Source organism: Rhinopithecus roxellana, chromosome 1, assembly GCF_007565055.1.
Source record: "Rhinopithecus roxellana isolate Shanxi Qingling chromosome 1, ASM756505v1, whole genome shotgun sequence".
Lineage (NCBI taxonomy): Eukaryota > Metazoa > Chordata > Mammalia > Primates > Cercopithecidae > Rhinopithecus > Rhinopithecus roxellana.
The window spans coordinates 29650093-29938450 of NC_044549.1; the positions used below are offsets into that span (position 1 = coordinate 29650093).

Here is a 288358-nt window from a genome sequence, read left to right on the forward strand (position 1 = left end):
CCTAAATGAATTGCCTTGACCAGAAGTGGTGGTGGTTATGGTGAATATGGTTAATTTTGTTTCAAACATATCAATGTAGACTCTCAATGGGACATTTTGATGTCATAATTAGAGTAAAATAATAGGGCTGGGCACAGTGGCTCATGCCTGTGATCTCAGCACTTTGAGAGGCCAAGGTGGGTGGATCCCTTGAGGTCAGCAGTTCAAGACCAGCTTGGGCAACCTGGTGAAATCCCATTTCTACTAAAAATACAAAAATTAGCCGGGCGTGGTGGCACATGCCTGTAATCGCAGCTACTCGGGAGACTGAGGCAAGAGAATCATTTGAACCCTGGAGGCGGAGGATGCAAGTGAGCTGAGATTGTGCCATTGCATTCCAGCCTGGGCGACAGTGAGACTCTGTCTTAAAAAAAAAAAAAAAAAAAGGTGAAAATAAGGTCATAGTATGTGAAACTTATCATATCAATTTGAAAGAATTACCTGAAACCATTAGAGTGAATGATATTCTTTTTTAGACAGCAAAAAGGACAAAGGGGAGACAGTGAGGACTCAGCCTCGAGATTATTCAGCTTGGAATGAGAGAAATATCCTGCTAGAATTTTCAAAAAGCATTCTTTGGGGAAGTCCCCTTTAAGATTCTTTCTAAAGGTCTGCCAGAGGATGCTCAGAGGCACTGACTTCTTATCATCATTAACATTTATTAATCACTAATTTTTAAATTAAAGAAAAAATGGATACAGATGATGGCAGAGGAAGGTAGTAAAAGTTTTCAAGGAGGCAAGAAAATCCTTTGAGGAAGGAAAACTTTGGATGGATCAAGAATATAAGGACCTGAGATCCAGAAACTGTTTCTTCATATAAATGTACTTTAAAGAAAATTGGCCAAGCACACTGGCTCACACCTGTAATCCCTGCACTTTGGGAGGCCAAGGTAGGCGGATCACCTGAGGTCGGGAGTTCGAGACCAGCCTGACCAACATGGCAAAACCCAGGCTCTACTAAAAATACACAATTAGTTGGGCATGGTGGTGTGGCACCTGTAATCCCAGCTACTCGGGAGGCTGAGGCAGGATAATCGCTTGAACCCGGGAGATGGAGGCTGCAGTGAGCGGAGATCTTGCCACTGTACTCCAATCTGGGCAACAGGAGTGAAACTCTGTCTCGAAAAAAAAAAAAGAAAGAAAAAAGAAACAAAAACAAAACCTGCATAATGATCATTTGCTGATGCAGAAAAAAACTTTAAGGTTATTTGTAAAATAAGAATTCTAACATTAAATACAGTATTGAAGTCCAAAAATCAGGAGTCTTGCTGTATAGAACATTAGCCAGTCATAAGATAATGGGAAAAAGCCTCCATTTATGATAGGCTAAAAAATAAATCTAACTGCAATAAATATAACTAGGAATGTGCAAGATGTATTTGACGAAAATTTTTAAATGGTAGTATAGTCTTCAATGAAGACTTGAGGATATGCAAAGGCATATCTTGGTCTTGGGTAGAAAAACTTAATATTAAAAAACATATCAGTTCTTTCTATATTAATCTGTGTTATCACCACAAACTCCCATCTAAAAAATATAAATAGAATTTGAGGGGTAGTGGTGGCTACAAAATGTAATTCTGAGAATCAAGCATAAAAAAATACACAAAAACTTTTGAAAAATAAAATTATTAAGTAGCCCTACCAAAAACAACATGAATCTGGCATGAGAAAAGATGAAGCACTCAATGAAAAATAAATAGATTCTTTTTTTAACTAGGTTCAATTACAAATAAGAATTTAATATGCAGTAAAGGTGGTATGGTAAGACAGTAGGAAATAACTGATTATCAATGAATAATTCTGGTACAAAGCTATGGCTATGTGGAGATGCGCGCACACACACATACACACACACACATACACACAAAGGATTTCTAACTTACTTCTCACTCCAAAATAAATTTTAGATGAATCATAGGTTTAACAATATAAATCACTATAAGAAAACAAAGCAAAATTGTTTTATAATTTTAGCATGGGAGAGTCCTCTCTAAATATGACCACAGAAACCATAAACAAAAGGAAATTCAATCATAATCTTTTAAAAAATCCCAGATGACTCAAAACACCATAAAAACAAAAACAAAAAGTTTGTTAGAAAATATCTGTAATAGGCCGGGCGCGGTGGCTCAAGCCTGTAATCCCAGCACTTTGGGAGGCCGAGACGGGCAGATCACGAGGTCAGGAGATCGAGACCATCCTGGCTAACACGGTGAAACCCTATCTCTACTAAAAAATACAAAAATCTAACCAGGCGAGGTGGCGGGCGCCTGTAGTGCCAGCTACTCAGGAGGCTGAGGCAGAAGAATGGTGTAAACCCGGGAGGCGGAGCTTGCAGTGAGCTGAGATCCGGCCATTGCACTCCAGCCCAGGCGACAGAGCAGAGCAAGACTCCGTCTCAAAAAAAAAAAAAAGAAAAAGAAAATATCTGTAATATATATCACATTAAAAAGATAATATCCCTAATGTGAGGACAGTTCTTACAAATCAATAAGAAAAATACCCACCACCAAGTAGAAAAATTGACAAAGTCCAAATTTAAAAATCTGAATGACTTTTAAACATATGAAAAGATGCTCAATCACACTCAAAGTATAAGAAATGTATGTTCAAACTACAAGGATATACCACTTTTCACCTGTTTGATCAGCAAGATAAGAAAGTCTGGTAATCCACCAGGTAGGTGAAGGTGTGAGGAAACAGGAACTCATACACTGCTGTAGGAGTGTAGACTAACACAATTTTTTCAAAGTGCTATCAGGCAATATCTATTCATAATAAAATGCATATACTCTTTGATCCAGCAATTCGTTTGCTGAGACATTTGACAGACATAATTGTACCTGTGTGAACAAATTTATAAGGATATTCACTGTTGTGCATATGTAAATCCAAACGAACAATAAAAACCTAAACATGCATTGATAAGGAAATGGTTAAACAGATTTAGTATTTCCATTGAATGAAATAATAAGGAGCAGTTGAAGATAATGAGAGGTTATCTCATTATCTCTCTACATATGTATTATTACATGTATTGGTCTCAATATGGAATGGTCTTGAAGGTATATTGAGTGGAAAAAGCAACAGCCCCATCTTTTGGATGCTATTACATCCGTATCTATAGCTATATCATGATATATATGGTTTTACAGATATTGATTGCGGATAGATTTACAAGTAACTGGTAAAAACATGCCTCTTGAGAAGAGTACTTAAGTGGCTAAAGGCAAAAATGAAATAGTTTACCATATTCCATTTCCATGTTCCAGGCTTTTGCTATGTTCGTATACATAAATTAAAATTATACAGTTTCACAAATGAATATTAAATGTTTTATTGTTTTTGTCTAAAGTTTCAGACATTTCTGAACAAAAAAAAACAACCACTTATCAAGAAAAGTGTAAAAACATGCTTCTTTATGTATATGTAAATGTAAAACAACAATTTTTACATATGTGTAATATGTATACATATTATGCTTAGGAGATTTATTATTTTACTATGACAAAATAATAAAATTATATAAGATCTCAGTTTTGAGAGGATTTGTATTTTCTGCTTTACTGAGTGTTGGCTATAGTGGAGAAAGGGCATAAAGTCTTTCTTTTTCAACATCTTCAAGAGGAAGTGAGTCTGTAGTCCTTTGCATATTGATTTTGAAAACATCTGCTTTTAAATTTTTTTAAGGAATAACAAAATTACAATAACAATATTTTAAGGAATAACAAAATTTAAGCTTGAGTGAAATTTTCATTTTTTTCACTAGCTCACAAGAAAATTAGAGAACTCTAAATATTATTAGTATTTCTGAAAGAAGAGGAAGATTTAGACAATAGGATTAGGGAATATATAAATTGTAAATTGGTCTCCATTTCTAGAGTGTACAATTTTCTTATTTGAAAAAAATTTCTAATTTCTTATTGTTAAACAGAATAGACTTTACAGTAACAACAAAAAAGAAAAAATTTTAAAAGAATCTTCCAATTTTCTTATCAGCATTTTTTAAAAGGGAATACCTTCTCTGACTTAATTTTCAGGAGTCTTTTCATTTTTTTTCTAAAGGGAGTCTATGTCTTGTATCTATAGTTACTTTATTTAAATTGTTCTGGAGGAGGGGATTATCTTCTTTAAGCAAAGCTTCTAAATGAGTGTCAATCTGCTCCAGGTCACCTTCTGGACCACCCTGGAAAAGAGAAGCAACAGTCACACCAGGGAACGAAGCTGTAGAGCTTATTCCTGTAATTTGGGCAGCTTCCTAACAGTCTTCCCTATGACTCATGCTGCAACAAAAGCCACCTTACATTTGAATCATGCTTTTAACCTTTCAAAATGTTTTCTCATTTAATGTCATTTTATGCTAACAAGTGGTTAGAAACTTGGTTCATTTTTTTATTCTTTAGTGGGAGTTAGTACAACTGTTTTTTCTCTTTTTAAAAAATTACTTGCTATATTCCTAAAGCCCCCTCAGTCTAATCTCATCCTTCTCTGTTACAGGCTGTCATCTCCTATTTTTAAAATTAATGAATCTTTAGCCTTATAGGCAAAAAATAGACAAGAAGCCAAATTTTGTCTTCTCTGTTTCTTCTATTTCCATTGCAGTGTCTTTTGCCTCAGCTCTTGGCTTACTACCCTGGTCTGTCTCCTTCTCTTTGTCCTCCCTTTCTCTCTTTTACTCAGCTCCCTGTTGAGGCGATTTCATGCTCTCCTTTCCTGGGCTTCTTGATCCAATGAACAGTTAGACGTGTGTGTGTGGGGGGGGTGTCTTCAAAAAGTTCATGGAAAATGCATATTATGAAAAAACTACGTAGGCACGGATTTCAAAATTTTTGAACAAAAATAAACTCACACTAAGTTGTTATGACATATTTGACCAGGATGTAGTTTGAGGCACTAAAAGGATAAGATAGCCAGTTTGAAAGAAGCCACTATCAGACCAACATGAATTCTGCTGCAATTGAAGCAAGAACAAAGATCAAATGTATGGTGAAGCTTGGGTGGAAGAATGGCAAAATTATTCACGCTTTATGAAAAGTTTATGGGGACAATATCCCCAACAGAGAGCCTATAACAGAAGGATGAGATTAGACTCAGGGAGCTATAGGACTATGGCAAGTAATTTTTAAAAACAGAGAAATCAGCAGTTTATAAATGGATAACTTGAGAACGGATGAGATGATGTTGAAGAGGAAGCTGGCAGTGTCAGACTGTCCACATCCCTTTGCAAGGAAAAAGTTAATCTTGTTCATGCTCTTACTGGAGAAGATGGATAATTAATAGCAGAAACAATCGCCAACACCACAGACATCTCAAGTAGTTCAGCTAACACAATTCTGACTGAAAAATTAAACGAGCAAACTTTCCACTCAGTGGGTGCCAAAACCATTGTGCCTAGATCAGCTGCAGACAAGAGCAAAGCTTTCAATGGAAATTTTAGATAAATGGGATCACGATCCTGAAGGATTTCTTCAAAAAACTGTAACAGGAGATGAAATGTGGCTTTGCAAGTATGATCCTGAAGACAAAGCAATGGCTACCTAGAGGTGGAAGAGGTCCAGTCAAAGCAACAGTGGTCGGTCAACAGCAAAGGTCATGACAACAGTTTTTTGGGATACTCAGGGCATTTTGCTTGTTGACTTTCTTGAGGGCCAAAGAACAATAACACCAGCTTATTATAATGGTGTTTTGAGCAAGTTAGCCAAAGCTTTCATAGAAAAACGCCTGGGAAAGATTCATCAGAGTCCTCTTCCACCATGACAATGTTCCTGCTTATTCCTCTCATCAAACAAGGGCAATTTTGTGAGAGTTTTGACGGGAAATCATTAGGCATACCTTATTGTCCTGATCTGACTCCTTCTGACTTCTTTTTAAAAAATCTTTTAAAAAAATCTGTAAAGGGCATCCATTTTTCTTTAATAATGTAAAAAAGACTGCATTGACATGGTTAAATTCCAAGAACTCTTAGATCTTTAGAGATGGACTAAAAGGCTGCTGCCATTGTTTACATAAGTGTCTTGACCTTGATGGAGATTATGTTGAAAAATAAAGTTTACATTTTTACTTTTAGCCCCATTTTTCCACAAACTGCTTGAGCTCCCCTTTAATGTTCCCTCTTGGCTTACTGATCTAAATCTCATTCCCTTGGGCCCAACTATGGGATCAACTAACTCTCCAACTGAGCGGATAGATAAGAGGATTTTTTAGGAAGGGCCTTTCAGAAGCAGTCCCAGCACTAAGTGTCTGGCACCATTAACCTCGCCTCCGCATCTCTTCTCTGGTTCCATAAAATGTGCTTCAGCTTTACTCCCTCTACCATAGATTTGCTCTAACAAGGCTGGATTGTACTGAGTTCCAGCTTTTGACTGGGATACTGTTCCTACAGATGGATTACAATGATGCTGATATTTACCTTGACTTCCAAATATTCGCTGACCCTGAAGAATGCCCTGTGACCCTGACACAAAGCACTTCTCGTCCTGTTAGATATAATCTGATCTTTTGGCTATTATCCTCTGCCTGGTGGACTAAACTTCTTCCAGGATGCTACATTATTTCCATGCTTGGCTTCTTCATGTGCCTGCCCCACCTCTATCTGCTCTGGGTCCCTCATCTTGATTCTCTGCTGTACTCTACTGCAGTGGCTCTGGCAATCAGAGACTGTGCAATAGAACTTTCATGTGGGGGGATGAGAGTAATACATTTGGGCAGGAGCCCTTTAAGTGCCTCTCCACTGAGACTAGGAAAAAGAGTTTCATACTCTGCTGGCTGAAGCCCTTCACCTGCCTACCAAACTTTGTGAATACAGTAAATTAAATTAGTATGGTTACTCTGGCTGCTGCTTAAGAACCTAGAGGTTTGGCAGAGTAGTAGTAAATGATTATTCTTTCAGTTTTTCTTAGCCAAATGTGGATTTGCTATTATGAAAGTCAATTATTTTATAAACTTGTTTAATAGTCAGGAAGTGGTATTCAATCTCTAAGATACAGAATTTCTTTGGTCTTTCTAGTTTACTTGTTAAGTGAAACAATAATCGTCACTGAAACACTACCATGTGCTAGGCTCCATACCAGACTTTTAACACATGAAAACATCTGGCATCCTTCACAGCCACAAGAACCAAAAGGAGCTCTACTGAAATCCCACTCTCATAGCAATACATAAACTAGACAAACTGGCTGAAGCAGTATGGTTGATAGAAGCACAAATACAATTACCTTTATATAAAAATTAGCATTAACATCCTTTTAAATTTTAATAACATAACATTTTAACTGTTGCCTAGACCATCAAAGGGGAGAGGGACTTTTCTTTTGGCAATATACTTAAGCAAAACACAACAAAAAAGCTTTTCTGCATTTTGTCTTGTACTTAATATAAATTTCAGATAAATTAAAAGATTCAGTTTTTTGAAGTGGGAAAGGACTCCCACTTTTAAATGTTTACAACCAGGACTGAGACCCAGGCAGTCTGGCTTCAAGGTCCATGTTCTTCACACGTTATACAGATGTATGTATGGTGAGTTTCCTTGTCTCTCCCCAGCCCTTTCAAGGGCAAGGCAATCCAATCCTCTAGCCAATCCTCCATAAGGGTCTCAGTTCCTGTCCCCTCACCTTCCGTGGCCCACGAAGGCTCTGTCTCCTGTTCCAGCACTCAGGGCCTATATTTGAGGACAAAATGCCACAGGCTCCCTAGGCTCACTGTTCTGGCTTGGATTTCTCAATTTATTTCTAGAATCCACAGGAAGACTTTCAATCTTGACTACATATATTTTCAGTTTTGTTGTATTGTATGCAGCATTTCCATGTGCTATAGAAGACGGGCTCTTCCTCATTAGTTCGACCTATCACATAACTCAATTCTTTATACATATAACATATATATATATAAAACATATATATATATAAACATATATATATAAAACATATATATATATAAAAACATATAAACAAAACTGACAGTAATCCATACTTACATGATGTTTCCTGACTTCTCTCAAACTGTCCTCTAAGATTAAGAGGGTTTATTTTTATTTATGCATTAAAATAAAAGTAAAGTAAAATATTTCACTGTCTGAAAAAACTGAAAAAATTACCTACTGGTCACATGTTATTAAGGGGACACCAAGGGTGATCATGCTATACCAACAGCACAAGCAAAGATTCTGAATTAAGATACAAAAGAACGTGCGCCTGTAGTTCCAGTTACTTGGAAGACTGAGGCAGAGGAATCACTTGAACCCAGGAGGCGGAGGGTGCAGTGAGATGAGATCACGCCACTGCACTCCAGCCTGGCAACAGAGCGAGACTCCGTCTCAAAAAAAAAAAAAAGATACGAAAGAACACAGAGTTTCTAAATGTTCTAATATATGCTTTCACAATTCATTTATTTAGGCTTTTGAAATCCTTATGTGGAGAGAAAAGGCTGACTTAAGTGACTTGTCCAGGTCAGTAAGTGAATGACAATGTTAAGAGAAGTTAGATGAGTTCTCGTTCCGTAGAGTCTACTCCTACTGTCAAATACAATTTTTTCACTCACCGCTTGAAGTTTCTGCAACAATAGTACCAGTTTTATACGAAGATTCTTCAGCTTATCCTCAGAGATTTTTCTTTTATTTTCACATTGCCCCAGAGAGATTTCATTATGTATGCCTCTTGTATTGGAATCATAGATAATGGACTGCAATTTCTTCTTTATTTTTTTTTCATATTGGACCATATAAGTATTCTGTATCTGGGAATGTTTTAAAAACAGTTTTAGCATGTTTTTAAAATATTACTTTCCCCCTAGTATCACTAGACAATTTCATATTCCAACTCTGCCTACATGTACCAAGTGTCGATTTTGTAGGTAAGTACTACAGGTGGTCTAAATTTAGGAAATGTTGATACCCTTAAGGAACTTACATACACTCTGATGGAAGACTTAGAAGAGAAAAATGTAAAATATTTCAGTAAATGTAATTATGAGGAGGAAAGAGACACATGACAGTGAGCTTGGAGACCTCTGCTCTGGAATGAAGAAGAAACCTCGTAAAGGTTGAATCTGTTCTCCCAACGGTGATCACCAGATTAATTAAGGCACAAAGTGAGCAGGTTCCTGTGACTCTCTCTCCGCAGCACCAGTAATTCACAGGCAATGACAGAATGGCCCACCACTTGGGGCTGTCTGGCAGATGATGTAGTGTTACTTGTAAGGCAAGGCTGTAGCATCCAGAAAGCACAGAAACTACATAAAGAGGAATTCCTGTTCTCACTCTCTTGGGGTTCCTTACCATGATACAAAAAGTACAGGCAGTTATGTATATGACCCTCATTAATTGAAGAATCTTGGTTGTTTTCCAAAATTTCATGCTGTGCCTGAGGCACTCATGAAGTAGAAAGAGGTAATGGAGAGGCCAAATGCTTCAGTTTCAGAATGACATTAATTGCTTGTATAAACATTTCTAGAAGGCCAAGTGATATTCTGAGAAAAGAGATACTGGGCAAATCCCACTTTGATAAGCATTTGGATGTTTATGTAATAAGGAGATTTCTGTGTTCTAATATTACTGGGTTGCCAAGAAAGTTGTAAGGTAGCCTCATTTGTCTTTTGGGCCTACCTTTCCCTCTTCAGACCCTCCACTACATTGACTATGTGTAGACCCTTCTCTGATGTCCACATCATCTCCTTTAGCATTCACTGACTTCATGAGTTTCCCCTTTTTCTACAAAATCCTTTACACAAGCAAGTGAAAATCCCTACATATAGGAAATTCTGTTTAATAAATATTCACTAACTAGTTCCTAACTTGAAAGCACTGCATTTGATTATAGATGATGTGGAGATATATAAGGTACAGTCTTTGCCCTCAAGAACTCTCTAGTCTACAGCATGAGATAATACAAGTGTGCAAATACATCTTATGGAAGATAAGGACCTTGTGCCCACAAGGAAGGCACTAAATAGCAGGGATTCAGGACAGCAGATAATGCAGCACTCACAGCAAGGGAATTTCAAACACATGGGTAAATCCTGCCTTGAAACCCAGGCTACATTTAAAGATCCTGGAAGAGAATCCACTTTTGAACATCTTTAATTCAACCTGTAAGTTGATGCCTTAAAACTAAGGCAACCACCACCTCCACCAGGAAGCTTCATAGATGCTTCCTATAGAGGCTGCAGGCAAACCCAGGGAGAGACATCTACTGCCTGAAGGTGGAGTAGGAGAATAATCCAACTCAGCTGGAATAAGGAGAACAGCGTTACATACAGTTCACATGTCACTAGCCACTTACAGTTTTCAGAACTCTAGAATGTTATAGCTTTTGCCATGCTGAATAATAGTCAGAAAACACTTTTTGCATAAAAATAAAAGCCACAGTAAAATAAACCAAAACAAATCAAAGATAAATATCAAAAATGGCAAACATTATGGAAATATTATTTGAAAAAACAACAGTATTGCTCAAATCAGCCATAAAAAGGAACCCGCTATTGACACACTTAAATGGACCTGAAGTGATGCTGAATAAATAAGGCAACTGTCAAATGACACATACATATGATTCCATTTCTACAGCATTCCTGAAAAGACAAAGCGATAGAGATGGAGAACAGATTAGTGGATGCCAGGAGTTAGAGTTGATTGTGGAAGGGCTGAGTGGATATGACCATAAAAAGGCAGCATAAGGGAGATACTTATGGTAATGAGAATTCTGCATCCTGATTTCGGTAATGATTATACAAACTTCCATGTATGATGAAATGACATAGAACTATACATACACATTTTACCAAATTCAATTTCCTCGTTTTGATATCGTACCATAATTATGCATAATTACGTACTGGAGGAAACCAGGCGATGAGTACACAGGACCTCTCTGTACTGTTTTTGCAACTTCCTATGAATCTATAATTATTTTGAAATTAAAAGATAAAAGCAAAAACAAAAAGCCTCGACACTATTAATATGAGATGAGATCAAGAATGTTTAATATAGTACACTACAAAGTCATTCAGTCTCTGAAAGTTTACCTTTTAGTAACCAGTAAACCATGTTTTTGTCAAATACTACAGGCCAGCTTTTTGGTTTACTCTCCTGCCTTTCTCTCCAGGAGGTTCTGCTAACCTCTCCAGGAAGTTTCTATGAAAGGTAACAATTTTGACAACTTTTCAAGCTCAGTGTAAAAGGACATCTAGTTGTATTAGCTTTTTTTTGTGTTAACATTTTAATTAAGGTGAGAAAATAATTGTAGCAAGATGAGAGGCTTAGTTCTGCTGGTTAAACCCACTCTTGTAGAGGTATCTGCAGATCACAAACCAAATTCTTTCCGAACTACGTTAATTCAGAATGGAATTAGGATTTGAAAGAAAGGATATTTAACTGAGATTTTAATTTTCTGCCTTGAATTCAAAGAGCAGGAGCTCTAGCAGTTTCGCAGCTCCAAACTCGTAATGAGTTTGTGCAAAGTAAGGAAGGCCTACAACATCTATAGATTTTGTAGCATACAAACAGGAATATTCATTTAAGTGTTTATGTTGGCAGGCACTAAAGCAGAAACAATCGACTGTGATTCAACATGTAACTATGAAGATCCAGATGCATTCAAAGGCACTGGTTGCATGCTGCTAGAATACAGAGTTTGATGACAGGATTATTAACTTCAAGGATTCTATCATCTAACTGAGGAGAAAATGAAATATAATAAACTATTACAAGGTAGAAATGTTAATTAATGCTAAACAAAGTTTTAACTTTCTCCCAGAACACAGAGAGGTCAAGATTAATCTCTCATGGAGAAACTGAGAGTCTTCACGTAAAAGATAATATTGACCAAGCTCAATGGGGAAGGATTTCAAGAGGCCGACTGTGTATTGGGAGAGTGGATAGGAGTATTTCGGGGAATATCACGAGGGGAAAGGCTCAGGGGTAGACCAGTGTAAGTAAGTTGGAACAACTCTGGGCCACTCATTTTAGCTGGAACAGATGGCTTCTGAGGAAAGAATAAAAGATGATGGTTTGAGTCAGGTGATGCAGGACCACCAATGCCATTACGAATCAGCTACTACTACAATAGTAGTTACGAAAACCACGGTTGTGACCAAGGAAGCCTGTGACTTATGTAAGTTTCTCCTATGCTGTGATGTGGCTCTGTTCATTAAATGTACACACCTTCAGTCAAGTTGTTCTGTGTTTCGCTTACAAGATCTCATTTCAACAGGAACTTCTGGTCTCCCGACTGTTTATCTTGCTTTGATTTTTTGAACCCGACTTGCCCTGCATGTTAAGGGGATACTGCTCATCATCTACACTAACACTGTTCACCCTGAATAAACACGTATCTTATTCACTCTGGCTCCATTACTAATGGTGTAGACGTTGGAAAAAATATTTAGAGGCAGGGGGGCGGAGCAAGATGGCCGAATAGGAACAACTCCAGTATCCAGCTCACAGCAGGAGCAACACAGAAGACAGGTGATTTCTGCATTTTCAACTGAGGTACTGGGTACATCTCACTAGGGAGTGCCAGACAATCGGTGCTGGTCAGTCGCTGCAGCCCGACCAGCGAGAGCTGAAGCAGGGCGAGGCATCGCCTCACCTGGGAAGCGCAAGGGGGAAGGGAATCCCTTTTCCTAGCCAGGGGAACTGAGACACACAACACCTGGAAAATCAGGTAACTCCCACCCCAATACTGCGCTTTACCAAGGGTCTTAGCAAACGGCACACCAGGAGATTTTATCCCACACCTGGCCGGGAGGGTCCCACGCCCACGGAGCCTCCCTCATTGCTAACACAGCAGTCTGCCATCTAACCCCAAGGCAGCAGCGAGGCTGGGGGAGGGGCGCCCGCCATTGCTGAGGCTTAAGTAGGTAAACAAAGCCACTGGGAAGCTCGAACTGGGTGGAGCTCACAGCAGCTCAAGGAAACCTGCCTGTCTCTGTTGACTCCACCTCTGGGAACAGGGCACAGTTAACAACAAAAAAAAGAGTGGAAGAATTGACAGCTAGACTAATTAATGCAGAGAAGGTCATAAACGAAAATGACAGAGATGAAAACCATGACACGAGAAATACGTGACAAATGCACAAGCTTCAGTAACCGACTCAATCAACTGGAAGAAAGAGTATCAGCGATTGAGGATCAAATGAATGAAATGAAGTGAGAAGAGAAACCAAAAGAAAAAAGAAGAAAAAGAAATGAACAAGGCCTGCAAGAAGTATGGGATTCTGTAAAAAGACCAAATCTACGTCTGATTGGGGTGCCTGAAAGTGAGGGGGGAAATGGAACCAAGTTGGAAAACACTCTTCAGGATATCATCCAGGAGAACTTCCCCAACCTAGTAGGGCAGGCCAACATTCAAATTCAGGAAATACAGAGAACGCCACAAAGATAATCCTCGAGAAGAGCAACTCCAAGACACATAATTGCCAGATTCACCAAAGTTGAAATGAAGGAAAAAATCTTAAGGGCAGCCAGAGAGAAAGATCGGGTTACCCACAAAGGGAAGCCCATCAGACTAACAGCAGATCTCTCGGCAGAAACTCTACAAGCCAGAAGAGAGTGTGGGCCAATATTCAACATTTTTAAAGAAAAGAATTTTAAACCCAGAATTTCATATCCAGCCAAACTAAGTTTCATAAGTGAAGGAGAAATAAAATCCTTTACAGATAAGCAAATGCTTAGAGATTTTGTCACCACCAGGCCTGCCTTACAAGAGACCCCGAAGGAAGCACTAAACATGGAAAGGAACAACCGGTACCAGACATTGCAAAAACATGCCAAAATGTAAAGACCATCAAGGCTAGGAAGAAACTACATCATCTAACAAGCAAAATAACCAGTTAATATCATAATGGCAGGATCAAGTTCACACATAACAATATTAACCTTAAATGTAAATGGACTAAATGCTCCAATTAAAAGACACAAACTGGCAAACTGGATAAAGAGTCAAGACCCATCAGTCTGCTGTATTCAGGAGACCCATCTCACATGCAGAGACATACATAGGCTCAAAATAAAGGGATGGAGGAAGATCTACCAAGCAAATGGAGAACAAAAAAAAGCAGGGGTTCCAATCCTAGTCTCTGATAAAACAGACTTTAAACCATCAAAGATCAAAAGAGACAAAGAAGGCCATTACATAATGGTAAAGGGATCAATTCAACAGGAAGAGCTAACTCTCCTAAATATATATGCACCCAATACAGGAGCACCCAGATTCATAAAGCAAGTCCTTAGAGACTTACAAAGAGACTTAGACTCCCATACAATAATAATGGGAGACTTCAACACCCCACTGTCAACATTAGACAGATCAACGAGACAGAAAGTTAACAAGGATATCCAGGAATTGAACTCATCTCTGCAGCAAGCAGACCTAATAGACATCTACAGTACTCGCCACCCCAAATCATCAGAATATACATTCTTCTCAGCACCACATCACACTTACTCCAAAATTGACCACATAGTTGGAAGTAAAGCACTCCTCAGCAAATGTACAAGAACAGAAATCATAACAAACTGTCTATCGGATCACAGTGCAATCAAACTAGAACTCAGGACTAAGAAACTCAATCAAAACCACTCGACTATATGGAAACTGAATAACCTGCTCCTGAATGACTACTGGGTACATAACGAAATGAAGGCAGAAATAAAGATGTTCTTTGAAACCAATGAGAACAAAGATACAACATACCAGAATCTCTGGGACACATTTAAAGCAATGTGTAGAGGGAAATTTATAGCACTAAATGCCCACAAGAGAAAGCTGGAAAGATCTAAAATTGACACTCTAACATCACAATTAAAAGAACTAGAGAAGCAAGAGCAAACACATTCAAAAGCTAGCAGAAGGCAAGAAATAACTAAGATCAGAGCAGAACTGAAGTAGATAGAGATACAAAAAACCCTCTAAAAAAATCAATGAATCCAGGAGTTGGTTTTTTGAAAAGATCAACAAAATTGATAGACTGCTAGCAAGACTAATAAAGAAGAAAAGAGAGAAGAATCAAATAGATGCAATAAAAAATGATAAAGGGGATATCACCACCGACTCCACAGAAATACAAACTACCATCAGAGAATACTATAAACACCTCTACGCAAATAAACTGGAAAATCTAGAAGAAATGGGTAATTTCCTGGACACTTACACTCTCCCAAGACTAAACCAGGAAGAAGCTGAATCCCTGAATAGACCAATAGCAGGCTCTGAAATTGAGGCAACAATTAATAGCCTACCCACCAAAAACAGTCCAGGACCAGATGGATTCACAGCTGAATTCTACCAGAGGTACAAGGAGGAGCTGGTACCATTTCTTCTGAAACTATTCCAATCAATAGAAAAAGAGGGAATCCTCCCTAACTCATTTTATGAGGCCAACATCATCCTGATACCAAAGCCTGGCAGAGACACAACAAAAAAAGAGAATTTTAGACCAATATCCCTGATGAACAGTGATGCAAAAATCCTCAGTAAAATACTGGCAAACTGGATCCAGCAGCATATCAAAAAGCTTATCCACCATGATCAAGTGGGCTTCATCCCTGGGATGCAAGGTTGGTTCAATATACGCAAATCAATAAATGTAATCCAGCATATAAACAGAACCAAAGACAAAAACCACATGATTATCTCAATAGATGCAGAAAAGGCGTTTGACAAAATTCAACAGCCCTTCATGCTAAAAAACGCTCAATAAACTCGGTATTGATGGAATGTATCTCAAAATAATAAGAGCTATTTATGACATACCCACAGCCAATATCATACTGAATAGGCAAAAACTGGAAAAATTCCCTTTGAAAACTGACACAAGACAAGGATGCCCTCTCTCACCACTCCTATTCAACATAGTGTTGGAAGTTCTGGCTAGGGCAATCAGGCAAGAGAAAGAAATAAAGGGTATTCAATTAGGAAAAGAAGAAGTCAAATTGTCGCTGTTTGCAGATGACATGATTGTATATTTAGAAAACCCCATTGTCTCAGCCCAAAATCTCCTTAAGCTGATAAGCAACTTCAGCAAAGTCTCAGGATACAAAATTAATGTGCAAAAATCACAAGCATTCCTATACACTAGTAACAGTCAAACAGACAGCCAAATCATGAATGAACTTCCATTCACAATTGCTTCAAAGAGAATAAAATACCTAGGAATCCAACTTACAAGGGATGTAAAGGACCTCTTCAAGGAGAACTACAAACCACTGCTCAGTGAAATAAAAGAGGACACAAACAAATGGAAGAACATACCATGCTCATGGATAGGAAGAATCAGTATCGTGAAAATGGCCATACTGCCCAAGGTCATTTATAGATTCAATGCCATCCCCATCAAGCTACCAATGACTTTCTTCACAGAATTGGAAAAAACTGCTTTAAAGTTCATATGGAACCAAAAAAGAGCCCGCATTGCCAAGACAATCCTAAGTCAAAAGGACAAAGCTGGAGGCGTCACGCTACCTGACTTCAAACTATACTACAAGGCTACAGTAACCAAAACAGCATGGTACTGGTACCAAAACAGAGATATAGACCAATGGAACAGAACAGAGTCCTCAGAAATAATACCACACACCTACAGCCATCTGATCTTTGACAAACCTGAGAGAAACAAGAAATGGGGAAAGGATTCCCTATTTAATAAATGGTGCTGGGAAAACTGGCTAGCCATAAGTAGAAAGCTGAAACTGGATCCTTTCCTTACTCCTTATATAAAAATTAATTCAAGATGGATTAGAGACTTAAATGTTAGACCTAATACCATAAAAACCCTAGAAGAAAACCTAGGTAATACCATTCAGGACATAGGCATGGGCAAGGACTTCATGTCTAAAACACCAAAAGCAACAGCAACAAAAGCCAAAATTGACAAATGGGATCTAATTAAACTAAAGAGCTTCTGCACAGCAAAAGAAACTACCATCAGAGTGAACAGGCAACCCACAGAGTGGGAGAAAATTTTTGCAATCTACTCATCTGACAAAGGGCTAATATCCAGAACCTACAAAGAACTAAAACAAATTTACAAGAAAAAAACAACCCCATCAAAAAGCAGACAAAGGATATGAACAGACATTTCTCAAAAGAAGACATTCATACAGCCAACAGACACATGAAAAAATGCTCATCATCACTGGCCATCAGAGAAATGCAAATCAAAACCACAATGAGATACCATCTCACACCACTTAGAATGGCAATCATTAAAAAGTCAGGAAACAACAGGTGCTGGAGAGGATGTGGAGAAATAGGAACACTTTGTTGGTGGGATTGTAAACTACTTCAACCATTATGGAAAACAGCATGGCGATTCCTCAAGGATCTAGAACTAGAAGTACCATATGACCCAGCCATCCCATTACTGGGTATATACCCAAAGGATTATAAATCATGCTGCTATAAAGACACATGTACACATATGTTTATTGCGGCACTATTCACAATAGCAAAGACTTGGAATCAACCCAAATGTCCATCAGTGACAGACTGGATTAAGAAAATGTGGCACATATACACCATGGAATACTATGCAGCCATAAAAAAGGATGAGTTTGTGTCCTTTGTAGGGACATGGATGCAGCTGGAAACTATCATTCTCAGCAAACTATCACAAGAACAGAAAACCAAACACCGCATGTTCTCACTCATAGGTGGGAACTGAACAATGAGATCACTTGGACTCGGGAAGGGGAACATCACACACCAGGGCCTATCATGGGGAGGGGGGAGGGGGGAGGGGTTGCATTGGGAGTTATACCTGATGTAAATGACGAGTTGATGGGTGCTGACGAGTTGATGGGTACAGCACACCAACATGGCACAAGTATACATATGTAACAAACCTGCATGTTATGCACATGTACCCTAGAACTTAAAGTATAATAATAATAAAATAAAATAAAATAAAAATATTTAGAGGCAGATATAAAAGGGCATATATAAGCTTGGATAAACAGCTATATGACAGCATAATTCTTAGCACATTTCTAAGTTTTACAGTGTATTCAAATCAGAGTCCCCTAGCCAGTAAATGGAGAGCTACAAGAAGATCCAGGAGCCTTACTGATAAGCTCCTCAAGCTGACTGCCACAGACTTTCAGTTGGGACAATGAATTCCTGGTGGCCCAACAAGCCAACCCGTCTACCACACACACCCCACATAAATATATCACTGTCAGCATCTCCTCCATATATGTCTCATGATGTAATGTCAGGTCTCCAGTCAGTTAAAAATAATTCTTCTACACCAACAGGCTGAGAAGTTGTAATATACTTACTGCAAGTAATACATGTGACCTCTATCACAAAGACGAAGTATTAAAGTCTGGATGAGAATAAGATGAAATAGCCAGGTGTTGTGGTACAAGCCTGTAATCCTAGCCACTCTGAGGCTAAGCCAGGAGGATTGCTTGAACCCATGAGTTCAAGACCAGCCTGGGCAATGTAGCAAGATCCTATTTCAAGACAAAAACAAGCAACACAAAAATAGAGGGGGTGGGCAAAAAAAGTTGAAAACAAAAGTAGAATGAAAAGAACTTTGGAGTGGGAAAATCAGGGTTCCAATTCTGAATCTGATCATGACACTGGAATATTATCTTTCTGAATCTCTATTTCCTCATTACTGAAAGAGATAGTGGTACCTACCTACCAAAGTTGTGAGGATAAATGAGTTAATGCAGAAAAGACCTAGTTCAGTGCCTGGCTCTAGTGGCTCTCAATCAATTAATCCCAGTTTTACATTATTGATGAAAATAATATTAGTGGTAGGACAGCATCAAAATATACTGAAAGTAAACTTTGTCTTTTATTCTTGTTAGGAAATGTTGACAAGTAACTCTTCAAACTGAAAATGTTCAGTTACTACTTTTTCAGCAAAATGTTACTCAGAAAATAAATTCACTTTTTAGTTGAACAGTAATGGGAGACCAATAACTACACCCCCCTTTCATTTCCAGTTGTTTATCACCATCCAGTTGATAGAAACATCAAAGGCAAACCTATCAACAAGGGTTGTTAAATTTAGGCCCAGTCTGAACTTTAAATACCATGTGATACAGTCTTTGTAAGAAAGAATATGGGGCCGGGCGCGGTGGCTCAAGCCTGTAATCCCAGCACTTTGGGAGGCTGAGATGGGCGGATCACGAGGTCAGGAGATCGAGACCATCCTGGCTAACACGGTGAAACCCTGTCTCTACAAAAAAAAAAAAACAAAAAAAAACAAAAAACTAGCCGGGCGAGGTGGCGGGCGCCTGTAGTCCCAGCTACTCCGGAGGCTGAGGCAGGAGAATGGCGTAAACCCGGGAGGCAGAGTTTGCAGTGAGCTGAGATCCGGCCACTGCACTCCAGCCCGGGCGACAGAGCAAGATTCCGTCTCAAAAAAAAAAAAAAAAAAAAAGAAAGAAAGAATATGGTTTAGGTTCTACTTGTCAAGTTTGCCTCGTCGTATGTCTTTGGGGAACTTACTTCACCATTCTTTTTCAATTATAAAACAAGAACATTCAGATGTCTTCCATTATAACTGCTTCTTGGACTTTTGGCTAAGATAAAATGCGAATGTACTCCATTACCTATAAAAACTATGAGGCAGTGTCTCTGCTTAGAGTCATTCTTTGCACAACTCCAAGAAGTGCCAGTCACCTCTTAATCTTTACAGATTTTCATGTTGTTTTTTTTTTTTTTTTTTGAGACGGAGTCTCGCTCTGTCGCCCAGGCTGGAGTGCAGTGGCCGGATCTCAGCTCACTGCAAGCTCCGCCTCCCAGGTTTATGCCATTCTCCTGCCTCAGCCTCCCGAGTAGCTGGGACTACAGGCGCCCGCCACCTCGCCCGGCTAGTTTTTTGTATTTTTTAGTAGAGACGGGGTTTCACCGGGTTAGCCAGGATGGTCTCGATCTCCTGACCTCGTGATCCGCCCGTCTCGGCCTCCCAAAGTGCTGGGATTACAGGCTTGAGCCACCGCGCCCGGCCCAGATTTTCATGTTATGAGAGCTTTCCAAAGATGGCTGTAAACATAAGCATACAGAAGAAGATGCTAATGTTTGCACTAATGATGGAGCTGGTGGCTAGGTGACAAAGCACAGGTAAAGTGTCAACAAAGACCCAACATTTCAGTCTTGGCTACTCTGGCCTGTGCGATGAATCTGGGAACCTTCATGGCCATCCTGGCTCTAACATTCATCCCCTATGTCAGCTTGGCCAAGTTCACAACTTGGAGTCCCAGGGTTTTTTTTTTTTAAGAGTAAAATAAGGGATTTGAGGGCGTATGATTTTTTGAGATATTTCTGTAGTAGAACTGAAGGCTACTCTGGACTCTTTCTCCCCCAGGAAATTCTTAAGGACTAGATACACAGCATTATTTGATAAATGTTAAAAAAAATCTACCCAGAGAAAGAGAAAGGTTGTAAGGAAATACACAAAAATATTAGTATCAGTGATCTTGGAATGGTTTGAGGCTATGGATGAATTTTTAAAAACTGTTTTTACTTCTTATATTAGCATTAATTACCTTTATGTCTACTTTTAGAATGGAAAAATCACTAACTTAAAAAACTATTGCTAAGGTACTTAAAAAACTCAGAGAGACATCAAATTGTTTGAAATAATTTAAAACTTTAATCTAAAATTTATGCTTCAGTCTAGCATTTTGAGGATTCAGTGAAAATATTTCTTAAAAGCTCACACTGTCCTGTTTCCTATTCAAGATACAGTCCTACTCCAAGTGTTTCATAGCTTCATGTTATAGAAATGTTAGTATTTTAAAATTCAAAAAGATGTTGCTTTATGACATCTGATATGCTATACATTAATCTAAGTCTTGATAAGTGAATGCAAATTTGATTTCCTTTCAAACCTAACATTTGGAAATGTACATTATTTATCCTTTGGAACACAGGATCATTTAGAATATAAATGGTGATACTGAAAGGACACTTACCTGGTTGAAACACATTTTCAGCTTTTTGTTTATATGCTCTGGGCACTGCTCCAGCTTTCATAAATGATAATAGAATAGGATATTAGCTTTTAGAGAATTTGCTGTCTACAGCAGAGTTATATCATGCAAGCATTCAGTATAAAAAGCATCAAAGTCTAGAACTGGCCAACATTGGTACCATGCGCCTTTTAAGTCTGAGTCTAATTAAATTAATTAACTAAATTATACTTTGCTTCCTTCCAAAAAAGAATTAAGTGAGCATACATAAATGAATACAGCACAGTTAAAAAAAACTGTGCAGATACAGAAATCAAGGTGAAGAAAAATGAAGCGATAAAATAATAAATATTCAAAGGGAGATGTCAAGAGGGCAGCTGGAGTCTGGGTTTCTTGGAAGGGAGTGCCAGAAAAACAGATGGGGAAGTCACTGGCATGTGGGGGGTAGTATTAATGTTTTAGTGTTAGAGATTAGATGAGCTCACCCACAAATAGCATTTAATAGAGAAAAGAAAGTGGCCCAGGAACAAGCCTTCAGACATGCCAACACTGAGAAACCACGTACAATAGGAGCTGCCGCAAAGAAGATGGGAGAGAGGAAAGCAAAAAAATGGGCAGTGTGCAGTCAAGGGAGCTATAAAAAGAAGGTGCTTCAAGGTGAAAGTGGTCACCCGGGTTGAAGGCCTCTGACAGGTCAGGTAAAAGTGACACTGCACTTATCAAGAGGTCACTGGTGGCCCTGACAAGAACAGTCATAGTTCAGCTGTGGAATCAGAAGCCCCATGGGAGAGGATGAGGTGAGAGTAGAGGGTAAAGAGGCAGAAACAATGATTACAGACTAGAAAATTAGGGAGGGTGCCCAGGATCAGACTCATATAGTCCCTCTTGCATTCATAATTTGTGCTGTTTTCAGTATATAAGTATATACCAAGTATATTCATCGTCTCCACAGGCAACAGTGAGCATGGAGATGGAGAAGAGACCTCCCACCCTCCCGCACTAGGCAGCTCTTCCCTCCACTTCTGCTGAGCAGCTTGCTTGTCAGGCACGCGCACCTCACTCAACTTCACCGCAGCCCTGCGGGAGCCCTTTGTAGACTACTGCTACTCAACCATAGCCAATAGATGTGAGGCTTACTCTTTGCACCCCAAGTAGCTGTTGGAAGTTTTTTTTCCAATCACGTTTGGTACTGTTTCTGAGAGGAGGTTTGGTCGACACAATTTTCTTCATCTATCTCAGTGATGTCTTGGTGATTTCAGTAAGATGAGTGCTTTGGATACCTAACGTGCCTGACCTACCCAATCCGCAGCTCAGCTCCTCATAATAAGCAGCTGATGAGGTGTATCTAAGGAACAGAAACTTTGTTTTTGGTGGGGGAGAGGGAACTCAGGGACCATGTCCTGTTTCTTTTCATCTCTGCAACTATCTGTCTGTAAGATCTTTTCCACCTTACATAACTCACAGTCACAATGATTTCAAATTTAGGTTTAATTACGAATCACCATTTTGTGTAAAGATGCTCATCTTCATTCACTTAAGCCATTCTAGGTCCTCTTATTGGAAACACTTTACATTTTTCTTCACTGAGGATTAAATTCAGGATATTCTATAATTCCCGCACAGTTCCAAAAAAAAAAAAAAACAATAAAAAACAACTCACCTCACAACTTAATGCAGGTTCTTCCAATTCTGATGGTAGCTGATACTCAGGAAAAAAATACAGAAGAATCTCCCTAGGAATACAAGCACAGCAGATATGGGAATATACAAGGGTAACAGAGGTAGCACTCACCTGTCAGAACTGGATTTGTCTCCTGGGTATCAAACATCCTGGCAAAGATGAATATTAGTTACCCCCAAACATTTTGTTTTTAGAATTGACATCAAAGTGTTTTTCAGAAAGCATAGACTAGGGAGAGGAAGGTGGGTGTGGCTATAAAAAGGCAATAGGAGGGACCCTTCTGGTGAAGGAACTGGTCTGTATCTTGACTGCATCAATGTGAATATCCTGATTGTGATACTGTTCTACAGTTTTGCAAGAAGCTAGGTGAAGGGCGCAGGGGGTCTCTCAGCATTATTTCTTACAACTTAACGTGAACATATATTTATCTCAAAATAAAAAGGTTACTGAAAGAGGGAAGGAAGGAAGGAGGGAGGGAGGGAGGGAGGGAGGGAGGGAGGGAGGAAGGAAGGAAGGAAGGGAGGGAGGAAGGAAGGAAGGAAGGGAGGAAGGAAGGAAGGAAGGGGAGAAAAAAGAAAAGAAATCAGCCAACCTCACAAGGCCTCGCAGTCCATAAACAACCAGTCCAGGAAAGGCCTGTACCTAGTTGAGTGTTCTCTTCTGCAGAGAACCCAACATTGCAAATTTCTTGGAAGAAACTAGGCTGACTCAGACTTACTGACATTTTTCCTGAGAAAACCAAAGAGTTTAAGCCTCCAGAGTAATTTTGTCATGAGGGACTCCAAGACTGCTCTTAGAAATCATATGTGGACCCTGCTCTTTCTAAATAGTGGTGGCCGTTGTTCTGACAGGTGCTTCATTTTGTCACAAGGCAGTAGCACCCATCCTTCTACTGTGACAGTTTTTCTAGGATTAATCACCTATATGACACATATTTCATTCCTGGGAGAATATGAGATCTGGAAATTTATAGCCACCACATCTTAAAACTGCATAGTATTCTAATGCTGACATGTTCCAAGAGCTTCATGTATATTATCTATGGGATTTACAACATGTTTCCAGTTGTAAAATAATATGGTATACCAAAAACAAAACAGCTCTTTCTTATACAATTTACATTCCTCATACTTTAAGTATATTATTTGTATTAATACACATTTATAATTTCAAGGGGATTAAAACCAAAAAGCTGAAAATTCTTGGCATTGCCCAAACATGAAATATGACATACAACACTCCTCAGAATTATTTGTCTGGCTAGCAAGAAGATGAATGAGGTAGGAATGGGATTTAAAAAAAAGTGGGGTCGGGGGTTTCCAGGTATATGAGATGAGAAGAAATCATATGGCATAGAAAGAAAAGTTGCAACAGGAGTTCCTGGGAAAGGCAACCTGGGTCAACATTATGGCTGTTTTGTTGGAGCAGGAGGGGTGAGAGAGCTTTTACACAAACTAACCTTGCTACTCCTCAAATCCAGGATCCCTTTCCCCACCACAGGCTTGAAACCTTTTCAGAGTATTAGTTCTTTCCATTGTGAGTATAAATTCTTTTGTCTTTAAATTTACAGCAAATCAGAAATCCCCTAAGAATATGCTCTTAGACAAATAAATATTAGATGGCAGCATTTACTAGCGAAGGGGAGAAACCAAAGGAGAAGGTTGGCGAGAGAAAAAAGTTCTGGATTAGTTCTCGATTACTTTCAATCTGGCATCTCTATTTCAAAATCTATAGCAAACATCATCTATCGTCTGAATACTGTCTTACGTATGTACTATTATTTCTAAAAACAGACACATAATAGACATCTTTAAACATGATTTCATGTTTACTGAAATCACAGTACCTTTTGCCATTTTGCATTTTCTCAACTCAATTCCACAGGCATTCTTTAAACCCCTACTAAAACAACACTTTTGACCTTCAGTGCCCCACAGAGCCTGGCATCATGCCCCCATGCTAGGAACCCAATACAATCTTACTGAGCTGATTTGGTCTAGCAGAGAAATAGAGACAAGCAAGCAAGCTATTCCAACACCATGTGATAAATGCTTGGAGGACAATGAGAAAGGTACATCATGGAGACCAGAAGAAGGGGCTCTAACTCATATTTCAGTAGCCATAAAGGAAGAGTGGGAGTTAGCCAAGTGTAGTGGATGGGGGCATGTGAAGGAACTATTCCAGGCCACCGGCACCATACACCAGGGAATTTTGTATTTTTCTTTGGTAATATCTGACCAAAAAGTTGGTCAGATTCAAGTATTTTTTCTTTGTGTTTGTTTGTTTGTTTGTTTTTGAGACTAAGTCTCACTCTGTTGCTGAGGCTGGAGTGCAGTGGTGCGCGATCTCAGCTCACTGCATCCTCCGCCTCCGGGGCTCAAGCAATCTTCCCAACTCAGCCACCTGAGTAGCTGGGATTACAGGCGTGCGCTGCCACGCCCAGCTCATTTTTGTATTTTTTTAGAGATGCGGTTTCGCCATGTTGCCCAGGCTGGTCTCAAACTCCTGAGCTTAAGTGATCCACCCACCTCGGCCTCCCAAAGTTCTGGGATTACAGTTGTAAGCCACCGCACCCAGTCAATCCAACTATTCTTTATAAAGTACTAGAATTGTGCCAAGCACTGCTATAATTTTCTACACATAATTTCATGCAATCTTTATGGAAACTCTGATTGAGGAATTATTCCTATTTTCTCTGATTTCCTGGCTATTAAAGACACCCCACCCCACCAGGCCCAAGTCAGTTCCCTGTACCCTCCTTCAATGTCTGTCTCCCTCCTGGACTCCCTGGTATTGAGCCTTTTACTCTCTTCTACATCAGATTGCTTCTAAATCGCTTCTCCCCTGGAGATTCTGGTCTGTAAGACTGACTAGAGAGGAAGACAAATTACCCAGCAACTTGCAGTCTCTAAACACAAACACACAGGCCTTTCTCTTTTCCTGCAAATTTAATTCAGGAAAACAATTAGATTCTGTAAAAACCTATAGGATACCAAAAATCATAGACTTAGGGTCTGATTGTAGATGCTTAAGAACTCTTTAAAAATTACTTCAGTTTTATTGTCTTGAGTCCCTTTCTTTAATGATATTCTTCAGCAAAACTTTCTTTGTTCTTGAGGATACATCTTATCTAACCTCTCTCTATCCTCAAACTTGAGATTTCCCCTAGAACAGACACAGTGAGCCATGAATCCATAAAGTACATTTCAACGTGGGCCAGGAGACACAAAGCACAAAATTATAGGAATAAACCAGCATTCATCCACTAGGAGCCACTGCGTCAAGTAGATGCAGCATCTGGGGCAACTCCTGAACCAAGTGCTGCCATTTCAATAGGACTTCTGTCCCACTTAGGAACAGGAACAGTCCTTCCCTTGAAGCATTTACTCAGAATTTTAACCCCAGAGTTGATAATAAAATCAGAAATTTATTTTTGTTTAACATTGTCTTTCTTCTCAAGAATTCAAGAAATAAATATCCTAAAGATCTCCAAAGTTGTTACTTTCATCCAGAATCTTGGCTATGATGCCCATCTCAGCTGAATTTCTGTGGAATCCACATTCATATCTGCAAGTTTGAATTTGAAGTTTTTATAGAGTTCAATTAAGTGAGCTGAACCACTAAATCAACACTATCTCTATAAATCATGGCCAAGCTTTGAAAGGTTCCAGTTAAGGGCCATTTCCATTTCACTCCATAGTCATATTCCTTTCTCAACAAAATAATTTTTACTAAGAAAAATCTTTGGCTCATGATGATACAACTCTACTCTTTCTAAAGGTGGTAGACATGGGCAGGAGTCCATAGAGTTACCTGGTCATCCAGCTTGTCTTTTTAAACAATAACCTAGTTAATTAGCTTAGTCCTGGCTAAGGAGAAGAGCAAGCTTCCTACTGGAGGTTGACCAAAACTTTCTTCCTCAACTCAGTAAAAGACTAGTATGAAATGGAAATGGCACAGTTCTAATAATGTTTTTTTGGCAGACCTCAACTGCTAGTGTATGTATTTTCATGGCCTTTTCCTTTAACAACTGGCAGAAATATTAAAAAGTGACTTTCTTTTTAAACTTATTTTTGGTATTTTAAAAATCTAAGGCAACAAAAAGCATGTTTATATTTTTATAGAAATGAAATAAACGGAGTCTGCCTTATCAAGTTTACATACACAACAATAAACCAAAACAAGGCATTACAGTTCAACAGTTAAGAGCAAGGACTGTGGGGTCAGATTGACAGGAAGTCAAACCTAAGCTCTATCCACTTAAGTGTTATATAATGCTAGGCAAATTACTTAACCTCTACATGTCTCAGTTTTCTCATCTGTAAAATGACGATAATAAAAGTGTCTATTTATAGGATTGTTGTAAGATGACTGAGCTGTCATATGCAAAGCCCTTAGGACTATGCCCAGCATATAGTAAGTGCATAACAAATATGTATTGTTACTAATATTATTGCTATTATTATTATTTTTTTTTTTTTTTGAGGCGGAGTCTCGCTCTGTCACCCAGGCTGGAGTGCAGTGGCCGGATCTCAGCTCACTACAAGTTCCGCCTCCCGGGTTTACGCCATTCTCCTGCCTCAGCCTCCGGAGTAGCTGGGACTACAGGCGCCCGCCACCTCGCCCGGCTAATTTTTTTGTATTTTTTTTAGTAGAGACAGGGTTTCACCGTGTTAGCCAGGATGGTCTCGATCTCCTAACCTCGTGATCCGCCCGTCTCGGCCTCCCAAAATGCTGGGATTACAGGCTTGAGCCACCGCGCCCGGCCGCTATTATTATTATTGAAAGAGACTTGAAATGTAATACTACTCCAACATTTAGGATCATCTGATAAAATTTAATAGTTACCACTAATTTAACTCAGTTGCACTCCAATATTTAAAAGTATTTTAACATCCAGTAATACTACTTACTACTTTTTACACGAATCCCTTTCAATTAAATTAAAAGTATTACTTAAATACATGCTGATATATGTTAGACATACTGGGGACAATTCAATCTGTTTTCAAAGATGTTACTTTATTTGGGAAGTCAACAAACGAATACACAAAAAGCAAGAAGTAATATAAGACAGGAAAATGCCTAACTGAGCAAAATTAGGTAATGAGTATGTACACTAAAAACTATACTTTTAATTAATTGTTAGCATTAATTACACAGAGATGGCCAGACACTACCTTGGCATTGTGAAAACGGATAAGGATGATGTCATGTCCAAAGTGACCCAAATGGAGGCAACACCCTTCACACTTAAAAGGTCTCTAACTACTACTCTTTTTATCATATGACAAGAAAGGTAAATATGGTAAACAATTCTGTGTATTTCTTTATACTTTATATCCTTTACATTGCACACAGCGAGCCACATTCTTCATGCCTTGAAAAACTTAAAGTCTAGTAAATTCAAGACATTACATGTGGACCAGATATAAAATAGCAAATACTACTACAAAAACAACAACAAGAAAAACAACAAAATACCCAACAAAGAAAACAAGAAATCTGTTTTCACTGGTGAAATTTGAGAAAATACACTACGTGTTGCTGAAGGCAAAAGAGAAAACTGGTATGACAAGGAGCTCATTTTGTTTTAGTTAAAGCTATGTTCTGTCCAAATTTTTTTCATCATTGAATATTTTTAATAAAATAATCACCACACAAAATTTAAGCTGACACAGAATGGAGCTGATATATTAACACATCCAGCTTTCAGAGTGCTCAGCTGATAACAGTATGATGATTCTAAGCAGTAAAGAGTCTGTCTGTTCATTAGAGAGATAGTTTCTCGAAAATTTTAATTTTCTAGTGATGCCTAATGATAGAAGTGGATGCAATTTAAAGTCTTAGTACACTCAATCAGATTATCCCCTTTTTGATCACATGTAACTCACTAAAATAATAGAAATGTCACACTTAGACAAATAACAAAAATTAGTCAAGAAAAAAATCAGGAAAATAATGAATTTGAAAAAGAAAGTTGATCTATCTGAAAAAGAAATTTAAGTAGCTATGCATCCAAACTCTGCTGCAACACACTCAGACAGGTACCTATAGGTCTCCTAGTGTGAAGAGAGGGTATGTACTACATATGATTAAGAGCATGGGATTCCAAATCAGAAAGCCTTACCTTAAACCCCAGCCCCATCCTTCATATTTATGTAATTGTCCATGAGACTTGTAATGTGTTAGTTCCTCTAAGCTTCAGTCTCCTCATCCATATACAATATTTAAAAATAACACCAATTTCATGAATTTGTGAGAATAGAAATTAACTTATAAAAAGTAAGTGGGTGGATGCCTGAAATATAAAGGTTCAAACCTGATAACTATTATTGTTTAGCTATTGTTATTATTATTTTTATGGAGACGGGGTCTTGCTATGTTTCCCAGGCTGGTTTCGAACTCCTTTTTTCAAGCAATCCTCCCACCTTGGCCTCCCAAAGTACTGGGATAACAGGCATGAGCCACGGTGCCTGGTGTGACAATTACTATTATTAAGAAGGCCTGGTTCACTTGTAGCAATGTCCAAATAATTGGATATGTAGTCATAGTCATACATTTTTAATGATATTCACATTTATTCAAATATATACAGGCACATGCATATATAACTTACTGTATACTACTATGCTTTAGTGACCAACCAATAGGCCTGAATTTTAGGACCAGTAACACATCAGGATTCAAATTTATAGCAACCCACTTTCAAAGCTGAGGATCTTAAATACTACTTCTAGAAAAATACAGGCAGAGGGTAGGAAACTAGTTAGAGAATCCCATTCTTTAGGGATTATACTGTAAGCTACAGCAGTATAATACTGACATCTATCTAGATCATTGGATAAGTGGCCCTTTTCAACCTTATAATGCCTGAACCATGCTGAGGGTCTGGCCTGCTTTGGTCCCATTTCCAGGCTAGTGGAAGATTGCCAACCAGACAGAATGGGATATTTGGAGGTCAGAACTTGGTGTTCTGGAATGTAGCAGTCTGTCTTCATTGCTCCATCAACAACTTGTCTCTGGATCCCTAGTGTCAGTAGTGAAAATAGGTCCCTCTACAAAGTCCAAGGTGGGTCCATCCACATGTAACCAAGAGTGCTTCCTTCCTCCTGGGGCAGGACTGTTGTTAGGCATGAGACAGCAGGTGGGGCCTTCATGCCCATGTCATAATCATAGCCCTGCAGCCCTGGATGCTGCTACAGAGACTTTCATCAAGCCCATGGCATCTGTAGAATTGGGTTCAAGTCTACTGGGGTTAGCAGTCTCCTCTCACAAACGGGACCACAGCCTGAGCCTTAGTAGAGGCTACAGTCCCTATGTAAGTGTTCTCCTCCATCTTTCTCTTTCTTCCTAACTGCTTCTACTGTTTGAGAACTCTCATCTTCAGGAAGATTATGTCAATCACTGATGAAAAAATCAAGCAGCTATCCTAAGGAAAAATACTATTCCAGGTAGGGCATGTGTTTGTTTTCCCTTGCCCAGAGCCTCTTACCCCACACAAGACCTTTAAAACCCAACAAAAGTCTGTGGATCCCGACAACACCAATGAGGTACACTAATTTAGTGGTGCTACTGGCCCCACCTCCCACCCTCCCACATGGCACCTATTTTAGAGCATGCTTTGGTATACAGACTTCTTTGACTTGATTTTAAGGCCCCCATCTATTATCAGTCTCTATTTGGAAAAACCCTGAATCATGAACTTTTCCCTCTCCTTGTCTCCATCCTTTGAGAAATGAGACCCAGACATTTAAATTCCTCAAATAACATGCCCACAAATGTTAACATTCTACACAGAACAAAACAAGCAAAACTCAATTTCCCTCAATAAGTTCAGTATCCAAAACTAAAACAAACAAAAAAACCCAGATTTTTTTAAAAGGCCATATAATGTCATAAGAGTCTTTGTTGGGGAAAAAAGAAAGAAAATTCAGTAAAAAGTATTTATTACATTTAAGAGAAGACTAATGTCCACCATACTGCCAAACTATGTAACAACAGGCAGTTACCAGTTCTATTATAAGAGACATTTAACCCATAGTATATCTAAATCAGCATAGTTAGGAGAAAAGTCATAATGTCACGCCATTGAATTTATTCAGTATCATTAAAACTCAATAGGGAAAACAACAGGAGTTGTCACTCCTTAGAAAGTGAAACAAAGCATGTGGAAATATGTGAGTAAACATCTTTACCTTAATTTAGACTTCAGTTTTCTCACTGTTTCCTCGACAGGTGTGCTTTGAGACGACGATGGCGAAGAAGCAACTTTATCACTGCCACTCACACAAACTCTGTCTTTGCGTCCAGAACTTAGATTCACATCTTCCATCGGCACATTAAGCAAGCTGAGGTTTATCATTTCAAAGTAGAAATCATGTTAGGTATTAACAATTTCAGAAACATTAATATACAAAAAGGAGTGAAATGTTCATATACAACAAATGAGAACAAGAACATACGTGTAATGCTAAAAACTGCTACCACTGTAGTTACATGAAACAAATTCTTAATTAGAAGAATTTATATTTATTCCAGTCACATATTTTTTCAAAGTTTTTAGGTAGTAAGAACTAAAAGGAATTGGTGATAATTTATTTTTAATAGTAGTCATATACCACTTGTCTTTCATTTGCTGAAAGAGACTTTTGAAACCTGTTAAACAACTACAGAATATTTTTTGTAAGCCTCATGGTAACCATACAGCAGAAATCTACAATGGATATACTTAAAAAGCAACAAATTAAAACATACTGTAACCAAGTAGCCCCATTTTTCTAAGAAAAAGAAAATGAGTTACTATTATTTTTTATTATTTCTTATTTTCTCTTTTCTCCATTTCCCCATTCCCCACTTCCTACATAGTCCTTTAGAAATGCAATTGAAACCTTTTACCTCCCCTTCACTAGAAACTCCCTAGAGGGCAAGTTCATCTAACTGTATGCTTAGAAACTCGAGTGGAACTTCCAGCCACCAGGAGACTGCCTCCAGAGGTAACAGTTGATTTACAATCTAAAGTCCCACTATGAAACTCTCTCCACCTAGAAAGTTTTCAGCCACCTTTAAAACCTACTTCTGCCCATGAAATGCTAACTCTACTGCCCAGTAGATAAGGTACCAAGCTAGCATGGGGACCCACCCACCTGCTCACCTCCTCCCCTGAGGTGCAATTCATGATAGGCCCCCTTTAAAAGTGTCCACTTTCTGCTCCAAAGATGAAGTGGTACCCTGAAGGCAGTAAGCCTGTACTTCTTCCCCTAAGCTAGCTTTGGAATAAAAAGTCACTTTCTTTACACCAGACCTAGCTTTTGTTAATTAGACTCTGCAAGCAGTGGGCAAGTGAACCTGTAATGTGGTTACAATACAGAAAAAAATCAACTTAACTACAAATGCAAGAGACTTTTAAACTAAAGTTTATTTTAGCCTGAGAGAAAAGCACAGAAATCAAACAAAAAAAAAGAACAAAGTCAGTTGAGAGAAATACTTAGTCACGACCTGGAAGAGGAAGAAGAATGTTCAGAGCTACTGGGGTGGAGTGAACAGGAAGCAAATGGAAAGAGATGAGATGAGAGAGGTCAGTGTTGGGATCACAGGGCATCGTGGGCATGGGGAGGGAACCAGAGTTTCTTTTAAGCAGAGTGGGCACTACCATTGGAAGTTTTCAGGCATGGGAACGAGGTGATCTGACGCAGGTTTTAAAAAGATACATGGCTGCAGCATGAAAAATAACTCACGGTAAGGATGTACAGTTTGTTGATGAGACTAAAGCTTTCAGTACCACAGGGAAACAAAAAGTACAAGAGTCTGGGGGCAGCACGCCATGGGAAATGAAGCTGGGGAGGGCGAGTAGGGGTCAGATCACGAAGGGTTTTGTTTGTCAAGTAATAAAAAGATTTTTATTTTTGGTAATCCTTTCATGCTGATGTCCATAAATTAAGATCACAGCTCCAGAGAGTTTTACATGTTTATAAGATGAGGATCTTTAAAACTGGTTAACAGTTTATATCAAACGGAATGTGCTTCTACTGTCAACAGCTCTTTGGCATTAATTATACTGTCTAACTTCAGCTGATTTTTTTGAGATTAAGAACATTATATAAACTAATGGTTAATTGCCTGTTAAAGAATACTTACACAACATCTGAATGCTCATTAGTTATAACCTCCTGTATGCTGACATTTTATTAAAGAAGTCTTTTTCTTTAACCATTTTAGGGATGTTAAAGATTCATTCATATTGGCGTTGAGGTTGAAGGGTAAAAAGTACTATACTAGAGCACAGGAGATTCCTCTCTAAACCTCTGTTTCTTGTTCTGTTGAATAATAATAGGGCCTACTTCATAGAGTTATATTGAGGATATACAAAGAATGTAGCTCAATGTTTAGTGTAAGTGCTCAGTAAATAATACCTATTATTGTTGTTATGATCATTTTTATCATCACCATCATTCATAATGCATTTGGTAAGTTTCTTCTATTAAGATTTGTTTTCCCTAGAATAAAACCTAGGCAATACCATTCAGGACATAGGCATAGGAAAGGACTTCATGACTAAAACACCAAAAGCAATGGCAACAAAAGCCAAAATAGACAAATGGGATCTAATTAAACTAAAGAGCTTCTGCACAGCAAAAGAAACTACCATCAGAATGAACAGGCAACCTATAGAATCGGAGAAAATTTTTGCAATCTATCCATCTGACAAAGGACTAATTCCAGAATCTACAAAGAACTTAAAACAAATGTACAAGAAAAAAACAACCCATCAAAAAGTGGGCAAAGGACATGAACAGACACTTCTCAAAAGAAGACATTCATGCAGCCAACAGACACGTGAAAAGATGCTCATCATCACGGGTCCTCAGAGAAATGCAAATCAAAACCACAATGAGATACCATCTCACACCAGTTAGAATGGCGACCATTAAAAAGTCAGGAAACAACAGGTGCTGGAGAGGATGTGGAGAAATAGGAACGCTTTTACACTGTTGGTGGGAGTGTAAACTAGTTCAACCATTGTGGAAGACAGTGTGGCAATACCTCAAGGATCTAGAACTAAAAATACCATTTGACCCAGCAATCCCATTATTGGGTACATACCCAAAGGATTATATATCATGCTACTATAAAGATACATGTACACATATGCTTATTGCGTCACTATTCACAATACCAGAAACTTGGAACCAACCCAAATGTCCATCAATGATAGACTGGATTAAGAAAATGTGGCACATATATACCATGGAATACTATGCAGCCATAAAAAAAGATGAGTTCATGTTCTTTGCAGGGACATGGATGAAGCTGGAAACCATCATTCTGAACAAACTGTCACAACGACAGAAAACCAAACACTACATGTTCTCACTCATAGGTGGGAAGTGAACAATGAGAACACAGGTACACAGGGTGGGGAACATCACACACCGGGGCCTGTAGTGGGATTGGGAGGCAGGGGAGGGACAGCATTAGGAGATATACCTAATGTAAATGACAAGTTAATGGGTGCAGCAAACCAACATGGCACATGTATACCTATGTAACAAACCTGCACGTTGTGCACATGTACCTTAGAAGTTAAAGTATGAAAAAAAAAAAACCATCACCCAGATCAAGTTATGGGACATTTCACCCAAGAAGTCGTTAAAGCCCCTTTCCAGTCAATCCTCACCCCATTCCCACTCTGGCAATCACCATTCTGATTTCTATCTCCATGGATTATTTTTGCTTCTTCTTGAAATTCACATAAAGGAATATACTGATTTTGATTTTTCTTTTATTGCAAAAAAAGATTTGTTTTTTGTGGATTGTTTCTAACATTCATATTGTGTTTACAAGTCAACAGTGATTACAAAAAAACCAACAATCTCATAAAGACCAAAAAGTATTACATGAAATAATATATACATGCATATACACACTCACATACACACAACTGTGTTTTAGTTTGTTTTTGGATGAATCTTAAATTGTAAAGCAAATTTTCATAAATAATTCTAAGTCAAAGTATCGGCCATGAGAAGGCCTGGCAACAGCACTGGGGGAAAAAATTACGTCACTTATTTAATCAACAAATATTATTGAGTGCCAAGTATGAGTCAGTGTCATTCTGGATATTAGAGACCCAGGGATAATAGCAAGACAGTCCCTACTCTCATGGAGTGCGTTGGCATCTAGTGAAAAATAGAGAAAATAAGCAAGCTACGATTAAAAAACGGTAAAAAGAAATAGGTGGTAAAGGAGATACTTTAAAATAGTAATATACTTTTTGAAAAAAATAAAACAGGATGATAAAAGTGTGACTTATCAGAAATGGGATGGGCTACTTTAGATGGAGTTGTCAGAGAAGATCTTTCAAAAGCTTAGAATTATGAAGAAGACAAGAAGGCCTATGTCCTTTAGGAGCCTGTATGCAATGGGAAGACAAAGATTCAAACAGATAACTTCATCTGACTGTGATCACTGCTCACCATTGCGTGTCAGAACACAGAATTTAACAAATAACTACTGAACGAATTACAATACAATCTCATCATTGCAACAGTGCCTCTGTGAATACCTGAGTTTGCTGAGGAGAGTCAAGAAGACCCTAAAGAAGGGAAAACTTGAACTAAGACTTAAATGAAAGGGTAACTGACACTGACATACAAGTTGCTGAGGCATTCAAGTAAAGGAAGTGGTACAGACAAAGGGATGAGATGTGATAAAACAGAACTACTAGTAATTTAGAACCTTTGGGAAGCAAAGTGGGGGCTAAAAGTAGAGGCAGTAGAGAAGAGGATTGGTGCCATGCTAAGGAGTTTGTAACTTACCTTAAAAGTAGTGGGGGCTGAAAAGGCTTTGGAGTAGAAGAGTAAGGTGATGAGGTCTGAGTGCTGGATTGACTCACTACCCTGTTAGCAAGTGCAGGGAAATAAAAGCCCCTCTCCGTTTTTTCTTGCTCTTAATTCAATGTGCTCCTATGCAAAGAGCACAGGATTTGGATTCAGAGAAACTGGGTCTGAATGCCTGGAAAGCAGCTTAGGTTTGGAACAGAGGATAAGGATTTGCTTCCTTGAAAATATTTTTTTAATTCTATTGGATATCTAAAACATTCAGCTGATTTCATTTTAAAAGTGATAAAATTCTTATGTCAAGAAAATTCTAGCATGCAATGATTATAATTACATGTATGTATGACAATAAGATAATGAACCACAGGGGAAAAAAATCAGTTAATGATTTCATAATCATACCTTATATATGTGTGACATTTTCAGTTCTTTGACTACATTAAAGTAATTTGAATTGTTTACTTGCTGTGGGTAGGAAGTTAAGCCAGCTCCATTTCATTATTTCCAATTCTTCACAAAAGAAATGAAAAGGTTTGGGGGAAAGGTGTATTGCTAATTCTTTCATGTCTCTGTTGTAAAATTTGGTTCCATTCTTGATTGCTTTTGTTGCTATTATTTTCTTTCTTCTTGTATTTAAACATTGATAATTACTTTTCAGCAGTATAACTGCACTCACTTGGAATTTGTATAATTGTAGTACACTCACCTTTTCCAGCTAGGTAATGAAGAGCTTCTTTTCATTGCTAGAACATCATTGCACAGCTCCTGTTTTTCTTCAAAAGAACATAGACAAACAATCGCATTTGGATGGTCACACAATAAACTGAACCAAAAGAAATGTTAGCGGTTCATTACCTACCTCTGTATAATATGGATTTGTATTCAAACATCCATTTATAAAACTGTATCAATTGTAAGGAGATTTATAATATGTTCTTAAAGTAGTTTATAGTGTTTCAAAATAAACTTTATGTAGTATAGACAGTTATCCAAGAGACTCTGTAACTCTTTTTTGGTAATTTTTAAATTGACATTTTTTACCAAAGCCTGGAGTACTGATCAGAACTTTTGATTCCCTGTTTTCGCCAGCCTCTACCAAGACAACCATCTTCCCCCTAGTATCCCACTCTCTCCTATTTGGGGTTCAGGTTCAAAGACATTCTGACAGATCCCAATACAAAATGTGTCTCCAGTAGGAAGGTGAACTTTAAAGCAGGAAGAGACCTAGAGTCATTTAGTTAGTCTCCTCATTCAGAGGACTTCAGAATTACAGGTTCACAGAGTTTGGTGATTTATTTCCAGTTCACAGCAAAGCAGAAATTCTATGATCCACTTGGATTGTTCTAAGAGTGTCTTGGGGACAGTATAAGCAATGAGTCAATGTGTCCTTCTTCCATGTAGAAGTCTTTATTATAACTGTCTAGATACCTTGTTACACTAAGTAAACCTTTACCAACAAGTTTAGGGTTATTGGAAGCTAAGTAGCAGAGGACATCAACAAGCAAAGTTCTAGATGGTGGGTGAATGGCTGAGGATCTGCCTGACCCTTTTAAGGAAAAAGGATGAATGGACAGATGTTTTCCAACCATGCTGTGCAGGCACCATTGGTTTTATTCACTGACTTGCAATGCAAAGTGAAAATTTTTAACCCAACAGCTAACTAATTCAAAATAATAGTCATTTGAAAACATTTCACAATTTGTTCCTGCCAAACCTAAGAAGAGTATTTAAATTTAAATATTAATTTTAGGATAAAATTACATTAGCAATTTTTCTAGTACAGTTTGGAAATCCAACAGAACCATACTTGAAGGCACAGTAGTAGTTTGAACTGTCTATAAAAGATTGGCTTTAAAATTAAGACACCCTTACAAAAGAAATCCTGATGGTGGAATTGCAAATTATTGTAATTAAGATGAAAAAGAAAAAGTGTGATTTCTTAGGGACCTCACTAATGGGCTCAAACATAAAGTTGTGAATGAATGTGATTACATTACCTAAGCAACAAAGTATGAAGGAAGAAAAAACATGCCACCAAAAGAGAACATAAAACCATGGCATGGATTGATAAAAAAAAGGATTGGGAATGATGAAACCAAATGAGCTGAGACTAAGATCTTTGAAAGTTATTTCAAAATAAGACAAAGACGATGAAAATAATGGATGTGCTTCTCGGGTCCAATGGTATAATATCAAAATAAAAAGATAATGGCGTAATAATATTAGAATGTATAACAAAAGAATTACAGTAATAACAATGAACACTAAGAAAATAAAACATTTTGAATCCAGTTTGTTTTCAGCTTCTCTATCCAGGAAATTATTACTGGATTGAATATTGTAAGACGGCAACTTCATGCCTTAAGTAAGTTCAAGTCTTTTACCTGAGACACATTACATCGCCTGGACATGAAGAAAACTATTTAATAAACGTGTTTGTTGAACTACTTTTAGGGACCTCAGAAGAATCATGAAAAGCAAAAAGTTACTAAAAGATGAAAACACAGGAACTGTCATCATCATAATTTTCAAAACAGATTTTGAAAAGTATTGACTTGATTTCCATCCTAATCAACATTAGAATGAGAATTCAAGACAGAGAGTGGCGTAAGTCTATGGAAATTTCAGGCAGTGTGGCAGTGCTGGGGACACTATCCTCGGTCAGAAAGTGTCTCTCTGCCCCACCAAAACACACAATGTTGGCAGCTCACCCTCTCTCTACTCCTGTCACTTCCAGAACAACAAACTTAATTTTTTAAAATCCAAGTTGCTGACAAACTTCTGATCTATATATTAGGCTGTCAAGCCATATTGAAAACGTCTCAAACATTATAATATATATATGAGCTGATTTTTTTTTACCTTGGTTTATAAGAGGAATTTCCTTTTTTTCTTGTTTCAGTGAAGCATCAGTGTTGCTTTTATCTGAAACCTGAAAAACAAGCTCTTTATTTAAAATGGTACAGAAACATAGGACATATTATAAAACTGATAAAAGACCTTGAAAAGCAGTGTCCCCAGCAGAAAAGAGATCAAAATGTTAGCAGCAGTAAAGCTATGCACTTGTTATAAAGGGAACAAGTGGTACATGTACAAAACAATAATGGTATAAATCTCAAGGATGATTGTATTATCATAGTCATATTTACTCATTTGATTTCTTTCAAGGGATTTTTGTATTTCTACTAATATTTGTGCAGGTATTTAAAAAATTGATATTACACATGGATTAACAATGTCTACAACAAATGGGTCAAGTCTTTGATTCACCAGAAACAACCATTGAGCCTCTATTGTTTTGAAGAAGCTTAGGGTACCTCTGGTTGCTGCAAAGCAGACAGAGTAGGAGTTCAGCATCTGTGCAATGAAAACTTTGGAGAGTTTGGGGCTGGGGCCTGTAGTTCCAAAGCATAATAGATAAGGAGATGGGGAAGGGGAGTTGACCTGGAATACTGGGGGATGGGATATCTCATCTTCTGATAGAATCCCAGGCAAGTTGCCTGAAAGGGGCTGCAGAGTCTTAGTGTGTTGATTGCTGGAGTCAGGAGGGTTACTGGCACCTGGAGAGAGAGGATGGGTATTTGTTCATGTGTGATTGGGAGGCTGAGAGGGTGGGAGTGGATAGGGGACATCTGAGGGATGGAGTGCACCATTCATAAGCCAGGTCTATGATCACTTTGGGAATTCTGTTAAGATTCATTTTACAAGGCTCACATAAAGCTGACTTACACTTTGGGAATATACCTTAGATGAGAGACAGAGAAAGAGAGAATGTGTCTGTTTATGCCTTCGGGAAAAGACAACCAGAATGCTCCCTCTATGTATTTTGTAAATATGTGAGAAGGTAGAGGAACAGGCAGTTATGAAAGAAAGAAAATGAAGAAAGCAAGCAGAAGGCAAAAGCTCCTGTCTGCTCCTTGTTCTGAAGACCCCCGAACACACACTGATACGCACACAACCATGTCCCCATCTGTTACCTCATGTAAGATAGGGAGCTGTCAGTTTTTTTCAAGTTTGTTCATTGTGGATATATCTTTCATCGTTCATGCCCCCTCCAACCTGCTAAACAAATGTGGTCTAGAGAGGATGTCAACTCGCTTTTTTTACCCCTCCCAGGAACCAAAGGAGTATTTTTACATAGCATTCTGGAAACTGTGCTCTCTCAGGAAGCAGGTTAAATGGGCACACACGTAGCCTAGCAACAAAATAACTGTGTAGCTATCTATCATTGCCATATCCCATTTCACCTAAATGAAGAGCAAGAAAAGCCTTATGGATAAGGGGAAAAGAAATAAGACTACTTATAAGCTACTTTTGTCTATTTCAAAAAAAATTTTGTACTTAAATTGTAAATAAGTGACTGCCCCAGGAAGTAATCAAAATGCATATTTTTTAAAGATTCATTTTGCAAAAAATCTTGAAAGTGACCTTAAAGTGTATGTTTTATTTACTTCTGATTAACATAAAATTTAAAGTTTTTTTCTGATGCACTGATATATAAGGAAAATCTACATGATATTAAGTGTCTCCAACTTTGGACTAAAGATTTTTTGGACCAGTTTATAAGCAGCATAGACTATTATCAGCAATAGCTAATAGGAACCACAAGATAGGCTTATGAGAGGAACTATTTAATGCCTTTCGTTATAAGCACTTTGTTATAATCCAAGATGATTATATCAAAACGTATTAATTGTCTTGGTAACTTTCTTTTATGATGAAATCAGACAAGATGAAAGTATCCAAGGTTAACAAAAATGACAGCACTCCCAGAAAAGAAATTTTGTTGTTGGTGTTATTAACAGAGCCTCATGAAATTAATTATTTTGTATTCTATTGTTTAGTTCTCTGCTTTGAGTTCTGAAGGGCTGTTTTTTCTAGGATCAGATATGCCCTCTTACCCCAAAAATGTTACTTGTACAAAGCTCTGCCACTTCTATAACATGAAAAATTTCTTTTCTTTTCCTTTGTTGTATTATCTTTATTCTAATGTTTAAAAGATTTTTGGATAAATGATTTAAAGCCTACAGTATTTTCTTTGAAATAACATTGTGTAAATCTGATTTTATAGGATGCTGCCTTCTACTACAATATAGTTGAGAGTCTGAATTTTTTCAAGATGAGACAAGAAAACACACAGCTGTTTTTTCAATTACATTACTTGTATATTTGATCTTACTTATAAAGGTCTTTCATCTACATTAATTGGTTTCCTTATAGAAATGTTCTTCAGTCACTTAGGCTTAACTGTGTCTCATATTCTGAAGCTGGAGGAAACCTTTTGCCTGAGATTTTTACCTATATCATGAAATAGACAACACCTCACACAAAGTAAGTGAGATTATAGTTAAGTCTTAACATAGAGTTTAAGACATCTTAATTAAAATTTATGTTAACAATGAGCAGGGTGGGATTTGTCAGTTCTCCAAGGGATGCAATGGATCAACATAATACCGCATGCTCAATTTTGTAATGTATCTACTTAAGAAGATAAATAAATCATAAATAAGTCAGAGGAAAAAAAGAACATACCACAGGCAGCTGTGCAACACCTATTTAATTTCATTGCTGTTAAGGAAACTTAAAAACTGGGTAATATCACTTTATCTGATTTCTTTTACTTCTACTCCTTTACCCCTCCATGCCTACTTCAAGCACTTATTACTATGAAGGAGCCATAAGGGCTATAAGACCAGTAAATACAGTAAATACCTTTCTGCCAACTTCAAAGACTCCTTCTGTTTGCACTAATCCACAGTTACCATTATGTTCCAGGCCCTCCCCTTCACTCAGTAATTTATTCACTAACATTGGGTTTCTAGTGTGGGCCAGAAAGTATTACAGTGAAAAGTCCAAAGTCCTGCTGATATGGTTTGGCTGTGTCCCCACCCAAATCTCATCTTGAATTGTAGCTCCCATAATCCCATAATCCCATAATCCAGTAATCCCGTAACAGGAGGGACCTAGTGGGAGGTAACTGAATCATGGGGGTGGCTTTTTCCTGTGCTGTTCTTGTGATAGTGAGTAACTCTCATGAGATCTGATGGTTTTAAAGGGTAGTTCCCCTACACACGCTCTCTTGCCTGCTGCCATGTAAGACATGCCTTTGCTCCTCTGCCTTCCACCATGATTATGAGGCCTCCCCAGCCATGTGGAACCTCTTTTTTTCTTTATAAATTATCCAGTCTCGGGTATTTCTTCATAGCAATATGAAAATGGACTAATATACCTGCCTTTATGGAACATGTTTTCTACATTCAGTAAACAAAAATATAAATATGTAACATACTGTCAGGTATTGGAAGTTCTGTGAAGAAAAATAACACAGGTAAGAGAGAGTAGTGTAAGTTGTTGCATAATCTGACCCCCTCACCTCTCTGCCATCATGTCACATCCTCCATTTGGCTCTCCAGCAGCTCTTTTACAAATATGACAGGCACACTCCTCTCACGTCTTTGGTTTGTTGTTTTATAGACTTGTTTGCTCCCCCAGCTTTTTCCTAGTCTTTCCTAAGCATCCCCTCAGTGGGGCCATCAGTGGTCACTCTACCTAAAATTCCAACTACTGTTCACCACATGCAACACAGATACTTCCTATTCCCTTCCCATGCTTTTTCTCCCTAATACTTGTCATTATCTACCATGCACCATATTTACTTATTCATCTTGTCTAATGAATGATCCCCCCACTAGAATGGAAGCTCCACAAAGGCAGGGAGGATTGTCTGTTTTTACCCCTGCTGGATCCCCATTGTTTAGGACAGCAACTGATGCTCAAGATATTCACAGAATAAAAGAAAGTAAAAAAAGAATCAAGTTATGAAAATACATGTGTGTTGCTGACAGTGGTGATGGGCATGGTGTGGGTAGTGGAGTTCAGCTATATGAACGACAAAGGAAAAGGCTTAGGTTTATGTTTCTCTCTTTCTCTCTCACTCTCTCTTAGCTGTATTATTATTTTTCTTCACAGAATTTATATGACATGATATTATATTACTTATTTACCCTTTTATTTATTTAATATTCCTTAGGTTACTGGAGGCCAACAATGGTCAGGGTGGCTACAGTGGACTAAGAGAAGTAATGAGCAGTGGGATCTGTAGCCTCAAAAGACATCAGGCCAGGACATCTAGGGCCTTGAGGGCCACAGCAAGGTCACTGAGTTTTGTTCTAAGTATGAGCATCAGCCATGGAAGTCTTCTGAGTAAGAGAATGACGTAATATGACATATTCTGGATGACATACTTCGATTTTTAGACTGTGGAGGCCAAGAGAAACAGTAAGATGATTTACAGGGGTACTGTTGTAGTCCAGGTAAGATATGTCAGTGTGTTGGCCAAGGTGGCAGCTATGGAGGTGGTAGAATACATTCTATGTTTAAAGGTTGATTCAGCAAGATTGGCTGATGGGTTGAGCACAGGATGAGAAAGAAAGAGAGAAATTCAGGATGATTCCCAGGTTTTGGCCAGAGTAGCAGTGAACGGTGGTATCATTTATTGAGTTAAGGAAGTATGAAGATGTCTCTTGGAATTCTTTCCTCTCTTGATTTTTATAGCCTTCTATGTCTCAACTCTCTCTGGGTAGTTTATCCTTTTTCTGTCTACTCTCAAATTCTCAAGGAACCTATTAAAATTTTTGGAGTTAAGCTGTCACACTTAATGCAAACAATGGCTTCATCGGCATCATCAAGCCTAACTTTTCACCTTTGCTCCAGTTATTTCCAACTGATCTCATGACACACATGAATGTCTTGCTGAAACTTCAAATCCTCAGTCCTATCTTTGACCACCTGGTCAAATTCCCCTGCCAATGCTCTTCATTTTATTCACAGCACCGTTTTTGTTCCAGATTGCCATCTCAGAACTGCTTTCATTATTTCCTTTTCCATACTTCTTACCAAGCTGTACTAACTTTCTTTTAAAATTTCTTAAGTTTTTCTTGTCTTTCTATACTACAATTTTCAGGCAGCATCATCCCACTTGTTTTTGTTGGTCTTTACTTTCTCCTTTTTACAGCCCAAGCCATTATCCCAATCTGATTAATTTTTTAAACAAAATATCCATGATTAGATGTTCCTTCTCAAAACCATCCCCATGTCCTGCATGCTTACTATCTCAAGCACAAACTCTTTGTCTTTCAAAGCTCTTTTCAATGTGATTCTAAGTTATCCAGACACAATTTTAGTATTTCTTAACAAATATTTCTTGTTATAATCAAAATGTTCTCTTCAGAGTTCCCTAAAATTACCATATACACTGTTGCTTCTACATCTCTGCCATGTAAATGTTCTACCTGGAATGGCTTCTCTCTTCTCTTCTTTCTTGAAAGTTTTATCCATAACTTTTAAAGACAAGTATACATCCTACTCTTTCCAAAACATCTTTTTTGTTATTACTCTAGCACATATTCTTCCTACCTCTGAATAACTATTAACAGTAAGTTGCATATAGTTTACTTTTACTACAGTTATCAACAGTCAAGGCCGGGCGCGGTGGCTCAAGCCTGTAATCCCAGCACTTTGGGAGGCCGAGACGGGCGGATCACGAGGTCAGGAGATCGAGACCATCCTGGCTAAGACGGTGAAACCCCGTCTCTACTAAAAACTACAAAAAACTAGCCAGGCGAGGTGGCGGCGCCTATAGTCCCAGCTACTCGGGAGGCTGAGGCAGGAGAATGGCATGAACCCGGGAGGCGGAGCTTGCAGTGAGCTGAGATCCGGCCACAGCACTCCAGCCTGGGTGACAGAGCGAGACTCCGTCTCAAAAAAAAAAAAAAAAAAAAAAAAAACAGTCAAGCATTTTACCTATGTGACCCAGATAAGACTGGGACCCCACAGCAGCCTTGGATTCTTACCTTGATCCTTCTAAGCAAAACTCAAAACGTGGCTCCATCTCCCAAAAACAAATCCAACTCTATACAGCTTTGATAAATTTACAGATTTTACTAAAGAGTATATTGGAAAATGGAGGAAATGATTACATGTAGCAAAAAATTGTATCAACTTAAAATTATAATTAAATATCTATTTTTTAACTTCTTCATCTGCTAACTGCCTTATCTCCCTCTGCACACCTGCAGCTTCTCCAGTTCTGCAGCTCCCGGTTTTTTCACTTTGGGCAGTGCCCCTCCTCCCTTCTATCATTCCACACAAGTTCACTCTTCAGCTTTCTCTTTTATTCCACCAAGAAATTTTGCTTTGTAAATTTTCATTCTCCTAGCTCACCCAATAAAGGCTGAATTTGTATTCTTTAGAATTACAGAAGGTGGCTTTAAAAAATACTTTTTATAATGCAAAGGATTATTTTCATTCTATCATGAATATAATTCTCATAACAACCTTGAGAATAGATGGCATTATTACTCTCATTTTACATACAAGAAAATAGAATATCAAAATTTGACACAACTGACAAACCTCATGGAGGTCTGAGTTTGAGCCTGGGTCAGCCTGTCAGAGTGTAGAGCCTGTATCCTTTCCATAACATACTACTACCTCATGGTATTGTAAAACTGTCTTCCATTTTTTTTGTTCCTTCAGCACAACAATCAGATACTTGACTTTTTTGGTGTTGACTTTTTTGGTGTCCCTCAAAAATCTCTAACACAAGTATTGTTCAATAAATTTGCAGTTAATTGGCTCGTGGTTGGTGGTAGTTCAGACTCCACCACTTGAATATTTCAATTCCTTATAAGTCATCCACAAGATTTTTCTTTAGGTCAGGGACTATAACACACATTGTTTTTGTGTCTCTCTGTACATTTGCTGGAGAACTGATGAAAAATCCTGTGGAAAATGAGTACAGATGATCTTTCCTTCAAAGCCCTTAGGGCAGCTCTGGTTTGCATCTTGTAAGAGGGCTTCCCGTGAAAGGTCCAGTATTATTAGCAATGATCACAGCATTATACAGATTATAAACAGGTAATGGTAGCATCATCAACCAGGAATGGTGGCATCATTAAAGCTGATGAGAAATCACCTGCTTTTGAAATTAAGGCAACTTCAGTAATCTGAAACTATGTTATTGTACTACCAGCACAGTTTTCTATTTTAAAAAGGCATTCTGTTTTGAGTCAGAAAAATGAGGTGTATCTAGGGTGAATGCAGTTGATTTAGGGACTAATTTTATAAGTTTTTTGTTTTTCTTTTTTATCTGCTTTTGAGTTACTTTGTCACCTTTTCAGTCTCATTGTTATGATTCACTATCATGTAGTACTGATGCCAAACACAGTACTTATAGTTGTTTTTCATTTGTTTTGGCCACCATAAAACATAAACCTAGACACGGTAGCAACTCATCGGTTCTAGATGTTCTTCAGTTTTTATAACATACCATGAAGGCTCTGTTAATGATCTTAGGGATTCAGAGTGCACTGATGCTTTTTCTAAGCTGGAATCTGCCTCTTTTGAAGCTTCCCCAAAGAGCTGACCAGGTACCACTAGTAAATGACTTAGCTCAGTTCTGAGACAGGAAGATGGTTCTATCCACTCATTGCTATATATCTTTCTTGAGCCTCAGAAAGTTCTAGGCTCCAGAGGATACTGTTTCATAATAAATACGAGGTTTCATTGCCAAACTCTTGAAATACTTTTGTCAGTGGTGTTCTGACCATCAAGTGTTTAAAAATGTCTATAGATTGGGAAAATGAAACAGATCCCTCTGTGAGTCTGCTCTTGAGGCCAACTGCAAGCCAAAAGAAGACCTAAATGACCACAGAGACAAAAGGGTCAGTCAGTCCAATAAAAAAAATTGTATGGTTCCTGGTTATTAAATAGAGGGTCTATTCTAACCTTACTATAACCACACCATACATTTTCATGTCTTAGCAAATCTGGGTTTGCCTCTGACATTCAGAATAGTAACTGAAAGATTATGATTATAAAATATGAACAATAAACACCAATATTTATGAGAAAGGTATATATGTTGCTTCATGTTAGAATTAGAAAATTTCTACAATGTTGGTTTGGAGTGTGTGTTCCTCCAAGATGAAAAAAAGCATGTACATGTGTTTTTTTTAATAAAGTCAGTACTTTTATCGCTCTGTCTTGAGCCTCAGCACATTATTGCTATTCAACTTCTCTAACTGCTGGCATCGGTAATTTTATTCCCCCAGTGTTCCTCAGTTTTGCAGCAGGCTTCAAATTGACCACTTGCTTTCCTGACCATCTGCTGTGGTCTGGCAACCGATTCTTCCCAGTCATCTTTCAGAATAGATCCCCTAGGATGTTCAGTCTGTGTGGTTACCTCTTACCTCTCACCTGGTGATGTAATTTGGATGAGCTGTTTACTTCTTTGATAGGATGTAAGATAATCTAATTCTATCGTTTCATTTGTATTTTTATAGTTTTTATGAAGCATTGTGTAGTAATAGCTGATAAGATTGCATCACTTTTGAGGGGCATGCAAAATACCAGATCCATTCCCAGATCCAGAGTGGTATGGAGTTTGCCTGGAGTAAAGTTGAACTGCCAGTTTATCACATAGCAGTGCACAGGAGTTTGTAACTATATCTAAACAAACCCTTAATCACAGCAGTACCACAGGACACTGTTCTTCTATTAACAGCAGAACTATAGCAATACCTACTCAGACACTGATTCTCCTGACAAAGGCTAGCATACCTATAAAAGGTGTGATAAAAAAAATTTCCACTTCCTTCCCATCTGGGATTAACTGGGACAAATTTGAACTTTACAAATGGGTTTGGAAATGCCTGAGACAGAACACAGTTCAGAATACTCACTATTCATCAAAAAATAGGGCAGGACATGTGTTTTGAGCATGGTAGAGAGAAAATAATAAGATTTTCTGGAGGCCAAAGGTAAAGCAACAACAGCTCATGGAAGGGGTTGGTGGTAAAGTTATGACCACAACCATATTGCTAGAGTATAATCTTGGACAAGAAAAATACTTTCTTTTTTTAGAAGCTAGGAACTAGTGGAGACCCCAAGAAGATGGGCCTCATGACTACGATTGGACTCTAGCTTGACTAGAAGGACAAAAGCTGGGTCTCAGAAGAAAAGAACTATTAACACATTGTTTAGGTCAGATTTAGGGTGAATATGGAGAGAAATGGGCTTAAGAGAGGTTAACCTGGGCAAGGCATGGATGATGGATTGGTCTTTTAAAACTGATTCAAGATACTTGGCTGGAGAGTCCCATCTAAAAAACTTTGGAAACACAAGCCAAAATGCTGAATGTTAGCCAGTGCAATATACAGGTGGACCTTGAAACTCTCATGCCTGAGTAAAGTGTATTTAGGTACTTCAACTGACCCAAGTGGAATGGGCTGATTGAATGGATGTAGGGGACAGTTACGAAGGTGGGAGGTAAAGGGAGATGTCACATGAAGAGTGATTACACAAGGAGGAGCAAAGTCTAACAGCTGGGGATCAAGGTGCCCACCTCCTGGCAGTGTAACCTTTAGCGAGTTTAATTTTCCCCATCTGTAAAATAGGGGTGAAAAGAATACTTGCCTCTCAGGTTATGAAGAGGTGACATGAGATGATGGAAGAACAGTACCTGAATTTCATCATGGCCACACAGAAAGAGAAAAGACTGACACTACTAGAATACACATGCCTGTGCACATGTGCTCGCGTGCGCACACACACACGCATTTCTGGACAATTCAGCTTTACAGGGTCAGAGATAACAAATATGGACCACCCTAGCTACCCTAAAATGGTGGAGAGGGCTGTAGCTGTCCTAACAAGATTACGAAAAATAAGAAGTTTGCTGAAACACAGAGTCCCATACCAAATATCTCCGAAGGAACAACTGAGAGGCTATCTAGAGCATTTGGAAGAGGATTAAGATTTTTTAAAGAAAAACTCCTCATTATTTTCCTGGCAGTTTTTTTTAATCTCCAGAAAATGCCCAGAGCTTTAACCAAATCCCAGTTGGAAACTTCTACAGCTCCAAATGATGTGCAAGGTCTTGCCAAGAACACGCTCATTGCATGGACTTTGAAAATGAATGGCCCACACTGGCTAAACGGCCAAGCATAAATATCAAAAAGAAAAAATGCGGCCGGGCGTGGTGGCTGGCACCTGTAATCCCAGCACTCTGGGAGGCCGAGGCAGACGGATCATGATGTCAGGAGATCGAGACCATTCTGAAGGGGCTAACACAGTGAAACCCCGCCTCGACTAAAAATACAGAAATTAGCTGGGCGTGGTTGTGGGTGCCTGTAGTCCCAGTTACTTGGAAGGCTAAGGCAGGAGAATGGCATGAACCTGGGAGGCGGAGCTTGCAGTGAGCTGAGATTGCGCCACTGCACTCCAGCCTGGGTGACAGGGCGAGACTCTGTCTCAAAAAAAAAAAAAAAGAAAAGAAAAGAAAAAGAAAAAATGTTGTCGAAGCAATACCAACAAAGAATATGAGCAGAAGTAACTAGAGATGTGACAAATGAAGCTCCATACCACATGAATGCTTTGAAGCATGTTAAATGGGAGACATGGTGCAGAACAAAGTGCCAGACATTAGAAATGATCAGAAAATAAGGATTGTCCCCACTGGGAAAAGAGGAAACAAGAAAAACGTGGTTTTTAAAAATTGCTTCAATAAGGCTGGGCAGGGGGCTCATGCCTGTAATCCCACCACTTTGGGAGGCCAAGGTAGGTGGATTACTTGAGGCCAGGAGTTCGGGCCAGCCTGGCCAAGATGGCAAAACCCCGTCTCTTTTAAAAATACAAACACTAGGGGCGGAGCAAGATGGCCGAATAGGAAGAGCTCCAGTCTCCAACTCTCAGCGCGAGCAACACAGAAGACCGATGATTTCTGCATTTTCAACTGAGGTACTGGGGTCATCTCACTAGGGAGTGCTGGACAATCGGTGCTGGTCAGTTGCTGCAGCCCGACCAGCGAGAGCTGAAGCAGGGTGAGGCATCGCCTCACCTGGGAAGCGCAAGGGGGAAGGGAATCCCTTTTCCTAGCCAGGGGAACTGAGACACACAACACCTGGAAAATCAGGTAACTCCCACCCCAATACTGCGCTTTACCAAGGGTCTTAGCAAACAGGCACACCAGGAGATTTTATCCCACACCTGGCCGGGAGGGTCCCACGCCCACGGAGCCTCCCTCATTGCTAACACAGCAGTCTGCCATCTAACCGCAAGGCAGCAGCGAGGCTGGGGGAGGGGCACCCGCCATTGCTGAGGCTTAAGTAGGTAAACAAAGCCACTGGGAAGCTCGAACTGGGTGGAGCTCACAGCAGCTCAAGGAAACCTGCCTGTCTCTGTAGACTCCACCTCTGGGGACAGGGCACAGTTAACAACAACAACAACAAAAGCAGCTGAAACCTCTACAGATGCAAATGACTCTGTCTGACAGCTTCGAAGAGAGCAGTGGATCTCCCAACACGGAGGTTGAGATCTGAGAAGGGACAGACTGCCTGCTCAAGTGGGTCCCCGACCCCTGAGTAGCCTAACTGGGAGACATCCCCCACTAGGGGCAGTCGGACACCCCACACCTCACAGGGTGGAGTACACCCCTGAGAGGAAGCTTCCAAAGGAAGAATCAGACAGGTACACTCGCTGTTCAGCAATATTCTATCTTCTGCAACCTCTGCTGCTGATACCCAGGCAAACAGGGTCTGGAGTGGACCTCAAGCAATCTCCAACAGACCTACAGCTGAGGGTCCTGACTGTTAGAAGGAAAACTATCAAACAGGAAGGACACCTATACCAAAACCCCATCAGTACGTCACCATCAAAGACCAGAGGCAGATAAAACCACAAAGATGGGGAAAAAGCAGGGCAGAAAAGCTGGAAATTCAAAAAATAAGAGCACATCTCCCCCTGCAAAGGAGCGCAGCCCATCACCAGCAACGGATCAAAGCTGGTCAGAGAATGACTTTGACGAAATGAGAAAAGAAGGCTTCAGTCCATCAAACTTCTCAGAGCTAAAGGAGGAATTACGTACCCAGCGCAAAGAAACTAAAAATCTTGAAAAAAGAGTGGAAGAATTGACAGCTAGACTAATTAATGCAGAGAAGGTCATAAATGAAATGACAGAGATGAAAACCATGACACGAGAAATACGTGACAAATGCACACGCTTCAGTAACCGACTCGATCAACTGGAAGAAAGAGTATCAGCGATTGAGGATCAAATGAATGAAATGAAGTGAGAAGAGAAACCAAAAGAAAAAAGAAGAAAAAGAAATGAACAAAGCCTGCAAGAAGTATGGGATTATGTAAAAAGACCAAATCTACGTCTGATTGGGGTGCCTGAAAGTGAGGGGGAAAATGGAACCAAGTTGGAAAACACTCTTCAGGATATCATCCAGGAGAACTTCCCCAACCTAGTAGGGCAGGCCAACATTCAAATTCAGGAAATACAGAGAACGCCACAAAGATAATCCTCGAGAAGAGCAACTCCAAGACACATAATTGCCAGATTCACCAAAGTTGAAATGAAGGAAAAAATCTTAAGGGCAGCCAGAGAGAAAGGTCGGGTTACCCACAAAGGGAAGCCCATCAGACTAACAGCAGATCTCTCTACAAGCCAGAAGAGAGTGGGGGCCAATATTCAACATTCTTAAAGAAAAGAATTTTAAACCCAGAATTTCATATCCAGCCAAACTAAGTTTCATAAGTGAAGGAGAAATAAAATCCTTTACAGATAAGCAAATGCTTAGAGATTTTGTCACCACCAGGCCTGCCTTACAAGAGACCCTGAAGGAAGAAGCCCTAAACATGCCATTGCAAAAACATGCCAAAATGTAAAGACCATCGAGGCAAGGAAGAAACTGCATCAACTAACGAGCAAAATAACCAGTTAATATCATAATGGCAGGATCAAGTTCACATATAACAATATTAACCTTAAATATAAATGGACTAAATGCTCCAATTAAAAGACACAGACTGGCAAACTGGATAAAGAGTTAAGACCTATCAGTCTGCTGTATTCAGGAGACCCATCTCACATGCAGAGACATACATAGGCTCAAAATAAAGGGATGGAGGAAGATCTACCAAGCAAATGGAGAACAAAAAAAAGCAGGGGTTGCAATCCTAGTCTCTGATAAAACAGACTTTAAACCATCAAAGATCAAAAGAGACAAAGAAGGCTATTACATAATGGTAAAGGGATCAATTCAACAGGAAGAGCTAACTCTCCTAAATATATATGCACCCAATACAGGAGCACCCAGATTCATAAAGCAAGTCCTTAGAGACTTACAAAGAGACTTAGACTCCCATACAATAATAATGGGAGACTTCAATACTCCACTGTCAACATTAGACAGATCGAGACAGAAAGTTAACAAGGATATCCAGGAATTGAACTCATCTCTGCACCAAGCAGACCTAATAGACATCTATAGAACTCTCCATCCCAAATCAACAGAATATACATTCGTCTCAGCACCACATCGCACTTATTCCAAAATTGACCACATAATTGGAAGTAAAGCACTCCTCAGCAAATGTAAAAGAACAGAAATTATAACAAACTATCTCTCAGACCACAGTGCAATCAAACTAGAACTCAGGACGAAGAAACTCAATCAAAACCGCTCAACTACATGGAAACCGAACAACCTGCTCCTGAATGACTACTGGGTACATAACGAAATGAAGGCAGAAATAAAGATGTTCTTTGAAACCAATGAGAACAAAGATACAACATACCAGAATCTCTGGGACACATTTAAAGCAGTGTGTAGAGGGAAATTTATAGCACTAAATGCCCACAAGAGAAAGCAGGAAAGATCTAAAATTGATACTCTAACATCACAATTAAAAGAACTAGAGAGGCAAGAGCAAACACATTCAAAAGCTAGCAGAAGGCAAGAAATAACTAAGATCAGAGCAGAACTGAAGGAGATAGAGACACAAAAAACCCTCCAAAAAAATCAATGAATCCAGGAGTTGGTTTTTTGAAGAGATCAACAAAATTGACAGACCGCTAGCAAGACTAATAGAGAAGAAAAGAGAGAGGAATCAAATAGACGCAATAAAAAATGATAAAGGGGATATCACCACCGACCCCACAGAAATACAAACTACCATCAGAGAATACTATAAACACCTCTATGCAAATCAACTAGAAAATCTAGAAGAAATGGATAATTTCCTGGACACTTACACTCTCCAAGACTAAACCAGGAAGAAGTTGAATCCCTGAATAGACCAATAGCAGGCTCTGAAATTGAGGCAATAATTAATAGCCTACCAACCAAAAAAAGTCCAGGACCAGATGGATTCACCGCTGAATTCTACCAGAGGTACAAGGAGGAGCTGGTACCATTCCTTCTGAAACTATTCCAATCAATAGAAAAAGAGGGAATCCTCCCTAACTCATTTTATGAGGCCAACATCATCCTGATACCAAAGTCTGGCAGAGACACCACAAAAAAAGAAAACTTTAGACCAATATCCCTGCCCTGATGAACATCGATGCAAAAATCCTCAATAAAATACTGGCAAACCGGATTCAGCAGCACATCAAAAAGCTTATCCACCATGATCAAGTGGGCTTCATCCCTGGGATGCAAGGCTGGTTCAACATTCGCAAATCGATAAATGTAATCCAGCATATAAACAGAACCAAAGACAAGAACCACATGATTATCTCAACAGATGCAGAAAAGGCTTTTGACAAAATTCAACAGCCCTTCATGCTAAAAACGCTCAATAAATTCGGTATTGATGGAACGTACCTCAAAATAATAAGAGCTATTTATGACAAACCCACAGCTAATATCATACTGAATGGGCAAAAACTGGAAAAATTCCCTTTGAAAACTGGCACAAGACAGGGATGCCCTCTTTCAACACTCCTATTCAACATAGTGTTGGAAGTTCTGGCTAGGGCAATCAGGCAAGAGAAAGAAAAAAAGGGTATTCAGTTAGGAAAAGAAGAAGTCAAATTGTCCCTGTTTGCAGATGACATGATTGTATATTTAGAAAACCCCATTGTCTCAGCCCAAAATCTCCTTAAGCTGATAAGCAACTTCAGCAAAGTCTCAGGATACAAAATTAATGTGCAAAAATCACAAGCATTCTTATACACCAGTAACAGACAAACAGAGAGCCAAATCATGAATGAACTTCCATTCACAATTGCTTCAAAGAGAATAAAATACCTAGGAATCCAGCTTACAAGGGATGTAAAGGACCTCTTCAAGGAGAACTACAAACCACTGCTCAGTGAAATAAAAGAGGACACTAACAAATGGAAGAACATACCATGCTCATGGATAGGAAGAATCAGTATCGTGAAAATGGCCACACTGCCCAAGATTATTTATAGATTCAATGCCATCCCCATCAAGCTACCAATGACTTTCTTCACAGAATTGGAAAAAACTGCTTTAAATTTCATATGGAACCAAAAAAGAGCCTGCATTGCCAAGACAATCCTAAGTCAAAAGGACAAAGCTGGAGGCGTCACGCGACCTGACTTCAAACTATACTACAAGGCTACAGTAACCAAAACAGCATGGTACTGGTACCAAAACAGAGATATAGACCAATGGAACAGAACAGAGTCCTCAGAAATAATACCACACATCTACAGCCATCTGATCTTTGACAAACCTGAGAGAAACAAGAAATGGGGAAAGGATTCCCTATTTAATAAATGGTGCTGGGAAAATTGGCTAGCCGTAAGTAGAAAGTTGAAACTGGATCCTTTCGTTACTCCTTATACGAAGATTAATTCAAGATGGATTAGAGACTTAAATGTTAGACCTAATACCATAAAAACCCTAGAAGAAAACCTAGGTAGTACCATTCAGGACATAGGCATGGGCAAGGACTTCATGTCTAAAACACCAAAAGCAATGGCAGCAAAAACCAAAATTGACAAATGGGATCTAATTAAACTAAAGAGCTTCTGCACAGCAAAAGAAACTACCATCAGAGTGAACAGGCAACCTACAGAATGGGAGAAAATTTTTGCAATCTACTCATCTGACAAAGGGCTAATATCCAGAATCTACAAAGAACTCAAACAAATATACAGGAAAAAAACAAACAACCCCATCAAAAAGTGGGCAAAGGATATGAACAGACATTTCTCAAAAGAAGACATTCATACAGCCAACAGACACATGAAAAAATGCTCATCATCACTGGCCATCAGAGAAATGCAAATCAAAACCACAATGAGATACCATCTCACACCACTTAGAATGGCAATCATTAAAAAGTCAGGAAACAACAGGTGCTGGAGAGGATGTGGAGAAATAGGAACATTTTTACACTGTTGGTGGGATTGTAAACTAGTTCAACCATTATGGAAAACAGTATGGCAATTCCTCAAGGATCTAGAACTAGATGTATCATATGACCCAGCCATCCCACTACTGGGTATATACCCAAAGAATTATAAATCATGCTGCTATAAAGACACATGCACACGTATGTTTATTGCGGCACTATTCACAATAGCAAAGACTTGGAATCAACCCAAATGTCCATCAGTGACAGACTGGATTAAGAAAAGAAAATGTGGCACATATACACCATGGAATACTATGCAGCCATAAAAAAGGATGAGTTTGTGTCCTTTGTAGGGACATGGATGCAGGTGGAAACCATCATTCTTAGCAAACTATCACAAGAACAGAAAACCAAACACCGCATGTTCTCACTCATAGGTGGGAACTGAACAATGAGATCACTTGGACTCGGGAAGGGGAACATCACACATCGGGGCCTATCATGGGGAGGGGGGAGGGGGGAGGGGGGAGGGATTGCATTGGGAGTTATACCTGATATAAATGATGAATTGATGGGTGCTGACGAGTTGATGGGTACAGCACACCAACATGGCACAAGTCTACATATGTAACAAACCTGCACGTTATGCACATGTACCCTAGAACTTAAATAAAAAAAAAAAATACAAACACTAGCTGGATGTGGTGGCGCACGTAATTCCAGCTACTCGGGAGGATGAGGTAACAGAATCACTTGCAATGAGTGGAGATTGTGCCACTGCACTCCAGCCTGGGTGACACAGGGAGTCTCTGTCTCAAAAAAATTTTAAAGGTAAAATAAAAAAATAAAAAATTGCTTCAATAGACCACAGGCCTTAGAATAAAAGTAATAAGAAGAGCATTCAATCAAGAATTGAGGGGCTCAGTGGTGGTAGGGAGAGAAGTTAGGAAAACAAATAAAACTTAACAGTAAGCCACAGCAGTGAGGTAATTTTGGAAAATGAACGATCAGATGGCTGAAATAATCAGCAACGGTAGGGTTAAATATGAATCTGGAAAGTAACAAATACTTCTGTCATTTCACTTGAAATTGCATAACTATAAGTACAAGAACCAGAGTGAGATGTTGCCTGAAACATGGAACATAGAAAAATAAAGTGCCGGCCAGGCGCGGTGGCTCAAGCCTGTAATCCCAGCACTTTGGGAGGCCGAGGCGGGCAGATCACAAGGTCAGGAGATCGAGACCATCCTGGCTAACACGGTGAAACCCCGTCTCTACTAAAAAATACAAAAAACTAGCCGGGCGAGGTGGCGGGCGCCTGTAGTCCCAGCTACTCGGGAGGCTGAGGCAGGAGAATGGCGTGAACCCAGGAGGCGGAGCTTGCAGTGAGCTGAGATCTGGCCAGTGCACTCCAGCTTGGGTGACAGAGCAAGACTCCGTGTCAAAAAAAAAAAAAAAAAAAAAAAAAAAAGAAAACTAAAGTGCCTTAATATGAAAAAAAAAAAATTTCAAAAGGCAGACTGATAGACATTTATTAATTTTATTAACATAGCAAAAACAAATCTGCCAGTCAGAATGGAATTATTCTCCTGAAAGCATGAAAAAGACACAGTTATAGGAGCACAGGCTGGGATAAGGCAAAGGTTCCCAGAGTCAGCGCTCTTTTAGTATTATAGTTGCATTGGTAACATCATCTCCGTCATGTCTCTTGGGGAGGTGGACACAGCAGGCTGTCTTAGCTGGACGCCTTTTAAATATTCAGGCACCCAGCTCACCAGCAACTGTCAGATTATAATTGGCCAGCCCATGCAGATGGGCATAATGGGACAGAATGCATAGCTTAAGTCAATATGTGCCTTCCAATTGAACTGAGGCTGTATTTATCTTTTAAATAACTAAACTGATATTATGCTATAATACAACAGTTTCATGAATTTGGACAACGTGAAGTCATCCCTGTGAGATGAAGTTTCTTTGGTGTGCTGAATATATCATATTTCTTAGTTTTCTTAGTTTCTTATACCTAAAATAAGACCCTGGGTCCCACATCCAGTAAATTTGCCAAAATAATAAATGCCACATTTGGGGGTCAGGGGAGGGAGTCTTTTGTGGTAGCTATTTATTCTTTCTTAAGTGACAACCTCCTGCAGCACCACTGTTAGCACTGAGTGCCTTCCTTCTTGAAATTTAATGGACACAGGGGCACACACACACTCACACATGCACACAGATACATGCTATAATTAGAAGATAACTAGGAAGGAGCACGGGGGATGGGACGATCTTTTTTTAATTTCTAGGTTTAAGAAAGTACAGACAGACAACATTGAGGAACAATTATTTCCTACTTGAATTATTGTGACTCCAGCCAAACAGAAATTAATGTGCATCTCTGGATAATACATGTTTATCCAAGTTAATTAGACACCATGAGTATGAAAACAGACATCCTGCTAGGATCACAGAGACACAAATCATACCACATAGCTACACACAGTAATATAAGAACTTGAGAACTATTACCTAAAAAGACAATATTTTAAATATAAACGCCATCTCTAATTCATGAAAAGGCACTTGCCAAAAGCTCTGTGCAAAGCTGAGAGAGGTGACAAAGTAAAGGCTACATGAAAACTCACACAGACTTTGAAGCTTCTGAAAAGCAAGTGTTGAATAGTAATATTCACAGGTACAACTATATTACATTTTGCTTTGAAGAGGTCAAGAGAGGTGGCATTATTTATAACACCAGTTGCAGTTTTGTCTTTCTTTCTAGCCTCTGATTAAATTTTGACCCTTTTCCTTTTGAAAATACTTTGGTGTTTACTTTTTTCATTTAGTTGTTCTTTATTGTTAATAGTGAGGCTATTTCTGTTCCCATTCACAAATCATGTCTATACCTTTTTAACATCCCTTCAAATGGCTTCTTCAAATGATTACAATTTATGGATGAAATGATATGATGTCTGGGAGTAATGGGGGCAGGGAGGGGATATGGATGAAACAGCAATGGCCATGAGTTGATAACCACTGGAGCCGGGAAATGGGCACATTTCCTATGGTTGCACTATGTTTAAAATTTTCCAAAATGAAACAACTTTTAAATAAAACCTTTGTTATAGTTATGTCATGTACCTTGTGACAATAATTTTCTGGTGAAGGACATTATCATAAATTAAGCTAAAGTCAGAAGAAATGATATGTCTCTCATTGGCACAAGTGCAATTTAAACCTAATCCACAATTCTATATAGCATTTTGAGGGACCTTACCCTAAAGCCATGTCCAAAGAGGCCATGTCCTTTTCTAAATACTCTCACTTATCATGTCAAAAACAGAACCATCTAGGCTACTGTAGTTGCTCTTATGCAGGTTCAAGTTTAGCTACAAGCTTCTTGGCAATCAAGGTAAAAAGGAAACTATAGTGAGTAATAAAATTTATATTCAGATAAAAGAAAATATCAAACAGATTTTTTCCCTGACATTAAATTCTCATGTGTCAATTACTTTTAGTGAGTTTTTTAACAGAAAGGACACTATATAACATAATGAACACCATGCCTTCACAGATGAAACATTTCTCATATAGTAAGTCATTGAATCATTTCTTCCTGAACACCAAGGGCTTTTTACGTTTGGTTTAGTGAAGGCAAAGCAACTCGATTCTACAGGAGCCCAGACATGTACTCCTTGATACCAACTATCAAGTTAGAAATAGGAACACATTATTTAAAGGAGAAAATGGAGAGCATGCCCATAATCCTTGAATAGACTTTTCTCTGCCTAATTTAAGTCAACTCAGAATTAAACCTTCTGGTGAGAGTCCAAATTATAAATTATAGAAAGGATCATATTCTTCAGATTTGGGAATGAGTTTTCACAATGATCTTCAAGTTATACATATAACTTTTGTAAATTTTTGTATATTTACATATATATTAAGGCTTTCTTAGCCTGATAACTAAAACAGAAAGGGGCCGTGGATTGGGGGTGGAGATGCGTAAGTTCCAAATGTATCTCTACTAGTTTTATGTAGCCTTGAGCAAGTAACTTAAACTTTTCTGAGTCTTATTTCTTCATCGAAAAACTAGGTTATCCAACTAAATGTTTCCATTACTTTGAGGCACTAACAGATCCCTCTAATCTTTGTGAATATGAAAATCTCAAGGTGTCATTTAGTGTGTAGTTTATCTCACCAGGATAATATCTGAATCACTCTTGCTGTTGTCATCTTCAATCAATACCTTACATTCCTCTACAAAGTTCAGACTCTGCTTCTTTTTCATTTCCCAAAAAGCAGCCTATAACAAGGAATTAACAAAAAAAAATACAAGGATTAGTTGCAATCAATGGTACCATTAAGCTATCTTCACTCTTCATTCTGCCTCTACATACTGTAGACTTTTGTAGGATATATAGCGAAAATTCAATTTCTGATCTTTGCATATGATAAGCACGTGGTAAGATTTACTCAGAGCATATCTGCCTTCCTAATTCCATGCTGCTTAGGTTAATATTAAAATTAATTATATTTTCTGAACCTTCTCTGTTAGTGGTAATGCCTAGTGTGTTTATTGAACAGGATGTTAGAAATTTACTACAAATAATCCTTGAGTAATCAAATGTTGTTTCAATTACAGTTTAAAACCTGATTAAATTAATTTTTCAAGTGCTTATAAAGAATTTCACAATCTCCTGATTTATCCAGGAGAAAATGGGGTTTTCTAGATTTTCTTAAATATATAATGTCTTCTGGAATGAAATTAGCTTATCTTTCTATTTGTTTGTTTGTTTGTTTGTTTGTTTGAGACAGAGTCTCGCTCTGTCACCCAGGCTGGAGTGCAGTAGTGCGATCTTGGCTCACAGCAACCTCTGCCTTCCAGTTTCAAGCGATTATCCTACCTCAGTCTCCTGAGCAGATGAGATTACAGGTGCCCACCACCATGCCTGGGAAATTAGCTTATTTTTCTAAGAACTGATATGCAATCTGTCTCCATTTCTTCATCTTCCACTTAGCGGTAAATTCATTACTTTTAATGGCAAAAACAGCAATTACTTTTGCATGAATCTATAATCTGGTTTCTACCCTTTCTACTCCAACAACAAAAATATTCCTGAGATCATCCCTCTTACCTCTAAATCATTAAGTCAACAGACAATTTTTAGGTCTTTGGCCAGCTGAGATGGCTTCTCAACAGAATTTAGCCTTCGTGACAGTCTCTCTTCAAATCACCCTTTTCCTCCATTTTGGTTTTAATGAAATAGTAAATTCCTGGTTTCTTCTCTTACTGCTCTGGCAATTCCTTCACAATCATCTGTGCACACCTGTACTCTCGTAGCTAGCCACAAAATGCTAAAATTCCGCAAGTTTCTGTCTAGTCCTTCTTTTCTTCTTACCCATTCAACCTCATTCATCCTCAGGCATGTAAATACCTCACAAGACTGTCTCCTATTTAAACCTCACCTCTGAAATCCAGACTCATGTTTATGACTTTTCACTTGGCACATCCTCTTGTAAGTCTCAAACTATGTAAGCTGAACTCATGCTGTTCTCCAGAAGCCCAGTCACCTTCTACAACGACCAATTTCAATTAATAGAATCACCATTCAACCTGGTGAAAGAGCTCAAAATTCTGTAGTCATTCTGCCGTTTTCCTCTACATGATCCTCTATATCCAATAAAGACAGACCCCAGGAAAGGGCAGTGTTACCTCCTCCATCACCATCATCCTAGCCTACACCACTGTGATCTCTCCATCAGAGCATAGTCAAGTCTCCTAACTGCTCTGTCCACATTCACTTTTGTTAACCATTATCTGTGAAACAGAAACACCATGTACTGGTTATCAGTTTCAGAGGAGGAGTCTCAAAACTTCTGCCTATAGTATATTGCTTATTGGAGTTGCCAAAGAAAACACAATGCAGTCAGGCACTACATGGAACAATGCTTTACTAACATAGAGAAGATCAAGATCAGCCTCAGAAGTGTGTATCAGTCCCCCATGCCCAGCAGGCTCCCCCATCAGCCAATGCTGGGCAATTGGCTACATGCACTCTTCTCATGCTACAGGAGAAAGATGCTGTGTTCCCTCCCTAAGGAAGATAGATATAGCAGTGGGGTTGACCAAGGTTTCATGTGACACATACATTTAAGTAGAACAAAAGAGCATACACTGGACTTGCAACAGAGAAAGATATTTCCATACAAGGCAATAAACCCAGAATAGGCCATGTGTGGTAAGAAACAGTCCCAGGCTCAAAGTCCATTCTTATGCAGCAAGGTGGAGGCCAAAATGCTATACCCCTCAGACTGTCTTTCCCAACAACTCTGCTCTCTACTAACCTTTCTTCTACACTCAGCCAAAGCAATCTTCACTAAAGAAAACTCTGGTCATGTCACTTCCCTGCTTGAAACTCTTCAATGGTTTCCCATTACTTACAGGATAAATGCAAAACCCCTTATGGGTAGCCTATAGGACCTGCCCTACTCCTTCACACCACAGTCCCTTTCCATCTCTTTTCCCTGCCATAGATTACTTGTCTTTTTAAAGTTCTTCATATTCACCATGTTTCCTCTTTTTCCATTGCTTAGAAGTGCTTTTCCTCCCCTTTTACCAATGTAATTACATTTCAATCCTAAAAGGCTAGTTACCATATTTTCTGGGAAGATGTTCCTGTCCTACCAGAATCAAAAACCCTTATTATAAACACTCATGCTACTGTGTCATAAAAACTGCCATAGTAGCAGTTGACATTTGTCTCTGTAATTATTGGGTGTCTGTCTCTATCACTAGAATGTAAGTTTGGTGGTGGCAGAAACCATATGTGGTTTTATTCCCAAATCTCCTGTGACTGGCATACTGAATGGCACATAGTAAAATTATATATATACAGACACATCAAAGTATATACTGGTATAAGTATATATATCTACATGAAGTGTGTATATATTGCTTCATATAGCTTTACATACTATATGTTTATGCACACACACATGCACGTGCATACTGAGTCCCTGTATGTAATGTCTAAAATGTTTTTTTCTAACACTTGGACACACTCTCAACTTCTCAATGGACTGTATGTTTTTAGAGCATGTAACATATCTATACAATAAACTGACAAATCCTAAATCTTGAAATTGTACAGCTAATCAGTCTTTCTGGAATTCTGAGTTAAAAGAGATATGATTATAAAGTGATAACATGCAGGAGTTTGAACACAGCAAGGGTTGAATATCTGCTGAATATATAAAACGTTACATTCAAGTACAATACATAATTCAAATCAACAAAAAACTTGAAATTCTGTAGGTTGTAAACAGATTCAGCTTGGCTCATATAGTCTCAAGAAAAGATTTGGGCAAAAATTTCAAAATTATAGGAAAATGGACTTGAAATACTTTAAGAGGATGAGCTACCCAAAAAATGGTATTACGGAAAGGCTGCCTTAGGAAGTAAGGATTTTTACCAAAGATTTTCAGAGAGTCTGTATACCATTTGCCAAAGATATTATAAGGAATGTGTGAGAGATTTCTATAATGTAACTACTATTCAAAATAATTCTTTTGGAAAGGATCATGCATAAAATATCTTGCCTTCCACCATGACTAATACAATGTCTTACACTGGGTAGAACTCAGCAGATATTTGCTAATTAAGTAAGTTTATGGCTTTCAGAGCCTATAGCAGTTCATTTGAATATTTCCCATGGTGAACAATATCTACTCTTTAAGGTTGAATTTAATTTGTGGAAATAGTAAAAGGGCATTAGAAGTCAAATGTGATGGACAAGGTAGATAAACCAGGCAGTAAATTTTGGCTTAAAAAGATATAAAATGAAAGTTATTGAGATGATGTCTATAATCATTCAGCACTGAACCTAGCACAGGGTAAATGCCCATTTAATTGTAGGCATTAATATTGTTATAAACTGAATCTGAGGGCAAATCCTCAAAAAAAAAAAAAAAGAACTAAATAATGGCAACTCTGTAAGAATAAATGTGTTGTGATTCTTTTCAAAGAAATAAACTCATCTGTACACATGAAAATTCTAGAGTGGTGCATTTGTTAACATGACTCTCAACACTTAGTAATACATTATATCCTTGTTTTTTCAGAACCTTGATTACAGGGTAACAATATGTATGATTTAGCTAAGTATTTTTCCTATAAAGCATTGAATGCAAAACTTAAAGATTAAAGGTTTATCCTATATGAATATTTCTCCCTTAAATACAAATTTAAAAGCCTTTTCCCACCTGGGCATTCTTCAGGGGCTCTTCAGTTGGTTGAGCTCTCCAGACACTGGTAATATTAGCAATCTGACTTTCCTTTCAAAACAGAGAATACAGAAAAAAAAATTAGAAATTGGGACCTTGTCCAGGGATTGCAATGTATATTTTATAATTAGAGTGTCTTAAAATGTGAAGATGAAGCAAAACCTTGACCGAATGCTATTTCCAGAATAAGTGAATTGTTTTGTGAACAAGAAACAATGATAATACCTGGGATCTCTCAGCTAGTTTGACATTTTCTGGCAGAGCTACTGGAAGTCTCTGCTGTTGAGAGTTCATTTTCTCCTCCATAGACTTTTTCATAATTTTCGTTTCTGAAATATACTCTACATCAGAGTCTGTCTCTTCTGTGTTTCTTTTCTGTCCTCTATGGCTCACTGAAAGCTCAAAGGATGAAAGAGATTCATGCTTCAAGTCATCGCCCAAAAGCCTGATTTTCTGGGTTTTGGTATTTTCCTTAAATAACAAAGAACATGTTTTTATTTTTTGGTAGATAGTTTATTTATAATTAATCACCACTTCTCTCATAACCTCATTATAATAGGTATTTCTTATTACTAATAAAAAGTTTAAAAATCAAAAGTTTAGAAACTTTAGCAAATGTGTAATGCCACAATGGCTTATTAAGAATTTGATTCCTAAATAGCTGCAAAGTTGTGCTGGGTCAAGAAATCTGATTTTGAGGATAAAAAAGCCCAGCAATTGAGAACACACCGTGTATTCTGACTTCATTCCAATAGAGGTTCACTTGCCTTTGGCTCCCTGCTGCAAACAAGGCTGGTCCTCATCCCTATCCACATTCACATCCTGCTTCCTGCCCCTTGCTAGCTGCTACTGCAGTCAATGAAGGATATATTTGCTAAGAGATCTAGAATACATGTGCCTGCTCGTTAGAGCCTATTCTCTTTTGTAAGAAACCAAAAATAACTATTAGAAGGAGAGGAGTTGAGGGCAGAGGACCGAGTGACATTCTAGTTATTCTAAGCATATCATTATCCTCCATAGCCTTAGTGTCCACTAGTCAAGTAACCCTCTCAGCAACAGTGCTGAGGGCTCAGTGAAACTCTTTAGCTCCCATTTTCCTTCACATAAACCACCACCATTTTGTAAAGTTATGATACAGTTGAGTATACTAGTTTGTTCATAGCTAAGTCAAATCTCAAGGCACGAGACAATGTTATTATTACAGAGGACTTACAATGACATGTTACAATCTATTTCCTATGGCAAGTTACTTGCAGGTGATTTTTACAGCTCTCCACTCCAGAAGAATCCCTTTCTTCATCTTGCTGTCAGACTCTGGTGATGATTTATTATAAAACGGGTAGGTTCTAACTCTGGTTTTGTAATTCAGATATGTGGTGATCTTAGATAAATTACTATAAAAGGAGGGAGCTGGATTATAAGACTATACTAGCTCCAACTCATTACTGGGTTCATTGGTCTCTGATTCCTTGATATAGTAGCAGAAGGTGCAAATTAAAAACACACACACATAAACTAAAAAGACAGGATGGAAACAACTGTTCCAATATTTAAAGTGAATAGTAAAGAAATGCCAAAGATACAAAATACATTATGTATATCAGAAATCTATTTATTTAAAGGTTGTCTGAGTTTATAAATCCCATCGTCTGCCTGTTAAGAAATGTGAATAATTAAAATTATAAAGAGTTCCACATTTTTGTGTGTGACTGATATAACTGAGAAGCTCTAACTAAAGGCTCAAAAATGTTCCTCTCTAAATTTTAAATTCTACGTAAGAACAGACATCTGAGGAATATAATGTAATATGACATTTAGCAAACACAAGAAATGATACAGGAACTATATATACAACATATTTCTAGGGAAATACACATCTGTAGACAAAAAGTATGTATGTATATATCCCAAGAAAGTATTGGAAAGAAATACATCATTTTAAAAGGTTACTATGTACAGGAAGGAAGATAATGGGTGATTTAAATTTTGTTTATGTTTTATTTTCTAACTTATCCCTAATAAACATGTATCACTCTAACAAGAATAAAATGGCAGTTAAAATCTATTAGTGCTTCACTGTGTGAACCTCATAAAACATGAAGACTGTTGGCCCTCGATAAGGCTTATCCTTCACATGGTTAAAACATGACATAAATTGCTTAATCCTACATTAATTACTCACCTTATTTGCTGAAGTTAAGCAGGTGGAAGTGACAGTGATTTCATCCACTGGTATAAATTGAGGCTTTACGGGAAAACAAACCATTAAGGCAAATGTAAGTAAAAATAACCTTCAGTTGGCATAGGGTAATACTTCAGCATTCTCCATTTCTTAAAGAAAGGTCAAGAGAGCAAACCCTCATGAATAATTGTTCCAGGAGTGCATTTAAGTTTAGATATACTGCAATAATGTTCTGATTAGTAGTGACAAGACAGTGCAAGAAAATCCAATGGTTTGTTGAAGGATTACGGATCAAATGTCTTTGAACAAGGCACTGCTCTGTTGAACTGAGTCTTGTGTCCAGCCTCCACCGTCCTTGTCTCTTTTCTCTCAAGACTCTCTGTTCCCCACCTACAGGGTCCCGGGTCTGGAAGGAATCCTGACCTTAGGCAGCAGCACTGTCTAATTCAGAGCTCTGGGCATCAGCTTCAATGGACTCTTGAGTCCATAATGCAGTCAGTGCCCAATCACATTTACTATTCCTCAGGCTTATTTTCATGTTTCCATACTTTGGCCTGAAATGACTTTTCCAAACTTGTCCATTTGTCAAATTCCACTCATCCTTCAAGTCTCAGTTCAGATAACTATCCTGAAGGTCTCCTCCAATTCCCCAAGGGATAATTAATTGCTTTATCTTCTACGCCCTCATGACATTGTTTCTCTCTACATGTTTACAGAGGTAATGTAGTCACATGTGACAACACATTTTTAGAAGTATATTAAAATGAAGCCTCTTTACTACTTCAATCTCCACTTGTCTAATTCATATTCCATTAACATGTGACCACTGTTACCACCATCTTGTTTAATGTTTCTGGAGATTTGTTTATATTTCATATATATAAGCATATATGTGTGTGTGTGTGTGCGTGTGTGTGTGTATATATATTTTTCTCGCTTTTTGTGGCAGGGAAAGATGGTAGTATATTATACACACGGTCTGTATCATGCCTTTTTATTTAACGATATCTCCTAGAGGTCTTTCTCTTTAGTATATAAAGAGCTTCTTATTCTCTTTTACAGCTGTATTGTTGTATTCCAGTGTATTGTTGCAAAAAAAATGTATTTAACCAGGTCTGTTGATTGACATTTGGATCTTCTCAATCTTTTACTATACAAACAATTTTGCAGTGACCAACCTAGTAAATAGGTAATTTCACATTTGGGTGAATATGTCCATATAATGAATTTCCAAAAGTGAAATTTCTGGGTCAAAAGGTACATGCATTTATAATTTGGATAGACACTGCTAAATTGTCTCTGCCAGGCTTTTTGGTGGCCTAGCATATAGTCATCCTGTGATTATTCCAAGAGTACTTGAAGAGAAATACATAGTCTATTTTGAGAGTGCAGAGTTTAGATAGATAGATAGATAGATAGATAGATAGATAGATAGATAGATAGATAAAATTATATGTATATTGCTCTTATTATTATTATTGATTGTTTAGGTATCCCTGAGTTGAGAGTAAGTTAAAGTTTCCTATTACTGGTATGATTGTCTCTTTTTTTCACATATGACTTGTAATTATTGCTTTATTGACATCATATACATGTTTGATATTGGTTCAACCATTTTATTTTACCCTTTACTTTTGTAATTTAAGTTTTTAATGATACATAGTATTTTCTCTTTTTCTGGTGACCTCCATTATGGTGATAACTTTATATAATATTTTTAGTTTTCTCCATCTTTAGACAGGATCTATGTATTTCCTACTCTGAACAGTGGCAAAATTTGTTTATTTTCTCTTTCCCCTTTTCTTCCCCTGATATTTATCAACAGTATGATCCTTCCCAGTGTCTAACTTAGTACTAAGAAGTATGCTGAAATCAAATAAATGACACCTCTTGGTCTCCTATTACAGTTGAGGCAAACATCAAACTACTTTTCCCTTCTATCAGCCTTGCCTTTCCTTTTTGGTTAGCTGCATTATTTTTACATTGCCAGGGTATTTACACTCAGTTTGGTGTTTAATGTCACATATGTTTTAGGCTTTTTGCTTTAATTAAATACAGTCAATGCTTACATCCAGTTCTTTGCTGTAAATTTTCAAACATCTCTTGCTGGTTGAAGTTTGATCCCTGGTAGTTTCCTCAAAAAGAGACCGTGAGAATATTTCCTGAGTTCTTTCCTATTTTTATTTTATTTTATTTACTTATTTATTTATTTGAGATGGAGTCTTGTTCTGTCGCCAGGCTGGAGTGCAGTGGTGCAATCTCCCCTCACTGCAACCTCCACCGCCCGGGTTTGAGCGATTCTCCTGCCTCAGCCTCCCAAGTAGCTGAGACTACAGGTGCACAACTCCATGCCCAGCTAATTTTTGTAGTTTTAGTAGAGACTGGGTCTCACCATGTTGGCCAGGATGGTCTCCATCTCTTGACCTTGTGATCCGCCCGCCTCGGCCTCCCGGAGTGCTGGGATTATAGGCGTGAGCCACCATTCCCAGTTCTTTCCTATTTTTAAATATATTTTTAAAACTATTTACCTGTAGGCTTTTTATGTGAAGAGTAATTTAGTGAATATAAAAGTCTTGGTTCACACTTCCTTTCCATGAGGATCTTACAGTTTTTACTTCATCAAGTGGAGCTGATTTTTTTTTTAGATAAGAAGTTTGAAGCCAAAGTGAACTGTTTTGTCCCTATAGGTGACTTGATGTTTATACCTGTTGGTCAAAGGAATCTATATTTTTTTACAGTCAAGTAATTTTATTATAATATATGTCTTACTATTGACTATTCTGGGGGCAGATTTTCCCTATTGTGTAGCATACCATTTCAAACATGTAGCTTCAAGTTTTACCCTTTTCCTGAAAAGCATGCCTGATTTCTATCTTTAAAAATGTGTTCTTCCATTATTCTGTTTTCTCTGGGTATTCAAATTGTGCAAATATTGTGTCTCCTTCTTACTTCCATCATTATCATTTTCTGTGTAATTAATTGTAAGCAATTCTTTCCTAATTTCTATTATTTTTATTTGCTTTTTACTTTTATCCTCTACACCAGGGGACAGCAAACTTTTTCTGTAAAAGGTTAGATAGAAAATAGTTTTGCAGGTCACATACAGTCTCTGTTGTGTGTTCTCTCTCTCTCTCTCCTCTCCCTCTTTCTCTCTTTACCATCTAAAAATGTAAAAGTCATTTGCAGCTTGTGGGCCATAAATGAACAGGGGGTGGCCTGGATTTAGCCCATGGGTAATAGTTTGTGATCTGTGTTCTATATCCCCACTATCCTTACCAAAATGATAATTTGCCTTGTGTTCTTTCCAATTGTATGATTTCATTTCTTCTGTTTAAGTTCTGAAAATTATGTTTTATATCATTGTCTCCTACAGTCTCAGCATCTCTTCACAAATCCTTATATTTCTGTTTTAGAATCTTCTTGCATAAAAATGACTTTTTTATTGAGTTTTTAAAAATGTATGTATAAATGTGTCTTTAATTTCCTTCTGATGTACATTTTAATTTTTTTTCTAATTTACAGCTTTAGTGAGATACAGCTGACAAACAAGTAACAGCACAAAATTCAAATATATAATTTGAAAGCTTTTGATATATGTATAATAATCAAGATAATTAACATACCGATCATCCCCAAAACGTTCCTTGTCTCCCCAGCACCTCTTCCAACCCTGTCCCATTCCTAAGCAACCACTGATCTGCTTTCTCTTGCTGTCAATTAGCTGCATCTTCCGGAGTTTTATATTAAGTGAAATCACACAGTATGCAATTTTTTTTTTTGTTTTACTTCACTCAGAAGAATTATTTAAAAACTCATCCATATTGCTGTGTGAATCAAGAGTGCATTCCTTCCTGTTACTAAGTAATTTTCCACCAAATGGGCACGCCATAATTTGTCCTTTCACCTTTTGATGGTCATCTGGATGGCTTCCAGGTTTTGGCAATTACAAACAAAGCTGCTTAGTATAAGCACACAAGCACAAGTTTTGAAGTGGACATATGCTTACATTTCTTTTGACTAATATCTCGGAGTGGAATATCTGGGTCATATGATAGGTGTATCTTTAACTTTTTAAAAACTGCCAAACTAGGCTTACTCCTATAATCCCAACCCTTTGGGAGGCCAAGGCAGGAGGATCGCTTGAGGCCAGGAGTTTGAGACTGCTGTGAGCTATGACTGTGCCACTGTACTCCAGCATGGGCAACAGAGTGAGACCACATCTCAAAAAAACAAAAATCAAAACAAACAAAAAAAACCCTGCAAAACTGTTTTCCTAAGTCATTTTACCATTTTGCATTTTTAATGGTTGCTCTCTTTCCTAGGTCAACATAGCATAATCATTTTAACTTTATCCATTGTAGTGAGTGTGTAGTGGTTATCTTATTGTGGTTTTAATTTGCAATTCCCTTAGTTATTAATGAAACTGACTCTTCATGTGTTTATTGGCTATCTGCATGTCTCCTTTGGTTAAGTACCTGCTTAAATGTGTCTATTTTTTAACTGCATTGTTTTCTTACTATTTTTGTGTTTGTTTTTGTTTTTGTTTTGAGACAGAGTTTCGCTCTTGTTGCCCAGGCTGAAGTGCAACGGCACAATCTTGGCTCACCGCAACCTCTGCCTCCCAGGTTCAAGCGAGTCTCCTGCCTCAGCCTCCCAAGTGGCTGGGATTACAGGCATGCACCCCCATGCCCGGCTAATTTTGTATTTTTAGCAGACATGGGGTTTCTCCGTGTTGGTCAGGCTGGTCTTGAACTCCCGACCTCAGGTGGTCCACCCGCCTTGGCCTCCCAAAGTGCTAGGATTACAGGCGTAAGCCACTGAGCCCAGCCGAGTTTTAAAAGTTCTCTCCATACTCTAGATACAAGCCCATTGTCAGGTATTGTTTTGCAAATATTTTCTCCCAGTCTGTAGCTTGACTTCAATTTCTCAACAATGTCTTCTGAAGAGCAAAAGTCATTAATTTTGATGAGGTACAATTAAAAAAAATTCTTTTTATAGTTCATGCATTTTGTGTCACATTTTAGAAATATATGCCAAATACCAGGTCACTAAAATTTCTTCCTATATTTTCTTCTAGAAGTTTATCTTTTACATTTAGCTCCATGATCCATTTCAAAATAATGTTGTATACGACAGGAGGTAAGAATAAATGTTTATTATTTGGGGGGATATATGACTATCCAAATGTTTTGGTTCCATTTGTTGAAAAGATTCTTATTCTCTCTTTAAAACGTCTTGGTCCCTTAGTTGAAAATCAGCTGGCCATATACTTGTGGGTCTATTTCTAAACTCTCTCTTCCATTTCATTGCTATATTTGTCTCTTTTTACACCAATACCACACTGACTTAACTACAGTTTTATTACGAGTATTAAAATTAGGTAGTATGATTCCTCCAACTTTGTTCTTTTTTAAGGTTATTCTAAATTATTTGCACGCCATATAAATTTTAGAATGAGTTTTTAATTTCTATCAAAATGCTTGCTTGAATTTTAATTGATGCTAACTGGGGAGAATAGATATCTTAGCAATGTTGACTCTTCAAACTCATGACATAGAATCTCTCTCCATTTATGTGTTTTATTTAATGTTTTCAGCAGTGTTCTATAGCTTTCACTGTACAGGTCTTACATGTCTTTTCCCAAATTTATCTCCAAGTAGTTAATATATTTTAATGCTATTGGAAATGGTATTTTTCAATTTCAATTTCCAATTGTTTGCTGCTAATATATAGAAAGTTAATTTTTATATATTGATTTTGTATCCTGCAACCTTGTTAAAGCTCATTTCAGTAATTTTCTATAAATATTATCTGTTTTCTACACAAACTATCAGATTTTGAAAGAAAAAAAACTTTTACCTCTTCTTCTGCAATCTGAGTGCCTTTTCTTTCTTTTTCTCTCTTTTCACACCATCTAGAACCTCCTGTACAATGTGGAACTGGAGGGTGAGAGTGAAACTCCCTTGCCTCATTCCTGACCTTAGTGGGAGAACATTGATTCTTTCACTAATAAGCAAGATTTTAGCTGCAAGTGTTTTGTAAATGTCCGTTATCAACTGAGAGAGTTTTCTTCTATTCCTGCTTTTCTGAAAATTTTATCAGGAATGGCTATAGTTGCTCCTTTTTTGTATTTATATTTTGCTAGAATTCTTTAACATTTTTCTTGCAGTATTTTATTTGTTATATAATTATATGGTTTCTTATTGATATTTTACTGGAATCTTTTTTTTTTTTTTTTTATGTATCTGTTTAGATGCTATACTAGTTGCTTTTTTAAAACATGTCATTCTAAAAGTTGGATTTTCCAGGACCAGCTCTTTCCCAGAGCTTTCTATAGAAAGGGTAAGTGGAGGGTAAATTTCTAGGCAAGGTGTTTTTCACAAGCCTAGCTTCTTTTCCTCTGATCTCTACAAAAAATACCGCTTCTGCAAATTGTGCCTTATTTGAGTCCTTTCATGTGCATTTCACATTTTCTACTTCTCTGAATCACGGTTGGTCCAGTAGGGTTTCTGTTGCCTGCTGGCTATTGCAGATAATGGCTATAGCTTTTCCATCTCTAGATGTATCCTTCTTCAATAAGTGTATTTGTATTGATTCTTTTGATATGCTATCGCTGGACTCCTCCTTCGATTTCTCTTCCGTTCTTCCTGTGGAGCTCCTGCATTATCTCGATTGCTTTGAGCAGCTCTGAGAAATATGCTGATATACATCTATGCTATGGCTTGAATGTGTCCCCCCAAAAGCATGTACTGGAAAGTTAATCTGCAATGCAACCGTGTTGGGAGGTTGGGCCTAAAGGGAGGTGTTTAGGTTATGAGGATTCCATTCTCATGAACAGATTAATGCCAATTACTACAGGATTTGAGACTGCAAGTTCAATCTCTCTCTCTCTCTCGCCCTCTTTCACTCTCTTGCTTTCTGCCATGGGAATACACAGCAAGAAGGCCCTGACAAGATGCTGGTACCTTGATATTGAACTTCCCAGCCTCCAGAACTGTGAGAAATAAATTTCTTTTCTTTATAAATTACCCAATCTTTGGTGTTTTGTTATAGTATCACAAAAGAGACTAGGACAGTTTCCTAGTTTGACTAAAATTTCAGTTTGCATTTTTGTCTTCCATTTTCTGTGTTGCTCTTACAAGACTTTCAGAAAAAGAATGGGGAAATGCTAAGTCTATATAGCCATATTTATACCAAAAGTCCCCTGTAATACTTTACCTACCTTTATCATTGTATGTATCACAATATCTAATAGTTACATGTTGACATGTGGGTCTCTTTCAATAAATTATAAACTCCCAATTATTTGTTTTTATCTGTAGTACCTTGTACAAGATTTTGAGTATTATAGGTTCTCAACAAAATGCTGATGATTGGCAGGATAAACAGATGCTTCTAGAGCCTACTGCTCATGTCTTTCATAGCCAAAACAGTGCCACAAGTCCACTCTACATTCAAAAGGTGGTTACTTCTCCACTACTTGTTGGAGCTTATCACAGTATTTGGATGCTTTATATTAAATTCCAGTGTATACTCTCTTCCAGTGTTTGCATCACTCTGGGATGAGTTTTGTTCCTGATACAGCAAAATGGATTCCACAATGTACAATTCTCTTAAATTATCTGGGTTTGTAATATTTTAGGTGCTAGCTTGAAGATAATTATTTTGTGCTAGTTTTATTGTAATGGATTTTGACCTGAACTATTAATCACATCACTAAACAGAATTTTGAGTAAATAAAAATTTTATAAGTTCCATTTCATAAGTTCTATAAATTATACTCTTTCATTTTAATATCAGAGTTGCTTCTATAAAAGAACTTGAGATATTATAGAAAAACACAGCAAAGATGTCTCAACTACATTTTGAGTAGAAAGACATTAATAGTTTGTTTTTTAAGACGGAGTCTCACTCTATCACCCAGGCTGGAGTGCAGTGGCGCGATCTCGGCTCACTGCAACCTCTGCCTCCTGGGTTCAAGCAATTCTCCTGCCTCAGCCTCCCGAGTAGCTGGGATTACAGGCACCCGCCACCACTCCCAGCTAATTTGTTGGTATTTTTAGTAGAGATGGGGTTTCACCATGTTGGCCAGGTTGGTTTCGAACTCCTGACCTCAAGTGATCTGCCCTCCTTTGCCTCCCAAAGTGCTAGGGTTACAGGCGTGAGCCACCACACCCAGCCCCAAATAAAACATTTTATGTTAATACATAAGCAAGAACAGACACAGTAATGACCTCCAGTAACAGGGTGAAGGCAAAAATTCACTCATAATTGGAAGAACACAGCAGGAGACAGAGGAAGAATTCAAAGACAGCTGCACTGAACACCTTTTCTACCTTAGATCTATACCTAGAAGGTTTTACCATAGTCAATGAATGGGTTATGTTTTAACTATATATTTAGTAAAGTGCACCATATCCTTAAGAATGTTGGATATATTCCTCCCATCCATTTGAGTTCTGTTCATCTTCTTTAATTCTATCACATGCTACTTTCACTTTGTAACTCCAGGGGCAGCTCAAGTTCAGTCACCTTGAGCAACTTACATTGTCTTTTCATCTCTTAAAAGTTATCCACCTCTGAAATGTTTTTCTCTTCTTTATAATTTATAGTTCTTCTAATTCTTTCAGGATTATTATCAATGTTCCTCATACGCATAGAAACTTCTTTTCCCACAGTTCTTTCTCTGAATTTATTATAACCCTCTTGACTTCCCTTCCATTCCCAATTCTGTCTGAGAAAAAGAGTCTATCACATCAGCTATGCTCTGCCATGCCATCCTCATAATTCTCAGTCTTGGATCAACGACATCATTTTCCATCTTTGCAGAAATTCCAGGCTGCTAAAATTTGTGCAAGTTGAGTATCTCTTATCCAAAATGCCTGGAAACAGAAGTGATTCCCAGGACAGTCTGTCTGGGAATCAGATTTGGGACTTTTTGAATTTTGGAATATTTGCATATATATAATTAGTTATCTTGGGAACCCAAGTCTGAACATGAAAATCACTTATGTTTCATATACACCTTATACACAGTCTTAAGGTAATTTTATACAATATTTTAGATACTTTTGTGCATGAAACAACGTTTTGACTGTTTTGACTGCAACCTGTCACATAAACCAGATGAATTTTCCTCTTGTAGTGTTGTATCGCACTCAAAAAATTTTAAATTTTGGATTATTTTGAATTTCAAATTTTCAGATCAGTGATGCTTAAACTATATATAACCATTGAATCCACACTACAAGAAATATGCATAGTTCTCATACTCTTCCGGACAATCTTTTCACTTGTCCCTAACTAGCTTCTGTATCCATCTCCACAAAGATTGTTCCAAATCTTTCCTGTACCCTCCACATAAAGCCTACCTCTTTCATAAAAGTTTTAGGTGTATGTGAACACCCTTAACTTCTTTTCCACAATCTCAGAGGAAAAAATGTCCCTCCTCCTGCCCTAACTTAAACCCTGCACTTCGGTCCTAGTAATCCTTCCTTCCTGTCCTTACTGGACTCTTTACAAGAAAAAGGTCCCGGGCTGGGTGAGGTGGCTCATGCCTGTAATCCGAGCACTTTGGGAGGCCAAGGCGGGCAGATCACTTGAGGTCAGGAGTTCGAGACCAGCCTGATCAACATGGTGAAACCCTATCTCTACTAAAAAAACACAAAAATTAGCCAGGCATGGTGGCGGGTGCCTGTAATCCCAGCTACTGGGGAAGCTTAGACAGGAGAATCGCTTGAACCCCAGGAGGCGGAGGTTGCAGTGAGTTGAAATTGCACCACCGCACTCCAGCCTGGGTGACAGAGCAAAACTCCACCTCAACAAAAAAAAAAAAAAAAAAAAAAAAGAGAGAGAGAGAAAAGAAAAGAAAGAAAAAAGAAAAAGGTCCCATCACACCTGTGTGCTATACTTCTTCAATTTTACTGGCTTTTTCCTCTTAGTCCAGAAACATTGTCTAATCTCTCCTAATCACGAATTTACCTCAACCCTACCTAATGCTCTAGCTGTAACCCCATGTTTCTTTGCTCCTTTAGTACAAAACTTCCTAACACAGCTTATTACCCACGGCTTCTACTTCTTTACTTTCCATTCACCATTTCCCCGCATCCCACCTGGCTTTCCCTCTGAAACTTACCTTGCAGAGGTTGGCAATGGCCTTTCTGTTATAAGGCCCAATGGACTTAGCACAATGCTTAGATCATAATAGATACAAAGGAAATACTTGCACACTTAATTTAATAATCCAATGGAATTGAAGTGAAAAAGTCAAAGCAAAATAGTAAAACACAAAATCAGGAGAAAGTTTTCTAAAGCATTAAGACAAAAAGGATTTTTGGTTTATCTATTGAAGCATCCTCTGTGGAAAGAGTGATTTACATATAATTAGTGCACTAAATTTGCACATGTTAAGTGTACTAAATGAAGTTGACCTAAATGAAAAATGTAAATAGTTCCCCTAAAAGTTTTCCTTCTGGTTCTAATTAGAGATACAGATTTCCACTAATAGATACATTTCAAACAACAGACAAAGATTTTCAGCATCAGTTTTGGGGTTGGCCTATAGTTTTAAAAATATTTTTGGCACTTGGGACCCGTTCCCGCCTAGGACCACAGGCTCAAGATGGCCGGCTAGATGCATCCGCCATGCGCCTCTCCTCCGAAGGGAACCCAAGGAGCCGGCAGGTTTTCACACTTGCAGCAGATCAGCTGAGAGAACGCGGGATTCAGTCAAGAAGCCATGGGGAGCTCGAGGAGCGGAGCAGAGGCACCCAGGCAGCCTTTGCAGAGAAGTCGGATAGGCGGGGATGGCTTGTAGCTCCCGCGCGCCGGTAAAGGGAAGAAGTCCTCCCCAACAAAGTGAGTTCACAAACTTGGAAGAAGCAATTTACACAGGATGCGCAGATTTCAACAGAAGGACACAGAAAACATGAAAAAGCAAGGAAGTGGGACGCCTCCAAAGGAACCCAGTAATTCTCCAGCAACAGATCCCCATCCAAAAGAAATTCAAGAAATGCCATATAGAGAATTGTGGAAACTGATTTTAACCAAGATTAGGGGGAGTCAAGAGACTTCTGAAAAAGAAAGTAGGGAAATGTCAGTAGCAATTCTGGATATGCTTGAGGTATTTACCAACCAGTTACAGAGTTTACCAGAGCACGAGGCAAATGCGGAACTGAAGAAATCACTGGATGAAATACAAAGTACACTCGAAAGCTTCAATGGTAGACTAGATCAAGCAGGAAAAATACTCTCAAAACTTAAAAATCTGAAGCCTTTTTCTCAATTCAAAGATTTAAAGGGTTGTACTCTGGCCATTCATGTGAACAAAATCTGCTGGGTTAATTGTTATACTGGGGTCTTGGATAATCATTAAAGGTGAAATGAAAATAAATAAATAAATAAATATATATATATATATATATATATATATATATATATATATATATATATTTTTTTTTTTTTTTTTTTTTTTTTTTTTTTTTAAAATCACGTGTGGGCCGGGCGCGGTGGCTCAAGCCTGTAATCCCAGCACTTTGGGAGGCCGAGATGGGCGGATCACGAGGTCAGGAGATAGAGACCATCCTTGCTAATACGGTGAAACCCTGTCTCTACTTAAAAATACAAAAAACTAGCCGGGCGACGAGGCGGGCGCCTGTAGTCCCAGCTACTCGGGAGGCTGAGGCAGGAGAATGGCATAAACCCGGGAGGCGGAGCTTGCAGTGAGCTGAGATCCGGCCACTGCACTCCAGCCTGGGTGGCAGAGCAAGACTCCGTCTCAAAAAAAAAAAAAAAAAAAAAAATCACGTGTACTTTTTTTGAGGAATACATTCTTACATCTTTGATTGCATTTTTGTAAAATAGACTGAATAACATAGTTAACCTACTTCAAAATCTGAGTTACTTAATGAGTAGCTGTTTACCAATGATAGCATCTTTTTTTATCATTATCATCATCTTTTCAGATTTCAAAGAAGAATCATTACCCTAGAAAGCTTGAGAATATCAGTATTCATTTTTAAATGACACTTATAACTTCTCCCAGCAAGACTATTACATTTCTTTATGAGTTTAGAAAGTCCCGCAAATCGCAGACTGAATCAGTGAGAACTGCATAAGATGAACTGTCTCTGGAAGTAGAAAAACTGAAGAATCCTTAAACCACGAATAAAGAAGTGAATATTGGTGGTGCACAGAATCATCTGGGAAGCAGCAGAAATGCAGCTTCCAAAGCACCAGACCCAGAGATTCTTGTTTAGTCCGTCTGGTGTAGATCTCAGGAGTGAATATCTCTATAAAATTGTGACGTTTTCAGACAGACAGACTCACAGCCCTGAAAAGTAAAGAATGCCCCTTTCTCATTTTCTATCAATTCTTCGTGGGACTATAGAGAAAATACTTTTATGTTTCTGTACAGTTAGGATTTTCTGATTAAATTTACTTCACTTGGGACTTGGACTAAAAGAACAAATCTTAGAATTTAATCTGCAACTGATTATTAGTGGAGAGGGCATGTGAAGAGATTTGCCTCCAGAGACATTTACCTCCCTGGAAATATGTGTTTATATTTTAAGGCAGGAATAAAACCTGGGACCACAGAGACAAGACCAGAATTGTAAAGCTGGAGAAACTAGTCTCATCTTCCCCTACTCCCAGAGATCTGTTTACATTCCAAAGGGTAGGAGTTACAACTCAGGGCCCTTCCTAAAGAGCAAAAGAGTGTGGAGAGTGTGGTTGCCGCTCTCCTATAGAAATGTCCAGATACATTTTCTTGGGATTCTTTGCCTACAGTACAAATTGTAAGATATCATCTGATCTGACTCTCACCCGATCCACTGCTCCGGGGTAAAAACCGGAACAAAGGGTAATCAGCATGATTCCTTGTATTATATATAACACTTTCCTCTGCTCCAGAAATACCATGTTTATATTCAAAATGGTATCAGTAAATACAGATATTTGAAACGTAGCCGCTTGTGATAGAAGATTGGCAACTAATATTCACGGGTTCTAAAATTTGAATGGGTCTTTGCAAATATCTAGCTTAATTCCCCACCCCCACCTTTTTTATTTGTTAAAACAGGAAGTACTTGACTGTGTCCTCTCCCTATTGCCCTCCCAGAGGAAGAGAGGAATGATCACCAATAGCAAATGAACGGCCAGTTGCAGTGAAGCAACACACGAATTCCACGCTCAGGAGAGAATGCTGTGCCTCCTCCTCGTGGTTTCCTGTGCCCTAAACGTTCAGAGAAGCTTCTCTAGAAATGACCTATAGATATAGTCTTCATCTGCTTCTTTTCACCAGGCTGCAGGTACTCAGATCAAGGACTACAGACACCAGGCAGGCCTGAGGTCACTCAGCTTATGAACAGGGCTGGGTCCTGAAGGCAGGGATCCTAACGCCAGGCCAATGCTGTCCACCACATCCTGCTGCTTGCATCTCCTTCTTCAAAGAGCTCCTAAGCATTCCTCCTTCTGTAAAGCTTCCCAAAGTCACCTTGCCTTCCAAACCTGCCCACCATAGACAGAGCTACTGAGAAAAAGAAATTATGATTACTATTAGCCATTAATTTCTCAACTTCTCTTACACAGAAGAGCTACTGAGCCAAACTGAAAATAGAAAAGCAGAGTCGTTCCAACAGCTTTGAACTAAGAATCCATCCTACATTTCAGATCTACCCTGTATTCCTACATTGTTTATGTCACATTGGCCAGAGGGGCAATATAGTTTAGTAATAGAATGAGGGGTCTGGAGCCAGTCTGCGTTGGCTGAAATCATGGTTCTGCAGTTTCCTAACGCCATCTTTGGCAGATTATTTCTCTGTGACTCAGTTTCCTCATCCACAAAATAGGAATCGTAACAATCATAGTATTGTACTAAGGATTAAATGTCAGTGCATTTACAGCACTGCTCATAGAGGCACATTCTAAGTGTTATTATCATTTTATCCCTCCATTCATCCTTCTCGTTAGGTTTTTTCATCCATGTAATACATACAGTTACAGGAATTAGTTTTAGAATTCACCAAAAGTATACATAATTATGGAAATCTTGGGGAAGAGATTGGAGAGAAGGGAATTGGAAATATGAAAAATATGTAATTCTCCTTTATTACAAAAAAACCCTGCAGTGACCACATGGTATAATACATGCAAAAACAAACAGTGGGTGAACCATGAAGTATATATAGCTTAAGCAGCAACATCCCTCCCTTACACAAGCCTCTTCCATGGCACTGTCCTAACTTCTTGTTTATAATTTGGCATTTTCTGTTTTAAAAGGGACCCCAAAAATTGTAGGAACCTCAGACTCAAACAAAACAAAACAAAATCAAACTAGATCTGCTGCTGTTCAGAAGCACTATAAGTAATACTTCGTTTTATTTTCAAATGCCAGAAATTATTCCTAGTGGTCTTGGCTTGTGCCTACAAGCCGTTTTTGGGGTTCCGCCAAGTAGAGGAAAAGTTATTCTAGACCCTTGTGAAGCAAAGTTCATGGACAAATGTCAGTTAGTTCTTTAGGACTCGATGCAAATCCCTGATGTGTCAGGAGACCTTACACCCTGGTTAGAACTCTAGACTTGGAGCGGGAAGACTAACGGAAGGAGTGGAGAGGTTAAATCACATGTTGGTAAAGTCCAAGGGGAAAAATAGACCCCAATTAAGATTAAGTATGAATTTTACTCTGACCTCCAGGAATTGAGATGGAGGAAGGGAGCAGATTCAGATCACATATATGGTCAGGGGACAAGGATGAATGAAGTTGAATCAGGAGTACAAGATACAAGGTTTAAGTTCAAAATCAACAACAGTCATGAAACACAGTTCCCCAAACTGAATTCAAAATGTAAAGTTAGGTCCTAAGTAAGAAGGAAATTGGGTCAAGCAAATTGAAAAACAGGATTCAAGCTCAGAGAGGCAGACTCAGGTGGGCTGGTGCCCAGAGCGTACAGGCGCGGAGGCACAGACTTCCTTGAGAGGGGAGCAGTGAGCAGCCTGCTGTGGAAGGAAGCTGAAGACTTATATCTTACTCTGAGCAGAGTCAGGAAACAGGCCCTGAGGTGTACCCTGGACACCAGGCAGCCTCTGATAGTCCCTGATTAACATGCACACTAACTGGAGACTGGTTGTACACAGAGTTCAGATGCTTAAGGAGTTTTTGTAGGGTAGAGATCAAATAGGTGTATTCGCATTAAAACCCAAATTAGTATTCCCTGCAGTGAAAATCATTTCAGGCAACACATCTGAACCTCTACTCCTCTCTCCATCTCTGCTGTGAGATGTGAACAGGAATGACTGACCAGCATGCAAAGGGAGGGATGTAATGTGCCAAGACTGCCTGCAACTGCCAAAGCTATTACTGTCCTCCTGGGAGGAAAAATGTGTTCCCTCTGGACTCAAACTCCTCTTGGCCTTTGACAACGGCATTTGGTCACTTCTGTGAAACCCAGGAATAGACACAATGGATGGCATTCCTCAGTGTCAACCCCATGGTAAAATAAAGTTGCTTATGAAGCCAGGAGCTGAGAATGTCCTGAGTTCCCTGCACCACACTGTGCCACAACGCCAGGCTGTTCTGATGCTCTTTAATCATTAGTGCTGTCTGAGTCTGTTCAGTAAACCACGAATGCTGTTCCATCAGGAAGTATGACGTCAGCTTCTCAAGAAAGGACGAGTAAGAACATAATTTGGAGAAGCAGTGCAAGTTAAAGAGTTGAACTCTTGTTAGACACCTACTGTGCCCAACATTGCACCAGGTGTGTGGTAGGAGGTACACAGAAGAAAGCAACACATGATATCTGCCTTCAAGGGACTTGCACACTAGTTAATCACAAGCAATTTGTTTAACGTCTCATTTGGTATGCCATGAACACAGGGCATAGGACGCACAAGTGTGAATATATTATGCATTATCCCTCTTCGAAAAGCAATTCATCACCATAGAAAAATGAGATATTTGTAGTAAGAGTAATAAAGTAAAATATTTCATCTAAAATAACTAGAATAGCCTCTTGTTAGACAAGGGCCTTTAGGTGTCACAAATTTTGGATGATGACAGTTTATATAAGGAGACTAAAAAGCACTCTTGAAGAATAAATATATTTTCTATGGCATCTGTCACTATAGTTATACAGATTTGAAACCTCAGCAGCCTACACAATAATGACACATTAAAAAGATTAAGTTCTACATGGAAAAATGCATTCACATTCTTCATCACAAAGCTGTACTCAGATATGCCATTCAATTTGAAAAACACAGCTAAAAGTTCGGCAAGACTACTTTGCTCTGCATTTACGGCTAAAACAACCAATGTGGGAATTGCCAGATTACACTATTTCACTTCTGTGTGTATGTGTGTCCACATGAGCACTGAAAAAGAACAGAATTCTATTGTTGGAGTTCCTTCTCACCAGGCATGAAGTCTTATAAAGGCCATATATTTGATGGGATGACTATGAACATGACAAATGAAATCCAAATGCAGTCTCTGTATTCCAATCCAAATACGACAGTTTATTGTGACCAGGTATAAGAACATTTTGGTCTTCAGTAATATATGCAGAAGGTGGTAAGTCTAACCTATGTGGAGTCAACCAATCCAATCAAATATAAAATATTCATCTTTTAGGAATTCTGCATAAATCAAATTATTCTTTCCATCCTTCATTGTTTGCTAAATACTTATTATATGAAAGCTGCAGGCCTAGGTACCATTGGAAATACAAAGATGAACAAAAATAGTCCTTTAGTTCAAAAAGCATATAGTCTGATACGGGAGACAGATCAGATACATAAGTAACTATAACATTAGACAAAAAGTGACTATAATACCAGGTAGAAAGTAAAACACGCTCTAAGAAAGACCACATGGGACAAAGGGAACTGGAAGGAAGGGGATACTTTTCCAAGTAGGTAAATGAAAGAAGACTTCATACAGGGATTGGCAATAGTTTTGGATCTTGAAGGACTGGAGAAAGACCAGAGGCTGCTCCAGACAAGAATACAAAAACAAAGGCCTGCAGAGCAGCATGGAAGTGAATACTCGTAAGGAACATGGAGAAGCTCAGTAGAAGCACCATACAGAGTGGAAGAAACGAATGCTATTATATTAATAGAAAGGCAACTAGTGTCAGATTATACACAGCCTGCACTGTATGCCAAGAAAGGTATAGTAAATAGAAAAGATTAATTCAGAAAGACCTAGGGGACACATAAGCAATTCATCACACATTGCACAAATATATTGATTATGGAAATACGCTACTCATTAACATTACTTAGGTACAAAGGGGTAAATACAGGGGAGCTTAATTCAGGGATAAAAGTATGATCTGTCTTTTAATGATTAAGGGTATTAAGTGGATTTTAGATGGTACCATAAAACTCTGAATAAAGTATAACTAAAACTAGATTCTGTGTGCATGATAATGACACAATCATCCTTGTCATACAATAGAAGGTAGAAGAGAAATTGTAAGTTAAAACTGAGAAAGAGGTAAATTTGAGAACAGGGAGGTCCTGAAATACAGATAAATTTATTTTATAACATTATGGTTTTAAAATTATTGCCTAAGTTTACTGAAAAATAACAATTATCCAGCTAATATGCCAATAACAACTGAGCAATCCAGTGAAACAATGGAAATAAAAGCTTCATCACTTGGCCAGCAGGTGGCACTTGTCACTCGGTATAGAAAACAGCAGGTAATGTGGAATGAGGCTGAAAGTAGTTAGAAACAGATTACTCATTCATCTATTCAGAAGGATTAAGATGGGGATGGGTTGTATTCAGAAGCACAATTTATAATGAGGATCCTGCTTGTTGACACAGCTTATCAATTACATGGAGGACAACCCCTTTACTCTATAAAATGCACCGCAGTAGACAGATCTTGAATTTGAGCTCTCCTATTAGGTTTACTGAACTTAGGTATTTCCCTTAACAAATATGATTTGCAATATATAAGTTTGTTGCTACTGTGAAAGTTCTTATGTCCTTTTTGTCTGTATTTTTCCTATGAGACTGTGAGAAAAATGGTGCTGGAATTAGGCAAAAAGGAAATAAACTCCAACCTTACCATTTAAAGCTATTTGACTTGATTAAAATTATTTAACTTTTTTGGATTTCACTTTCCTCTTTGTTAAAATAGATACCACTAGCTGGAGTGTTGTAGGAATTAAATAAGATACCATGTGGAAACGATACCTTTAGATCTAGATACTTCATTTTCTCCTACGGGACAACATCTAATGATTAGGATAATTCTCTTACCATCTAATCATTAGATACCCATAGAACCTAAAATACAGAAAGATCTTTGATTTATCTAGTCAACCCTTCATTTTCCAGATCAAGATGCCTGCTACCATTAAAGCTGAAATGCAAGAGAGTTAAGAGAGAGGGTGTGCAGGTTTAGGTCATTTTTATATTCACTACCCAGGTCTGGTCAATGGGTAAGTGGTCATTGGGAGTGGGAGGGAGGAAGAGAAGGGCAAATAATAATTACATGGTATATATTGTATGATTTTGTGATACTGAATGGGCGAATGGATGCCAACAATAGACATACAGTAAATCACAGTAATGAATTAGCCAGTTCTTGATTTTCCAGTGATGTCTAGCCTACAGCTGAAACTGAATGGGGCCAATGATGCCCTGTTTTTCTAGCTTTCCCATCCTTTCTTATATCACATTCCAAAATTTCTTCTAAAGGGTTTTAGAAGGAGGACAGGAAATTTACATTGAACACTGCATGGTTTTTAGTCTTATTTTTAGCATCAGATAAATATCACCAAAACATAGTTTTGTAACATGTTCATGGATTATTTTTGTGAAAGGAGGAATCAAGGTCATCTTCCAGAGGTCTTCTGTTCAGTAATTACCATGTTATAACTATACAGGAGTTGCATCATTATCACAAGACACACCATTTTTAAAAGAGATACCACACAAAAAACTGAGTTTAATTTTTAAAATATGTAAGCTTAGCATGTAATCTAAGTGACTGGTTCCGTGAAAGAACAAATCAGTGCTCATCTCCAAGTGTTCCTTTAGGTTGTTTTTCTCACCTGAAATGCCCTATCCTTTTCCCTCTATTTATCCTAAATACACTTCAAGATACAAGTGTCACTTCCACTATGTAACTTTCTTTGATATATTTTTTCTTTTTTTTTTTGACACAGAGTCTCGCTCTTTCTCCCAGGCTGGAGTGCAGTGGCGTGGGCTCACTGCAACTTCTGCCTCCCAGATACTCCCACCTCAGCCTCTGAAGTAGCTGGGATTACAAGGCATGAGCCACCACACCCAGCTAATTTTTTGTATTTTTTGTAGAGATGATGTTTCACCATGTTGGCCAGGCTGGTCTCAAATTCCTGACCTCAAGTGATCTGCCCATCTCAGCCTCCCAAAATGCTGGGATTACAGGTGTGAGCCACCGCACCCAACCCCCCACATAACTTTCTTTGATTGAAGCTGCCCTCATAGTAAACTTCTATTGCAGTGTCAATTACAATAAGAAAACACATTTGAATTAATACTACTTTATAGAGGTTGCTCATTTTTAAATAGCTGTTAGACTTGGTCCACAAAAAGACTGCATAATATCTGAGGGCATGTTTTACCTACTGATTCAACTACCTATTGAGTACCCAGTATATGCCAGGCACTGTTTTGGTTAATATAGATTCACAGTAAGTAAAACCAAGACTATTCCTGTTCTCATGGAACTCACATTCTGATATTACAGATACTCTGTATTCCCCGTAATTCCCAGCCTGGGACAGACCTGAGGGCAAGTATGTGCTCAATGATCACCTCAAAATTAACTGGTTGCCTTTGGTTGAGTGAACCTCAACCCAAAGCTTTCCTTGGTTACCACAAAAGCAGGGTCAGTTATAGGCCCCGAGTTCTAGAAAGTATGTAAAAGATGTCAGGAATCTTTTCACAAAAGGATTCTGTAAAATTTTCCTTTTGCAAAAGGGAAAAGGAGGATGGAGAGGGTTTTGTCCTTTGAAGTACTGGCAGTGAATTTCTATATAAGTACTGCTAAATTCCTTTGTTTACATTTGAAACAAACTGAATCTATAACCTTGGCTTAAATCTTATGAAAAAAAATCAACTACCAAGAAAAAAGAACACAGAACTGTTGGCCCAAATCTGCTATTCCATCAGCTGCCATCGAATTCTCTACCTCAGTGATGAATACAACATCCAATCTTAAACAAACAACAAGCTAATTAAGTCTTGGTGACTGGCATTATTAATATACAGGGGTTGGCTATGACCGCTGTAGAAAAGAAAAACAACGTCCAGAGATGGCAATAAACATGCAATCAATTCTTAATGTGCTGAATGCCTTCACAAAGTGTGATAAATAAGAAACAAAATTAAAATATTTCATAACAAAAAGATCCGAATGTACCTAATTATTTATTAAAAGTCCGTGAAACCTTTATTTCTGACTTTCGTTATCAAACCCATGATTAGAGGTCTTAAAAACTGTAGAAAGTTGAGCCACTTTTTGGAGGTGGAGAGTGCTTAGGAGAATGTGTTTCCAAAGTGACTCTCAGTATCTTTCCTAGAGAGACCCTAAGACTCCAGGGTGGAAAAGGCGGCTCTGGTTTCTTTGGTTGTAATCTCAGGTGGTATCTGACCCGCACTGCAGCACCCTAACAAGCTAAGTGAGATAAAAGAGTATTCTATGAAGCCAGGAAAACACTTACTATAAGCTGCTATGGCTGGGGAGCTTAACTCCCACTTCATCACTGAATTTTCTATTTTAATAAGCATTTTATTTCCTGACATCTACAGAAGTGTCCACACATTTGGACATACGCTACAAGTGCTGTTTGAGGAAGCCAACAGGCTACACAATTAAAAAATAATGGATTCATGTGCTAAATCTATAGAGAGTTAACTATTAGTCAAGAAAATAAAATAATTTTTCTACATGCCACATTTTCTTACACTCGAAATTGTCATGGTTACCTATGTGGATTGATAGTAATGTTTAATTTATTGAATTTTCTTAACAATTAAATATGACTTTGACTTTCTAAATTAATAGGTTAATGTTTTTTAAAAGAACTGTTTACCTTAAAACCCTCCCTCAGGGAAGAATGAAATAAAAACAGCCTGACCTTTGGAGTTACACAAACTTGTGTTGCGCCTTGATCACATGACCTTGGACATGCTGGCTGATTCTATAAGGCTCTATGAGCAGCTGTGGAGTAGAAATAAATGTCCCTATTTCTCATATGCATTGTTGTGTAGATGGGTTTAGATATCACACATACAGTTTTTTTTTGTTATTTTTTTTTTACAAAACTCACCCTTTAGAACATGTCTTAGATCTAAAATTAAAAGACATCAAAAAGGACAGAAAAAAGAGTATACACATTTTATTGTGTAAACCACTTTAGTCAATTTGCACCTATGAAACCAACAGTTCATGGGCAAATTGGCAGGAATTAATTACAACTCACCTGTGGCTGCTGTTCTGCCAGTCTATTTTGATACTTTAGGACGGACTCTCTAAGTTGCTTCTCTTTCTCATTTTTTGATGGTGATATTGTGTTCATCGTGCCCAGCGGGATGGAAGGTAGACGTTCTATCTGATGACAACTTCAGAATCAACAAGCACAAGATTAACATCAGGAGAAATATAAAACTACTTACTGTCTGTAAAAGATGATTTACTTCTACAAGCAGTTACTCTTTATGTCATATATCCAAAATTCAAATACAAAGGAAAAGCATTGTATTGGTGGCTTTCGATAACAAATAACCTTAAATCTCCAATTTGCATGGAAAACAGCCTAATAAAAAATGTGGACAATAGCATATATTTACGAGGATGGGAAAGCGTCAATTATATTGCTAATGCTTCACTTATTCTACACTATCATAAAATGAGGACTTTTGCAAAAATTATTTGAGATCACTGAGTTTATCTCATCATTGTCATTTCCCCCCCCCCAAAAATGGTAGCAAAATACATATGTCTTTTTAAAATATAGCAAATAATTATGCCTCTGAAACATATGGATGACCCAGGATCACTGTGAAGACCAGTGACTACATGATGTGATGTAGGATTCAGCAACAGCCTCAGGAGGTAATGAGATGCATTAGAGCCCCTTCCCCAAATCGCCCACTGGTCCTGACAGCAGCATTCTGCCCAAGTGCTTGCTGCCATGAGTATCTGCTTTCCAGGCTTACAGATATGCTGTTCTAATAACTTGTGGGTTAGTAAATACATAATAATGTAGAATGATTTGTAAATGAACAATACACAGGCTATGGATCAGCACATCCCTTGTTTTAATTACAAAAAAATACGAATAACCCTCAAAGCTTATGGTTTGGAAGGTTTGAGGCCATTTTTCCTTTTCTTACTTCTGCATTTGTGGCTATGTACTGGGGAACTGAGTCAGCCAAACTGCCGAAAAAGGAAGATATTATTTTGTTCACTTTGGTATCAAGGCTTAATACAGACAAGAAGTTCAGCTCCCACTGGGCATAGCTTTGATTCAGGGCATGGCGAGGAACACGCAGTAGAGTCGTAAGACACTGAGGTCAGTTCTGCGAGCCTGCTCTGGGTCAAGGAGTTTTCTATTGTTGATTGGGGGTGGGGAGGGGAGGAGTTCCACTGAACTACCAAAAAAAGGAGAAAGGGACAAAGTCACAGAAAATGCATGGGTCTTAGGCTAGGCAAGGGAAGAGGAGGCTGAGGATCGAGAGAGGACTTTCTCCCATCTGAAACAGTGAGGGAAAAGGGAGGCAGATGAGACCCACCATTTCTCTGTTTTTCAGGGTTGCAGCATATATTTTTCTCGCCCCATACCAGCAGAGAAGAGTTAGGAACTACAATCAAATTCAGGTACTACTGTGAAAAAACACTTAATTCCACCCACACATGGTGTTTGTTATTATCGTTATTTTCAAAGAAAGGTGCTAGATAAACAAACCCTAGGGACAACTTGTATATATACAGCAACCCACAGTGTTGATTTGAAGACAACTGTGGGGTGGCATCTATATAGGCTTCTACTTCATTTCAGAAAAGAACCTGTGACAACATAAAGTTTTTATTCAGAAGGAAGAAACCTCAAGCATTTTATTAGAATGCAATTCATTCAATTGTCTTCATTTAAAGATGTTTGGACATGAATTACACTTTAATATGCAATACAATCCATAGATATTTTTTCACATCTTTTTCAAAATTCAGACATTTTTGGTTCAGCCAAGTAATAGGCATCATTTTGACTCTGTTGGTAATCCCTATTTTCAATGCAGGTAAGTGCATAGTATGAATGTAATGGAAGCATACTGATCGCTATTTCTCAGATACTGTGTCAAAAACGTACAGCCTCCCTCTGTGCTTGAAGAGGAAAACAAAACCAGGCTCCAATGGTTCGAAAAAAGAATGGCTCCACCTTACCCTGTCCAGGTTACTGAATGCTACCATTTGTAAGACGTATTTTGTCCACTAAAAAGTATCTGAATGAAACTAGGCTTCCTGAAATGGAAAAGGATGCCTTCCAACAGACAATGTGGTAAGGCAGGAAGGGTACAGGTTTTGCATCAGAAACTTAGCTTCCAATTTCAGCTGTAGTGAAGAATTCTGGGCAAGTTACTAATCCTTTCTTAGCCTCTCTATTTTCTTCTCTGAGAAATGGGGAAAGTTCATAGGCCTTTTATAAAAATGGAATGAGATAGCATATATAATTGCAAAGTAAGAGAAAGTTATTACCATGTTTCCAGCCCAAGTTCTAGTTACACATTGTTCATTCAAATGCTGTCTGTTGACAATGGCCTTGCTGACAATTGGCAATTAACTACTGACAAGAAACCGTATTTTCTGTAAATACAGACAACAACACTTTTCATCCCATTACTCTGTCCCTCTACTCATAGACTACTCCCTAATAAATAACTATGCTTATCATCACTTTATTACACTTATTTTAAGTGATTCTATCCAAATCCAGTGGCACATATGTCAGGGGTCCTGCCTAGCAATAATGTATTTTGAAGCATATTCTCAAGGTATGCATGGCCCATCCTACCATTTTGAGTCAAAGGACTGAGCAAGGTCATCAGATTAATTTCTTCCCCCTCCCTGGGAATCATCATATCTACACCACTGTTAATGAGCTCCCATGAAGGAAGTGCCAAATCTCAATTAACTGCCCTTTTAATCAATTTTTCTTTACATCTCCCTTAAATCTCTTGCTGCCACTTTAAGCATATTTTTGTCACAATATTTTCTGTGAAAATAAAACACAGATGGTTAATATCATGTCATTATATTTAAAGAATCAAGGACTTAAGAAAATTATAAATATAGGAAAACTTTTTTGCATGATAGGCTTTTAATGTCCATAAGTTTTCTGTCAACATGGCTAAATTTATCTAGCCACTCATCACAAGTGGCACTGTTCTTATGTGAAAAAGAGACAGAATTAAATGAATAAGATCTTGTATTTGATAGCACAAGGTGACTACAATCAACAATAGCTTATTATACATTTTATGATAACTAAAAGTACTATTTGAAATGTTCTAACACAAAGAAATGATAAATGCTTGAGGTGATGAATACCTCCATTTACCCTGATGTGATTATTACATACTATATGCCTTATCAAAATATCTCATATCCTCATAAATCTATATACCTATCGTGTACTCATACAAATTAAAAATTAAATTTTTAAAGAGAGACAGAATTAATACAGCTTTGAAACTAATTTTACAATGCTCTGAGATGGTACTGTTACTTTTCAGAAGGGGGTGAGTCTGTGCCAATGCAGGGACAACAGTAAGTTGAAGGTAAGGGAAACTGCAGAGGACAGCTTCCCAGTTCTGTGGGTCTGACAGTGCCCACGACTGGTCTAAGAAGTCCTAGGGATAGGGTTACATCTGTGGGGAGTAGCCTAAATTCGGGGATCAAGGGCCTCTAGTGACCAGGGACTTTCAGCAGATTGTCGTAACAATGGGACTTAGCTGGATCCAGAGAAGATGCATAAAGATCCTATTATTATACCACATTCCAGTATATGGAAAGCTGAGTTAAAGGGGGGTTATATAATTTCTGAGATTTCACAGCTAATAGAACCAGGAGTCAAACCCAGGCAGTCTGTCTTCAGAGTCTGAACTCTAAATACAATCCTAGACTATATGAAAGTTCTTAGTTCATGGTAAGTTCACATGATTAACTATTCTTAATATTGAAACTGAGCAAACACTTTGTTCCTATTTGGGAGATATTAAGTCCCAAGTTGGGGATGAACACAGGTTAGGAAACAGAAGATCTTGGCCAGTGGCTTCATACATAGATTTCTTAGCCTGGATTTGGGTTTTAATTCTCTGTTTCCCAAAATAAAGAAGAATAGATCAGTGTTTTATAATCATGATCCCTGGAGCTCTAGGCTTTCTGCAGAGTAGGGAACGGAAATAAAAAAGTGGACACCTTTGGTTCCTAGCCTCCAACCCAATCAGGATAGTTTTGCATATATCTACTTTATTTTTGGGTTCTGTGACAAATTTTTATTTGGGAAAAACAAGGTTGCATCGCAAAACAAGAAAGGGATACAAAAAAACCTGGACCATGATTTGAAATCTAAGAGCCTTTGCCACCTCTGACATTTTTCTTCAGTCTCTAAATATAAATAACCTGGGGACTCTAGGTGAAAGGAGTTTTAGCAGCAGTTTCCAAATGTTTTCTTTTTCTTTTATCTTTTTGCTCTTTTTTTTCAGAGCCAGATAAAAAATAACCAAACGAGTTATTACCCTAATGTCTATATTAAAAATATTGACTCACATATCCAGCTCAAAGGACTTAGAATAGACTGCATGGAAAAGCAATGCTTGACTTAGGGGTGCCTTTGTTAAAGGGGAATACTAACTATTTTCCCTATAGGGGAAAATACTAGTCTAAAAGGGCTTGTAATAACGTTGACACCCTTCAATATTTAATCAGTCTTTTTCCTGTTTTAGTTTGAACTTTTTCCTCCAAGAGTATAAAGCAATGAAATCAATATATGATTTAAGCAGAAAAAGCATATGGTCTAACAGTTTAATGCCCTTGGAGACACTCTCTGAGTAACATTCCTGTCCAATAAGGACATATGTTGTATGAAAATGAACTGGAAGGAAGAACTCTTACGTACCAGGTTGTGGTCTCCCACGGGTGGAAGTGCAGAGCTGCACACCCCAACGTCTTCAGATAGTTACAATGAGATCTCTTTTATTTGATGGAAAAGCACACCAATGAAATAATCTTTGCACAGGTAGCAGGGCGTTAGAGTTTGAAGAGATACCAGATACTAAGCTAAAATCTATATTATAGGTTAACATTTTCAAGGTTCATACATATGAACTTTAGAAATTAAAAATGAATACAGAATTTTAGAAAATAATCAAAAACTACCTGTTTTCCAAGCGGTTGGGATTATTAGCACAAATCCAAATGTCAAAAATTTCTTTTTCCTGATAATCAGTAGAGGAAGGCAAGACTCTCCATTTAAGACAAAGATCTGACAATCAAAACAAAATGACACAGAAAAGAGATCAGAAATGAATCTATCATAGCAAGATGTCAGTTTGCACATACCAGAAGTATGAGGTATCTCTCAATCCAAAGACAAGCGAATCCTTCATCATATACCATTATCCTTGATGGCACATCTATTCTAGGGTTCTATGAGCTACTTCAGGACCCCACCAACAAGTTATTATTATTATTGTCTCAGTTCCCTCCAGTTAGTTTCTGCTACTTTCAGCCAAAAGAACCTTAAATAATACATCCACTTCACCTCTTCTAAAATCAAATTAAGAATTTCAGTGACTTGACTCTCCCATTTTCTCTGACCTACTACCCATCTGCTGACAACACCACTTTCTGTCTCCAACTACATGATTAACATAAGAGGAAAACCATGGTCTCAACGAGTATAAAATTAAATTGAAAGAAGGAAGGAAGGAAGGAAGGAAGGAAGGAAGGAAGGAAGGAAGGAAGGAAGGAAGGAAGGAAGGAAGGAAGGAAGGAAGGAAGGAAGGAAGGAAGGATGGAAGGAAGGAAGGAAGGAAGGATCGATCAAGTTTTCTGAGCCATATACACATTTCTTCTGTACTTTCTTCTGTTCTTACTCCCCTCTCCAGTCTATAGCTTCTGATTTCTTCACCCACTTTCCAAAACAGTCCTTCCTTGCCTTTAGGATGAAGGCACACTTGTCTCTCCAGGCTACACTTAGGTTTAATCCTGAATTCCCTCCAGACACACTGCTAATGGCTCATAGGTTAACACTTGTCTCTTTCATCTAAGGCAGAGACAGTCAGTATACACAAAGATTAAGAACTTGAACAGCTCCACCTCTTATCACCTCTATGATCTTGGACAACTTATTTAACTTCTTATATTTCAGTATCATTATCTATTAAAAGATTAATATTATATTGTTCTTATCTAAAAGTTACTGAGAATGAAATGACATCCTCCTCATCATCATCATCATAAAAACCAACACTGCTAGACACTATCCTCAGCACTTAGTAAACTTTATTCACATTATTCTTAAAACTCTATAATGTAGCTACAAATACTAATCTCATTTCATAAAAGAAGAAACTGAGACTTAAAGAAGTTAAACAATTTGCCCAATTTTGTACAGCTCTTGGGTACTGGAGATTGGATTCTAACAGTACCTGGTACAAATCAAAATCACAGTAATTGTTATCCATTATTATTAGCATGTGACAGGCTGTCACATACTGTCATCAATTTCCTCAATTATACCTTCTAAGTACCTGTCATGTATGATTCTTTTAACTCTCACTGCCACACCTTCATTCAGACATTTATAATTCATCACCTGGATCCTAGATTACAGTAGTCTCCTGTTCTAGCCCTTCACCAAGTCATCCTTCATTGAGCTGCCAGAACAACTTTAACTACATGTTACCTCTGACCAGTCGGGTCTTCCTTGGAATACTCCCAGGCAAAAGGCTGGGGAGGTGCTCCCGGAGAGCTGTATAATACTTCTATAGAGTTTTACACACTATAGGCTGCTTTAAAGTTTGCTCATCTGTTTTTCTCTACTGAGCTGTTAGTTACAGATTAATATTAGAGACTGTCTTTAACTCCCTATCCCTTTGCGTAGTGGCTAGAAAACATATCAGTAAGTGCTGAATGTAATTACCCTCCTATGGAAAAAATTCCAATACCTCCTGCTTGCTTATGAAAGTAAAACCTTATTCTGACATTCAAGAATCTCTAACATCTTTACCCAACCTAATACTTTTGTCTTATTATTTATTCATCGTTCAGTGATTCAGTTGTCAGTTATTAAATTCCTACTAGGTATTAAACAGTGTTACATATTAAAAATAGAAAGATAGCTCTTTCTATTACTCTTTCACAAACATCTTAGCCGAAGTGTACACCTGATATTAACTCACCTTTCGCTACTCTTTATCTCTGCCAATCAAAATTCTATTTTAATTAATTAATTTATTTTTTTTTTGAGACAGGGTCTCACTCTGTTGCCCAGGGTGGAGTGCAGAGGTACAATCACAGTTCACCACAGCCTCAACCTCCCAGGCTCAAGCGATCTTCCCACCTCAGCTTCCCAAGTAGCTGGGAACACAGGTGTGCACCACTGTGCCTGGCTAATTTTTGTATTTTTTGTAGAGGTGGGGTTTTGCCATGTTGCATAGGCTGGTCTCGAACTTCTGAGCTCAAGCAATCTACCCACCTCAGCCTCCCACGGTGCTGGGATTTAGGCATGAGCCACCATGCCTGGCTTGAAACTATTTCAAAGACTATCACAAATGTGACTCCACCATAGAATCTTGCCTCTACTCCCCAATCCTTTGCTTTGAACCCTCAAAAAATTATTTGTCTCTATTATATCATTTACCTTATTTTTCCCTGTATTACAATTATTTTCACACTTACAACTTTCTTCTAGACTGTAACCTCCTGGAAAGCAAGATGTCTTACTAACCTTTGTCTCCTTCCTCTCTCAATGACTTGCATCCCACAATGACTTGCATATTTAAGAACTCTTAATATTTGGTAATTAGAATGGAATTCAACACTCACCACATTGTATGATGAATGGGATACCCATGGCTTGTCTTCTTTGATATTGAATAGAATTTAAAGGTTTCTCCATGTCGATGTCATTCTGGTATCCAAATTCATTGCAAAACAATGTTAGATTTCTATTATCTTAAAAAAAAAAAAAAAGCAGGCAAAGAATAATGAAAAAATCATTAAAATCAAAACGATTGGCAAAGGGAAGTTTGTATACACAATATGATCTCGACTGTGTAAATATTAATACGTATACAGAAATAAGAGATTAAAAAATCAATATTGGTTGTCTCTGAATAGTGATGAGTGAAAACTATTTTCTGCTTTAGTCTTTTTGGATTTTCCAAATTATATGCAGTAAATCTGCAATATCTTTATAATAAAACTAAGAATAGCATGTATTTTAAAAGTTATGTGTTTATGCAATAAAACATACTGACATTTAAAGCATTGTTCTTAAGCATTCCCAGGAAAGACTGTACTGATTACACTTTAAAGGGCACTCTTAAAATTATTGATATAAATATTTATCTTGCTTATCTCACAGCCAGAGGTGGTTTATTTTATCTCTGGTTCCTTTTCTCTCCAGTCTTTATTGTTTATGCACTATCCTATTTCCAAATTGTGTATTTCCTCCTTGCTTGGAAACACTACTTACCATGGAGGACTGTTAGAGAGTCATTTTGTTCTTACTCTTTGATCCAGCAAATAGACTGTTAGGAATTATCCCTACACACATACATAAGTTGCCATGTATATTATAGCATGGCTCGACTAGTAAAAAGTTGGAGATAATGTAAAAGCATATGAATAAAGAACTGACAAATTCTGTTCCCCAAAAATGGAACAGTGGGCAACCTTTAAAAAGGAGGAAGTAGAGCTAAATGTAGTGTTGCATCAAGATCTCCAAGTTATAGTTTTAATTTAAAATATATATATATATACATATATCAAAGAGTATCCCTAGTGTAATTTTATGTAATGTATGAAAAGCCTGTCCATATAAAATTGCAATGTACATTATCCTGAATGGATGCAAAAGAAAGTTTTAATATTGGGTATCTTTAGAGCAGAAAGAGAGGTGGAGAGGAAGGCAAGGGAAAATACTTCTACTTTTCACTTTTTATTTTTCTCAACACTTTGAATATCTTTACATGTGCATACAGTTAAAATTGAAAGGAAAAAAAAAAAATCCATGTTTGACTGTTTTGTCCAATATGATAACCACTAACCATGGCACCAGCCTTACAACAACCTTAACACATAGCTATGTAATCCATGAAAAATACAAATAAATGATCTAACACCTTATTATTCCTGTTAAAATTTTGGCTCAGGGTGCTATGGGCCTTAGAGATCAGCAGAGAAAGAACTCAGCTTTCAAAAGGGTCTTCACAGTTGGGCTGGGCTAAGTAGACCTCACAAATTCCCAGGTCTGCCCTCTTGACTCTTCACAAAATCCCCAGCTGCTCTCGCTCCAAATTCTCCTTCAGATTTGGCTTTTGGGGCTTTTAATTCAGACTTTCAATTTCTTTTCTTGGCCCAGTATTTGTTTTTTTTGGAGAATCAAGCAATTCCATCTTAAATACTGATCTGCCATGTTGACTTGTGATTAACCCCTGTTCTGGAAATGCCTCTAAAATTTCTACTTTATCTACTGTTACTGTAAATCCAGCCCTTAGGTCAAAACAACCCTTAACCATAAAACCTGCCATTAGTTAGATTCACATCACATTCTTACAATTCACTGTGGGGTTGACTTCAATTGTTCTACACATTCTTTCCCTATGGTTTTTAAGTCCTGGGTCTGGGGGTAATGGCACAGGGATCCACCATTCTTATCTCACCACAGCCTAAGACATAACTTTTGTTCTTAAGACCCTATTAAATGTTTCTTTCTAAGAAACTGGATTTGTCAGACTCTTTCTTTGGCCTCTCAGCTTCCTCAATCTTTGAGGGTAGCTTCACATAGACTTGTTAACAGTGGAACTGTCTTGGTTCATCTCAAACTCTTCTTCTCTGTACACCAGATCCTGATGTACTACTCCTTGGTATCTAGAAAGGTTGATAAGGTTTTGCTTCTCTGATTTCTTTCTGTGTGTTTTTCTTTTATTATTATACTTTAAGTTCTAGGGTACATGTGCACAACGTGCAGGTTTGTTACATAGGTATACATGTGCCTTGTTGGTTTGCTGCACCCATCAACTCATCATTTCCATTAAGTATTTCTCCTAATGCTATCTCTCTCCCAGCCCCCCACCCCCTCACAGGCCCTGGTGTGTGATGTTCCCCACCCTGTCTCCAAGTGTTCTCATTGTTCAATTCCCACCTATGAGTGAGAACATGTGGTGTTTGGTTTTCTGTCCTTGTGATAGTTTGCTCAGAATGATGGTTTGCAGCTTCATCCACGTCCCTGCAAAGGATATGAATTTATCCTTTTTTATGGCAGCATAGTATTCCATGGTGTATATGTGCCACATTTTCTTTATCCAGTCTATTACTGATGGACATTTGGGTTGGTCCCAAGTCTTTGCTATTGTGAATAATTCCTCAGTAAACATACGTGTGCATGTGTCTTTCTTTATAGTAGCATGATTTATAATCCTTTGGGTATATACCCAGTAATGGTATTGCTGGGTCAAATGGTAGTTCTAGCCCTAGGTCCTTGAGGAATTGCCACACTGTCTTCCACAATGGTTGAACTAATTTACGCTCCCACCAACAGCGTAAAAGTATTCCTATTTCTCCACATCCTCTCCAGCATCTGTTGTTTCATGATTTTTTAATGATCACCATTCTAACTGGCGTGAGATGGTATCTCATTATGGTTTTGATTTGCATTTCTCTGACGACCAGTGATGATGAGCATTTTTTCATGTGTCCATCAGCTGCATAAATGTCTTCTTTTGAGAAGTGTCTGTTCATATCCTTCGCCCACTTTTTGATGGTGTTGATTTTTTTTCTTGTAAATTTGTTTAAGTTCTTTGTAGATTCTGGATATTAGTCCTTTGCCAGATGGGTAGATTGCAAACGTTTTCTCCCATTCTGTAGGTTGCCTGTTCACTCTGATGGTAGTTTTTTTTTGCTATGCAGAAGCTCTTCAGTTTAATTAGATCCCATTTGTCTATTTTGGCTTTTGTTGCCATTGCTTTTGGTGTTTTAGTCATAAAGTCTTTGTCCATGCCTATGTCCTGAATGGTATTGCCTAGGTTTTCTTCTAGGGTTTTTATGGTTTTAGGTCTTACATTTAAGTCTTTAATCCAGCTTGAGTTAATTTTTTTATAGGATGTAAGGAAGGGATCCAGCTTTGGCTTTCTTCAGATGGCTAGCCAGTTTTCCCAGCACCATTTATTAAATAGGGAATCCTTTCCCCATTTCTTATTTTTGTCATGTTTGTCAAAGATCAGATGGTTGCAGATGTGTGGTGTTATTTCTGAGGCCTCTGTTCTGTTCCATTGGTCTATACATCTGTTTTGGTACCAGTACCATGCTGTTTTGGTTACTGTAGCCTTGTAGTATAGTTTGAAGTCAGGCAGTGTGATGCCTTCAGCTTTGTTCTTTTTGCTTAGGATTGTCTTGGCTATATGGACTCTTTTTTGATTAAGACAGAATCTCACTCTTTCATCCAGGCTGAAGTGCAGTGGCGCGATCTTGGCTCACTGCAACCTCTGCCTCCTGGATTCAAGCAATTCTCATGCCTCAGCCTCCTGGGTAGCTGGGATTACAGGTGCGCACCACAGTGCCTGGCTAATTTTTGTATTTTTAGTAGAGATGGGGTTTCACCATGTTGGCCAGGTTGGTCTTTAACTCCTGAACTGAAATGATCCACCTGCCTCAGCCTCCCAAAGTGCTAGGATTACAGGTGTGAGCCACCGTGACCCACCCGCTTCTCTGATTTCTACATTAACTATTTCGTCTTTACTATATCAAAGCAGAGGGTGCTGTAGATTAAAAGAAACATGGATTTGAGTGCTGGGTCTGTCATATATTAGTTGTATAGTTGTGGGCAAGCCACTAAGCTTTCTTATCTATCAAGTGAGTGACTGCAGTAACCTGTCTTGCAAATTTATCACAAAGAATAAATGTGAAGGCACACTAAAAACTATAAAACCTGGAAGATTCTGAGAAGATGATAGAGTAGGAAGCATCAGAAGTCTGTTTCACCACCTAGACAAAAATGGCACTGGCAGAATCTCATGTAACTATTTGGGAACTCTGGAGTCTACTGAAGGCTTGCAACTTTCAGGGGAAGGGATGGATATTAAATTGCAGTTAATTTCAGTCATTTCAGCTCTCAGCCAGTAGTAGTAGCTACCCATCCTATACTCCATGTTCCTGGAAGATCTTTCACATAGCTTGATGAAATTAGGGTGGGGAGAAAAAAAGACCCTGTCCTCCAAATAACGGGGACTCCTGCTCTGATCACTGATTGCTGGCTATGATCACAGAAGTGTAGACGAAAAGGTGAGGGCCATTTTTGTTATGCCTCTCCCTCACGGTTGCAAGCCCCTCCCCTTCTACTTGGAGTGACTTCTAGCGGATTTAAGGGGTTGGTGTGTTTTTTTTCCTCCTTTCATTTGTCTCCTTTCACCTTATGGAAACCAGATACTGAAGACTAGTGCATCCAAAAGCTGCTACATGTATAGAGGAAATTAGGAAGTCACTGCACATGTCCCGGCAAAGGCACAGGCTCAGAAAAACCCAAGAAAACCTTAAGTGTATAGCTCGGGCTGATCTGCCCAGAGACAGCCTACAACAATTTAAACAAACAAACAAAAAAAAAAACCAGTAAGTCTTAGAGAAGGAAGAGACTCTGATTTCCAGAAGTACAACACTGTTAGATTCAAATGTCCAGTTTTCAACAAAAGAAAAATCACAAGTCATACAAAGAAACAGTAAAGTATGGCACATTCCAAGCAAAAGAATGAATCAACAGAAATTGTGCTTGAAAAAAACCTGATGGCAGATCTAATAGACAAAGATTTTAAAATGACTATCTCAAAGACACTCAAAGAACGAAAGAAAGAGAAAGAAAGAAAGAAAGCAAGAAAGAAAGAAAGAAGAAAGAAAGAAAGAAGAAAGAACGAAAGAAGAAAGAAAGAAGAAAGAAAGAAAGAAGGAAAGAAAGAAAGAAAAAGACAGAGAGAGAGAAAGGAAGGAAGGAGGGAGGGAGGGAGGCAGGAAGGAGGGCGGGGAAGGAGGAGGAAAGGAGGGGGGAGGGAGGGAGGAGGGAAGGAAGGAAGTAAGGACGGAAGGAAGGAAGGAAGAAGAAGGAAGGAAGGAATGAAGGGGAAAGAAAAAAAGAATGCAGTGCACAGGGCTCATGCCTGTAATCCCAGCACTGTGGGAAGCTGAGGCAAGTGGATCACCTGGGGTCAGGAGTTTGAGACCAGCCTGACCAACATGGTGAAACCCCATGTCTACTAAAAATACAAAAATTAGCCAGGTATGGTGGCACACACCTGTAATCCCAGATACTTGGGTGGTTGAGGTATGAGAATCTCTTGAAACTGGGAGGCAGAGGTTGCAGTGAGCAGAGATTGTGCCACTACACTCCAGACTGGCTGACAGAGTAAAACTCTGTCTCAAAAAATATATATATATATGTGAAAAAGTCAAGAAATTGACATATGAACAAAATGTAAATATCATAAAGAAATACAGAACTTAAAAAGAAAATAAAAAGAAATTATGGAGCTGAAAAAAATACAATAACTGAAATTTAAAAATCACTAGAGGGATACAGAGTCAGATTTGAGAAAGCAGAAGAGAAAATCTGAACACAGAAGTGAACTTTAACACAGAATAATGAAAACTAAATCTAATGAACAACAACAAAAAAATATTGAATAACAGTAACCAGAAGCAGCTCACACCTGTAATTCTAGCACTTTGGGAGGTCGAGGTGGATGGATCACCTGAGGTCAGGAGTTCAAGACCAGCCTGGCCAACATAGTAAACCTCGTCTCTACTAAAAATACAAAAAAATTAGGCCGGGCGCCATGGCTCAAGCCTGTAATCCCAGCACTTTGGGAGGCCAAGGCAAGCAGATCATGATGTCAAGAGACTGAGACCATCCTGGCCAACATGATGAAACCCTGTCTCTACTAAAAATACAAAAATTAGCTGGGCGTGGTGGCACACACCTGTAGTCCCAGCTACTCAGGAGGCTGAGGCAGGAGAATTGCTTGAACCAGAAGGTGGAGGTTGCAATGAGCCGAGATCATGCCATTGCACTCTAGCATGGTGACAGGGTAAGACTCTTATCTCAAAAAAAAAAAAAAAAATACAAAAAATTAGCCGGGGGTGGCACACACCTGTAATGCCAGCTACTCAGGAGGTGGAGGTTGCAGTGAGCCGAGATTGCACCACTACACTCCAGCCTGGGCGACAGAGTGAGACTCTATCTCAAAAAAAAAAAAAAAAAAAAAAAAAAAAAAAATTGAATAAAAGTGAACAGAGCCGAAGAACTAGACATCATCAAGTAAGCCAATAGACACCTTATGGAAACCCTAGAAGAAAATGAGAGAAAGAAAGGGAGAGATTATTTAAATAAATAATGGCTGAAAATTTTCTACATTTGGTGAAAAATGTGAATGTAACCATCTAAGGTGCTTAAAAAATTTCAAGTAGGATGAACTCAAAAAGACCCAAGAAACATCATAATCAAACTGTAGAAAGACAAAGAAAGAGTTTTGAAAGTAGAAAGAAAAAAGCAACTTGTCACATACAAGGGATCTTCAATAAGATTATCAGAAGATTTCTCATCAGAAGGGAAGCCAGAGGCAGTGAACTGATATTATTAAAGTGCTAAAAGAAAACAAACTATCAACTGAGAATCCTACATTTGGCAAAACTACCCTTTAAAAGTGAGAGAGAAATTAAGACATCCTCAGATAAACAAAAGGCAAAAGAGTTCATTACCACTAAGACCAGCCCTGCAAGAAATGCTAACGGAATTTTGCAGGTTGACATGAAAGGACATTAGACAGTAACTAGTAACTGTATAAAGAAATAAAGATATCATTAAAGGTAAATAAGTGGACAATTATAAAACAAGTATTATTGTAACAATAGTATGTAACTACACTTTTGGTTTCTTACGTAATTTAAGAGACTAATGCATTAAAATTATTAGTTTATGTTTTTGTACATACAAGGTATAAAAATGTAATTTTATGACATTAATAACTGAAAGGAGTGGGAAAAGAGCTTCTTGACCCTTTTCCTGTTTAGAAAAAAAAAGTATAGTTCATTGCCAGCATTCATTTAACATGTTCTTTGAGGCTAAAGCAAAGCTGACTGATTTTTCAATGTGAAAATAAAATATAAAAATTGATCTTTAGAGTTATTTCTAAACAGAACTAACACCAGAATCACCTGAATAATCAGAATTGCCTATTTTGAAAAAATCAGGTACATCAAATGAATCTATGGCCAACAACTGTTTGAGAACAATGTTAACATCATGCTTAGAATGCTTTGTTTTCCTAGGATTTACATTTTCAGTGATCAAAAATTACCATGTTTTGTAAATAGAAATATCACTACTAAAAACAGAATGCTATGAACAAAGTTGATATACTAGAGCAATGTGAAAATAATAATTAAAAGTGAGATATTTCATGGCAAAGTTATCTTGGGGTAAATCGTGTAGCCGCAAACACCACTGGTGAGTATCCTTGGGGCAAACAGGAAAAGAGTTAAGAATCAGAGTTCTTATATGTTATTGAAGTTAAGCTGGTATATATTTAAATTAGAATGTTATCAGTTTAGCATGTTAAATGTGATCTCCATAGTAACCACAAAAAAATGGCTAGAATATACTTTTGTTTCACTACAAAATATCAACAAGACACAAAAGAAAATAATGCAGGAAGTGAGTAACAAAAAGCTATAAGGCATAGATAAAACAATTAATAAAATGACAAAATTTTCTCCTTATCAGTAATTACTTTAAATGTAAATGGATTAAACATTCCAGAGATTAGCAGAATAAATTAAAAAACATAATCCCAGCATATGTTGTCTACAAGATACTTACTTTTGATCCAAAGACACAAATTGGTTGAAAACGAAATGATGGAAAAGTATACTTCTTGCAAACAGTAACCAAAAGAGAGCAGATATGGCTATAATATCAGACAAAACAGACTTGAAATCAAAAAAGTTTATGAGAGACAAAGAAGGACATTATACTTTAATGGGAGGTTCAGTATAGCTAGAAAATGTAACAATTATAAACATTTATGTACCTAATAACAGACCACCAAGTATATAAAGCAAAATTTAACAAAATTGAAGGGAGAAATAAACAGTTCTACAATATTAACTGGATACTTTAATACCTCACAATAACTGATAGAACATCCAGACAGAAGTAAAATAAGGAAATGGAGGACTTGAACAACACAATAAACCAACTATATCTAAAAACAAAGAGTCAATAGATTTTAAAAGATAGATATCACATAAAATACCTTCTCTGACCACAACAGGATGAAATTAGAAAACAATAACAAAAGGAAAATAGGAAAATTCACAAATTTGTGGAAATTAAATAACAAACTACTAAATAATAAACAAATCAAATAAAAAATCAAAGGTGTAATCCCAGCTACTCAGGAGGCTGAGGCATGAGAATCACTTGAATCCAGAAGGTGGAGGTTGCAGTGAACTGAGATCACGCCGCTGCACTCCAGCCTGGGCGACAGAACAAGACTCTGTCTAAAAATAAATAAATAAATAAATAAATAAATAAATAAATAAATAAATAAATAAATAAGGGAAATTTAAAAATACTGAGAGATGAAAACAAAAACACTACATACCAAAACTTAAAGGACACAGCAAAAACAGGGCAATGAGGCAAATGTATAGCTTTTACAAATGTTTATATTCAAAAAACAAGAAAGACCTCAAGTCAAAAACCTAACTTTACAGCTTAAAGAACTAGAAAAAGAAGAACAAACTAAACCCAAAGCCAGCAGGAAAAAGGGCATAAAGGTTAGAGCAGAGATAAATGAAATAGAGAATAGAAAAATAATAGAGAAAATCAACAAAATCAAAAGTCAGTTCTTCAAAAAGAGAAACAAAAGTGACAAACCTTTAGCTAGACGAACTAAGACAAAAAGAGAGATGGTCCAAATTACTAAAATCAAAAATGACAGTGGGGACGTTACTATTAATTCTACAGAAATAAAAATGATTATAAGAGAGTACCATGAGCAATTATACAACAATAAATTGGATAACTTAGACGAAATGGACAAATTTCTAGAAACACAATACCTACCAAGACTAAACTATGAAGAAACAAAAAATCTGAATAAGTCTACAACTAGTAAGGAGACTGAATCAGTAATAATAAATATCCCAACAAAGAAAAGTCCTGGAACTGATGACTTCTTCACTGACTGCTACCAAACATTTAAAGAAGAACCAACATCAATCTTTCTCAAACATTTTTTAAAAGTTGAAAAGGAGGAAATATTCCTCATTAACTCATTCTATAAAGCTGGCATTATCCTATCTCTTTGACACTCCTACAAAAGAAAACTACAGACCAATATTCCTTTTGACAATGATGCAAAAGTTCACAACAAAATACTAGCAAACTGAATTAAGAAGCATATTCTAAAGACTATACATCATGACCAAGTGGAATTTATTCATGTTCAACATACAAAAATCAATGTAATAGATCACATTAAGAGAATAAAGAAAAAAACTGCATGATCATCTCAATTGACGTAGAGAGGGCATATGATATAATTCGACATCCTTTCATGATAAAAACACTCAACAAATTAGGACAGAAGGAAACTACTTCAACATAATAAAATCCATATGTGAAATATCCACAAAGAATATTGTACTCAATGGTAAAAGACTAAACCTGTTTTCTCTAAGAAGGGACAAGGCAAAGACGCCCATTCTCACCACTTCCATTCAAAATAGTACTGGAAGTCCTAGCCACAGTGATTAGGCAAGAAAAAGAACACAAGGCATCCAGACTGGAAAGGAAGAAGCAGAATTATCTCTGTACACAGTTGATATAATCTTATATATAGAATACCCTAAATATTCCATGCAATTTTTTAAAACTGTTAGAACTAATAAAAAATTCAACAAAGTAGGACACAAAGTCAACACAGAGTCAGTTTTGTTTCTATACACTAACAATGAGCAACCCAAAAGGAAAAATTAGAAGACAACTCCATTTACAATACTATCAAAAAGACAACTTAGGAATTAACTTAATCAAGGAGATGAAAAACTTTTATAGTGAAAACTGTAAAATATTTCTTAAAGAAATTTAAAAAGACATAAATAAATGGAAAGACATCTCATGGTTATGGACTGGAAGTTTAACTTAACACTGTTAAGATGTCATTACTACCCAAAGCAATCTACAGATTTAATCCAATCCTTATGAAAATTCCAAAGACCTTTTTTTGTGGAAATAGAAAAACCAATCCTAAAATTCACATGAAATATAGAAAGATCCTAAATACCCAAAACAATCCTAAAAAAGAGTAATAAATCTGGAGAACTCACACTTCCTTACTCCAAAACTCACTAAAGCTACAGAAATCTAAAGAGTTGGCACTGACATAAAGACCAATGGATAGACAATCCAGAAAAATAAACTCTCACATAATCAAATATGGTCAAATTATTTTTGACAAGGGTGTCACAACCATTCGATGGAGAACAGACAGTCTTTTAAACAAATGGTATGGAGAAAATTGGGTATCTACATGTGAAAGATAAAACTGGACTCTTACATAACACCACTTGCAAAATGAATCCACAACCTAAATGTAACATCTTAAACTAGAAAACTCTTAAAAAACAAAAAGCACCATTAGATTTGGCAACACTTTGTAAAATATATGATACCAAAGGCACAAGCAACAAAAGGAAAAATAGACAAATGGCAACCCACAGAATGAAAAAATATAATGGGAAAACATATATCTGATGACTGGTAGCCAAAATAGAGAGGGAACTCCTCAAACTCAGCAACAACAACGAAAATAATCCAACTCAAAAAATATCAAAGACCTTGAACGGACATTTCTCCAAGGAAAATATGTAAATAGACAGTAAGCACAAGAAATGATACCCCAAATCACTAATCATTAGGGAAATGTAAATCAAAACTACAATGAGATACCATTTTATGCTCATTAGGATAGCTACCATCAAAAAAGGAACCCACAAAATAACAAGTGTTGGTGAAGATGTGGAGAAATTGGAACCCCTGTGCACTGTCGGTGGGAAGTAAAATGGTGTGGCCACTGTGGAAAAGAATATGGTAGTTCCTCAAAAAAACTGAAAATAGAATTACCATTCGATCTGGAAATTCCACTGCTGGGTATATACACAAAAGAACTTAAAGCAGGTTCTCAATTTTCCAAAGAAGACATATAAGTGGCCAAGATGTATGTATTTTTTAAATGCTCAACATGACTAAGCACCAGGGAAATACAAATTAAAATCACAGGGAGATATCACCTCATACCTGTTATGATGACTATGACCAAAGACGTGAAAGGTAAGTGTTGGCAAGGATGCGGATAGAAACAAACCCTAACACACTGGTGGCAAGAATATGAATTAGTGTAGCCATTATGAAAAATAATATGGAGTTTCCTTCAAAAATTAAAAATAGAACTACCATATGATCCAGCATGTCCTCTTCTGTATATTTATCCAGAGGAAATGAAATCAGTATGTTAAAGAGATATCTGCACACCCATATTCATTGCAGCACTATTTGTAAATAGCTAAGATATGGGATGAATCTAAGTGTCCATCAATAGATGAAGGATTTCAGAACATATGGTACCTATACAATGGAATACTATTTAGCCTTTTAAAAGAAGGAAATGTCATTTGCAAAACCATAAATGAACCTGGCAAACATTATGCTAAGTGAAATAAGCCGGGCACTGAAAGACAAATACTGCATATTTCATTTGTATGTGGAACCTTAGAAAGCCAAACTCATAGAAGGACAGAGTAGAATGATGGTTACCAGAGGCTAGGGGAGGGGGATGGGGAGATGTTGGTAAAAGGATACACAATTTCAGTTAGGCAGGATAAATAAGTTCAAAAGATCTATTGCACATCATTGTGACTATAATTAATAACAATATGTACTTGAAAATTGCTTTTAAAAAACACAGGGCCTTGAAGAGAAATGTGTATACCCATTTTCATAGTAACATTACTCACAATAGCTAAAACATGGAAGCAACTCAAGTGGCTATCCACAGATGAAAGGATAAGCAAAACGGGGGCGGGGGGGGCGGTGTGTGTATGTATAACGGAGTATTATTCACCCTTAAAACTGAAGGCAATTTAACATATGCTATAACATGGATGAACTTTGAGGACACTGTGCTAAGTGAAATAAGCCAGTCACAAAAGGATAAATACTTTATTGTTCCACTTACATGAGGTACTTAGAGTAGTCAAAATCATAGAGACAGAAAGTAGAAGGGTGGTTGTCAGAGGAGGGAAAAGCAGGGAATTGGGAGCTATTGTTTCATGCTTATAGCGTTTTAGTTGTGCAAGATGAAAAGAGTTTTAGAGATGGATGGTGGTAACAGCTGTACAGCATTTAAATGTCTTTAATGTTACTGAGCTGTACACTTAAAAGTGTTAAGATGGTAAATTTCATGTTATACGTATTTCATCACAATGGAAAAAAAAAAAACCACTAAAGAGCCCTGCAGAAATTTAAGTTTGCTGTTGTCATGTATTTTTCCTCTCTTTAAAAGTTACTTCTCCATGAGCACTGCACTTTTCCAAAGGAGGAAGTGTGCTTTATAATTCTGCATGTCTTCAACATGTAGTTCAGCATCCTGCACCTAACAAGCCCTCAACCAATGTTGCTGCTATTCTTGACAAAATGCCTCATTAATATGTTGTCTGAAATAAAATGAAAGTGGAATAATGTCTCTTCCAAAAAACATTAACCAAAATATTTCTATCCACCTATGAAAAGAGCCATGCAGATAACCCCAAATTTATTAACTCCAAAATTATGTATTATTTTAACATGCTCACGATAGGTTGATTAAAGAATTCAGTTTACTGCTACAAAGAGTAGATGGCTGAAAGCACACAGCTAATTTTCAAAATTACAAAAGAGTACATATCTTAAGACTTTTGTATGAAGAGCTAATAAGCTCATTAAATTAATAGGATAATCTGGGATTAATGCACACAGAATTAAAGTCTCAATTTCTAGAAGAAGTATCTGTGAGAAAAAAACTGAAAGGTTAATTTACTGCCGGCTATGTATGGAGTACTTTATTCAGTAGATTCCTAATGTTAATCTAATGAATTGTTCAGGAGCTTCTTTAAACCAAGCACCTGGGGGAAAAAAAAGGGAAATACTTGTAATTCCAAAACTTTGGGCAGCTGAGTCGGGCGGATCACGAGGTCAGGAGATCAAGACCATCCTGGCTAACATGGTGAAACTCCGTCTCTACTAAAAATACCAAAAAATTAGCCGGACATGGTGGCGGGTTCCTGTAGTCCCAGCTACTTGGGATGCTGAGGCAGGAGAATGACGTGAACCCGGGAGGCGGAGCTTGCAGTGAGCTGAGATCACGCCACTGCACACCAGCCCGGGCGACAGAGCGAGACTCTTGTCTAGGGAAAAAAAAAGGGGGGGGGGGGGGATGCTGCAATTACTAAAAATTTGTCAAAAACCAGTAACTACAAGAGCAGTTGACACATATTTTGCCTTTTAAAAATAAGAGAAATGTGTGGGGCGAGGTGGCTCATGCCTGTAATTCCAGCACTTTGGGAGGCTGAGGTGGGCGGATCATTCAAGGTCAGGAGTTCAAGACCAGCCTGACCAACATGGTGAAACTCCATCTCTACTAAAACACAAAAAATTAGCCGGGTGTGGTGGCGGGCATCTGTAATCCCAGCTACTTGGGAGGCTGAGGCAGGAGAATTGCTTGAACCCAGGAGGTGGAGATTGCAGTGAGCCGAATGAGATTCTGTCTCAAAAAAAAAAAAAAAAAAAAAAAAGAGAGAAATACAACATCCTCTTAGATGTCAGTTTTGTATCTGTTCATAGAACGTACAATGACATCCAGGGAATCAATTAGCCTAGGAGAGACTCAATCAAATTCAATAGTAAACTACCACAGCAAAGCTTTGATGGTCTCCATCAAAATAAGGAGGCCTGAAACAGTTTATAAACTCAAAGCACCAGAAAAATGGTATACCTGGAGAATGTTAAATCAGTTCCTGCTTTCAGGTGGTTCTGTATCTAAACAGATGATTATATTCCAAAGATCTCCTGAGATAGAAATTTCATACCTTTTCTCAGGAAACTGTTAAATCTCTTCCTCCTCTGTTGAATACCGTCCTGTTTGTCATTACCCCTCTCATTTAAAGCTAAGGTAACAGCCAGGCATCAGACCCGTCCTAATCTGGTCCAAGGTGGGATCGCTTATCATCTTTGTTCTTAATGAAAGCTCTGGATTAGGGATGGCAAACTGGTTTCAATGGATAATGTCAACTCCAATCAGTTGGTAATGATGCCTGATACACTCTTGAGAAGAACCATTAGGCCAACTGCTGCTTATCAGGAAGAATTGCCGTGATGACTTAGTGTGTGGTACACGGGTAATGAGAGAGCCCCAACATAATTGAGGCCTATTTGCTATCCCTGTTTGTTTTTCACTTCCCAAGGTGGTCTACTTGAAGTGAAAAAAAGCAAGGCAAGATATAGTCAGTGGTGGTGAAGATGCTACAGTCCTTCTTCCCTTTCTCTTGGCTCCTGGGTATGGTGGCATGTAGTTGTGCTAGTCTCATGTTATGAGTCCAGTCAGTGGCAAAAGTTATGTGGCAGCTGCTATCAGAACACTTTCACTTCCCTACTCTACTATAAGCACAGTACGCTCCCCTGCAAAATTCCAGTAGTCTGCAGCTGGTCCAATTCACTCCAAATGTCAACTTCCTCATTTAACAAGGCCAAGTAGCATCATTTTCTCTAGTTTCGTATCACTGGTTACCCACCTTCTCAAGTGTGAGGATCTCCACATGCTGCAAGAAACTTTTAGAACCCACACCCTCAACCTAAGAAAATATATGACAAAAAATAAACAAATTATGAATTTAATAACACTTTGAGTAATTTTATATTTTACTACCCACAACTACATCTCTATACATTTGAAAATCTATAGCATATAGATGTATGAGGCATAACACCATCTTAGACAATTATTGGTAGACTTAGGAATTCGTGGACTCCCTGGTATACTCTAAGATCCCCTAGGGCATTTTGGCTCCCGATTGGGAACCACATGATTCTGTGCATGGAGACTAGAAGGGAGACGGCTAGAGGCCTCATTATGGCAAATCTTAAAAAACACTGGGGAAAATTATGTTTCTTCTGGTTCTTTCTTCAGGAAGAAACAAATTTGACCTTCTTTTTTTAGGTTATATTTTTACTTAGTCATTGTCACTGCTCTCCTTTGGATACATTTCAGTTTCCCTCTAAAATGTGGAAATCAAAGCTAGACATAAAAATCAAATCTAAAGTGTATTCCTAAGGAATTCCGTGTTATCATGGGCAATTGCCTAGTCAGCTTTGTATGTCTCCCCAATACCTGAGTTAGACTACCTTTCTACCAGAACTCTCCTTACTCAAGATGTATGTGAAGATTACTGACTAACCTAATGTTCCTAAAAGCTTAAAGATCCATATTTGATTTTTATTAATACAATGTATGCTTAATTCTGGCTACATTATTTTATTTTTCATGGATTAGAGAAATATTTTACAATAAATTTTATTGTGTATATTTCAAGTATACAACATGCGTTATAGGATACATACAGATAGTAAAAGGGTTACTACAGTGAAATAAGTTAATATCTCCATCTCACATAGTTACCCATTTTTCTTGTTTTTGTGGCAAGAGGAGCTAAAACCTACTCACTTACTGTAAGTCCCATATACAGTACCTCTTTCTACTTCAAAGATGCATTGTGAGCTGCTTTATTAGAGTGAAATGAACCATTTAGCAAACTGTGAACTTCGTAAGCAAGTGTTTAAAACATGATTTTCAAAGACATTCCTTACCACGGTGTTTAAAGCCATAATGCAAAGGGTTTACGTGTACACGTTTAAAAGATGAATCTCAGCATGTTACTTCAAAGATGCATTGTGAGCTGCTTTATTACAGGGAAGTGAACCGTTTACCAAACCATAAACTCCCGTATACAGTACAACTGTATTACCTACAGTCCTCATATTGTACATCGGTTTCTGACTGCAGTTTTAAATTCAGAGTCATTCAATATAACTTACTCTTCTTAAGCAGGCTGATGAGGAGAGTTTTGAGGTCTTCTTTTAGGTATGGCAGGGAAAATCAAACTATAAGAATCAAATTTCATTGAATTCCAGAAAGAATAAGGGTCTTAGACATTTTATTTGCAATATGGGTGAGATCCTTGGAGATATTTTAGCAAAAAAACTTCATTGTAGCTGTAAAAAATGTCATTATCATGATAATACAGGTAAAGTCAGAAAGAAAAGGAAGCATAAGTGCTGTCAATGGTAATAATTTCAATTACCAGCTGAAAGCAATGTAAATGAATTAAATCCAAGAATGTGGTTTTTTTTTCCAACAGTCAATTTGATGAACCCTTGAACCATCTTTTTATTTGCTGGGAGCAGACATGAAGTAATGATTTTAAACAGAGTATATATTTATGTCATGTAAATCAATTAGGCAAAATGTCTGTATCATATTTTAATCTTTTAACTGTTTCTTATTCTTTTCACACCAAGCTTTTATCCAAAGCAATTTTTTAGCAGTATAGAGTTCAGTTGCTTCTGTTAAACAGTAAAAATACCAACATGGGTAACCAAGTAGTAGATGAAAGACAGTTTTTCCTTATAGAAGTATTAGAGCTGATGAAGAAAATATAATATAATTAGAATACAATTTTTTGAACTCCTAAGGAATCTGAGCATTGATCACTAATTGCTAATATCATTAAAAGAGAGACAATCAGCCTCCCAGTGGAAGAACACACTACCACCTATGAAACATCTTGACAAAAAAGACACATCTAAATGGGCAAGCTGCTAGTCTACCAATTTAAATAAAAATGAACAGAATGGAAGAACCTGTTGAACTACTTACTCCTAGTAACGCAGTGAGCAAAATCTAGACTGTGTGATAACTATAAGACCACCAATCTGGTTTTCTTACAAATAAACTTAAGGAAGAACAGAAAGGAGGGGAGTGGAAGAGGGAGAGAGTGATAGAGAAAGAATCTTGCAGTTTATGACAGGAGATAATTAGAAATATGAACAACAGACTGGATATTTTATTATATTAAGAAGGTAGTAACTTTTAGGTAATGATATTTGTACTGTGACTTTAAACAGTACTTACGTTTAGAACAAATGCTAAAATACTTATGGATGTAATTATACAGGGTCTGGGACTGCCTTCATAATCCAGTTGTCAGGGAACAGTTGGGCTACAGATGAAACCAGTTCACCTACAAGTTGATCACTGAGGCTGGTTGATGGGTTTACAGAGTTTCATTATAAAATTCTCTTTAATTCTAATTTTGAAATCTCCCATATGTATTAGTTTGCTAGGGCTGCCATGACAAAATACCACAGACTGGGCGGCTTATACAACAGAAGTTTATTTATTTTCTCACTATTCTGGAGGCTGGAAGTCCAAGATCAAGGTATTGGCAGGCTTGGTTTCTTCTGAGGCTTCCCTACTTTGCTTCCAGATGGTCACCTTCTCCCTGTGACCTCACACACTTTTTGATTTGTGTGCACCTATCCCTGGTATGTCTCTTTGTGTCTGAATTTCCTGTTCTTATGAGGACGCCAGTCAGACTGCATTAGGGCCCACCCTAACAACTCTATTTTAGCTTAACTATTTCTTTAAAGGCCCTATCTCCAAATACAGCCTGAGCTACTGGGAGCTAGGGCTTCAACTTATGAATTTGAAAGGAATACAATTCAGCCCATAACACCATAATAAATTTTAAAATAATATAAAATATGTTGATAATATTTTTAAATAAAACAGGATGTATACATAAAATCCTTAACTTCAAAAACTGAATTAAAAAGATACGAACTGTTTCTGAGACTACATCTTCAAATAAACTTGTCTCATATTCTCACCTTTTAATATTTGCCTCCTCACTCGATGTGTATCCTTAGCAAAGTTGTTATATTCATTTTCCTGGTAGTCCCTTTCTGAGATCTTAGAGACTAAATTGCATCATATGGAAAACAAAATTCTGTGGTGAGCAACTAGCTATATCCAGGCACTACAGCACTGTCTACGTTTTAAAGAAAATATTCATGTAACAAATATTATTTCTCACTTTCAAAATTATGCACAAACTTGGGAATTGACAAGGGTTAGGCGATAGCACAATCAGGAAAACATGTCCCAAGGTACCCACTTTTATCTCAGTGGAGATCACTGGTAGAGGGTCAGGGTGTCTGATTTTCCTGTCCTACGCAACTGGGTTTACGTGAAGCCATACAGAAAATACTAGCCAGACTTTACATAAATCTGGGAATATAACACATTAGTTAGAAGTTAGCATTAGATTCCAAAAAAAAGGTCATTACAACCTGAGAGAATGAGGCCTAATAAGGTGACATACTTTACTAGGGTTAAATGTATGATTTTACACTAGGGCTCAAAACCACTTACTGGAAAAAATAAGAAAAGAGAGGTATGGCTTTACAAGAAAACCTATTAATGTTTTTGTTAAAAACTTTAACTGGTAATGAGGACACTGAGAGTCAATAATGTGTTTACTGAGAGTTCACATATTATTAGGTGTACCAGTAAGATTCCAACAACTCGAAAGAAAGATGAGGATCCCATTTCAGTCAAGGCTGTTCAGGTTTCATCTGGCATATTTTGTTTCTAGGTAATACACTTTAAAATATAATGCTAGGATGGTAAATATATTTAATACCATGTCAAATGAAGAATAATTGCTATTCTTGAACTTGGAAACATTAGTCAAGATTAAACAAAGACTGAAGACAGACATAATCTTGTCTTCAAATACCTGGGGGGCTGCCATTTAGAAAAGCTTTAGGCCTCCCCTCCTTGGCCCCAAACAGGAAGAACTCAGTAAACCCAGCTAACCCCTCCCCATCCCTTAGGAAACATCACTTCCTCGGGGAGGCCTTCCCTGGCCTACAGACTGTGGGCTCCTGGCCACTGGCTTCTGCAGTTTTCATTCTTCTCTGTTGGGCACTAATCCTATTTCTAATTGTCAAATCGTGTTAGCTTGTGTCTTAGTCCATTCGGTTGCTTATAACAAAATACTATAGACTAAGTGGCTTATAAATAACACGCTTATTTCTCAGTTCTGGAGACTGGGAAGTCCGAGATCAAGGCACTGCCAGATTCTGAGTCTGGTGAGGGCTTGCTTCCTGGTTCTGAGATGGCTGTCTCTCAATTGAACATCGCATGGAGAAGGGGGTGAGGGGTCTCTCTTGGACCTCCTTTATAAATACACTAATGCCAGTCATGAAGGCTCTGCTCTCATGACCTCATCACCCCGCTAAAGTCCCAGTTGCTAATACCATCATCCTGGGGGTCAGATTTTCAACATTTGAATTTGTAGGGGAGACACAAACATTCGGACCATAGCACCACCCTAGACCGTAAGTTCTCAGAGAAGACAGACCATGTCTGATTTGCTGGTCCTAGAACACTGGTGCCTAGCATAGTAGAATGAAAGAATCCATGAGACATGGATTTGGATTTAATATGAAGATCTATGTATTTTTTAATAGTGTTGTGTAAATTCATGGGCTGCCTTAAGAGGGAGCAGTTTTCCTTTCACGGGTGGCCCGCATTCAGGCTTAAAATGGCAGCAAGAGTGAGGGGATTAAAAGTGACTGGGCTAAATGAATTTTACCCTCTTTGCCAACTGAAGAACTAGGATTTGAATTCTTCTGCGAAACATCAGCTCAATTCTGATCCATTTTGGAAAAGTTTAGTAATACATTTTTCATAATTGCTCCTGTTCAAACCCAAATTTCATTTAATGTTTCTCCCCACTTTTTATTTCTCCTTCTCTCCCTACTCCCCAAAGCTGATGATTAATATTTCCATTTTATTATTATAAGGATATATAAAGCTTCAGAAAACATAGTGGCAGACAGTGAGGTGAGGTCAGACTTAGAAACGAGGAAAATATTTCTGAGATTCTTAGCATCAGCTGGGCTGAAAGTAAATGTAGATTTGATAAATGACACAAAAAAAGACTCAAAAAGTAAAAATAAAAGTGAACCCTCCCACTAATTAGTGAAAATTCTCAAAGTGGGGGATAAGGAAGGAGACCTCTACTACTCCTGCTGCCCTCCTCCCCCCACCTTACCTAGTTCACAAGACAGGAGGAAAGAGAGAAAGCAAAATGTTAGAAACAAACAAAAGTAAGATAAATAGCCAGACAACCTTGGCACCACCACCCGGCATTACCTCTCCACTTCTCTTTTTGCCTATTCGATTTTTACAAGGACCCAGTTTTCCCTAAAAACACATCAGACTTTCAGCAAATATAAAGACTGCATCTTTTATTCACAAGGCCCAAAAAAAAAAAAAAAAAAAAAAAAAATCTACCTAAATACTTTTCATTAAAATGTGTGCCCTGTAATACTGGTTTTCAGATAGTCAAATATTACATAACTTTGGTTATTCCTGTGGGAGTTAATAAGCAAAGACTTTGAAGGTCAATCTCCTTACAAATTACTGAAACTACCAATTCTGACCTTGATTACTTGATTTAGTTTGATAAAGAAGTTTGAGGATGAAATGAAACATATGAACAAATACACATGCCTGCTATCCTTCCTCTAGTCTCTATCTTCCTTCTAGAGAAACATCTTTTGTGACAGTATCCTCTAGCCCTCTACCAATTCATAGATAATTATGGAATCATGAAAACAATATGTTATCAACCAATAATAATAAAAATACAAATATATTTATTGTAAACTCTATTACATCTGTTGAAAAGGTTAAGAAACAGGTAGATAGAAGCAATTAGGTAGAAGACTGAGAAACAATTAGATAAGGCCAGGGAATCAGGTAAGCAGTGGGGGCTAGTAAATGATACCCTGTACCTGGGAGTACAACTGTTGGGAGGGAACCCACACACCAAGCAAAGGGGCTTCAAGAGAGCTCCACCCACAAAGAGGACTAAGTATGACTCTCCCGAGTGTGACATAGATGGAAATAACTTTTACAACCTTTAAATCTAATGCCTACCTCTTTCTGAAGACTTAATTCCTTCTTCTAAAGATGAAGACAAGGAAGGGATTACAGCGAAGACAAAAGGAGTATGGGGAGGTTCATGATTTTCAAATGCTTAATGTTTTCCTTTTGTACCATGTCATACTAGCAGTTAAAGACCAGAGAGTAGATGTTTGACTTAAACCTCACTATGTTTATGTTGATATTTATATCTTTACACGTTTTCTACAGCTTTAAGCAAACCCTGCCAAACAACGTAATCATTCTCATGTTTAGCATAACTTCAGACATGTCTCTTTCTGAAAAACAAAAAAATACACATGAAAAAAGATATGCCTATCCCAGGAAAAATTACATAGGTATACTCTTCAGAACAGTGTTTCTCAAATTTGATTGTGAATATAAATCACCGGGAGATCTTGTAAAAATGCAGATTTTAATTCAGTGGGTCTCAGGTGGGGCCTGGGACTCTGCATTTCTAACAAACTCCAGGTGATGTTGATAATAATGGTGCACAGAACACACTCTGAGTATGTTTTAGACCATGACATGAAAACCCAGATTCGGCAAGAAATCTGTCCCCTCAATCTCATTCCCCCTTTCATAATTTCCCACTGAGTTCCTACACTTTTCCCTGTTTTGCTGGTGAGAAAGTTTTAGGTACAGCTGGATGGATACAAATGAAAAGAAAATATTCTAAAATTACAACTTCAAGTGAAGATTTTAAGTTGACTCAAGGGAATAGACATATTTTTAATGTGCATGAATTATACATACTTCATCCAAATCATTGAATACAGGATATCCTATTTCTTGACATAAATGGAGCCCTATGTCTGTATAACTTAAAAGTAAGTGTATTTACAGACAACCTATAGAATGGGAGAAAATATTCACAAACCATTCCTCTGACAAAGGTCTAGTACCCAGAATCGACAAGGAACTTAAAGAAATTAGCAGGCAAAAGACAACCCCATGAAAAAGTGAGCAAAGAACACAAATACTTCTCAGAAGAAGACATACATGCAGCCAACAAACATGAAAAAAAATGGTCCACATCACAAATCACCAGGGAAATGCAAATCAAAACCACAATGAGATACCATCCCACACCTGTAAGAATGGATTTTGTTAAAAAGTAAAAAAAAAAAAAAAAAAAAAAAAATGTTGGCCAGGCTGTGGAGAGACAGGGACACTTACACACTGTTGGTGGGAATGTAAATTCGTCCAGCCACTATGGAAAGCAGTTTGGAGATTTCTTTAAAAACTAAGATTTCAACTATCATTCAACCCAGCAATCCTACTACTGGGTATATATACTCAAAGAAAAATCAGTTGTTCTACCAAAAGGACACACGCATCCACACGTATGTTCATTACAGTGTTATTTCCAATAGCAAAGACACAGAATCAACCCAGGTGTCCATCAACAGTGGACTGGATAAAGAAAATGTGGCACACACATACCATGGAATACTACACAGCCATAAAAAAGAATGAAATTGTGTCCTCTGCAGCAACATGGATGCAGCTAGAGGCCCTTATCCTAAGCAAACTAATGCAGAAAAAGAAAACCAAATACCACGTGTTCTCACTTATAAGTGGGAGCTAAACACTGGGTAAACAGAAACATAAAGATGGGAATAACAGACACTGAGGAATATAAAAGGGGAGAGAAAGGGAGACAAGGGCTGAAAAACTACCTATTGGGTACTATGCTCAATACCAGGGTGACAAGTTTAGTCATATCCCAAACCTCAGCATCACACAATATACCTCTGTAATGATCTTGCACATGTACACCTTGATTCTAAAATGTATGTTGAAAAACAAAAAGAAGTTTAATTAATGCACAGCACACCATCTCATTGTTCAGGTGTCTCTGGGGAGTGAGGTGATCAAAATAAATCACATTTTTCAGATAACTAAAGTTTATCTTTTTAAGTTTCCAGATCTATTGATTTTAGAAATTTTTAATTGAAATCTTCCTGGAATTAACATACTCAAGAATTTTTAACTATACAAAACAAAGTTTAACGTATCTGCCTGGGCGTAGTGGCTCAGGCTTGTAATCCCAGCACTTTGGGAGGCTGAGGCAGGTGGATCACGAGGTCAGGAGTTCAAGAACAGCCTGGCCAAGATGGTGAACCCCTGTCTCTACTAAAAATACAAAAATTAACCGGGTGTGGTGGCAGGTGCCTGTGATTCCAGTCACTTGGGAGGCTGAGGCAGAGAATTACTTGAACCAGGGAGGCAGAGATTGCAGCGAGCCGAGATTGCAACACTGTACTCCAGCCTGGGCAACAGAACAAGACTCCATCTCAGGAAAAAAAAAAAAAAAAAAAAAAAAGTTTAACATATCTACAGTTACCCAGGGTCAGTAGTTTTTACTCTATGGTATGACATAACATACGAGCTACTAAGGTCTGCATGGGACTATGTGCTCTCACACAGTGGAGTCCCAGCGCCCAGAGCAGGGTTTCTCAGTCTATTTGGAGCTATCCTCTGTTTCCTTCCTCCATGGTCAGCTGCCACCTCACTCTGTTCTCTGATTGCCATTCCCTTGTAATTTCTAATCTGCTGCTTTGTTTTTCACGATAGTTTGGGAAAGATTCTGAAATGGGCTCCCTTCTCACTCCTTCCTTCTCACTCCTGTTTTTAAAGCAGGAGCTCCCTTTCAGAGTTTTCAGTTGCTGGTAATCTGAATTCAGATAATCATGTCAGCTTAAAGAAATCACAGAAAGTAATCCCTCTGTAAGTATCTCCTACTATGACTATTGAATACTCACTGATGCCGGTGTCCTTACAGTACTGGACCAAGTACTGTCCCATGACTTTTAGTAGATGATTATACTCTTGGACATTGAGAAATTCCTGTTTATTATGGGATGGTTCCATGACCTCCAAGGGTATATTAACAATTCCAACCACGCCTGCGCCAAGTCTGAGAAAATATATGCATATTTAAATTTTGAAAATTTGGCTAAAGAAAAAAATCAAATATATTCTGGTCATTTGAAATCTTTTTTTTTTTTTCCAAAAATAAATTGATTCTGTTGGTCTGGACCATGTCAAAGTTTAACAAGTTATCTAATGACGTTATCATAAATCTGTGGGGATCCCAACATGTTTGGTACCATAATAAAAAAATCACTTTAGTACAATGTTACTGAGTTAATATGACTCGTTTTACAAACCTATCACCTTACATGGAGAGTGAGGGTGGCTGGGAAGGCAAAGCCTTTTGACATTAAAAACCATGGTGCCTTACTGCAATAAACTGGCATAATCTTCTAAATGACAGTGGCCAGAGAACCACTTTCTTTCTCTGCATTTCATCTATCAGATTGGATTTCTCCTCTCCATTGCAGAGGTCCTCGGGGTGCTAAGTGAATTCTATGAAGGAATCACAGAGTTGGCTTATCCCAGAGGGTAATGAGTATCTCACTGTAAATCTGCTTAGTGACATAACCTGCTTTGGGAAAGAGTATACAATTGTCTAAGCCTTTAGGCTGCCTTTTGTATGGCACATGTGTTAAAGCCTCACAATTTGGGGTCCCTGCCTATCGTGTTTTTCTACCACTTCACTCTTTCACCTTGCTTTCCTTTCACTGTTCATTCTCTAAGTCTAAATTTGGGCTTCATTCTTCTAGAAGGCCTAAATTGACTTCCCCAGTTTGCTTTACTGTCCCTCCTAAATACTCTTTTTGCACTGGATGCTCACCTCTAACATAATATTCATTCATTCATTCAAGCTCAGCACCTAGCCCTGTTCCAGGAACTAAGAATATGGTGAGAACCAGAAGTATAGATTCCCTTTGGCTTTGAAGTTTCTCTTTTACAGAAGGGTGGCAGGCATGAAGCTAATAAACAGACAAGTATACAAGATCATTTCAGATGGTGATAAGTGGGGTGAGTAACATAATGCAGGTGCTGTGATATGTGAAGAGTGACAGGTGGGGGGAAGGGAAGGGACCAGTTTTAATAAGACAGTCAAGGAAGACCTTCCTGTGGAAAATACTTCAGGCTCATGGCTGAATGGCATGTTAGGGCCCGCGGTAAGAACATCTGAGGACAGAAGGTTCAAGGCCGAGGAATGGCATGTCCCAAGGTCTCAATGCAGAAATGAGCTTAGGAGGTCTGAGGAACAGGAAATGCAGAGAGGGTAGGGTATTAGTAGGGGGTGAGGTCCCACAACCAGTTAGAGGCCAGATAACTGGAAGCCCATGGCAAGCAGTTCTGAGTGCACTGGGATTTAAGCAAGAAATCCGACTAATCTAGGTTTTATAAGATAATTCTTGTTATTTTCACACAATATAAAAATATGCATTTATATGCTTGTCCCTTTCACTTGATTATACATTCCTTAGCAAAAGGGCCATTTATCAGCAGAGCTTAGTATAGTGCCTGGCATACAACACTGCACTATAGGTGCTTATTAAACAAACAATGAATGAATTGCTAATTCCTTGAGAGTGAAGAAGCAAGATAGTAAATGCTCCCTGACCCTTTCTACTGGTCATGATTATTTTGTCTGATCCTGTCCTTTTGTGTGTGTCTCTTCAGGACTCTACATCATTGATGAAAGCAGCTTGAGAAGTTTCAGACCATTGCAAAAGCATGAGAATGTATTACTCTAAAATCCAAATAGGCTAGAGAGTTTCAGTAACATATGATCATGCAGGTAACTGGCATGAACTCATACACGTAGGGGCTGCACAAAATGTTAATAGGGTTGCTTTACAAGACTATGGATTTTTCTTTTCTTTCTCTTCTAAAATTTATCTAATATGCTTGTATTATTTTTAAATTGGTAAAGCATTAAAACTTTAAGCCAAAGAGGTGGCACAAGGAATGGCCCCACATCAAGTTGCTCAATCAATGCATTGAAAAAAATTTCCCAAAGTGTGATTTTTCCTTAGAGCATACATGCAGATTCACTGATATTATAAATGAGGCAGATTAATGCCTGCATATCGACAGGAAGGGTGAATAGAGACTATGACACTTGCTCCCACTGTGATTAGTCACTCATCTCACTCCACAGACAGCATCTTACTGTAACCTCCCTCTCTCTGCTTATACCTCTGAAAGGAAAAACATACTTACAAGGACTTCAGTTTCAACTGTGAGCCCACTTTTTCATGCATTTTGATCAAACGGTTATTACTGTAAATGAACATTCCAGCTTGGCTTCGGTTTTCCACGTTCACTCCATAGAACAGGGAGAGTGTTCTGGCTTTCTTTAATTCTCTAGAGTTAGATTTAGAAAGTTTAAAAAGTTGTTTATTAAATAAACATATATAGTTTGTGAAACTGCTAATAATTAAACTAGAAGGTTAACGTCAAAGGTATATATCCAAATATTTTGCAAAATCTGGTAGGCACACTCATTTGTCTCTGTATAGCCAAGTATTCTGCATAAACATGATGCCAGTAACTATGCCAGTCAAACAAAAGCATTCACTGATTCAAAAACACGTCTGCCAATTTAAATTGACAAGAACTAGAAAATGCTAAAAGAGTTGTGAAACATTAACTGGTCTTATCGGTACATTGCAGCATTTTTTACAAAATGATGACTTGGCTATTTTAAATTTTAAGTATTTCTAACAGTAGGTGTGATTTCTAAATTTCAGCATCTTCTCAAGTCTCCAGATATCTGACATAGACTGGAATGCACCAAAAGATATTCTCTGGCTTCCTCTTAACCTTTTCCAAAATTTAAGGTAAATAAGTTATTATCATAAAGCAAGTTTACAAGGGCAACAGATATGAGCTCCTGTTTTTCTGACTGACCTTCTATATTACGTTTTGTGTGAGTTTTCTATTAAAAGTATAAAATAGAAATTGAAAAATACCACAATGTGATAAAAACAGTTATGGTAAGGAGTTGTGATATCAACATCTGTAATATCAGAGGCTGCTAGAAGCTACGAAAATGCCTGGATGTGAGAGGCAGACTTGGTTTCAGATACAAGCTTGTCTTTGTAATAACCATGGTTGTACCTCTTAAACTTTGTCTCATTTGAAAAATGGGACTAATACCTGCCTAGCCACTTGTGATGTTATAAGAACTAAAAGAAATAATGTTAAATATAAGCCTGGAACAGATTAAGCACATAACAATCGTTATTTTCTTTACCCAATCAAGGATGACAACAAAAATAATTCTCCTGCACTCACCCTGTAGCTCCCCTCTCTCTACAAACTTGGTCTTTTGTTTTATGACCATGTGCTATTACATTTGACATAATATACTTACTGGACTAATTAAATGTGTCTATCATTAAAGAACAATTATAAAGTTCTATCAGTCCTTCCATGTGGATATGATATATATAGAACATAAGATATGTGTTAATATACTATATATTTATTAAACATATGTATATCTAAGGTCAAACATATAGGAATCAAACTTTTTCTCAAAAATCACTACTCAGTAATGAGATCCCAACTATTCAACAAAAGTACTGACTGTATAAGGGATACCTAAATAGGGTATTGCAGTATATGACATAGTCACTCTATAATATTAAATGATATACTGATATTCTTCGATTAAAAAACCCAGCATTTGACCATTAAAACAAGTTCATGGCAACTGGCATTATTATTAATAAAGTGTTGATTGGTCAGTTTTCAAACATTTCACTGTATGAACTATCTCATACAGTGAACTTGTTTCAAGAAGATTTTTATTTCTAAAGCCTTAGGGCTTCGTTTTTAAATTACAATTTCTATGACATTTATTTAAATTTTTCTGGTAAATGCATAAGTAACATTTCACATTGATTTATTGTGATAAATGCAAAAGTGACATTTAAAATTTAAGTTTTGAGGAAAGTTATGGTTGGATGTCAGTGCATGGTTCACGAAAAATAATGTTAAGAACTAATCATACTTCCCTTAAAAATAGTTTCACAAAGGTATCACAGCTTTCAAAGTCCGATCTTAGGTGGGCAGCAGTGATTATTTTCAGTTTAACTTGTTTAGCATTTGAGTTGGACAGCAAGTTAATCTTACAAATGTAAATATCTGGTTTTGCTAACATATCCTTGCTATTTTTATTTTAGCGATATATAAGCAATACATTCACGTGAAACATTACTTCCTATCTTAAATTTTAAGCTACTAGACAAAGGGAAGCAACTGGAACCAATTCTCTAGAATTTAAATGGCAAATGACACAGAGGCAAAGTGAGTTATCAGCTGATTCTCCAGGCAGTTCACTCCCTCATCCAGACATCTTCATCTAGCCCAAACAATTAAATGCTGAACTAATTTTTTCACTTTTTTTGGAAGTTTTAACATTACGTAGACACACACGTGTACGTGTAAATATATACTTTATCAAGGTTTTACATTGCTTATCTTGGTTTTGGGACCTTGACTATATTAGATTTCAGATTATAAGATGTCACAAGCTGAAAAAAAAAATTGTCACAATAACCACTAAATCTACCTACTTAGAAACCAGAATTTGTTTTAACACAGTACAGAGGATTCCTGCAAACAAAAAACCTTATGTCTCACCTTTGTTTCTCTCTAAGATTCTTTTGCTTTGCTTCTACATCTTCCAAAGCTCTCTGTAATACATCCTGGAGAAGTGCATTGGTTAGGAGAGAACACAATGCCACTGAATTAACAAAAAGCATGTTGATATTATCCTATTATTCAAATGTTTCCAGGGTAACAATAGCTATTACCTAATGCAATTCTACCATCGTAGATTCTCAATACTTGATAAATTATTCAGTTTCAACACCTTAGAAGATAAACCAAATCTTAACCCACTATTCTCTTTTGTACATATTCAGATTATCCTCTCTGCCTTTTAGAGAAAGAAACTTTATTCTCCATAATGGCACAAAGTCTTTGACAAAAACTACATGAAAACTTGGGTGAGTTATTTAGTGTACCCAGGTTCTGACTTTTGTTTGTGAGAACAATAAATGCTCAATTATGTGACCACTAAGTGTTTTTGCAGGAAAAAAAAGATAATTGAGAAATTTGGTTAGTAGCCAGCAGAAAATATATTCTTCATATCGAATTCTGGATACCTCTAATATTTCTCAAACTTTCCCTTTATAGGATACCCCATGCCCAGTTATCTTTCTTATTAACACTTTTGATTTGATATACCAACTCATTCACTACTCTAAATCTGGTATGCTCCCTCTAACCAAGCAGAAGAGAAATAATTCATGGTTGTTGTTCTCAGGCATCAGAATAGCCTCATGCTTCATCCTCCTAAGGTGAAAGGTGGGTATCTCTTTTGATGTATGGTACATCACTGAATGAACACTATTTTCACTGAATTTCCAGTAAAAGAAACTGGAAAATGGTTGGCAAGTATTCCATTTAAAATTCATCTGCCCAGAAGAATTTAAGAGGTCAAAAGTTCAGGTCATTCTGCTTTGCTCTCTTCTCTGCCTTAAAGAAACCGGACTGCATCAGATCAACAAAGCAAATTGGTCAAGGACTTCCCTACCCTGCCTGCCCTCAGAGCACAGAGCAGAGGCAGGGAGAAGAAATAGCAGGAGGCAAAAAGGAAGCAAGGTCCTGACCCATTAGTCTTTCTCTGGACTCTCAAACATACAAAGCAAAGGGAAATGATTTCTTAAAAACAAAATTTTAAAAAGCTTAAACTATTAAAAATCAATAATCAATAACAATAAGATAGGTTTACCTTTAATTTAAAAAATGAAAAGAAAAAACTAAGAGAAATTGGGGCAAGCCATGGAGAGAATTAGCTTTGGGGCATTACCACGAACTACTCTTTGATGTCATCCCTTACTCAAGACCTTAGATACGAAAGATCTTTATCAGACACAGCCTTGGTCCTGGAAAGTTAAATGGCAAAATCACTGAAAGGATTCATACATTCAGTCTGTAGAAGAGGATGAAGAGAAGGTGAAGTAAGGCATTTTACCTCCATATTCCTACTTATCCTTTTGCATGTAAGCAAATAAATACGTTGCTTAATGATTCACCATCGTTTAAAGCTTCACACCATATTTTTGGTAAGAGTTAGCAAACTTACAATACATGTCTTGCAGCAATATTCTATTTCTCTTAGTTGCAATGCATTATAATTAATAACAATAGTTCTTTTTAACTTATCTTACTCATGGGCATATTGTAAGAATTACAAAGAATGTTTATGAACTGTGTGGAGCAACTCATAATAAAAGAGCTTTGGAAGCTGGAAGCATTGTTATTAATATTCATAATTACAGTATATAATTCCTAGCACTAGCAGGAAGGATTGCTTATTATACCTTTCCTTGCTTTCCCCATTTATTTAGGTCCACAGGGAGCTATAATTTGAATAGATATTTTCAAGGAGACTTGATAGGCTAGTTTTTTCTTCTGCTGGCTTTTCATTATTTTTTCCCTTTCTCCTGTTACTTTCCTTTCTATTTTAAAGAAATTGCTTGTGATGCTCTTCCCCATTTCAAATTCACCCCATGTTCTGTTCATCTTTTGTCTCTGCCTCAGCCTTGCCCCCACTTGCTGAGTTTCCTCTCCTTTCTCTGCACTCATCTATTCTGTTGACCTGAGTTAAAATCAACTTAATCTTCTCAGCTTATCTGTGCTTAAAAGTTTAGGAAGTAGATGATAAGAGACAACTATGCACAGGAAAAAGCAAATGACACAATTTGCCATCTAATAAGACTACTCTCTTTACATGTCATACCTTGGCAGAAGATAAAGAGGTTGTGTCACACTGGTTTACTTTGATTTGTGCTTCTTTCAATATGAATTCAGCTGGAAGTATAAGCCGAATAGTTATAATATAGCAAAATTATTTCAAGCAATTTTAAGTGAGTATTTTCCATACATATAGCATGACCAGTGAAAAATGGCATACAGACCATGATCTCAGAAAACCCTATGTTCCTCTTATAACTTTTACACATTTTAAATCTTCCTTCTATTGGGCTTTCATTTAGGTACGACAATTTATAGGACATAAATATACAAATATAAATTCAAAAGTCATAAATGAGTTTTTAGCTGACAGAAAATGCTTTAAAATCCACAAAATATAGATGTAGAGCTACTACTCACTCCCAGATACTGGGGAATAGAGCTTTGTTCCTGCAGTAGGATGAGTGAATATGTAGAACATCCTTCTGAAAGTAGATGCAATGCAGGGATCTAAAATGACCTAACACAGTGCTATGACAAGCAGGGTTTCTTATTTTATTTTTTAAAATAGAGACACAGTCTCACTATGTTGCCCAGGCTGGTCTTGAACTCTTGGCCTCAAGTGATTCTCCCACCTTGTCCTCCCAAAGTGCCTGAATTATAGGTGTGAACCACCATGTCAAGACAGACAAACAAGGTTTCTGACAAATATCAATCTAGTTTGAAGTGCGTTCAGGATCATACTTATAATAATAAATAATATCATGAGTAAACAAACTCAGAGATGGAAAGAATGTGTTTTGAAGTTCCACAGAGACAGAAACTACAATTAATTAATTGTAGTAGCTCCTACAATGCCTGGAGCAATGTATGTCTCAGAATCAGTGCACAATTAAGATTTGCTGAGTGACTGAACAACAATGATGTAGGCTACAGGTAATCGCATACCAATCTTTACTGCTTCTTCTGCCTTTTTAACTTCATTTTTTAATGCTCCTTTAAAAGAAGATGTGACATAAAGATACTTTCTGAAAAGAAAGAAAAAAGAACATAATCAAGTCAGACTATCATTTTAAAGTACATAAGACAATATTCTTTAGTAAGACTATATGCTCCAGAGATACACAATTATTAAGAAAGATTCATCGAGTGAGTTGCATCCAGCTAGTAAATTAGCAAACTTTATACCTAAGCGAAATTCCTTGCCTTTCACTACTTAGAAATGTTGCTTTTGTAAGGAGACTTCATGAGAGCGATAAGAAAATCTGCCCACACAAATGTTCACTTAGACATCTAAAATAGGATAATTTTCTTTAAAAAATTTTATGAAGTTGTTACCTTATCAAAGTTTCTGGTTAATATGCATAGCCCACTTACTCAGATTATCATTAACACTGGATAAACTACTTATCCTAGTCCCAAAACAATTATCTCTAACTGCGATGCTCAGAAACACACATTCATGTATCATTTTAAATTACCAAAAGCACATTTTCTACTTTATTGATTGAGAAACCCGTTTTCACGGTCCATTGTTTTAGTGATCGCAAAGATGCTCTAGAACAATAAAGGAAAAAATATATACATGTATACATCCATAAACTCAAAGAGAACAAAGCATAGGTGAGAAAAGCTCTACAGAACCTGAGGTTCTCTGAATACAGTTGAAAGTATGTGCATCTGTTACAGAAAATTCCCCAAACTGGGCTTTAAAACATTGGTTTAAATCATCACAGGGAGAAAAATTCTAGAATATTTGGTTTGAGAATGCTCAAAGCTCTGTAAACTCTAAATGTACATCAATAAGAAAACAGCTAAATAAATCATAGTGCTATGCAATATATTTAACAATGACAAAGTCTCCAAGATGTAACTGTAAGAGAAAATAACAAGTTGTACATAATTTTATGTTTAAAAAAATCTGTATGTGCATGCATGCATGTGCACATATACATAACTGTGTAGAAAACAATCTGGAAAGTTATTTATTAAACTTCTAACAGAGGCTCTCCTTTAGGGAACATTACAGATTGCTATAGCACAGAATGAATGACAAGTGGTAAAAAGGGCTTTTGGTTATTTGATTTTTCCCCCATATCTAATTCTGTATTGTATAGATTTTTATTAATTTTACTACTTTTATGAGGAAAATAGAACCCTTCTCCATCAAGAGAAATAAAAGTATGAAGAAACACTATGCACCTTTCAAGGCTTTGTGCTGAAGAAGTATGGAACATAACTTAATACAGCATTTTGGGTGACTGGTTTGATCAGAACAACTTGCAGAAATTTAAACTTTCATTGACTTTAATTTTCGCACTTAAAACATTTGTTCAAAATACTCCGGCCAATATCAAATACAGTATTTTAAAATTTAAGTTGAAAAAGAACAGACTTCAAGTAAAGAAAACTACAGTTCTGAACTTTTATTAACACAGAAAAAAATTAGCCCCCAGTTGTAAATCATAACTACATTGTAGTATTCAATCATAATTCTTTCTTTTAAGTTATAAGGGTTTACCTCGTTTAATTATATTGTAAAAATAATTCTAATCCTTAATTATTCTTTACAACATGTAATTAGGCAGGATCAATAATTTTCTGGTTCATGTAATATTGATAGGTAGAGATGTGGATGTCCAACAGACCTCCCAAATTTAGTATGTCCACTATGATATGAAGAGAAGTCCATCCACCATTCCTCCTAACCTCTACATTTGCACCTCCCCTATCATTCCCAAGATTTTGTTCAGGATAAAAATTTAGAAGGCCTTCTGGATTCCTCAATTTCTCTCCACCCCATATCCAATTCATTGGCAAGACTTGTTGGCTCTATCTTCACAACATATCTGTAATCCAGACACTTTTCATCCCTTCCACCATTACCACCTGAGCTCAAGCTCATTTCTCTCCTAGAATACAGTAATAGTATCTCTCCTACCTCAACTTCCCTCCTTTCTTCTTATCCCATGAAATCAGTTCTCTACTCAACAGCTAGAATAATCTTTTAAAAACGTACATCAAGTAATGCCACTCCTCTGCTCAAGTTATTCCATTCTCAATACAGCCACCTCTTCGTGTCATGTTGCTTCAGGCCTTACCTGATCTGCCCAATCTATTTCAATCTGTTTTCTGTGTTCTAGCTAGACTAGCCTTTGATTGCTGTCTTTGCACTTACTGTCCCCTTCTTCTGGAACCATCTTCCCACAAAATTATTGCATAACTCACTGTGCTACCCACCATCCAAGATGTCTCCTGTGTTTTTTTCCTCCTGGTATTAATGCCTACGTGTGGTGCCCTCACCGCAACACTAAATCTAGCCTGACCTGTGGCACGGCAAAAGTGATGATGGTCTGTCACTTTTGAAGATGGGTTCTAAAAGGTTGCAAATTCTACTTTGTTCTCTTGAATTGCTCACTCTGATAGAAGTCAACCATTATGTCATGAAAATACTCAGGTGGACCTGTGCAATGGACCTTTGTTAAGAGGAACCAACTTGCCCCAAAAGACACACACACTCATATGTTTATTGCCACATTATTCACAATGGCAAAGACACGGAATCAATCTAGGTGCCCATCAATGTTGGATTGGATTTTTTAAAAAGTGGTACATATACACTATAGCATACTACACAGCCATAAAAAAAGAATAAAATCATGTCCTTTGCAGTGACATAAATGCAGTGGAGACCATAATCTTAAGTGAATTAACACAGAAACAGTAAAACAAGTACCTCATAATCTCATTTATAAGTGGGAGCTAAACACTGAGCACACATGGACATAAACATGGGAACAACAGACACTGGGGAATACAAGACAGGGGAGGAGGGAGGCAGGGATGGGGGTATGGGTAGAAATCATCCCTATTGGGTACCATGCTCATTAGCTGGGTGACAGGATCCATACCCCAAACCTCAGCATCACACAATATACCCATGTAATAAACCTGCACATGCACCTTCTGTATCTAGATAAAAGTTGAAATTTTTAAAAAAAAGAATTACCTGATATTTTATCATCCATTTTAATTTACATGTCGTCTTCCCCCCCCCCCCACCCCGCGACTAGAATGCAAGCTCCATGAGGGCAGGAATTTTCTCTTTTTTTCTTTTTTCTTGTTTTCTCTGAGACGGAGTTTCACTCAGTCATCCAGGCTAGAGTGCAGTGGTGCGATCTCAGCTCACTGCAACCTCTGCCTCCTGAGTTCAAGCGATTCTCCTGCCTCAGCCTCCAGAGTAGCTGGGATTACAGGTGTAAGCCACCATGCCCAGCTAAATTTTTGTATTTTTAGCAGAGATGGAATTTCACCTTCTTGGCCAGGCTGGTCTCGAACTCCTGACCTCAGGTGATCCACCTGCCTCGGCTTCCCAAAGTGCTGGGATTACAGGCATGAGCCACCATGCCCAGCCCAGGAATTTTCTCTTTTTGCTTTTGCAAAATGTCCAATGCCTACAAGAGAGCCTTGCACAGAGTGGTCATTCCATCCACTTGCTCTTACGCATTTGTATAATAACAACTACTATTGGTTTACAAACATTTCAGAAACCTTACTGTTTTTATGTTTAACATAAAACACTGTTTTATTTTAGTCCTCACAATAACCTCAGTGGCAGAGGAATTCCCAATTCACAATGGAGAAGAGTAAGACTCAAGTAATTGCCAAAGGTCCACAACTAGTAAATGACAAAACCTAAATTCCCATCCAGGTTTGGCTAATTCAAATTTTGCTTCCAACTATCATACTGTAATAAAAGATTAAATAATTCAGTACTGTAAAAATTCGAAAATGGACACATAACATGCATGATACAAAAGAATCACTGTTCAAAAATTACTAGTCTGATGGGTGGGTGGGGTGTTAGGGTATGAAAAGCATCCCTAAATACTGAATTCTGTTTCGGAAGCATAGTGTTGCAGAGTATTCAACAACAGAACATAGCGTTAATGTCCCTGAATAACTTAAAAAGGACTATGAGGTTCCTCTGAATGCAGGGTAACACCCATCCCAACTCATTTGGGCTCCTTTCAGCATCATGGGTCTACAGTTAAGCAATGTTAATGAATAATGTTTGTTGCCTAAGATCAAGTAACATAACCATATAACAATTTGTCTTTATTATATAAACAATATTTAAGACTCCAAGAATTATAGACTTATAAAATGTTTAAGAGACCTGAGAAATCACCTAGAAATTTTTTCCAAAGTAATAATTTCTTCCATGATCTAGACTCCTCCAGAGACAAATTTGCACTCATCTTGGGTGGGAGTCCGTTCCGTTGCAATACACTCGAATGGGAAGCAGCCATCACTTGATATAAGTAATTTAGGTAGATTACACTCAATTTACTAAAATTCCCTCAGAAAATAGAGACAAATCCACATTTTCCATGGGCTTAAACTATTTTTTACCCAAACTCACTGAGAGAAATTTAATTTGAAAAGATTGGCTATATTGATTGATCCAGGAGACACTTGGCGCTCCCCAGAAGAATAAGACTGATGAAAAGGAAACATTGCTTTGATATTTACTAGGAAATGAATGAACTGATTTATAGGGAAAGTCTCAGGATTGGAATATTTTATTTTCAAAAGATGATAGGCAGTATAATTAGAAATCAAAAGTAAAGCTTTTGCAAAATTCATTGATGTGTGCTCAGGGAGTACGATGCAGAGATCTATAATTTTAGTATTAATATCTTTAGGAGTGACTGCAAGGCCCCTCTCAGGACAGCTACTGCATTTTCATGCAAATAAGACAAGATGACAAATGCAGACATATTATAAAGAGTTAATGTGGTATAGGAGAAGCAGCATTGAATTTGGATTGGTAAAGAATTTAGAGCCAGAAGGTTTGAGTTCTTCTCTAGTTGTAACATTTCCTTATCTCTAAAATGATGATGATAACCTAACACACAGTCTTACTGCAGAAATCAAATGAAATAGTTCAGGTAAAAAGGCACATATATAGGCAGTGTACACAAATTAAATGTTTCTCCCAACAGATATCAAGGTCCTCAAAACAAGAATTAATTTTATCTTTTTTCCATTTTTCCATAAGTTATTGGGGTACAGGTGGTGTTTGGTTACATGAGGATCCTGGTGCATCTGTCACTCAAGCAGTATACACTGCACAATATGTTGTCTTTTATTCCTTGGCCCCCTCCCACTCTTCCCCCCCAACAAGTCCCCATAGTCCACTGTATCATTCTTATGCCTTTGCGTCCTCATAGCTTAGCTCCCACATATTGGTGAAAACATACGATATCTGATTTTCCATTCCTGAGTTACTTCACTTAGAATAATAGTCTCCACTCTCATCCAGGTCATTGCAAATGCTGTTAATTCATTCCTTTTTATTGCTCAGTAGTATTCCATTGTATATATATATATATATACACCACAGTTTCCTCATCCACTTGTTGACTGATGGATATTTGGGTTGGTTCCATGATTTTGCCATTGTGAATTGTGGTGCTATAAACATGCATGTGCAAGTATCTTTTTCAAATAGCTTCTTTTCCTCTAATCTCAGACTCACAGAAAAATCTGATAAATGTTTGGCGTGTAAATGAAAGACTACCCAGAAACCACAATAAGAAAATGACCATTATGATAGCATGCATAGTTGGATAAAATGGATTTTACAATATGTAAACATAAACTTAAAGGCCGGGCCTAGTGGATGGCCAGGCATGGTGGCTCACACCTGCAATCCCAGCACTTTGGGAGGCCAAGGCAGGCGGATCACTTGAGGTCAGGAGTTCGAGGCCAGCCTGGTCAACATGGTGAAACCTTGTCTCTACTACAAACACAAAAATTAGATAGGTGTGGTGGTGCACGCCTGTAATCCCAGCCACTCAGGAGGCTAAGACAGGAGAATCACATGAACCGGGGAGGCAGAGGTTGCAGTGAACCAAGATTGCGCTACTGTACTCCAGCTTGGGTGACAAGAGAGAGACTCTGTCTCAAAACAACAACAACAAAACCTTGAAAACATTTATGTTAAAGTAAAAAAACACATAAAATAGAAATCAACCAGATACATATTTATAAATATTCATTCTCTATGTATAATATAAGCATGTACATATATGGTTTAATAGTTCAAATGTATTGTGTAAACAGAAGGTATACGTGAACTGTGATCATTTAGTGGAACTAATTGTTGTCAAAGCACCTAAAGTTCACTGAAGTAAAAAACAAATTTCTACTCGGGGTGATGATCTAACTTAGCATGCTCACTGCAGTGTGTTTCTATTACTGCCAAACATTTGTTCACATCCAATTACTCTTTAGCAAACCTTCCCGGATGTGGTTTAAATTTTGTTTATAATGTAAAAATCTTACTATCAAAGTCAATGTCCTCACTTTGACAACTTTAGGGAGCACATCAATTTTATAAATAAAAACTCCGTGCAGATAACTGAAGAAAGATGAGTTACCTGGGTCTGTAGAGGCAATAGCAAAGATGTTTAGTCTTAACTCTCTTGGCTTGAATGAATATTCTCATCCGTGGGTTAAAATACAGAACAGATGTGTAGGCTCTGAATGACCACCTGGCTGGGAAACTGAAATAGAAAATACAAAATGTCACAATACAGAGGACACAACAACTACATCTCTTTGAGAAGAAATAACATCAGACTATCAGGTTATTATTGTTACTACAAGAAGCTTCTGGAACTTTTCTTCTAAAACTAATGACACCACAAACACCAGCAAATCTCACAACACTCACTTCATTAAGGAGGCCTCTAAACACAGGCCCAACACAAGTAATCTACACTTTGGTTAGAACTGAACTTTTGTTGGCAACCAACTGACTCTAAGAAGGCTTATATCAGCAATCTAAAATACACCTTCCATTAAAGTTGTTGACCTAGAAGAACAAAGTCAAGTCAAATAAACAAAACAATCCCTCGTTCAAACATAACAAAAAGAATCCAGGCTCACATGAATAAAAAGCATTTCCATCAAGTCCTTATAAACAGAGAAATACAGTAAAAATGTTTCATTTGCTTTTAAAATTATGATCAAGAAACATAAAATTTCATTCCATAAGAGCAATAAGTATTAAAATAAGTATTTATGGCCAGCTGAGGGGAAGCATCTGACCACATGATAATGAAAAAGGAGAAAAGAGAAAAATTAAGGATGGGAAGGCAATAAAACAGAAGCAAAACCAATGTAAATAGCCTATGAAGAAAACTACCCTTGTAAAGCTGCATTTTGGGAAATTACCATGTCATTGTATACTTATAACTCCAGGGAACTTCTATATTAAAGTCCGTTTATGAACTGTAAATCCTCTCCAATAAGATAGGAAATAAAGATCTACAACAAGCCCAGCCACACTGAAGAAGCGATGCTCTTTACCACTCGGTCACAGAAAAGGCCACACTACAAGGTCAAACGGAAAGCAGTGAGCTGTAAACCCATCATTTTTACACTTGTACCTCAGTCCAGAATAAGACAAAGATGGTGTGAAAAAAATGTAAGGCCTGTCTAAGGGGGAACTACTCAACAGGTCAACACTATTAACAGCAACTCAGTAAGACAGGCAGAGCTCCAAGAAATTTTCAAAAATGAAGATGAAGCCATAAGAAATTCAAGAATTGCCTGGTTGGTTTTAAGTTCCTTCAGGCAGGATCTGAAGCTCATTAAAAAGTCAGGAATTTATTTTAATTGTTCCAAAGGAAATTCTCTGAAATAAATCTCGAGCAGAATTTTCTCAGTATAAATTACATATTAGTATCTAGTCCATCACTCTTATCCCTACATATTAATACTAATGTATTTTTTAATGTAACAAGATAGGCTGTTTGTATTTGGGTGTTGCACTACAAATACAACAATGTGGTTGCTTTTAGTATACCCGGAACTGCACAATTAAGTATGTCCTCACCTGATAAAAGAAACGGAAAGAAGTCACCTTGGGACCCTTGCCATTATTTAAATCCTTTCTGGATCTCCTGATTTTAAATTGCTCTTAGAACTGGTAGCTCTTTCTTTTGACTCTCTTCAAAACTGATACATCTTTATCATTTGAAGGTAAAAGTCAAAAGTAATTCAGAGACAACTTTGAGAATTTGAGAAATACGGTGAGAGATAAAACCAGCTAAACAAATTTTGGCTACAAAATATATATATATACACACATATATATACACACACGTATGTGTTATGAGGATGCAAAGGCATAAGAATGATACAGTGGACTTTGGGGACTTGTCGAGGGGAAGAGTGGGAGGGAGCCAAGAAATAAAAGACAACATATTGTGCAGTGTATACTGCTTGAGTGATGGATGCACCAGGATCTCACAAATTACTACTAAAGAACTTCCTCACGTAGCCAAACACCACCTGTATCACAATAACTTACGGAAAAATAGAAAAAAGATAAGATTAATTCTTGTTTTGAGGACCTTGACATCTATTGGGAGAAACATTTAATTTGTGTACACTGCCTATATATGTGCCTTTTTACCTGAACTATTTCATTTGATTTCTGCAGTAAGACTGTGTGTTAGGTTATCATCATTTTAGAGATAAGGAAATGTTAAAACTAGAAAAGAACACTAATCCTTCTACCTTTAAATAGCCTAATTTATTCACTCATTCAGTAACTAGTTATAGGTAAATATTCATAGCATGCATGTTGGGGATCCTCAAGGTCTCCCCTATGTTAGGAGATTCACTGGAAGGACTCACGGGCCTTAGCACATGATTGTACTCATGGCTTCGACTTACCACAGTACTCTAGTGAGGACACACAGTGGCTCACAAGGGAAAAAAATAGGTGGAGTCTGGAGTAATCTATCTGCTAGCTTTCCTACATCCTCTTCTCCTTATGAAAGTTCACACACAGCATACTTTTCTCCCAGCTATGAAAATGCAGCAACATGTGTATGTTTCCATCTAGGAAAGCTTATTAGAGACTTAGCATCCAACGTTTTTATCAGGAAGCTAGCCACACAGGCCCCTTCAGCCTAGCATGTAGCAAAGTTCCAGAGTACCAGAAGGAAAGGAGGTTTGCATATAAGCCATATGGTTTGCACAGTCTAGCACAGCAAGCCACTGTTATCAGCTAGGAAAGGTTTTATGTCATTGTAGGAAACTGTTTACCAGGCAAGTTCCCAAAGGTTGAGGCCACAAACCAACTTTACAAGCAAGCCTTTCTAAGAGTAGACAACTGCTATGTTAACCATTTTTCCTCACATGCCTACTTTTGGAAGTTCCTGTTTATTTGTGACAAATAGAAGGGTACTACCTCTTATTTACAGTGTCTTTGATAAAAAGAGACAAAGAGGGCTAAATATAAAAGATGTAAGTGAAATGGACCACTCCATTATACATGTCAAACTTTTTTATATGATGCATAAGATCCTTCATGGTCTGACCCCCACTTAATTCTCCAGCCTCATCTCTTGTCTTCAATCTGGCCATTCAGGACCATTCTCAGTTCTCCAGCCATGTAATCATGCTTTCTTATCCAAGGCTGGCATGTTCAGTTCTTCAGCCACTCTTGCTGGGTGCACCCCTTTTCACCCTACGGTATACAACCTGAAATTGCACTTCCTGTCAAAGCCTTCCCTCAGCCCTGAGAGAGGTCAAGTGCTCTCCTTTGTGCTCCCCTTCCTTCTGTGCTTCCCCTGTTAAAGAACCTGCCACTCAGCGCTGTCATCCTCTGTCTGTGCATCTGCATCCCTAACTGGCTGTGAACTCCATGCAGCTAGCGTGCTCATCAATAAAAATATGTTGAATAAATGACAATCATTCAGGACTTCCCTGGCTTAATTTGGAATAAACAACAGAGGGTTCCTTATGTAAGAAGGATATTTTAATGAAGGATTATCCTCAATGGCAATACTACCAGTCTTTACAGACAAAGCCATCCACTTAGGAAAGGGAGACAAAAATATGCTAAATAGTCAGGGTATCTTCAGAAGATGAAAGGAAAAAATACTATTATTCCACACTCACCAGGAACTGTTTCCATGTATTATTCTTCAAGAGTTTTTCTTCCTGTTTCCTCCTAAATACCTTTCTTTCCTCCTAAATACCTTCCTTTCTCTCCTTACACTTTGCCAGAAGTGTTCATATCTCTGTCTTTCTCTCTCATTTTCTATGTAACTGGCTATGATAAGAAACTGAAGAAAAGAAGAGACAGAAAAAACCCCTACAACACACACACACACACAAACACACACACCCCAGTCATAGGACAGATGTGGGGAAAGAGGAGAGTGTTTCAAGGCAGAACCTGGCTTCACAGTCTGTGGATATAATAGGAGGGCATGGAGTAGAATCGATGCTTTTGTCCCCTGCTCAGCACTGGGTATTTTTAACAGTCTCTAATTTAGCCCCTACCTGTGGCTGTGCTCTCTGTGTGGCCTCTTTCTTCTCCCAATCTGTCCACAGTATTCTGCTGCTGTTTCAAATGCTGCTCCATGTGCCATGTATCATGGGTGGATCAGTGTGTTGCAGTCATCAAACTGTGTTAAGGGCAGTGAAGGAGCCAGAAAGTAATGTTCTGTGGCCAAGGCCACATTTCCTTATCTGCTGATTCAGATTCTCTGTGGCTGGAGTCTGGAAATGTGAGGTTTTTAAAGCTACCCAGGTGATTCCTTCGACTCTGCCAGGTTTGGACACCACTGCCTAGCTGACCTAGTGGACACGGTGGTATGTAAGGCAGGTTGCCACAAAGAGGGGAAGAGAACAGTCTCTCACAGGTGTTTGGACCTAGATACCAGCTGAGAAATACAACCCCTACATTATCCACAGTGGGCACACAGACAACAGACCCCCATCTAGCCCAACAACTGGGCTACTTTTATAAGGTCCTGGGTTGAGAAAATGCCTCTAAACCTGCAGACTAAATTAGGTTCCTTTTGCCATATCTCAGAAGTCCCATATTTTTATTCATGAAAATATTACATAACCAAAATTGTTTTCTAAATTACTCAAGTTCTTAAAAATCTCTGAAGACATTTTGAAGTTGAAATTAACAGGGTTTGTATTATCTTGAAAATAAATAAGCGCATAAAGATTTTTAACTAGTTTAAATTCTGAACTTTGAAGGGGGTAACCAAATTTAATATTAGGGTAGCTTATACCTATGAGAAACGTCAACTCGAAGAGGTAATTTTTTTTAAAAAGTTACAAGCTACACAAAGTAATGAAAGTGCTTCTTTTGTGACAACCACAGTATGGCAAGCAGCACATTAGAACAATTTGAAGCTATAACTTTTGATGTGTTCCTGGGCAGCTCAGTTAAGACATAAAAAGTAGAGACATTATGGAATGCTGCCCAATGACTGTCAATTTAGAAACATGCTGGCAACGTGGCACCTAATTTTAAAACATTACCTAGCACAAAATTTCAACTGCATTACTCTGTATTATATCATCACTCTCAGAGCTGTTTTTTGGATGGGTTTTCCTAGCTGCCTGAGATCGATCCCAAGCCATGGCGGATTTCAGGGATGTGGCAAGCCCCTTTGATGACAGCCAATTGCATGGCATGCCTTTTTCATTAGGGGCTGTGCTTTTTTCTAGTTTCTTACAAAGTTGAGTGATTAATATTTATAATGTTTTGAAGATAGTTAAGTCACTGAAAGCAACATGAGCACACAGAAATAATATGCAAAGGAGACAGGGTGAAATGGACACATGGTACTGACCTCCAAAAAGGGAATCAAGAAAGATGATATAAGGTGTGATCTGGTCTTCACAGTTTGGAACTCAAAAGAGATTTCAAAGGTAACAGAAGTACTTTACAAAATATTTTAAATTCCCTCTCTCACCCTAATGAAGCTCTCCAATGATCTTCAAGGATGAAGGACAATGGAACTGATACTGAAAGTCCAAACACCTTACAATGAAAGCATTTATCATTTCCCTAGAAAATTATCTAGACATTGACATTCAAATCAATTTACTTGAATTTAATTCATTTTTTATTTGCTATGTACCAGAGTTACTTGCCACAGCATGATAGTAAGCTAGAAAGAAGTGTTGTAGGAAAAAGTAGAATGAGGGAAATTGTGGAGATTACTAAAATATACAGAGATCTTCCATGTGCCTGGTACTATGCCTGTTTTTTTTAAACAACTTCCGTGTGAAGTAGATAATGTTATAGCCTTATTTTATAGATGGGAACACAGAAGTTCGGAGACTGAAGATAACTTGCCACTAGAATTAAAGCTCTCCCAACAGAACTCAAGTCACTCAATGGCATATCAACCTAGAGTTCTAGTCTCTTCAATTTGCTCCTACAGAACTGAATTCAAAGATCTGATGCCCATGTTTTCTAGTTCTATACATACCTCACTGTACAATATAAGTCATATGGCAGTAGACAACCAATATCTCCTAGCCATTCAGTTAAACCTAATGTCTCTGCTGATAGATTATGCCATTATGTAACAGAATATCCTTTTGGAAAAATAAAGACATTTACAGAATCAAGCTAGTAGACTAGGAATATATATCATCCTCCTGCTAAAATTCAAGGAAGACTATTAACAGTGTGAAGAATAAGAAAACTATATGACTCAAAGACAGACACACAATGGGAATTATTAAAAGTTAAGAGAAAATCTTTGCCCGTGCCTACGTCCTGAATGGCATTGCCTAGGTTTTCCTCTAAAGTTTTTATGGTTTTAGGTCTTACGTTTAAGTCTTTAATCCATCTCAATTTTTGTATAAGGTGTAAGGAAGGGGTTGAGTTTCAGTTTTCTCCATACGGCTAGTCAGTTCTCCCAACACCATTTATTAAATAGGGAATCCTTTCCCCAATGTTTGTTTTTGTGAGATTTGTCGAAGATCAGATGGTTGTAGATATGTGACATTATTTCTGAGGCCTCTGTTCTGTTCCATTGGTCTATATATCTGTTTCGGTACTAGTACCATGATGTTTTGGTTACTGTAGCCTTATAGTATAGCTTGAAGTCAGGTGGCATGATGCCTCCATTGTTCTTTTTGCTTAGGATTGTCTTGGCTATATGGGCTCTTTTTTTGGTTCCATATGGATTTAAAGTAGTTTTTTCTAATTCTGTGAAGAAAGTCAATGGTAGCTTGATGGGGATAGCACTGAATCTATAAATTACATTGGGCCGTATGGCCATTTTCACGATATTGATTCTTCCTATCCATGAGCATGGAATGAAAACACCAAAAGCAATGACAACAAAAACCAAAATTGACAAATGGGATCTAATTAAATTAAAGAGTTTCTGCACAGCAAAAGAAACTATCATTAGAGTGAACAGGCAACCTACAGAATGGGAGAAAATTTTTGCAATTAATCCATCTGACAAAGGGCTAATATCCAGAATCTACAAGGAACTTAAACAAATTTACAAGAAAAAAAAAAACAATCCCATCAAAAAGTGGGCAAAGGATATGAACAGACACTTTTCAAAAAAGACATTTATGTGGCCAAAAAAATATGAAAAAAGAAGCTCATCATCACTGGTCATTAGAGAAATGCACATGAAAACCACAGAGAGATACCATCTCACACCAGTTAGAACAGCAATCGTTAAAAAGTCAGGAAACAACAGATACTGGGGAGGAAGGGGAGAAACAGGAACACTTTTACACTGTTGGTGAGAGTGTAAATTAGTTCAACCATTGTGGAAGACAGTGTGGCAATTCCTCAAGAATCTAGAACCAGAAATACCATTTGACCCAGCAATCTCATTACTGGGTATACACCCAAAGGTTTATAAATTATACTACTATAAAGACACATGTACACATATGTTTATTGCAGCACTATTCACAATAGCAAAGACTTGGAACAAACCCAAATGTCTATCAATGATAGACTGGATAAAGAAAATGTGGCACATATATACCATGGAATGCTATGCAGCCATAAGAAAGGATGAGCTCATGTCCTTTGCAGGGACATGGATGAAGCTGGAAACTATCATCCTCAGCAAACTAACATAGGAACAGAAAACCAAATACCACATGTTCTCACTCATAAGTGGGAGTTGACAATGAGAACACATGGACACAGGGAGGGGAACATCACACACCGGGGCCTGGCGGCGGGGGGGTTGGTGGTTAGGGGAGGGATAGCATTAGGAGAAATACCTAATGTAGATGATGGATTGATGGGTGCAGCAAAACAACATGGCACGTGTATACCTATGTAACAAATCCGCACGTTTTGCACATGTATCCCAGAACTTAAAATATTAAAAAAAAAAAAAAAAAAAAAGGTAAGAGAAAATCCTGAAAGTTCTCCAGAGGAAAAAAATAAGTAATTTACAACAATTTGGTAACCACATTTCTATCAGACTTCTGATCAACAACATGTATTCAAGAAGTCAAAGAAGCAAATGGTTCTAAGGGAAACTATTTTTGAACCAATGTTTCTATAACCATTTAAACAAATATTGAAGTGGAAGGGAAAAATAAACTCACTTGTAGAGATACAAAGCTTCCAACAGATTCTGAAAGAATCATTTCGGGATATAATAAAGCAAATTAACTAATAAATCCACGAAAGAAGATATAGGATGGAAGATATAGTAGTAAACAAACAAAAAACAAATCTTATAATTTAGTCTAAATAATTGTTCATGTTTGCTGTAATAAAAATGTGTAACTAAAATTCTACATAAAATAATTTTAAAAGGTGGAACTGAGAAGGAACAAATATAAATGCATACTAAGACCATACCTTATCTGTGAAATGAAATACATACTAATTAACTCTACAGTTTGATAATAAAATCATAAGTTTAGACATGTTTATTAAAAATGTAAAAGTAATCCACTGAAAGTATATAATGGAGCATCTAATTTGCAAATCATTAGAATAGAAAAAAATAAACTTTTCCTCTTGGGAAAAAAACTACAACTCAATTATTATCAAAAGGGAGGAGAGAAAAAATAAAGCAGAACAAAATAAATTAAAAAATAAGAAAGCTCAAATAACAATAAAAGAAGCAAGGCAAATACAAAGTATAAGCAGGTAGAGTAAGTCCAACCATAGCAGATGTCACAGTAAGTGTGAATTAGCTAAAAGATAGAAGCAGAACAAGCAAAAATATATAGTTATATGCTCTTTGTAAGAGACAAATCAAAATCAAAATATCACTGCTGGAAAGAAAGTGGTGACAAAATACAGAGTAGGAAAATGTTAACCAAAAGAAAGCAAGTATAGAGAGATTAATATTAGACAAAAAAGAAACAAAGTGGGGGAAATAACAGACACAGACAGGCAGTATGTATTAATAAGGGCTTCACTTAAGATGACGTGTAAGTTACAACCTAATGACTCAGAAAAATAGATAGCAAAAACTAGTAGAAATACAAAATATATGTACATAGCAATAAATATTGTAGAAGATTCTAACATACTGCTCTCAGAAACCAAGCAATGAAGAAGAAAAAAAAGACAAAGAAGATTTGAATACTTAATTAAAATATTTATGTAAATGAAATGTATACAGCTCTGTCCCTATCAGAGATTCACTTTTAAAAAAATATTTAAGACATAAGGCCATAAGAAATCTCAACAGATTTCAAAGAACAGATATCATAATACAGGCTAGATTCTCTGACCACCATACAATTAGAGCAACAATAAAAAGATATCTGACTCCTCTCTCCAAAAAGCAAACCTATGCACTAGTAGATTTTTAAAAACATTTTTAAAAAGCAACTCTTGAATAAGAGGAAATTAAAATAAAATTATAAGCTATTTAGAAATAAACAACAGTAAGAATTCTACATTTTGAAACCTGTAGAATATAGCTATTATATAATGCAGAGGAAAAATAAGAACCTTATTGTTTAGATTAGAAAATGAAATTTAAAGTCAATGAATAAAACATATACCTCAAGGAAGTAGAAAAAGAAAAATAAATCCAAAAAAGATATAAAAAAATAAAGAAATGTAAAATGAAAGTAATCCCAGTAGACTTACTTTTAAAAATCCAAAACTGTTTTATTTTTAAAGTTAACTGAAATAAATTTCTTTGGAAGAAAGAGACAAGGCAGAATACACAATATAAGAAAGAAAAGTGAACAAAACCTATCAGAGGAAAACATAAATTTTATAAAAACTCCATGTCAAACTGGAAAATATAAATAAAATGAACGTTTTTATAAGAAATTATAGAGAGGGGGCGGAGCAAGATGGCCGAATAGGAACAACTCCAGTCTCCAACTCCCAGCGCGAGCGACACAGAAGACCGGTGATTTCTGCATTTTCAACTGAGGTACTGGGGTCATCTCACTAGGGAGTGCCGGACAATCGGTGCTGGTCAGCTGCTGCAGCCTGACCAGCGAGAGCTGAAGCAGGGCGAGGCATCGCCTCACCTGGAAGCGCAAGGGGGAAGGGGATCCGTTTTCCTAGCCAGGGGAACTGAGACACACAACACCTGGAAAATCGGGTAACTCCCACCCCAATACTGCGCTGTAAGCATACAGGCATTCCAGGAGAATATATCCCACACCTGGCCGGGAGGGTCCCACGCCCACGAAGCCTCCCTCACTGCTAACACAGCAGTCTGCCGCGATCTATCCGCAAGGCAGCAGCGAGGCTGGGGGAGGGGCGCCCGCCATTGCTGAGTCTTAAGTAGGTAAACAAAGCCGCTGGGAAGCTCGAACTGGGTGGAGCTCACAGCAGCTCAAGGAAGCCTGCCTGTCTCTGTAGTCTCCACCTCTGGGGACAGCGCACAGCTGAAGACCAACAGGGGAAGTAGCGGGAGCCGGTGCAGACGCGAACGACTCTGTCTGACAGCTTTGGGGAGAGCCGTGGATCTCCCAACGCGGAGGTTGAGATCTGAGAACGGACAGACTGCCTGCTCAGGTGTGTCCCTGACCCTGAGTAGCCTAGCTGGGAGAAATCCCCCACTAGGGGCAGTCTGACACCCCACACCTCACAGGGTGGAGTACACCCCTGAGAGGACACTTCCAAAGGAAGAATCAGACAGGTACACTTGCTGTTCAGCAATATTCTATCTTCGGCAACCTCTGCTGCTGATACCCAGGCAAACAGGGTCTGGAGTGGACCTCAAGCAATCTCCAACAGACCAACAGAGAGTCCTTCTGACTGTCAGAAGGAAAACTATCAAACAGGAAGGACACCTATACCAAAACCCCATCAGTTCGTCACCACCATCAAAGACCAGAGACAGATAAAACCACAAAGATGGGGAAGAAGCAGGGCAGAAAAGCTGGAAATTCAAAAAATAAGAGCGCATCTCCCCCTGCAAAGGAGCGCAGCCCATCACCAGCAACGGATCAAAGCTGGTCAGAGAATGACTTGGACGAGAGGAGAGAAGAAGGCTTCAGTCCATCAAACTTATCAGAGCTAAAGGAGGAATTACGTACCCAGCGCAAAGAAACTAAAAATCTTGAAAAAAGAGTGGAAGAATTGACAGCTAGACTCATTAATGCAGAGAAGATCATAAACGAAATGACAGAGATGAAAACCATGACACGAGAAATACGTGACAAATGCACAAGCTTCAGTAACCGACTCGATCAACTGGAAGAAAGAGTATCAGCGATTGAAGATCAAATGAATGAAATGAAGCGAGAAGAGAAACCAAAAGAAAAAAGAAGAAAAAGAAATGAGCAAAGCCTGCAAGAAGTATGGGATTACGTAAAAAGACCAAATCTACGTCTGATTGGGGTGCCTGAAAGTGAGGGGGAAAATGGAACCAAGTTGGAAAACACTCTTCAGGATATCATCCAGGAGAACTTCCCCAACCTAGTAGGGCAGGCCAACATTCAAATTCAGGAAATACAGAGAACGCCACAAAGATACTCCTCCAGAAGAGCAACTCCAAGACACATAATTGCCAGATTCACCAAAGTTGAAATGAAGGAAAAAATCTTAAGGGCAGCCAGAGAGAAAGGTCGGGTCACCCACAAAGGGAAGCCCATCAGACTAACAGCAGATCTCTCGGCAGAAACTCTACAAGCCAGAAGAGAGTGGGGGCCAATATTCAACGTTCTTAAAGAAAAGAATTTTCAACCCAGAATTTCATATCCAGCCAAACTAAGTTTCATCAGTGAAGGAGAAATAAAATCCTTTACAGATAAGCAAATGCTTAGAGATTTTGTCACCACCAGGCCTGCCTTACAAGAGACCCTGAAGGAAGCCCTAAACATGGAAAGGAACAACCGGTACCAGCCATCGCAAAAACTTGGCAAAATGTAAAGACCATCGAGGCTAGGAAGAAACTGCATCAACTAACGAGCAAAATAACCAGATAATATCATAATGGCAGGATCAAGTTCACACATAACAATATTAACCTTAAATGTTAATGGACTAAATGCGCCAATTAAAAGACACAGACTGGCAAACTGGATAAAGAGTCAAGACCCATCAGTCTGCTGTATTCAGGAGACCCATCTCACATGCAGAGACATACATAGGCTCAAAATAAAGGGATGGAGGAAGATCTACCAAGCAAATGGAGAACAAAAAAAAGCAGGGGTTGCAATCCTAGTCTCTGATAAAACAGACTTTAAACCATCAAAGATCAAAAGAGACAAAGAAGGCCATTACATAATGGTAAAGGGATCAATTCAACAGGAAGAGCTAACTCTCCTAAATATATATGCACCCAATACAGGAGCACCCAGATTCATAAAGCAAGTCCTTAGAGACTTACAAAGAGACTTAGACTCCCATACAATAATAATGGGGGACTTCAACACTCCGCTGTCAACATTAGACAGATCAACGAGACAGAAAGTTAACAAGGATATCCAGGAATTGAACTCATCTCTGCACCAAGCGGACCTAATAGACATCTATAGAACTCTCCACCCCAAATCAACAGAATATACATTCTTCTCAGCACCACATCACACTTATTCCAAAATTGACCACATAATTGGAAGTAAAGCACTCCTCAGCAAATGTAAAAGAACAGAAATTATAACAAACTGTCTCTCAGACCACAGTGCAATCAAACTAGAACTCAGGACTAAGAAACTCAATCAAAACCGCTCAACTACATGGAAACTGAACAACCTGCTCCTGAATGACTACTGGGTACATAACGAAATGAAAGCGGAAATAAAGATGTTCTTTGAAACCAATGAGAACAAAGATACAACATACCAGAATCTCTGGGACACATTTAAAGCAGTGTGTAGAGGGAAATTTATAGCACTAAATGCCCACAAGAGAAAGCAGGAAAGATCTAAAATTGACACTCTAACATCACAATTAAAAGAACTAGAGAGGCAAGAGCAATCACATTCAAAAGCTAGCAGAAGGCAAGAAATAACTAAGATCAGAGCAGAACTGAAGGAGATAGAGACACAAAAAACCCTCCAAAAAATCAATGAATCCAGGAGTTGGTTTTTTGAAAAGATCAACAAAATTGACAGACCGCTAGCAAGGCTAATAAAGAAAAAAAGAGAGAGGAATCAAATAGATGCAATAAAAAATGATAAAGGGGATATCACCACTGACCCCACAGAAATACAAACTACCATCAGAGAATACTATAAATGCCTCTACGCAAATCAACTAGAAAATCTAGAAGAAATGGATAATTTCCTGGACACTTACACTCTCCCAAGGCTAAACCAGGAAGAAGTTGAATCCCTGAATAGACCAATAGCAGGCTCTGAAATTGAGGCAACAATTAATAGCCTACCCACCAAAAAAAGTCCAGGACCAGATGGATTCACAGCTGAATTCTACCAGAGGTACAAGGAGGAGCTGGTACCATTCCTTCTGAAACTATTCCAATCAATAGAAAAAGAGGGAATCCTCCCTAACTCATTTTATGAGGCCAACATCATCCTGATACCAAAGCCTGGCAGAGACACAACAAAAAAAGAGAATTTTAGACCAATATCCCTGATGAACATTGATGCAAAAATCCTCAATAAAATACTGGCAAACCGGATTCAGCAGCACATCAAAAAGCTTATCCACCATGATCAAGTGGGCTTCATCCCTGGGATGCAAGGCTGGTTCAACATTCGCAAATCAATAAACGTAATCCAGCATATAAACAGAACCAAAGACAAGAACCACATGATTGTCTCAATAGATGCAGAAAAGGCTTTTGACAAAATTCAACAGCCCTTCATGCTAAAAACGCTCAATAAATTCGGTATTGATGGAACGTACCTCAAAATAATAAGAGCTATTTATGACAAACCCACAGCTAATATCATACTGAATGGGCAAAAACTGGAAAAATTCCCTTTGAAAACTGGAACAAGACAGGGATGCCCTCTCTCACCACTCCTATTCAACATAGTGTTGGAAGTTCTGGCTAGGGCAATCAGGCAAGAGAAAGAAATCAAGGGTATCCAGTTAGGAAAAGAAGAAGTCAAATTGTCCCTGTTTGCAGATGACATGATTGTATATTTAGAAAACCCCATCGTCTCAGCCCAAAATCTCCTTAAGCTGATAAGCAACTTCAGCAAAGTCTCAGGATACAAAATTAATGTGCAAAAATCACAAGCATTCTTATACACCAGCAACAGACAAGCAGAGAGCCAAATCAGGAATGAACTTCCATTCACAATTGCTTCAAAGAGAATAAAATACCTAGGAATCCAGCTTACAAGGGATGTAAAGGACCTCTTCAAGGAGAACTACAAACCACTGCTCAGTGAAATCAAAGAGGACACAAACAAATGGAAGAACATACCATGCTCATGGATAGGAAGAATCAATATCGTGAAAATGGCCATACTCCCCAAGGTTATTTATAGATTCAATGCCATCCCCATCAAGCTACCAATGACTTTCTTCACAGAATTGGAAAAAACTGCTTTAAAGTTCATATGGAACCAAAAAAGAGCCCGCATTGCCAAGACAATCCTAAGTCAAAAGGACAAAGCTGGAGGCGTCACGCTACCTGACTTCAAACTATACTACAAGGCTACAGTAACCAAAACAGCATGGTACTGGTACCAAAACAGAGATATAGACCAATGGAACAGAACAGAGTCCTCAGAAATAATACCGCACATCTACAGCCATCTGATCTTTGACAAACCTGAGAGAAACAAGAAATGGGGAAAGGATTCCCTATTTAATAAATGGTGCTGGGAAAATTGGCTAGCCATAAGTAGAAAGCTGAAACTGGATCCTTTCCTTACCCCTTATACGAAGATTAATTCAAGATGGATTAGAGACTTAAATGTTAGACCTAATACCATAAAAACCCTAGAAGAAAATCTAGGTAGTACCATTCAGGACATAGGCATTGGCAAGGACTTCATGTCTAAAACACCAAAAGCAACGGCAGCAAAAGCCATAATTGACAAATGGGATCTAATTAAACTAAAGAGCTTTTGCACAGCAAAAGAAACTACCATCAGAGTGAACAGGCAACCTACAGAATGGGAGAAAATTTTTGCAACCTACTCATCTGACAAAGGGCTAATATCCAGAATATACAAAGAACTCAAACAAATATACGAGAAAAAAACAAACAACCCCATCAAAAAGTGGGGAAAGGATATGAACAGACATTTCTCAAAAGAAGATATTCATACAGCCAACAGACACATGAAAAAATGCTCATCATCACTGGCCATCAGAGAAATGCAAATCAAAACCACAATGAGATACCATCTCACACCAGTTAGAATGGCAATCATTAAGAAGTCAGGAAACAACAGGTGTTGGAGAGGATGTGGAGAAATAGGAACACTTTTACACTGTTGGTGGGATTGTAAACTAGTTCAACCATTATGGAAAACAGTATGGCAATTCCTCAAGGATCTAGAACTAGATGTACCATATGACCCAGCCATCCCACTACTGGGTATATACCCAAAGGATTATAAATTAGTCTACTACAAAGACACATGTACACGTATGTTTATTGCGGCACTATTCACAATAGCAAAGACTTGGAATCAACCCAAATGTCCATCTGTGACAGACTGGATTAAGAAAATGTGGCAAATATACACCATGGAATACTATGCAGCCATAAAAAAGGATGAGTTTGCGTCCTTTGTAGGGACATGGATGCAGCTGGAAACCATCATTCTTAGCAAACTATCACAAGAAGAGAAAACCAAACACCGCATGTTCTCACTCATAGGTGGGAACTGAACAATGAGATCACTTGGACTCGGGAAGGGGAACATCACACACTGGGGTCTATCATGGGGAGGGGGGAGGGGGGAGGAGGGAGGGATTGCATTGGGGAGTTATACATGATATAAATGATGAATTGATGGGTGCTGACGAGTTGATGGGTGCAGCACACCAACATGGCATAAGTATACATATGTAACAAACCTGCACGTTATGCACATGTACCCTAGAACTTAAAGTATAATAAAAAAAAAAAAAAAAAAAAAAAAAAAAAAAAGAAAAAAAAAAAAAAAAAAAAAAAAAAAAAAAAAAAAAAAAAAAAAAAAAAAAGAAATTATAAATGACAAATTTAAGCCCCAAAATTCCAAAATCTGAATAGAATAACAGTCCTAGCACCATTAAAAATAAAAGAAATAAATAAGGCAACAAGACTTTCAAGGAAGTTCTAAAAAGTCTATAGGCAGACAAAAGACTCACTTTATATAAACTCTTCCAAATCATAGAAATGGGGGAAGAAATTCCAACTTATTCTATGAGGCTACCGAAGTTTATATACCAATCAATACTAAAAAAGGAAATGATAATAAAAGCACAGTTACAGCCAGTCTCATGCACAAACATAGAAGCAAAAAATTTAAAGGATCAACAAAATAAACACAGTCATGTAAAAGAATAATACATCATGATCTTGTTGGGTTTATCTGAGGAATGCAAAGATCACTCAACATCATAAACTCTATCATAATAAAACACTACTTTAAAGGAGAAAAACAAAACTAAATCACTTCAACAGATGTCAAAAAGCATTAAAACTGAAACCTGTAGAATACAGCTATCATGCAGAAAAGAATAAGAATCACATTTCCTCATGCAAAAAAATAAATAAAACAAAATGTACTCTATACACTGAAAATACATTTCTCAATTTCACAAAAGCCATTGATTAAAAAGAATAGTAAAATATCACATATAATAGTCAAACATAAAAGAATGCCATTAAGACAAAAACAAAGAAGCATACTTGTTACCATTTCTATTTACCTAGCCAACTAAATTAAGAAAAAAGAAAAAGTATGAGTAATAGAAGACAAAATCACAAAGCTGTCCTTATTTGCAGATGATGAGACTACACAGAAAATCTACTGAAAACTATTAGAATAAAAGAGTTCAGTAAGTGGTCAGATACAAAATCAATAGGCAAACATCAATGGTTTTTAACAAATGAATAATCAGAAAAGCAATGGAGGAAAAAAATCTTATATGAATACCAAGAAGTCATAAAATACCCAAAAATATACCTAACAAGAAATATACTAGAGCTATGCAAAGAAGTAATAACAGTTAACAATCATTGAGTACATATTATGTGCCAGGTAGTGTCCTAAGCACTTTTCATGTCATAAATCACTTAATCTTCTCAACAACCTTTGGATATAATACTATTATTTTTATCATCACTATTTTCAGATAAATAAACTGAGGTCCTGTGAGGCTAAATTCCTTTCCCATACCATATATTAGTCCATTTTCATACTGCTGATAAAGACATACCTGAGACTGGGCAATTTACAAAAGAAAGAGGTTTAATTGGACTTACAGTTCCACATGGCTGGGGAAACCTCACAATCATGGCAGAAGGCAAGGAGGAGCAAGTCACGTCTTACATGGATGGCAGCAGGCAAAGAGAGACAGAGTTTATGCAGGGGAATTCCTCTTTTTAAAATCATCAGATCTTGTGGGACTTATTCACTATCACAAGAACACCACAGGAAAGACTTGCCCCCATGATTCAATTACCTCCCACCAGGTTCCTCCCCACAACATATGGGATTTCAAGATGAGATCTGGGTGGGGACACAGCCAAACTATATCACCATAATAATACAGCTTATAGAACTATAAACTGAACCCAGACAGTCCTTCAAAGTCTTGTTTTTAATTACTATGATATACTATGATGTTATAAAGCTCCACTCAATTATATAAAAGAAAGATTGGAATAAGAACCAACATATAAGTGTGTCAGTTCTCTCCCATTTAATTAAAAATTCAAGGAACTACCAATCAAAATCCCAAGAGCATTTTTATAATAAAACTTGAAAAGCCAATTTTTTTAATTCAGGTAAAAAAAGAGTATTTGCAAGAATAGCAAATAATGATTTTTAAAAGAACAGTGAAAGAAAGGCTTGGTATTTGTCCTTCTAAATAATAAAACACATTATAAAGTCTGTAGCAATTAAGTTCTAATGGGGCAGAAAGTGAAAAATATATCAATGAAGGGGAAGAGTTCATCCAGAAACAGAACCATTTATGATAAAAATTTAGTTTATAGTACTGATTTATTTCACATAAGTGGAAAAGGCTGAACTGCTTCATAAATATAGATTTGTTAGAAAAATTAAATTAATCCTTCACCCTCTATGTACACATACTTTGCGCCATATTCAAAAACAATCAAGATAGATTAAAAGACTATACAGAAATAAACGAAGATTCTTAGAGTAAATTAAAAGAGAATACATTTAAATCACAGTTACGGAAAGCATTTTTGAGTAGAAAATTACAAAATAAGAAAAACGTAAAGAAAAATGTTGACAGATATGAGCTCAAAAAAATTGAAAAATTTTATAAGGCAAATAACAATGCTAAAAGTCAAGCTGAGAGACTTCTGCTTCCAAAATGGTGGTGTAGAAGTAGAAGCAAGCTGGCTTCACATTCCCCACAACAGAAAACCAAAAACAAATATATAGTGCCAAAATTAACACGAGCAATACCACAGAACTCAAATATCAAGATGGGCAAGTTCCCAGAGCATAGAGAAATGAAAAAATTCTTAGCAGATGGTACAAGAATAAAACTTTTTTCTTTTTTTTTTGAGACAGAGTCTCACTCTGTCACCCAGGCTGGAGTGCAGTGGCACGGTCTTGGCTCACTGCAACCTCTGCCTCCCAGGTTCAAGTGATTCTCCCACCTCAGCCTCTGAATAGCTAGGACTACAGGAACGTGCCACCACGCCTGGCTAATTTTTGTATTTTTAGTAGAGACAGGGTTTCAGTATGTTCGCCAAGCTGGTCTCAAACTCCTGACCTCGTGATCTGCCCGCCTCAGTCTCCCAAAGTGCTGGGATTACAGGCGTGAGCCACTGCGCCTGGCCAAGAATTGAACTTTCATACCCATGATGATCTTTCCCCTAATCTGCCCATCTTCTAATATGCAGAAAATTTCCTCCTGACTCAGTTTCTACACCAGAAAAAGCGAGAGCAAGGTGGACAACCAGTTTCCCCACTATTCTGGGCTCCCCAGCAGGAGATCTGTCCCTGCTGCAATCCACTAGAAGCCTCACAAGTGCCTGGAGGGAGAAACGTCCTTGAGGACAGCAGGAAACTACCCTCCTTAGCCCTGGAAAACTGTGCTAGGTAACTCAGACAAATCATGTGGCTCTTCAGCAGCATCACACTGCAGGAAGTATGTTCCACAGGGCCCTTGGGCACAAAACCCCCATCAACCTTCCTACACAGATGGGAAATCTCCCTTAGGACCTTCCCTACTTAGGACAGGGCAGTGTTCTGATGATTTACTAGAGCCAAGGCCAATCTGGGTTATAGCACCACCTAGTGCCGAAAAGAAGGCAGCAACCTAGGAGAACAATTTAAAAAAAAAAAAAAAACAGGTAAATTATGAATAATCTTCAAGCAAATATACCCAATGAAAACAAAACAAAAGAAAAACCAGACAGAGAAGACTGGGAGAGGTCATTAATCCTTCAGTGTGAAGACACAGATGTACATTCACAAGAAACAACAGCAAACAGAGAAGGACCTGCCCAAACAAAGCAAGGAAGCAGTGACTGACCCTAACGAAAAAGCAGTATGTGAGCTCTCGGATAAGGAATTAAAAATAATAGTTTTAAGGAAACTCAGTGATCTCCAAAGTAACATAAAAAAGTAATTCAGGAATTAATCAAAGAAATTTAACAACGAGATTGAAATAAGTTAAAAATCAAACAAATATTGAAACTGAGAAATATATTTACTGAATTAAAAAATTCATTCAAGGCTCTGAACAACAGAATAGATCAAGTAGAGGAAATCATCTGTGACCTCAAAGATTGGTTATTTGAAAATACACAGATGAGCAAAAAGTAAAAAAAAAAAAATGAAAGAAACAAAGATTGCCTACCAGGTACAGAAAATTACCTCAAAAGACCAATCTAAGATTGATTGGTGTTCAAGAGGGAATAAAGCAATAGCAAGGGGTAGAAAGCTTATTCGAAGAAATAATAACAGAAAATTTTCCCAAATTTGAGAAAGAGATAAATATCCAGGTTTGGAAGCTCAGAGAACATCAAACAGATCCAACCCAAATAAGACTACCCGAAGGCATGCAAGAATAAAACTCTCAACAGTCAAAGACAAAGAGAGAATCCTAAAAGCAGCAAGAGGAAAGAAGCAAGTAACGTGTAAAGGAGCTCCAATTTGTCTAGCAATATAATTTTCAGTTGAAACCATACTGGCTAGTAGACAGTGAAATAATATTTCCAAAGTGCTAAGAAACAAATGCTGCTATTCAAGAATACTACATCCAGCAAAGCTATCCTTCAAATATAAAAGACAGATAAAGGTATTTCCTAGACAAACAAAAGCTGAAAGAATTCATCACCACCAGACCCATCTCAACAAGAAATGCTAAAGGTATTTTTTCAATCTAAAAAAAACAAAATACTAAGATAATGTGGGGAAAAGAAAAAGAGATCACCCTGTTACTGTGTCTATATAGAAAGAAGTAGACATAAGAGACTCCATTGTGTTCTGTATTTGAGATGCTGTTAATCTGTGACCCTACCCCAACCTTGTCCTTGCAAGAGACATATGCTGTGGTGACTCAAGGCTTAATGGATTTTGGGCTGTGCAGGATGTGCTTTGTTAAACAAGTGCCTAAAGGCTGCTTGCTGGTTAAAGGTCATCACCATTCTCTTAATCTCAAGTAAGAGAAAAGCATTTGTCTCCTGCCTGTCCCTGGTCAATGGAACATCTCGGTGTGAGACCCCATTGTATGCTCTGTTTACTGAGATAGGAGAAAACGCCTTACGGCATAAGGTGGGAATTGCTGGCGGGACTTGCTGGAGCAATGCTGCCAAGAGGTTTATGGAGATGTTTGCATATGTTTATCAAGGCACAGCATTTTCCTTTGAACTTATTCATGTCACAGAGATCTTTATCCATATGTCTTACCGCTAATTTTCTCCCTTAGATGATCCTATTGTCCTGCCACTCCCTTATCTTTAAGATGGTAAAGATAATTATCAATAAATACTAAGGGAACTCAGAGAACGGTGCCGCCGTGGGTCCTCTGTATGCTAAGCGCTGGTCCCCTGGGCCCACTTTTTCTTTCTCTATACTTTGTCTCTGTGTCTCATTTCTTTTCTCAAGTCTCTGGTTCCACCTAACGAGAAACGCCCACAGGTGTGGAGGGGCAGGCCACCCCTTCAAGGTAAAATAAAAATCTTTTCAAGATATAAGATCCACTGGTAAAATTAACTACATGAACAAACCCAGAATACTATAATTGTGGTGCACAATCTACTCATTATGCTAGTATGAAACCCAAAGACAAATCTATCAAAAACAGTAATATCTACAGCAACCTGTTAAGAGAGAGTAATATAGGGCTGGGCGCGGTGGCTCACGTCTGTAATCCCAAGACTATGGGAGGCCGAGGTGGGCAGATGACGAGGTCAGCAGTTCGAGACCAGCCTAGTCAATATGGTGAAACCCCATCTCTACCAAAAATACAAAACATTAGCCGGGCATGGTGGCGTGCACCTGTAGTCCCAGCTACTTGGGAAACTGAGGCAGTAGAATTGCTTGAACCCAGAAGGCAGAGGTTGCAGTGAGCCAAGATGGCACCACTGCACTCCAGCCTGGGTGACAGAGTGCGACTCTGTCTCAAAACCAAAAAAAAGAGAGATAGTAATATAAAAATATATAAAATGAGACAACTAAAAGTCAAAATGTGAGGGTGATCAAATTAAAGTTTAGAGGGTTTTTTTTTCATTTTTTTCTTTTTTTGTTTGTTTCTATTCTTTGTGATCTAAGTTGTCATCTCTTTATAATAACTTGTTACATCTCTAAGATGTTTTTGGTAAGCCTTACGGTGACCACAGTGCAAAAATTTATTATAGACACACTGACAATTAAGAAGTAACAAACTAGGCCGGGCGCGGTGGCTCAAGCCTGTAACCCCAGCACTTTGGGAGGCCGAGACGGGCGGATCACGAGGTCAGGAGATCGAGACCACCCTGCTAACACGGTGAAACCCCGTCTCTACTAAAAATACAAAAAACTAGCTGGGCGAGGTGGCGGCGCCTGTAGTCCCAGCTACTCAGGAGGCTGAGGCAGGAGAATGGCGTGAACCCGGGAGGCGGAGCTTGCAGTGAGCTGAGATCTGGCCACTGCACTCCAGCCTGGGTAACAGAGCGAGACTCCGTCTCAAAAAAAAAAAAAGAAGTAACAAACTAAAACATACAACCAGAAAAAAAATCAGCCACAAAGGAAGACAGTAAGAAAGCAAGTGAGGGGTTATAAAACAACCATGAAATGAGCAACAAAATCACAGTGGTAAGCCCTTACTTATCAACAATGACACTAAATGTAAATAGACTCAATTATGCAATTAAAAGAGAGGAACTAAATGGATTAAAAAAACAAGACCCAACTTATGCTACCTATAAGAAATTTACTTTATCTATAAAGACAAATAGATTTGGAGTGAAGGGATGGCAAAAGATATTTCATGCAAGTAGAAATGAGAAAAGCAAGAGCAGACACATCGGATAAAACAGTCAAAGGCTGTAAAAAGACACAAAGAAGGTCACTATCTAATGATAAGGGAGTCAATTCAGCAAGAGAATATAACAATTACATATATCTGTGCACCCAACACTGGAGCACCCAAAAATATAAAGCAAACTCTAATACATTCAAAGGAAGAGATAGACTGAAATACAATAATACTAGGGGACTCCAAAACCCCACTCAGTTATGGAGAGATCATCCAGACAGAAAATCAACAAGAAATCTCAGAGTTAAACTATCTGGTAGATCAAACAGGTCTAAATGACATTTACACAACATTTCACTCAACAGCTGCAGAATACACACTGTTTTCATCAGCACATGGAACATTCTTCAAGAACAGACCACATCTTAGGCCACAAAACGAGTCTCAGCAAATTCAAAAAAGTAGAAATCAGCCAGGTGCGGTGGCTCACGCCTGTAATCTCAGCATGGGAGGCCAAGATGGGTGGATCACCTGAGCTCGGGAGTTCGAGACCAGCCTGACCAACATGGAGAAACCCTGTCTCTACTAAAAATACAAAATAAGCTAGGCATGGTGGCACATGCCTGTAATCCCAGCTACTCAGGAGGCTGAGGCAGGTGAATCACTTGAACCGGGGAGGCAGAGGTTGTGGTGAGCCAAGACTGTGCAATTGCGCTCTAGCCTGGGCAACAAGAGTGAAACTCCATCTCAAAAAAAAAAAAAAGAAAAAAAAGTAAATATCATATCAAGTATTTTTTCTGACTACAGTGGAATAAAACTAGGAATCAATAACAAGAGAAACCATATAAACTACACAAATACATGAAAATTAAGCAACATGCTCCAGAATGATTAATGGGTCAATGTAGAAATTCAGAAGGAAATTTGAAAATCTCCTGAAACAAATGAAAAAGGAAGTACAATATACCAAAATCTACGGGATGTAACAAAAGCAGTGCCAAGAGGGAAGTTTATAGCATTAAATACCTACATCAAAATGTTGAAAGCCTTCAAATAAATAACCTAATGTTATTTATAACCTCAAGGAACTAGAAAAGTAAGAACAAATCAAACCCAAAATTACAAGAAAAGAAATAATGATCAGAGCATCAGAGCACTGACTAGTCTTCTAAACAAGAAAAAATGATGAAAGCATAAATAAATAAAACTGAGACCAAAAAAAACCACAGATCAACAAAATGAAAAGGTGCTTTTTGAAAAGATCCAAAATGTTTGAAAAACCTTTAGCAAAACTAAGAAAAAGAGAAGACGCAAATAAATCAAATTGAAAATGAAAAAGACTTAAACGAACTGAGACCATAAGAAACACAAAGAATCATTAGAGATGATTATGAACAACTATGTACCAACAAATTGAAAAACCTAAAAGAAATGGATAAATTCCTGGACACATGCAACTTACCAAGACTGAACCAGAAAGAAACAGAAAATCTTAACCGACCAATAATGATAAACAAGATTGAAGCTGTAATAAAAAGGTGCCCATCAAAGAAAATCCCAGGACCTGATGTCTTCACTGCTGAATTGTACCAAACATTTAAAGAAAAACTAATACCAATTCTACTCAAACTCTTCAAAAAAACTGAAGAGGAAGGAATTCTTTCAAACTCATTCCGCAAGGCCAGCATTGCCCTGATACCAAAACCAGAAAAATACAACCAAAAAGGAAAACTACAGGCCAATATCACCGATGAACACAGATGTAAAAATCCTTAACAAAATACAAGCAAATTGATTTCAACAACACATTAAAAGGATCATTCACCTTTATCAAATGAGATTCATCCCAGGAGTGGAAGGATGGTTGAACATATGCAAATAAATAAACATGATACATCACATTAACAGAATCAAGGACAAAAACCATAGGATCATTTCAATTGATGATGAAAAATCATTGATAAAATTCAACATCTCTTTATGATAAAAACCTTTAACAAATTGTGTAAAGAAATAATATACCTCAAAATAATAAAAACCATGTAAGATAAACACATAGTTAACATTATACTGAATAAGAAGAAATTGAAAGCCTTTCCTCTAAGACCCGAAGTAAGATAGGGATGGCCCACTGTCCCCACTTTTATTCCTAATACTGGAAGTCCTGGCCATAGCAATTAGGCAAGAGAAAGAAATATGGGGCATTCAAATCAGAAAGAAAGAAGTCGAATTAGTCTTGTTTGAGAATGACATGATCTTATATTTAGAAAAAACTAAAGATACCACCAGCAAACTGTTAGAACTGATAAATGAATTCAGCAAAGTGGCAGAATACAAAAGATGCATACAATTAGCAGCATTTCTATATGCCACCACCAAACAATCTGAAAAAGAAATCAAAAAAGCAATCCCATTTATAACAGCTACAAAGAATATAAAATACCTAGAAGTCAACTTAACCAAAGAAGTGAAAGATCTATACAAAGAAAATTATAAAATACTGATGAAAGAAGTTGAAGAGAATGCAAAACATAATGGAAAGATATTCCTCATGAATTGGAAGAATTAATATTGTTGAATATTAAATACCACCCAAAGCAATTTACAGATTCAATACAATATCAAAATACCAGTGGTATTCTTCACAGAAATAGAAAAAAATCTTAAAATTTATATGCAACCACAGAAGACACTGAATAGCCAAAGCAATCCTGAGCAAAAAGAACAAAGAACATCACATTACGTGACTCCAAAATATACTACGAAGTTACAGTAACTAAATCAGCATGGTACTGGCATAAAAACAGACACAGAACAATGGAACAGAAGAAGACAGAACCCAGATATAAATTCAGGCATTTATAGCCAACTCGTTTTTGACAAAGGCATCAAAAATACGCAAAGGGGAAAGGACAGTTTCTTCAACAAATGGTGCTGAATGCACATATGCAGAAGAATGAAATTAGACCCCATCTCTCACCATATACAAACATCAAATAAAATGGATTAAAGACTTAAATGTAAGACCTAAAACTATGAAACTACTAGAAAGCCAGTTAGAAAACACTGGGGAAACTCTCCAGGAAATTAATCTGGGCAAAGGGGTGTGTGTGGGGCGGGGGGGGGGGGGGGGGGGGGGGGGGGCGGTGTGGGTGTGTGTATGTGTGTCTGTGTGTGTGTGTGTGTGTGTGTGTGTGTGTGTAAGACCTCAAAAGCAAAAGTAATTAAAACAAAATAGACAAATGGCATTACATCAAGCTAAAAAGTTTCTGCAAAGCAAAGAAGACAATCAACGAAGTGATGAGACTACCCACAGAATAGGAGAAAATATTTGCAAACTATCCATCTGACAGAGGACTAATATCCAGAATATATAAGAAGCTCAAACAACTCAATGGCAAAATACCAAATAATCTAATTTTAAAATGGGCAGAAGATCTGATTAAACATTTCTCAAAAGATAACATACAAATAGCCAAAGGTATATGGAAAAATGCTCAACATCACTAATCATCAGAGAAATGTAAACCAAAACCACAATGAGATATCATCTTGCCCCAATTAAAATGGCTTTTCTCAAAAAGACAGGGAATAACCAATACTAGTGAGGATGTGGAGAAAGGGGAACCCTCGGATGCTGTTGGTAGGAATGTAAATCAGTACAGCCATTTTGGAGAATAGTATGGAGGCTCCTCAAAAAACTAAAAACAGAACTACTATATGATCCAGCAATTCCATTACTGGAAAGACACTGAACCTATCAAAGAGATATCTGTATTCCCTTGTTTATTGCAGCACTATTCACAATACACAAAATATGGAATCAACCTAAGTGCCATAGTGGACGAATGCATAAAGAAATGTTGTACATATACACAACAGAACACTATTCAGCCATAAGAAAGTATGAAATCCTGTCATTGTAGCAACATGGACTGAACTGGAGGTCATTATGTTAAGTGAAATAAGCCAAGCACAGAATGACTAATATAACATGTTCTCACTCATGTGTAGGAGCTAAAAAAGTGGATCTCATTAAGATGGAGAGTAGACTGGTAGTTACCAGAGGCAAGGTAATAAGGTGGGGATGAAGACAGGTTGATTTAATGGGATGAAATATACAGTTAAACAGAAGAAATAAGACCTACTGTTCAACAGATCAATAGTGTAACTGTAGTTAACAATCATCTATGGTACATTTCAAAATAGCTAGAAGAGAATAATTAGAAGGTTTGTAGCATAAAGAAAAGAAATATTTAAGGGGATGAATATCCCAATTACCTCTATTTTAACTTTACAAATTATACAAATGTATCATGTACCCTGAAAATATGTACATCTATAATCTACCAATATACTTTTTTAAAGTTTTTTTAAGTCAAGTTGATGGAGAAAGAAGGAGGTGCATGTAATTCATAAAGGATAATAATTTGTAGTGATGCACTGGTAGATTTCTATCAAACCTGATGGACTGTGTTCATGTCCTGGTTATCATATTGTACTTTGGTTTTGCAAAATACCACCACTGGGGAAAATTACAACCACTTAACCCAGTAATATTATTTCTGAGAATCAATAGTAAATAAACACTTGTCTAAGTATCTAACAATGTAAGTATAAAGACTGACATTGTTCTCAAAAGTGAAAAATTAAAATCAACCTGAATGCCCATCAATAGAGAACTACTGAGGTACAGGTAGACCATCCCTTATCTGAAATGCCTGGGACCAGATATGTTTCAAATTTCTAATTTTTTTCAGATTTTGGTAAAATATCAACATTTGGAACATCTGGGTGAAAGGTACATGGGAATTTTCTGTATTATCTTTAAAACTCTGAAAAGTCAAATTTTTTCAAAAACTTTAAAAGGTTAAGTTAAATCTAGTATAAAGTGACAGATAATAAATATCTGGAAGACAGATTTAAATCCCAACGAGCATAATAATTTCTACAGTAGAAGAGAGATTGGGGGAGCTGAGGTGGAGAATGAGGACGCACTTTTATATCGCTTTACCTATTTATGAAAGTTTAAATATTTTTCAATGAGTTAATATTTGTAATACTAATTGAAGCTCCTCCCTTCATTCCCACTCCATCCTCTGCCCCCAAAATTAATGCCTCTTGAACAGGTGCTGAACCACTTGGCAAACAACAAGGGAGAGTGAGGTATATGGGAAGTAAAGAGAACTATTGCTTGGCAATCAGGCAAGAGAAAGAAATAAAGGGCATCCAAATAGGAAGAGAGGAAGCCAAACTACATGTGTTTGCAAACGACATGATTCTGTATCTAGAAAACCCCATAGTCTCAGCCCAAAAGCTCCTTTGGCTAATAAACAACCTCAGCAAAGTTGCAGATACAAAATCAATGTACAAAAGTCACTAACATTCTTATACATTAACAACAGCCAAGCTGAGAGTCAAATCAGGAAGGCAATCTCATTCACAACTGCTACAAAAAGAATAAAATACCTAGATATACGCCTAACCAGGGAGGTGAAAGATTCCCACAAGGAGAATTACAAAACACTGCTCAAATAAATCAGAGAAGACACAAACAAATGGAAAAACATCGCATGCTCCTGTATAGGAAGAATCAATATCATTAAAATGACCTTACTGCCCAAAGCAATTTACAGATTCAATGCTATTCCTGTCAAACTATCAATGACATTCTTCACAGAACTAGAAAAAAATTATCTTAAAATTCATATGGAACCAAAAGAGCCTGAATAGCCAAAGCAATCCTAAGCAAAAAGAACAAAGCTGGAGGTACCACATTACCCAACTTCAAATTATACTAAAGGGGTACAGTAACCAAAACAGCATGGTACTGGTACAAAAACAGACACATAGGCCAAAGAAAGAGAATAGAGAGCCCAGAAATAAGGCTGCACACCTACAACCATCTGATCATCAACAAAGCTGATAAAATGAAGCAATGGGAAAAGATTCCCTATTCAATAAATGGTGCTGGGATAACTGGCTAGCTATGTGTAGAAGATTGAAGCAGGACCCCTTCCTTACCCTACATACAAAAATTAACTCAGGATGAATTAAAGACTTAAATGTAAAAGCTAAAACTATAAAAACCCTGGAAGACAACCTAGGTAATACCATCCTGGACATAGGAATGGGCACAGATTTCATGACAAAACACCAAAAGCCATTACAACAAAAGCAAAAATTGACAAGTGGGATCTAATTAAACTAAAGAGCTTCTGCACAGCAAAAGAAACTATCAACAAAGTAAACAGACAACCTACAGGGTGGGAGAAAGTATTTGGAAACTATGCATCTGACAAAGGTCTAATATTGAGCATCTATAAGGAACTTAGACTTACAAGAGAAAAAGAAACAACTCATTAAAAAATCAGCAAAGGACATGAACATTTTTCAAAAGCAGACATACATACAGTCAACAAGCATATAAAAAAAGCTCAATTATTACTGATCATTAGAGAAATGCAAATCAAAACCTACCATCTCACATCAGTCAGAATGGCTATTATTAAAATGTCGAAAAATTACAAATGCTGGAGAGGCTGCAGAGAAAAGGGAATACTTACACACTGTTAGTGGGAGTGTACTAGTTCAACCATTGTGGAAAGCAGTATGGCAATTCCTCAACGAGCTAAAAAGTAGAACTACCATTCAACTCAGGAACCCCATTACTGGGTATATACCCAGAGTAATAAAAGCATTCTGTCATAAAGACACATGCATGCAAATGTTCACCGTAGCACTATTTACTATATCACAACAGCCAAGATATGGAACCTAAATGTCCATGAATGACAGATTGAATAAAGAAAATGTGGTACATATATCATGGAATACTATGCCACCATAAAAAAGAACGAGATCATGTCTTTTGCAGCAATGTGGATAGAACTGGAGGCTATTATCTTTAGCAAACTAACACAGGAACAGAAAACTAAATACTGCATGTTCTCACAAGTGCAAGCTAAATAATGAGAACACATGGACACACTGAAGGAAACAACAGACACTGGGGTCTTGAGCGTGGAGGGTGGGAGGAGGGAAAGGAGCAGAAAAGGTAACTGTTGGCTATTAGGCTTAATACCTGAGTGATGAAATAGTCTGTAAAACAAACCTCTGTGACACAAATTTACCTACATAACAAACCTACATGTGTACCCCGAACCTAAACTAAAAGTCTAAAAGAAAAGTAATGCTTGGATCCAATTCAGTGGCATATCTTACATGTAATTTTAAAATCCAAATTCAGATTCCATCCTGGTATCCACATAAAGAGGTCTATGTCCTGTGAATGAAGTAAGATCTCTATGTAAGGAATGCCAAAGTAGAATCACAGTCCTAGAGATTTCGCAGATGAGAATCCATACTAACCACATAGGTGGTCATGATGGGCAGTGACTCATTTTAAAACCCTCCACTAGCCTGTTATCTTCTGTAGCCATTCAATAAAGGACTTCTGAAAATGATTCTAAACTTTAGTCATCTGTATGACTGTCAATGAAGCTTACTAAAAGCCACCAATAAGATGGAGGGAAAGAATTAACTAAAGATTTTGTTTTGCACATGGACTATTTAAGGAGGAAAAAATATAACTTAATGGAAGAAAACATCTACAAAAGTTTGAGATGTGGGATTTGGGTCCAGAGTTCCAAAAAATTACCACCACATAAATTAGTAAACACACCTAGCCCAGCCCTGAAGAAACATCTTGTTTTCTGTCATTAGTCCACTTTCATTTTCTTCAGTGTTCAGTATTACTGGCATTATCCCCACCCTTTGTTTCAAACTCTTGATTTTCTTTTGATTTTTTACAAAGTTATTTTTTGTATCTTCTTCGCTTTCAGGAAACACTGCCTAAGTTTATGGCAACATATAAATTTAAGATAATTTTTACCCTGCAAATTCAACTCACTTTCTGCATATAACCCTGGAACCTGTATCTGTCTCATTCCCTGGCACTCTCCATAAATCATATTCACAATTTCAAAATTCAATTTGACATTTCACACATAAAATGCAGACTTGTGTATCACATGCATTCTGAAATTCTGATGACTGCTATCTATTCGAAATTTTTTTAAATTTAAGTGGAAATAGGTCACCTTTAAACTGACATTGCCAAACCACAGGCCACCACTGACCATGTGCTTGAACATCACTTCTACTGAAATTCTCTTGACGTGACTGTCATATTGAAAGGAGACCCTGCCACTGGTCTGATTACTGCTGTTAGTGCCTCAGCCCAAAGCAGAATGATAAAAGGTTTTGAATCCTATGTTTAAAATTAATGTCAAAGTTGGGCACAGTGACACACACCTGTAATCCCAGCACTTTGGGAGGCCAAGGTGGGCGGATTACCTGAGGTTAGGAGTTCGAGACCAGCCTGAGCAACATGATGAAACCCCATTTCTACCAAAAATTCCAAAAAATCAGCCTGGAGTGGTGGCACATGCCTGTAATCCCAGCTACTTGGGAGGGTGAGGTGGGAGAATCACTTGAACCCAGGAGGCAGAAGTTGCAGTGAGCTGAAATACCACCACTGCACTCCAGCCTCAGCAACAAGAGTGAAATTCTGTCTCAAAAAAACAAAACAAAAACAAACAAACAAACAAAAAACCATGATGTCAAATATTCACAAGAACTATATGAAATACATAATGCCAAAACACCTCTTCCCTGAGGCCAATAAAGCTTGAAAGTTTGAATTTTCATATTCCTATACAGAAAATTAAATTATTTTCAGAATCAGCAGCACTCTCTATCTAAGACCAAACCTGGAAATTACATAGTTTCAAGATTTGAAAATTGTTTTGGACAGCTGTAGAATCCTACCCAGCAGAGATAAGGAAATACGATAATCACCAGGAAAAGAAATGGTAAAAAATGTGTCATATAAATTGCACCGGATTAGAGGTTCAAATATCAGAGGCCATAAATGAAAGAGGACTCAAAAAAAAGATCCACCCTGGACCAGAACTAATCCTTTAGGACTAAGAATTAATGTCTTTTCTAGTCTCTTACTGAAGAGTAATTGGGTGTTAATGTTAAAACCCACGGGACCACACCATTGTCCATAACCTTGTGTGGCAAACTATGTACCATTTTTTAACAAGTTAAAAATACATGTATGTTGGCCAGGTGTGGCGGCTTATGCCTGTAAACCCAGCACTTTGGGAGCCCAAGGCGGGTAGATCACCTGAAGTCAGAAGTTCAAGACCAGCCTGGCCAACAAGGTGAAACCCTGTCTCTACTAAAAATACAAAAAAATTAGCCAGGCAGGGTGGTGCATGCCTATAATCCCAGCTACTTGGGAGGCTGAGGGATGAGAATTGCTTAAACCCACGAGGCGGAGGTTGCAGTGAGCCAAGATAGCACCACTGCACTCCAGCCTGGGCAACAGGATGAGACTCTACCTTAAAAAAAAAAAAAAAAAAAAAAAAGAGAGAGAAAAGATGTATGTTCTAAGTTTAAAGGGAGCTTGGGAGTGATGGGGAGGAAACAGTAGGTCAAAATCAATAATGAAGTGGAATTAAGGGCAAATCTTTTACAGAAGAAAACTACAGAGTCACTGCTACCCCCGAGGAGGTGGGGAATGGTGATGCTATCCCTTCTTGTTATCATCACAGTACTCGTGTCAGAGGCCATGAAATGTACAGCATCCTTGGTTCAGAAATTATGAATCCTCTTTACACTGATTCTTCCTTATAAATCCCAGCCCTGTCTTTAAAGGCTTTTCTTGTGATTAAACTAAAACAAAATTTTGCTGAAAAACAAATTAGAAAATCCAGTGTGATCTATGTGCCAAAGTGAAAGTGTACATGTTTTAGGTCTCATTCATTTTCTTTATTTTATAATTAACTGCCTAAATGGCTAGAGAAGCTCTGGCTTCATTACACAACCTGGAAACAGCAAGAACATCTTTCCAAAGATGTAGCTGTCAAATTATCCCTCTAATAATGTATTGTTTTCTAATGCCAGTGTAGAAATGCCAAGGCACTCTGACACATAACAAGTTTCAAAATGCTTTTAAATAGCATGGAATATCGGTTTTGGAACCAGCTGGCAACTAGAAGGGCAGAGGCAGCAGGAAAAGGGAAGACAGTGATGGAGATGCTGATAATTCTGGGACTCCTTTCTGACACTGGTATATTAATGCTGGCACAGGGGTTCCCAGCATTTGTGGAACAGCCATTAGCCTGAATATTTTTTTCAAAAAAAAAAAAAAAAGCCCTCCATTTCTGTGTAGATTAGGAATTCCACATGTTAGAATATGAGAAAAAACATACATCAGAAATAAGGAGAGAAGATCACCTAAAAGTGTGTTATCAAATAGTTATTTGCTAACTGTGGAAATTTCTAAATTTCACCTCATTGGGAAAAGCAAAAGAAGTTCTCTGTAACCTGACACATCTACGTGGGTCTTAACACCTTAGTCTAAAACCATATGGTAGCTACTGGCCACCTGTGGCTATTGGGCATCAGTCCAAATTCATATGTGCTATATGTTCCAAAACATACACTGGATTCAAAGACTTTGTATTAAAAAAAAGAATGTAAAATATCATCAATATTTTTCAGCAACAGAGCTAGACTCTGTCTCAAAAAAAATCACCAATATTTTTCATACTGAAATTTAAATGACAATATTTCAGATATATTGGATTAAATAAAACCATTATCAAAATGAATTTAACCTATTCTTTTTACTTTTCTTTTCTTTTTTTTTTTTTTTTTTTTTTTTTTTTTTTTTTTTTTTTTTGAGGCAGAGTCTCGCTCTATCGCCCAGGCTGGAGTGCAAGTGGCCGGATCTCAGCTCACTGCAAGCTCCGCCTCCCGGGTTTACGCCATTCTCCTGCCTCAGCCTCCCGAGTAGCTGGGACTACAGGCGCCCGCCACCTCGCCCGGCTAGTTTTTTCTTAGTATTTTTTAGTAGAGACGGGGTTTCACCGTGTTAGCCAGGATGGTCTCGATCTCCTGACCTTGTGATCCACCCGTCTTGGCCTCCTAAAGTGCTGGGATTACAGGCTTGAGCCACCGTGCCCGGCCTCTTTTTACTTTTCTTAAGGTGGCTATACTAGAAAATTTAAGATTAAATTTGTCCCTTATTGTGGCTCTCATTATATTTCTATTGTACAACACTGAAATACAAAATAAATCGCCCTGGATTAAATTACCTTTACAATCTCTTCTAGCTGCAGTGTTCTGAGACTAAAAAACTGCAGGCTCAAGCTAAGTTTTAAGTAAAAATGTTATTTTAGAGAAATCTAGCTTTTGTCACTATTTCATTCTTTCTCCACACTTTTTCATGCAGAAAATAACAATAAAATTGCCATTTGGTCATATTCCTTTTTGCTTCACACTCTCCTGATGTCTGTCCATTTTTAATGATCTAATGAGTAATAAACTCTGCAGGTTTTTTTCAGTTTTAATATCTATAAATTAGGAGTCAAGGTATTAGAACGCTTTAGAAGTCTTATATTCCAGTGGTCCCTAAACATGCTGGCACCTCTGAATCATCTGGGGAACATTTGAAAAAGACTGATTCCTAGGCTTGATATCTGGACATTCTGACTTAGTAGGTCAAAATGAGGCCCCAGATCCTGTACTTCTCAAGAAACATCCCAGGTCACTCTGAGGCTTGAAGTTTGGAAACCACTGGTCTAGCCCAACTTTATCAGTAACTAGGATAAGATGAACTGTCCCAGTGCTAAAGCCCAGCGACCTCAGACCTGGAGCCAGGATGCAGGGCTCCTAACTCTAGCTCACCACCATTGTTGAAAAACATTCTGTCAAACACACACATACTCCTCCAGAGCTCCAGCCATCAGTATATCCTCTTTGTCAGTTTTAACATCCAACTCTGGTTCTCCATTAAGCAGAAGCTTCAAGTTATAAATAACCAGCAAAGTACCTGGTAGAAAAAATAGATGTTTGACTTGTCAGTATTTTAAATACACTAAGTGCTAGTCATTGTGCTATCATCTCATCTATGGAACTGAATCTGTTATAAAATTTTCTTTTGTACTTCAGGAAATAGTATGTTTGGCTAAGTCTTTGGCTAAACCAAGATATGTCTTATAGCAAGTTTCACTCCCTGCCAAAGAGTGCTGAGTTTCTACAGTATGGTGCCTCTTATTACTATTCAATTCATTACAAGACTTTCAATGTGGATTTTTAAACTTTGGCACTTTTTTCATAATTTGCATTATGAAATTTGTTAAGAGCCTGAGCCAAGCTTGTGTTATAGGTAAAGCTCTCATTGGTAGTACTAAATTTAACACATATAAAAACAAAGAAGGGTTTTTAAACATTGTACAAATAAGAGGTATTGTTTTCATACAATATAGCAGGTGTTAGTAAATTTTTTCCGCAAAGGGCCAGACAGTAAATATATCTGGCTTTGCAGTCCATACGGTCTCTGTTGCAACTATTCACAATGCAGCTCTGCCACTGAAGCATGAAAACAGCAACGGATAACACATAAATGAACGAGTGTGGTTGCGTTCCAATAAAACTTGATTTACAAGAACAGGTAGGGGGCCACATTTGACCCAAGACCATAATTTGCTGACCCCTGCTCCAAGGCACGGTTAACAAAAAAGTCCAAATTATTTCCAGTTGATTATGATACAAAGTCAAACAGGATCATCAGAGAAATTAAGAGGACAACTAATTATACTTTTTGGTAGTTTTAAACACAAGGGAGAATAGCATAGTAGCTAAGAACATGGGCTTTCAAGCCTAAATGTCTGTGTCTAAATCCTGGATCAACTGTGTCAGTAGACACAGTGCATTCGACATGTTACAGAAAGTTGGTGGAAGTGGAAAGAATGAGGGAAAAGATCTGTTAATCTGGAGAAGAATATCTGCAATGTTTTTGCTAACTCTTTGCCACAGAGACATGAATTCATTACTTCATAAGTTGCTAACTCTCTTACATACCTGTTACCACCCTCTCAAATGATGCAATAAGTGTCTCCTAACTTTGCTATCTAGTGCAGCGACTGTGGAGTCCCTGTGGTCATAGCCTGTATCATCCTCTTCTCACCCAGTTTCACCAAGCTCATGCAAGTACACATCCTTCTCCCAGGGTCAGGGATTTACAATAATTTATGTTTGGATGCTCTTAAGACAAAGCTCACATGGATAAAATAAATGACTGTCCCCACTGTGAATCCACATGAGATTATAAGAGCAAAAAAAAAAAAAGAAAACATATGTACAGTGTCTTTCGTAAGACACTGAAAACAAATACTTCCCTCAAATTGTCAGAGTTTTGATGATCTTACCACATTTTCCATAGATCACATCAAACTGCTGCATCAATTCTGCCTCAGTTTTAAATGGTGAGTATTTGTAAATTATAGATAATTCCATTGCGAATTTCTGGGGGTCATCTGTGACAGATTCTCTGGTTCTTATTAACCATGAGGGCATTGGAACTACAACCTATTAAAAAAAAAACATCAATTTATTGTAAAATACACAAAAAACATTATTCTTTTGTCTTATCTATTTCATTCCACTCTTCATCTAGACAAATTACAAAACACTTGAGTTAAAAGTTCATTTTCCTCCTATAATCTAGTTGTATAAGAGACACATAACAAATGTGTATAGACAGGATTGTATTTTAAAATACTCCATTGTGGAATATGGGAACAGATGGAGTGTACTTCAACTCCCTCTTGAAGGGTAGAATGGCAGAGGAAACAACAGAATCAGCATTTTAAAAGTTGAAAAGCAGATGACAGCACACGCAAGAAAAGCAATCTAAAACCCAAGCCAGAAAGAAGAGCCAGCCTGATTTGCAGTTCAGAATTCCTACGGTGAAATGCTCAGGGACTGATGGCAGGAGTTAACTCTAGAGTTGGGGTAGAGGGAGAGGAGAACTAGAAGTAGCATCTACATCCCCATCTGGTTCCTCCTCAGCCCCCAGGGTCTGGATATTTATTCTCTGGAAAGAGTAGAACAATGGATTTCTAGACTAGAAGACATACCAGGCACTGTTGTTGGGGGCACCTTACTGAGATTAGATAGACTGAATGAAAGTACACTTCGCAGATGCTGAGAACCTCAGATCTCCTCTCCCATTTGTCTCCCAGAAGCTGACAGGTAGGCCTGGAGGCAGAAGACTAGGAGTCTTTCTCGAAAAATCTGACCAACCCAGAAGGAAAGATGCAAAGACAGTTACATTAAGGATTCCCCAATATAAAAAGCTCAGTTAGATCACATGATTGTGACAGTCACAGCAGCCAGGCCCCACTCACGTTCTCAGAGCTCCCACTCAGCATTTTATTGTACTAATCTTTAAAGTATTCAGGAGTAATGGCCATCTAAGAAAAGCCTCTAATATGATAATAGAGAACAAACAATTAAAAACAAAGCAACTCAGTGAAAACAGAAACCATAAAAAGAAGATGAAAATTTCAACAGGGCAAAAATCAATTACTGTTAATATCTTCAGAGTTGTAAGAGAGAATACTGTATCCATGAAACAAGAATGAGATATCCTTGAAAAACAAACATTCAGCGAATAAGAAAGAGTTCTTGGAAATTAAGAATACGATTACAGAAAAAAATTCAGTGAAAGTATCAGAGGCATTTGAATCAGAGTGACTCCATCTTGAACAGGGGCTGGGTCAAATAAGGCTGAGTCCTACCGGGCTGCATTTCCATTTTAGGCATTCTTAAGTCACAGGATGGGATAGGAGGTGGGCACAAGATACAGGTCACAAAGACCCTGCTGACCCAGATTCACTCAGAAGCTGGTCAAATCCCGCCAAAACCAAGATGGTGACCTCTGGTCATCCTCACTGCTCATTATATGCTAATTATAATGTATCAGCACGCTAACAGGCATTCCCACCGGTGCCATGACAGTTTACAAGAGCCATGGGAAGGTCAGGAAGTTGCCCTTTATGGTCTACAAATGGGAGGAAACCTCAGTTCCTGGAATTGCCCACCCCATTCCTGGAAAACTCATGAGTAATTAACCCCTTGTTTAGCACATATAATCAAGAAGTAACTATTAGTATACTCAGTTGAGCAGCCCAGGCCACTGTTCTCCCTATGTAGTTGTCATTCTCTTATTCCTTTACTTTTTTCTTAATAAGCTTGCTTTCACTTCACTCCATGAACTCGCCTTGAATTCCTTCTTGCACAAGGTCCAAGAACTCTCTCGGGGTCTGGATCAGACCCCTTTCTGGTAACAAAAGGGTTCAAAAATAAATATCAGAACATCTCCCAGAAAATAAAACAAAAATATAAAACTCAGAAAACAGGAAAGAAAGGCTAAGAAAATTAGAGAACCATTTCCAGAATACAATAGCTAAAAAACAGGAGTTACAAAAGAATAGAAAAGAGAATACGAATAAAAGAAAATCATCAGTTATTACAAGAAATTATTATCCCAGAATTGAAGAATATGAGTTTCCAAATCAAAAAGACCCAACAAGTGACCAGCACAATGGATGTGAATAGGCCACGCAAAGGCAAAACATTGAAATCAGCATACTGGGACAAAGAAGATTCTTTTGACCTTCAAAGAGTAAAGGCAAAAAACAAACACATAAAAAAACAAAAAACAAAAAAAAGAATGGGTCACATATAAGATTAAGTAATTAAATGGCTTGAGACTTCTCAATAACAACACTAGAAATTAGATAATGAAGCAAAACCTTTGAAACCCTGAAGGAAAATAAATTCCAACCTAGAAATAATATCAAGCCCACTACCATTAAGTGTTAGGGTAGAATAAAAACCTTTTAATGCATGTGAGGTCTCCAGATATTTTGCCCCCTATGTTCCCTTGCTCACGAAGTCACTGGAGAACATGCTGTACCAAGAAGAGAGAGCAAGCTACAGAAGAAGACATGGTATCTAGGATCTCAGAGATGACACAGAAGAGAGGGGAAGGGAATCACCAAGATGATGGCAAGGGCAGATCCCAGGATGGCAGCTGAACACTGCCATGGAAGCAGGAGTATGAGCTGTAGCACAGGAGAAAGCCCCAAGCAGACTTTATCAGGACAATGGAACTGAGAGGACAGCACTTTGAGACTGGGGTTAACAGAGTGACGTGAACACAGAAAACCAAGCAAATATTCAGTGATAGTAATACACATAAAAAACTAAGCAGTCAATTATTAATCTTAGGGGAAATAGTTGTACATGAAAAAGAAAAATAATAGTTGATGACTTGGTATAAGATGAACAGTGTTTATAAAGTCTTATAAAGTAAATACTGAATACTGTCATAACTAAAATTACAATAAACCTATGTTGAGGGTGGGGGATGAGAAGACTGTGATTATATGATAGAAGCAGAGAAAAAAGGTAAATCCTCTCTTATAGTGGGAGGTTAATAGATAATGCCTAGATAAAATCAGGAAGTAGCAATACAAGCATGCTATTTAGAGATACGCAGGCAAATTATCAAAAGAACAGGCCACTTATTTTTATTTTTATTTTTTTGAGACAGGATCTCACTATGTTGCTCAGGCTGGGCTCAAACTACTGAGCTCAAGTGATCCTCCCTGTTCAGCCTCCCAAGTAGCGGGGACTACAGATGCACTCCACCATGCCTAGCTAGAACTTGTTAATATTGTTGCAAGAGGTTGTCTCTGTGGAAGTAGAAATGGGAAGTAGTTGCTGTTGTTAGTTTTTTTTTAAAAAAAGGGAATGGCCCATTTTAAGAAAGCTATAAGTAAAGGTTAGCCCAATTTTCCATGCCCTTTACACACGTAACATGCAACATAAATGCTTAAAGCATCACTTTTTCTCATGTCAGGTTCCCACACGGCTTACTCCTTTTTACCTGCAGACTGCTCCTGTCACCCAGCCCCACCCACTGGCAGTCTCATAGTCCTACACCGTCCATCCCAACTCCATATGCATCTCCAGGTCTGAGACTTGTTGGGGCCATTACTGTCCAGTACCAGCTTGTCCAGTTGCAAGTTGTCCTCTCTCCATAAAACCCTCATTGGCCACTCGAGGCCCTCTAATCTCTCCATCCATATCATTGCTTTTGATAATCTGGTAACAGCAGCCACACAGACTCATTGAGGAGCATTCTTTTTAAATTCCCTCACTTTTTAATCCAATTCATACATGTCTACCTTATTTTGTGATAAAGCTGAAGACTCTTAGATGGCCATATGATCTTCTGCTTCTTTTCTCCTTTCATAGAGTCTATCCAGTACCAGGCAGAGAGTAGTTCCTCAACATGTATTTGTTGTACTGAATTATAACTGATAGTCATACTAATAAAACTCAGGCACTGGTTCAGCAAATGGATCCAGAGGCAGCAAAGGCCTCTGGTTCAGCAAATGGAGTTGAAATTATGGTTACCAGAATTACAGTTTTAAGCCTATTTTGCATTCAATTTCTTTACATTTTGTATTCCAAGTCTTTGACTCCAATATTTTATTTATTTTTAAAATGATAATCCATCTATGGCATATACGGTGGAAAGATTTTTCAGGTTTCTTCTAAAAAGCTCATCATGTCTAAGGGAGCCTCTTCTTTTGGGAGATTTGAGCACATGGATAATGAAAATGAAGTTCTCAGGAAAGGGTCAAGAGGACAGGCCTCTGATGTCCTCAGAATGTCTTGATACCTTCTCTCCATTTCCCAAACATATTCCTAAGTTTCTAAATCATATCAGAAACAACCCACCACAAGACTTCACCTCCTGAGAGAGTAAATGAAAGCAACATCATTGGTATGGGAACAGAAGGAAAACCTCTTACCTCACTAAGACTTTCTTCTTCACAGAACGTCTGAGAAAAAAACACACAGGTCATCGTTTCTTCCTTCTTCGTAAAAAGAATAAAGTCTTTTCCAATTCTCATGGACCCACTATATTAAAAATGAAGAACATCACGTTTTACATCTCATATACTAAAAAGGAAACAGGCAGGCTGTTACCACTGTGTACTGTAATAGGATGTTCTTTCCAACACTGTTCTGTTGACCCGTCATCAAGAGGGTACAATTTTTTTTTTTTTCAAAGTAAAGCAGAAGAATTTGAACTAAGCCAGCTCCACACTTTTGCTTGCGATTTGGCTGCTGGGGAAAGGGTCCATTCAGGGCTCCAAAGAACAATCATCTGTCTCAGGCAGGAGTCGTACCAGTGAGCCTCATGTCCTCACCTTTCAATGCAGCACACTAAAAAAATGAGCTGCAGACACAGCACCTAGGTTAAAATATGCTTTGAGAAACAACAGAACATAGAGATGCAACAAAGCCCTAAAGTCCAGGGGTACTGCTTCAGGGATCTCTGAAAGAGGATTTATCTTATTATTTGGGAGAATTAACTTAAAATGCTGTAAAGATAAAAGTCAGTTACGGGCTGGACATGGTGACTCACGTAATCCCAGCATTTTGGGAGGCTGAGACGGGCTGATTACTTGAGGTCAGGAGTTCGAGACCAGCCTGGCCAACATGGTGAAACCCTGTCTCTACAAAAATACAAAAATAAGCTGGGCATGGTGGCTCACGCCTGTAGTCCCAGCTGCTCAGTAGGCTGAGGCAGGAGAATCGCTTGAACCAGGAAGGTGGAAGTTGCAGTGAGCCGAGATCATGCCACTACACTCCAGCCTGGGTGACACAGTGAGAACCTGCCTCAAAAAAAAAAAGCCAGTTTTGTATATGGAGATTATAACACAAAGTAGGTCCCCTGCCTCAAGTTTATATTCTTTTTAAAGCTTTACACGCCTGCATCATTCTGTGTAAACTGCTTTATAAACAGTGTTCCCAGTATCAATAATATATGTCTTAAGGGAAAAAAAGATTCTCACCTTTTAAGACCATTGCCGTATTGCCCTATGAACTTCAAGGTTGACAGCCGTTTTTTGGATCGTCCAAAGTAAATGATGTCTGAAGCTTCATCTGTAATTGACAGTGACTTTTAAGGTGGTTAGGAAGACTCTTTGACCCTGGCCTGAGGCCCAGTTGTCAGGATCTCACATTCCTCAGAACATCAGGGCAAATCCCTAGCTCCAGAGACAAGGATTTTCATCAGGATCCATAGTCTCTGACAAGGGTCCTAATGGTATCACAGTCAGCCCAAGGTACCGTGGGCTCCACATTCACAGACTCAACTAATCTCGGACTGAAAATATTCAGAAAAAAATAAGTTGTATCTGGACTGACCATGTACAGACTTTTTTTTTTTTTTTTTTGGTCATTATTCTCTAAACTATAAAGTTTTACAATTATTTAATAGCATTTACACTGCACTGGGTATTATAAGGAACCTGGAGAAGATTTAAAGTATACAGGAGGATGTATATAGGTTATATGGAAATACCGTGCCATTTTCTTTCCACAGCTTTTGGTATCCTAGAAAGGTCCTGGAATCAATATCCTACAGATACCGAGAAACAACTGTATACTGAAAGAGATGAGACAGACCTAACCATGTGGCCTTAGCTAGAGTTTAAAAGTCTGAGCCTTAATTTCCATGTTCTGGAAGAGGGAACTACTTAAATACTTACATCACAGTGTTGCTGATGAAGATAAATGAAACAAATTAAATGAGATGATGTATTTGTGAAATCCTGAACACAAAACTTGGCACTTGGTGGGTGTCACCAAATTATAAGTGTTGTAATTATTTGTACCACTAGTAATTTCCCCACAAATTTAACCCTTAACCAGGCCCATGTGAGACTAAGAGGGGCAGGATGGCCTCTGCTCTGATACCACCTGGGAAAGAAGGCTAATCATTTCAGACGTTCCAAGTCATTCTCCTGACCTCTCCATGTGTTCTGGAATTCTACACAGTAATCCTTTGGACTTCAGAATATATAAATAGCAACCTCCAGGACCAAGAATGTTCTTCTTGTTGGCCTACCTGAATACATGCTGAAGAATTGTCCTGAGGACCCTGTGTCAGTCTGGGTACAGACATGCTATAGTTCAGAGGCACATGGTATGAGGTGTGTAGAAGCCACCAAACACTCTGCTTCTCTGAAACTAACTGGACCTTCTATGATGTGTTCCTATGAGGGGTTAGGCATTAGGTGAGGATATCCATAATGACAACATTAGCTAGTTCTTATTGATTGTTTAGTATGTGCTAGGTACTATGTTGTAAACTTACATGCACAGTTTATTTAAATTTATAACAAAACAAGAAAGGTATTATTATTATGACCTGCATGTCACAGATGAGCAAATGTAAGTCTAAGGAGTTTAAAAAACCTGCCCAAGGTCACAGAGTTGATAGACGGTACAGCTACGATTATAACCCAAAGTTGTAAGTCTTGATACAGACATAGTATAGCTCTGAACCAAATCCCATGTGTTCATTACACACTACATGAACTCACATGCATGGTTAACAGGTTCTGAGCATGGGAATAAACCACTGAACAGGCCAGGCATGGCTCCTGCCTTGGACAACATTATGTTGTGGTAGGAGAAACAGATTGAAAGTAAACTAATAAACAAGATCATTTCTGACTGAGAGTATTAAGTGAAGAAAACAAAACCAGGGTAAAGGCATAGAGAATTAACAGGAATGTGGCCTGCAAACAAAATGATCAGGGAAGCCCACTGCCAGATGGTTAACATGAGATGGATTCAAATGATGAGGGGCCAGCCATGTGCAGGTGGAATGTTCTAAGCGAGGAAGTGAGAAGAACAAGAAAAGGCCAAAGAGATGCATAGAGCCAAATAATGTAAGGCCCTTGGAAGAGATGCTGAGAGTACAAATTGTATTAAGTAATAGAAAACCACTGAGGGTTTTCAACAGGAAAATAATATGATAAAACGTACATTAAAAGAAAGAAAATCACTCAGGATGCTGTGTGGGGAATGGACTGTAGAGGGGCAAGACTAGAGAATTTTTTAAAAACCCAGAGGCCGGGCGCGGTGGCTCACACCTGTAATCCCAGAACTTTGGGAGGCCGAGGCGGGTGGATCACGAGGTCAGGAGATCGAGACCATCCTGGCGAACACGGTGAAACCCCGTCTCTACTGAAAATACAAAAAAAGTAGCCAGGCGTGGTGGCGGGCGCCTGTAGTCCCAGCTTCTAGGGAGGCTGAGGCAGGAGAATGGCGTTAACCCGGGAGGTGGCGGAGCTTGCACTGAGCGGAGATCACGCCACTGCGCTTCAGCCTGGGCCACAGAGTGAGACTCTGTCTCAAAAAAAAAAAAAAAAACCCCAGAAAGTACTGTAGTCATTTTCTACAGGTCCAGATTGATGTAGCTCCCTTTGAACAAGGGATAGATTCTACTTTTAGTCATCTTCCTTCTCCTTTATTACTACTTGATGCTACTATGTAACTAAAGTGTGAGTTCCTTCTGAAGGTCTGAATATTCATCATTTGTCTGTGTTTCTAACATTTTTTTCATGACCCATATAAAAAGAGTTGCTTCTTTTCATAAGGAATTCCCTTAGAATATATCACATACATTGTGCCATTTATTTTAGGAATTCAAAAGCAAGAACTTAACCTTCAGGCTAGAAGTGAAAAATCACTTTTTTCAGCATGAGTTTTTGTTGTTGTTGATGTTGTTGTTGTTGTTGTTACAAACTCTTCCTTCTCCTTTAGTTAAACACTAAAAGACCAAGAATACTTTTCATCAAAATGACCCGGAAAAATCAAAATTATCTGAAGTCAAAACAAAACTGGGTGAAATAGTCTTTCTAAACTTGCTAATAAATACTCTTCAACTATTCAGACCAAGGGGAAACTTCAGAGCCGAAATCACATATTTGCCATGTCTCATATTCTCAGCTTCTAACAGAAAATCAATATCTAAGCATATTGACGCATCCTTTCCTCGGTTGTGGAACAGACCACGGCAGTTCCATATCACTTGAACTCTCTCACCATTTTTAAAATCTAGTGGTCAAAAACCCTAGTTTGTGGAACACACCGTGTTTAAAGATTTCAGGAAAACAATATCTAAAACAGCCCAATGCCCTCAGATGGAATCACATTTCAATTTCACAGCACACAGACACTGTGTGCCCATAATGTGCTAGCTTTGTGCTAACCTTGAACACACAAAGATAAGTCATGCAATATATTGTAGATGTATTCCTTATGATGGGAACATTCATTTGAAGCAACTAAATTTTCCAAAATGTGGAGGAAAAAACAAGGCTAAAAGCAAGGAGAGGTAACCTCTACCTCAAGGGTAAGCAAAATTAAAAATAGCCTAAAGGCACAGGAAATGGCCTGGGGCTCTCCCAAGCAATAACTAAAGGGTGAGCTAAAAACAATCTCCAGTCCATTCAGTGACTATTTGTTTTCCATTCATTCCCAGATGCTTATTTCCTACAATCAGTAACATTTGCCTTTCATTTTTCTGACAATATTTACATACATTTACTTTTTGTCTTGGTTTAGATGTTACAATAGATTTACTCTGCCAGCTGGGATACTTAAAAAGTTCAACAAAAAGTCTGGGGCTTATTTCCCTTAATAGCTCCATACCTGTTTTTGCATAGATAGCTCAATTTATTTTTATTCATTTTGTAGGTTTTCAGACTGTTTCCTTTAACAGCCAGTTAGGTATCTAGATAATTAACTTACCAGGGCTCATGCCACATCCATCATCCAGGAAACACAACATGAAGCCCCCCTGCAGGTTTTCATTATCCACTGTAAGAAAAAAGTAGTTATTACTAATAAATATCGGGCTAATTTGTTAGTCAGAAAGTCATGCTGCTAGAATAATTACTCGTCTTCCTCCAATGCAGCCATGGAGTGACGGAGTTATGGCACAAAGATGGAGCCCAGAGTGGAGTCTTGGCTACAGCTTCACAAGAAACTGCAGGGGAAAAAACAATCATGCTTTAACATAAAGGCTTTAAATTAACATAAAAAATACATGTGAAAAAATTATGTATACAGCAAGACATGTTCTGCTCTGGAACTGGACTAGTCCTTTAAACGTCAGGCATTTCCTCTCTGTGGGGAGGGAAAAAGGTAGATGGTGTAGTGACCCCAGGATCCTTCGCTCCAACTGACCAACCTTTGTGCCCTTCCATCAAGGCACAATTATAAAATAAATCTAGGCCATTCTTATTAAATCCATCAGGCTCCCTTCTAAGTAGTTAATTCCCATAAGAGCCATTTGTGAGTGTTTCTTCATGGGAACAAATACTTAACCTCTTGAAGACGCATTTAATCTTTGAAAATGGCTAAGCTATTTGAAATCAATTTTGATGATTTAAAGATATCATTAAACTACATAATATAATCTTTGGTTTACAAAAATGTTGGAGGTAGGCTGGGTGTGGCGACTCATGCCTGTAATCCCAGATCTTTGGGAGGCCAAGGCAAGAGGATCACTTGAGGCCGGGGGCTCAAAACCAGCCTGCCCAAGGTAGTAAGACTTTGATGCTAAAATAAATAAATAAATAAAGTTAAAGGTGCGACTAAAACTATTGAGACTAATTTTAGTGCCCAGTTTGTAAACCGGCCCTGAAAATAATTTCAGTAGTTGGACATATGAGTTCTAGTACATTTCTCTTTCTTAAATGACAGTGTTATAAAGGAATAATTTATGCATAATAAACTGCACATGTTTAAAGTGCACAGTTTGACAAATTTTAACACACACGTGTGGAATCATAACCACAATCACAGCAGCGAACATATCCACACCTCAAATGTTTCCTTCTGACCCTTTGTAAACCCTCCCTTAGGACCCTTTCATGTCCCATCACCTTCACCTTTCCCTCAAGCAATCACTGATAAGCTTTCTATCCCCATAGATTCATTTCCAGCACATTTATTAAGTCAACTTCTCTGTTCAAAAGTCACTTAGAGACTGGATGTGGCAGCTCAAGCCTGTAATCCCAGCACTTTGGGAGGCCAAGGACGGAGGATGGCCCAGGAGTTCAACACCAGCCTGGCCAACATAGTGAGACCTTATGGCCACTAAAAATTAAAAATAAAAAAAAAATAGGCTGGGCACAGTGGCTCATGCCTGTAATCCCAGCACTTTGGGAGGCCGAGGTGGGCAGATCACAAGGTCAAGAGATTGAGACCATCCTGGCCAACATGGTGAAACCCCATCTCTACTAAAAATACAAAAATTAGCTGGGTATGGTGGTGTGTGCCTGTAGTCCCAGCTACTCTGGAGGCTGAGGCAGGAGAATCACTTGAACCCGGGAGGCGGAGGTTGCAGTGAGCCAAGATCGCACCACTGTACTCCAGCCTGGGTGACAGAGCGAGACTCCACCTCAAAAAAAATAGCCAGGCATGGTGGCACATGCCTGTAGCCTTGGCTACTTGGGAGACTGGAACAGGAGAATCACTTGAGCCTATACTTTAAGTTTGCAGTGAGCTTTGATCACGCCACTGCACTCCAGCCTGGGCAACAGAGAGAGACCCTGTCTCAAAAAAAAACAAAACAAAAAGGCCACCTAGAATTAATATTTTAAAAAGTAAATAAGTTTCAAGAAAGGCCATGAATACATACTTATGAAACATACTTAATCTTTCTGGGTTTATAATTTCGTGGTGATGTGCCCACTTCTAATTCCCCCTTCTCTCTCTAATTTAATTCTTTGTCTGTAAACGTTTAGGACCTGGCCTACCATTTCATTTTCCCAGTTTCTTCTCTCTACCTAGTCCTCTGGTCTGCTTACCTCAACTTCCGTGTCAGGACATTCCTCCTCTTCCCCTTTAAGGTATTTGTTCTGTTTAGTCCTCCCTCTGAGGTTGATATTTCCTCACTGTTCAATGACGGGAATCCAACTCTGTTGAGTTCTCTGCATAAGGCAGTAGCTCTCAATCTTGGTTGCACATTGAAATCAACTAGAGATATTCTAATGTAACTGGTCTTGGATAAGGTTCAGAAATTGGTATTTTCTTGTAAAATCTCCCTTGGTTATTGTAATGTTCATCCAGGATTGGGAACCACCTGACTGGAAACCAGGTTCAGCCTCAGGCAGCTCTGCACAGCCGCCACAGCTGATTTGCACTTCTTTGTAAATATTTCTCCTGAAAGGAGCTTGCAGAAAGAAAGGTATTCCTTCAGTAAATGGCTGGGAAAGACCAAAGATTCCTAGCAGACATATACTACAGTACTTTCCTTTTTTGTAAATCCATATTAGGAATTGGAGACAAACAAGTACAGCCTCTAAATTTAATACTCCCCATTATCCACTCTGAAACCTGGCCTTGTTTATTTCAATTCCTTAAAACTGTGAATTTGAATTTCAGGTATATTTTATCACCTGTTACTTACATACGTCCAAAACAAAACAAACACCTCCTCCTATGTTAGACTTTCTCCTCCTTCTTGTTTCCTGTTCAATAAATGGCATCACCCTGCCCCTAAGCTTCAGTTGTCCAAATCAAAACCTCAGGATCATCATCATGTTCTCCATCTCCTCACCCCACACATGGGCAACTAACCTGGTCCTCTCGATTTCACTGCCTTAATGACTCCCATTTGACCACTTTCTCTATCCCCAGTATACTGTCTGGTTTCAGGAAACCACCATCTCTTTTCTGGATCACAACAGCTCCCTACCTTCTTGCTCTCCCTACAGTCATAGGGTGCAGCCAGTCTTTCCATCAGTTGTGTATTTCACTGCTCTCCTGCTTAAAACCTCTCCATGGCTTCCCACTGCTCTCAGGATAAAATCCAACCACCTAATAAATCTTTTTTGTCCTCCATGACCTGGCCCTCTGGATAACTCTCCAAGCTCATTTCTTGTCTTCCCCTCACTTGCCCATACTGCCACCTTCCACTCCCGCACAAATACTCCCCTTGAACAAATCTTTAACATCTCAAACATTTTTTTCTACATTGTCTCCATATTCCAGTTGCTGCACATAATGCCCTTTCACCCTTTCCATGCTTCACTCAGCAGGTGAATGCCTATTTTCTCTTTCAATTAGTTCATATCAGACTTCTTTTAGGAAGCCTTTCCTAATCCTTCCATGTCATTAGTGCCCATAATTAATGTCCCTTTTATCTCTGTTTTCCCACTTTTGTAGTATATTAAAATACCTGTTCATATATCTATTTGTCTTTTGGACCAATGGTTCCTACACTTTTTTGGAACACAGTACCCTCGGAGATATGAGGAAAGCTATGGGCCCTCTACCCACCAAAGTACAGCTACATACTGCATTTTTCATGGGCTCCACACTAAAATGCCAGTTCCTTAAGAGTGTAAACCCAGCACCTAGCCCAGTGCCTGGCATTTAGTAAGCACTAAAAAAAAGTACCGAATGCATATCCATGTTTACTGGAACTAATACACACAAACGTATAAAACACCACAGTGAAACATATTTCATTTGAATTGTATAGCCTTCAAATTAATTACTTGACAGAAATGTAAGATTGACAAGAATTCAAGACTACAGTAAATAATTTGAAAAGTAGTCCAATCTTAGATTAACTTTGTATCCCCAGAATAATTCTATGTATTGATGCATAAGCATTGTCCCTGCCTTTTTTATCCATTTTTTTTAAGAAGATCAGTTTGCTACGCTGATAGCCATATGAGGGCTTGCCTCAATAAAAAATGAATAGGTAAACCAATAAAAACATGAATAGGTCATTTTAAGCCAAGCTGAACTATAAGTTCAGTTTTTTGCCAAATATACATAAACACAAAAAAGAAGGAAGTGCCAGCCAGGCGTGGTGGCTCACGCCTGTAATCCAGCACTCTGGGAGGCTAAGACAGAGGGAATCACTTGAGGTCAGGAGTTTGAGACCAGCCTGGCCAACATGATGAAACTCCATCTCTACTAAAAATACACAAATTGGCCGGGTGTGGGCCTGTAATCCCAGCTACTCGAAAGGCTAAGGCAGGAGAATTGCTTGAACCTGGGAAGCGGAGGTTGCAATGAGCCGAGCCGAGATGGTGCCACTGCACTCCAGTCTGGGCAACAGAGTGAGCCTCCATCTCAAAAAAAAAAAAAAAAAAAAAAAAAAGAAGTGCCACTTTAATCTCAACTTGGTCAAGATCTTATTTTGTTTGTTTATGATGATGCTGAGTACTCAGAGAAAGTGGGGTGAAATAAACGCTCTCATTCCCTGCTGGTCTCCAGTCACAAACTCCAAAGAATATAATGCATGGATTCTGATTACATTTGTTGTGTTTTGTGACTATGGGTAAGTCTTCTCAACCCTCCATCAATTGTGTGCGTGCTCTGAAGGAAATGCAGCTTACATCTGTTTCTCCTCCTCCATTGCTAGTACCATTGCCCTATCATAATTCTCATGAAATCTTGCCTAGGTAATTCCCATAGCCATATCTCCCTGCTATCCTTACTTTCATACTTCTTCACACTCTCTTGTAAGGTATTTCTGGAATGAGTATTCTTCTCTGAAAAAAGAAAAGAGCACGTGTCTACTTAGAAAACTGACACTGCTCAAAGTTCTTCAGTGGTCCATTGACTGCAGAAAAAACCTTAGTATGGTATTGAAGATGCTCATTCATTTGGTTCTGACACTCAGTGCGAGTCAGCCGAGCCTCAGCATCATTCCCTGAGTGCTTCTTCACCAGGTATCTGTGTGGCTCCCTCCCTCACATCATTCAGGTCTTTGCTGATACCGTTAGCTATTTAAAGAAACCTTCTTAGACCACCCCGTGAAAAACTGTATACCCCTTCAATGGCTCTCTGTTTTCTTAACCTGCTTTATGTTTTTCCCTTTTAGCACTTATCATTGCCTGGTACATTACCTATTTGTTCATTTCTGTGCTGTCTATCTCTCCCCATTAGGATATATGTTCCAGGGGAACACAGACCTCAACATTTTGCTCAGTGCACTATCCCCAGCACCTAGAATAGTAGACAATAAATTATTACTGAATAAATTAATGAATCTGTGAACTAGCCTACATCCATTTGTTTTCTCATAATTATTATCTAGACAGGAATATTCTTTTCTTCCTGGAGTATCTGACAAAAATCACATCCATATTTCAAGCTCTAGCCCCTTAATATGAGGCATAATTTCTTCTTTCTGTGTGTTCCCACCATACTTTGAGTCTCTCCTAGGCAAGAGTGTTCATCCTAGTTTACTCTATATAATTGGATATGGAAGGGAAGATGACTTTTTCTCACTAGAAAGGCCCTATTCTGTGCCTTCACTCACTTTTTCCCTGTGGAGGTGAGCTCACTCACCTACTGGTCACTTAGGGAAGAATAAACTGGGAGGCTCAGTTCCCAACCTGCATTTTCCTCCTGGGAGAAAGCTGCCTGCAGACAGCATGAGTCCTGACCCCTTGTCCCAGGGCAGACAAGTTTCAGAGGACGCCCAACTCCACTGGGCGGGTGAATCTGCGTGATCCCGGGGTCTGATCTGCAAGTCCATTTGCTCTCTCACATTAAGCTAAATACTCCAGCCTAACATTTATCAGCAATAAAGGCTGACTCTTTTTTTATTTCTCAAGTTTTTTAGGACCTGGAGAGGAGAAGGAGATGAAGAGGGTCATTTATTGTTTCCTCAGTTATCTCAAGAGGTCCACGTCTATCTTCCTCATGCAGCATAAGCACTCTTCTGGCTCAGAACACTCAGTTAACTGAGGTGCTTTTTAAACAGAGATATGGATTTAGATCATGGAGCATATCCTCTCACCCGTGACCAGTAGCCAATATTGCAGAACAGCTGACAGAAAAGTGGTAGGGATGCAGCGTGACTACCTGGGCATTTCTCTAGGTAGTGTTAACTACACAGCTGGATCACAGAACCTAACTTCATTAGCATCATAGTCTAATGAGATAACTAATGAGTGCAAAAATACTTGATGACTACGAATAAAGTCAGCAAAGAAAAGAGATTTTCTAGCCCTCATACCGCACATTCACGTACACACTTTAAAACTAATAAGTTGGGAATGATGTATGCTTAATTATGAATAACCATTAACTTAGTATGCTTTTTAAAAATAAAACTGTTTCTCATGGCAGGCAAATTGAGTGTTCCAAATCACTCTGATACATTCACAAAACTCTGGAAGACCTAATTTTGTAAATGGGTCCTTTAGCACACAATCTGACTCTCAGAGCATACTTTCCTCACCCTGGCTCCCCACAGGGTCACTGTACCCACAAAGCACTTAGATTACATTAAAATGCTATAGAATGTGGTTTTATTTCATGAAATAAAATACAAGCAAATAACTACAGGCTTTCCATCAGAAGAATATAAAAGAAAAAAGCAAATCTGCTCACCTGAAAAGACATCAAGCCTTTCAGCCCCTGCATCCCTGGAAACAATATAAAAATTTTATTGCTTCAATATGAAATGAATTGCTTACATAAGGTATAACCTATTGTCAGATATCAAACAATACAAAAATCCACTTAAACTGCTTCAAAATCAATTTCTAAAATGTTTCACTGTGCTATTATATCATAAGACCTATGATTAGTCATAATTTGAGAATATGAAAAAGACTACAATTCAGAAATGTGAAAGAGGAGATGGAATTTAGTGGGAATTACACAAAAAAACTAACAAAATGGATACAATTTTTTTAAAAAAACAACAAAAAAAGCTGGCTGGCAAATAATCCAGAAGTCATGGAATGTTTTTCATATTTTAGTTCCAAAAAAAAGAAAAATCAAATTACTAGGCGATAGTGTATTATAAGAAGACATTTAAAGAACATACATGGAAGGAAAGAAATCAAAATGCTAATAGGAGTTTTCTCTATGTTAGAGATTGGAAAACTACAGCCACGGACCAAAATGGCCCAACAACTGCTTGTAAATAAAGTGTTATTGGAACACAATCATGCCCATTCATTACATAGTATCTAAGGTTGCCTTAGCACTACAACGGGCCGAGTTGAGTAGTTTCAAAGGAGACCCCATATCCCACAGAGGTGAAAATATTGACCATCTGGTCTTTTACAGAAAAGGATGCTGACCCCTCTTCTAGGTGATGAGAGTACTGATGAAGATTGTTTAAAAAAAAAAAAAAAATCTCCATTTTCTAAAATTCACAGATATTATTTTTGTATTTTTTTTACAATTATTTTTAAAAGTAAAATTTTTAATACAAAAGGAGAAAGGGCCAGAAGACTCTGGCTTCAATATCGAGGATGTGACAGAAAGGAAGAAGGCATAGGCAAGGAAGACTTAGCTGATGAGTAAGAAGGTAAGTTAAGGCAGGGAGGAGTCTAAAAGGAAGCTCAGTGCAACAACAGCAACTACGTAACTCTGGTGGGGAAACCTGAGCGTCTCTCAAAAGTTCCATCAGTTCTAAACCCAAAACTACCCCAAACAAATCTGAGTAGGTACACTGTACGCACTCCACAAGCCTAGAAGTTAGTCCCATATAGCTCCTTCCTCTAGCCAATTGCTGCTTCTCAGTCCTCCCTATATAGACACTCTGGAGTCACCACTGCCATTTCTTGAGCACCTCCCATGTATCAAGTAAGCACTGAATGACGTATTTTTGAAAATTCTCTTCCAATCCTTACCATAGTTCCGTAACACATAGGTATCAATATCTCCATTATATAATCATGCATTACACAAAGTACCATGTACACAATAAATGCTTAATAAATGCCAAGGTACTGAAATGGAAGTTTTTAAAGAGATTTTTTTTATGCAGCACTTCCACAGATGAAGGCATAAAATAATTCACCTTTATCATATATTAAGACATTTTATAATAATCTTTGTTCTTTAGCCCAGGACACTTCCTCTCTGAAGAGCTCTTGTATTAGGAAGCGGACCCTAACAAATCCTTCCTATATCACCACATATTCTTCTCCTCTCTCTACCAATATTCTTTTAATATCTTCCAGTTCTAATTTTTAAAACTACAGGAAATCATTAAAATAATGAATACAATGATATAAAAGAATTTCTTAGAATAACATAGGAACTCTCCTTCGTAAGACCAACTGAGTATCTTAGGTCTGCTAAATAGCTTCTTCTGATGTCAAACACTAGCATCTAAGCAGTGGTGGAAAACTCAAATGTCTATGAAGAAAAAGGGACTGAAGGGTTGAGGTTGTCCACGGGGGAAAACTGTAGGCAAAGCTGAAGGCACAGGCTGGTCCCATGAGAGCACCTGCTACTCACCTCCAGCCCCTGATCCCGTGGAGGAATATGGCCTTGAGATTGCTACTCCTCCTAATCTTTCAAGGAAGGCGGAGGGCCCAAAGTTTTTATTTGGTATCTCCAATATCTTAAACCTTATAAATAATTCTTTTTTTCTCCCTTCCTTTTCTTTATAAACACTGTGCAAACTTTCACTATGAGCCAAACACACATAAGACAGGCTGGACCTGGTCAAGGGGCTGCCAGCTTACAAATGCTGCTCTAAGAATCGGTTGATGGATCACATGTCTGAAGTCAATCTTTCTTTCCCAATCACCCTCTACTACATAAACCGTTTCCATTGTTCTACTTCTTCTACATTCTGATTTTACTTGTCCTCCTTTGTTGAATGACTGAAATAAACAATTTCAAAGGAGAAAAGACAGTTGGAAAAATCGACAAATGTGTTCTTTCAGACTTTCTGATGTCAAGTTGCTGAAAGTGGGCCATTCAGTAGGAGGCAGGACTGATGACATAGGAAGAGCCTTGCTTCCAAGCTTTGAGCAGAAGAAACAGTATCAACCCTAAGCTCCTTTAGGGAAACTAATCAGAAGTGTTCATCTATCTTGGCTTCATCCTTATTAGCTCTTTCCAAGCTGAGTTCATGGTTCTGAACAACAGACTTTATTCTTTTTCTCCGCTTCCCTCCCTTTTTATGATTCCATTAGCTCAACAGACAGTTTCCTAAAAGGAGGAGATGACGACTTTCCACTTAGTGCAGGGCAGGAATTTCTGGATGGCTGGTTAATTGACTACACTTTGTTGTCACACTCTCAGAAGGGTCATCTCCCACCTAAGGCAAAAAACGGGGAACAAATACAAAAAAGCCAAAATATTGTTATCAACCAATGGCAGGGAATTTAGGCTCCTACTGAGAACCTTGATCTAACAACTGCATATTACCTCCTAGATGGACTTTGCTTTCTAAGGAAGAAGTAGGAAAAATCTTCAGTTATAGGGAATACCAATATAAAACATGTCAAATGCTTTATTCAATTTAACAACAACAAAAAAAATTATCCCCTCACAAGCTCCCACAAATACACTACTGAGTAGAACTTAAATTGTCTAACGGGTTCCTTAATCATTAATACCTTTATTGGAGACAGTAAAATGTGATAGTGAGGTTCTGCAGCCAGACAGCCAACATTTGAATGCCAGCTCTGCCAAATATGAATTATGTGACTTTGAATAAATCATCTAATCTCTCTATGCATCAATTTCCACATATGTAGAACTAGGGTATTAATTCCCATCTCAGAGTGTAGATGTAAGGATGCACAACATAATGCTCATATATAAAGTGTTTATGTATGTCTGATACATAGTAAGAGATCAACAAGTTAGCTATTTTCTTAACTACACAATTTGCTTCAATGCAGACTTCAATAAATGCCCAAATCCATGTGTAAATTCTCAAGACAAGTATACACTGACATACAATTCAAAAATATCTAAATGAATATGTACTATTAAATGGTTATTAACATAAAAACAGACTTCAAGTTTGATCATAAATAAAAATTAAATAAAGCTGAATAATTCTTTCTCTCAACTATCCTTTTCCCTAGAATACCTTGATTTTGTAGGAAATCAAGTCACAAAACATTCCAGATGGGAAAACATGACATGATCTTTTTATCTTTCCATGTAACTAGACAAGAGTTTGGTCATGAAATTCCCTCAGTAAGTGCTGTTCACAGATGAACCCTACCTTGCATTGTCCAGCAATTCAGCCAGTGCTCCAAAAAGGAAACTGTGAGTGGTGCTGAAGAAATAAAGAGAAAACAAGAAGTTAAACCAGGTGTGTAATCAATGTAAAAGCTTTAAGATACTCGCAGACAAATGTTCTCCAGTTCCAGACATCTAATGAAATAAGAAGTTACTCTAGATACAACTCTCTCAGCATGGTCAAGATTTGGAACTAGATACCCTCCGTTATGAAGCCAGGGTTAAAAACACTTTTGCCAAAATATCCTGTCCACTTCTAACAAAATAAAAACTTAAGGGCCTTAGTATCTATCACTGAAATAAACTTTGACCTTTTAATATTACTTTATAAGCATGTTTTTTCAAGTGAGTTTTTTTCCCCCAGAAGATTTTTCATTAAAATTGTATTATTTAAAGACAAAAATATTTCTGAAGAATACTGATCAAAATCCTTGCCTACTAAAAGGCCATAAGGCTCCATCTGCAGGCAAAGGAATTGGCAGGAAGCCCCTGCGTGCCTCACCAATCTGTATTTTTCTGGGGAATCTTTCTGCTGAAGCCTGCTCCTTAAATAACCTCAAAAATGGCCTCGGGTCACTCTCTCCTGTACCCTCCAATGCCAAGTCCTCGGTAACAGAATGTTCCAGACAGCCTTCAGTATTTACAACATTTTGGAGGTTCATAGTTATCTGAGGGTGGAATCATACTAGCTTAAGGCTCCCATGCTTGCTTCTAATTTCCTGATGCGGATATTTCAATCAGCAACCTTATCACAGCATTAAGGGAATATTCAGTATGCAATTTTCTTTCTATATTTAGTAAACAGGTAACAGAAGCAAAAGAGCCTCATTTATCAAAAACACATCTGCTCTTCTATACAAGAGAAAGCATCATCTGCAATGTCTCAGAGTCTCCAAACACCTCAGGACACAGGACAACACTTTAGCTTAAAATGTATTTTTAAAACACACACACACACACACACACACAGAATATATCCCCGTATTTTGGAGTTTCAAACACAAGAGGCTGGTTAAAAGTCGCTTGAGTCCAGTAAGCTTTAAATTTTGTAATTAACAAAAAAAAAGTACTAAAATGTTATTGTTACAAAAAGATGTCCTTCACCCAAAAGAAAGCCATTACAAAAAAATTATAAAAACATAAAATAGTGTAAAAGAGAAGTATGATATGCTTTACAAAATCAGGACTTTAAATCACAAGCCCTTCTAGGAAATTTAAAGTACATGATTCAATATACAAAACTTCAATACATAAACAATCCTTTAGAAAAGCAACTGCAGTAATTCTGACCAAAACATCATAGGAGTTTCTGCACTAGCTCATTCGAGAGATTGTTGCTGACTGCCTACCATTGCCCACGTGTACAGGTAGGGTCTTGGATGTCTTGGAGCTCAAGCTGGTGGGGTACATGGAAAACACACAAGTAAAACTTATGAAGATGATATTACAGATTTTGACAGGGTGCTACCTTCATAGTAGCGATGGGTAAGAGTAACTGGTGAGGAGGGGCATGGTGGTAGGGAAAGCACCTCTTGGTAAAAGGTATTTAAACTGAGTCCTGAAGGATGAGAGAATTCACTCCCTTGCAGAGTGCGGTAGAAACCTTCTAGCAAGAGCAAGAGATGCAGACACCCTCGAAGCAGAAGAGCTAAGACGACCAGTGAGCTCCGCTTATGGTAAAATGGGGAGAACAGCTTGAGATGAGAGCATGACTGGGTCACAGAGAAGAACTTGTACTTGGCTGACATACAACTGGAAACCACTGTCGTGTTTTAAGAAGAGGGGCATAATTTGGTTTACATTTTAAAAAGCTCACTCTGGCAGCTTTCCAGGAAAAGGACCATCGAGCAGCCAGAATGGAAAGCAAAGAACCCAGTTAAGAGGTTGTCTGGAGTAGTCTGGACAAGGGATGGTGGTGGTTTGGACTCAAGTCAATGGCAGTGGAGACAGAGAGAAATGGATGATTTGAAACATATTTAGAGAAAGCATGCGCTTGATGGATTGGACATAGAGGTAGAGGGAGAAATTTAAAAATCACTCCTTTTGCAGAAGGAAGTCTCAAACAACAATCTACCTAGGCTGAGCGCAGTGGCTCATGCCTGGAATCCCAGCACTCTGGGAGGCCCAAGTGGGAGGATCACTTGAGCTCAGGAGTTCAAGGCCAGCCTGGGCAACATAGCCAGACCCCATTATCTACTAAAAATTAAAAAAAAGAATTAGTCGGGCATAGTGGTGCATGCCTGTAGTCCCAGCTACTCAGAAGGCTGAGGCTGGAGGATCACTTGAGCCCTGGTGTTTGAGGCTACAGAGAACTATGATCATATCACTGCATCCCAGCCTGGGCCACAGAGCAAGACCCTGTCTCCAAATCCAACCAACCAAACTACCTGGAGGAGCTGAGAAGTCTTCGATTTGTATCTAATTTTGTTGTTACTCCATGTCGCTGTCACTTGTTAAGTTATTACACCACTAGTTGAAAATGGGACTGGGGAAGTGGCTCCCACACGGTGGTTTGGGGGAATGGAGGTTGTGAAGCAGTAGCCGCAAAATCCTTATAAAACTGAGGCTGAGGAATTTTTATGAGATAAAATTCACAGTCCTTCCAACACCGCACTGAACATTTTTCTTAAATTCACTCAAAACTATTATTTCTTCATTTGTCTTCCACCTCAGCTACCTTTTAACTTTTTGTTCCACCCTTTCCAGCTTGACATCATTCTCTGTGGAGACATAAAAACTGAGTATCTGCTGAATATTGCCTGTTTAACTCTGTTATGTTAAAATTATACAGTTCGTCCCACACAGCAAGGCTGGCCTTCCCTGGCTTTCTTTATACCTCCACTTCTGTGGTTTCAAATTTGGTACATCCCTGATATCAGTCCATATATTTAGTAAATCCAAATAACCAAAAGATGCCAAACAAAAAAAAAAAGAAAGAAAGAAAAAGAAAAACCCTGACGTACCACTGTGAATTAAACAGCACTAACTGCTATAATTTGCTGTATGGGAAACGGCAGATGAGAGAAAATACCTCTGTCATTCTCTGCAATCCGAGTATTCGAAATGACACCTGAGAAGCACTAAAAGGCAGACAGGCACGGCAGAGAAGAAGAAATGACCAAATAACTAAAAGGTGAGATTCCTATCCTTAGAGAGGTTACATTTTTGAAAAGACTCAGGAGGCCACAGAGTTCGAAATCAATATATGCAAATTACTCTGTTTGAAGGGCAACTTTAATGTTTAAATTGTCAGTGCGTTAGGCAGACTAAGGTTAGGCAGGATTGGTAGAATCACGGTTCTGCCCACCAACAATTAAACAGTTGTGTTAAATGATAAATGGGGGCCTTCCAACCACTTGGTGTTCATTGAAGAGTACCAAAAGGGTTCAGCCTGGCCCAGAATATATCTTTATCACGCTTTCGTGGTTTTAAAAAAGCCTATACAGCTCAAATAAATAAATAAATCCATAAATCAAGTTCACTTGTTGAGTATTTCCTCACGGAACCGGCAAAACCTTTCTTCATGGCGCAGAGACCCTCCCCGACCCCGACCCCACCTCGGCACTCACGAGTTGGCGTGGATGAAATCCAGATGCAACTGGGCCCGCCGAAGCGCAGCATACCTGTCGTCCATGCCCTCGAACGCTACCAACGCAACTGAAGAAAACAGGGACTCCTGACCGGCAGCCGTTCGCCTGCACCCGCCCCCACACCCACGTCCACGCCCACGCGCAGAGGCCGGGCTCAGCAAACACTTGCTCCCCCTTGCGGCCGGACCGCGAAGCTCCCCGTGCACCGTCGACCCAGTTGTCTCGCGAGATTAGTTGTTGCCTGATCTTGGAGCCACAATTTGAGAATGATGCGTCTGAGCTAGGTTCTCCCGGAGCTGAGGTTTATGTAACCTTCTCAGACGGTTGTTCCCCACCCTGCTCCTCTCAGTCACTCCCCAGGGGTAAAATGGAGCCCAAAACTGGGAATAGAATTTGATTCAAAATGATTACACACTTACACAACGTGGGCGGCAAAGCAGGACAGTGCGGGGAAGGTAATGGGCAGTTCTCTTGCTTGTCCATTGTGTTACATAGAACCAGAGGTAAGGGTGCTCTGTCCTGTAATCCTAGTGCTTACTTTCCTGTGTTTCTTGGGTTGATCATGTTTTTTTCTATTTGGAGGAAAAAATGAAAAACAGAAGTGACAAGCTGGAGAGAACACAAAAGGAAGACTAAAGACAATCAGAACAGAATTTGGACTTTAATATGGAGACTTGTCCCCAGCTGAGAATAGCGGCCCCCACCTGAATGGATCACTAACCTTTTTTACCTGTCAGCTGACATGCAGCGATTGCACTTGCTGGCCTGGCTCAGTGCTTAGATATTCTATATTGCTCCAAAAGATAGAACTAGGCAGGTAGAAGGTAGGGGTGCGGGATTGGTGTGGGTAGATAAATATGAGGAAGGACTGCACAGATGTGTAGAACAGCTGGGTAAATAAATGGTGTTTCTCTACTCACAAAGCACTGAGTTCTTAAGTCACCAAAACCGAACTGATTCAATGTTTTTTGACTTGGAAACAAAGGTAGTTCAATAATACTCAACAAAGATTTTACATGATAGTCATAAAGTCTGAAACAAACATCTTTTAAATAAAGAACTTGAACTAGATGTGTTTGTAATTTCCAGGCATCATACAGGCAGTGAAGCTCTCAGAAAAGAAAAAACAAAAATTAGTTTTGGAGTAGTCATTCTACTTCCAAAGAGAGGAGTTTATCAGCTACTACATTTATGGGAATCAGGAGAGGAAGAGAGATTTGAATGGCAACCCAAAGGAACATGATGTTCTAATTTCAAAACTGGAAGTAAACATAAACATTTCAAGTAATTTTCCTGATTGCATTTTTGTTTTAACAGTGGCTGATGTGGCGATGTTTTGACAGCAAAATTCTCTTTACTAAGCAACTTGAGCTATCTTTCCAATTTTTCCTTCTATAGAACTTCACAAATATGATACTTTATTTTTATTTTATGGACAAGAAAAGCTTGACAAGCCTCTTCTGGATTTATTTTACTACCCAATTTCCAGCTGCTATCTCAAAGCAATTTACCATCGGAAGGGCACCAGAGCCACCAGCCTATAATTAGTAAAGGCTGTAATATCTAATTTTTATCAGAGGGAAGGGTGTGATTATTGCAGAAGCACTCCTTCTAATAATCTGAGCAGAGACTTCCTACGGTAAGTGGCCAGCCCCAAAGCACCAGACAGTACTGGTTAGCCTGGATGACAGGGACAGAGAGAATCCATTAGATTGTGCTTAAAAAGAGGCCTGAAAGTCACTGCACAGAATCCACCAAAAGCCTTTCCCCACCTCCCCATTTCAACACTGTTTAGCCACTCTGCCATCATAAAGGCAAACCTCGTTTCTCCATAAGAGTACTTCTGTGATTGCTTATTTCAGCCATATCCCTCAACCCTGCCTCAAGATTCATGTTAACATTATTTCATGGTAAAAAATACTGGGGGAATGGCAGGAAGGGGAAATTTAAAATGAGAATGCCATTTGATCATCTTATGGTTAGTACTGATTTTAAGGAAAGCCTGTTTGGGAGAAAAGACTCTTCAACTCTTCCTAACTTAGCATTTCAGGTTTGTAAAATTCATACTGTAGTCACAAATAATGGCTCAAATCTTTCAAACTATACTTTCCCTCTCATTTAAACAGCTGTTATGTGAACCAGCATTTCATTGCTCTTCACAAACATGTTGAACTCAAGACAGATTTTATAAGCATGAAAAACTGATGTTTGAACCTACCGACCATCCACAATGGTTGGCCGTTTCTTAAGAACTAGAATTTAGAAGTGACATTGGCATACTATAATAAACACAAAAAGAAATGTTATTAAATTGATGATATTAAAAGAGGCCAAGGACCCTCAATTGGCAATAGGAAAATACATCTGAAAACAAGTCACACTCTTTGCTATGGCTTGAATATTTGTCTCCTCCAAAACTCATGTCAAAATTTAATCCCCAGTATGGCAGTTTTGAGAGGTAGGACATTTAAGAGGTGACTGGGTCATGAGAGCTCTGCCCTCATGAATGGATTAATTCATTCATAGATTAATGGGTTATCACGTGAGTGGGACTGGTGGCTTTATGAGAAGAGGAAGGGGGACCTGAACTAGCACACTCAGCCCTCTCATTATGTGATGTCCTGGGCCACCTGGGGACTCTGCAAAGAGTTTCCACCAGTAAGAAGGCCCCTACAATATATGGCCCCTTGACTTTGAACTTGTGAACCTCTATAAGGTTCACAAGTTATAAATAAATTTATAAATAAATTTTATTTTCTTTACAAATTACTCAGTTTTAGATATTCTGTTATTAGCAACATAAAGTGAACTAAGACACCCTTCTTACTTATTGCATTCATGTGAGACAATCTGATTAGTGTGTTTTTGTCTCTCTCAGTCTACTCCATGTTAGACAATGGCTAGAGTTTTCATTGCATTAATCTAAGTTATTTATATTACTGGAAATCTTTATGCCCAGGTTTGCAGCACAGTGGTAAGCATGTCTGAAGATTGTAGAAAGATATGAGGCCTTGAATTTGCCCAAATAATAGTGATGGTAGTAGAAGATTGAGAAAATAGGGTAGTCATTTTGGTTTAGGTAACCCAATAGCCATTTCCAACTGTCTTATTTCCATCTCACAGCTGAAAGCTTGCTTTCCTGTACTCTTCTGTAGTGAGAAATGACCATCTGACCCAGTCTTCAGAAATAAAATAGATGTACAAGTATGCTAAGTGGTTTCTAGAAAGGCTTTTGCTTTCCTATTAAAAGGCACAGGCAGGCCTGGCTCTGTCTCCCTCCTCCTATGTGTCTGCCTTGAATACAAGAACAATACCTGGATCTTTGGGTGTCATTTGCATCCATGAGGAAAAAGTCAAGAAAATTACTTGAAGCCGCTACAAACATTCTTGAATTACTAAACCAAAACTCAGCGATCTCTCACCTCCAGATTTTTTGTTATGAAACACAACTGAAATTTAATCCTTATTTGTTTAAGTAATTAGAGTTGGCTTTTCTTCTACGTGGAGCCAAAATTATTTTAACTGGTATGGAGTAGCAAAGCATAATGCCAGAAAGCACCAGAAGTAAACATTCTTTTCATCGTTGGGCATCAGCAAAAGAATATTTATTTTAAAGAGTGATATTTATGTTTTTTCTTGACAGACGTAGTAAATGTGAATTGGCAGAAAGGAAGGAAGACACTGCAGACGGGAGCAGCCATTGGAACAAAAAGACAGAGGAAGGGGCACGACATACGTGTATGGAATATAATAACTGGAATCGCTAGACTGCAGCACAGGAATGGACAAGTTTGGCCAGGTAAAGAAGGAGAGCACTGAAAGAGGGTTTGTGTGTCAGGGGTTTGCATGTCAGTAAACAGGTTTATGTTTACTGTGATACATCATTTGGGTCATTACTGGCTCATCTAGTGAATCAACCATTTATTTGGTGAAACCCAGCTCTGTGGTCATCCCAAGAAAGTAAAAAAGAAAAGCACCTATTCTTGCATTCAAAAAAGTTATAGTTTAATAGAGGCAAATGTATCAGGTTTCAATCTAGGAAACAGAAACCATTCCAGGTACTTCAAGCACAACGAAATATAATACAGGGAAATGGATATTTATAAAACTTCTGGGAGGAATAGAAGGGCCAAAATCAGGGGCTCAACACTGGACAATTGAATTCAGGCAAACGTCATAAAGCTGCAGAGCACAGGGCAGCATCTGCTGATGCCACAGCTTTGTTGTCTCCAGTTACCTATGGGGATGGCTTCCAGATGGTAGAATGCTGAGCCTGGCCATTGCCTCTAAACACTCACATCCCATGTTCTGCATGCTAGCAGCAACGTATTGAAAAAGAGAGAGAGAGAGACAGAGAGACAGAGAGAGAAAGAGAGGAAGAAAAGCATCTGACTTCTGATTTCTAGAACATAGTCTAGTTGGTAGAACCCTTTTTCACAACCAGATCCTTGGTTGCTAAAACATCTAAATGTAGTTTCTAGTTTTTCAACCTCTCTAACAAGACAGACTGAAGAGAAAATACACAGAGACAGAGGGAATTTCTACTGCATTGATAGACTTTTAAGGCATCAATTAGAGCAATAAGGTCTTAGAGGTTCTCTGAGAGAAGGCTGGTCTCCAAGGAGGGAGGCGGGTTAGGAAAGATCTCAAAGAAGCAATGAAATTTGAACAATGCCTTGAAAGATGAATTTACATTTGCCAGGAAAAAGAATCGGGATTGGCATTCTAGGTAGACTGCCCAGTTTAAAAAAGAAAAAGTATGAAGTTGCCTGGGCATTCGGTAAGTAGCTCATTATGTCTGGAGTGTTTTGTGCAAAGTGGGGCAGGAGAGGAGGAAATGGAAGTTTAGATGGAACTTGAAAGGAAGCGGAACTCAGATCATGGTGAGCCCTGAATGCCATGCAGAAACATTTGAAATGTATCCTGAAATGAGTGGGAAACCAGACCCAAGCCTCCAGCAGTGGAGTACTATGAATAAATTTAGGCCTCATAAGGATCATTCTGGGTGCATGTGGAGACTAGACTGGAGGAGTTCAAGACTGGAAGCAGAAAAGCCAGTTGGAAGAGTGTTACAATAGAAAACAAGAAACAGAACTCTTGAGCTGAGGAGAATCTTGATATTAAACAAAGAAAAAGTGAATTGGATGCCCTGATAACTTATTTAGCTGGAAAGGTCATCCCTAAAAGACATGAAGTGAAGAAGAGATAATGGAGATAAGAACTAGAGTGGTGTGAATGTAAGGTCTTGATTAGGAAAACTTAGGAGCAGGCTTTTCTAAATGGGATCAACAGATAGGAAATGCATGGAGAAAATATCTTTCGGTGGCTTAATTTACTTCTTCTGGTATCTGAAAAAAGCAGAAAAGAAATAGGGGCCAAAAGTCAGTTCATGCTTTTAAGTCTTAAATCCTGGGCAGATGGCATTGTTGTTGATAGTACTGGGCAAGTCACAAAAAATTACCAGGTTGTGAGGTGGAAGAAAATGAGTTCATTTTTGTCAAAGTAGGATTTAGCACCAAAGAGCATATCGAAGTAGAGGAAAATTGTCAATGAAGTTTAAATAAATATATGGTTTTCCTATCTTTAATGGAATTAGCTAACAACAGGTTGTCATTTTTTCAATAAAATGCACTTTTTTGTTTTGGAAAATAACTGGTGAAGTTCGTGAAACTTGTGTGCCTCTAAAATCAGAGGCTGAGGAGCCAGCTCATGGGGATGAAAGGAGCCAGTTAAAAATACCAGGATGGAGAGAAACACACATAGGTAAACAGAAGGGGACATGCAAAGTCTATAGATATTACTTAATACCTTTTAAGACTGACCAAAAAAATGTATAAAGAAATTTTCTGCACAGAACCCCCATTTAGATGCTATTGTCCAATTTCTGAATTGAAGCTGTCAACTCAGTTGACTTCCAAGAATTATGCACCAGTCTCAATCTGAAAAGACAAGACAGGGTTTTCTATAATTTTATTTGCTGGGATTTGTCCATGGAAAATGAAGGGAAAATAGCACATACAAATTCCTCTCAAACTTATTTTATCTTCTTTCAGCAAAACCTTTTGAAAAAAAACCCTCGCAAATAGCCAACTTTGGTGCATTATTAGAATGTAAAGTGATAAAACAAGACCCATTGATCTTTGGGGCACTATGTAATAAAAGCCTTTTAAGAAGTTCAAAGGTGGAAAAAAACCTCACACATGTAAGGAAGACTTGTACCTTGACCTTTGATCACAGCACTTACAGACATGCAATGAATCACTGGTAATTCAAAGGAAGAGGTAAGCACACTTTTCCTGCTGTTGCAAAAAGAACTGCCTCTTAAAATTTCTTATCTAACTCAAATTGCAGACCTTTGAAGTGAATCAAATTGTCTTGTATTTTCTCCAATAGACAAATGTCAGTCTGAGGAACTCACTTACCCATCATTATATTATCTTCCTCTCATATCATACTGCAACAACATGCAGAAAATGCCTGGTATATTTTAGACACTCAAAACTTTTTGTTTCTAATTGACAATTTGTTGACTATCTGATTTTTCTTTTACTAATGTTGTATCCCTCCCACATCAAATTGCCAGACTTCTGTCATTTGAAGTAAGCTTTAAAATGTGTCAGCTGGGCATGGTGGCTCACACCTGTAATCCCAGCACTTTGGGAGGTTGAGGTGGGTGGATCACAAGGTCAGGAGTTCAAGACCAGCCTGGTCAACATGGTGAAACCCTGTCTCTACTAAAAATACAAAAATTAGCCGGGCGTGGTGGGACGTGCCTGTAGTCCAGCTATTTGGGAGGCCAAGGCAGGAGAATCGCTTGAACCTAGGAGGCAGAGGTTGCAGTGAGCCGAGATTGTGCCGTTGCACTCCACCCTGGGTGACAGAACGAGACTTCATCTCAAAAAAAAAAAAATCGTGTCATCCTAAATAACAGAAAGGAAAAGATATCTATTAGGGAATAGAGCATTGCAATAGGAATATGCATGCCTAGTAAACTATGTGCATATTCAGGGAGGTAAAGGCAGTCAAAGATTTTTTAAAGAGAAAATGAAAAGGATAACATAACTGTTTTGAAATAATTATCCTTGGCTACAAAGATCGACAACGCAAAGGTGATTCCCATCCAAGGTTAGATGAGCAGTTGCTGGGCGGATGTTCCTGCAGAAGTATTTTTTGTGCAAGGTCACGATGGCCTTTATGCAAGGTTGTGATTTTTGTGAAGTCTTCTATGATAATTTTGTTATCAGACATACAAGCATGAGAACCCTCTCTGCCTGGCCTTCCCCAGCAATTTTGTCAGGGTTTTTTGTTTTTGTTTTAACACTAGTGACTATTTTAATTCTAACAACTTTCACAGTTGTTAGAGCATATAAAATAAAAGCATTTTAGAATAGGCACACCATTTGTGTTTGACCAAAACTGCACACTTTTAGAATCATTTTTTGTTTTATTTGTTTATTTTATTGTTGGATGTTCATTGTTTTTGTTTCACCATAATAATTATATGACCATAAAGTAATAATACAAAAAAGTCCAACCTGTAAAAGAAATAAGCCTAGAATGTAATGTCAGGGACCCTCTACCACCAGTCCAGTACTCCACCATCTCTTTATTTGTAGCCTGAAATTTCTTTAACAAGGCACAATACCTTTCATTGTACAGACACCCCTGGGACAAAATAATAGGGTGTGGTGGAGGAGAATTGCTGAATGCTGGCTGATTGTAAAAGTACTAGTTTCAAGGTTCCAAATTGTGAAACACTGATATTATCCTGCTCTTCTGGCTGAGAGGCATTTGCTGGATATTCCTAGCTTGAATGGGGACTGAATTCCTGTCCAGATAAGGGGACTAATTCTTAGACTTTATCCTGGTGTGAAGGTTAATGATGGAGCATCTTCATGGGTCTTCTGACTGATAATGTGAAATGCCATTGGAAAACATTGAATCAATAACAAATGCCAACAGGCTTTGATATGCCGTGTATATGGAGACTGAAAGTCCATGACATCTCTCAGGCTTCCAAATTCCACACCTTTTTGTGTGGAGAGGTTGGGAGGGAGAGTGAGTTGTTTGTTCTGAGTCTGACTCCCTTCCACAGTGGCTTCCTGCCTTTGCATCATTCTCTGTAACAAGCGTCTTTCAGTCTCTCTTTTTTTTTGGTGGGGGGAGCATGGGAGTATCTATTTCTCTTGAAATCACCCACTAGTCCCTCCCCTACTCCTGGAAGAAGCACTCTCTACCCTATAATCAGTTACCATCAAACTAGTAGATTGGGTTGTCTCTATTCAGAATGTCACTCCCTGCCAAAGCAAATCACCTCATCTTCTAAGGGGGCCCCCGTCTCTAGGTAGCCTTTCACTAATGAAGAGTGATAGTTTGAGTGGATATCATCACTCTAAAAGCAACCACTCCAAAAGTGATATTTTCTTTTTCCATACATCCAACCCTTACAGATAAAAGTCTTCAAAAATACCAGAGATAATGAATATTTATTATAATTAATTTCCCACTAGCAAAATTTTCTCCCAGAAAGATGTATGCCATATGCCAAGGAGTTCATGGGACTGGGCTCATTAGATTTAGATGTATTTTTTATTTTATATTTATTATTTTATTTTATATTATTATTTATTTTATCAACTGAAACATTGAAAACTTTATTCAAGACAGCTAGGTGTATGACAAAATTGTATATAGTTGATCATATACCTACACCCTCTTGTGTCTTTCACCTGCCTCTGGTGCACAGACATACCCCAACCTCTGCCATGGTCTCATCTTTATATCTGTATCTCAATCAGATCATGAAATATTTTTGTTTAATTATCTTAGATTGGATGCTAATGTTGTTTATTCTTTCTAGGTTTGTGGTTTCTTTTCCTTTCTCTCATTTTCCTTTTCTTTTCCGTGTCTATACTCTTCACCCAAAGCTCTTGTCTTTATAGCATCATAGTTCTCATCTAGAATAACCAAAGGCTTAGGTATTAGTCCGTTCTTATACTGCTATGAAGAAATACCCAAGATTGGGTAATTTATAAAGGAAAGAGATTTAATGGACTCACAGTTCCACATGGTTGGGGAGACCTCACAATCATGGCAGGAGGCCAAGGGGGAGCAAAGGCACATCTTATATGGCAGCAGGAAAGAGAGAGCATGTTCAGGGGAGCTGCCTTTTATAAAACCATCAGATTTCATGAAACTTATTTCCTATCATGAGAGCAACCTGAGAAAAACCCACCCCCGTGATTCAGTTACCTGTCACCAAGCCCCTCCCATGACAGGTGGGGATTATGGGAGCTATAATTCAAGATGAGATTTGGGTGAGGACACAGCCAAACCATATGGGCTTACTACTGTTGAGAAGAAAAGCTGATGGTAACAGTGGAGAATACAGCATCCTACCAAAACTGCAACATCAAAAAGGCCAGACTCTGTAATCATTATACCTCTATTAAAAGTGGAATTTCTACAAAATTCCTCCTAGGAACCTTTGGTATGGGGATAATCATAGTTTTGAGATCCTTGGAACATGCACTAAATTTGATTTTCTAGTTCCAAAGGATAATATTCTCAGGCTTGCTTGAGAAACATATATTATAATTGATAACAAAGAAAAATGATTATGATAATTCATTTAATGCCCATTACATGACCAGGATAAATTAAATAATCTGGATTTAAGAATCATGAGAAAGTCATTAATTCTACCTGAGGAACCTCCAAAAAATGGAACCAAGGCCTGCCGTGGGTATAGGAAGCCCCTGGCAAGCTCCCCAACTCACTCTTGCCCATTTCCATCTTCTCTGGTACATCTTCTTTCCATGAAAAAGAAATTAACCCATCAACCTGTTGGGTGACCTCAGTGGGAGTGAGAACTAAAATTTCACATTAGCTTTAACATGCTGGCCCAGAAATACAAATAATTTCACAATTTTGAATTACTAGGAAGGAAATGGAATTGGGAGATGGAGAGCGAAGATTGTAGAATAGCGTTTCTTGTCTTTCTCAAACCTCTCTTCTATTCAAGAAGGAAAGGAAAGAAAAAACAGTTCATCAGTGGACCCGTTCTACTGGGGCTGTTCCTTCTGATATTCTCTCCAAAAACTCCTTTTTAGTCTGGGCACGGTGGCTCACACCTGTAATCCCAGCACTTTGGGAGGCCGAGGCGGGTGGATCACATGAGGTCAGGGGTTCAAGACCAGCATGGCCAACATGGTGAAACCCCATCTCTACAAAACTTAGCCAGGCATGATGGTGTGCGCCTGTAATGCCAGCTACTCAGGAGGCTGAGGCAGGAGAATCGCTTGAACCCAGGTGAGCTGAGATTGCATCATTTCATTCCAGCCTGGGCAACAAAGCTGAGACTCGTCTCAGAAAAAAAAAAAAAGAAGTCTTTCTCTTTATGGAAAACCAGAAGTTGTTAATAACAAAACTGCCCACATTTGAAGGGTTTTGTCTTTGCTACTGTTATGGACTGAATTGTGTTGCCTCCCCTCAAATTCATATGTTAAAGCCCTAACCCTCAGTACCTCAGATTGTGACTATATTTGGGGATAAGGCTTTTACTGAGGTAATTAATTAAAAACAAGGTTGTTGGGATGGGCACTAATCCAATCTGACTCGCGTCTTTCTAAGAAAAGGAGATTAGGGCACAGACACCAGAGATACGAGTGTGCACAGAAGGATGACCATGTGAAGAGGCAGCAAGAGAGTGGCCGGAAAAGATCCAAAAAGGAGACTTTGGAGGAATTCAAACTGCCAACACTTTCTTGGACTTCCAATCTCTAGAACTGTGAGAAATAAATTTCCATTACTTAAGCCACCCAGGCTGTAGCATTTTGTTACGGCAGCCCTAGAAAACTAATAAAGCTACCCAACAATCATGCATGAGAAGTAATTTCTACTATTCTTTTTCATCCACTGTGACATCCCTCATGATCTCCTTCTAGCCTCTTGCACCTTCCAAGCCAGGACTCAGAATTCTGTTTTCTCTCTTCTATTCCCCTACCAACTCATGGCATTTAATTCCCATAACCTTCCTCCCTATCCCTTTGCAGTATCTTAAGTCTATTATTTTTTCCTCAAGGACCCAGGAATTTCAAGGAATCCTTTAAATCCTTCAAAGCTAAGCCTTTCCCTGGTGAATCCAACTGTTGGTTTTATATGCACTAGACTGAAACACATGTACTTAGTTTTGACCCTGAAAAAGTCACACTAGTGAGGGCTCAATTACAGGCTGCAGCAGAAAAAGCATCATAAAATCCTAGAACAACCTTTACCCTAATCTATGCTAGATTATCAAGTTTATCTTCTGTGATTACCAGAACCATGGGAACAGATTGAATCCCTATGGAACTAATACTAATGTCCACAGTGCTACCTGCAGAAAAAATCTGGCCTTTTTCACTTCTGCAGTGAATCTCCAGAAATGCTTTTTTTTTTCCTTTTTCTTTTAGTTTAGTGAAGCATGGAAGACTTAGGAAATGACAGACTGTGTTTTGATAGTGAGCCAATTGGGCAAGGTCCCCTGATAGTTCTGTGCTCTGTAAGCGAGCTAGCACATTGCTGATGCTCAATAAATGTCACATATTGTCAACTATCAATTATTCAGAGTGTAATGAGAAAAATGCCTTGGCATGCATTACCACGAAGCTTAATCACGAAGCTGTGTGACTCTAATAGCATATCGTATAACAGATTGGCGTTTTGCTTAAACTGCTCGACTGTATACATTTGTATTAATGATACATCTTTAAATGACTCCAACTCGTTTATAGTGACAACCAACAGAAATCATTGAAATTATTGAACATCAGTAACAAAGCAAGTTTTTAAAGTAGGCCTGAAGAGTATCCATAAATGTACTGTCATGGCCCCAATTGATGTCTTGCTGATGCATCGTGTCCATTCAAGCCCCCTGACCTTTCCTCAGGCTCTCTTTTCCTGGATTTTTCTTCCTCCCACAACTCAATTTGTCCTCATGGGAAATTCCAACTCACCTCACTGGGAAGCATTCCCTGCAACTGTCTTCTCCCACACAAGGAGCAATTTTGATGTCTGTTTGTAATGCTAGTACTTGGAACAGTGCACATGGAATATGTTCAAATAGATGGATTTTAAAAAGTACTTAGAGCCTAGAAAGGGTCTGATAAATAGTTGTTGAATGAATGAATAACAACTGAAGGATAAGACTAAATTCTCAATGTTCTGTCTTTTAATGCTGCTCTGTGGTGCATATACAAATTAGGAAATAACTGGAAAAGAGTGAAAAGAAAGAGACCTTGGACAACATGAGCTTAATTGTCATCTTCAGATCCAGGTCATATTGGATCATCTGAAGATCCAGGATTGGTCATTCTAAGATCCAGGATCCAATACGACCTTTGATCTTAAGATGACAATTAAGCCCCATATAATGGGGAGCTCTCCTCTTCCTCAGTGCAGGCAGGATCAGTCAGTATTTCAAAGATCCTGAGCTACCTACAACTACTTATTCAAGTCCTTAAACTACATTTCCAAACATTAAACCTAAGTATCTCAGGCTGTAGCAAGTTGTTTTTTTTTTTTTTTTTTTTTTGAGATGGAGTCTCACTCTGTTGTCCAGGCTAGGCTGTAGCAAATTTTAAAGCCTTCAGTAACCACACTAAAATGAATACAAGGGGGTCTCTAACCTTTTAGCTAATTTCTCCAAGTTAGTCTGGCTCCTATTGTTAATATGTGGTGAATATATGCCCTCATATCCTGGTGACAGCAGCATTTAAGCCTCAGTAGGTACAATAAGAAGTATAGTGTACTTGAGTGCAAAGATTAAAGAGAGAATATACTTCATATGTGTCCTCAGCAAGGCCTGATTTTATTCTTAAATTGAGAAAAAAAAATAAAAAAATGTCCGCTTCCAAGACAGAACCATATTCTACACAATAATTGAAAAGTAGTGTTTAATTACACCAACTAAGTCTGAATCTTGTTATCTTGTGCCTTGCTAAAGAGCTACTTTCTGCAGGTAGCTCAAGACTTTACAGAAACTGTCATTTATTCTTAGGATGTGGTTGCTACGTCATTCTCTGCTTAAATACCAGGATATTCTCTCACTTCTAGGGAAGAAATGGACCCCCTGAGAGGTTTGACCTGATAATGATGACACATTATGCTAACAATACAAATTATAGCAAACCTTTATCTGTAGTCAAATCAGTTAAAAATGATTCCCTTAACAGTAAAATTTTGTTCTCATATAGCAATTATTTGAAAGTCTCAAATAACTTCATAAAAATAAGTGCTATCACCTGCTCACTTCCAATAGGTTGACTGTAGTTGAAAGTTCATTTCAGTGTTAAGAGTTAATATCTTCTCCTCCTTCAACACGTTGGCTGGCTCTACACCTTTTACTTGTGCCAGTAATGACATTGAATCATGCCAAGCTGTACTATGCCCTTCATTCCTTCTTATCAGAATGTTATAAATGAGCATTACATTTTCCAAAGCTTTGCGGTTTGTTGTGTTGGATTGCCTCGCTGGCATGACTCAGAACAGAAACTAAGTTCAGCTTGCCTCTTGATAGTGTAAAGGTTTTTTGTTTGGGTGGTTTTTTTTTTCCTTTTCTTTTCTTTTTTTTTTTTTTTGTTTTGGAGATGGAGTCTTGCTCTGTCACCCAGGCTGTAGTGCAGTGGTGCAATCTCGTCTCACTGCAACCTCCGCCTCCCTAGTTCAAGCAATTCTCCTGTCTCAGCCTCCCGAGTAGCTGGAACTGCAGATGTGTGCCACCATGCCCAGCTAATTTTTGTATTTTTAGTAGAAACAGGGTTTCACCATGTTGGCCAGGCTCGTCTCATACTCCTGACTTCAGGTGATCCACCTGCCTCAGCCTCCCAAAGTGCTTACAGGCATAAGCCATTGTGCCTGGTTAAAAGTTTTTTGGTTGTTTTTTGTTTTGTTTTGTTTTTCTTTTTTTTACCTTTCTTTTTTCTTCTTTAAAAATTTTTAAATGATAGCAGATCTGATTTCACATGTTTCTCTTCTAACATGTATTTTTCATTGATATGTAATATGGGAGCTTACCAAGGTCTGTCATATCATATTAAAGTAATGATTTCTAAGTATAAAGCATCAGAGTTGTAAACAGACTCAGCTGATAAGCTTCATTAATTCTTGCCGCTCGATCTTTCTATTTTTCAAAGATATTCCAATTTGATTTCAAAGAGCGTTTCTGTATCTTTGTAATGAAGATTGCCAATTTTCATGGATTTCAGCTTTTTTCTTTCATAGGTCATAAGAAGAGACAAGTTCTAGGGAAAACTATTTAAAACCCACGCATCAACACCAAAACAAAACTACAACATGAAGTCTGTTTTCTGTAGTCAGTTAGAAAAGACTGTAAACTGATAGGCCAGTGCAAGAAAATAATGACTCAAATTAATTCAATTTAATTTGAATCAGTTAATTCAATTAAGTTCAGTAATGTTTACTAAGAACTACTATATAACAAGCACTGTGCTAGGCACTTAAGGCACACAAACAGGCATAAAAGGTAGTACCAGCCTTCAGGAAGCATGTAATCTACTTGGAAATACTGAAATGTACCTACATAACCATCGTGTGGGAATGGCCTAATGATTGAAGGTATGCAGATGTAAGAAAGAGCAGCCAAATCCGAACTGGGGGATCCGGGAAGGCTTCATTCACCAGGAAGGATAACAGTTTCTGGCCCATAAAGGATCTTGTATTATATATTCACCTTCCTGATAAAACTGAGTTGCCCGGGCCACATTCACCTCTGGGCCCAGTTGGGGCCACACTCAGCTAATTTGTCTCATTTTACTGGCTCATGCCGTTGTGTGTGAACTGCATCTCTACTTCTGCTGTAAAACTTTACTCTGTTATTTCTGAACACTCCTTGGATAAGTTATGAAACTTGATAATACTGTCTCCATAGAATTGCTGTATTAAATGAGACAATGTGTAAAAATTTATGGAATACCTGTTATTATTTTATACTTGCATTATCTAACCCATCCAAAATAATTGACTGATGACCCATTGAGAGAAGTGAGGTAAAAGAGATAGGAAGCAAAGCCCCTCTCCCATTCCTCCTCCAGACAAACTTCACTTTAGGCCTGTAAGCTGAAGAATGATAAAAGTAGAGAAAAGAAAGATAAATTTCTCTTTTGGTTCTATGATCTCCCAGTTTAAAAAACAAAAGTATTTGTTCTCACTCATAAGTGGGAGTTGAACAATGAAAACACATGGACACAAGGAGGGGAACGCACACACCAGGGCCTGTAGGTGGGTTGGTGGGGAAAGGGAGGGAGAGCATTAGGACAAATACCTAATAATGCATGCGGGGCTTAAAACCTAGATGATGGGTTGATGAGTACAGCAAACCACCATGACACATATATACCTACGTAACAAACGTGCATGTTCTGCACATGTATCCCAGAACTTAAAATTTAAAAAAAAGAAAAGAAAAAAAAGTATTTTCCTATGATTTTCTTGATATTCTTCTAGTCTATCACACAACTAAAAATTTATACCTCTTTACAAAGTAAAAAATAATGGAGACTTATGGAATTGTGGCAACAGCTATTGCATCTCCAAACTCTTGTATAGGTGGACACATGGCCTAAGCTTCCAAGATTTTGCAGTGTGTGTGTTTAGTTAGCTGTCTTCTAAAGCCTTTCATTTATCAGTAAATGGAGGCATAACTCCCAGGTAGGGAGATCCAGGTTTCTAAACACCCTTTACAATGTAAAGATAGTCATCAACAAAGTTGTTTTCTACCACTTTTATAGATCCATACCAATTCATTACAGATTGCATAATCTTAATGAAACTGGCACATAGGCATAATTTGTCATTAAGAATAAATTGTATGATGATGAACTTAGTCGATTAATCAAGGCACTGAAAAGGGCAATTATTTGAAAAATGAAAGTACTGTTCTGGTTGTATTGATTATGTACTTTTTTGGAAACAAACACGTTTTACAATGCAGTAAAACATTCCTTGTTTTTAATTAAACTTTTTTTTTCTTTTTCTTTTTCTTTTTTTTTTTTTTTTTTTTTGAGATGGAGTCTTGCTCTGTCAACCAGGCTGGAGTGCAGTGGCATGATCTCGGCTCACTGCAACTTCTGCCTCCCGGATTCAAGCTGTTCTCCAGCCTCAGCCTCCCAAGTAGCTGGGACTATAGGCACGTGCCACCACGTCCAGCTAACTTTTGTATTTTCAGTAGAGACCAGGTTTCACCATGTTGGCCATGCTGGTCTCGAACTCCTGACCTCAGGTGATCCACCTCGGCCTCCCAAAATGCTGGGATTATAGGTGTGAGCCACCACACCCAGCCAATAATTATTATTTTTGATATTATTATTACTGCTGGTAGTGATCCATGGTATAGATATATCACGTTTTAACGTTCAGCTGTTGAATGACATCTGGCTTGTTTTTAGTCTTTGCCTATTGCTAATAAAGCTGTCATGAACATTCTTGTACAGATTTTTTTTAATGTAAGTTTTTATTTCTCTGAAACAAATGCCCACTAGTGCAATTGCTGGTTTGGACAGTAATTGCAAATTTTAATTTTTAAGAAACTACCAAACTGTTTTACAAAGTGACTGGACAATTTTACATTTCCACCAGCAATACGTGAGTGATCCAGTTTTTCTACCTTTTTTAACATTACATTAATCCATGTAGATGGTAAAATTAGTAAATAAATAAATTACCCACATAAGAACAGCCTGTAAAAAGCCAGTTCAGAAAGTCCAAAGGGTAAAAAGGCAAGAGGTATATAAAAAAGCCACCTCAGACGAGGGCGTCTCTCTGACTGTGTCTCAGCTCACAGGGCTTCCAGGTATGCAACAACTGCTTTACACTTCTGAAAAGTACCTGATACACCATGAAGCTTTTTCCAGCTAAATTAAAGTAAATAATTTTTTTTAAATTTTTTTTCCAAAACAGGATCATGGCCTATAAAATGCTTCAAGTAGCCCTGTGTTCAACATTGCTTATCGGTAAGAACCTATTTCTTTTTTATTTATCATGTCTCCTACAACCATCAGATTGATAATACCTTTTGTCTTTTTAAATAAATGAACAAACACGTTTTTATCCATAGGCCTATTCTACAGCACTGTGGAAACCAAACTATTGTAGAATGCTTTGGTTTTGAACATGTTAATGTTAACTGTGTGTATGTGATCATTTTATTTCTAATTATATATTAACATGATACTATTCCTAAGAAGTCTAATTGCTGCCTCCAAAGAAGTGCTATTGTGTCCTTGAACAAAGAAAATTTTAAAATATCTTTCAGAACTATAATACTTACATAGTACCGTTATGTGAAGACCTCAAAGTACTTTGGGAACATGAATTAATTAACCTTTAGGGCAAGCTGTAGCTCAAAGTGGTGCTTTAAAGGCAGATCAAGGAAGGCACCAGAGGGCAGGCGATTTGCTGCCAAACTGACCCAGTAACTCAGTGGCTTCTGTCAAAATTGAACTGAGAGGTCATTTGTTTTGCTTGTAACAAAAACTGAAAATACTTACAAAGATGTAAATTATCTTCATGGTTAAATCTCTATAATTTATAAATATTTCTGATGCAGATGCTTGCATTAGAATAAACTTTTGCTTCTGTGAAAAGCTTGAGACTCATGCACAAAAATTTTATTTTTCCTGAAGCCCTTCCCACACATAGATAGATGTATTTATGTGTATGTATATAAGAAGCCTTCAATTCCTAAGCATAGAAATAATTTTAATAATGAGTTTTAATCATCAGTATTGCAATTTGCTGTTGAGTCATGTTTAAATCCGTGATTTAAACATTTTTAGCCAAGTTATTATAAGCAGTTATAACCAAGGCATACACAATCATACATAATTACAGCCCACATCGCCAGATGAAGAAAGTGAGGCTGGCTCAGTTTAAGTGAGTGTCTCAGAGCACATGGTAATTTAAAGTCATGGGCTGGTTATAACTCACCAGTGTAATGCTTTGCTTCGACCACTGATCCATGCAGTTGACTTGAGAGGGGGTAATGGTGGTGGATGCCTGCAAGGCTAAAGCAATGCTGGCTGGTCCACATTCACCTATGAATGCTGCAGGGTCAAAAATATCTGACAAAGGAAATTGTTCGGCAAAATTTTTAAAGACGCTTCAAAGACTTTCTTAAGAAACAAGTTTGAGTTTACTTCAACTCCAACTGAGATACAGATGTGTCTACCTATAAAGACAACTGGTTTGATTGACTTGACTCTAAAAAAATAATAATTTTTTGTTATCTAGTTGAAGTTTATGAAATAACAAGTTGAGAGCTAGAAACTAAGGACAGAGGTGCATGTACACTGCTGGGTTAGCCCTTCAGATCTCAGGAAGGAAGACTTCGATGCTTACAGATTGAGGAGACTGACATCTTCAGAAGCGGATTCATTCATTACAGTAATTGGTTTAGCTGACATCTACATCATATAGCTCTAGAGAAGAAAGTAATAGCTTGCATGAACTTTCTTTGCTTCTTTTCCTCCACATTTTCTTTTAAGAATACAGCCTATTCATGTGCACTTCTCTGAAGCCCTTTGCTTATAAGAAAACCACCGTTTTCTTTTTTTAAGTTTCTTTTCTTTTTTTTAAGTTTTCTCTATTATAGCTTAGTTGTCCAACAAATTACTTTTCTTTAGAATGTGATTTAAGGGAGGTAGGGAGAAGGTCTTATTGTCCATTTTCCTGATGGGAATGCTGAGGCCAAAAACAATGAAAGGCCTTATTCAAGTAATTAAATTTATGGGCAGAGTTGCCAAGTTATTTTATTGATTATTTTCAAAACAGTAACTTATACACATTGGAGCTGATTCTCTGGTCAGAGAATTAGAAGTTCAAGTGTTGTGACTTGATTTAAAAAATAAGCATATAAACTCTCTTTAACATTTAGGTCAAGAATTGCCTCCTTTCAGAAATGAAGGAGAGTTAAAGAAAAAAAAATTTTAATTGCCTTCTTCTATAATGAAATCAGCAAATATTAATGCTACTAATTTAAATTCCTTTTATGTGTCAGGGGCTTTGCATAGGCTATCTTAGTCCATTATCACGACCACTCTGAAAATATTAATAGCTGCTATGCTCCTCATTTTACAAAAAGAGGGAACTGAGGGCTTAGGGAATTCAAGTGACCAAGCTGCACGTCAATCAATGGTAGACACTGCATTCATGTCCAAATCCTACATTTACCACTTATGAGAGCAAAACTCTTCTTTCTGCTACACAAACTCTCCCCTCTGGCACTGCAGTGCCTGACATGGGCTAGCAGCAGCTCACAGAGCAAGACCTCCTCTGGAAAAAGTGGTGGAGGCAGTATCGTAGCCATTGCTTCCACAAGAAACGACCAGGAGTTAAGAAGCTGGGCGAGCTTACCTGACAAAATTGAGCAGAACCAGGACACCACTAATGACTTTCAATGACAGTTCCTAGTTGTACTAATGGTGAAGAGTAGCAACAGGGCATTTATTAAAACCAGACAGCTTTATATCACATGCAGAGGAAATATGGAAAACAGACATCTTTGAAACGTGTTTTTCTAAGTGAACCAACTCTTGAACACTATTAAGAATTATATTGGTGTTTTTTGTTGTTTCTCGTTTGTGTATTTTTTAAAGGATTCCTTTCATTGTTCTGCTAAAATGAAAAATAGATTTATTTTCCCTCAGCAATCATGAAACCCTGATTGGATTTGGCAGCTGGAGTTGACCCACACATGAAACGATTTGGGGGTCCATGCCCATGTTGTTGACCTGCAATCAGATCTGTCCATAAAGTGCAAGTATGTCTTCTGGTATTAGACAGGGAGAACAGTAAGCTGCCTTTAGTCTGTTTTTCCTCTCGTAGTTCCAGCTCTTACTTTTCACTCCACAGTTAGTAACCAATGCCAGTTTGTCTTGAAAGAGTTTTTATTTGCTTTGTTTTTTGACAAGAGCTTTTAAGCTCACATATTCTAACACACAACCCTGTCAGCATCCCCAATCCCTTTCTTTTTGCTTTCTTCTCTACCATAGGAAGACTAGCCCTTTTCAGTCATCCCTGTAGCCCTCCAATTCTTTAGAGTTCTGTATTCTCTGACACAGTTTTGGTTTATTTTAAAAGACTTTGTTCTTCATTTTACCTACTCATTTGGGCTTATGATTGATTGATACTCTCAAGAAAATACATAATAAGAATAAACTGGAAAATAATTTGGTTGGAAAAAAAATGTTGTAGGAAAATCCAGGTTCTTGTCACATGACCAGGAAGGATTAGGTTTGCAGACACTTTGAAGGGTGAAGGAGATGGAATTTATCAGGCGAAAGGGAAAATAGTAAAACTACACCGCAAAGTGGGAGATGGGTTCCTGTTAATAGGCCCTCGTATCACAGATTGAATCCCAGGTTCTCACACAGGAACAGGAAGGACCAGGACCCTCCCGCTGCAAACATTCTGAACTTCTGTGGCTCCACCCCTTCTCCTAGTGAGCAGAGCGGTCCGGGGTTCTCCGGTGACCCCTTTATACTTGGTTGTCTCAGTGTCATTGCTTATGACTAGATTCATTGAGCAGTCTGGGTGCTGTAGAAAAACTGTTTTGCTACACATGTGGCATCATCTGTCATGGCACTGGAGATGGGGATCCCATCAACACATACAGACAATGACCCAGAAAGAGTCACTATTGAACTAAATACAATGCTGCCTTTCGTGAGTTATGAATGTCCATGTCTACAAGATTATAAGTAATAAAAGAACCACCAGCTCCAAAGACACGTCCAAGGAAATTATGTGGCCATAAGAGTGAGTGCCAATATTGTGTATGTGTGTTGAGAGCAGGTTAGAACAGATTTTAGTTAAATCCAAGTGACACCACTTCCTGTTTACTTTTCAAAATACTCAACATGTCAGCAATTGTAATGCCAGTAAAGTGGAAGTTACTGAGTTAAAAGGTCAGTTAGAAAGCATCCTGTTATACCTTGTTCTTTGTTGTTGTTAGTTTGTTTTGTTTTTGTTTTTGTTTTTTGAGACGGAGTCACTCTCTGTCACCCAGTTGAAGTAGAGTGGTGCGATCTCAGCTCACTGCAACCTCCACTTCCCAGGTTCAAACGATTCTCCTGGCTCAGCCTTCAGAGTAGCTGGGATTACAGGCGTGTGCCGCCATGCCCGGCTAATTTTTGTATTTTTAGTAGAGATGGGGTTTCACCATGTTGCCCATTCTGGTCTCAAACTCCTGACCTTATTTATTCCACCCTCCCAAGGTGCTGGGATTACAGGTGTGAGCCACCCTGCCCGGCCCCTGTTAGACTTCTGAACAGGACACTGGAATATGAGAACTGGTCCGCAGTTCAGCACCCCTCTCTGTTTTTTCCAATTTCCTTTCATCCTCTTTGCCTTCTGTTGTGTCGCTTCCTTTATCTGCCCTGTGGCTTTTCACTTTTTGTCTTTTGTAAACCCCCTTCATTTTTCTCTCTTTCCTTTGATTTTTTTTCTTGATTTCTCTCTCCATCTCTTTCCTTCTATTCTCTTCTTTTTCTTCACGTTTTTCTGTCATAACCCAAATTGTTTCTCTTCCATTATCTGTCTCTCTCTCTCCTTTTCTCACCAATTTTTATTCAAGTTCAAGCAAAGTGAGAGAATACATTCTACTAAACACAACTCTTCTGTCTTCCACTATACATTTTTGGGTCAGTGACCAACTGTAATGGGGAAATAAATAAAATAACTATGCCATTGTGTGTAAAAATTACTTACCTGGTGGGGAGCGGTGGCTCACACCTGTAATCCTAGCACTTTGGGAGGCCAAGGCGGGCAGATCACTTGAGGTCAGGAGTTCGAGACCAGCCTGGCCAGTATGGCAAACCCCGTCTCTACTGAAAATACAAAAATTAGCCAGGCATGGTGGTCTATGCATGTAATCCCAGCTACTCAGGAAGCTGAGGCACAAGAATCACTTCAACCCCAGAGGCAGAGGTTACGGTGAGCCAAGATGGTGCCACTGCACTCCAGCCTGGGCAACAAAGCAAGACGCCATCTCAAAATAAAAAAAAAAAAAACCACTTACCAAAGAGAATATTCAAATTTTAGAAAATATGAACCGAAATGTGAATATTTTAGTCTCTCACAAAATCATAATTCCTCCTACATTTACAGAAATCTTTGAAATTTTTACACTATTACTAAGACGTTTATATATCCTTTTTTCCAGATCCTCTTTTGTACTTTATTCCTAGTGACCATTTGTACTTTATTTCAGTACTTAATTTGTGTGTGTCCATAATTTTCTGGGCAGTTATTTCATGTTTTCTTAAAAAATAAATATTTTAAAGGCAAGGACTGAGAGCTGTTCAATAAAAATAGTAAACAATAAATATTATTGTGTACTTATACTGAGTGCTAAGTGCTTTACTTTCATCATCCCATATGTAAATATCTTTGAACTTTAAGCAAGTCTGCACTGCTTACTCTCCATTTCTAGTACCAGGTATCAGGTAATAACCCGGATATCAGTATTACCTAGACCCTAAGGGAAATAGCTAGCAGTAGACCTATCCTATGAATCTGCCCAGATATTTTATGTCTTCTGACCCCACTGAATCTCATTGCATTTATTTCAAAAACATAAAGACATTGAAGGTTACATGTGGGAAATAATTCAGTTGTGCCTATCTGGGAATGACAAGAGTGCCCTGGCATGTGCTCTGTTTGTTTGGTTTTTTTTCCCTCCTTTTTTAGGGAGGCTTTGAGCAACAGATTATTGGGTTCTCTAAGCTACTTTTTCTTCATCTCCCTCCAACAAATAGCACCTTTCATCTTCGTCCAGTTTTGATTAAGTTGAGAAATAAAGAAATATGATTATGGAAGGCAATCGATTTCCTTTATTCCTGAGAAGGACTAATTTGGAAAATGTAGCTTAGGATAAGTACATAAAGGGCCTGATGATTGGACCCCCAAATTTGGCAAATTTACAACCGATTGTAGGTTGCAGAACCAGAACAGGAAGCATGTCCTAGGAGGGCAGTTTACTCTCAAGAGCAGAAGAAAGAGCTGAGCTGGGCGTGGTCAAGTTATACTTCTTGGATTTCCAAATTAACTGAGGCACTGCCCCTTCCCAGGAGCAGGGCACACATAGGGGTGAAGAGGGGTCTGGGCTTACCCTAAATGAGCTTCCTCTACATCAGGGAAAACAGACATCTGCCACCAGACTCTGCCCTTTAATTCTGTATCTTATTTTACCTTAGACTTTCTGATCTTTTAGATATATAGGTTCCTACCACAAGTATCATTTCAAGGTTATGTGTATAGAATATTGTCTTTTCCCCATCATTATGTTTAAAGAGTTTTTTTCAGCTTTCCATGGGTGCTAGTAACATAGAGACTTTCATTTCTAATGATGCAGTTTTCATTATTCTCATACTGCTCATTAGCCTGTGATGGGCACTCCCCACTTTGTTCATAATATGAATACATTTTTATCTGTTTTGCTTTAATTATTGGGTAAGTCTACTTTGACCTCTCTTTCACTTATTTCTGACTGTGGCAGCGCTAAATTTTTCAGTAAGTTCCTTGAAAGTAGTAGGAACTGTGCCCACTTAGCATATTCTCTGTGCTTCCGATAACACGATACCATGCATAGAAAGTAGTTTTTGATTAATGACCTATTTGTTATTAATACATTCCAGATCAAAATATTAGAGCTGGAAGAGACCTTAGTGGTTGTATAATCCAGACTTGTTTCACAGAACAAAAAATGGAAGTGCAGGAATAAGAAGTGGCTCAATGACCTAGCTGGTCACTGGCGAGGCCAAGAAAAGACTCTGGGTCCCTGATCCTTCTTGACTTGTGTAGGGAGAGCTGTGATCCCAAATAGTGTTTGCTTTATACTCTGAAGTGTTTGCCTTGCTTCTACTGTACAGAATTTTCTGCAGAGGATATTTGAGAAATGTTTAGACAAAACATTTACAGATCCTCTTAAAGCTGACTATGATGTAGGTGAAAAAAGGGGCATGTATAGGGAGTTGTAAAGAAAGAGAGAAAGATATTTTTCATAGCTGATGATCATGAAGTTTAAGAAAGGCATTAACCTGGTTGATATTGCCTACATTAAAAAAAAAACCACACTCATTTAAAAATCAACAAAGCAATAAAACTCAGGGTTCAGTTTTCAAACCCCAGCAATATTATATAGGTTCACAAATGCAAAACCCTGGTCTTGCTCTCACTAACTTTCAAGGTTGATCAGGCAGAATGAAAAAGGGAGGAGAAATTTCTCAAGCAGAGAGGATAATAGCCTGCCCTTCTATATTACTTGCATTTTTATTTCCAGCTCTGCCACTGACTTACTATATGACCTTGAGTGAGTCATTTCATCTCTGCATGTCAATTTTCTCAATTTGTAAAGTAGGATAATAAATACTACTTTCTGTCTCTCTCATGGGTGATGTTATCATCATCATCATCAATTAAGATTTATTGGATGCCTGTTGGGCTTATAATGCTGAGGTAGGTGGTTTGTCCTAGGGAGGAGAAGGAGATTGTGTTAGTAAAACATTTTCCATGAGCAAAAAGGTAAAAGACTTACAAAAGACAGAATTATTAGAGCTTAAAATAGCTATGGTATATATTTAAAGCATGCTTCTCTGCCAAGATTTATGCAACAGCGTTTTTTTTCTTAGTGATTGTATAATGCACCAAGATGACTGTGGTACGGAATTCTGGTTTTACTTTTAGATAATTCCAAGCAACATTATCTTAAGCAATTACTACAGATTCACTGTATATCCTAAGCATCATTTACTTAGCACTATTTATTGTTTATTGATGGAATTGGATCTATTTTGCATAGCTACTAATTTTGTTTTGAAAAAAACACCTATTTATTAACAGAATAATAACACATAAAATATGTAACACTGTAACTAACACCTTTTCTTCAAAGAGAATGATCAGAAATCTGAAAAGTGACCCATTAGTGCATTTCCTCTAAAAGCAAAAAATCAAAGCTGGTTCGTCCACCCTGGTCAGCCCAAATAAATGCAAGTTCCTTCCTCCCATCTTCGTCAAATCAATCCTGTCTTCCCATCCCACGTTCACCAGATTCAGGCCCTTCTTATCTCTCATCTGGACTATAGAATAGCCTCTGATCTTGTGTCCCTCACTCTTCTCTTCCTTTTACTGTCTGTTCTTACACCACTGACAAAAGGATCTTTCAGGGTAAATCTGTGAATGAATAAACAAAATGTGGTATATATACATATATACTAAATACATAAAGTATTACTTAGTCTTAAAAAGGAGTGAAATGCTGACATCACAATGTGGAAGAACTTTGATGGTATTATGCTATGTGAAATAAGCCAGATGGAAAAGAACAAATACTCTGTGATTCCACTTACATGTGGTGCCTAGAACAGGCAAATTCATAGGAAAAGAAAGTAAAACAGTAGTTACCAGGGGTTGGGGAGGGGTTAATGGGGAGTTGTTTAAAGAGCAAGAGTTTCTGTTTGGAGCGATGAAATAGTCCTGGAGATGGATAGTGGTGATGGTTGCAAAACATTGTAAATGTACTTAATACCACTGAATTGTACACCCAGAACTGGTTCAAGTGGTATGTTTTATGTTATGTATGTTTTACCATAATACAAACAATTTTTTTAAAAAGTAAATCTGGTCCTTCCTATCATTTTCTTATTCAGAAATGATTATTAATTATTTACATTAAAGCCCAAACTCCTTGGTATGACAGTTAAAATCATTCAGAATCAAGCTCCAACTTACCTTTCCAATGTTATCTCTGACCACATCTACACCACAACCCTACCTTTCAATCATATTGGCAAAATGAAAGTCACCGACCCTGAATCTTCCTTTGCTCCTCCATTCCTTAACTCTCCAGTTTTCTTCAGCCTGGAATACATGCACTTTGCTTCCACTCCCTTCATCCTCATTGTTGAAACATAACAAATCTTTGAAGCCCAACTCAAAACGAATTTCGCTGTGAGGTCTCCATGACAGTATCAAAATTGCTCCAACTATGGATGGTCTGATCACAGTATGTCTTCTTTTAATTATGTATGAACTCTGACTATAATGTGAATTATTTAATAGTAAGGGTTATTTGTTGTCTTACCTTTGCATGAAGTAGTGATTAGCAAGAGTTATTTTTGTTTATCTTTCCATGCAATGATGATAATCAGAGCAGGGACTAGGGTGAGAGAAGTGAGGAACTTATGGTACAAAATTTGTATGACCCTGAAAGTGAGTTCCTTGTGTTTTGTACCCTATGCTAGATGTCTCACATGCCTCAACTTAGTCTCAACCCTTGTGATTAGCTATTTACCTTGACATCAGTAAGTGTATATAATGCATTCTATAAATTATCTACTACTGCATAACTACTTTTTCCAAAACCTTAACAGCTTCAAACAAGTAACATATTATTGCAGTTGCAGGGTCATGAATTTGGGAGTGGCTCAGCTCAGTGGTTGTGGCTCTGGAGTTATTATGATGATGCAGTAGAGATGTCAGTGGGGGCTGCAACCATCTGAAGGTTTGACTAGAGCAAAAACATCAGGTTCCCAGATGGCTCACTTATCTGGTTATTGGTGGGAAGCATCATTTCCTTGTCATGTGGTCTTCCCCCTCAGGGCTGCTTGAATGCCCTCACAACATGGCAGCTGACTTTTCTTAGAGCAAGTGGTCCAAAAGAGGGGCTAGGCTGAAGCTGTAACATCTTTTATTTCCTAGCCACAAAAATTGCACACAGTCATTCCACAATAGCCTATGGTTACATACGTCAGCCCTATTAAATGAAAGAGGGGACTACTACACAAGAATATGAATAACAAGAAGTAGTAATCTTTGAGAGCCACCTTAAAAGATGGTTTCCACAGACTTGCTGGTTGGATTATCCTAAATTGGATTAGCTAGCAGCAGAACAGTATTACTTCTGGCGTCTGTCACTAATATCTCCAAGTTTAAATGTTAACTAATTTTTTTTTATATAAAACTCTTCTATCTAGCCACCTCTAACTATTGTTTTGAGATGGTGAAACACATCATTCCTCTGGCTTAAATTTTTTCAAAAATGTTTCCCCTTCTCCCACCCTGCTAAATCCAATTTTTCCTTCAAGGAGCAAGTGAAACAACTTCCTTGACCATGAAAATGCCTACTTGTACCCCAGTGTCTTAGTGCTCAATAACACCTTCTCCTAAATTCCTTTAGTGCAACCATATCCTGTGTTGCCTCACTTTGTTTATATCTTTGACCCTGGATCCCAACTAAACAGAAAGCCCTGCAGAGGGGAATTTTTGTACTGTATAGCTTGCTATAACCTGGGTTCATACAGAAGGTTGGTCAATAGAGGACTGCTAATAATGAGGTTGTTAAGTGCCTAATGTAACATTACTCACAATTAGATGTTGTAATAAATGCTTCTTTATCACAATGAACAGATTGTATTGTTGTCACCTATAGGTCGGGAGAAAATGTGTTCTTCCTTTATATTGATTCAAGTTATAATTCTGAATGCAATTGTGTTTTACTTGAGAATGAAAATACAACACAGATTGTTAAAATTTCAAGATCTTTAAAAAGTCTGGATTTTTAAAAATTATCATCTCTTTTTTCTTCTTAATCCTGGAGTAGGAAGGAGTTGGAAAATATAAGGCAGTTCAGTTTGATGGTGAATCAATCAATGCCAACAATTTAAACCACAGTGTCAGGTTTGGGGGCAGCCTAGTTCAAACAGAAAGATCAGCTCTATTTTGGAGGGCTAGGACAGCAAGAATAAGATTGTTGACTGCCTAGTTTGAGCCAGATGGTTTATAGTCATCAATTTATCCAGTCCTTACGCAAGTGTGTGTGTATTATTATACCCCTTAACATGCAAGAAAACTAAAGTGCGAAGAAATCAAGTAACTGCCAGAAAAGTGATAGGGCTGGAACTTGAATCCGGGTCTGCAGGCCCCCAGGCATGAAAGGAAGCTCTGAAATCCTGCTCCATCCACCACATAGCACGGGCTTTCAAGATGAACTAAATGCAGGTCAAATTGAGTGGTTAGCATACAGTGGTGACAAAGGGCCAAGGAGTAGCAGTCTCACTCAGAGCTTAGCTTTTCCAAAGATCACAGCTGGGTCTCTTGAAGAGGAAACATTGAGATGTAAACTATTGCTCTAAAAGATTCTGTGCTCTTGGACTCTAAATTGCAGGAGCATTGGGAGCGCCATTTTTGTTGGAGGACCCAGCAAACCAGTTCCTACGTCTCAAAAGACATGTAAATTTGCAGGATTACTGGGACCCAGATCACAGTTCAGATGTGTGGGGAAACACACTGGCTACTCAGGTATTTATGTTAGAAACAAATGGTCCTTCACCATTTATCTTTTTAAATGGTAATTCCATTAGCTGACCACTAATCAACACACGACTAGCCTATCCCTGATTTTTCTTCTCTGGACACTCTGAGCTGCATCTACTTTTTCCTCCCCATGAAATGGTTTTTGCCTGGTAAACTCTGCCTCTTGCTTAAAAACTAAACTCAAATGTCCCCTCCCCTCTGAAGCCTTTCCCTTCTTCTCAGGGCGACATTTGTCTTTCCTTCTCTCCCTTTTTGTATGCTCTTTCAAAAGTAAATAGCTCTCAAAATGTCAATTGGAATTACTTGTTTTGTGTACCCAGCCTACCTACCTGGACTATAAAGGTAGGGTCTGTATCTTATCCTTCAAGGTAATTATTCTCGGAAACTAGCAAAAAGATTGTTATATAGTCAAAGCTTAATAAATTATTACATGTTTGTGTAGATGGATGAATGGATAGTGGTCAGACTTTAGTTCACTTTCAGTTGTTCAGTAGCTAAATATCCTCTGTGATAATTATTCAAGGCTTTAATGTTGTTCCTCCATTTGCTTGCCTTTTGTACATTTTCCTATTCATTTGCATTCTTGCTGCAAAAAAAACAAAGAAGAAACTTGCATTGGCCTTTTTTATTCTATGTTTACTTTTCTGGTAGAAGAAGACATTAAAACTCCAGGCCAAATGAAATTGCTGAATTATCTGAGGATTTCAATTATTCATGATCTCCCTCTTACAATTTAGCAATTTAGGAAACAAAGCTGTATAATGAATGAATTAATTCCTTCACTTATTCTTTCTCTCTTTCCACATATCTCAGGCTCTGATTATCATCAGGCATGAGGACTATGTAAAGCCATAAAAAGTTGAATGTCCTTGTTTTCATGGGACCTTGATCCTGTCCTTACTCCACATAACTGGGTCTTAACTGGTCTACCAGAATCTGCTTGTTTTGCACTTGCTGATGAAAACCACTAACTGAATAATGCATCTAGTTTTATGGCTGTTTTTGTCCAATAGGCATTATTTAGCATTATTAAAACAAGACATTTGTTTATTTGGTCAATTAAGTAATTAAGTAGGCTGGTAGACTGTGTCTTCTTTATAGAATGTTGACATTTTCAGGTACACTCCTGCCTCTACTTGTAGACCAGTTTTGTACCAACTGACAGACACTATATAATGTAGCAAGACTCTACCACATTGGTTTATACTGTGGCCCCACAAGTCCTGTAAAATATCTGAGCATTGAAATAAACAGATTATTAAAAGTATGAAAACCAAAGTCTTTCGGTATAAATCTTCCATTATATTTTTCTCATCTTTTAGGAATAGCTGTATGATAATCAGAATAACTGATACAAGATATGTTCTACACATTCAGAGATCATGACTTGTGTTGCCTTTTCTTGCAGGCTCGTGAAATGTGGATTGCTTTGAAAACAACAGCACAGTATTATTTGGATGTGAATACCTTCACCTTTGACACGTCTGTTGCCCAGTAAATATGTTTTCCTGGTTAAAGCAGGAGGATGAAGATGGTGGAAGTTGGAATGGCATTGCGCCAAAACCATGGGTTTTGGAGACCTGAGGGTATATCCATGTTGTTTACTACATTATTTCTTATGTCTGTCTCAAAGTTGTTGAAAAGAGTAATTATGAAAACCGATGTAGAAACCTGGAATAGGACATTCTCAATAAATGGTAGTTCTCAAAAAAAGAACTTTAAAAAAAAAAAAAGGCTGTAGTAATAACATTTACCAAAAAGATGGCATTTATGGGAAAAGGAAAGCGAAAACAAACCAAAAAAAAGTAGTCTCATTAAACCACTCTGTTCATAGTTTTTACTGTCTATTGCCTCTTCTTTGAGAGAGTTTTTTAATTCAAAGAGGGGCAGGGAGCTCTCAAACGGAGCTGATCTTCTCTCTTCTTCGGTGCTTGTCACCTTAAGTCAGTCTATTTTAAAACCATGATTTTGAAATGTTTTTCTTCAAAGATGTACTGCTGAGTGGAGAATACAGCCTTAACTTACATAACACAGTAGATAGTGGCTAGGAACTTAATGAAGTCATTCACTTGTAAGTGCAAACTTCCTTCGAAGTTTTGTAAAATATTTGTAAGTTTTGCATTTTGTTCCATAAGTTATTGATGTTTGTTTTAATATGAAATAGCAGTTTTGACTCACTGACCAGGCACATTTTATAATTTTTTCAAATAAAACTGAAAAATTGGCCATAGGGAAAATTGGACTGCATTTATCCTGTAATTTTCCTTATATTCATGGATTACCACCTCAGTTTGGGAAACACTGAGATGATATAACTAATTGCCAAGATTGCCCCCCCACCCCAAAATCACAGGTAAATGGAATTTTTGTCTTCAGGAGTCTGTCTATCTCCATTCTGTATTCTCTACTTCAGTTGTTCTCTATAACAATTTATTTTGAACTTTTAAGGTAAATGGAAACATTTCCCTAAGACCTTAGTTGATCTTATGTGGTCTTAAAACAATCTTAAGCACTTTTGAGTAAATCAGAAAAATGAAATGCCAACAAGCCGTACTGGAAGGACTTTGGCCTCAGCAATTTCTTCTCCAAAAGGACACTGACAGCTGCTCAGCATTCCACATTTCCCATCCTACGGCCTAGAGGTGTTTTCAGTGAGAAATTTAAGGCTAATTTATAACTTATTAAGTTAACTGCTATCCATTTCCAATAAATATAAACAGATTTTTAAATTACATCTGAACAAACAAAACAAAGATGATGAATCATTTGGTTTTACAGTGGGAAATAAGTTTGAGATTGTACATAAATATATCTTCAGTGTTTTAACAATAATATACATTTTACTAACACAAAGTTTCATTTAATTATTTAACAAAAAATTGAGAATGCCTGTGTATTAGGGTTCTCCAGAGAAACAGAACCAATAGGATATGTATACATAGAGATACTCCTGAACTTACGATGGAGTTACATCCCAATAAACCCATCACATGCGGAAAATATTGTAAGTCAAAAGTGCATTTAATACACCTAACCTACCCAACCTCATAGCTTTGCCTAGCCCACTGGTATGGTTTGGCTCTGTGTTCCCACCCAAATCTCATGTTACATGGTAATTCCCATGGCCGGGCACAGTGGTGCACACCTGTAATCCCAGCACTTTGGGAGGCTGAGACAGGCAGATCACCTGAGGTCAGGAGTTCAAGACCAGCCTGACCAACATGGAGAAACCCTGTCTCTACTAAAAATACAAAATTAACCAGGCGTGGTGGCACATGCCTGTAATCCCAGCTACTTGGGAGGCTGAGGCAGAAGAACTGCTTGAACCTGGAAGGTGGAGGTTGCGGTGAGCCGAGGTTGTGCCATTGCACTCCAGCCTGGGCAACAAGAGCAAAACTCCATCTCAAAAAAAAAACAGAAAATTGTAATTCTCAGTGTTGGTGGCAGGGCCTAGTGGGAGGTGTGGCGATCATGGGGGTGGTTTCTAATGGTTTAGCACCATTTCCCTAGTGCTGTCTTGTGACAGAGTTCTCACAAGATCTGGTTATTTAAAAGTATGTAGCACCTCTCCTTAGCTCGCTGTCTCCTGCCACCATGTGAAGATTTGCTTGCTTCCTCTTCACCCTTCCGCCATGATTGTAAGTTTCCTGAGAACTTCCCAGTCATGCCTTCTGTACAGCCTGTGGAAGTGAGTCAATTAAACCTCTTTTCTTTATAAATTATCCAGTCTCTTTATTGCAGTGTGAAAATGTACTAAACATACTTAAACATACTCAGAACACGTACCTGGGCTTACAGTTGGGCAAAATCATCTGGCAACACAGTCTACTATAGAGTACTGTGTTTGTGTGGCTGATTGGGAACCATGGTTGGCTGCTGCTACCCAGCATCGGGAGAGAGTTCTGTACCACATATTGCTAGCCTGGGAAAAGATCTAAATTCAAAATTCAAAGTAGGGTTTCTATTGAATATGTATCACTTCCACACCATAATTAAGCTGAAAAATTTTAAGTTGAACCATAGTAAATAGAGGACTGACTGTAAAGAGAAAGAGATTGATTTTAGGGATTGACTCATGTGATTATGGAGGCAGACAAGTCCAAAGTCTTCAGGGTGGGCAGGCAGGCTTTAGGCCGGGGAAGAGCCCACGCTGCATTTAACACCCAACGCAGTCTGCTGGCAAAATTCCCTCTTCCTTTTGATAGGTCAGTCTTTTGTTCCTTCCAAGACTTCAACTGATTAAATAAGACTCATTCATATTATACAGGATAATCTCCTTAACCCAAAGCCAACCAATTTAATGTAAATCTTATCCAAAAATACCCTCACAGAGGCATTCAGAATAATATTTGACTATGTTTTACATATTCTACTGGAAGATTACAAACGTAAATACTGTGGTGACTCTGAATTCTTCTGAAGCAGGTTTTCATTGTGAAATTTAAAGGCAACTCTGTTGGTTTGCCTTCTTCACCTGCTTCGTATAGGGGCCCACTATGTAACTGGAAATGACTGGTAAGGATAATCCTACTAAATCCAGACTCCCAGAGGCTTCTGTCCAAATTTGAGGCTCACCGGTCTGACTCTACACAAGCAATATTCTGCCTAAGCTTTCCTGCATTTTCTATAAAACCGGTCAACATATATGCCAAGGATCAGGCTGACCCTTTTTATGTCTCTTGGACATCCCACCTGCTATAATTCCTGTAATACTGATTCACATGCTTTCCCAGTGGACACTTCAATGCTATATTAGTCCGGGAAACAATTCCAAGTCTTCCTTTGATGATACGAAAGGCATGGTGCTAATCTTGTTATGGATCCTATTCAACCATTTTTCAAAACCTTCAACTGATTAAAAAAAGGAAGTAAACATTTATTGAGATATATATTTTGCTGTGCACGATACTAAACCGTTATATCCTTTACCTTATTGAATTATAACAATCTGATAAGGTAGGTCCTACAGATCCCATTTTAGGGCAATGAAAATTAAGGTTTAAATTGTCTAGATAGTGCTAACTAGAGGCAGCTCTATAACAGCAATTAAGAATGTCTAGACTTCTGGCCAGGCACAGTGGCTCACTCTTGTAATCCCAGCACTTTCAGAGGCCAAGGTGGGTGGATCACTTGAGGCCAGGAGTTTGAGACCAGCATGGCCAACATGGTGAAACCCCATCTCTACTAAAAATGAAAAAAAAAAAAAATGAGCCAGACATGGTGGACTGCACCTGTAATTCCAGCTACTTGGGTGGTTGAGGCATGAGAATCTCTTGAACCTGGGAGGTGGTGGTTGCAGTGAGCTGAGAGAGCACCACTGCACTCCAGCCTGGGCAATAGAGCGAGACTCTTTCTCAAAAAGAGATGTCTAGACTTCAATCATGGCTCACTTTGGCTGGCTGTGGAGTCTTATTGACACCTTTCTGTGCTCAGCTTCCTCTTTGGTAATATGGGAATAATTGGATCTACTTATTGTGAGGAATAAATAAGATGAGGTAGAACAGTGCCTGGCCTGGCACAGGACTAAGCACACAATAAAAGTTAGGTATTACTATTAGCTTTCCTAAGGTCACATAAAAGTCTATGCTCTTTTTGGTTTTTCGCAATCACAATGTATTCCAGAATTCTGTTATCCATAACTCAAAGCTCCCCCAAACTTGGCCTTTTTAAATTATTTCGTCTACTCCCCTCAAATACTCTTTCTACCGCGTATGATTTATTGATTCATGTATTCACTCATTTAACAAACACAACTGCCATCTTTCCTTGGCCTAGGCATGGTGAAGGTACGAAGAGGACTGAGACACAGTTTCTTCTCCATAGAGCTTCGAATTTAGTAAGAGAGAAAAACATCCACTGCATTTATACAGAGGAAAGCTACATTGATTCAAATTACAAATTTATATACAGAGGATAGACAACTTACTCAGCCTGGGGGATTCAGGGAAGGTTTCACGGAGGAGGTGGATTTAGATTTAGGTTTCAAAGAAGAGTAACATATGCATATGTAATTATAGCATATAAAATGGCTATAACTACAACTTTTAATTATAGCAGTTTATAGTACACTTACCTACATTCATCAGTATCACTGTTGTATGTAAGTGTACCATTATCAGGAGGCTGAGGCAAGAGAATGGCATGAACCAGGAGGCGGAGCTTGCAGTGAGCCAAGATCACACCACTGCCTCCAGCCTGGGTGACAGAGTGAGACTCCATTTCAAAAAAAAAAAAAAAAAAAGTATACCATTATAGTATTGCAGCGCAGTTGGCCTTCCATATTGGTAGGTTCTACATCCACCAATTCAACCAGCTGTGGATCAAAAATATTTGAAAAAATGAACAATAAAAAATAATAAGACAACTAAAAATAATACAAATGTTAAAAGCTGTACCCTATAACACCTATTTACATAGCATTTCCATTGTATTAGGTATTATAAGTAATCTAGAGATGATTTAAAGTATACAGGAGGATGTGCATACATTATATGAAAATACTATACCATTTTATATAAGGGACTTGAACATCTGCAGATTTTGGTATCTGTGGGGCGGTGGGGGGGGGGGTCCTGGAACCAACCCTCTGTGGATAGCAAGGAACGGTTTTAAGGTTAGGATTTAAGATTTATATTTGTAACTCCAACAATATCTAGGACAATGTCTGGTGTGCAGTAAGTGTTTGGTGAATAAATGGGTACTGATGAGGATGACGCCTATCAGAAAGTCATAGTCACAAGATTTTGCTCTTACCTTTTATGTCAGTGACAGGACAAACAAATGCGATGTGATGTAATTTATCCTCCTTGCTGTCCAGTGAGTCAGTAAGAGAACTGAATAAGAACTCAACAGTATTTTTTCATTTCCGCTTCTTCAGTTTCATCCACACAGCAGAGTCAGTCTCAAAAGATATCCATTTTTGTGCCAATTCATTATAATTTAAATAGAATAACTAATGGATGAGAACCACTGTACACATAACAAATTAAAAATGAAGGTATTTAATTTCTTGTGTGGATTTTACTTATTCCATTTACTTTCCTCAGATTGATCTCAAATATCTCAGGCAATTGAATCAGGCAGAAAATATATATATCTCACACTGTTATCTTCAATGACAGTGGCAGTCTGAATGAATTTTATTGAAAGTAATTTAGCATTGACTGGTTAAATATACAAACTACTCATCTAAATCAGAGATAGTGCCGGACTACTTCAAATTAGAGACAAAAAAATAAATATTTGGAGATTACATCACAAATTGGAACTGTCTTAGAAGGCAGTTCAAATGTAAAAATGAAATAAATTAGATTTAAAATGTTTTACTCCATCCATCAGTGACAAAAGCAGCTGCACTTTCTCTGTCTGATCATAACAATAGAAAACAAGCTAGTTATTTTTTAACAGACAAATTGAGGAAAGATATGTCTTCTCAGCTCCATTCTTTTGCCCCATCGAAAGTATACTTTTGAAGAGGTATTCTGGTGATCTCTAATCCAGGCAGTAACTATACAGAGAAAAAAGTATCCTGACCTGTAGTATAGTTGGACTTTTAACTACCTTTAAAGACCAGACACGAATTCTCTGGCATTTTTCCTGAGAGTTTTAATGTTTAACTTTGGGTTGTGCCCCTTGGGGAAAGAATATGGAGGGGGTATAGCCTGGTATTTAAGAATGTAGCCTCTGGAAGCAGAAGCCTGTTTAGATCCTATGAACACCTAAGGGTTGCTATTGTTAAAGTTACAACTATACCTGATTATGGTAGCAGTGTTGAGGAAATTCCTACTGGGGACCCCAGTCAACAAATTTTTTAATTTTTTTTTAAATTTTTGGGATTTTTTTAGAAACAGGGTCTCACCCCATCACCCAGGCTGGAGAGCAGTAGTGTGATTGCGGCTCACCGCAAGCCTCAAACTCCTGGGCTCAAGCTACCCTCCCACCTCAGCTTTCTGTGTAGCTAGGACTACAGTTGCATGCCACCACACCCACCTAATTTTTTTATTTCATTTTGTAGAGGCAAGGTCTCGCTATGTTGCCCAGACTGGTCTCAGACTCCTGAACTCAGGGGACCCCCCTTCCTTGGCCTCCCAAAGCCCTGGTATTACGAGCATGAGCCACCACACTCATGGCTAACAATTTTTTTGATCACCTGAATTTCTCTGATTCACATACTATCACAGATCATTTCCCCTTAATGTGCCATAAAATAATTACCCGACTGATGAAATCTTTACATTTTAAAATTCAAGGAGTTCCCAGTGGTCAATAATACCAAAGCAACCAAGATTAGTCTTGCTGTTGTTCTGGTTTTCTAAAGAATCTCACACATGTTCTGTTTTTCTAAAGAATCTCACACATCGTCTGCACCAGTTCTACATTTGTGGGCTTGCTATGTTTGAGGCACTACAGGACTTGGTGCAGGGCGTCAAAGATGAATGAGACCAGTTCCTGCTGGTAAGGATCTCCAGATGTGCAGTGACGTGAGGGGCTACTGTCTGTGCACACTATGATGAGGTAAAGTGCCCCAACAGAAGTCCTGTCCGCAAAGGGTTCTTGATGGCTGGATGCCTGCCTGGAGCTCTGATCTCATCCTGCACTCTTCTCCCCTCTCTCTCGCTCACTGACATGTTCCAGAGCACTGGCCTCCAGTATGATTTTACAGCACGTCAAGGGTGCTCCACTGTCAGCAACTGACGCTTCCCTCTTCCTGGACTCTTCTTCCCTGTGAAATTTAAAAGGTTGATTTCTCTCCATCTTCCAGGTCTCAGCTCAAGTATTCTTCTTCACGGATAGCATCCTTACTATCTGGTATTAAGTAGCTTGCTCTATCACTTTATTCTTGCTGCTGTAACAAATTACCACAAGTTCAGTGGCCCACAACAACTTGAGTTTATAGTCCTTTTTTAAAACTATTTTTTTATTTTAGAGACGCAGTTTTGCAATGTTGGCGAGGTTTGTCTTGAACTCCTGGCTTCAAGCAGTCCTCCACCTCAGTCTCCCAAAGTGCTAGGATTATAAGCATGAGCCACCATGCCTGGCCCTTAATTTATAATTATATAGACCTTTAGGTTATAAGGCTGACATTAGCCTCACTGGGTTAGGATCAAGGTGTCAGTGAGACTGTGTTTCTTTCTAGACAATCTTGAGAGAAATCAGTTTCCTTGCCTTTTTCAGTGTCAGGAAGAAAATATAATTTTCTTCATCCCTCAAATGTTTGTAGTTGGGACAGACCCTTATAACAAAAGAGACATCATCAAGAGAAAAACAGTTTATTTTAAAATACAGTGCATATCACACAGGACAAACCTCAATGAAAGGTACAGTGGTCCTTTCTTATCTGCAAGTGATATGTTCCAAGATCCCTTCTAGATGCCTCAAACGTGGATAGTACTGAACCCTACTGTATTAGTGCATTCTCACACTGCTATGAAGAACTACTTGAGACTGCGTAATTTATAAAGAAAAGAGGTTTAATTGTCTCACAGTTCCACCAGCTGTACAGGAAGCATGACTGGAAAGGCCTCAGGGAACTTAGAATCATGGCAGAAGGTGAAGGGAAGGCAAACACGTCTTCACATGGCAGCAGGAGACAGAGAGTGAGGGGGGAAGTGCTACATACTTTTGAACAACCAGATCTTGTGAGAACTCGCTATTATGAGAACAGTAGAGGGGAAATCCATCCCCATGATCCAATCACCTCTCACCAGGTCCCTACCCCAACATTAGAGATTACAATGAAGCATGAGATTTGGGTGAGGACACAGAGCCAAATCATGTCACCTACATATGCTGTTCTTTCCTACACATATATACCTATAACAGTACATTAGGGAAGAGTAAGAGATTAATGCCAATAACTAATAAAATAAGACAATTATAACAATATATCCTAATAAAAGTTATATGACTGTGATCTCAATCTCTGTCTCTCTCTCTCTCTCTCTCTCAAAATATCTTATTGTACCACCACACTCAACTTTTTTTTTTTTTTTTTGAGACAGAGTACCACCCCGTTGCTCAGGCTGGAGTTCAACGGTGCAGTCTCGGCTCACTGCAACCTCTGCCTCCCAGGTTCAAGTGATTCTCCTATCTCAGCCGACTGAGTAGCTGAGATTACAGGCACACACCACCACACCCGGCTAATTTTTGTGTTTTTAGTAGAGGCAGGATTTCACCATGTTGGCCAGACTGGTCTCGAAACCCTGGCCTTAAGTGATCTGCCAACCTCGGCCTCCCAAAGTGTTAGGATTACAGGCGTGAGCCACCACGCCTGGTCTATACGCAGCTATTTTTTAATCACAGTTGACAGTAGGTAACTGAAACCATGAAAAGCAAAACTGTGGATAAGGAGAAACTACTGTAATTCAAGGCAGTGGCTTAGAACTCTGGCTTATTTGGCATGTTTAACAAAGAACAATAAATCTATAGAGAAAAGACAGGCTAAAGTAAAGGGGAGGCAAGAGAGAGGAGAATTCCTCCACTGCTGCTTCTTAATTGCCTTTAGCTCAGCAATAATTTTTGTAACAAGGAGGCATATTTTGGGGTGACATTTCTAAGACACTGCATTCCTTGGCTTGTGGCCCCTTCCCACCATCTTCTCTGCCTCTTCCATCACCATCATTCTCTCTTTCTCTACCGACTCCTCTCTCTCTGACGAAAGCTGGGAAAAGTTTTCCATTTTAAAGGACTTGTGCTTAGGTTAAATTCACCTGAATAATCTGGCATTATCTGCCCATTTTAAGCTTCTTCACTTTAATCACATTGGCAAAATCCTTTTTGCCATATAAGGGAATATATTCACAGGTTTCTGGGGTTAGGATGTGGACTTTTGGGGGCTGGTTATTCTACCTATCATTCTTAACCTTCCCCTAGTTTCTCTCTATTTTGTTGCCATTTTTTAATGTCTTTGGTTTTTCTTTGAGATAGCATCTCACGCGGTCACCCAGGCTCGAGTGCAGTACAGCAATCACAACTCACAGCAGCCTCAGCTAATTTTCTTTATTTTTTGTAGAGCAGGGTCTCACTGTGTTGCCCAGGCTGGTCTCAAACTTCTGGCCTCCCACCTTGAGCACTCAAAGTTCTGGATTACAGACATGGGCCACCTTGCTAGGCCGCTTGTTTCTTGTTATTTTGTATAGCACTATAGGAAATTATCTTGTTTATGGATTTATAATTTACTTATTTTTACATATTTAGTCCATGAAAAGTCACCCTTCCACCTTTTTTCCCCTGTGCTAGTCTGTAATCTTCTTAAGAATCAGAACTTGAGCTACATTGATCGCAGTAGCATCCCCAGCCCCTAGAGTGACTACCGGTAGAAATTATTCTTAAATAAATAAATAAACTAAATTTTTATAACTGGTATAAGCTTTAGAGAGGAGGCACAGCTTAAGTTGCTTGAAAATAAGTAAGAAAATTATTGGGTGACAATCAGAGAGACTTTCCAGCATGTGCAAGAAAGAGCAGGATCACCACAGAATGACGGTACAACGGTGCTCTTGGAGGAGGCCAAGGATGCGAGAGGCTGAAAAAAGTGAGTTGGAGCCAAATCACTAACAACTGCTTAGAAATAATAAGAAATATATAACAAGAAATGTTGAATGATTTTACATGGAGAAGTAACTTGATTAGCTTTGCATTTTAAATACTTCATATCCCTGGTGTCATAGTCAAAGAAGATTGCTTGGAAGGAGGCCAAGTGGGAGGCTGGGAAGCAAGTTTTTTTTTCTGTCTTCCAAAGTTTTAGCTGTTTAATCCGATGAAATAATGAATGCCAAATCGTTAATAGAAAATTGCTAATAGAAAATCCATATCTTTATTTAGGTAATGTGTATTATGGTAGTTGACACTGGAGATAGTATTCTTTCCCCTACCAAGTGGGGAAGACTTTTGGCAACATACCAAGCAACCTTCTTAAGAGATTTTCTTTTTTTCAATCTTGGAGGACAAGTTATATAAAGTCCACTGCTATAATAATTTCTTTTCTTTTCTTTTCTTTTCTTTTTTTTTTTTTTTTTTTTGAGACGGAGTCTCCGTTTGTCACCCAGGCTGGAGTACGGTGGCGCGATCTCGGCTCACTGCAAGCTCCGCCTCCCGGGTCCACGCCATTCTCCTGCCTCAGCCTCCGAGTAGCTGGGACTACAGGCCCCCGCCACCATGCCCGGCTAATTTTTTGTATTTTTAGTGGAGACGGGGTTTCACCGTGTTAGCCAGGATGGTCTTGATCTCCTGACCTCGTGATCTGCCCGTCTCGGCCTCCCAAAGTGCAGGAATTACAGGCATGAGCTACCGCACTCGGCCCCGGCCTAATAATTCCTTTAAAAACCAAAGATTCGGTTGTATATGTTCCAGTCTGGCAGTGTCATACAAAGTTACATTTGGAAAGATATTCAAGCAGTCTCTTTCTCTCTTGCTCCAATTTTACAATGGTATAAACAAAACAAAACAAACAAAAGACGCCATCAAACTTTCAAGTGTGGGCGACATGAGTAATGAGGGTTTTGAAAGGAGAAATGGCAGCAGGAAAATCTGATAGACTCTCAGAGTCTGGAGATGTTGTATTTGGTTTTAAGCACTTGATTTCATGTTCTATCCTCCCTTCATCCCATTTCCTATTCAGAAAACATTATGCACAAACACAGACGTTGTATTTGGGAAGTTATGGACTTACTTCCTAACTGAAGATTTTCATGTGAGAAAGATTTTAGTTAATAACATATCAGCATTGGTTCATTAATTGCTACCAACGCATTACACTAATGCAAAATGTTAATAGGAGAAACTATGTTTGTAGGAATAATGTCATGTGGGAACTCTGCTCAATTTTTCTGTAAATTTAAAACTTCTAAAAAGTAAAGTCTTATTCTTTTAAATGACAGAGAAAGCACCACTTTGACATTACTTAACTATAGCAGTGCCACCATCCACTTGCCTACCAGAATGTTTTACTCAGAGATAGCGCGATCATGCACTTGATTTGCCCAGGATGATCCAGTTTATGTCTGTTGTCCAGGTATAATTATTAACCCACCCTCCCTTTGTTCTCAGAGGTCTTCCATTCCCAATGACAAATTGCATGGTCACTGTACATAGAGGGGAAAAGAGAAGTAAAATATTTTTAACGTACACCTTTGACTGTGCCCTTTTTTTTAAGAGTTTCATTTAAGCCTTACAATGTTCCTATGGGGACAACTTTTTCTTCTTCAATTTCCAAATGGGAAAACTGAAGCTCAGAAAGGATAGTTATTTACCTGAGACCATACAATTCAGCACTGGCAGAACCACCAGTTAAACCTTGATCTCTATGACTCCAAAGCTCATGCTCTTTTTACTGTAGTATTTCAATTCTGGAAAAAAAGCCAGGTGATCTTTGGACATCTTTCCAGATGCTGTAATTTTTGAAAGAATTCTATAGCAGCTACACTAAGAAGCTCACATACACGGTATGAGGTAGTAGATAGTAGAGATTATATATAAAGAGTTTTGTTTATAAAACCCTGAGCGCTTTGGGAGGCCGAGGTGGGCAGATCACAAGATCAGGAGATCGAGACCATCCTGGCTAACACACTAAAACCCCGTCTCTGCTAAAAATAAGAAAAAAAAAATTAGCCAGGCCTGATGGCGGGTGCCTGTAGTCCCAGTTACTCAGGAGGCTGAGGCAGGAGAATGATGTGAACCTGAGAGACGGAGTTTGCAGTGAGCTGAGATCGCACCACTGCACTCCAGCTTGTGTGACAGAGTGAGACTCTGTCTCAAAAAAAAAAAAACACTCTGAGAAATTTTTCTTCAGTAAATTTTGATGATGTCACAATTAATGTCTGTTCTATCCCTGGACAATCTGATAATAATGATGTCTGTAATCCATTATCTCCTGTAAGTACAGTGATAGGTAGCTCTCAGATTTGCTGGCTGATCTCAGCATATCAGAGAAGAGCTGTTAATTTGTGCCACTACATCTGTGTAGGGAGGAGGGAGTCTTTGGGGAAGTAACAAATCCTGCAGGCTGTGGCAGCAGCTCACATTTCTGGCTAATTGGAAACACCAACCAACTTTTTTTTTTTTTTTTTTTTTGAGATGGAGTCGCGCTCTGTCACCCAGGCTGGAGTGCGGTGGCGCGATCATGGTTCACTGCAAACTCCACCTCTCGGGTTAACACCAACCAACTTTTTCCTCCCACAACACATTTGGACTCATTTCGAAGACTGCAATATCCTGGCCAGATCTTCCATACACATTTTTCTCTTTCACTCCCAAATTCTCACAGTGCATCTGCCATCCCTGCCATTTGTCATCGTTCCAAAAAAGTAAGGCCTGCCTTGGGATGGGATAATTTCAGTTGTGGCAGAAGAAGAGTAGTAGCAGCTGGATTAGAAGTTGTTTCATAAAGGATCTCTTCAAAAGATGATCAAACTTTTCTGTCTCAATAGAATTTTAAAAAGTAGGTAATGGGCCAGGCGCAGTGGCTCATGCCTGTAATCCCAGCACTTTGGGAGGCCCAGGTGGGTGGATAGCTTGTCCTCAGGAGTTCAAGACCAGCCTGGGCAACATAGTGAAACCCTGTCTCTACAAAAAAATACAAAAATTAGCTGGCGCAGGGGCTCACGCCTGTAGTCCCAGCTACTTGGGGTACTGAGTGGGGAGGTTCACTTGAGCCCAGGAGGCAGAAGTTGCAGTGAGCTGAGATCATGCCACTGCACTCCAGCCTGGGCAACACAGTAAGACCCCATCTCAAAAAAAAAAGGTAGGTAATGAACTTTATTCTTTGTGTGGTACTTTATGTATATGTATATATAAGCATCATCTCTGTCATCAGACACACCTGGATTGAGCCTCAGCTTCACGACTGAGTTCTGCCAATAATACCTCTGTGTTCTACAGTTCTTTGTTCCTCTCTGTTCCTCAGTTTCCTTATGTGGAAAATGGATGCAATAAAAGTAGCTATCTCATAGGGTTGTGGTGGGCTTGAATGACATAAGGCATGTAAAAAACAGCCTGACAATGTAAGTTCTGTGAGGACAGGAGAGATTGATTTCAGCCTAAATATGTAGTACAGCAACTCATTAAAGTATGGTCTGGAGGCTCCTGGAGACCCACAGAATGCTGAAAGGGGTTCCGTCAGGTCAAAACTATTTTGGTAAAAATACCAAGATGTTATTTGCCTTTTTCACTCTTTCTCATGAGCGTAGAGTTTTCCAAAAACTACTTGCAACAGATACATGCAGAAGCAGATAAGGGAATCCAGGGGCTTTCTATTAAAGTAGATCTTAAAGAGATTTGCCAGATTATAAACCTATGTCATAGTTCTATTTTCTTTTGTTTTGGAAAATATATTTCTGTTACATGAAAATATGTTAGTTATATTAACATGTAATGGGTTTATATTATCATTGAATGAATTGATGAATACTTTTCAAAAATAGCCCGTTTTGGCTTGGCGTGGTGGTTCATGCCTCTAATCCCAGCACTTTGGGAGGCTGAGGCGGATGGATCACTTGAAGTCAGGAGTTCAAGACCACCCTGGTCAACATGGTGAAACCCCCTCTCTACCAAAAATACAAAAATTAGCCAGGCATGGTGGCGCACACCTGTGGTCCCAGCTACTCAGGAGCCTGAGGCAGGAGAATCACTTGAACCTGGGAGGTGGAAGTTGCAGCAAGCCAAGATCACACCACTGCACTCCAGCCTGGGCAACAGAGTGAGACTTGGTCTCAAAAAAAAAAAAAAAAAAAAAAAGCCGTTTTCAATTTCTAATGCAATACATATCAGTGGCTGTAACCCACATAATCATGCTGGAGCCTAGCATGCTGGCAAGTGCCTGTAATCCCAGCTACTCAGGAGGCTGAGGTCAGAGGATCATTTGATCCCAAGAGCTTAAGGTGGTAATGAGCTCTAATCATGCAACTGCACTCCAGTCTGAGCCACAGAGCAAGACCCTGTTGCTTAAATCAATCAGTCAATCAATCAAAACTCACTGGGACCTTAAATAGTGTCTAAGAATATAAAGGGGTCTCAAGACCAAGAAACCTAAGTACCACTAATCAAGCACAAGCCTGACACATAGTAAGCATTATTAGTAAACCATATAGTAAACATGATTTAATGACAAGCATAGAGCCTGGCTTAGGATAACTTCTCAATAAATGATGTTGCTATTGCTGCGGGGGTGGTGATGTGCGGATGGTAGTAATGAAAATCATGGTAGGGGCCAGGCACAGTGGCTCACGCCTGTAATCCCAGCACTTTGGGAGGCCGAGGCGGGCAGATCATGAGGTCAGGAGATCGAGACCATCCTGGCTAACACGGTGAAACCCCGTCTCTACTAAAAATACAAAAAATTAGCCAGGCGTGGTGGCGGGCACCTGTAGTCCCAGCTACTTGGGAGGCTGAGGCAGGAGAATGGCGTGAACCCGGGAGGCGGAGCTTGCAGTGAGCCGAGATCGCACCACTGCTCCAGTCTGGGCAACAGAGTGAGACTCTGTCTCCAAAAAAAAAAAGAAAAGAAAAGAAAAAGAAAATCACGGTAGGAAGTATGATGATAGCCTTCTACATGACTGAAGTAAATAACGGTGATTTTCAGATGCAAATCTTACCTTGCTTTAGGCTGCAGATATGAGTTAGACTTTAATGTAACAAAATTATGTTCAGTGTTTCGACTCTCTTCCTCTTGGCTTACTCTTTTTCTAATGGAGATGCTCATTCTCTTCTTACCTAAAGCATTGTAGATTGAGTTTGGATCTGAAAAATTCAAAAATGTTATGTGTGGTTTCAGACTGAAGGAGTTGGAAGTCAGAAACTTTGGGTTTTACAAATTAAGGAACCAGGACATATACTAAGTATTTGCTGTGAAAATTGGATGTGAGAACATTCCTCTAAAACTTTTCATTGGATGGGGTGGTAGATGTTCCCATCTCCCCAACCCTTCTCTCAATTTCTGCATCTTCCTGTGTATCTAGTCTAGCTACTGGAGGAACACAGATCATTTTATTTGGATATGCTGGTAAATTGGCTGTCCAGAAAGAAAAAAAATCTTCGGTTTGTGGTATTTGCTGATTTCCATGGAGTAAATGCTGCTACCATAGCCAGTTTCAATTACTAACGTAATATTACTGAACTCCAAGTTGGGACGAGAAGAACATACTGCAATTGGCTCTCACAGGCTGGTTTAAGCTGTTTCCCGGCACATCTGTTTCTGGCCTTCTATTTTGGCAGCACCAAGTTGAAATATCTGACTTGCTCTCTTACATCTTTAATAGCTGGCCCATCCTCTCCTCAATTTTTTGTCTAATACTCCCACCTAGTCAATATCCCCAGGTCCCAGGATTATTTCCTGCTACTTCTGCCTTTATGTTTTAGCTAACGGTGTCACCTCTGAGTCCTAATATGCTCTACGACATCCTTCTGCCTACTCATTTGCTATCCAATCTTTGTGGAAAAACTAAAGTACTTCTTCCTCCCTAATCTTCTCTGAACACACGAAGCTATCTCTCACGTATTTCCTGTAAAATGATAGGACATATTGAGGAATAATATTTAATCTCAGAAATGGTAACATTATTATTACCCAAAATGTGTTAGTATGCTGTTGTTGGTGTTATTGAAAGAGCTTAGGACTACGTAGAGAGCACTGCATCCCTAACCCTGCCATTAATATACTAAGTTGTCATAAAAAAAATCACTTAAGGCTGGGTGTGGTGGCTCACACCTGTAATTCCAGCACTTTGGGGAGGTTGAGATGGGCTTATCTTTTAAGACTTGGAATTCGAGATGAGCCTGGGCAACATGACAAAACCTTGTTTGTCTCTACAAAAATTAGCCGGGTGTGGTGGTATGCACCTGTAGTCCCAGCTACTCGGGAAGCTAAAGTAGGAGGATCACTTGAGCCCAGGAGGTCAAGGCTGCACTGAGCTGTGATGGTGGCACTGTACTCCAGCCTGGGCAACAGAGCAAGACTCCGTCTCAAAAAAAAAAGGGAGGGGGAAGAGAGAGAGAGAGGGAGAGAGGGAGGAAGGGAAGGAGGGAGGGAGGGAAGAAGGAAGGGAAAGAAGGAGGGAAGGAAGGAAGGAAAGAAGGAAAGAAAGAAGGAAGGAAAGGAAGGACAGACCTAGACATTCTGAGCCTTGGTTTACTCATTTGTAAAATGAAGGTAATGGAATACATGATTTCAAAGAATATTGTCCATTTCCATTTATTAGTTCCATTATTCTGTTAAAAAAAGTAATTTTTATAAACAAAAATCTCAGGACCTACTCCTATTCTTAAAATTCAATGTCATTTTTATTTTGAAATAAGTCAGCTTCACTATGTTTTAGCTTATTATTACCCTTTCCTAATATTTCATATTTAAAGTAACCCTGTTCCCCATCAGCTTTCATCTCAGTTTCTCTGTAAGATCAACTTCATACCTTTCTGATAGATAAAACAACATGTAAGTGCTTTTGATGAGTGGTTCAAATGAAAATTAAAACAATACTTTTTAACTAACTTTTAAAAAATGATCATGTCAAAGAATTAAAAGCACACAGAAAGCTACCTCGGCAGAAAACTCCTTAGAAGGAAAGTTTGAGATTCTTGAATATTTTTAAGTTCCTTCTGATGAAGTGTTTTCTGTATGGCTGTATCTTCAGGGTCTAAAATAAGCCATTAGAGAAAAACTGATTTGAGGCCGGGCTCGGTGGCTCACGCCTGTAATCCCAGCACTTTGGGAGGCTGAGGTGGGCGGATCACCTGAGGTCAGGAGTTCAGGACCACCCTGGCCAACATGGTGAAACTCTGTCTCAACTGAAAATACAAAAATTATCTGAGTGTCATGGAGCACACCTGTAATCCCAGCTATTCAGGAGGCTGAGGCAGGATAATCACTTGAACCTGGGAGGAAGAGGTTGCAGTGAGCTGAGATTGCACCACTGCACTCCAGCCTGGGTGACAGGGCAAGACTCCATCTCAAAAAAGAAAAAAACTGATTTGAGAAAAAATTTTGTTCACATGCAGCTTCATGGGAACTAGAAAATATATGGTGAGATTAAGTTTTATATTTACTGACAAACCAAACTATATTCTTATACAAAATGCAACTAACTCATAATTCATTCCACAGTCCTTTCCTTTATATCTTTCTGGAGATTCCAAAGTTTTTTTTTTTTTTATTTTGTTGCAGAGATGAGGTCTTGCTATGTTGGCTAGGCTGGTCTTGAACTCGACTCAAGCAATCTGCCTGCTTCAGTCTCCCAAAGTGTTGGAATTACAGGTGTGAGTCACTGTACCCAGCCCCAAAGTTTTCTTTTTTATCCCTAACTTAAGTTGAGTTCCAATCTTTTCAGAATCTTACGCATCTTTTCTCTTTGCCCACGTTAACTCAGTGTGTGATGAGGTAATTGCAAGGCAAGGAGCTGTGTGTAATCCCTTTTGCACGGTTTGACTTGGCATTCTAAAATTTACAATTTCACCAATGGGGACAAGCAGAATGGCTCAAGCTGATATGAGGTGAAATTTTTCAGCTGTTTTCTCAGCATGCTAGGTAGTAAAATCAAGGAACTGCAGATTGTAAGTGAATATAGAGGTCATCTGTTTTCTTGCGACTTACAGTGTAGTTGAGGACCAGCAGCATCAGCAGCATCAGCTTGTTTGAAATGAGCTCAGGCCTCATCTCAAACCTGCTGAATCAGACCCTGTATTTTAACAAGATCTCCCAAGTGATTTGTTTACCTGCAATACACCATCTCCAACTAAGTGGTAATGCAGCCTATGCTTGAGTGTGTTCAATCACAGCAATGCCCTACTTCACAATGCAACTCATTCCAATTCCTTCTTCCTCCAAAATATCCTACTACTTAAGATTCATTTGGAAACATTGCCTTAATAACTTCTCTTGCTCATATGAATCATTCAATGTCCAAATTTATTAGTCCCAAATTTGTACCCAAGTGCAGTCTGAACCTCTCCATCCTTATTTTTCGATCTTGTTTCTGTGGTGCCTATACGCTAACAAAATTGCTCTACCTGTGTTTCATAACAACCCTAGCAGTCACTTCTGCCAGTAACCTGGTCCACAACATTCTTCCTCTCTGGAGCTCTCTTTCGTTCTCTCTCTGCTTGTATAGATTCTATCCACCCATTAAGCCCTCACCTCTTGTGATTTTTCCAGTCACTGTAACAGGCTTTCCCTGTTTTCATTGGTTTTATTATTATGTAGGCATGGTAAGGCCAACATATCAAGAGATGATTGCCATTTGAAAAGGTTGTTTGTAAGTTGTAATTCCTAAGACAGGGAGGCATGCTATGCTATGGGACTATGTATGGAGAAGCACCAGAGTCAGTCAGGAGGCAGAGGGAGAGGGGAACCCAAAGGCAAGAGCCTTTAATGTGGTTTTCGTGGGGAGAAATGAGGAAGGAGTAAGCAGGCTTAGGATTGGCTAGCATGAATGATTTTAGCTGGCTCTGGGGCATAGAGGCTGTGCCTAGTTGTCTAATACCTGGCCCTGGCATAATAAGGGCATGTGGAGAGCGGCCTGGAGTGTGAGACTCCAATAAGAGAGGTAGCTGGAAGTATGAGCTCTGGATTGGTTGGTTTGCACTTGAAAGCCACGCTCAGGCCAAGTTAATTACTATCTCCAGTATTTACTCTCTCTAGGAATTGGCTAGCCCTGGGAGGGGAGTCCTTCTGGGGTTAACAAGGCTTCCAGATATCAAAGCATCAGAACTTGGAAAATAAAAGACGTGGTTAATGAATCTCAGGAGTGCTTTTGTCTTAGTCTGTAGAAGGAACATTTCTTTGTACTTTCTATAGGAGGCAAGAAGAGGAAAATGTGACAATTCAATCATCCTGCAGATGGACTTCCAGCTTTCACTCTCAGCGATAACATTGCACAAGGTCATCTTGGGCACAAAGGAAGATTAATGGGAGAAGCCAAAGCAACGGTAAGAAAGTTCTTCTTCAAGCATTTCTCCCCCGACACACACTCAAATCTCTCTTGTTCTCCTATAGTAGAGCTAGAGATGCTCTCTAGATATTGTACCCAGGCTTTAATTTATCAACCAAAATGTTCACTGATGACAAAACTGCTGGTCTTCTGCTGGACAGTCACATAGATGGCTCTGATTTCAGCAAACAGGGCATCTCCTCTAGGATTTCAACTGCCAAATTCCTGATTTCTCAGGGAGAAAAGGCAAAGTGTCTTAGCAGCCTGATGCATGTCTTTGAAAAAGTGTGACAAGCATTCCTGGTTTGTGGTGGAGCATGGGTATGTGTGCACACATACATAGGTACAGACACACATACACACACACAAACACACACACACAGAGAGAGGCATGCACACACATGCATACACACTCAGAACAGCAGATGACAGACACTCTGACTTATATCCCAGTCAGGACATGCCTGAACCAAATGGAACTGTTTCTTCTTTTCCTTTCAGTCCAACTGCAGTCCCACATTACTACACAAGGTACCCAGCTGATGGCAATGTGATTAATGCAGGCCAACTGCTGCAGAACTGCAATCAGAAAAATCCATTTTGTCTCCACATTTAAGTTCTGGGAGCACTCTTGGAGAGAACACTTGTGAGACCTTTTTAACCAGCTGGATGTAGGACATTGTAATATTAGGGAATGTGGTAAAGATTTCCTTAGGTACTTGTTCACCTAAGGATGATAGACAAAATCTTAGACAACTGAAAAAGGACAAAGGCATGAATTATTCAAAATAGCAAATAATCTAGAATCAATTCTTATAATGCAAAACTACTATTCAAAAGTGACTTCTTGTTTCTGTGATCCTTAACCGCCCATTCACATACACTAATGAGCTGCCAGGAAGGTAGCTGAAAGCTCTGTGTTTCTGGAAGGGCTTCCTCACTGTAGGTAATAGAGCGGGGCATCGGTCATTTCGCTGAGAGATTCCCAGGTGTCACTATCCAGAAGTCTTTTTCTCTTGGCTTGGCAGATTCTCAGATGTCCCCCATGGAGAGGAGAGTGGTAGGTATAGACCTAGTTGATACCATTCTGGGATCCAAGTGGGAAGGAGGAGTTGAAGAGTTGCACCATTCGGTATGTACTAGTTTTGCTGTTCACTGTTTTTGAGGATTTCCTTTTCCCACTCCAATCAACCATCATCTGGTCCCCGACTCCAGCTCTTTTTTGTTTGTTTGTTTGTTGTTTTTTTGAGACAGAGTCTTTCTCTGTTGCCGGGAGTGCAGTGGCGCGATCTTGGCTCACTAAAACCTCTGCCTACCAAGTTCAAGTGATTCTCCTGCCTCAGCCTCCCAAGTAGCTGAGACTACAGGCACACGCCACCACACCCAGCTAATTTTTGTATTTTTAGTAGAGACAGGCTTTCACCATGTTGGCCAAGATGGTCTTGATCTCTTGACCTCGTGATCCACTTGCCTTGACCTCCCAAAGTGCTGGGATTATAGGCATGAGCCACCACACCCGGCCCACTCCAGCTCTTTTAACAGTGAGCCAGGTAGGCTGCCTGACTGGGGAGGGGAGGGCATCCAAAAGTTTTAACTATTTCTTGAGCAGAATTTCAGTCAATCGCATTTCCAGTCATACCTGCACACATGCCTCCAGATGTATCTAGTGTCCTTGTCTGTGGGAGTTTGGCAGTAAGAATCAGTTTACTTCTTAGTTTTCCCCTATTACAAGCACTGATGGTTCAATTTTTTCTGATCGATTAAGGTAATTACCACTGATGCATCTGCTTACCCAATTGTTAAGTTTTGTTCCCTCCCTTGAATACTGTCATTACTTCTCTAGGTTCTTAGGCTTTTATACCCTCTTTGGAAGGGGTGGGAGAAGAACCTGTTAAAGAAGGATGAATTAGTCACACTTCTCCAGTCATGACATATGAACAGCACTGGCCTAGGGCGGGGCCACCTCTTGTTTATTTGTTTATATGTCTATTTACCGTCTTTTATCTTTTTTCCACTCCCAACCCTTTTCTTCTCCAAAGACAATGTTTAATGTGCATGGTTTTGTTTGAGTTCTTAAAAATGTGTATTTTTTGTTTTGTGTATATATATGTAAACATACACGTGGTATTGTGTTAAAATTCTTTTTTTTATTATTATACTTAAAGTTCTAGGGTACATGTGCACAATGTGCAGGTTTGTTACATATGTATACATGTGCCATGTTGGTGTGCTGCAACCATCAACTCGTCAGCACCCATCAACTCATCATTTATATCAGGTATAACTCCTAATGCCATCCCTCCCCCCTCCCCCCTCCCCATAATAGGCTCCAGTGTGTGATGTTCCCCTTCCCGAGTCCAAGTGATCTCATTGTTCAATTCCCACCTATGAGTGAGAACATGTGGTGTTTGGTTTTCTGTTCTTGCGATAGTTTCCTGAGAATGATGGTTTCCAGCTGCACCCATGTCCCTACAAAGGACACAAACTCATCTTTTTTATGGCTGCATAGTATTCCATGGTGTATATGTGCCACATTGTTTTAATCCAGTCTGTCACTGATGGACATTTGGGTTGATTCCAAGTCTTTGCTATTGTGAATAGTGCCGCAATAAACATACGTGTGCATGTGTCTTTATAGCAGCATGATTTATAATCCTTTGGGTATATACCCAGTAATGGGATGGCTGGATCATTATGGTATTTCTAGTTCTAGATCCTTGAGGAATCACCATACTGCTTTCCACGATGATTGAACTAGTTTACAATCCCACCAACAGTGTAAAAGTGTTCCTATTTCTCCACATCCTCTCCAGCACCTGTTATTTCCTGACTTTTTAATGATTGCCATTCTAACTGGTGTGAGATGGTATCTCATTGTGGTTTTGATTTGCATTTCTCTGATGGCCAGTGACGACGAGCACTTTTTCATGTGTCTGTTGGCTGTATGAATATCTTCTTTTGAGAAGTGTCTGTTCATATCCTTTGCCCACTTTTTGATGGGGTTGTTTGTTTTTTTCTTGTAAATTTATTTGAGTTCTTTGTAGGTTCTGGATATTAGCCTTTTGTCAGATGAGTAGATTGCAAAAATTTTCTCCCATTCTGTAGGTTGCCTGTTCACTCTGATGGTAGTTTCTTTTGCTGTGCAGAAGCTCTTTAGTTTAATTACATCCCATTTGTCAATTTTGGCTTTTGTTGCTGTTGCTTTTGATGTTTTAGACATGAAGTCCTTGCCCATGCCTATGTCCTGAATGGTATTACCTAGGTTTTCTTCTAGGGTTTTTATGGTATTAGGTCTAACATTTAAGTCTCTAATCCATCTTGAATTAATCTTCGTATAAGGAGTAAGGAAAGGATCCAGTTTCAGCTTTCTACTTATGGCTAGCCAATTTTCCCAGCACCATTTATTAAATAGGGAATCCTTTCCCATTTCTTGTTTTTCTCAGGTTTGTCAAAGATCAGATGGCTGTAGATGTGTGGTATTATTTCTGAGGGCTCTGTTCTGTTCCATGGGTCTATATCTCTGTTTTGGTACCAGTACCATGCTGTTTTGGTTACTGTCGCCTTGTAGTATAGTTTGAAGTCAGGTAGCATGATGCCTCCAGCTTTGTTCTTTTGACTTAGGATTGTCTTGGCAATGCGGGCTCTTTTTTGGTTCCATATGAACTTTAAAGCAGTTTTTTCCAATTCTGTGAGGAAAGTCATTGGTAGCTTGATGGGGATGGCATTGAATCTATAAACAACCTTGAGCAGTATGGCCATTTTCAGGATATTGTTCTTCCTATCCATGAGCATGGTATGTTCTTCCATTTGTTTGTGTCCTCTTTTATTTCACTGAGCAGTGGTTTGTAGTTCTCCTTGAAGAGGTCCTTTACATCCCTTGTAAGTTGGATTCCTAGGTATTTCGTTCTCTTTGAAGCAATTGTGAATGGAAGTTCATTCATGATTTGGCTCTCTGTTTGTCTATTATTGTTGTATAAGAATGCTTGTGATTTTTGCACATTAATTTTGTATCCTGAGACTTTGCTGAAGTTGCTTATCAGCTTAAGGAGATTTTGGGCTGAGACAATGGGGTTTTCTAAATATACAATCATGTCATCTGCAAACAGGGACAATTTGACTTCTACTTTTCCTAACTGAATAGCCTTTATTTCTTTCTGTTGCCTGATTGCCCTAGCCAGAACTTCCAACACTATGTTGAATAGGAGTGGTGAGAGAGGGCATCCCTGTCTTGTGCCAGTTTTCAAAGAGAATGCTTCCAATTTTTGCCCATTCAGTGTGATATTGGCTGTGGGTTTTTCATAAATAGCTCTTATTATTTTGAGATACGTTCCATCAATACCAAATTTATTGAGAGTTTTTAGCATGAAGGGCTGTTGAATTTTGTCAAAGGCCTTTTCGGCATCTATTGAGATAATCCTGTGGTTTTTGTCTTTGGTTCTGTTTATATGCTGAATTACGTTTATTGATTTGCATATGTGAACCAGCCTTGCATCCCAGGGATGAAGCCCACTTGATCATGGTGGATAAGCTTTTTGATGTGCTGCTGGATTAGGTTTGCCAGTATTTTATTGAGGATTTTTGCATCAATGTTCATCAGGGATATTGGTCTAAAATTCTCTTTTTTTGTTGTGTCTCTGCCAGGCTTTGGTATCAGGATGATTTTGGCCTCATAAAATGAGTTAGGGAGGATTCCCTCTTTTTCTATTGATTGGAATAGTTTCAGAAGGAATGGTTCCAGCTCCTCCTTGTACCTCTGGTAGAATTTGGCTGTGAATCCGTCTGGTCCTGGACTTTTTTTGGTTGGTAGGCTATTATTGCCTCAATTTCAGAGCCTGCTATTGGTCTATTCAGGGATTCAACTTCTTCCTGGTTTAGTCTTGGGAGAGTGTAAGTGTCTAGGAAATTATCCATTTCTTCTAGGTTTTCTAGTTGATTTGCGTAGAGGTGTTTATAGTATTCTCTGATGGTAGTTTGTATTTCTGTGGTGTCAGTGGTGATATCCCTTTTATCATTTTTTATTGCGTCTATTTGATTCTTCTCTCTTTTCTTCTTTATTAGTCTAGCTAGCAGTCTATCAATTTTGTTGATCTTTTCAAAAAACCAACTCCTGGATTCATTGATTTTTTGGAGGGTTTTTTGTGTCTCTATCTCCTTCAGTTCTGCTCTGATCTTAGTCATTTCTTGCCTTCTGCTAGCTTTTGAATATGCTTTCTCTTGCTTCTCTAGTTCTTTTAATTGTGATGTTAGGATGTTAATTTTAGGTCTTTCCAGCTTTCTCTTGTGGGCATTTAGTGCTATAAATTTCCCTCTACACACTGCTTTAAATGTGTCCCAGAGATTCTGGTATGTTGTATCTTTGTTCTCATTGGTTTCAAAGAGCATCTTTATTTCTGCCTTCATTTCGTTATGTACCCAGTAGTCATTTAGGAGCAGGTTGTTCAGTTTCCATGTAGTTGAGCGGTTTTGATTGAGTTTCTTAGTCCTGAGTTCTAGTTTGATTGCATTGTGGTCTGAGAGACAGTTTATTATAATTTCTGTTCTTTTACATTTACTGAGGAGTGCTTTACTTCCAACTATGTGGTCAATTTTGAAATAAGTGCAATGTGGTGCTGAGAAGAATGTATATTCTGTTGATTTGGGGTGGAGAGTTCTGTAGATGTCTATTAGGTCCGCTTGGTGCAGAGATGAGTTCAATTCCTGGATATCCTTGTTAACTTTCTGTCTCGTTGATCTGTGTAATGTTGACAGTGGAGTGTTAAAGTCTCCCATTATTATTGTATGGGAGTCTAATTCTCTTTGTAAGTGTCTAAGGACTTGCTTTATGAATTTGGGTGCTCCTGTATTGGGTGCATATATATTTAGGATAGTTAGCTCTTCCTGTTGAATAGATCCCTTTACCATTATGTAATGGCCTTCTTTGTCTCTTTTGATCTTTGATGGTTTAAAGTCTATTTTATCAGAGACTAGGATTGCAACCCCTGCTTTTTTTTGTTCTTCATTTGCTTGGTAGATCTTCCTCCATCCCTTTATTTTGAGCCTATGTGTGTCTCTGCATGTGAGGTGGGTCTCCTGAATACAGCAAACTGATGGGTCTTGACTCTTTATCCAATTTGCCAGTCTGTGTCTTTTAATTGGACCATTTAGTCCATTTACATTTAAGGTTAATATTGTGATGTGTGAACTTGATTCTGTCATTGTGATATTAGCTGGTTATTTTGCTCGTTAGTTGATGCGGTTTCTTCCTAGCATCGATGGTCTTTACATTTTGGCATGTTTTTGCAATGGCTGGTACTGGTTGTTCCTTTCCATGTCTAGTGCTTCCTTCAGGGTCTCTTGTAGGGCAGGCCTGGTGGTTACAAAATCTCTAAGCATTTGCTTGTCTGTAAAGGATTTTATTTCTTCTTCACTTATGAAACTTAGTTTGGCTGGATATGAAATTCTGGGTTGCAAATTGTTTTCTTTAAGAATGTTGAATATTGGCCTCTACTCTTTTCTGGCTTGTAGAGTTTCTTCCGAAAGATCTGCTGTTAGTCTGATGGGCTTCCCTTTGTGGGTAACCTGACCTTTCTCTCTGGCTGCCCTTAACATTTTTTCCTTCATTTCAACTTTGGTGAACCTGACAATTATGTGTCTTGGAGTTGCTCTTCTCGAGGAGTATCTTTGTGGCGTTCTCTGTATTTCCTGAATTTGAATGTTGGCCTGCCTTAGTAGGTTGGGGAAGTTCTCCTGGATGATATCCTCCAGAGTGTTTTCCAACTTGGTTCCATTTTCCCCCTCACTTTGAGGCACACCAATCAGACGTAGATTTGGTCTTTTCACATAATCCCATATTTCTTGGAGGCTTTGTTCATTTCTTTTTCCTCTTTTTTCTCTAGACTTCTCACTTCATTTCATTCATTTATCTTCAATCATTGATACTCTTTCTTCCAGTTGATCAAGTCGGTTACTGAAGCTTGTACATTTGTCACGTATTTCTCGTGTCATGGTTTTTATCTCTATCAGTTCATTTATGGCCTTCTCTGCATTGATTATTCTAGTTATCCATTCTTCCATTCTTTTTTCAAGATTTTTAGTTTCTTTGTGCTGGGTACGTAGTTCCTCCTTTAGCTCTGAGAAGTTTGATTGACTGAAGCCTTCCTCTCTCAACTCGTCAAAGTCATTCTCTGTTCAGCTTTGATCCATTGCTGGCAATGAGCTGTGTTCCTCAGTTGAAAATGCAGAAATCACCCATCTTCTTTCTCGCTCGCACTGGGAGCTGGAGGCTGGAGCTGTTCCTATTCGGCCATTTTGCTCCGACTGTGTTAAAATTCTTATTTAATTTCTTAGTCTTTTTCATTCAGCAAAATGTTTTTAAGATACAGTCACATTACACTGTCTACCTCTAATGACATATCTTTTCTTATTCCTTTACTGGTATTTCCTTTAATTATGGTTTGATTGATTGGAGTTTTGTATTATTTTTCTTTCTCAAAACATACCTATAATTTAGCTCTACCATTTCATTTTAGTTTTTTCTAAATTGAGCAAGAATTCAAAGATATTCTTCAGCAATTTGAGTACGAAATTCTCCCCAAATTTTGGTGATTTTACCTCAATCTTTTCTAGCTACCTCACTCACATCGAATCTAACAGTAATTATTTTTGAGATTCACTTGCATATTCCTTTCCTGAGGGCTCATAATTTTTATTGGAAAGAATAATTTTCTTTCAAACTTATATGTTAATAAGTGTTGGCAAAATATGATTAAATTAGATCACTGTAATAACAGGTACGACTAGCCTAATCCAGTTTGAGGGTAAACACAGCAGAATCTTGGTAAACATACCGCTCAGTGGGAGGGAGAAGTATGGCAGCACATTAGACAGTAGTGAGTTTTCAACAGACCATAGGCATCATTTGGAAAATCTTACATGTGAATGTGAACCTTGGTTAATCCAGAGAGTCATTCCACAGAACTTCTACTGTAGGTTTTTTTTGCTTACTTGTTTCTGAAAACATCCTATCATTCTCATTCTCTTCTGTTTGATTTATTTAGATTTAATTGTGCTTCAATAAGAGTAGCTCCACCACAGGCCAGAATGGAAAAGAGTTGAAAGTAAGTCTCTGAGAAGCTGGCAGGAAGATACAGGTAGTGTTATTGCCAGATGTTTTTATTCTAAATATGTGGTATCAAGGTTCTAGCAAGTCAAATCTCCTCATGCTTTTATACTGTTGGTGGGAATGTAAATTAGTTCAACCATTGTGGAAGACAGTGTGGTGATTCCTCAAAGATCTAGAAACAGAAATACCATTTGACCCAGCAATCCCATTACTGAATATACACCCAAAGGAATATAAGTATTTCTATTATAAAGACACATGCACGTGTATGTTCATTGCAGCACTGCCCATAATAGGAAAGACATGGAATCAACCCAAATGCCCATTAATAATAGCACTGGATAAAGAAAATGTGGCACACATATACCATGGAATACTATGCAGCCATAAAAAGGTACAAGATCATGTCCTTTGCAGGGACATGGATGGAGCTGGAAGCCATATCCTCAGTGAACTAATGCATGAACAGAAAACCAAGCACCTCATGTTCTCACTTATAAATGGGAGCTGAATGAAGAGAACATCGTACACATGGTGAGGAACAACACACACTGGGGCCTGTCGTGGGGTTGGGGGAGTGGGGAGAGGGGAGGAATAGCATTAGGAGATATACCTAATGTAAATGACAAGTTAACGGGTACAGCACACCAACATGGCCCATGTATACGTATGTAACAAACCTGCACATTGTGCACATGTACCCTAGAACTTAAAGTATAATAAAAAACAAACAAACAAACAAAAAACAACAACAGCAGCAAAAAACCACTGGCTCTTCAAGCAGGGGTTCCTCAATGCTTTTTAGATGACGTGGTTCCACACAACTTCTCGGCTGCCAATGACACCTTTCTCCTAGCCCCAGATTCAACAGTCAGCAGCTTACAAAAAAGATCCTCCTAGTAATTTTATTGAGACATAAGTTACATACAATTTGTATTGACTTAAAGTATACAACTGGATGAGTAAAGACAGTTGTATACACCATGAAACTACCATTGTCACAAAGATCACAACACTGCCATTGCCACCAAAAGATTCCTGGGCTCTTCTGCAGTCCTGTCTTCTATCCCCTGCTACAGGCAACCACCGACCTGCTTTTTGTCACTATGTAGATCAATTTGAGTCTCTAGAATTTTACATAAATAGAATCAAACAGTATGTCCTCTTGTGTCTGGCTTCTTCCACTCAGCATAATGAGATCTATTCATGTTGCTTGTACCAATATGTGTTTCTTTTTATTGCTAAATAGTAACCCATTGTGTGGATATACTATGTTTTATTTATCCATTTGCCCCTTGGAGGGTGTTTGGGTTGATTCCAAGGGCTATGAATAAAGATTCATGTGCAAAAAAAAAAAAAAAAAAAAAAAAAAATAGGTTTATGGTTGAAGAATAGCTACAGAGATGTCTGAACCAAAAAATCAAATAATACAAAGCTTTGGGTTGTTTACAGTCATCAACCACTTAGGCAGGTTCATTTTCCCAGTCTGCATTCTCAGCAGCAGTTCCGGTACCATCTCAGGTGAATCCTCGTATTCTTCCGGGAAACTTGTCCTTAAATGCTACAAAGAACCTTTCATCCAAGAAACGTAAAACACTCTGGAGACATTATCTCATTCTCCCTTCAGAACGTCTGTGGAAAGACTCAATAAATAATAAACTGATGCTGTACAAGAAAAGAAACTGAGGCTTAGAGAGGAAATTGGCTAATTAAAGAGTATTCCACAGGTGTGAACAGACAGGAATCAAATGCCACTTTTTGTGGAAACCCCTTTTCCCATTCTACCTACAAAAAAGGGAAGGAAAATGAATACATAAATAAATTTAAGCATATTTTTGATAAAGGTTTCATAATTCATATTAGTTTAATCTAGTATCAATAAAATACTAGTATCAATGAAAAAGAGGAGTTTGAATTAATGCTGAAGCTGCTTTTTCCTTCTAAGTTAAAAGTAGATATTACTTTGTTGTTGTTATTAATTGATACTTGGAAAGCAGAAGTGGAATGATAAGCTCAAATAAATAATAAAAGACAATAGCACATAGTAAAATTTTTGTTGTATTTCTGGCACCCTAGATTATTTCTTGGCATATGAAACCTTTATCTACCAATGATGAGCTAGAAGATAACCAGCTGAAAAGGGCACAGAAACTTATATTTCAAAGGAAAAGAAAATATCAACTAAAAATAATCATTCTCCCATTTCTAAGAAATTATTATTGAAATTTACATTTACATCAGGGCTGGAAGAAAATCTGTTTGCATCGAATAGGAGGCAAATATTTATACTTTTGGTTTGTTCCAAACCAAATCAAGATAAAGTTAATCAGAAATCAAATTGAATTTTATGTGTGGTGGGGGCCTCAGTTTGAGTCTGAGCTGTGTTCATCTTAAGATTCACTCATTTCTTGGCATAGCTGCAGAACTGGTGGCCCAAAACTCCCAAGAGTCTATTTATAGACAAGTCTGTGGATCTGTATTCTGGGAGGAGGGTGCTCCTTATCCTCAAGGAAGGCTAATATGAAGTGCTCCCCAGGAAGGGGAACATCACATTGGTATCTGGGGAGCATGTCATGAAGGCTTGGTATGCTGTCCTTCCCTCCTTGTGCTGGGTCCTATTGTAGGGGGGAGGGGGAGTAGGGATAGCATTAGGAGATATACCTAATGTAGATGACGAGTTAATGGATGCAGCACACCAACATGGCACATGTATACATATGTAACAAACCTGCACGTTGTGTACATGTATCCTAGAACTTATAGTAACAAATATATATATATATATATATATATATGAAGTGCTCCCAATCATTTAGAATAATGGGACAGATGTGAGAGGATGGACTCCTTCTCTGGCGCAGGGTCAGGCACTAAGACTGGAGGTGGCACAAGGCCACGATGGCTGAAGGCAGAACCGCTGTCTGATACGGAAGTGACAAGTCATCAAGAGAGTGCACACACTTCTCTGTGCTCTTGGTGCCCATCATGATGAAAAGCTCAAGGTTTCAATACAGGTGCAAAGCAAATGGCACTCATTTATAATTTACAATTACATAGTTTGTATTATGCATTGTCACATTTCCAACAGAGGCATTTTGTTTGCCCTCTACGACAAGGGTACACAAGCTCTTTTTCTAAAGAATTTGATAGTAAGTATTCTAGGCTTGCATGTCACATAGGTCTCTGGCATCTTCTTTGTTTTTCGTTTTGTTTTCACAATTTAAAGATGTAAAAACCACTCTTAGCTCACCGGCCAAAGAAAAGCAGACCATGAGCTGACCCCTGCTCTAGAATTTCGAGTCTTATGTTGGTATCTGGGGAGCATGTCATGAAGGCTTGGTATGCTGTCCTTCCCTCCTCCTTGTGCCACAATTATGACACTCAGTCTAATTGTTATTTCACCAATCCTGAATATTCATATCTGAGGCCTCCAGCTGTGATTAAAGAATAAATAAATAGATAATCCTGTGCCATTCCAGGGGCTGCAGGCAGCAATGTTCTGTGCTCCATGTTTTGGAACAAGCTAGAGTTGGGTTGATGAAGGGCAGTTTCCTCATTTTAGGCTACTATAGGAGCATGGACTCCACACGGTGGCTCTTGAGTAACAAGCTAACCAGCCCACGGGAATACTAGGGAAGGAAACAGGGCCCTGGGCAGGCATTAGCAGTCAGGGCTGGTGGGGTGAGCAGCAGCAGGAGCCACCTAGGGCTCTGCAGATGTGCCACACCTGTGGACAGGCAGCCTCGGAAGCTCTGGCTGTGGGCATTGAGCTAGAAATTGAAGAAGAAAAGGAATGTCATGTTAGGTGCCATATGGGAGCTGGCAGGACTGTGTTTGCAATCACCTGTGAGACACCACCTGGAGACATCCAGGAAAGAAGGCAGCAGGGACTTTGCGGAGGATGGGGACAGAGGCAAAGGAACACTGTCTTCTATTGTTAGTGTTACCCAATTTTATGTTTTAATCTAAAAGCTTAAAGATGGCCTGGAGAAACACAGTTCCCAGGGGATTGCCAGATTGATCCTGATGTTGTTTTCCACTCACATAAATGGAAATAACAGTTTTCAAAAAGAGAATAGGGCTGTGTGATCAGGAAACCAATATGCTATCTCCAGTCTGGCTACTCAATAGCTTCATGATTCTGGAAAGTACCTTAATTCTCCTGGTCTCAGGCTGTTTCTCCATATCATACAGAGAGTTACAGCAAAAATGTCTAAGAGCTCTTTTTGTTTTAAATGTGTTCCATAATTATTTTAATGTTAAAGCCATTAATTAATTAAAAACTGTTGATTGAGTCACTATGTTCCCAACATGGTGCTAAGTAATGAGACCACTGGAAAAAAGTTCCTCTGCACTCAAGAATCTCTGTTAAAGTAAACTAACAATCATGATGCAGGTTATTTCAGCTAAGGTAGGGGTATGCCTGTGTTGCTAGGAGATTATAGAGGATTTCTACACTTGCTAGAAATGAGAACCTGGAGCAGAGTTCCGATGTTTATTGAGCAGCAAGAATGAGAGTAGAGGGAGAAGCAAAGGTGGCACATTGATTACAAAACATAGCTGAGGTCTTGATCACACTAGATGTCTCCAGTCAGTCGTGTAGAAATCTGTGTGCTTCAGAACAGTCTCTAAGTAGAAATCTGTGTGCTTCCGAACAGTCTGTAAAGGGTGGGGATACAGCACGGGAAGAAAGGCATAAGAATCTTACCTGTTAGCCGGGCGAGGTGGTGGGCGCCTGTGGTCCCAGCTACTCGGGAGGCTGAGGCAGGAGAATGGCATGAACCCGGGAGGCCTAGATTGCAGTGAGCTGAGATCCGGCCACTGCACTCCAGCCTGGGCGACAGAGCCAGACTCCGTCTCAAAAAAAAAAAGGATCTACCTGTTTCTCATTGGTAAAAACAATTCCATCCTTTACATTTACAGATTGAATGCTGGCTCCAGGATCAGGGAAGCCAGAGCCCAGGCCTCATGACATGGTGCTTCCTCAGACTCTGGGAATGCTGCAGGCAGCTGAACTTCAGGGGCCCAGTGGGCTCAGGACCCAGGCGCCAGAGTCTTTGCAGTCCCATCATGGTGAGTACGAAGGAGCCATGCTAGAGTACAGCCCTCATCTGGAAAGGGCTACGAAGGGTGGTCGGGTTAAGAGTTGTGGTGATGGTGGGGTAGGGGTTCTTCACTCAACAAGTGACCCAGAAAGCAGATAAAGCCCAGTGAATCCGGAGAGGTGCAAAAACTAGGGCCAACGAAGATTAAAGCAGAGTTGGAAAGGCTTCCCAGAGGAAGTGTTGCTTGAATTGCAGCTGAGAAAAAAAGAAGGAATTTGTAAGTCAACACGCTGGGGAGGGTGGGTGAGAGTTAGTGGGGATGATAATGAAGGGTTGGCAGCAGGCAATTTTCAGACAAGAGAATAATATTTGCAAAGGCACAGAGTGTGAAAGAAAATGATCAGTCCAGTAAACTGCAAGCACTGCCTGGCTGGGAAATCGTGGCACAAGGACAAAGAGAGGCGTCTTTACTCTGGACAGTCATTCCATTATTGCCAATTACCAACCAGAAACTGAACATGCATGGGACAAAATGGAAAAGATTTTGTTATACATGAATGTCATGATAGAGAGATGACTAATCATCATTCATTTATTTATTCATTCATTTAATTCAATCAAACAAATATTGGTTTTATACTTACTGGGTGTCAAACATTTTATTGTACTCAAGATTTAAACCACAGGAAAGTCCTGTGCTCTATGTAAGCTGCGTTCTTTAGATACTCTGGCACAAGCATATTTTTAGTGACTGCTCTTCAATCTGCTTAATATCTTCAGTTTACATTTTGATTACCAGGGTGTGCACATGTGTGTGGTTGGTTGGGTGTGGGTGTGTGTATTAATTCCCATGTTTTCCTAAACAGGGGCTCATTAGTTCTTCGTTCTATACTTAATTCTCTCATATGTGGCATCTGTGAAATGAGTGTGGCAATTGTTAATTAAATATTGACTCTTGGAACATTTTAAGCACTGACAATTTTAGTCATAAACAGACGACTGCTCTTTTCTTGCCCCGGAGCAATGATAACAAACATTCAATTGTTGTTACCTGTTTTTATAAAATGTGTGAAAGAATTTTGTTATTCACACCTTTGACTATCACCACTTGAGTTCATGTGGATTATATTTTAACAGGTTTTGAGCTTTTACTAAGCCATTCTATACTGCTGGATTTAAACATCTTTGGATGAAGCAGAGTTAGTGTGCTATTATACATTGCAAACTTGTGCTTCTCTTGTTTTTCTGACTCACTACCTCTAGCACTCCAATTCCAAAAGTTCTTGGACCCCACCTTGTTCTACAATCCAGTGCCTTCATCCTGATTCACTGTTCTTCACTCCACTCAGGTCCTTTCTTCCGTCTTTACGGGGCTTAGAGGTCATAGTCCATTGTTGTAACACTTCCTTGTAGACACCTACGACTCCCTCCCAACACACACTTTCTTTCTCTAACTTATCTGAAAAAAAATTCTCAGTTCTGATTACTCCAGCTCCCTGTCTACTCTGTGCCTGCACCTGTGCTGTGGTTGGGGAAAAAAGCAAAACACAGCTATACTGACAAATCTCACTTTAAATTCATGACCAGTAATCTCTCACATGGGCCCATAGCACTGCCAAGGAAAGTCCACCACATTTCCAGAATCTCCTTCTTTCATTTCTCTAGGCAAGCATGTAATATCTTCTCCTTTGACAAACTTTCAGTATCTCCTCCTTCACCCTCATTCTTGGCCAGTGGCTTTGGTTCCTATTTCCCTTAAAAAATAAAAATGATAAGAAAAAACTACATACTCCCAATCATATCTCCTATCCTACTTGTACCCATGCTCCTATATACTCACATTCCTCCAGTTATTCAAGATATAAACTACCTGGACTCCTATCTGAGGACAGCCCTCCACTTATCACTGGATTCCATCCTCTTCATCTGTATTCAAGAATATCGCTATAAAAAAACGGAATATCACTACAGCCATTCTCTCCTCTCTCTTCTGCATCATCAATTTTCACTCCTTCTACTTGTTTCTCATCAGCCTATAAATGTGCTATATTTCTCCCACCTCAAAAGAAAAGGAAAAGAACCGTCTCTTGGTCTCACATTCTTCTCCCTCTTCCTCCGCTTTTCTCTGTGCCCATTAATTTTCATCCTTGCCTCCCATTTATTCATGAACCCTCCAAGTTTTTTGTCCCCAGTACCACCAGAACAGTTCTTGTCATGATCAACAATTTGTAAGATCCAATGGTCAGTTCTTCATTCGTATTTTACTTGACTCATCAGCAGCAGTAGGCAGAATTGGCCTCTTCTGCTTCATAAAATATGTTCTTTACTTGATATTTGGGACATCTAGTTCTCTTCTCACCTCACTGGCTCCTCCTTTTCAGTCTTTTTTGCTGATTTTCAAATCTTTCTGACCACTAAATGTTGCCGTGCTCAAGCTAAGTGCTTCTCTTCTCTATTTACATTCTCTCTCTTAGGTGACTTTAGCCTGGCCTGTAACTTTAAACATTATCTATATTCTGACAATGTCTAAATTTCTGTCTCCAAATTGGAGATTTCTCTGGATTTTTGGACTCCTATATCAAACTCACACTAAACATTTTCACATGGATATCTGTTAGGCATCTCAAAATTAATATATTTACTGTTCCTGTTCTCTTCCCCCATTCCGCAAAAACCTGCTTCCTGCCACCCATTTTTCCCACGTTGGTAATTGCCAATAGGTTTTTCCAGCTCCTCAAAACAAAGACAGTGCAGTATTCATTACTTTTTAATTGAGATAAAATTCACATGCCACAAAATTCACTCTTTTTAAGTATACAATTCAGTGAGTTTTGTGCAACCATCACCACTATCCGATTGCAGAAGATTTTCATCAACCCGAAAAGAATCCTTGGTTCAGTCATTCTTTTTTCTTGCTGTTTGTTTACTCTAGTTTCTTGTCTTAGGAAAATGCAAATTAAAACCACAATGAAATATTACTGCATACCTCTCAGAATAGCTAAAATAAAAAATAGTGATAACAACAAATGCTGGCAAGAATGTGAAGAAAGTGGATCATTCATACGTTGCTGGTGCACATGCAAAATGATACAGCCACTCTGGAAATAGAGACGTAGTTTGGTAGTTTTGTTTTAATTTTCATTTAAGTCATTCTTGACTCCTCTTTCTCACATGTTGCACTTCGAATCTATCAGCAAATTCTGCTAGCTTTCCACTCCAAACATATCCAGAACCTAAGTACTTTCTGTCACCTACACCGTTATTAAAATTGGGATGTTCCAGGATTACAAAAACAGTGCCCTAACTGGGCTCCTTGATTCCCACCCTTGTCTCCCTCTCAAAAAAATAGCTGTAAAGAGCCTTTGAAAAATCGCAGTTAGATTGGCTGGGTGCAGTGGCTCACGCCTGTGATCCTAGCACGTTGGGAGGCTGAGGCGGGCAGATCACCTGAGGTCAGGAATTCGAGACCAGCCTGGCCAACATGATGAAACCCCATCTCTGCTAAAAATACAAAATTATCCGGATATGGTGGTGGGTGCCTGTAATCCCATCTATTCGAAAGGCTGAGGTGAGAGGACTGCATGAACCCAGGAGGCAGAGGTTTCACTGAGCCAATATCACGCCATTGCACTCCAGCCTGGGCGACAAGAGTGAGACTCAGGGAAAAAAAAAAAAAAATCTAAGTTAGATTGTCTGAATACGCTCTTCAGAATTATCTCATGGTTTTCCTTCCCTTTAGAGTAAAATCTAACCTTTACACAGTTTCCTTCAAGGCCCTGTATGATCTGGTTCTGTTAGTTCTCCAACTTCCTCTTCTACCTCTCTCTCCAGCTTGCTTAGTGGGCTCTAGCCACAGCAACCTCCTTGCTGCTCTTCAAACATACCAAGTACACCCCCAACTCAGCCTCTCTCTCATCAAGTACCCAAGAGGCTGCCTCCCTCGCTTCCTCTACGTCTCTGCTCAAATGTCACCTTATCCATGAGTCCTTTCCTGAAATTTTTGTATTAAATAATATGCACCAGCACTCCCAATCCTCCTGGCTTGTTTTAGTTTTTTTCCCCCCATAGCACATATTTCCATTTGACAGAACACCAATATACTTGCTTATGTATTTACTCTTTTCTTTTTCTTTTTTTTTTTTTTTTTGAGACAGAGTCTTGTTCTGTTGCCCAGATTGGAGTGCAGCGGTGTGATTTCGGCTCGCTGCAACCTCTGCCTCCCAGGTTCAAGCAATTCTCCCACCTCAGCCTCCTGAATAGATGGGATTACAGGCACCAACCACCATGCCCAGATAATATTTGTATTTTCAGTAGAGATGGGGTTTCACCATGTTCGCCAGGCTGGCCTCGAAATCCTGACCTCAGGTGATCCACCTGCCTCAGCCTCCCAAAGTTCTGGGATTACAGGCGTGAGCCACCATGCTCAGCCTATACTTATTCCCTGACTTCTCCCAACTAGTATGTAAACTTCAAACTGGCAAGGAATTTGTCTTAAAACAGGACCTGGCATGTAAGAAGCACTCAATTAATATTCATTCACTGAATGAAAGAAAAAAGGAAACAGCATATGACCAGAACAACAACAACAAAAAGACAGGATAAACAAGACAATCTACATTTACAACAGAAGAATTGAATCTGGGGGTGTTTGTTAAGAATTGTGATCAAGCTTAAGTTTTTCCCAGAAAAAAGGAGGTTTAAATAGTACAAGAATGTGAATTTGACAGATTGCATCTTGTAATAAGTAAGTTCTAAAGAGAGAGTTTTATATATGAAAATGTCTAGCTAATAGCATCATGGGCATAATAATGGATCTTCATCTAAGTTTATTCAGTCTTTACCCAACTTGTCATGGATGGCCAAGAGATTAGCAAAGGTTGGATGCAGGTGGAACATACTCTGACTCAGGGATACTTATTTCATAATTAGACAGCAGTTTCCTAATTGTTGGCCATCCTTTCTTCCCATACACATGATTCAGCCCTTAGGGTTATCTCTGGATACCCATCACTTGGGTTGCTGGTCACTCCTGTGTAAAGAGAACCAGCCTTGAGAAAAGAGAAATTTCCTCCAGTGGTCTACACCTTAGTAGATGAGGGTAGTAGCAACAGGAGAAATCTATTTTATAGATTAAAATCAGAAGAAAGGAGAAATTTCTGCTAAGAGAGGGGAGAACAGTAGACTGTCTATCAACAAGATGAACTATAGAAAAGTGATCACTAGCATATGAACCATTCCCCAAGGCACTGTAGGTCAAAACAGATACACGTGTTGGAAGATCTAGGAACCTGTAGATGAATTCCTCTAGAACAAGAAAACAACATTAATAACAGTTTATATTTATTGAACTTTTTGTTAAATGGTGACCTAAACCTTTTATGCATATTGACAAGTTTAATTCTCAACATAACTTTACTGAGTAGGCATCATTATTATCTGAAAGGCAGTGAGATTGAGTAACCTGCTCATGCCCATGTAATTAGCAAATGAAGGGGTCTTGAGATGAACCCAGACAACCTGGCTTTGGAGTTCATCATCAATTTTTTTTTCTAAATCCTGTCAAGATATAATTTATACACTATAAAATGCATTTTAAAGTGTATAATTTAATTATTTTAGCATATTTGTGAAGTTGTGCGACCATCATTACGATTTTAGAACATTTTCATCACTCCAAAATAAGCTCCATACCCATTGTCAATCACTCCCCATTTTTCTTCAGATCCCCAAACTCAAGAAACAACTAATCTGCTTTCTATCTCTATTGAATTAGCTCTTGTGAACCTTTCAGATGAATGGAATTATACAATATATGGTCTTTGATTCATCCATGTCGTAGCATGTATCAGCACTCCATTTCTTTTTTATCAAATCATATTTGGTTGTCTGGATACACCACATTTTATTTACCCATTCATCAGTTGAAGAGCATTTGCATTGCTTTCACCTTTTCCTGTTATAAATAATGCTTCTGTGAACATTCGTGTACAGGCTTTCATTGCTTTGGGGTATAAACTAGGAATGGAATTGCTGGGTCATACAGTAACCTGGTATTTAGCCTCTTGAGGAACACATGGTCTTAATCACTACACAGGATATTTCACACAGTGGATATGAAGTCACAACTGTCTCTAAAGATTTTGGGGTTATTATTGCCTCTTACATTCTAAAACTTCGTGTTTTTTCTTCTTTTGAAATTCAACATCCTGTTATTTCAGCATAAAATGGAACTTGGCTAATTTGAAGCTTGAGGTGAACACATTTTAATGAATCTATGATAAGTGCCAAGGACTATTATAAGATCTATGATGGATACAGGGAAAAAATATATTTCTATGAACAGTCTGTACACCTTTTTTTTTTTTTTTTTTTTTTTGAGACGGAGTCTCACTCTGTCGCTCGGGCTGGAGTGCAGTGGCCGGATCTCAGCTCACTGCAAGCTCCGCCTCCCGGGTTTACGCCATTCTCCTGTCTCAGCCTCCCGAGCAGCTGGGACTACAGGCGCCCGCCACCTCGCCCGGCTAGTTTTTTTGTATTTTTTAGTAGAGACGGGGTTTCACAGTGTTAGCCAGGATGGTCTCGATCTCCTGACCTCGTGATCCGCCCGTCTCGGCCTCCCAAAGTGCTGGGATTACAGGCTTGAGCCACCGCGCCCGGCCTGTACACCTTTAATAAACCTTTATTGAGCATCCACCAAGTGCCACTCACCATTAATCCTTCCCTGGCCAGGCATGGTCATGTAAGTCTGTAGTCTCAGCTACTCAGGAAGCTGAGGCATGAGGATTACTTGAGTCCAGGAGTTTGAGGCTGCAGTGGACTATGATCATGCTTGTAAATAGCCTCTACACTCCAGTGTGGGCAACATAATGAGATCCTGTCTCTAAAAAACAAATCAAGACAAAACAAAATGCCAAATCTTAAACCCTGTCTGCGTGTAACTTAAAATCTTCTGGAGAAGACAAATACATGTCAGTGTGAACTTTTGTAAGAACAACTAAGTATAAATATGTGTTGTTTTGAAATCCTTTAATAGGAGCATGAACTCAGGGAGGTCAGAAAAGGCTTTCTTGAGAAAAAAACACTTAAGTGAGGATCTGAAGTGTTGAAGGAGTTAACGGGTGAAATGCAGGAGGGGAGAGGGTCACTGGCAATTAAAACAGCCTGTGTCAAGGCATTGATGCAGGAAGAAACCATGCAAGTATGAAGACTCCAAAGAAGAGAGAGAGTGCTCAGGGAGCAGAGGATGCTGGGAATGAGAGGTGAAGGGGCCAGACCATGCAGAACCTTATAGGCCAAATTAAGAAGTTTGCAGCCAGGCGCAGTGGCTCACACCAGTAATCCCAGCACTTTGGGAGGCCAAGGTGGGCGGATCACCTGAGGTCAGGAGTTTTGAGAACAGTTTGGTCAACATGGTGAAATTCCATCTCTACTAAAAATACAAAAATTAGGCCAGGCGCGGTGGCTCAAGCCTGTAATCCCAGCATTTTGGGAGGCCAAGACGGGCGGATCACGAGGTCAGGAGATAGAGACCATCCTGGCTAACACGGTGAAACCCTGTCTCTACTAAAAAATAAAAAAAAAAAAAAAACCGGGCGAGGTGGCGGGCGCCTGTAGTCCCAGCTAATGTAGTCCCAGCTACTCGGGAGGCTGAGGCAGGAGAATGGCGTAAACCCGGAAGGCGGAGCTTGCAGTGAGCTGAGATCTGGTCACTGCACTCCAGCCTGGGCGACAGAGCCAGACTCCGTCTCAAAAATAAATAAATAAATAAATAAACTACAAAAATTAGCCAGGCATGGTGGTGGCTGCCTGTAATCCCAGCTACTGGGAGGCTGAGACAGGAGAATCACTTGAACCCAAGAGGTGGAGGTTGCAGTGAGCCGTGATCACACTATTGTATTCCAGCCTGAGAGACAAGAGTGAAATTCTGTCTTAAAAAAAAAAAAAAGTTTGCTTTTTAATATTAAATAAAAGAGAAGTAAAATGTGATGTGTTCATGTAATGAAATAGTATTCAGACATAAAAGGAAATGAAGTTCTAATACATGTTACAACATAGATAAACTTTGGAAACATTATTCTAAGGGAAAGAAGCCAGACCAAAAAAAAGGACAAATGTATGATTTAAATACAAAACCCAGAATATGCAGATTAACAGAGACAGAGAATAGACTAGAGGTTAGCAGGGGATGGGGAGGAGGGGGAAATAAGAAGATATTGCTTAATGTTTATAGAGCTCCTGTTTGGGATAATGAAAAAGTTTTGGAAATAGTGGTGAAAGCTGCACAATATAAATGTACTTAATGCCATTGTATTATACACTTAAAAATTGTTAAAATGAGAAGTTTTATGTTATAGATATTTTACCACAATAAAATTTTTTCAAAAGAAGAAGAGAAGCCATTAACAAATTTAAAATAGGCTGTGTAGGGGAGTAGAACATGACATGATCAAATTTAGATTTTTTTCAAGGTCACTTTAGTTGTAGTATAGTAGAACTGGATGGGATCCAAAATGGATATGAATGGACCAGTTAGATCAGGACAGATCTAATAAATATAAATTTTAGATTACTAATTGGTGGAGATGTAGGGAGGTAATAAGGATGTCAGTCTGAATAGGGAATACCGTAACAGATCCAAGTTTGAGTAGGTCAACGTTTGAGTTATGTGATGCCCATGGAGTGATATCAACTAGATAGTTTGTCATGAGTCTGGAACTCAAGGGAAAGATATAGACTCGAGTTATAATACAAAGACTCAAATCTCTCTTTTAAAAAACTGTGACATTGTTGAGGCCACAAAATTTGCCTATATAGACAAATTTGGAGAAAATAAAATGTGGTAAGTGATCAAATATCAAAATGTTTTTTATCAATAATAATTTTTAAACTACGTAAATATAGAAAAGAGAGAAACAAATGCAGTCCAGAAATACTGAGATACATTACCTGAAGGAGTGGGATTGGAGGTGGCCTGAGAATTTGGCATGATTTGATTTGTCAAAGAGGAAGGGGAGACAGGGTTATTGGTGGAAAAGCTATGCTAATCAGTGGGAAACTGTGAGGGCTCAGCAATGGTACAACTAAAGAAAAAGAACTGAGGCTGTGATGGATAGTATAACAACGGTATAACATGATTATACATCACCACCACTGGGTGCTTCAGACCACTAACTCAAATGCATGGGAGGCGGTGTGCTGGCCTCTCACCACAGGGCCTGTGGAAGCAGCCCAGCCTGCTAGCAGGACTCCAGGTTCTCCTGCTGAAGCTCTATTCTGAGAGCCAGCCACCATACCTAACTTGGCGCTTGCAGCCTCACCACTCTGTGGAGCACTTGTGCTGTTCTCTGTAGGTGGGACCACCTGGCCTCCGGAAGAAGCCATTGAAGACCCAGGGCCATCAGTGACTCCCCACAGAGCTGGTTAATGGAGATGAGCATTATTCAAAGGGGAGCACACTCTGGGGCTCTGAGCACAGTGGATCCCTTTCAGGAACACAGAGATTCATCATCACACATCCCTACTGCTGAGTCAGTGCTCAGATTATACTCCTGGATCCATCGCTTGGAACTTGGCAGAAACAAATGTCTAGTATAGGGTACCCGGCTTAGTGCCTATCCCCACATGTACCCTTTAGCTTTTGTGCTTTTGAGATGGGAAAATGCATCAAATCCACAGAAATTTCAAAAAGAAAAGAAAGATAAGAAGGGAGAGAGGAAGGACGAAGGGAAAAAAGGAAGGAAGAAAGGATGGAGGAAGGGAGGGAGGGATTGAGAGAGGAAGGAAGGACTCACTGTTGAAGGAACTATGAAATTGGCACTCCTGATTTTTTTTTTTTTGAGCAACTTGGCAAAATAGTAAATTGTTTTTAAAATCTGTGCAGTCATTCTACATTAAGAAAATGACTCTAAGGACATAACCTAAATAAGTTTTATGCACAGATGTTCATTATAGAATTATGTAAAATAGTAAAAAGTTGTAAAAAAAATAGCAAATAGTTAAGTGAATTAAGATACCATGCATTGTAATATTAGTCATCAAAAATATTTTATAGAAACTTATTATTTTTATTTACTAAAGCTTAAAATATTTTGTATTGCAATATTAAGCCACAAAATCAAAATAGTGTGATCTCAACTTTTTTAGGAGGTAAAAAAGACTGAAGAGACATTTGAAAAAAAATCAATAGCAGTTATCTCTATGGGTAATGGAATTACAGGTGATTTTTTTTAAAAATTTCCAGCTACACTTTACAGATTTTCTTCAATATGAACATAGTTAATTTGTTATTGTAAATAAATATACAATTAGAAAGAATAGAAAAAAAAACACCACAATGGGAGGGTGAATTGGAAATTCTGATTAAATCATTTTACTTGTATGGAATTTGGAATTATGTCACATTCTGTTCTGTCTATTGACCACAAGCACTGCCTTTCCCCTCCCCAGAGTCTTCCCTGTTAGTTAAATATTAAGTCAGTGGAGGCTCATTCTTAGAGGAAGTTCCAGAGCAGGCATCTTTTTTGTTTGCCATCAGAGAAGCTGGCTGGCATGGTTTGGAAGGAAAGCATCCCGCCTCGTGAGTGTCAAACACTGATTTCAGCATGGCCCCTGTGCTACGGTGCCTAGTGTGACAAGGTGCAAGGCCAAGCAGGGGCAGCCTAGACTGACAGCTGGTGCCTTGGGCTTTGCCAGCCTCACTGAGTGGCTAGCCAGCTTGAAAAGGCAACAGGAAGCAGATGGCCAGCCCAGTCCTCTCTTTGGCTGGCCTATGACAGCCATCTGGAGAAAAAGAAAATTGATCCGCCGCCTGGAGAGGAAGGTGCTGGTAATAAATAACTCTGATTGTCACATTTTGCACATTCAGGGCCCAGGGAGTGGCTGTGGAAGCTCTTCAGGTGTTGACGGGAAACAATCCCAAGCATCATAGCTCATAGATACACACGATACCCTTACTGGAGGGGGTCAGCTTTCTGGGATCAGGAGCCCACAGGACTCAACAATCCCACTAATACAACAGGACCCACAGTGGTGTGAATGTCACTCAAGCAGGCGCAGAGTAATGCAGAAAGCCCGTGCAGGCTGAACAACATGCCACTGCATGAGACCCTCCATTCCTCTGCATTTGCCTCTCTGTCCCCAAATTCTCTAGCTGTCCTCTATGCCCCTGAGTTAAGTATCAGTTCTGTAAGGAATCATTTGCAGTCTAAGTTCAGTTGCTCCATGTGTCTTCAGATGCATTCCTTTTTGACTTAAATTTCTGGCTTCTCCAAATGAAGATTATAAACCCCAGTTCTTTTTTTCTTTTCTTTTTTTTTTTTTTTTTTTGAGACGGAGTCTCGCTCTGTCACCCGGGCTGGAGTGCAGTGGCCGGATCTCAACTCACTGCAAGCTCCGCCTCCCGAGTTCACGCCATTCTCCTGCCTCAGCCTCCCGAGTAGCTGAGATTACAGGTGCCGCCACCTCGCCCGGCTAGTTTTTTTTTTTTTTGTATTTTTTAGCCGAGACGGGGTTTCACCATGTTAGCCAGGATGGTCTCGATCTCCTGACCTCGTGATCCACCCGTCTCGGCCTCCCAAAGTGCTGGGATTACAGGCTTGAGCCACTGCGCCCGGCCTTTTTTTTCTTTTTTTCTTTTTATTTTTTGAGACAGAGTCTTGCTCTGTCATCCAGGCTGAAGTGCAATCGCATGATCCCGGCTCACTGCAACCTCTGCCTCCCGGGTTCAAATGATTCTCCCACCTCAGGCTCCCAAGTTGCTGGGATTACAAGCACCTGCCACCACACCCAGCTAATGTTTGTATTTTAGTAGAGACAGGGTTTTGCCATGTTGGCCAGGCTGGTCTTGAACTCCTGACCTCAAGCGATCCACCTGCCACGGCCTCCCAAAGTGCTGGGATTACAGGCGTGAGCCACCATGCCCAGCCTAAACTCCAGTTCTTTAATGTTTAGGAGGCTCTGTGTTCTGGAAGTTGAAATGTCAATAAAGGTGTGTGTAAGTGAAGGCAAAAGGAAAAAAGAGAGAAAAAGGTGGGATAATCAACTAAGCCTCGTGCTTCTGAAGGTCAGTGTGCTGTCTGCATTTTCTGCAGCTCTGTAGCCCACTGTTCATTCAGGCAGACCATCACTGCCTGATTAAGAACCTCAGCAGCCTCTTAAATACCACCGCAAGAAAGTGCTGCAAATGACTCTGGGCAAATAGAAAAAGTGTACTCTCCAGGCCGATGCAACACCTCTCCAAGGAACAGGACATGTAGCATAGAGCAAGGGCTGAATTTTGGACTCAGTCACCCCTTTGGTGACATTAAAGCAGGAAACCACCAGAACAACAGCCTGCAGAGACACTGACTGGAGGGTTTAGCCCATTTCAGGTTGTGAAAGGAAAATAAATCTTGGGACAGCAAAATCACTACACTAAAGGGAAACATCAAGCTGGGAACCGCTTAAGGCAAACCTGCCTCCCATTCTATTCAGTCATCCTTCTGCTCACTGAGATAAATGCATGTCTGATTGTCTGAAAGGCTAATGAGAAACTCAAAAGAATACAACAATCTGTCTCTCACCTATCTATGACCTGGAAACCCCTCACCCACTTCAAGTTGTCCCACCTTTCCAGACAGAACCAATGTACATCTTACATATATTGATTGATGTCTCATGTCTCCCGAAAATGTATAAAAGCAAGCTGTGCCCTCACCACCTTGGGCACATGTCATTAGGATCTCTTGAGGGTGTGTCACCGGTGTGCATCCTTAACTTTGGCAAAACAAACTTCCTAAATTGCCTGAGACCTGTCTCTGATATTTTGGGTTAACAAGGTCTTCACCACTAACACAAAAATAAGGCCCAAATTTTGTCATGGTCATAAAGTGCAATTCGTGAAAGGATCTCAAAAGCCATTGTTTGTTTGTTTGTTTGTTTGTTTATTGAGACAGAGTCTTACTCTATCACCCAGGCTGGAGTACAGTGGTGCAATCTCAGCTCACTACAACCTCTGCCGCCCGGGTTCAAACTATTCTGCCTCAGCCTCCAGAGTAGCTGGGATTACAGGCGCCTGCCACCACCCCTGACTAATTTTTGTAGTTTTAGTAGAGACGGGGTTTCACCATCTTGGCCAGGCTGACCTTGAACTCCTGATCTCATGATCCACCCACCTCAGCCTCCCAAAGTGCTGAGTTTACAGGTTTGAGCCACCACGCCTGGCTGGTTTATTTATTTAAGCATCAATGCATTTATTCAACAAACGTTTATGAAGGCCTACTCCATGCTCAGTGCCAAGATAAAAAGTTGAGTAAGCCATGATCTCTGTAAGGAGCTCCTTTGATAAGGAAAACATAAGTGTTTACATATATATGTGTACGTGTATGTGTGTGTGTATGTGTGTGTGTATGTGTGTGTGTTTGTACCTGAATTTATCCATTGACTATTGATTATCTATCATCTATCTACCTATCTAGCTAGCCATCCATCCATCCATCCATCCATCTATCCATCCATCCATCCATCCATCCATCCATCCATCCATCCATCCATCCATCCGTCCATCCATCCATCCATTTATCCATCGATAATGAAAACTAAATGTTTGGTAAGCATGAGGGGAACCTCCTCTGCATGGAAAAGTTAGAAAAGCATGAAAGCATTTGAGCTGGCCCTTAAAACTGTGAGTAAGACTTCTTTCTATCAAAAACTCTATTTTGGGGGAAGGGGGCAGGCAGCATACCCAGTTAAAAATCTACATTCTGACTAATCATAATGTGACTAATTTCTGGCCAGTGAGATGTGAGTAAATATGTGAGACTTTCAAGAAGTCTTCTTAAAGGGGAAGGAATGAATATTTTTATTCTTTTTGCTTTCAGCCTGGAACTCAAATGTGATGGTTGAAATTCTAGACGCCACCTTGAATTATGAGGTGTACTTAAGTTACGGGGTGTACTTAAGTCATGTGCTGGGGGTGGTAAAACAGGGACATAGGAGTCTGACGCCTTGACACCTGTGGGACTGCCACACTATCCTTGGACTGCCTCATTCTTGACTTTTTTTATGTAAGAGAAATTTAAATTTGTATCTTGTTTGAGACACAGGTAACTTTTTTCATTATATATACACAAATCGAGGCTGGTTCCGGTGGTTCATGCCTGTAATCCCAGCACTTTGGGAGGTCAAGGCAGGCAGATCATCTGAGGTCGGGAGTTTGAGAACAGCTTGACCAACATGCAGAAACCCTGTCTCCACTAAAAATACAAAATTAGCCAGGTATGGTGGCGCATGCCTGTAATCCCAGCTACTTGAGAGGCTGAGGCGGGAGAATCGCTTGAACCCGGGAGGTGGAGGTTGCAGTGAGCCGAGATTGTGCCATTGCACTCGAGCCTGGGCAACAAGAGTGAAACTGTGTCTCAAAACAAACAAACAAAACAAACAAACAAACCAACAACAACAAAAACAAATCAAAATCTAATGACATAGCTGCCGGGCGCAGTAGCTCGGTTGGGCGCGGTGGCTCATGTCTGTAATTCCAGCACTTTGGGAGGATGAGGCAGGTGGATCACCTGAGGTCAGGAGTTTGAGACCAGCATGGCCAACATGTTAAAACCCCGTCTCTACTAACAATATAAAAATTAGCCAGGGGCGGTGGCAGACTCCTGTAGTCCCAGCAACTCAGAAGGCTGAGGCAGGAAGATTGCTTGAACCCGGGAGGTGGAGGTTGCAGTGGGTCGAGATCACACCACTGTACTCCAGCCTGGGCAACACAGTGAGACTCCGTCTCACGAAAAAAAAAAAAAAAGAAAGCTAATGACATAGAGACTTAAATGGCGTGATATGTTTGAAGAATGACATAAAGCTCATAATATTAGGTTGGAGTTGGACAAGGAGTATGGTAAAAATAAAGGAGAATAAGTATTCTGAAAAGAGATTAATTAGGGTTTTGAATTCATATTGAGGGGTTTCGATGTCTTTACAAACAAAAGGGATGTGATCTTAATCGTTTCCTTGGAAACTGTATAGAAGGAGAGTGGGTTAGAAATAAGAGAAACATGGAGCAAGGAAATCATTCAGTAGATTGTTTGCTAGAGTCCAACCAAAAAACGACAAAGGAGTAAAAGATGTCAATCCTGTGACAAGACAGATGTTTCCACTTCAGCCTTTGATTGGTTACAGGCCAATCCTTCATAGGGTGTAACCAATTGGAGGTCTCTAAAGGGCTCCTAGGGGTGTTGCCAAGTTAGTTTGGCTTTATAAAAGTCCTAATTGGAGAGGCTCTTGTGCGGCTTGCTGGAGCCCACTCCCATTCAGTGAATTGTCTTCAATACATATGTGCTTTCATTACTCCGTTCTTCTGTTGCTTTGGCTTTGGTTGCTTCATTCTTTTGTTACTTTGTGCATTTTGTTCAATTCTTTGTTCCACAGGCCAGAACCCGGGCAACTCTATTCGGTAACAGTTCTAGGGCAGAACTGACCTCCCAGTGGATAAGGAGGATAGAGTTCATGATTCCAGCTTGGGTGGATGGTCATAGCACTAGCTAAAACAAAGACGTGGTTGGAGAATTTCAGGAGGCAGGTTCTAGTGAAGTCCCACAGTTAACTATTTATCTTGTGACCTTACACAAGTCACTTAACCCCCATGAGTCTCACTTGTAGTAGTGGTAAATCGGAAAAGTTGAACTCAGAAGTCTCTGCCTCTTTTGTAAATATATATATTTATAAAATATAAACCATATATAATGTATCTTACATATTATATAAATATGTGTTATAATATATATTTTATAAATATATAATATATAAATTATAATTTATACGTATAAATTTATAAATATATAAGTATACAAATTATAATACATATTGTATTATATATTCCATATATAAAATATAGTATAGATTATATTATATATTTATTATATATATCCGTTTCACAAAACAGTTGAATTCCCATGGTTCTGTGTGGTGACATCTCAAGGAACAGAAGCTGTTGATTAAGCTCCACGTACCAGGACACAAGCTCTCACATGAAACATCTGAGGAACTATTCAACAAATGTATGGTTGATCCTCTCCTTTTGTTAAAAGTCTATACATTTCCTTTTTGTTTTAGTAAATAGGCAATGGATTCATACAACTTGAAGAGGAAAGAGGCCGACAGATACATTCAGTATATTTTCCAGAGCCTGAAGCTCCTAGGAAAGAGTATGAATTAACTCAGTCAATGTGGCTGGGTGCAAATTACACGATGTAAATAGATGTCGGGAAAATTAATAGATTATCCTCATACTTACATCATTGTGCCAATTATTAGAATCTGAAATAAATATCTAGAAAGATTTCTAGTTATAAAATCTCAAATTGTATAGATTACTTTTTTTTTTTTTTTTTTTTTTGAGACGGAGTCTCGCTCTGCTGCCCAGGCTGGAGTGCAGTGGCCGGATCTCAGCTCACTGCAAGCTCCGCCTCCCGGGTTTACGCCATTCTCCTGCCTCAGCCTCCCGAGTAGCTGGGACTACAGGCGCCCGCCACCTCGCCCGGCTAGTTTTTTGTATTTTTTTTAAGTAGAGACGGGGTTTCACCGTGTTAGCCAGGATGGTCTCGATCTCCTGACCTCGTGATCCGCCTGTCTCGGCCTCCCAAAGTGCTGGGATTACAAGCTTGAGCCACCGCGCCCGGCCAGATTACTTTTTCTTTTGCCCAAATTTTGGGAATTGAATTCCCTCTTTTACCATACCCATGTTCCCAAATCAAGGTCCTAGCATCCTCAATAAGAATTTGTTCTTTTAGGTAGCATTTTTGTTGTTGTTGTTGTTAAAGCTTGAGATTTCAAATTGAATTGCTCTGCAAGGGTTTTCTGATCTTAAGTATAACAAGATGGTGGTGAAGGTGGGGTATGGGAATTCATTGAGTTGATGTCAAAAAAGTCCTTCAAGTTTTGGGAGGCTGATATACTCCTCAAAAGCTAACTTTATCCATACGTTCATTTATTTAATAAATATTTATTGAATGTCAGCCAGTCTTACAGATCCTGAAAAACGGAACAGGAAGTAGAAAGATAAATATTTCTACCCTCATGGAGTTTATTATAGTCTAGCACAGAGGAGCAGAAATTGGTAATAATTTAAATGGAAATTCCGGCTTGGAATGTGGTAAGTACTAAGGAGAAAAAAATTGCACAGGAAAAAGGGATTGTATATATTAGATTTTTTAAAATTATCTTTTTTATGGGGCAACACCTTCTTCTGTAAAATAGAATGAGTGCTCCCGATTGTGTGTATTAAAGAAGAAGATTAAAACTTTAAATAAGGTCTTCAGAAAGGCCTCACCAACAAGATGAGTAAGGACCTGAAAGAAGTGGCCTAAGGATGTGAGGCCCATATTTGAGGAAGAGCAATCCAAGCCGGTACAAAGGCACTGGGGCAGGAAGTTCCATAGGCCGTTTGAAAAACAGGTAGCAAGCCAATGTAGTTGCCACAGAGAGAAGGGAGTGGACAGGGGAGTTGAGAGAGTTAAAGAGGTAACAAAATAAAAAGCTGAGATGTGAAGCCTAAGGGGTCTCCATCAGACTGGACGGGACAATAATAAAGTCCTTTCTAATGATCTGCCAAGTTACAAAGTAGAAGATGAAGTCATGGAAAGCTGCTGAAATATCAGGGAGCTAAAATGTCCCATGTTTTAAAGAAAAACCCATTCTCTACCAGACTTTTTTATTTCTGTACTGATTTTAAATTTAGCTATGAGAATAAAACAAAAGAAAACTGACTTAAGGGAAGGTCAGGAGCTCAGCTGTTAAAAAGCCTTTCTAAAGAAGATATGCAATATTTTCCAGGTATGCTTAGACTGAATTCATTAGGCTTGTCCACAGTGAATGATGACCTCTGACAGTCACTCACAGCGCTGTGATGCTGCAAGTCATCCACCCCTCTGCTGCTTTCCTGTTCTCCGTCTTATTCTGCTTTGATTTTTTTTTTTTTTTTTAAGTAAGTCAATCATCCCATTCAGCCTGATTTCTACTGCAGGCTGAGTTCTACAATCAGTTCTCAGCTCACAATGAAATTTTCATCAGCTGAGTCATTGCAGTTGAATAGACGTAGTCCCGTCCCCAGGAAGAGGACAAGATGACCTAATTGGACTTTTTCATTTCCACCACCAGTGATACCATGAATACAACACAATAAGTAGTGTGCTTAGCATTGTAAAAGAGTAGAACTTCTCTATATTTAAAATAATCAGCGCTCATTAGAAGCAGAACAGTGTAAATTAGTGACTCTAACACTGGAAGTTAGAACATGAAAGTTTAATTCCTAGTTTTATTACTGATTTACCATGAGATCTTAATTGATGTGTGGCATTGTCCTCAGCCTTATTGTCTATAGCTGGAGAATCTAAGCCTTCTTTTATTCTGTAGCTTCTGATTATTGGCAGTATCAGAAATGAGTCGGAGCACAGTAATCAAAGCCATTTCCGTTTGGCTCAAGAATTATTAATTTACTTTTGTGAAACTGACTTTTTGGGAAGTCACAGCATTTGAAATTAAAGTATAAAGCACACAGCTGATTCAAGAAAAATTAGAAATTATATGTACTGTATATGCTTTGTATCTCATGACCTTCCTCCCTTTCTTACTCCTCTTTCTTCCTTCCTTTCTCCTCTTTTTTCCTTCCTTCACCGCCCAAAGTAAATCTGTCCTTCATCTTTATTTTCAAGCAAGCTTTCTAGATCACACCTTGTCTAGAGGCTGGAAAATGTTTAGTTTTTAAGAAGGGAAGTTGGAACCTCCTGGACTTTAAATGCTCATGTTTATAATATCTTTTCTCAGATAAAATAGCAGGTTAAAAAAAAAAAAAAAAAAAAAGCCCAGGTAACTAGATCAGATTACAAGTACCAGCATCCAAGGTCAGAAAAATCCATGCACAACAGTTTCCATGGACTACCCTGCTTTGAGCAGACCAAGGAAGCAGTCAGCAGAGGCAGGCCTTTTACTGCATGCAATGAATCCAAGGCTTACTTTTGAACTTAATGCCATCTAGCATCTTATCTCAATTCTAGATGAAATCTAAAGTATTTTCTTTCCTCCAGTAATCCAAGTTACCTACTATCTAGGCCTCTTAAAAACAGGGAGTCTTAGAAAATACCCTCAGAAGTATTTAAGGAGCTGAACGCAGTGGAAGTTTATACACACACACATACACACACACACACATATATATATACACACACTTTAAGTTCTGGAATACATGTGCACAGCGTGCAGGTTTGTTACGTAAGTTTACACGTGCCATGGTGGTGTGCTGCACCCATCAATCCATCATCTACATTAGCTATTTGTCCTAATGCTCTCCCTCCCCTAGTCCTCACCCCCTGACAGGCCCTGGTGTGTGTTGTTCGCTTCCCTGTGTCCATGTGTTCTCATTGTTCACCTCCCACTTATGAGTGAGAACATGCAGTATTTGGTTTTCTGTTCCTCTGTTAGTTTGCTAAGAATGATGGTTTCCAGCTTCATCCATGTCCCTGCAAAGGACATGAACTCATCTTTTTTTATGGCTGTATAGTATTCCATGGTGTATATATGCCACATTTTCTTAATCCAGTGTATCATTGATGGGCATTTGGGTTGGTTCCAAGTCTTTGCTATTGTGAATAGAGCTGCAATAAACATACGTGTGCATGTGTCTTTATAACAGAATGATTTATAATCCTTTGGGTATATACCCAGTAATGAGATTGCTGGGTCAAATGATATTTCTGGTTCTAGATCCTTGAGGAATTGCCACACTGTCTTCCACAATGGATAAAAACCCTGGAAGAAAACCTAGCCATGCAGTGGAAGTATTTAAGGGGCTGAATGCAGTGGCTCACACCTGTAATCCTAACACTTTTGGAGGCTGAGACAGGATGATTGCTTGAAGCCAGGAGTTCAAGACCAGCCTGGACAGTATAATGAGACCCAGTCTCTACAAACATTTTTTTAATAAAAAATTAAAACATTAAAAAAGAAGGGCAAAGTGCCATGATATATAAAGTTTACCCCTGAATGGTTTCAAGGGAAAAAATCTAGATAGATATCACAAATGATAAAGCAAATGGAGTCAAATGTTAATAATTGATGAATCTGGGAAAAAGGTATATGAGTGTTATTTGTACTATTTTTATTTTTGCAACTTTTCTGTAAGTTTGAAATTATTTCTACACATATATAAAGCAGGTACTAACAGTATGAGTGTATTTTGTATATATATATTACACATATGTATGAGTCTATATATGTACATATTACATGCACACGGAAAGCTCTAAAAGGAAAGACACTAAGGTATTACAAACAGGATATCCAGGTGGAGGGAATGTAAAGTTTTATTTTTCTCCTGCCTATATTAGTTTTCTACACTACACACATACTATATCTGTAATAATAAACATATTTTTAAAGAGCAAGTAAGTGAAAACCAGAACAATATACCATTTGTATTAGAAGGAACACCAAAATTTTGGCCATAAGTCGTTCAAGAGGACTTATGAATCATAAACTGCTTTGACTCCTTTTGAGCAATGCTCTTACCATCATATATAAAGAATCTTTTTTTTTTTTTTTTTGAGATGGAGTCTCGCTCTGTCCCCCAGGCTGGAGTGCAGTGGCGTGTTATCAGCTCACTGCAAGCTCCACCTCCCGGGATCATGCCATTCTCCTACCTCAGCCTCCTGAGTAGTTGGGACTACAGGTGCCCGCCACCGTGCCCGGCTAATTTTTTTTGTATTTTTAGTAGAGACGAGGTTTCACCGTGGTCTCGATCTCCTGACCTTGTGATCTGCCTGTCTTGGCCTCCCAAAGTGCTGGGATTACAGGCGTGAGCCACCGCGCCCAGCCCATATATAAAGAATCTTTAGGGATATGCAGCCACATATCTTGATGCTGAGGCCTGATTTATAATAAACACTAAAGATGTCAGCTACGTCAACCACTCACCGTGGTGTCTGGTTAGGTCTGGATGAGCATGAATTTAAGCATATTGCTATTCATTCATACCTCAAAGTCACCTCATTTATATATCCCTGAAATTCATCAGTAATGGTTTGTCTTAGGGCTAGAAATTACCAAGATGTGAGTAATGTATGAGGTTGTAATCCAACAGACAATGGCTGGTGAATACCACTGGCTTGTTTCCCTTCTTTGACTGGACATAACAGCTCCCAGACCTCGATTTTGACATCCATACAGGTAACAAAGTCATAGCAGGGTTCGTGAAGGTCAAGTTAAGTTTCCCCAACTGTCTTTCACTGCCTGGGTTCAGGCTTTCAAGCAGCAATCCCTGAAAAGTTGGAGAGGCCACATGGCCATTAGCTGGTGTCTTGCACCCTCACTGGCCTTAGTCCTCTCTTGATAGGGCAATCTGTGAAGTTGTTAATGGCTTAGCTTTTAGAGAATACCCTTCATACTCTACTCTGTTCATCACTCACCTCAAAGAAGCTTTTAAATTTGATGTTATTTGGGCTAACAGGTATTTTTTTCCAGAAACAGTATTCACTCTGCGCTATGTAGGTTTGTCAGCATTTGTACTTATCAAGGGACATCATCAACCCTGCCCTTGCTAACTTTAAGTCTTTACTCTGGCTTTCCCAGAATCCTGCCAAAAATGATTATGTCATCTAAATAGATAAATGCCTCTAGGTAATTTATATCCCCCAATTACCTTCTCCATTAAACACTGAAAACTGGCAGAGGCCCTGGAAATATGTTTGGGCAGTTTTCCAAATTAATATTCCACCCCTTTCTCACATACAGGGCTGATGAAGTCATTTTTTTTCTTGATCTCCTTTAGCCATATGTGTTTAATCATTCTTACACCTCAAGTCCAGACGTGACCTCCAGTGTCTCCTTGGCAGTCAGTCCAAGATGGCTTGAACTTCTGGGACAGGTTACTAGTCCATTTTGGTGCACATATTCAGAATGCAATAGTCCATGTAATGATAGTTTGCCAGATTGTTTTTATACCACCATGATGGGCTATACCTAAGGCTCTAGAATTTGGGTATAATGATGCTAATGACTCCTTAATATGCTGTCATATGTAGTTGGTTTTTGACCTTACAGCCTATCTGGAATGCTCCTGGAAAGTGTGTGGATCATTTTAGCTCTATTCTTTGTTGTCACTCTGAGCATAACGTAGTTTTCACTCAAGGAAGAAGAAAAATTGTTCCTATCTTAAAAGTTGTCCTCCTAGCGTCTCCTTCCCCTTGTTGGGTACTGAGAAATCAAAATCCAAACATTTCACTTTAATTTGGTAGATACTATGGATGCTACTCTGTTTAGAAAATCAAGGGTATGTCATATGTCTCTGTTTGGCCAATGTGTCCATTCTCTTTTTTTAGGTAGCAGAAAATAAACATGAGTAGAAAAACACATCTAACTATGCAAGATTGGCTTGGCATGGTGGCTCACACCTATAATCCCAGCACTTTGGGAGGCAGATCACGAGGTCAAGAGTTTGAGACCAGCCTGGTCAACATGGTGAAACTCTGTCTCCACTAAAAATACAAAAATTAACTGGGCATGGTGGCAAACACCTGTAATCCTAGCTACTCAGGAGGCTGAGCCAGGAGAATTGCTTGAACCCAGGAGGCAGAGGTTGTAGTGAGCTGAGATGATGCCACTGCACTCTGGCCTGGGTGACAGAGCAAGATTCCATTTCACAAAAAAAAAAAAAAGGCAAGGTCTGCCTGCTGCTGACACCACTGGCTTGCCTTTCTAAAAGGTTGGAATTTATTCTCATAAGTAATGAAATCCTCCAGGGGCCTCCCAGAACAGTGCATATAATACTAGATTATCTACCTCCTAGATGATCCCAGAGCCACTGGGAAAAATTCAAGTCTAAAATTTAAAAAATTAGTAAAAGCAAGAGTAATTCTCTGAACTTAAGTCATGCAAGCTCAAAGCTGTTTACCTCTGACTTGTGAGATGACGTCAACATTTCCCATTAGAGCTTCAACCTTATATAATTTGAAGGCTTTCTATAAGAGGAAGAATATAAAATTACATATGCAAAATTAGATGTAAAGGAGAGTATTTAATTAAAATGAGAAAAAAATAACAGCACATTACAAAATTCAAAAAGCTGGCTGTGGCAAAATAAAGACGGCCACGATTTCTTTGCTATTCGTCCCATTGAGAAGTGAAGTCTAGTTCCACTTTCCTTGAATGTGGACTGGCTTCAGTCACTTGACAAATTTGCTGTGGCAGAACTGAGACTAGGTCACAAGAAGCTTGTTATACTTTCACTCAGGCCCCTTGGAACACACACTCTTGGAACCCATCCACAATGCTGCGAGGAAGCGCCAATATTCCCGGGAGACCTATGTGGGCAGGAACCGAGGCTCCTGGTTGAACAGCTTCCAACTGAGCTGCCAGTCAGCAGCCAGCAACAACTCTCCAGCCATGCAGTGATTACTCCCACTGTTGTAAACTACTCTCTAGCCATTTGCCATAGTGATTAGAATGAGGCTTTGGAGCCAGACTGCTTAAACTTGAATATCTGATCCCACTTTGTAGCTGCATGACTTTGGGAAAGTTACCTAAGTACTATACTTCCGTTTCTTCATCCAAATAATAGAGAAATAACTTTCTATTGCAAATGGTTTTTGGAATTAAACAACCTGAATTGATCATTACGTATAGAGAATTTAAACAAATGCCTGCGAATGCTCAATAAATGTGAACTATTGTTATAAATAGCTATCATCTAAGCTTCCACCAAACTCTTTGATGCTGGCTACTAGAGGGCGTTCAGCAGTCTCCTAATGCTAACTTGCCCCTCTTCTGTGTGATTCTCTGAGGTCTTCTCTCTGGTCTCTTACCCTCAGACCTCCCCTCAGGCTTCAGTGCTTTCCTGGCTTCCTCCAGGAAGATGGAGTAGCTCAGGCACATCATCAACTTTCCAGGTGCATCTTTCTGGCATAAATTCTGTATCCTTTATCTTCAGGTCTTCCCTTTGGATACTTTACTACTTACCAGTATTTTATTCATACTATAAAATTATGATTTCTCAAGGCAATCTGTATGTTCTGATTAAGAAAAAGTTTTCACACAAGGAGGTTGGCTCAGGTGAGTACAAAGATGAGTGTTTTAAAGAAACTCGTTCTCCCTGTACTTAAGCATCAGACAGGAATTTCCTCATCTTCTTTGACCTTTCTGCTCTGAATCACATTCCTTCTTACCCTTTCAAGAACTTTACTCCTGAAGTTATGCCTTTTCTCTTCTGCATCAGACAAATTTTCTTTCCTATTGGGTGTTTCCTCTTATGCAAATATGCACCATTACCATTCACCCTTAAAAATAAAATCAGGGCTGGGCTAGGTGGCTCACGCCTGTAATCCCAGCACTTTGGGAGGCCGAGACGGGCGGATCACGAGGTCAGGAGATCGAGACCATCCTGGTTAACACAGTGAAACTCCATCTCTACTGAAAATACAAAAAATTAGCTGGGTGCGGTGGCAGGCGCCTGTAGTTCCAGCTACACGGGAGGCTAAGGCAGGAGAATGGCGTGAACCCGGGAGGCAGAGCTTGCAGTGAGCCAAGATTGCGCCACTGCACTCCAGCCTGGGTGACAGAGCGAGACTCCATCTCAAAAATAAAATAAAATAAAATAAAATAAATAAAAAAAAATACACCCTCTGACCCAACAATCCCTTCCACTTATTAACCCAATTCTCTTTTCTCCTTTACAACCAGTTTTCAAAATGTTTCTACATACATCATTTGTATTTCTTCATCTCCCATTAACTCTCAATCAGCTTCGATCTCAACCATAACCTGAAACTCCATCATCCAAAGGTCAATAACGACATCCAGTTCTCTGACATCATCTGAATTGACCACACAGAAGCACTGGCACAGCTGTACACTATTCTATTCTTGAATTATTCTCCCCTTAGCTTCCCTGACACCATGTTCTCCTAGTCTGGCCACTCCATTTCACTCTCCTGTTGCTCTTCCTCATCTGAATGTTAGAAATGTTAGGTTCTGTCAGGAGATCGAGACCATCCTGGCTAACACGGTGAAACCCCCTCTCTACTAAAAAATACAAAAAACTAGCCGGGCGAGGTGGCGGGCACCTGTAGTCCCAGCTACTCGGGAGGCTGAGGCAGGAGAATGGCGTAAACCGCCGTCTCAAAAAAAAAAAAAAAAAAAGAAATGTTAGGTTCTACCTGGCTCCTCACCCATTTTCTTTGGATGGTCACATCTATTTATGTAGCTTTTAAAACCATCTATTTGTTCACATCTCCTTGATTAATATATCTATTCCACCTTCTGTGCCCCTACGGTTGTATATTCAACTGCCACCTTGACATTTCTTAGCAGTTTTACATGCATCTCAAACACAACATACCAAAATACAACTCTTGATTTTTCCCAGGACTTGAAGGGCAAACTTGGGCATAAAGCACAACAAAATAGGGCAAACTCCTCTCCTAATAATTTTTTAAGGAAATAACTTAATATTTAATATTTTAAAATACCACATAAGTAGACAAAAGGGTTAGTACTTGATTAGACATCTTTATGTTTACGTTATAATTTAGTATTGTTTTCATTTCATCTTATGTTTAAAGAAAGGAGGAAATGCAATATTTTTAATGCATAAGACTTCTAAAGAGGCTAATCAGCCTCCATCCTCCCTCAGTTTTCAACCTATCAGTAAATACGTCAGCACTCTCATCCATTCAGTTTTAGAGCCAGATACCTGGTTATCATTCACGGTAAGCTCTCCAGTTTCCCACATTCAATCCGTGAACTAGTCTTGGTATATGGTTCCCCAAAATAGCTCAGTCCATAGGCTGCTCTTTACCACTGCCACAGTTACCCACTTGTAATCTCTCACCTGGACTACTGCAAAGAACCTGCTTACTGCATGTTCCACTTTTACACTTGCCCCCTTCTAATACGTTCTCTAATCAACATAAAAATTTTTTTAATTCCAGTGGCTCACACCTGTAATCCCAGCACTTTGGGAGGCTGAGGCAGGTGGATCGCCTACGGTCAGGAGTTTGAGACCAGCCTGGCCAACTTGGCAAAACCCCATCTTTACTAAAAATACAAAAATTAGCCGGGTGTGGTAGTGGGCACCTGTAATCCCAGCTACTCAGGAGGCTGAGGCAGGAGAATCGCTTGAACCCAGGAGGCGGAGGTTGCAGTGAGCTGAGATTGCACCACTGCACTCCAGACTGGGCCACAGAGCCAGATTCCATTAAAAAAAAAATAAAATGTATAATGTCGCTTTAGAAGTCTTTTAAAAAATTCATAATGTTACTTCTATTGCTAAGCACCCCTTAGTGGTTTCTCACTGCTTTTCAAATACTATTTCAAGCAGGGCATGGTGGTTCTTGAGTGTAGTCCCAGCACTTTGGGAGATCAAGGTGCACATTTGAGGCCAGGAGATCGAGACCAGCCTGGCCAACATGGTGAAACCCCCATCTCCACTAAAAATACAAAAATTAGCTGGGCATGGTTGCAGGCACCTGTAATCTCAGCTGCTTGGGAGGCCAAGGAAGGAGAATCACTTGAACCTGGGTTGCAGTGAGTCAAGATCATCAAGTCATTGCACTCCAGCCTGGGTGACAGAGAGAGACTCTATTTTAAATATAAATATATATAATATATAATTTTATGTAATATACAATTTTATATTATATATAATACATATATAATTTCAACTCCTTGCCATGGCCTTTTGCTCTGCCTATCCCAGTCACTGTACTTTTCACAGTCACACCCTGGACACCAGTTCCTATTCCAGTCCTGTCTTGTTCCTTCTTATCTTTTTGTCTCTGCATTCTTCAGTGACATCTTCTCAGAGAAATCTTCTCACTGGAACCCACTCTCTAGCCTTCTCTCACCTAGTCCTGTTTGTTATCACAGTTTGTAATTTTCGTTTCATTTTGCTCGTTTGAATGTTCATTTCTTTTGCTTGCTTCCTTTTCAAACATCCCTCCCACTGGACTGCAAACTGGATCAGATCAGAGGCCTTATTTACTCTGTGCCTTTATGCCTGATGCATAGTAGGGGCTCACAAAATTAATGGTGAATTAATGGATTCTACTCACAAGTGGAATCAGGGCTCACACTAATCCCATGACAATAGATCCAATGCTTCTTCCATGCCCTTTCCCACTAAAATAAACAACTCGAAAATTCTGGGCCTAGACTAAGTCAACTTATTTGCTTTTAATCACAAGACACAATAAAGAATCCAGCCCGTAGCCTGTTTTTAGTGACTGGCAATAGAAAGAATAAATAAATAAATGAGCAAGTGACTCGCATCTTCTATTTCCTCATTAGTAAAATAAGAAGGACAATAATTTTTAAGTTCTTTCCAGCTCTAAGTTTCAAGACCCCTGAAAGTGTCATCAGGCAAATATTTCAATGACAGGCAGGAGGTTCAGACACAAACCTAGACTCTACTTCTGGAAGCTTCATAGCAAGTTTGCTCTTGGAAGTGATACAGAGATTTTTCAGGAATTCATCACAATAATGTCATCTTCCTGTCTCTATTCTGTTTGAAAAAAACAGAGATATTATTTTGCCTATTTCTTGTTGAAAATGGGGATGTTATATGAGCTTCACCATTACTTTGTGAATACTGATAAGCTTAAGAGGTGCTTATAGTTTACAATATAATCCACATGAACACTTAGCAAAGTGTCTGTTGCAAAATAAGTCTCTCATAAATGGTAGTATATTTACATAACGTATATTTTCTATAGGTATACATATATATACACACACACACCAAATTTCACATTGTCTGTGATACCCGAGATGTTTCCAACATGAAAATAGGAAAAGCTGGCTTTTTTCCCTTTTTTTGGGACGGAGTCTTGCTCTGTCACCCAAGCTGGAGTGTAGTGGCACGATCTCAGCTCAATGCAACCTCTGCCTCCCAGGTTCAGGCAATTCTCCTGCCTCAGCCTCCCCAGAAGCTGGGATTACAGGCATGCCCCACCACGGCCAGCTAATTTTTTGTATTTGTAGTAGAGATGAGGTTTCACCATGCTGGCCAGGCTGGTCTCGAATTCCTGATCTCAAGTGATCCACCACCTGCCTCGGCTTCCCAAAGTGCTGGGATTACAGGCATGAGCCACCATGCCTGGCTGAAAGCTGGCTTTTTAAACTTTCTGTCTCAATCCTTTCTGAAGAAGAAACATTAGACAGCTTTGAAAGATATTTTAGAAGCATAGATTTGGCCTCTTTGACTATGCACACACTGTTTTTCTACTCTGAATATGGTATATTAAGAAGAGTGAGCAAGTTGACAAAATTCAATAAGATATTTAACAGCTTCTGATGCATTCTAACCCAGGGTTTCTCAGAATTAATATTCTAACATCAATGGAATTTTTTATTAGACTTTAGTAAATCTATTTGATGTGTTAAAACTCAATCACACACTAAATGCAGCCGGGCATTTAAACTGTTAATTTCAGTCCCTCTATACCTGGGTATTTACTCCAAATGACCTATCACATTGAATAAAGATTGTTTTCTAAGACATTTTTTAAAGTTTCTCACTAGTGTCTACTGAATTAGTGGTCAAATACTAAACCATAAAAATCATCCATTAGAAGCTGGGAAACATACAACCCAACATGGAATATGCTTGGTAATCATTTTGACAAGAGTGAAATTGAAGTAAGAAACCTTGCTTAATCCACTGAACCAAATGTGGGGAAGTGTAATAAAGACACCACCCTCCAGCACTGTACTCAACCTGATACTTCCGTCTGGGTTGGAGGAAATGGAACCACCAGAAGCAGCCTAACTCATGGCATAGCGGTCTGTACTCAGCTAAGCTTTGACAAGCTGGCACCCAGTCCTTACTTGGGCACAGACACAAATCTAAAATCTGCTCTTAGGCACAGATGCATTGGCATGAAATCTGTCCTTAGGCCCAGGAACTGGGACTTTTGGATACATTTGCATAATATATTATTCCAACAAAGTAATTGAAACGGTAGGGGGTGGGCAAATGTGATAAAATACAGCAGGCAGAGGAGGAAAAATTCAGACATTGTTGGCATCAGAACCACAGTCTTAAGGGGGAAAAAAAGTATTTTTTGTAGAAAATTTCTGGAAGAATGTATGCCAAATTGTTAAAAGTAGTTATCTCTTAGAGAAATGATTGTTAAAGTATTTTTTTTGAAGTTGCACATTTCTATAATTTGATTTTTAAAGCACATATTACTTATGTGATTAGAAAAAAAGAATTGGAAAGCAAGAAATGTGCCACACCCATAATTTATTTGCCAGCAATCAATTCCCAAGTCTTCACTTACAAACCACTAAAAAAGAAATTTGGAATTTCTCCTTTTTGACTCACACTTGCAAGGAACAACCTAGCAGCCCCTTCCAAATGTTAAAAGATTCCTGGTCTTCTTTATGGAATAAACTCCCCACCAAGTAGATCTGCCTACTATTCAAGGTGAGGTTGAGTCATATGTATAAATAAAGACTTTTAGTTCATCTTCATAGTTCATCTTCAATAAAACAGAATATTTTTTAAACCAACGGTACTGGAGTCAAATAATTTCATTTAAAAAAAGTTTGGTCAAAATATTGAATGGTGCTTTTCACCTGCCACAGCAATTAAAATGCCTCTAATGAAATACCATTGAGATAAATTATAGTCCTTTGTTCAGAGCTCATCAGAAAAGATCTAATTTATAACATTGACTATAACTTGTGAAAAAGTCTCTGTCTGAAAGCTAATACCATGATAAATTTTAAACATGTGGCTGGAACTAGCTTCAAAGCTGTATTAATTATACATTTAAGCTCTACATACAAACTCATACATCACAGTACACCCAGAACATGTAAAATATAGTCTGAACCAAATTAAAATATGCCAATTTCCTCAGCAGTTGTTTGCTTTTGGTATACTGTAGTTATTTCAGTGCAGTCTTTATAAACATTAAATTACTGCTGTGTTTTCTTAGCCATTTTGCTTCCTCAGAGAGAACTCTGAGCTCTGGTTAACTTTCTGGTATGATTTTATACTTCTGCAGAATACAAAGTGACATCCAGAATGCCTTTCTTCATCCAAGCTAAGTAAAAAGGTTAAAAGTTGCTAGCAAGTTTTACCTTATCGCAAAGTCTACCAACTGCGCCCACCACCCACCACAATTCCTACTCTCACACTCCTATGACTCTAGTTTTTCACCCCAGCATCACAAACACAGGTCAAGTCACCAGAGTCCCATAAGTATAGGCATATATTCCATGCTTCAGAAACAGCCTCACTACCACTACTGAAAGCAGCCAGCAGCAAACTGTTACCAATCTGTGACAGGATAAGGAGCTGTGCCAGATGTCAATGAACACACTGCTTCCTTCATTGAGAAAGTCTTTTTACAAAGAAAATAGGAGCTGAACTGAATGGCATGCTTAGCGTTGTAGTGAGAATTGCATATATGTAATACATCACAGTGAAAAAAAAAATTTATAGACTCAAAATTTAGTTTTTTAATCTCTCCTGTCATTTGTTTCCTAGCTGCCTTCCCTAAAGCAACCACCTTTACCATTTTATAGATATTCTATGCATATGAAATTGTGTTTGTGTAAAATGAAAAAGTATTGTATACGACATTCTTTACTCTTCTAACATTGCATATTGGATTTTGTCCCAAATCAATACATATAGAGCAGCTTTATTCTTTATGAAGTTTGCATAGTTTCTCATGCCATGCCTGTACATAATTTATTTAACCAGTTCTCTAATATTAATATTGCTGCCACCTTCAATCTTTTTGCTACTCCAAACAATGCTATATGAATATCTATGAATATACTTTTAAGTTTGTCATTTAGGGTGTGGTGAGTATATAAGTAGGTAAACTCCTATAGTAGAATTGCAAGATCAATGAATATGTGCATTTGTAATTATGATAGATATTGTTAGATAGCCTCTTACAGAGCTTACACCAAATTATATCCCCAAAGGCAGTGTATAAGATTCCTATTTCCTCACACTCTTTCAATACAGTATACTATCAAAATTCTTTTTTCTTTGCTAAATTGACAAGGGAAAATGGCACCTCAGGAGAGTTTTAATTTTTATTATGTATAAATACCTTTGCTTGTGTTCAGACCCATCTATATTTACTTTAATGCAAACTGTTTTATACTGTGTTCATTTTTTATTGGATTGTTAGTCTTCTTCTTACATATTTATTTGTATATGCTAAGGAACATATCCTTTGTTCTGTGTCATGAGGTGCAAACAAATATGTTTTTCTGGTTTGTTTGTCATGCTTAATTTGTCTTGCTTAAGGTATTTTAATGCCATGACAATTTTATTGTAATTATATGTGGCCAAATTAATTAACTTTTTCATTTATGATTTCTTATTTTTGGATTAACTTTAGAAAAGCCTTCCCAACACACACATGCACACACACATACACACACACCTGTGTGTATACATATATAGTATTTCCTAGTATACTTATATTTTAAGTTTTCTTTGTAAATCTTGGAAAAATCTGGAATTTTGTTATAAGTAATGAGGTTGGGATCCAAAATTAATTTTATTTTCCAGATAGCTATCCAGTTGTCCCAATACCATTTATTATTAGTTTGGTGCAAGAGTAATTGTGGGTTTTGCCATTACATCGCTTAACCCCTGACTTTCTATCCCATTCTTGCCATATATTAACATCTGATACATATTTGGATCTACTTACAGACTTTCTTTTTTATTCCATTTACCTGCCTGTCAATTCATGCAATAATTAGTGTAATTGTTATTATATTAATGTAATTACAGTAGTGCTATATTTTAACATTTGGGTGGGTAATTAACTTGCTACTCTTCTTTTTCAAGAATTTTCTTGGCGTTTTAAAATTCTCTGTATGAATCAACACTTCCACTTCCAAAAACAAATGCATAGACAAACAATAAATACTCTTACCATATTTATTGGTACAGTAAGAGAATTAAGCTTATTACTTAAATTAGGAAGAACTGACATACTTATAATATTGAATCTCTATATTTAAGAAAATGTATGTTTTCCATTCATTGTATAGGTTTTGTACACTTCTTGTTACATTTATTTCTAGAAATTAATTTTTGTTGCTATTATAAATGTGATGTTTTTTTCACTATATCTTCTAATTGGTTATTTTCTGTACCCATGAAAGCTGTTGATTACTGTTTATTATTGTACTCAAGTAGTTATGAATTACCTTACTGTTTGCTACAATTTTTTAGTTTATTCTTTTGTGTATTCCATGTAAGCAAGTATAACATTTGCAAAAACAATTTTACTTTCTTTTTTCAAATATATATATATAACTCATTTCTTCTTTTTTCTAATTTCATTGTCAAGTATAGTCAGGACTATGTTAATAAAATAGTAGTGATAGTAGACACTCTGGCTTTTTCTTGACATTAATGGAACAACATAGACACATTTTAAGGTAATAGTCACCATCTAAAAGCTAGCATCATATTTAATGCGTTCCCAGTGTGTTTTAATTAAACATAATGCTGACTTTTAAAAAGTGACTATTAGTTTGAAATGTGTCCATAAAGTCTTTAGTTGATTGAGTTTTTTTCAGTGCTTGATTGGGTGATTATATTATTTCTCTTATTTGTTCTTCTCATAGGTGAATTATATTAACAGATTTACTAATGTTGAATCAATTTCCCCATTCCTAGAATAAGCCAGTACTATTATCCTTACCAATGCTCAGTCATTGTCTCGTGGGCAAAGCAGGGGAAGGAAGTGTGGTTTTTTCATGAACACCATAGTGGATCTAAAAGGGTGGCGTCCAGAGATTGTCATGAACTACGCTCCTCATAGCAGCTTCTCTTAAAGGAAATTTGAGCGGCACATTTCTGCAGCCGACACATGAGTCAATAAAGCACTGGACGTCAAAGAACCTGAACTTCAGAACAATGACTTCCAACCAGTGGTCCATGTGATCTTGGACCAGTACTATACTCTTTGAGACTCACCTTATTTCTTGCTGGATAATATCACAAAATAGTGCGCTAATGTTTTTCAAGGTATTTATTCTAATGTTAGCTCCAAGAACAGTGTTCAGCGCATAACAGTCACTCGATAAATATTTGTCTAAAGAAAAGAAATGAATGGATAAGTGAAAGAGACATTAGGAAAGAGAAGACGAAGCCCTTTAAAAACATATGTATAAAAAGAGCTTCAAAATATGGATTCTATCTATATCTTGTTACCATTCTCTTCCTATCACATTCCATTCCTCCGGTACTGCATTTACAGAGCATAGCAGCTGCTCAAACATGTAATGGCTTTTATAACTCCACATCTTTGTTCATGCAGGTCTCTTGCCCTGGAATGCCTTTTGATCCTCTGTGACTGACAAAAACTATCAGAATCCAGCTTCAATGTCCCTTCTTCTCTGAAGACTTTCTTGACATCTCCAAGTTAGGGATCATTTCTCCCTCTTTTGTGTCCTCACAGTATTTTGTTGGTATATCTGCTATAGCATTTACTTACTCCATAGCGATTCCTCTGTATATCTTCCTCCTCCCACTAGATGATGGGACACATTAAGGGACCCTTAACTAATGAGCTACAATTGAATGTAGGCATGGAAGGCTATCGATTTCTCTTATTTATTCTCAGCTCCTGGGGTAGCCAGACAGTGAATCAGAGGCCTCTGACCACAAGCAAATTCATCCATTCATCCCACTGTGCAAAAACACATCTGCTAAGCATGCCATGATTTGAAAAAGATAGAGAAGAACTACCTTAACATAACAATCCATGTTCTAAGTCTTTGTACACTGGGCACCTTGGATGGAGACTGGTGCATACATATTAGCAATACATGAATTCACATCTTTTGCATACTGAATGAGTAAAGAAACTGTTCTTAGTTTCAAATTGTTATTGAGACTTGGCATTCACTGTTACATAATTATTTGATTAATATCTTTTGGCCAGACTAAAATCCATTGGAGATGGGTTCATGTTTATTTTTTGGTTATCATTGTATCCCTAGCACAATATTTGGCTGGGGCTGGAATATGGTATTTAATAAGTACTTGTTGAATAAAGAAAAAAATAAACAAATTGTAAGACCACCTCAGGTGGCTTAAATTAAAATCTTTTTAGAATCTTTATACCTCAGGTTGGCCTGATAGGCCTGCCATGTCCTCAACAGTTCCTGGGGATCCCTATACTATGTTCCAGCTCATCTTTGCAGAGTGCTTTCTACCTGCCTGGCTTTCACAGTAGCTGCTTATTTCCTGATTACCATTACCTCGCATGTTCTGCATCTGTCCAGCCATCAGAGAAAGGGCAAGTATAAACAGAGACTAACTTTGGTACTAGTCCCTGGCAGTCTCCTTCCAGAGACATAGTTAAGTACTCATATTGCCTTCAGAACACATCTGTCTATGGGTTCATCACAAGGTACTGTAACTGTTTGTTAACCTTATCT

General features: G+C 38.5%; 2 protein-coding genes and 1 pseudogene across 4 annotated transcripts; 1 reads left to right on the forward strand and 2 right to left on the reverse strand.

Annotated features, from left to right (window-relative positions):
* Positions 1 to 3356: 3356 nt before the first annotated feature.
* MORC1 (MORC family CW-type zinc finger 1) lies at positions 3357 to 191586 on the reverse strand. 2 transcript variants are annotated; one of them, XM_010386597.2, is made up of 28 exons: positions 191445 to 191586; positions 187859 to 187912; positions 184258 to 184292; positions 177637 to 177705; positions 173883 to 173973; positions 172833 to 172941; positions 168369 to 168528; positions 166885 to 166990; positions 132668 to 132793; positions 126168 to 126247; positions 125266 to 125336; positions 123099 to 123163; positions 120669 to 120812; positions 118349 to 118503; positions 94246 to 94374; positions 91573 to 91678; positions 86618 to 86756; positions 65132 to 65194; positions 63175 to 63420; positions 62929 to 63000; positions 58865 to 58969; positions 38350 to 38419; positions 36194 to 36260; positions 30847 to 30999; positions 22628 to 22700; positions 20971 to 21024; positions 8580 to 8774; positions 3357 to 4230 (listed from the first exon to the last, which is right to left on the reverse strand). In XM_010386597.2, the coding sequence occupies exons 1-28, from the start codon at positions 191507 to 191509 to the stop codon at positions 4093 to 4095; spliced, it is 2940 nt and encodes a 979-aa protein (XP_010384899.1). In that variant the 5' UTR covers positions 191510 to 191586; the 3' UTR covers positions 3357 to 4092. The 2 variants fall into 2 exon arrangements, with proteins under 2 accessions (XP_010384899.1, XP_010384900.1); XM_010386598.1 differs by lacking the exon at positions 65132 to 65194 and having other exon boundaries at positions 3957 to 4230; positions 191445 to 191547.
* Positions 78215 to 78414, reverse strand: LOC115892307 (annotated as a pseudogene).
* A 16705-nt stretch (positions 191587 to 208291) lies between the features above and the next one.
* C1H3orf85 (chromosome 1 C3orf85 homolog) lies at positions 208292 to 222830 on the forward strand. Of its 2 annotated transcripts, XM_030941883.1 has the most exons (4): positions 208298 to 208314; positions 208422 to 208474; positions 219688 to 219821; positions 221245 to 222830. In XM_030941883.1, the coding sequence occupies exons 2-4, from the start codon at positions 208426 to 208428 to the stop codon at positions 221332 to 221334; spliced, it is 273 nt and encodes a 90-aa protein (XP_030797743.1). In that variant the 5' UTR covers positions 208298 to 208314; positions 208422 to 208425; the 3' UTR covers positions 221335 to 222830. The 2 variants fall into 2 exon arrangements, 1 of the variants encoding a protein (XP_030797743.1); XR_004060346.1 differs by lacking the exon at positions 219688 to 219821 and having other exon boundaries at positions 208292 to 208314; positions 221245 to 221554.
* Positions 222831 to 288358: the final 65528 nt, after the last annotated feature.

Excerpts from the sequence above, each read along its gene's own strand:
- MORC1 (XM_010386597.2), bottom strand. The coding sequence starts at position 191,509 with ATGGACGACAGGTATGCTGCGCTTCGGCGGGCCCAGTTGCATCTGGAT. Across the intron at positions 166,991-168,368 it reads TGTGATCTATGGAAAATGTG|GTACTTTGCTGGTTATTTAT; the intron begins GTAAGATCATCA and ends TTTTTCTACCAG. Across the intron at positions 65,195-86,617 it reads TGGCAGAACAGCAGCCACAG|CCTCAATTTATACCAGTGGA; the intron begins GTGAGTTGTAAT and ends TTTCCCGTAAAG.
- C1H3orf85 (XM_030941883.1), top strand. The coding sequence starts at position 208,426 with ATGGCCTATAAAATGCTTCAAGTAGCCCTGTGTTCAACATTGCTTATC. Across the intron at positions 208,475-219,687 it reads GTGTTCAACATTGCTTATCG|GAGCATTGGGAGCGCCATTT; the intron begins GTAAGAACCTAT and ends TCTAAATTGCAG. Across the intron at positions 219,822-221,244 it reads GAAACACACTGGCTACTCAG|GCTCGTGAAATGTGGATTGC; the intron begins GTATTTATGTTA and ends CTTTTCTTGCAG.